Source organism: Tenebrio molitor, chromosome 6 (genome assembly GCF_963966145.1).
Source record: "Tenebrio molitor chromosome 6, icTenMoli1.1, whole genome shotgun sequence".
Classification (NCBI taxonomy): domain Eukaryota; kingdom Metazoa; phylum Arthropoda; class Insecta; order Coleoptera; family Tenebrionidae; genus Tenebrio; species Tenebrio molitor.
In genome coordinates, this window is record NC_091051.1 from 3859593 (window position 1) to 4087331 (window position 227739).

Sequence of the window (227739 nt, forward strand, 5' to 3'; positions counted from 1 at the left end):
GATTTATATCAAAAAATTAATCGTCAATAAAATATGCTGAAAGGAGAAACTCGTCCTTGAAAGACACCTGGTTTGCAAAAACGTATAGTTGATTTCATATAAATGTTACTCATCAAGTGAACTGTGCATGTGTAAAAGCACCTTTAATTTAGTTACATTACAAAAGTCACATTTATGACAGATCCATTATAGGTTATCTCCAATAAATCTTTACTTGGTGAAAATACAAAGACAAAAGCAAATAAGAATTAGTGAATTACTTTAATTTAATCAGTAAAAAAACGTAACAGTGCTTTTGAAATCAACAATGCCGAAATGGACAACAAAACTAAAAAATTATAATCAAGGTTCTCGCAGGGCAAGCAACTTTGAATGTCAAAGTAACTTTCATACCAATAGAAATGAGATTTTCATGGCTTGCTTAGATGCACATTTACGTATGAAACAAACGCGCACTATCGCCGAATTTTGGTCATCCCTCTTCCACAAACGCAAGTGAAATATTTGACGTTTATCTTTCTAACCTTACAAACACTTACAAAAATGTTTATGTTCTTACAAAGTTAAAGACAACATTTGGACGTAATTTAAGATAGTGGATGCTTTAATTCTTCCATAAGGAACTAAAACACGATTGGGATATTTTAGCAGGGTAATTTAGTCCACGGACCCTTCCTGTGCCTTCAAAAAATTGACGACTCTCTGAACCTTAAATTTTGTAAAGTCTACATTAGGACAGTGTTCCAAAGTCATTGAAGTTCTTACGACATTCTCCATAGGCAAAAATTGTTTCCTTTTTCAACAATATTGCAATTTCTGCCATTATAGAGTATTTTTAGAGTATTTTCAATAAATTTACACAATTTGACTTTTCTAATAAAGCACGCCCACTTTTGACAGATTTTAAGGTGTGTACAAAATGTTGCTTGGCAACTTTTCATCAATTGTTTTAAAAGGTAACTGCTCAAACACCTTCAAAATTTAGATTACACTTTTAATAACAAAATCTAATCTTTTCATTGAATCAGACGAGTGGTTTAGTTAATTGTTTGTGTAGACCCCTATTTTTTAATATTTAACAATCTAATAATAATCGCGCATAATTTTCGATAAAGGAAACATTTGTAAAATTACATTTTTTAACTTGAAGTAATTCTATCATTACTAATTGAACCTTCACCGCCTAAAATATCTGTATTTTAAATTTCACAAAAATCCGTTGGCAAATAACCGAGATACTGAGACACCCTGTGTAACATTTTTACGAAAAAGCATTACAAATTGATTTTAAACTGTGCCTGTGGGTAAGGGTGAAAATTTTCTGTTGCGATAGAAATGGAGCCTTGTCAAAAAGTTAAATTGTTATAGAAAAAATTAAATACATACCTGATTAAAATTAAAGTTTTCATGGTTACAAAAAATTGAGCCCAGTTATTCACACAAAACAACTCGTTTGGTAAAAATTGGGGGGCAAAAAATCTTGGTATACTTTTGCGAATTTTACAAAATGTTATAGAGAAAAGTTTCATAAATTAGCGAGTTCTTTCACTGGTTGAAATTAACACACGTATTTCAGATACACCCTGTATATTGATAAAAACAAAACAAGATCAAACGAGAGAAGTTGAAAATAGTTATTTGTACAACTATTTTTAAATCTTGGACCAAATTTCAATAAACATCATTCAGCACCCCGTCCCGTTGCATAGCTACCCCCTATCGCGAGCACCTCATCTGCTTCACCTGCTCAAAACGCGTCCAAATTGCTTCCAATTGTTAAAATGTCCTGCCAAATTAGCTTACGCAATTCGAAACGAGCAAAACAACAAAACTTCGTTTAGTGCATTCCGTTCGAAAGATTTTTTTTTAATCGGAGCGTCAACCCGTGCATCGTGATTCCGCTCCGGGTTCCGGTCGGCCGCCCCCGCTATCGCCACCCCAACTAAACGGCGCTTAAGTCGAGGTGTAACGGTGTGGAAATTATCACCGGCGATAAGTCACCGAACGACTTCATCATCACCGGCTAATAAACATTACCCCGATGTTTGCAGCCCCCGCCGTCCAAGACAAAGGGTGCTCTTTTCCCGCTCGGGAGTTAATCCGGGCGCGACGGGGGTGTCAAGCGGACTCATCAGTTTCCAGTGATTTTCGAATAAATGAGCTTTTATAGTCGAGAGGGATCGGTAATTTTATGGTCTCGTTGGAAAGTTGTTCTGTTCGCGGGAGTCGTTCCGATACTCCCCAAATCGATGTCGACGACAGTGTTTTAGCGACTTCTCACGTGGTCCTCGCCCCCCAGAGCTCACCTTTCGTTGCCAGGACTCCAGATTTAATTCCGGCGGCCAAGTCGACCGGAAGCGACCTGTTTCGATTGACGTTAGTCCGGATTTAATAAATCGGAGGAACTGCGACGCTTAATCGCTTGTCGACGCAACTTTTTCCCTGTTTGCTACAATAAAATTTGTTGACCGTTGCTAAATAGGTCGAGGTTCACTCTAAAACGGTGGTATTGATCTATCCCTCGGGAGTTTGCCCAAGTCTCCCGTCTTCCTCTCTCTGTTTGTCCGTTGACTAAACATTTCCAAATAAACTGGATATGAAAAGTGCCCCGTTTCATATTCTTCTCTCCTCCAAAGGACGACTCCAATTTCATCAACTACAACTAGTGCGTGGGGTTATCATTTTCCTCCAACTATTTTCGGAGAGCCGACGTGCAAAAACCGAAGACGATGTGGAGGTGGCGTCGGAAAAAATTATGGAAAAACACGAGGGTTGCCAACTGAATTTAATCATCAAGGCAAAATAATTTTTTAGGCCTGATTTAATATCAAAGTCAGAAAAAATTGTTGTGCAGAAGTGAAGTGAAAAAGAAAAGGAAAAAGAAAGTCATACAAATATACCTCGTTAAAAACGAGAAGTAACAACAGCGCTAGTTGCGCTGCATGCTTGTTGCAAATATGTCGGGTACGCAACGGTTGAATTTACATATTTTACAACTGACATTTCAAGTCGCTGGAAGAGGGTTTACGATAGTTGGTTGAGAGATAGTGAGGCTGGACCTGTTGGTTGTGCAAAAGGGGTGAAAAATTAAGATTTGGTTTAATTATTTAAGGGAGGTCATGCGAAGCTCGCGACTAAAAGCGCAAAAATGTGCGCACTTGTGATGGCGTGGTAATGCCCATAAATCATTTTTATTATAATTTACTGGTGAGCCGTCGGTGGAAAGAGAAATTCCATTTCACGCATTTGCGTTTTGGAATGAATATTCCCGGATCAGTTCACAAAATCAATATTTACTAATTTATACAAATATTCATTGTTACGTTTCGATTTTGTCATTATCGTCTAAAAATAGGCCGTTTGGTTTCTATGTGTATGGATTATTTCAAGTTTATTGCACGTTCCAGTTTGCTAAATTAACAGCTAATGGAACAGAAATAGCTCTACTGTCTGTATTGTTCCATTGTTGGCAACAATGGCAATTTTCGAGAAACTTATTCGATAATTACACAAACAAAGGACCTAATTTTAGCCTAGAAAATGTATTGTTGTTAATTACAGTGTTTTTCTTTTAGTTTTCCTCTTTTGTCAATTGTATTTCGCTATTGTAAGTGAAACCCAAAAGAAATAATATTTTGAAAAAATACATACAGCACGTCAATTTTAAAATATTTTGAGTTCTATTTTTGCAGTGATTAGTCATATAAAAGACTGTTCAATTCATAAATAGTTGGTACTCTTGTGAGATTGTACTAGCTGTTTTATAACGGGTGTTCAAAAACTGGTAGGTTTGCGATTTGCACCATGCTCGTCGTTACTTAACAGTTTAACACACATGACCCAAAAATTATACTTAGGAATAGGAAGAACAGTTAACTGCTTGTTAAATCTTCAAAAATGCACAGGCTACTCCTCAAAACAGATTAGTTTCTGAACATCCGTTACTCTCAATAAACAAAAACTTGAAGTTAATTGGTGCAAAGTGGAATAAGTTAAATACGCAAAATTTGTATCTTTTTGAAAAGCTTGAAAGAAACCGTGTATGTAAATTTTTGAGCGGAAGAACGCGTTAATTTTGCTGGAATTTACTGAATTAAACTACTCTATGGAGATAAATGTTTCAGACAAAGAAAAAAATATATGAATAGCTAGAAGTTTTAGAAATAGGTTAATTAGGTATTGTTTAGTAAAGCATCTCTGTATATAATAGTTAATCTAGTACCTTTCACTATTGTAAAAGAGAAATTGAAACCAGGTACACTAAGAGATGAGGAATATTGCTAAACACGTTGCTTGTTGACACAATTTGAACTAATCTCTGATCCACCTCGATCTGTTGCTTTAATCTTAAGAGACCATCGAGCTTTGAGCGAATGTAAATTTAGTTATGAGGACTAAAATAAACGATTCAATCTATCACTAGTAGATTATATTATTAAGAGTAGAAGTGAGTGTTTTTGTGTGAGAGATTGAAGACCGAGACGAAGTCGAGGTTGGCAACTGGGCGAAGCACAAAAAAACCTTCTACTCTGAATGATATATACTATTTTATCTTCAAGCAGATCACAAAAAAAATCATGAACTCATTTATAATCTTGTGCTGCAGTTATAGTAAAATGACAATTTTCAAACCTACAATTTTCAAGTTTTAAGGCACCAGTAATTCCTATTTTTTTTACTTGCAGGGTCAATAATATTAGTAAAGTCTACTAAAATGTAAAGTTTACTTTTCAACGTTGAACGGCCATCTTGCTATTTTTGATTTTGACATCTTGCACTTGGGCCACTCGTGTTATACCACAGTGGCACCGGTTAAATATTGGGTAATAATTTCGTTATTTAGTTTCTTTTAGAGGCTTTTTTAAATACGGATAATTTAATTATTAAATATTTCCTGCAATAATTATTATTATTGATAAATAAACCGTGAGAAATGCTTCAAATGACTTTGCATTTGACTCGGTCGAGCCGCCTGTGGACATTTCAACTCCTAGGCTTTGAAAAAGTCCGGTTACAAAAAAAAAGCGACCTACCTACTTCTTTCTATCGCGCGTTCAAATAAAATCCTGGGCTGGGATGGCCTTGGAAACCGTCAACTCTTGTGCTTTTTTAAAGCGTAGATTAATTGGAGCATGTTGTCAGCTAACCTAAAATTTAGAGCCAACTTTTTTTTCTTTGCAATGTTTTACATTAAAAATAGAATAACTTAACGATTCTTATTATCGAAACAAATATCTAAGCGCACCCTTTGCTGAAAATAAACATGTTCAATTATGTCCCGATTAAACAAAAACAAATGTCATTCGTGTCAAACGGCGGGAAATTCAAACTTTACACTGCTCTAAACGGTATAATTCCAACGCCTACTCAGCCCAGGATTTGATTTGAACGCGCGATATAGATACACAAAGGCACGATTTTAGTTCTCTTGAAGATAAAAAAAAAAATTTATCGAGAGGCTGGTGGTACATTTTTCCAATAAAAAGATGGTAACTAAATACAGAGTATGTATTATTTTTGGAAAATATTTCTCTTGGTTTCTAGAGTAAGACAAGACCTTTTATTGAATATGCTTTGTTATATATTTCGCCTGAAAAAATTGTGAAAATTGAAACTAGAAACACACTTGTAATGAACATTATTGTTTTTAGTTTATTATTTCATCCATATTCTAAAAAAAATTTTTTTTTCAAGAAATTTTAAACTCAGTCTTGTTTGGATTTAACTTATGATGAGAGTGTTTTTCTTTGAAGTATAACAACGTGCAGATACAGTGTTGCTGCTTTAAAAATCTTTTTCCAAAATACAAAGTGTCTATAAAAGAACGTAGGTATATCAAGAGTCCTGTGGAATTCGAATTGCCGCTCTGTAGCATATTGTGGTACCAAATAGAAAAAAAGAGGTTATGTAAGGCCATTACTGACAAGTTTTTAATAGACTGTTGTAAGATGAAAACTAATTAGAACATAGAAAAACTGAAGAAAATCACAAGCAAAACAACTAAGACATCAAATTCACAACTGACGCTAAGATTTCATAATTTGACATTTGGCTGTTGACATCTGATTTGACGGCTTCAACGGCTCAACGTAGTTCGTCACAATAAAGTTATAGAGCCGCACAATTCCGCAGGACGTTATATTTTTTTTTACTTAAGAGCAATGACAAACAGAAAATTTTGCTAAATAGCTTAGGATTTGCCCAAGAAATGTTTTGTTCTCAAATAAACTGCTCTAACACATTCTAATAAAAATGTACAAATTTGACTTTATTTGGTATTTTTCTTTTGTTGTCACGTTCAATTTTCACTTCTGCTCCAGAAGACAAAGATTTATCATTTAACACAGATTACAAGAACACACATAAATTTCTTACTCCAGTTCAAAAATTTATTACCTGTATTGCTGGAAGCGACCCAAAAGTCGTAATTTGTATTCTTCCCGAACAAAATAATTGCTTCTGCCTTTCTAATACTGAAATATGAACTAGTTTCAAGCACTTTGTTACTGAAAAGGGACATCTCTTACAGATTTTAAGGTCATTACAGAAGAGTCATTGGCAAAAACATCGATACTGTTTTTAGAAATGATCAATAGAAAAAAAGTTTCATAAACTTGTTACTTTCCAGAGGAGTGAATCTTCATGAAGAAAATAATGTCTCTTCACGCCGTAAAATCTCTTGTGAAGCATTTTAAGCACTCTCTTACAGTGAGGGGACCTGAGGGTTTTAAAACGGGAAACTGCGTCGATTGCACTTTTTCTGTTCAATTAAAAAATGCCTAGAATCGAAGCAGATGCAAAACAAAAATCTCGCAGATTATATTTTATTGTTGTTTGTTCGCTAACAAACCCCCCCTCAATAAAATAATAATTTTTGTAGGAATATTTCTGGTGTTGCCCCCGCATTTTCGCCCCCCTAACAGGTACAGGCAGTCAGCAGAATCAGTTAATAAGATCTTGAAAACAATCGTTTATGATTTCCAAAATGGCCGACAATATACCGAAACTGCAATTTTTTTTCCACGGTCGCGATTGAAACAATGTGTAATCTGGCGGCAAGTCCCGCCCCCGAGCGTTGGTTGGCGGCTGGATTTCGGGGCATACAGTAACGGATACACGTCAGAGCTGATACTGTGGCAGGGCTCCAATGGCGAGGGTGGCGCGGAGACGGCGCCAAAACGTCTTCCCGGAACACTCCGGGGACCAAACGTACCCCGGACCTGACGTCGTTTGCCTGATCCTGCTACATTCCGTGGTAAGTACGATTCTTTTTCTATTTTACAAAATACGAAATGTTAAAATGGCGTTTTGTACAGATGATGGCCACACACGATGGACGCGTCGTACTGAGTGTTTAGTGAGCGGACTGTGCTTCTATGCCCTATTTTGGAGCTGCAAAGGGCCACGACATGGGCGGCGGGTGGTAAGTGCCCCAAAAAAAATTATTTTCAAATTTTTCGCGCCCCAATAATTTGTAAAAACTCCGCGGAACACAACCCCAAAATTGCATTTTGCACGAAAACGTTTTCTTCTCGGGTCTGGAAGATCGGTGAAAAAGCGCCAAAAGCCACTAGTTGAATTTTTAAAGGGGTTAATGGGGAGGTTCGCGCCCCGCAATCAAATAAAATCAAGAAAAAGCTCGAAACGGTGATGAATTTTAAGCAGGGCAGGGTATATAGCAGGAGGAACGATCGCCGGGAATTGTAGCGTTTATGTTGAAAGCTCATCCTCTTTACTGTTCACTGGCTTCGCCTGATAGGAGCTTTAATCCGGGATTTATGTTATTTCCAGATTTCTTCACCCTATTCGACGATTTGATTGCCAACAAAGAGATTTCACTTTGTCTCTCGTCCCGATTGATTATTTTCGGGGATGATTACGAAACGTCGTCGCTCTATTTCAATTTGGGTCCGCCGATAAAAACGTAACTCCGGAAGAATATAGAAAACATAAATCAATGGCTTCATAAAAATAAGAGAGAGCTGGTTGCGGGGAATATAAACCGAGATTGGGGGGAAGTGAGACTGTTAGGGACTAAACGAGGACATATAAGGAAGATAAAGTACTGGAAAATAAAATATGAGAATGACAAAATGCTTTTTTGATATATCGCGGTTTCATGTATTAGATGTTTTTATCCGGGAGTGCCGTAATTGTTGTTGAGGGTTTTCCGGAGCCTATCTGGACGTCACATTTATTGAACTGTTTTGATTGAAAAGAAGTCGAGGAGAAAAGAACGACTGATCCAAGGGAAAACACACCAAGTTCGCCAGATTTGTGGCCAACAGAATTCTAAAAGTAGAAATATTTAAATTGTGTTCTGGTGTTCTGGTGAGGTCCAAAAGTCCCTCAAAGACCCAAATTGATCAGAAAACGTCGAAATTTGCTCTGGATGTCCGATTTGATCCAAAACCCGCAAGTTCCGGAGACAAGAACAGACAGCGCGTCTGCATTGTTTGCGAAAATGATTATTCATTTGAATCAGTTATGAAATTGGAATCGGTATCGAATTTGAATATCGATCAGGGAGTAAAGTTGAAACTGCAATAGGGTAGGAGATAACGCGTCCAGATCTCTCCAAAGGGGAGAAATGAATACATTATCATCTGTTAACACTCAGCGTAATTGTTCCACTGTTCAGTTGGGCCCCCAGACGTTTCAATTAACTAAATGTTCCGCGATTTACCTCCAATGTATGCGACCATTTGTCTCAGCTATCACGATTTTAAAGTGGACTTAATCTAAATGCTAATTCGCTTCCGGAAAATTTATTTACGCCGACTCGAATTTTTCCCGATCGAGCGTTGACAATTACAAAAACTTCTTTGGAAACTTGACGCCTTGAATATTAAGTAATGACCCCAAAAAAACTCGCTGCTTGTGATTGGTTGCCAGGCCCTTCTCAAAAACTTCACAGTTTCAGTTCTTTTGTTGTCGAAGTAATCAACAATCCTCGCTGTTTTGCCCAAAATCCAACTTAGTTATGCAACTTTGCCTCTCTTTCATTTTCATTACTTCCGTTTTTTCTTTCCACTTTGATCGCTTTTTTGGTACTGGTTCAAAACAAATTTCAGAGCCAAGTGTCATTTTTATTGGTCATAATTTAAGTGGACGCTTTTATGACATTCTTTTGCCAAACTGGATCATCATGCCAATAGATTTTGTACCGAGCCAAGAGCACAGTCGTGAACTTTGGCACCAAGTCGACGTCCATCGTTATTTGGATGGCCAAAAGTGGTCATAAAACTAGTTATAAACATCAATCGTGTTCTTCAGACGAGTTTAATGACGTTCCTGTCAAATAAGACTCAAGTTTAATTTACAGTCGCAGTGCCACAAGATTCCACTGTAGCTCCACTACTGTTCCTCACTGCTGTAAATAATTTTGTTAGTATTTTTCTTCGTATGGTCATCCATATCTAAACTAGATCTAAGCGGTTAGAAATGTTTCTTACATCGTAGTTGGCTGTGAAATTTGCATCTACAGAGCTTGGCGTAACTGTACCGTACTGTATACGTAAAAGTAAATTGACGTGATTATTTGGTTGCCTAAAAACAAGGGGCTCTTATATAATGTATTGCTTGTAACTGTTGATAATCCTGTATTTTTGCTCAGATAACAACAAACTTACCGCAGGATTTATCCTTTTTACAAATACGTATATCATTTCTTCTCTTGGTTGTATTAAAAATATATTAATGTTGTTATTCCTAGCGCAGGAGGCAATTTTTATGTGGCAGCGTTCAACAGTTTTTGCATTTGTGCCATCAGCACGTCGTCCTTTTTTGAGCCCTTGTCGCGGCGTAATTCGCATGCGACAACGAAGGGGAACGTCCATTAGTTTGTCTCACAATCTCTTAATCAGACCATTAGCGTGGATCTGCCTCGGTAAGCAGTCCTGCGAAAGCCTATTATGATATTATACAGCCCTTTCTTGTCGTCGTCGACCGACCACATCAAACAACCCTGCAGACATGCGAATCAATTTTAGAAAAATTCCAAAACCAGCGAGAACATTTTTTTCGGTGCGACGTATGTCGTCCCGGACTGCGATTCCTGACACGTCCGCTCCGGGAGACGCTAATACGCGGTTCATTGAGTAATTTGGTCACGTGACGCATTCTTTCACCCTCTCCTCGACAACTCCACTTACAGCCCTACAATGTTATTATGTATTATACCTCGTAAGTGGGCATGAACGTGATGCTAAAAATGCCATCAGTCGCTCGTTCTCGATTCAGGACGTAAGACACGTTTTAAACGGATCGAGACTATTTCGACTAATGGAATCGGTCGGTTTTATTTATCGGAAGGGGTGCGTTCGCGTTTACTTCTGTTTTGTGGTAATAATGTTTTCACGGACGGTGAGAGGTGGGAATTGGTCCGGCGGGAGCGAAATTAAATCCGATGGAGGCTTTCGACAAGAGGGAGGACAAGCCGATATGGGCGATTGCTGATTTCTTGTCTTGTGTAAACACGACTCCTGCTTTTTCAGATATCGGGGAAAAAACTGAAATCAATAAATCTAAACCCACACTTTTTTTACTCCGACTTATTACAAAAAATTCAACTCGTCTCTTCCTCAAAATTTACATATTACTGACGATTATTCATTTTTAAGACACTTTATCAAAATTAATTTGTCAACCTGTTTGTCCTTGAAAAACAAAACTTGCGTCGTAGATTGATTCAGGTAGCTTTTTCGACTTTTGAGGTTATGTGGGGTGTTGTTGAACCTTACGATTCATTGTAAGCTCTTGCTATAACAGAAATTATTTATTTCAGAATATTTATTCACAGCTTCATATACATATTTTAATAAAAACATTAGATACAAAGACATATTTAACAAAAAGTGAGATACCTATCTGCTAAAATTAGTTTAAAGAGCATACAATTAATTAATATTCACGCGTCTAAAGCCGGAACGTTATAGATGTGAATTGGGGACTTGTCGTTATGTTGGCACCACCAGCAAAAGTAATTAGGCGCGCCAATAAGGTATTTGGAATTAATGACAGATCTCACTAACGTACTATTCCGGACACGGAATCTTGGCCAACATTTTTTTGACATTTCTAAAAAAAAATATGTAAACCAATCATTAGTGTCATTAATAAGTGACAATTATTAAACATCACTTTGAAGTTTTTATTGTGACATCAAAAAAGCAGGGAAATAGCATTATTGAGGCAAAAGTTGGGTTACATTCAATAAGGGCCAGTTCACACATATATATCAGTTAAATGTCAGTTGTGGCCAAGATTCCGTGTCCGGAATAGTACACTGACGAACAAAAAAATCGTCGCCAAAATGTCTTTCATTGCTTTTATTATGTAAAACATGCTTGCGAGCCTTCACAATAATATCTCATAAGTGACAAATATTTTAAATAATTTAAAAATCCCACGTCATTTGACAGACATTGGTTAACCTCAAAGTTAGAAGTATGATTTACATTAATAAAACATTAAATAAAATGACAATGAGTGACGACAATTTTTTTGTCCGTCAGTGTACAGTAATACAGTTCAATCATAAATTTTAAGCGACCTCGAGTTTGACAATTCACATCCAAAACGTTTTTGCTCGCTTGTTGCAAAGTTGGCGCTGAATAGTCGATTATGAACGCACCAGTCGTCGGTCTGCAGAGTAAAAACACAAACAACGCAAAAAGTGAGGTTAGATTTTAACAACTGATCCGTGATCCCCAGGTACTCCGTATAGTGTTTTCACAGACCACTCTTCAAGGCCAACTTTGAGGAGATTTAAATGAACACCCAATACTTTTAGTTAAATACCGTTCACGTTGTTTTGGCATAATAGGAGGCCATGATTTCTTTTTAATGTTGGACACACTGTTTGATTTCCGTCACGAAAGTGCCTGACATGCGGACCTCATGTTGCTGAATTTCTCGCGATGTCTGAGTATTCTTCTATTGCAAACTAGTAAAACTGACAACAATGCACTAGACGTTGACGCTATTTATAACCTCAAACTTAGAAGAACATAACTTAATTCAACAGAGAGATTTACTAACCAAATTCAATGCAAAATTTTCGTAGCCTCCCATTATAACAAAACAGCGTGAATGCATTACAGACACTCCATGAATTTATATTTATACATTTCAAAAATATTTTTTCAAGATAGATAGCCTGATTGTTTTATCCGGAAAAAAATATTTTCCCTTCAACGCCCACAGCAACACACCACTGTAATCCCCTAAATCACAATTACAGAAAATCGATAAGTTAAGGGCTGTTTCACACAGCTTTGGAACAGTAATCGCAACTCAAGTTGAAACGTATAAAAGTTAATGATTTCTGGGCTGAGTAGGCGTTGGAAAAATTAAACCGTTTAGAACAGTGTAAAGTTTGAATTTCCCGCCGTTTGACACGAGACATTTGTTTATGTTTAATCGGGACATAATTGAACATGTTTGTTTTGAGCAAAGCGTGCCCTTAGATACTTGTTTCAAGAATACGAATCGTTAAGTTATTTTATTTTTAATGTAAAACATTGCCGAGAAAGAAAAAAAGAAAGATGTTTTGGCTCTAAATTTTAGGTTAGCTGTCAACATGCTCGAATTAATCTACAATTAACGGTTTCCAACACAATTGTTCGATATTTGAAGATCAATATTCTGCATTGTGAGGGTGTTGTGTTATATTTTTTTGGGATTACTAGGACGTCACAATATTTTTGTTCGTTGCAGCCAATTTGTAAGCGTGAAAGGCGTCACATCGAGGGTATTAAATTTGACAAGATTCACTCTATGGTCAATAAAATATGCATCCCCTCGAAACCCGATCGCCTCCGTTTCCACCGCTCTCTCTAGAACAATAAACAATTTTCTCGTCTGTTACATTCGTTGTTTCCGTCGTATTAGCTCCCACGTCTGTGCTTCCCCTCCGTGGCTGTCAATGTACAACTCTTCACCGTCCGGATTACTGGCGTTGCGTTTTGAACGTCATTTAGCGTGAAGTTTTCCGTCTCCGCTAATGACGTGACGAGTGACGTTAACTCCGCGATCGAGTCCGATTTGGATTTTTCCCCGGCGAGGTGTGCATTACAGCCTTTCATCCGCTTAAAAGTGTAATAAAAGCCCGGTTTACTACATTGCATTCATCTCGAACCTCATCACTAAGCAACCGCATGTGTATCGCAGTCAGGCTTTGCGGATTTGCCGGGATCGGCAGCGCAATAAAGGAGATTTTCTTGTTGAGAGGAGTTTGAAGAGTCCTCGTGACTCATATACTCGTTGTTCCCGGATTTATAAACTGTCTCTGGCCGAAAATAAGCCCCACGATGAGGAAAACCATCGATCCACCGGAGACGTTTCGTAATTAGCGGCTTCGGGTTTCGATGCCATCCAGATCGGTGCTTGTTATTTTTTATTGCCGTCGAACAGGACAACGGTTGTGTTTATGTGGGGAAAATCGATGGCGCCCACCCCCCATGTTTTCTTCTTCCAGACGCCGCATCCACTTTTTCGGCAACTTTTCGGCGCCGACACAGATGGCCCACTTCGGGGGATGCCGGCGCCGCCTCCAGGCGCCCAACGTCTAGCGGGCCAGACGAGATTTTATGTTTTATGAGCCGCTTTATTGGGAACGGCTCGTAAAAGGGATTCGCGTTCGCGCCCTTATTACTAATTGCGCACCGAATCCCACAAACAATTAGGCAACCAACAATTACCCTCACTCAAATCTCACAAATAAAACTTACATTTTTTACATGGGATTATTCACGCAGACAACCCAGTTCACAAATATTTTTGTTATTCACATCCTCTCATAAGAAAACAAGCTAAGCAACACCGGGTGCGGTCGATATTTGGATGGGTGGCCGCCGCCAAAAAGGCGCTCAATTGTCACTTCACTGCTTCGTTACAAGTTATCGTTGAGTCCGTCATAATGGAGGAAATAAAGAGGAATAAGCGCCTTTATGAACTCTTTTCTTTGTCTTTGTTGTTTTTCTAATATGATAGTTAGTAATGAAGCAGGATCCTCTTGTGCCACCGCCGCCGTAGAGAATTCGTAATCGGGCTTCAGTTAACAGACCCTATCGATTCCGCTCCCGTATCAAATATTCCTTTGAGTCATTACTCTTAGTTATCCTTATTATTGGGGTATTTTTGTTATAATTACTCGACTTTAGAGACTTCATTACCCTCGTGAATGTCGGTAGTGAATGTGATATTCGGGCCGGTCTATTGATGCCTTCCTGCTGCGTAATTAATTCCTACAAAGCATTCCAGCCGCTATCGTGTTTCAAAGTCTGGAAAAGGACGCCGCCCCGAAGGATGCACCGTTCGAAATAATAAATTTTTGTGTTGGTCAGGTCGAGCGGGGAGATTTTTCGGAGATACCCTATTATGTTATTCATTTCGCAAATCCCCTTAACGAGTGGAGAAGTTCACAAAGTTTCTTGAAACATTATTAAAGCGAAATATAAAACGTGGCCTGGGAACAAATTCTTACATTGTGCCGGCTCCGCCGCCGCCATTCATCAAAATAACAATTTCGGCCCTCCACCTTTACGTAACTCATCCCGTCGGGAGGGAAATGAACGAATTTAATAAAGGGTCGAGGCGTATCGAAGGCACGTCGCAGCTTGTTTCGGCGATACAATAGCTAATTCGCAAGACGAGCGGTTTGCATCGACGGTCAAAAAATCAATCCCATTACTGCATTCTGCCCCCGAGCGGGGGCGGTGATTGCATTTGCGAAATGAAATCAGTCTCAGATGTTGTGAAATTTCGTTACGGTGTCCGTCAGGATATTGCACCACCCGGAAAAAATCTTTGCCCCCCTTTCCGGTGTGATTTACGTTTTGACAGAGCTGTACAAGTACAATTTGCATTGAATCGCTATAGAATTCGTAGTATTGTGTGCGAACAAGGAAAGAGCGTGGCTTTTAGGAGTGGAGGAATCGTTTTAAAGCACTCCGCTTTACCAAACGTTTCTTTTACTGCACCACCCTTTTCGACTATCAAATAAATGGATGATACAATTTCGATATTGTGGATTGGGGTTGCGCAAAAAAATCTCCGCTCTGATTACAAGTGTTTTAATAAAGCACTCGTGCCTGCCTCGTAATAACTGTAATAAAACATTTTGTAACAATCATCCGGGGGTGGAGACGCCGAGGCGCCTCCCCTCGCTAATATTAGATATCAAACATGATCCGTGGGGGATGTTCGGTTTTAAAACTGAATCGTTCCGGAAAATCAAAGCCGAATGAAACGAGTTTTCGCCGAAAGAGTCGTGTTTTTATTATAAATTGAATTAAAAAAATTGCGGGGGTGCACCCTTTGCGACGCAGTGTGGTGCGTGGGGCGTAATGCAGTGCGCGCCCTTTGTGTGTTGCTTTTATGATTTTTGTCGAGCAAATGACAAAAGTGACGCTTTCAGCGGGGGCGTCGCGACTCTTAAATTCGATCCTGTTTTGATCCTTCCCGTTGATTATTATTTATGGCGGATTTGGTCCCGAGATCGTCCTTTCATTTCGGCGATAGAGGGTCAGCTGATGCCTTATCTGGTCCTTCTTCTAATGCGCATTTTATACCGCCCGCCGTCTCCGTCAATCAACCCTCTTCGTCTTTTTATATTGTTCCGGTTGCAACAATGGAGCTTCCCTCGGCGCTGATGGGATTACGTCGAATTTACAAAATATTTCCCTCATAACACTGGCCGAATAACAATCCTTCGCGGATGTCTCGGCGGCGTCGCCGCCGCCGATCGATTCGGTCCTGTGGACGGCATAAAAATGAACAGACAGGAAGAGGATACGCGCTCGCCCCCGGAGGGTGTCATTAGCGCAAATATCCCGCGGCTGGAGCTTTGAATTCGATTTTGGCGGGAGCGAGGGTGAAGACGTCGCGCGTAAGTGCCCTGATTGATGGCGCCGCTGACCAACATTTGTTTTCTTTGGCGGCCCTTACGCGTCGGAATGCCGAAAAGCACTTTCCCGCATAGAGGAAATGTGGGAAACACAAAAAGTGCATTCGCCGGGACAAACCGGCATAATTTATTGGCGTGGCGAAAATCGCGAAAAAATTGGATGTTTTGCTTGCGAGGACGCCTCCATTAACGTGATTAAACTGGTACCAAGATACCCTTTGTGGTGTTTCTCGACAAGACGCCACAACAATGCGTGCGCTCCTATTGTTTGGATTTATTTCACAGAAACCATATCACTTACGTTAAATTAAAATTTACTACAACACCAATTCCGGGACGTCGTTGAGATTCCGGCCGCGCCAGCCGGACGAAAATGGTTTTTTAATCGACGCAGACAATCAAATGTTAATTGAAACGTAAAGTCAAAGGCGTTGAGAGGAAATGGATTTAGAATGGGGCAGGCTTATCTCAACGCTCAGACTTCGACGGACGCAATTGTAATCCTGAGATACTGTCTTATCTAATGAATTTACTTTCGAGGCCCTCTTTTCTTCGTGCCGGGGAGGTTTATTTATCAGAATCGTCGATTGTGACCTCGTCACGGTGGATTCGTAGAACTGTTGGGTTTCAAAGAACCCGAAGGGAGCTTTGCGTACAAAGTTAAATTTAAATTTTGTCCAGCTCGACTCATCACGGCGTGAATCCCCCAGCAACGAGGTTCTCAGCAGAGCTCGCCAAAAAATAAGCGAACTAGAATGATCGAATGAGCAAAAGAATCCTTTCAAAATAAAAGAAATTTTCGTGATTGCAGTTCTCGAGACAATTAAATAAATTCAAATGAAAAGTGGAAGGAAAGAGGGAGTCGAGGGAAGTCTAAAAGAGAAAAGTGTTATGAAAGGCGAAGAAGACAAAAGTATTAAAAGCATGAGACAGATTGGGGAAAAAAGAAGATGATTTTTAGTTACATTTTGTAATTGTTATCAGTTTATCGTGGAATTTCTACATCTATATTCCTGGTTTTTCGTTTTCAAAAATGTCTTCTTTTGGGTTTTCATGGATTCTAATGAATACAATTTTCATAATCACGAAAAAATCCCCACATTGTATTACAATTTTATAAGGAATTAAGTAAGGACGACAGTTTCAAGGAAAAATCAGCTAAAAGCAAAAAAAAAATGTATTTAGAGATCAAGTCAACAAATTAGGAAAAATATCTTGGAAAAAGAAGAAAGGGGAGATAATAAAATGGAGTACGCTGACTAGAAAGGATAAATAAAAAAGAAGAAATCATAAAAGAAGAAATAAATACAATCACATGTTGTGATGTTCAATTCAATTTTTATCTGAAGTTTTTCACGATAAAAATCACTAATGGAAAATATTTTTAAATCAGTTTTATAAGGTATAAGCCTAGAATAAGAATTCAAAGAAAATAAGACCAAAACCATAAAAGAAAATAAATATACAGGTGTTCCAGAACTGGCGAATCAGATTTAAAGAGCATATTCCTTAATCATAATGGAGATGAAAAACGTTCAGAAAAATATTCAGGGTGCAATAGCTTCTTAGTTATGAATTTTTAAAATTGACCAATAGTGTTCGAGCAGTTTTCACCTTTACAAAAAAACTGAGTAACGTGTAATTCGTATGAATCGTATGAACAATAAAAATTACTACTAGAATTATGTTGCTAAGCAATTTAAAGTGTTCGTTGAATTTACCTGAAATTCAAATTAACAGCGACCTTCTGATTGGTCAACTTTAATTGTTAATTACAAAAAATCTACCACACGCTGACCATTTTTTTAACGCTATTGCTTTCATTTATCAGTTATCACCAACGAAAGCGCACTCTGATTCGCAATTACTGGGACACCCTGTATAAGAAAATATATTTTCTTTATTTTGTACAAAATAAGAAAAACAAACAGTTGGGACGTTTCCAAAAACTTAAAACATATGGAACTATAATTTAAAAACTGAAAATGACTTACATGAGACATTTTGAGCGTGTAAAAAATGTTATTTTGCTTTCTAAGTTATTTAGATCAGGTGCTCATTTAAATTTCCCGTCAAAGTTGGCGTTGAAGAGTCGATTGTGAACGCACCACGGATTACCGATCACGGATCAGCTACTTTTTGCGTTGTTTGTTTTTTTTTACTCTGTAGGCTGGCGAGTGGTGCGCTGCGTTCACAATCGACTCTTCAAGGGCAACTTTGACGAGAAATTTAAATAAACACCCAATATACAGGATGTCTCAGCTAAGACTTTCTAAAGTAATATCTCAGTTATTTGCCAACGGATTTTTGTGAAATTTAAAATAGAGATATTTTAGATGGTGAATGTTCTATTAGTAATAATAAAATTACCTCAAGTTAAAAAATGTAATTTTAACACATGTTTTCTTTATTGAAAATTAAACGCAATTATTATTAGATTGTTAAACATTAAAAAATAAGTGTCTACACAAACAATTAACTAAATCACTCGTCTGATTTAACGAAAAGATTAGATTTTGTTGTTAAAAATGTAATCTAAATTTTGAAGGTGTTTGAGCAGTTACCTTTTGAAACAATTGATAAAAAGTTGTCAAGCAATATTTTGTACACCCCTTAAAATCTGTCAGAGGTGGGCGCTCTTTATTAGAAACGTCAAATTGTGTAAATTTTTTGAAAATACTCTAAAAATAGACTACAATGGCAGAAATTGCAATATTGTTGAAAAAGGAAACAATTTTTGTCTATGGAGAGTGTCCTAAAAATTTAAATGACACAGTTCGTTTTCTCGTGGAACACTATCCAAATGTAGGCTTTACAAAATTTAAGGATCAGAGAGTCGTCAATTTTTTGAAGGCACAGGAAGCGTCCGTGGACTAAATTACCTTGCTAAAATATCCCGATCGTGTTTTAGTCCTTTATGGAAGAATTAAACCATCCAGGATAATAAATTACGTCCAAATGTTGTCTTTAACTTTGTAAGTGTTTTTAAGGTTAGAAAGATAAATGTCAAATATGTCACCAGCGTTTGTGCGAACAGGAGTGAACAAAATTTGGCGATAGTGCGTTTGTTTCATACGCGTCTACGTTTTTTCATCTGCAGCCAGGTTTTTTCTTTTTTCTTGCAAACAAGAAGTCTTTCAAGGACGAGTTTCTTCTTACTGCATTTTTTATGGACGATGAATTTTTTGATATAAATCTTAAGTGATTCAACGTTTTATAAAGGCATGTAAAAATTACGTTTTTAAGACTTGGGTTATTGCATTAATGGAATTTTACTCTTCACCCTCTAAAATATCTGTATTTTAAATTTCACGATAATCCGTTGGAAAATAACCGAGATATTAGGCTCGAAAGTCTTAGATGAGACACCCTGTATAAATAGATAGAAAATCTCTACTAAAAATCTAGGAAAAGACCTTTAATTTTAAGAGAGACTAGTTACAAAAAAAGATCAAAAGAAAATTCAATATTTCAGTTGAACACCTCCGAAAATTGCTTTTCTCTTAAACATACAGAAAGCCGATTTTCACAAGAAGATGAAACGAAGTAGATATACCTAACAATGAGAATTGTTCAATCAAGGTAATTATAAAAAACAGAGGCACGGCATCGAGGCCGGACTGACACAAGATTGCATATTCCAGACAACACTGAAATCGAGTAAAGAAGCTGTGAGGTGTTGAAGCAACAACAAGAACGCGATATCTCCGGCGGTCACCCATCCAAACACTGACCGCATGCGACATTGCTTAACTTCACTTACCCAACAAGGCTGTTATCGAAAATTCGTCTGTTTTTATCGTTTGAAGCTCCGCAAAAGATTTGTAACCACCCCTTTGTAGTCGATGGCACTTTTTCGTGTATCTATCAGGCTCGGCTGTCAACTTTAAACGCGTCCTGTCAGCAATTCCTACTTTTTATCGAGCCCAAAAACATTTATCGGTCGCTTAAAGCAATTTTTGTTAATTCGCGGCTGTGGCAAAGCCCCTGTCAGGGCGCATTGGGTCGAAATCGGTCGGTGAATCTGTAGTAATCCATCAGGAAATGATGTGAACGGGTCTTTCCGTAGCCATTGAAGTGTGACCGCGATAGGCATTCAAGCCGATCTCCTGGGAAATCAGCTAAACCTCGGCAGTTGCGGGCGCCCATTCGCATTTTTCTCAGATTTAACTAATGGCTTTTGAAATTATTTACCTTTTCAACTGGCTCGTATCGATCACGGCGCTTAATAAGTCGCGCTGAAAATCCCGCCGAAAAATATCGAATTTAATTTACGACCGGCTGAAGCTCCTCTAATGGAAAGCGAAGCCCCCCAAAGATGCAAACTAATGTCGACAGTCGGCAGCAAATTGAGTTACACTCGTACAATGCACTGTTTACGTCGGGGGCTTTAGCCTCCCAACTAGTCGAGGGTAACCGCGTAATTGATTTCGGACGAAATTTTTAATCTAGATGGAGAAAAATCGCACAAGTAAACGTTTTGACCCTGGGGCTGCGATATTGCCGCTCTGCTCCAGGAGCAAGCAAATATTTGACTAGTCAACACGCATATAGACGAATCCATCTCCAAAGTCAACAGAGCTCTTCATATCGGTGTTTAATATCCCCAACGCTAAGACTCCGGCGGCGGCGGCTGCATCACCCATTATTCCTACTCCTGACCGGATTCAGACTGGATGATTCGCCTCCCACTTCTGATTTCGCGAGTGTTTTGGTAATTGACGTTAAGTTATGAAGACTAATGGGAAAACTTTCCACCCTCACCGCTCATCATCTTCATGTCGACCCATTCCTACTTTATTATGTGATTGATGATGGGACGACACCCAGAATAGGCGCCGCCAAGTCCGACCAGAAGACACCTGATGCACAGGCTTATCACAAATGTTTCGTGCACTAAAGATGAACTGATGTGATTATTTGGTTGCCTAAAAACAGGGGGTGTGAGAATTGTGACGCGTAATTAATAAGAAAAATTTGTGGGAGCCGGGAAACAGGCTTCCAATTAGAGCGCGCAATTATTTTTTGTTTTGTCTTGAGCACGGCGAATAATTGACCTGAAAATAGATCTGGTGGTGTGGAGTGCCACCGACACGTGACTCCCAGTCAGGAGCGAGAACTCCGGGAAACCGGACTAGCTCCATTGTCCCGGATCGTTCGTTGCAAAGCTCACGCTCTCGCGCCGCACAAACCTCCCGTGCTTAATTAGTGCGACCGTCTCCGATACATGACGTTTAGGTGAGTCACCCCCACGTGCCGCACCCTCCGAATAATAAAACGCTATCCCCGCAACCTGTTGAATTGTGCATCAGGTGCCTCGAGAGAAGCTGAAAAGGAGAAAAATCGCGTAATCGAGCCGCCCCTAATCCGCGGTGGACTCTTTAATTTGTGTTTATTTGTAATTTAATCTAAGTTTGAGCGCAAAGCCCGCGCGGAGCCGCACCGACACGTTCGAATAAAAGGAGGGTCGTCGTGGGGGCGGCGCGGTTTTCTTATATTTTTTTTTCTCTAATTTGCATCCGGTGTGAGACGAGCGGGGGCGGCGATCGATCAGTCACTTCGATTGTGATATGATTCCGCTGATTGCGTCGCACTTACCCCATGAATACCGAGCAGGAGCCGGCAAGTGACGTCGAGTGGCCTCAGATATTACCCCGTCTGCTTGTCTACTTCGCACAAGACGCCGACGAGCAGGGGCGTCGCGACGCTTTATTCTCCGCAAGATCACCCCAGCGAGCCCAGCGAGAGGGGCAAAGCGGAGCTGGAACAAACACAGAAAAATCACAATTCTACAAATCATCACGAAAATCACTCAGTCTAGCTGAAGCGAAGCTCAACAAGTCAATTCTTCTTGGTTTTTCCCTTTTTTGTTACAATTTAACTCAAACTGCACGACAGCAACCCCCTTCTTAATAAATAAAAACAAATTTCAACAGAAAAGTCTTCATTTGTGAACTTTACAAAGACTTTTTCACAAATCCACGAAGCGTTCTACAAATATTATCCAACAACTTTTTCAATCAGATTAAAACGGAGTAAACAAAAGTTTATATTATCTTTTCAAATCACTTTATATAAATAATCTTATTTTGCCATTTTCTCAACGAAGTGACCTAGATTTGAAAGCTCCCAGAAGAATGCTTTATAGGTTTGACAGTGAGAATATAGGGTACGTTCCGTACAAATATCGCTCGTCAAATGAAATCCTGTGCTAAGTATGCGTTGGAAAAATTAGACCGTTTAGAACAGTGTAAAGTTTGAATTTCCCGCCGTTTGACTCGAAAGACGTTTGTTTATATTTAATCGGGACATAATTGCACATGTTTGTTTTCAGCAAATGGTACCCTTAGATATTTGTTTCGAGAATAGGAATCGTTACGTTATTCTATTTTTAATGTAAAACATTGCAAAGAGAGAAAAAAAGAAAGATTTTTTTGGCTTTAAATTTTAGGTTAGCTCCAATTAATCTACGCTTTAAAAAAGGCCGGTTTCCAACGCCTTCGCAGTCCAGTATTGTTCATTAGCTGCAAATGTCATTCTTGTCATTGTTGTTGGCGCCGGTGGCGCCGCGCGCGGTTGTAATTTGCGACTGCAGGGTGTAATGGCAAACGAGTGAATATTTTCATTTTGTAGTTGTAATGTGAATAATTGTGACGTTTATTGTCGTGTTGGGGTGGAGTTTCTGGAATATAGCGGGAGCCTTTGTCGCGTACATATCAATTCAGCACACCGAGCCGTGGATTACAAATAAGAAGCTCTATTGGGGTTCGGTCACGTATTTCGCATCAGAAATGAAATATGCCACTTACAATTCTGTTTCTAGAATCCAACACTAGCCCCGAATCGATGGAATCATATCCGCTTTCATAGAAAATCCGGGTGGCGAGTAAAATAGAGCCTGTTTACGTTTTTCCGCAATTATAATCAGCGAGATTGAGAGAGCATCGCGTCCCCCGCCGGGGGTGTTCCGAGAGACATTCGTCAAATTGTCACGACACAGTTATTAATGGGTGGCCATTTCGATCGGGGTCTTCTATCGCCGTCTCTGTCCTCCCCTTTTTGCTGATGACTAAAATACATTAACATGCTTCCCTACACAATGCTGAGCTAGTCATTACATGTTATGAAAGCCAGCGTTAAAACGCATTATACAAGTCTTTTAGGGGACATTTATCATAAAACGCTTTAAAAGATACATCCAGCGTAATCGCCGGTTTGTCTAAATCGTGCATCAGAGCACGCGACGCCTAATAACTGCGTAAAATATGTTTTATCGACGCGCTAATTAGATTTTGGTGTCGTCACGCAGGAATGTCCAGCATGAACAGTTCGGCGCTCCGATCAAAAAAGGCGGCGAGGGGGCAGATGACGTCAGTTCACCGGAAAGCATGCCGGACTATGACCCACCTCCTTTGAGACACATCGACCAATACATCCGCCCGGAGTGCCCCTGTCTGTCCAAGAGGGCCACAGTGGCTCTCTTTAGTTGCATAGGTTTCATCATCATGTTCGGCATGAGGACCAGCATGGGGGTGGTCAAACTCCAATTCGAGGTAAGCCCCAACGAGCTAGGCTAGGCAACCAACATTACACGTCAAATCTAGGAACAATCTTGGGCTAGTGGGACGGCGGCCGCTGTCGACTCTGCCATCTTTTGGGGCTACTTCATCACCCAGATCCCGGGGGGGTTGATCGCCGCCGCCTACCCCGCCAACAAGCTCTTCGGTCTGGCGATCGGCGCCTCCTCTTTCCTCAACCTCTTCGTGGCCGCCAGCTACGAACACCCCCAAGTCTTGATCATCATCAAAGTGCTCCAAGGCCTCGTCGAGGTAGATTGCCGCCGCTCCGAGACTCCAATAATCTGTGCTTTGTAGGGAGTCACCTATCCGGCATGCCACGGCATCATGAGATACTGGGCCCCCCCTTTAGAACGTTCCCGTCTAGCAACTTTAGCGTTTAGCGGCTGTTACGCCGGAGTGATGTTCTCGATGCCTATCTCGAGCGAATTAGTGAAGCGTTTAGGTCCCTTGTCGCCTTTTTACTTCTACGGAGTCATGGGTCTCTTGTGGTACTTGGCGTGGTTGTGGTTGGTCTTCGAGAAACCAGCCTACCATCCCACGATCGATAGGAAGGAGCTGTTCTACATCGAAAACTCTCTGGGAAGCACCAACCAAAACTACGTCACGCCCACTGTGGCCAACACCCCTTGGAAGACCTTCTTTACGTCGATGCCTTGCTATGCCATCTTCGTGGCGAATTTTTGCAGGTCCTGGAACTTCTACCTCCTGGTCTTGTTCCAAGCTACCTACTTCAAAGACGCTTACGGCGTGGAGATCGAAGAGGTGAGTCTCTCTCTCACGCGTGCACCTCCTAAACACTATCGCTCCAGAACGGCTTCTTGGGCGCCCTTCCGCATCTGCTGATGACCGTCATAGTCCCCAGTGGGGGGATCTTGGCGGATCGCTTGCGCAAAAAAGGACTTCTCAACACCACCCAAGTCAGGAAGCTGTTCAACTGCGGGGGTTTCGGCATGGAAGCCACGTTCTTCATCATCATGGCCTACTCGGACACCACGGCACAGGGTATGACCGCGCTTACCATCGGAGTTGCCTTCAGCGGGTTCGCAATTTCTGGGTTCAACGTCAACCATCTGGACATCGCCCCGAGGTACGCCAGCATCCTCATGGGCATCTCCAACGGGATCGGTACCATCGCCGGCTGCATCTGTCCCTACGTGGTTCACTTGATCACAGCCAACAACACCGTAAGTTTGAAAGTTGCAATTTCCGCTCGGGGATAATGCAATTTGACGTCTTCGTGGATGAGTTGCCGTTTCGCACGAACGCCTTCGAATGCCCGCTGAACAATGGTATCATATCTAGAAATATGAAGGGCGAAATGACATGCATACAGAGAGTTCATTTTAGCGGCGGCGATCGAGGCACTCGTGTGTGAAAAGCGAGGGTGCCACGCTATGATATAGTGCAGTCGAGTGACGTATTCGTGGATTTTCTCTTTCCCTCTAAGTAGTCCGGAGAGCCAAGCTTCACTTTGTTTTGATAAATGCGCTCCGAGCTGCAACACGAAAATCGACGTTTGCTCCACAAATAAATTTCTCTTGCTTCTTGTAGTTTCTCTCTGGCGTTTTTCTTTTTGATCCACGGCGTGCCCGTTTGATTTTCGGTTTTAGCCAGACGGTATGACTTCTTTCCAGAGTCGGGAGCAGTGGCGCTACGTCTTCATTCTCTCCGCGATGATCCACTACGCCGGGATCATCTTCTACGCGGTGTTCGCTTCCGGGGAGCTGCAAGATTGGGCGGACCCGCGCGTCGAGGAGGAGAAGCAGTGGAACCCGATGAACGAGGCCGTGCCCGTCAAGGCTCCGGTGAGTCGCAGTCGGTGCAGGTTGGCGTCGCTAACTGCTTGCTCTTCCAGAATCAGAATAACGGTTTGTTGCAACGCCAACTCAGCGGCAAGATCAATTACGGATCGGTGGACAAACCGGCGCCGCCGCAAAAACCCCAGCCGCCTGCCGGTTGGACGGGACAGGAACCGCCGCAAGCTCCGCCGCCCTCGGTGCCCTACGTACCGAGTAGCAATCCGTTCCGCTCGGGGAATAATCCGTTCAGGCAGGAACAGGTACAACCAGAAGCTCAGGATACTTACATGCACGGTACTGTTTACGATCGCACTTATTAAAGGGTAGACTAGTTTAGAGAGAGTCTCCAGCGATATTTCGAGGGGTTGCAAAGCGCGAGAGGGTGCTAGTGAAAGAACTCAACACAAAACTAACAAATAATCACAGTTTTGAGTTGAAATAATAAATGTCTAAATGTTTGTCGCAGAAATATGAATCTTGGGAAATTCTTTTCACAGTTTTCAGTTGAAATAACAAATGTCGAAAAGTTTGGCGCAGAAATATGAATCTTGGGAAATTCTTTTTAACAATCGAATTTCAGTAACGTCGTAACACTTCCTGTCCAGCTAAAAATTACATAAAATCCTCATTTGAAATAAAGTTTTTTGAATTTTTTCTCATTTTTTAATTTTGGTCCCAATTTTGGAGTTCATTAAAGCGACAAAAAAAGCTACAACACGAAACGTTACTTTTTCGTTTCATTTCTGGTGTTTAGATTTAATTCTTTTTATTAGTTTCCGCCTGAAGTGTTAATTTCTGGAATTACTTTCTCAAAGTGAAAACGTGCCTCACTGAAAGAGTGAAGAACATAATTAATTGTAATTGTTCAGAAAATGAGGCATCATGGTTTTCGAAATTACACAAGTTTGTTATTCGGAAAAAAAATCTTGAAATTTTTTGAATTTGGCGCGGATTCTCAAGGTCGTGAAGATTATTTTAGCGCCCTTTTAGGACGATAAAAAAGCCATAACACCAAACTGCGTTATCTATCAGTTACTAGCTTTTATCTTCATTTTTTCTTTACTGTTTATACAAAATTCTTGTAAAAAATTTGGAATTACGTTTTGATTCATTTTTAGTTAAACCTAAAATGTTACTTTTTGAAATTACTTTCTCAATTGAAAAAATAAAGTATTGATAGGGCAAATAATAGTTATTTATGCAACGAGTGTAAATTGGGCTTTTCTAATTGCCCGAGGGACAAGATTAAAACACGAGCGTAGCGAGCGTTTTAAGGCCTCGAGGGCAATTAGAAAAGCCCAATTTACCCAGAAACGAGTTGCATACAAAATTTTATTGTTTGAAACGACGTCCCTGAAGCTTCCAAATCTTTTAAAAATGGTTTCGCATTTGCTTTTGACAGTTTTGACAAATTCTTAAGACCTGTCGGAAATGTAACGTTGAATGTGTTGTCTAGGCCAACGGTTCGTTATCTGCTCATTTTGCTTTAGGGCAGTTTACAAAGGAGAAAAGTGAGAATTTATGACAGTTGAAAACAATAAAACATTTAACAATTTTTAAAACGTAAGAAGTCATGATTTTGAAAATTATATTAACAGTGGCTGACTCTTTTGGCAATCAAACAATTGAAAACTATCATTGGTGTTTTGTGTTTTTTTTTGTCTCTTATTAGGCACAAAAATTAGGTTATGTTGGTTATGTTTATGCTGTTACAAACTGTCAAAGCCGACATCCGGAAATGTGTTTAGATTACAGTGTTACCAAAATCTTTCAAATTTTCATTCTTACCAACAGATTCAGTCATTCTTGATCACGCCATATTAATTCCTCATTTGATATAAAATTCCTTGAGGCTTTTCTCATTTTTGTAAATTTGCCCCAAATTCACAAGCTCGTAAAAATTACTTAGACAGCAAAATTTTTATTTGGCATTTCATTGTATGTATTGACTTCAAAATTTTTTAAAATAAATTTTGACCGAGTTCTAATTAAACTTGTCACTTTAAGTGTTATTTTATAAAAGAAAAAAGATAAATCACAGACAAGATCACGAAAATATTTGACAGTTTTAGAAATTACGCTAGATGATTCATAATTTGGAATAAAATTTCTTGAACATTCTCTCAATTTATAAATTTGGCGCGAATTTTGAAGTTCATTAAAACAAGGTTGGTTGAACTGACTAATTTGTATAGTAGATTGCCTCGTTGAAAATTGGGGGGCGAGGGAAAAGTAACTCGTGATGTAAAATCAACCCAGAAATTTTGAGTGTTCAAATAGAACCCAAGGTTTATAAGCTCCGTAGGGTTTATTGGGTGGTTTTTTGGGTTTTATTCTATTCAAACTATTATTTTAAATGGCGACGAGGCAACATACTATACAAATTAGTCAGTTCTACCAACCATGCATTAAAAAAAATTTGTCGCCATCTATGAACGGTCAAAAAGCTACAACAAAATGCTTCATTTCTCATAACAAATTTGATATTGAGTGATTCAAAATTATTGTGGGTAAGTGTCGCAACTATGTACGAAAATTTATGTGGCAACTGTGTGGATGGGGTGTAGTTGACATTTATATGACATTACATATTCGTGCATCTGATTTTTTTTATAACATTGCACATTAACTTGCAATTTTCAAAATTGCGCGACCATGAACTGTCAAATGTCAACTTTATCCTGCCCACACAGTTCTCACATAAATTTTCGTACATAGTTGCCATACTTTTCCACAATCATTTTGAATCACCCAATATGTATTTAGTATTGAAAAATAGTGAAAATAAATTTTGATTCATTTCTAATTAAACCTGAAATGTTGTTATTAATATTGGTTTCTAAAAAAAAGAAATAAAACAAAGTATTGACCAGATGAAGAAAATAAGGAATTAGAAATCGTTGCTACAGAAATGAAACAAATTCGTCATAAGATTTCTTGGACATTCTCTCATTTTTAAAATTTGGCGCTAATTCTCAAGCTCCTTTCAACAAGGTTGGTAGAACTGGAATGCGTACAGTTGAAAATTGGGAGGCGGGGGGAAAAGTAACATGTGACGTAAAATCAACCGAGAAATTTTGAGTGTTCGAATAGAACCCAAGGTTTATAAGCCCCGTGGGGTTAATTGGGTGTTTTTTTGGGTTTTATGCTAGTGACGGAACACCTAATGCGTGGTCGGTCGTAAAAGTTTAGTGCATTATGACGTCACGAGTAACTTTTGCGGGGGAAAAAATTCAAACTATTGTTTTAAATGGCAACCGAGAAACCTACTATACAAAACAGTCAGTTCTACCAATCTTGCCTTCCAATTATTTTGGCGCCATCTCTCAACAGCTCAAAATGCTTTATTTTTCATTTCAGCTTTATTATTCAGTGATTTTGATAGAATTCTAATTAAACTCGAAGTGTTACATTCTGCGAGAAACTAATTATAGGAAATATGCAAAAGTGCTTTGCAACTCTCGACAAGTTTGGGACCTCTGAAACCGAAGTATTGTTGGAGATAATTAGCAATATTAAGAACAATTAATACTGTACAGTAACTATCACATGATTATTGAAGAATGTACATTTTATTACAATCGATTGAAATTTTGAAAAGAATTTTTGGAAAAAATTTTGTAAAAATCTGCAATTGTTAGACGAGGCACTTTTTTTAAAAACTGACCTATACCTAGGTAGGTAGAAAGAAATTTGTCAATTTGTATAGAACTTTGTTACCACTGAAGATATAGCTTAAAATGCATTGATCATAGTTAAATTATTTGATTCGTTGATAGCCGTAGACGAGATTTATTTCTATAAGATACGTAAGAAGATAATATAATCAAAAAACCTTGGCACTGTATTAGGGATAAAAACTAAAGAACTAAGTGAAAATGTTATTCTGTATTATATTTTATTCTTCTATTAAGTAATATCTAACGTGTCATAATTTCGATGGTGAGGATGATTTTGGGTTTAGGGGAATTTTGAGAGAAAACTGCGTCTTCAGTCGCTGCTTAGGTGTGTCACTTATCCCAACCGCCATATCTCTAGGCACAACAGTAGTTCCGCCGGTCTATATTAGCAAACTATTTTACCAATCGAGCGCACTCTCCTCTGACGGTTCCCCCGTAACTAGGTCCTTCAGGATCGCGTTACGTTGTATATATCATGTTTTGTTCATTTCATCACACATTATATAGAGTGTTAAGTATTTGAGGTGATCTATCCTCAAGGCTGTGTTGACAATAATACCGGCGTGGTCCTGCACCCGCCGCAATCGTTGATAATAATGGAGATAATAACTAGTTATAACGTGTGGATGTGCGAGACGGTATAAAATGAACCAGAGAAGTCACGACAAAGTACAAAGAGCGAGGGCGCGTCTTAGACTAAAATGATTCGACAGGACTCGACAGTCGTAGCTATAGCTTCTTGTTGTAAATAGGGTAGGTTAAATTTGACCATAAATTTTATTTCGGCGTTGATCGATGCTATACTGGGTGTGTATGAAAAAATTTAAATGGGTGTTAGGTGTTTTCTGTGTTCCTTCCACTTACTTCTTCACTGTCTCTCTCTAACTTGTCAATAATTGCGTAAATGTATAAAATGTACTTCTCGTTTGCGTGGTTGGGATTTTTTAGCGGTATTGACGTCGACTGCTGAAGAAATGTCGCTGTTTTCGTTTCGAATGAGCAATACCCGCTTTTAGGCTACATTTATTATTGTTTCAACGGTTCTTATCATTCTTGGCCCGGACCAGATTCGTCGAAACGACACTTCGACGAATCTCCTCCCCGCGAAGAGCAGTAGTGTAGAGGCAATAAATGATGCAAATATTCATGTTAAATTTAGTGTTTTCTAAAACCTTGCATATCTATGTGTTTTAATAGGACCTAAGTGATATACGGCGTAAACTAATTAACAAACTGCATGCCACAAGACAACTGTAATGTTGAGCATCCTCGGATAGTTTCTTTTGTTGTTTCTGTTGAATTAGTGGATATCGATGTGTTGAATTTTGAAAATGTGATCGTTTACAAGTCTGTGTAAGAATCAGAACACGTGTATAATAAATAATTCTGTTACAAGGCAGTGTTGTCGTTTCAATCACCAAAACACAAATTTCCAATGTTTTATTTACAAAATAGTTAAAATATCTTAAATCTACAATAAATTATTAGTACTAGTACTACCTACTTTTCGGCAAACTGTCACTTAAAAATTAGACGAGATTTCCACTCTCAGCGCAGCCTGTTGAGGAGGAGCCCCCTCCGCGCCTTGGGGGGGCCTTGAGCATACGGCGGCTTCGGATTCGTCGTGACGTAATAGACCCCTCTCGCCCTGAAAACAACAAATCAGACCGAACCTCCACCAAGTCTTGACCGTACTTATGAGTCACGTGCTCCCCCATCAGGACGTACTCCTCGTCCTTGGGACTGCACCAGCCGACCATGAAACTGAAGAGCGTGGGACAAGGATACGCCCAGAATCCTTTTTTCGAGACGATCGACTCGATAAAATACGGAGTCACTTTGGTGTGGTCGCAGGCCAGAGTTTCTAAAATCTTTCTTTGTAAAATCGAGTCCTGAGAGTCAACTCGTCCTTACTGAAGATGGTGTCGCTGCTGCAGCCCGGCTGACTCGACCCCCCGTTTATGTAAAAGTCGGCGTGGCCGTTGGGACCCCACTGGCCCAGAATCCCCGCTCCTGTGTGCAGGACGTCCACGAAATGGGCGTCCGTGGGGTCCAAATCGCGCGAGCGGTTCTTGCCCATGTAGAAGACGATGGTGGGGTCCAGACCTGCAACAATAACCTGGATACAACGACTGTGAAAGCACCAGGGTAATTCGATCAGGGAAGTTAAGCACCATGGGTTGCGGTCAGGTTTTGGAAGGGTGACCGTTACCACGAGTTGGAAGTGTTTCCGTTCCATTGTGTGAAGGTGTGAATCTTCCCATTACCTGTGATGCGACCCAGTTTCCCGTGTTCGATGGGATCCAAGTAGTTGGCCACGAGTCCGGAAATGTGAGCGCCGACGCTGTAGCCGACCAGGTGGAGGTCGTCGGCGCGGACCCCTCGAGGATGGTGCACCAGGTAGTTGATGAGCTGGGCGATGCATCTGGCACAAAATCTCGGCGCCCATTCCATTTGCTGAAAACATATTTTGCCACAATCCAGTCGAGCGTCCGTAGAGGTACCCAGGACACCTCTACGGACCCTCTACTGTTCATACTTTGAGGCACGGCTCCCGCACCAGAGTCCCGTAATCCACAATGATGATGTTGTAATGGCCCTTGTGGAAATACGCCTCTCGCATGTCAGTGCTCGGGGACAGATTCCGCCCCCCGCCGAAGCCGTGGACCACGATCTTGGTCGGGTTGACTCTGTTGAACTGGCTGTTGTAAAGCGACTCCTCCTTGGTCGTGTCCAACAACTCCGGAGTTTGCTGGGTCCGCCTTGAAATAATGGTAATTTAGTAACGGATTTCACTCTCAATGCTGCCGTGTATTATTATAACGTAAGACACTTGCGCATCGATGTAGAATAGTAATAGGCGATTAAAAATAGTCATTTTCATTTAATGCAACGTTTGAATGCGGTGTTTTGCATCGATGTCGCCACACTTTCGCCTACAGTTTGCTAGAAAATCGGATTTGAGGCAAGCGAGGTTTACCTCGTGTACAAGAAGAACTGGATCTGTGGGTGCGGACATCTGTAAGGTCTTGGGATGCAAGACGAGGTGTTGAAGAGGTCCGCTACTGTTTCTGGTTTCTTCTTCTCTTTCACCTTCTGACCGCACACGTCTAGAAGAAGAAAGAAGAACAGGTCACAAAAGCAACGGACGGTTAATTTGGCAGTGTTGTCGATTTCTTACGAGAGGCAGATTGTCTTATCAGTCGCTATAATAAACAAAACCTATTTTTTTCACGATCGGGAGTAGAAATCAACTTTTCGGATGTCAACATCGTGACAGAAGTAGAGCATTTTCTCCCTAGGGAGCAAATATTTGCAAATATTTGCTCCCTAGGGAGTTTTCATTTTTTTGACAGTTGTGACAAAAATCTAATGGGAGTTTTCATTTTTTTTGACTGTTGTGACAAAAATCTAATTGTATTGTCAAGGCAACTACTAATTCCATTAAATTGATCGAAAGATGACAACTCATTTGTCATCATTTTTTTATTCTTAAAATTTGAGATTTTTGTGTTGTTTCTACTCCCTACCGTGAAAAAATAGTATATATACTTCTGGAGAGAATGCTCATTTTTCCCTCGGTGCTTTGTAGCCCTCGGGCTTCGCCCTCTGGCTACAAACTGCACCTTAGGAAAAATCATGCATTTCTCTCCCTCAATATATAATATACTATTAGTACCCAGAAAGGCAACATTATACTGATGTTGTGAATTACTACTTAATTTAATAAGAAGTAGAGTCTAAGTAGGTTTAACAACGACTGGACATCACTTTCTTCCTCTTCACTTAATTATTAATACCTATTTGTTTTCCTTCACTAATTTTTTTTTTTGCCATTTAATGGCGACTATTTTTCTTTAGTTCCAAGAATTTTTAACACAACGTGACAGTTTTAAGTTTATTGCAGAAACACCAGAACAACTTATCAAAGTGGAAAGTCGTGTACTGGATAATAAAATGTGTCTACTTGGTATAAATACAAGATTTAAGGAAAATTTTACTTAATTGCAAATTAATGCATCTATCGGGTGTTCATTTAAATTCCCGGTCAAAGTTGGCGTTGAAGAGTCGATTGTGAACGCACCACGGATTACGGTCACGGATCAGCTGTTTAAATCTTAGGTTTTTAGATGAGTGGTGCGTTCACAATCGACTCTTCAACGCCAACTTTGACCAGAAATTTAAGTGAACACCCGATACAATTTTCTAAACAAATCTACTAATTAGAAATTTTGTCCTCTTAATGAAATTAATAATTGTAAATTGAGGTTATAATTTGATTAATGTAAAATTTTATACTAATTTAAATTAAATCTAATCAACTGAAAATTAATGTCTTAATGGTAGTTTCTCGTCGGAGGTTCTTCAAAAAAAGATGTGTCCATTACCTCAAGAAAGTGAGTTACATAAGAGCGTGAGATATTTCGTTATTAGCAGTAAGATGTAATGTAACATGTTATTAATTTTCTAGTGTAAACAAACTGTCAATTTTTTAGGTTAAAAAAATATAATCTTGAAGAGGAACCAGAGAAGATCGACTGAAGAATTGTGAAAGAGTTCGAGTGGAAACCTGAAGATGAGAAAACACAAAGAGATAACATCGGTGTCAGTGTGTTCAGTGAAAGTGGCTAAAAAAATCGAAGATGTATCAATAAAAAGAAGCATTATCACTTTGGCACCAACGAGTACAACGACTCTATTGTTTGGTGTATTGGCAACACGCCTTGTTTGTAATGTCATTTCTGATATTGATTTTTCTATCGATTGGCAATAACGGTTGAATTGACCTAAAGTTTACACCTATATTGCATACGTAACTATCACATGACAAGTAAAAAAATCCAATGAATATTTATCGAATTGAGAGGTAACAGAGCAACTCCTACTACCTGGAATTAACTGTACCAGTGATAGTGACAGTGATGGTGTGACCTGTAAAAATTCCACCGGCTCCAATTACTCCTTGCAATGTTTTGGTTGTTGCAACCTTAATCCTTAACCTTCACCGGAACAATTCCCCAGTGACCGCTTGTACAACTTTCGACCCACCTTCCCTCGACTTCTTCCAAACCCACCCTGACTTACCGGTAAACGCGAAGAAAAGAAGATAATAGCAAAGAACAATAAACACGACACTTTCACGTTTCACTCTCACAAACACCGGCGGCTCCCGATGGCCAGTCATCTTAACATTGGCAGTGATTCGAAGGCGACACCACCGACCTGTGCTAGTGAAAGTCGATCAAGCGACTTGTGCGATGGCCGAACACCGTATGCATCGTCGTACGAAGAGCACCTTCACTTTTACGACCTCCTCCATATCGGCGGCACTCTCACCGGCTTATTACACATGGGAATTTTTGATAAGACGCGTTTCCGACTGTAATTTTTATTGTTGCGTAAGCCGGAGAAAATTGTGTCCAGAGGGGAGGTGTTGATGTTTGGGGAGTCACACACGCACGTCGATAATGCAACGAGCTTTCCACAGAGGGTTATTAGCCTCGAATTTTTGATGGCGATTTGTGGAAAAAATTTTGCAATGAGTAATGAGTTGGTCGGAAGTTGCGCAACGGTGCTATCAGGCGAAGTATTGACAGGCACGAAACGGGAAGGAGTTGGATGCGTGCTGAGCTGTCGCTACTGTATTGCTAAAACAAAGCCACACGGAGAAATTCCTTATCTAGACTTTCCGGTCTCTGTGGCTGCTGAAGAATTCCAGAATTGGGTCCGTTTGCTTTCTATACAATTCGAAATTGTTCGCCTCTCATGGTGGTGTGCGTCAAGGAGGTACACCTGGACCCCAACTATTCCCCAACAAAACCTAGGTTTTTTTTGTGTTACTCTCAAAATTATGCGTCGTTACGCATTTACCCATGCTACAGACTAGAGTTGAGTGTTTCATAACCCAAAACTAGACCTAATTATTCTAGATACACTATTATATAAGAAATAAAGAAGTTTCGCGAAACATTCTACTACATACTCTACTAGGCATTGGGTCACAAATGCGGTCAATAATCTGTCATTATGTGCGCTATACCTTGACGACAATAATCTAATACAATTTATGTCGTGCAGGTCTCGATTTTCTTCTCTAATTGGACATACATTTGGTTTCCTTGTTTCTGGTTAATGTCAAACGGACGTATTTTACAAAGCAATTGATAATCAATTTTTAGAAGGAAGCTTCCCAATCCAAATTGCTCTTGGAACAAATTTATTGTTATTATTACTTTAAGTAGGACACGTTTGAAGGAAGAACAAAAATGTTAATCGGAATTTCTGATTTATGCAAAATTTGGTAACATGACTTTTGGAATTTTCCAGTGCTAAATATAAAACATGATACAACACCCATTAGTAAAATTATACCAACATAAGAAGCCATCTTCCTAAATTAAAAAGCAAACAACTTTCTCCGATAGAAAACGAAAGAAAACTCTTACTCTCATTTTTTGTCACACCTATTCAAAAAGTTTTGACCCAGTTTTTTTAATTTTTTTGAAGTCTTTATAGAAGTTTCACTGACTACGTAAGATTGATTTTTTCAGAAAACTTTTAGTTTCATTGGAAACAACTTATCTCTATTTCGCTTTCGCTTGAAAAAAATCTCCAACAAATTTGACAGATTTACCAATTAATCTGTGTCTTTGGAAATCAATCTTACTGTCCTTAAATGGAATTCTAGGTTAGATTAAGTCAATACAGCAAACAGGTTCAGTATTAAAAAAAATCAATCCAATTTTTTTTATCGTGTTAAAGTCATTATAATGCAAATGCGATTACGAAAGAAGTTTCACCGATTTGCAGAAACAAAAATGAATTTTTTCTAAAACTTTTAGTTTCACTAGAAATAAATTATGTCGCTTTCGGTTGAAAAAAATTCTAGAATGTATCGACAAGTGTGCTCATTCTTTGGAATGTTAGGAATTTGATGTAGAGATCTTGATCTTGATCTTCTGCAACAAACGCAGAACTCTAGACTCCGCCTCTTTGTTCATGTCAATAATCTCCGCTAGATGTCGCTAGTCACTATTGAGTATCTTATCGTGTAAGGTCATTTGATTGTCTAGTGTTTACAGTGTCATGCTCCAATTCAGCACATTTCGAACATTAAACGCTCACTTTTGCAGCAAAAGAACAATGTCAGTGCAGGTGTTGAAAGAAATCTTCATGAAATCGGTGGAGGCCGTGCAACCTCGAAACCTGATAAGAAAACAGGTGAAAGTGCAGGGGGGCCATCTGTGGATACACGGCCGAAGCTACCCGTTGCACAAACTTTGCTACTTGGTAGGTTTCGGTAAAGCAGTGTTGGGTATGGCCCTGGAGCTGGAAGAGTTGTTGAAGGACAACTTGAAGATGGGGGTGGTGACTGTGCCGAAAGGTATTTTAGAAAAATTCGAACCCCGTTCGAGGATCAAGTTTGTGGAAGGGGCGGCGAATAATATTCCGGACGAGGATGCGTTGGCGGGGGCGGTGGAGATCAAGGGTCTGGTGGAGGGTTTGGGCAGGGATGATTTGGTCGTGGTGGTGATGTCTGGTGGCGGGTCGGCTTTGTTGCCTTTACCTGTGCCGCCGATCACCCTGAAGGAGAAGCAGGATCTGATTAGGGAGTTATCGAGAAAGGGTGCGGACATATTAGAGCTTAATTGTGTCCGCAAGCGAATATCTGTGGTGAAGGGGGGCGGCTTGGCCGAAGCGGCCTACCCCGCCAGAGTTATCTCTCTGGTCCTGTCGGACGTCGTCGGAGACCCTTTGGATTTTATCGCCAGCGGCCCGACCACCCCCGACTCGGATAATGGCGATGACGCCGTTGCAATCATCAACAAATATAAGTGTTACGACCGCCTCCCGGCCAACATAAAAACGGCACTCGGCCGCCACAAAAGCGAAAATTCTGGATGTCTTCCGGCCATTACGGATGGAAAATACGAGAACGTCGACAACTTCATAATAGGAAACAATCTGATGGCGGCGGAAGCGGCGCTCCAACACGCCGCTTCTTTCGGTTTTCAATCGGCAATAATATCAACTCGTGTAACGGGGAACGTGCGGGCGATAAGTCGAATTTATGCCGATTTGGCACGCAATATGGCTTCCGCCATTTGCAATTCATCGAGTAAACAAGCCGTGAAAGAGTCGGTGAGGGCCTCGACGGCCGACTTGCAGACGGCCCCCGACTTCGTCGACACCCTAATTGACTTCGATTTCGGCCAAGAGATCTGCCTAATAGCTGCCGGTGAGCCGACCGTTGTGGTCAACGGCTCCGGGAGAGGAGGACGCAACCAGCAATTAGCTTTAGAGCTTTCGGTTCGACTTAATAAGCTTAACATAAAATCGGCGGATATTTCATTTCTCAGCGCCGGAACAGATGGAATAGACGGCCCAACTGACGCAGCGGGAGCAATCGGGACTTCAGATTTAGTTAATAATAGTCTCGACGAGAATATTAAGGCGGAAGATTACTTGAACAACAACGACTCTTACGCGTTTTACTCGTCGTACAGGAACGGAGACTGTCTCATCAAAATCGGTCACACGGGCACCAACGTCATGGATATACACGTAATGCTCGTAAAACCCAAGCGGAATTGAATGCTAAAAGCCCGGCGAGACTGCAAAGCTCAAATCCAAAAAGTTATTTTTCATGTCCCTTTGAACTTGTATGTTTCAATAAAAATTGTTCCGACTGGATTATTGCTTTTCACTGACTATTCCAACGATTTTTAACTACGAGCTGCTAAGCCAAACAGAGCTGCACCAAAAATAACAACTGCTCTCTCAAAAATCCCGCAGTGTTTTCGTAGCTGCCAGTTCGTGATAGTTTTCCCTCTGGTCTAGCGGCACTGCATGTTGACTTTTCATTTACAATTTATTTTTGCAAAAATATATTGACATTTGACACATCTTAAAGCTTCTAAAAATTACCACCGGGCGGTGCATATGTAGACCTAACCTAACTTATCACATCCTAATTATTGCTCACGGAAGCAAAACATTGATAATCTCAGTTGCATCCAGGATTTGATGCGTCAAGCAATGCAACTAACTCATGGCGGGGCCAATTCCTCTTTTACAATTCAAAAATTTGAAATTTTAGATGTCTCATTAGCACCCACCCAACTGTATCACCTGAAACATACGTTCCTTCAACATCTAAATTGCATCAATCTTTTTAGCTTTCAATCATAAAAATATTCGTTAAAGTTTAATGTGACACAATTCATAACCTCACTTTTTGAATTATTTATTTTTTACCTCATCCGTGAATTGAACAAAGCTGCGTCCTTAAATTGTAATTATTTGAATTCGTTTCCCTCCTATTACTCCTTTCTGTTAAATAGAATTATTCAAGGGATTTTTTTTCAAAACTCACCACCTCAGTTCGTTCCATTTAGCGCGATTTTCATTTTTTTTTCGATAACTTGACAAAATGTAGAAGTTTCATTTGGTGGATAAGGTTACGTACTTATTTGTTTAAATTTAGCAACAATTTATTTAACAGCAGGGACAGAACTAATTACACAAATTGGTTTTTTTCTCGTTAGCAGATACCTATTTGTTTCTGTTTAATTTGAAATGTTCTGTGCAAGGGTTCGTGTTTGTGTACTTTGAGGTGTCACCAGTGTCGCAAATGTTTATTCATGATGTCAATAAGATGTTCCACAGTTTAATACTTTTAGGTTTGAAGTGTGAGCCCTTCTTGCGAAGAACTAACACATTGTGCGTTAAATAAAATATAATAAAACGTACGAGCTTACGACGGATACACCGCCACTCCATCTGAATTATTAACAACGAGTGAAGTGGAAAAAATGGAAGCTTAGTTCAAAAGGGATTTGTGTTTGCTGCTATTTATACCTCACACGTGCCTCAAATCCGGCAAAAACCTGACATTATGCACTCGGCAAAAAGCGGTAATGTGCACGACTCGAGAGTCGTTATACCATGTTTTGCTTAAAATTTGCCCATTTTAATTAAGTTTCTAATCTGAATCCAATTACAAGATTTTTTAATCTGTGCAGAAGAGCGTAATTGCTCGGCGGAGCGTGCAGTACAAAACATATAGCAACTGTGAATTTCGTTTTAATACGGTAATGTGGAGCAAATTTTAAATTAAGGTCTCGTTAATCCAACCCTTTGCCTTTGATTATGAAAATGTCTGTTATTTTTGCATTAATTACCAAACAAAAATCTGCAACCGACAGATGTAAATTGAATAAAACGCAAATTCGCCCCAAATAATCTTAAATTTAAAAACATCTGGATGTGGAAGTTTTCCAAAGAAAAACATCGAGCGACTTTCCGCGACAATTATTTTTGTTTAATAAATCCCCCTCGGTGAATTTTAAATCCGCAGACTCACTTAAAAAACCCCTGCGCCGTCCCGCGTCACAGCTCCTCGACGCGACCACGATTAATCACCACCTCCCCGACAACTGTCATTTTTTTGTCACCCGCCGAACAATCGATCCCATTCCGAGGATTTCCTCCATGATTACCAATTTGGCCGCGTCAACCTCCGCAACCCCGTTAAATGTTAAATAATGTTTGTTCTTCCCCCGAGCGCACTGCCCAAGTGAAGATCCGACCCGAGCCGGAACGACACGAATCGATATCCTCATGGTATGGATCGTGCGCACACCGACCCTTCGGTTAAATGAAACGCGTGTTGCCTAACAGCAGACCGCATTGCACGCTTGACAGTTGACGTGATGGTTGGTGTTGTTGTTGAACTGTCAAATTTGTGAAAAATACGTCTGCAAGATGACCAAGACGGAGCACCGCCGGTGCCCCCTCGTCCTTGCCGTACTCCTCTCTCTAGTTATCGATTTCAGTGATACTCAGCTGGTCATCAACGTCAGAAATCAGGTTAGTTTCGAGGGCATGTTTTAACCTTAATCGCCGTGTCAGCGCCGTGCTTATCTGCGCCGACCGCCACTCGGGCCCCCACGTGGGGCTCCTTTCACGACACCCAACTCGCACCGCCGGACCCCACAACTCAACAGATGTAACCAGATAACGCTCAACACGGCGCCGACTATTTTCGATACTCATAAATACATTTTTTTATCCAAATTCTCCAGTTCCTAACGCTAAGTACGCACAAAACACAATTGTGACTTTTTACGTTCACCCAAAAAACTTGACTTCACTCTTAGTTACATCACGTGACACAATGTTTTTGACAGTCAGGTAAAGATATCTAATGTGGAAATGTTAATTGCATTAACTCAAAGAAAATTTCAATCGATACGCTTTTAGACACGTCTGATAAGATAAATTACACCGGAGGGACATGTATTTACATGAAATTACCATAATTTGATTGATGTTTGTTTATAATTATGCAACCAGTAATACAGCAGGAACGGAATTCCGACCTGCCCCATCAATAACTATTACTTTCGATTGACTGGGGAGATTTCTGTTGTAATTTATGGGGGAATCGCGACAGCAAAGCAATTCGCGATGTGCTAATTGCCGTTTCCGGTTGTCGCTGTCCGTCGAGGCGAAAAACGGACATTTTCCCATCGGAAAGTCAATTAATATTTTTCCGGTCGAATAAATAATTAATTCGGCGTTGGAAAAAATGTAAATTCGGTGTTTGCGCGATCGTGCTCTTTGTTTCCGTTCGTTTGGAATATTTAGTTGAATTGATATTGTGGTGCCATCCATAACGAGATCAAGAGATCGGTTTCGAACGCACAAAGTCTTAAAGATGTCTTGGAAGAGTCTCGGATAGCGCCGGGGAGTTTGTTATGAGTCAATAAATACAATTCCTATCTGTTTTCATGAGGAAATAAAATTCTCTTAAAACAAGGCTCTTCTATTTTATTCATGTCGGTTGCGGAATACGAGGTAGCGCAACTTGTGAATGTATTATTTTTTCCTCTTTGGTATCGGAGAAATTAGGCGGACGGATTGCGGAAGAGCGACGGCGACGAAAGTAATCTCGCTTGTTCTCTATGATAATGCAAAGAGATGGGAAAGGAGAGCGTTATTTGTACGTTGCAGTGGAACCTTGCGATTTATGCGGGCGAGGGATGTCTCGTCATAAAACAGAATTCGCGGTATTATCGGGGTAAATGGAATTTTTAAGATGTGCCGAAGAATGTAATCGAGATAAGATAAATACGAGACGAGATTGAATTATATCGAGACTTTTCTAAAATTCCCGGAATGAAAGCGGTGACTTTTCCGAGTTTCCTGTAAAACAATTTGTTTGGTAAGGCCCAGATTTGTGCTCGATAAAGTTAGGTTAGAAAATATTCGGCCCAGTTCTGCGTGAGTTTAATTGCTGATAAGCATATCTTTTAAATTTAATCACGGTAAATAAAATGTCATGATTTAGGACGTGGCACAGTGAAATATTGTTCCACTGAGGGGTCATAACCTTAAACTTGCTACGCAGTCGTTTTCAATGATTAACTGCCGCACCAGAAGTGTCAAAGGTGCCGAAAAGAAAAAAGTCAAAGCTCGACGGCGTGAATTTACATATTGTGCAGTCGATGTGCGATTGATTGAATATTGGTTGGGGTAACGAGCTTCACGAAGGAAGTGCCTTTGTACGTACGAGAAATCTCGGACCGTTGCGATAAAGAACTTGTTACGTCGAAAATAAAACAACCGAAATAAGTTAGAGAGAAATACGCGCGTCTAGGTGGCAGAAAGTGTGAGCAAGATTCTGAAAACATGAACCAATAATATCGTCGAGTCCCGAGAGATGGAGCGTCGAAAGCTTACGAGACGCTGCAAGGATGACCAATGGGTCTCGATCTGTTTTCACATGTAAAGTAAGTAGGTCGGTGGGAATTTTTTATGAGTCACGGTGGCCAAGTGAAGTGAAGGATAAGGAACAGTTATTGTAGAAACCTAGAAAAAAGGATAGGAGCGCAGGAGACGGTTGTTATGTTAAAAGGAGGGACGGAGCACACGATCTCCCTTATTATTAGAGCTACGGGAATGATTTCGAGAGTAGTCCAAGTCAGTTTCGTTTTGCACAACGGCCGCGAAATTGGATTTCGCGGCTTGTCTTGGGTACGCGAAATGCTCGTTTCGCGTACGGTTGTACAAAACAAACTTTAAACGGCCATACTAAGCAACAAATCGCAATGAGTCTTATACTGTTCGATTAATCTCTTCGCGACGCTTCTTTTGACCCTAATAAAATCTACTTTCTTCTTCTGGTTTTCGAGAAAATCACAAAAAACTAAAAAAAATTTTTTTTCGCACATAACTTTCTTCAGAGTGGTCGTAGAGCGATGATTCTTGCTTCAATGGAATCCCTTCTTCGAATTCTATCACGTGGACCAATTTTTGTTTGGACTGGTTCAAAAATTGAGATGAGCGAAGAAATAGAAGTGAAGAAATAACTTTAAATGGCTTTAGCTCCCTTATTAAGCAACATGTATTAATTTTCTGATCGAATTAATCTCTTGGAGCCAAAATAACGTATCGCAATGTGCCAAAATTGTACTTTGTTCTTTTAATTTTCGAAAATATCTCAAGCGAATCAAAGGGAGAAGGAATAATTGGGAGGTGCAAGATCTAGGACCTAGGTGAAGGGATGCAAGTGAAGCAAATAAAAACAGGAGAGATTGAAAGAAATGAAGGTGTTTTTAAGGGGGAGATAGCCAAGGCGAGGGATCTAGTGCTTTCGATCGAGCCGGGAAGCGGTGCGACGCAGGGACGACTCTGTCCCTCGCTCTGTTTTCATATGTAAAATACGTCGTCGGGAATTTTTCACTGCGGGGCGGACGGGAGTCGTAATGGGTAAAATCCACAGCCGTGGCACTCGTGATGGAGGGTTTATTATTGACCTTCTGCCATGCGAGTGTGAAGCATTTGTTGTATTATTTCTAAAACGCTGTCACACTTGACGTGGGTTTGGATCCATTTTTATCACCCCAATTCTAATGGGGGAGTTTTTAGGCCCCCCCCCCTTGACGTCAAGCTAATCGATGAAAACAGGTGGGAACAGAATTTCCAAGTTTTCCCTTTTTGCGAGGCGCTGATTATGAAAAAACTTTGAACATTTCTTAGGAGCTCGACGGACGACACTAATTAAAAAAAATCTTTTCTCTGATACTTGGCCGGCGTTATATTACGCATCATTTTTATACCTGAAAACGTGGCCGTCTTTATTCCCACCCCGGTAAAAATTTTAATGAATCGTAAAAAATGAAAGGGGAGATATATATTTTTGCGAGGAAAAAATGTACACACGAAGTGGTTTCGTCTTGAATTTAATACGGGAGAAGAGAGCGGTTTTTATTGTCCGGCGTCTCGACTAGTGCCCCGCGCCACCATAAAACAACCCCTAAGACAATTGTGGCGAGGATCTCCATGCTCAAATAGGTATATCCTGAATGCCTAATGGCCACAACTCCTGTAAGGAGATGTTATATAGTCGGCACTAGCAGTTCGCCGTTATTACCCTCGCGAAGCGCTTTATTGGGGCAATTAGTATTTATAAACGGCATTAAACGAAAGGGGTTTTTCCGCCGGGCGCTGAATTATTGGCGATTTGTTCGGATATTTTTTTTTCAATTGACTTGAATTATTAACGGCATCTGTAAGCGGCACCTCCGCCAAATTGTTGAGGGGTGTGTTGTTACAGCGAGGAGATAAAATGAAACATTAAATCCTTTTTTTATGGGTCTCCATCGAGAGCTCGGGAATTTATCAAAACGTAAACGAAAACGGTAACAAATTGGAGTTGCAACCCCCCGAAAATCTGGCCTTTGTCTTTGCGCGATAAATCTCAGTTACCGTCGCACAAAGGCCAATTTTATTTTGATATTGTAAAATATCTCGATTAGAGTTGGTGAATTGTTGTTGCAGAATGATATTTCAGCCGTTGTCGGAGCTTTAATCATATTTGCCTCCGGAAACTCGAATTAAGCGTCCCGAGCATTTTAATTATTGCAGAGCGTACGGCGAAATATTAATGTGGGGCTCGTCGTTTATTTTTCTTGCAGTCGTCTTCCCTATTTTGACGGAACCGCGACGACCCGTTCTTTGTTGACTCCGTTCCCGTCGGATCGAATCATGGGAACGCACCCCAAAATTCTAAAACTTGGCGAAATTAATTTCAAAGGATGTGCACTGTTCTAGCTTAGTTTTGGCGCGCTGCAGGTGGTTAGATGAAATCTTAACGGGGTCCATTAATATTTATGGGAGCTTGATGGGAGAGCGCCGCCTCCGCTCTTTTTATCTAGTTGTAGAGCAGGATAATAATTGTTGATAAATATTTGACGATCAGAAACTGGAGCCGTTAATAACTTTATAGGAAAGTTTTAATTACGTCGTGAAATTTCGCCGGCTTTGTCTCCGGTCGTCGCCCGATAAGCTGCAGCAATCTTTTGTCCTTTTAATTGATATTTGAACCCTTGGTCCTGCGGCGCGCGCTAAAGATCCTCATCTGAATTCGGGCGTCGCGACGGCGGGGATTCAGACCACATTAGGAACAGTTCATTTGTATTGTTTTGTTCGGGGGTGGTTCGTCCCTTTAATTATCGGAATCGGGAAAAATCTGGCACACGAGCTCCGAAAGCTCCGCCGTAAAACGTTGTGTAAACAAGTTGTAAACCTTTGATGCCGTAACGGGATTACGAAATTATAAAACCATCTTACCAAAGCAAGAAAATCCAATAAAGTACGAAATTAAATTTCGACGGTGAAACACCGAAAACCGTACGTGTAAGAGCGGACGGATCTGGAAAAAGGGGCCGCCGAGGCGCCCCAATATCGGGCGTCGTCTAGACTCGAAGCCACAATTTATAAGACGACCGCTGTCGCTTCCAAACAGAACGGATTTATCCGAACGATTTCGTTCGAACGTCGACGGACCAGAGGAAAGGAAATTAACTGGCATTAATCTCGAACATGCGATATTATATACAGGACAGGGTCGTAAAAACAATGACGTCGGCGCAGGATTCCATAAATTTTGCCGAGTTACGACGGGGACGGGAGTTATTGGGTGAAACAAGCTTTCAGGTGCAGTCGAGGGATTTTTTTAAAAGCGGAATTGTGTAGGCCGAAAAGGACAAATCTGTAACCGGAAGGGTGTCCACCTCCTCGTCATCTTCATGTTTAAATTAGATCTTGGTGCGATAATGACGAGAGTAATAATTTATGCGTTACAAAAGCAATGCCAGAGAGAGCAAGAAATATGGAAGCTATTTTGCGAAACTGGTTAAGGGACCTGAATATTTTTTTCACTAAAAATTACCTTAAACGATAATTTTACGTTCTCAAAAGCGGACGAAAAGTAACTCTTTTTCGGACGCACGTTTTCGGAGGTTGAACCTTGGCGCTATCTGTTGGTCTGTTTAGTAAGTTAAAACGAAACCGACAAAACTGATAATTGCCCTGTCATCATAAATTATGTAAATAAAATACATAATGTATTAATGAATTTATTTATTTGAAAAAGGTAGTTACAAAATACATTTTTCCAATGAAATCTTTTGCCTAAAACATTTCATGTGCACCTCTGCAAAAAGTGCCTTTTGTCCTGGCTTGTTTTTAAGTCTCGGCTGCGCCTCGGCCAGAAAACTCAGACTCGGACGAAAAAGATGAACTTTTTGGCCTTGGTGCACAAATAACTATTTCTCAATTATCGTTCGAGCTTTTTCAAATCTAAAGACAGTTTTGTAGACTTGCTTTTGGCGAAACGCCTGGAAATTTTTTCAATGGAAAAAGTAGCATCTGTGTTGACATTCAGGCTAGATCAAATTTGAAAACTGTGTTGAATGGAATGGGAGCAATGTAGCAATATTTTCATATTATCAATGATCGAGAATATTTCGCGTCTGTGATGAGTAGAATGGCAAAGAAAATTTGGGAAAGAGAAAAGAAATTAGATACTTTCAAGGAAGATAACCATTTTTGATCATAAATTTAGCGGGGAATATTTGCATAGAGATGATCATGGATCAATTTTCGTTGCTATTTGAATAAAATTCTGGAATTTGCAAATAATTTTCTCTTCCTCGTAACGCAACCAAGAATTCAAACGCTGTTTCCTTTTATTGATCAAATCTTCTACAACGTGTAGGATGTTCTAAAATATTAATTGTTATCCCCGTGGAGCGCGAGTCTCGCACGTGATTAAGGAAGAGTGTGAGTGTCAGCCTCATTAGGCTTCAGGAAGAATTTGTCTTAAATAAGAGGCAAGCCTCACGGTGCGGTTTACACGAGGAGGGTGGATGTGGCAACGTCTGAACCGTCGAAAATCGAGACGGTTTTAATAAGAGCAAGGTTAATGTGGATAATTAGGACGGATGGGGAGATAAGTTGATCTCGAATTGGCGCTAAAGAGGATCGAATCGATTGAAAAATGTACCGGAGCGGACGGCGGGCCCCCAGTTGGGCGCCGACAAGGCTCGACCCTCCGTCCGTCTAACTAGGGAAAATAATTCGATTTCCTTTCGCCGCTAAAAACACGACCGGCGCGTTTGATCCCCTTTGAGACAAAGAACGTTTGCATGAAAATTAGAGGGGCGCTCTCTTAATTATATTTGTAGTAAAGTACCGGCGCGCACCACGCTATCGGCTAAAAAGGACAAGAAGAGCGAGCAAGATAAATTATTTAGCACCACCATATTTGTCTGGATATTTTAGGCAAGCCGCCGCATAAATCAGACGAATTTATGGAGTCGGTACCTACCAAGGCAACACTAATTTATTGGAAGGCGCGTGTGTTGATTTCATTCGGACGGCCCCACCGAAACGTCTCGAGGGACTAACAAGTTGATAATCGGGGTTATCGTTTTATTGGCCGATTCAAAGTTCCGTACTGGTTTGCGATGTTGAACAACAACGAAATTAGTTCGCCGACTGAGAGTCTGAGACTGGGAGACTTGCTCCGGAACCGGACCGGTTTACATTTTCGTTAATTTCGCCTAATTCAGACTCTGTCCATAAAACGCATTACCGAAACAAATGGGATCAAAGAAAGTAAATTTCAAGGATCAAAGTAAGTCGTCTGCAGACTAAATCTCTTACGTCTAAATCCGGGCGATGGCATCGGAGTACGGCATTGTGGAGGCGTCGGAGCGAGAGAGGCCTAAAAATAAAACTATTCGTCGGGAAAGTGGCGCGGATACAAAGGGAAAACGTATCAAACGAGTTTCATCAACTTTGCCTGTATTTCTGTCATTTGTCGTTATTGATGTTTCGTCACCGGAGCCCCGCTCCATCCGGATTTTTTCCCGGAGATCTGTATGCGACGGCGATTAGGGTGCAATTATCCGAGTGGCAAACGCATTAACTTCGACTCATGCAGCCTAATAAATATTCCGACTGTGTTCAAGTGGTCTAGAGCCGGCTATTTGCCATCCGGACGACCACCTAGGGATGTCGTTTTATGACCGGGAATCGTAAAAACACAAGATAAGATAGGGAGGGCTTTGGCAAGACATGTGTTACATTAAATCAGTGACCAGCTTATTATGACCAGCTCCGGGACCGGATCTCTTCGTGACGACGACCGTACATACCATAATGGAACCGGTTCCGGTTCGACAACGAGAAAAAATCAACACGCACTCGAAAAAAATTCGATCCTGCCAGGATTCGAACCTGGAATCTTCTGATCCGTAGTCAGACGCGTTATCCGTTGCGCCACAGGACCGGATGCTTGCTCTGAATACAGCCGGTTTGTCGAGGTTACCGTTTTGTGAAAAGTGGGTCAAGGGAAAAATACTTGAAATTTCTTAGACAGTTTTTAGTCAGATCTTGCGACAAAAATTTCCAAAAATTTATTCGCATTTTTTATTTGCATTTAATGCAAAGTGTGACGCAACGCGAAATAAAAGAACTGATTGCAATCGCGAATATATTGCTACGGTGCGAGTCAGTATTGATTTTAACGTAATAAGAAGGTTAGTTAATGAGTTGGCGGTGTAATACTCGTAAAATGCAACTTTATGCAAATTAGTTTTTTTATAAGTAGAAAAAATGTGCTGCGTAAAGTACTTATCAGAAAGACTTGAAAGCCGCATTAAGATATTATTTTTTTGCGGCCAAATCAATAGCTGGAATTGAATGTGAACATTTTTTTATTGTGGAACTACTCGCTTGATGTCATCACGTATCGACTTTTCTCGTAGTTAATGTGTTTTTTTTACGTAAAATATCCTCTTTCTGAAATTATAAACATATTTGCCGCGAGCACTGAAAAAAATTTTAAACAAAATAAAATTGAAATGGAAATTATAGTGTTTTTTTAATATTTAGTCGAGGCAAACTCATCAATAATTTTGTCGAATGATTCCATGACATTTGTCAGAGCTAATGTTGTGTGCTAAGACTCAAAGAATGTAATTTCCTTTGTACAAATATTTTTTAAAAAGTAGTTCCCATGTTCATGTTTACAACTACTATATTTAACTGAAGAGTGTTGTTGTGCATGTTTTATTTAAAGAAAAATATAGTAATGTTTTGCTTCTAAGTACCTAATAAAATTTTATTAGATGTGGTGTGCTAGTTTTAACGTAGGAAATAACTCGCGGATATTTATGGATATTTTAGTTACTGCTCTTCATGTTTATTTGAGATACAGTAGACTCCGGATATAATGAACCCGCTTTTAGTGAATTTCCGGCTATAGTGGTCGAAAGCTTTTTTGACAAGCTTGTCTTTAGCGGAAAAGCTGCTCCCAATTTAGTGATTTTAGGATAGCACGCTAGATTTTCACATTCGACTATACAAACCCTATACCATTGGAAAGCTTGGACCCAGAGTTCACCCGGAGCCGACCCGAGCCCACCCGGAACCCACCGGGAGCTCACACCTGGAGACGACCCAGAGTTTACCCGGAGCCGACCCTCGCCCACCCGAATCCACCCGGAGTCGTTCTGAGCCCACCCGGAGCCGACCCGAGCCCACTCGGAATTCATCCGGAACCGCCCCGCTCGGAGCCCACCCGGAGTCAACCCGGTGTCCACCTGCAACCCGGAGCCGACCCGAGCCCACCCGGAGCCGATCCGGAATCCACCCGGAGCCCAATATGTTTTTTCTGCTTTCTGGTGCTCAAAACCGACTATGGAAATTACTTATCAAGCATTTCCGACTCGTATTTGATTTATAATAACAAATTATTATGGAATAATAGCTGTGGTGACCTTGTTTTGGTAGTGTTAGTTGTGGGGTATTATAGGGTAAAATTAAACAAATAATTATTTTACGTTTTGTTTTATTTGATCACTTTCTTTGATCTCAATTTTCCCTCAGTCCAATGAAATTAAATCTGGTTCTTCAGTCTGATAATTACGTTAAGATCTGAGCTTCACACAATGCGGATCTGAAACAATCACTTTATTTGTGTATCGCCCTGATCCCACCGGAAAATTCGTTTTTGAGGGGTCTCGATTACATCTCAAGCCGTTGTAAACCGCCGAAAATTCAGTTGTTCCTCAAGTCGACGGACCGGAGAAACCGCAAATATGTTTAAATTAAAATCGAATCGAGTCGTTCGGTTCGTTTTTTACGACCCCAAACCGTAGGAATTTGAGAGAAAATAAAATCCTCGTCGGGAGTACCGCTTTATTCGAACCAACTTTAACGATTCATTTTAATAATTAATTTTTTTCGTGCCGAAGCTCATCACGTTTACGTTGTTTGCCCTCGACTCGGAAAACACCTCGACCGAACAAAACCAGACCTTATTTTTCTGTCGGGCGTATTGCTTTCGAATTAACCTGAATAGGTAATCAGGGAAGGGATTCGAAGTGTTTATTTTAATTTCCCCAAGTCGGAAAGTTCGCTCCGAAATCCAAGGGGTATTTGCGATTATTATAAGTTACAACAAAGGATGTTAAAACTCTCCGACTCAAGTTTCCAACAAGTAAAAGTACTCTCATATCTTCTGCTCGGGCAAGTTCAAGACGATAAGAAGTGTCTCTGGAATATGGTCGAAGAATTCGGGACCGGATCGGCCCCCGGTGTTTTTAATTATTGCGAATCCGGCCTCCCGGATTTATTTCGTCGCTAAAAGGTCCGTGACAGGATGAAAAGCGCCCCACGAAATGGCGGTGCAGGATCTTGACTGTCCCAGGGCCTCTAGGTGATATATGGGTTCCGTCGGCGGCGGTTTGATCGAGATTGGTGGCCATTGTGTTAGATCAATGTGCCGCCATGAGCAACAAAGCGCTCACCGTGTGACTTATTGCCGTAACAAGCTCCCTTCTTCGGCTGTCATCCACCTTGTTAATGAGGAAATTAACTCGTGTCGGCGCCAGCTGGAAGAATCAGATCTCCCGATTGGATTCGCACAATTTTTCTTTGTAAAAATGATGAAGGCGAATAAAAGTGACATCTCAATATCGAATAAGCCTTTCACCTTGGAGCGTGTGACGTAACGCGTGACGCGTAACGAGGATAACCTAAAGAAGTTTTCACTTAAAAAATAATTTTGTGGGTGGAATCGTCGCCGTTGTAGCTTCCTCCCCCAGCGCCACATGATAACCATATCGAGTTTTGCTCAACCCTTATCGAATAATTTAATTAGAACGCAACATCGGTCCCATTATGCTTGGCTGTTGCGTAGTGTCAAGTTTGCGTCATTTAATCCACCGCAGCCCGGCTTATCCGTGAACCGACTGAAACATTTTCATCTCTGGGGAGGTTTTTTTCCCGTCACGGATAGTGGCAATTTTCCTTCGGTTATGCCGGTGAAACCTTAACCAAGTGTAAATTTCTGTTTGACGCGGCCGAATGGGAGAAACGAAAATCCGCGCGGCCATGTTCGAGGGTCCGGAGTCGATGTTCCGGGCCCGGAGTCTAAATTAGGGGCTGTTGAATCTCCGACAGCTTACGTACACATTTAGGCGTCCCTCGAGCTTCACACCTTCCGACTGTTTGCACGGGAACCGCCCGGGATCCTCCGGATTTTTTAATTTTTTTCTAATTACGCAAAGTGAGATGAAATCTTCGCCCCATCTGATTAGGGGATGGTTTCGCGTCTCGGGGCGCGCGGAAAATGAACCGGAGGGGTTGGCGGAATCGAATTTTGTGCGTGTTTTCACGAGGAAAATTTTATTTGATTAGTAAGGATTTTCCGGTGAGCATAACAAGACAAACAGAGGTTCGACGATAGGGCACGTTTAATAATGTCCACGTTAGCATTTCTTATTAATGTTGGTTTTTTTCCGGAACATGCTCCTTGATCTTGCAGATTGGTCGGGTTCGCCGTAAAACGGAACGTTATTGAACACATCCTTCGAGATGCCTCCGGTTTGTACAGCGTATTTATTTTTTAAATTTTCGGATATTACGTCCAAGTGCTCGGCTGAATCATTCATGAGGTAATGGTTTCGAGACGTTCGCACGTATTTATTATTGAAATGATGGTAAAATTTTTATGCGGCCGACGCATTCCGGACACTATCATTCAATAGGCAAAGTACGGCCCCGATAAATCATTTTTATGATATTAAAAAGGCCCAAACAATAACGGTTTCATGGCTTTTTTCATATAATGCCGCTGTAAATTTTAGATAACTATTGATTTCGGAGTTATGCAACTGAATTAATCTCTTACTAAAAATTATTAAATTACTGTGGCCCGGGGCTTGTATCGATTTTCATCGAACTAAAACGCTAAAGGTGTCGAGTTGTTTTGTTACGTTTGCGAAGTGTTTAGTTGAATGAAGTAAACAATTTTTGATGTATGTATAATGTTATAAGCAGAAAAAATATCATATTCCAAATAATAACATTTTACCAGAGTATTGCGATATTTTAAAAATATTACCTTTCAAAGATCTAGTATTTCTTTTAATTTAAAAATTCCATACACCACACGTATTTTTTCCAACTTTGCAGGTTCCTTTTTTTCTTTTTTCCCTAGTTTATTCATTCGCAGAGACGACGAATTCTCTTATTTCTGCTACCTTTACCGTTTGTAAATAATGAATTGACAATTTTCTCTCACGATAGTGGAGATTTACTGGTTTCTTTATTCGATTCCTCATGAGAGAGAATCGATTAAAACAGCCCGGAATCTTCCATACAGATAGTACATTTTAAGTCTCGAGAGCCTAGAAAGATAGAGATTTTTTTTAAAGATTTCTGGGGCCTCCACCATTTTTCAAAGCAAAACCTCTCTATTACGGACACTCATGGGACATTAACATTGTGTCCGCATTAGGGAGGTGAACGTTCTAAAAATGCGCAATAAAAGTTTAATTTATGTAGATCTTTATGAGCCAAATTAAGATAACTCTACCGATTTCCTTCTACACCAATAAAACTTAAGACCTATTGAGTAATTTTCAGAAGAGTGCGTATTAACATTGTTGAGTTTTATGGCTATATTGCCAAAGTTAAGTCAACTATTCACAGTATAAAATTAAAAACACAACAACAAATTTTGAATTTTATGCATGTATTCTCTGAAATTTCAATCATTACTGTCCGCAATAGAGAGGTTGAGGACAAGATTTCCAGGTAGAAGCGGTAAGAGGATTGAAAGAGATTGAATTTTATGCATGTATTCTCTGAAATTTCGATCATTACTGTCCGCAATAGAGAGGTTGAGGACAGGATTTGGACCGGAAAGTGCTGTCCACGCCCGCATTAGAGAGTGTCCTTATTAGAGAGGTTCTTTTATACTAAAAATGCAGTGTTGAGGCTCGGGACATTGTAAAACTGTCCGTAATAAGAGATGTCCGCATTAGGGAGGTGTCCGTGAACGGATGTTTTACTGTAGTACTAATTGTTAACTTTATCAAGTGAGAGTAGAGATAAAGATCTGTGGTTGTCTTTATTCGATTCCTCATGTTACAATTTATATAAAACAGTTTTTTTGAAGAGATTTCTGCCGCCTTTACCATTTTAAAAATAGTAACTGCTAGTTTTCTCAGCTGATGGTAGAGATAGAGATTTGCTGTTTTCTTTATTCGATTCCTCATGTCAAAATCTGTATAAGACAGCCGGTACATTTCATGACTCAAAAGCGTAAACAGATATAGATTTTTTTTTTAAGTTTTTTGCCATAGTAAATGTTAATTTTCTCAGCTGATAGTAGAGATCTCTATCTGTGGTTTTCTTTAAAGCATAGAAATATTTTGGCGCCTCCACCATTTTTAAAGTAGTAATTAAGTATTAATTTTCCCAGCTGATATACTTCCTGCACTGATAGAATGCAGGTTTTTTGACAAACACAAGTGTCTACGCGATAAAAAGTAGAATAGCGCGCAAAAATCTTGTTGTAGCATTCATACTCGAAGAATCAATAATTTCAACAACAGTTTATAACAATTGAAAACACTTGTATTGAAATTTCATTCTGATTGACAGCTGTAAGTCTGTAAACAACATCATAAATGTAGGATTACTACTGGCGGGAATTAATCTGCAAGACTACAACGGTTTCCTAAATAACGTAAAACAATTGAGATGGAGAGTTTAGTATTTTTCACTGCGTTATGTTTTGGAACTAGAATTTACAAACGTGTACGGAGTATAGTAGAGATAGAGATCTGCGGTTTTCCTTATTCGATTCCGCATGTCAAAATCTGTATAAGACAGTTGGTACATTTCATGTCTCGAAAGCGTAGAAAGATACAGTTTCTTTTCAAAAGATTTTTGGCGCCTCCACGATTTTAAAAATAGTAATTGCTAGTTTTCTCAGCTGATAGTAGAGATAGAGATCTGCGGTTTTCTTTATTCGATTCCTTATGTCAAAATCTATACAGGGTGTTATTGAAATGCGTGGACAAATTTTAACCACGAGCTACTGGCTTCATGTAGAACTCGGAAAACATATTTAAAAAATTGTTGTCACAAAATAAAATGACATTTATTTTTTGAGCTACATTTTTTTCTTCTACGTTGTCCCACAACCTTCTAGGTAAAGTTTGGGCACATTTTAAAAATACACCCTGTATATCATATTTTATAGAATGTTCGCCAATGCGAAGTAACCTCTAGGAAATATGCTTTAAAACAAGTAAAACCGCATTGGTGTACGTTTTATAAAATATGATAAACAGGGTGTATTTTTAAAATGTGCCGAAATTTTACCTACGAGGTTGTGGGACAACGCAATTAAAAAAATTGTAGCTCAAAAAATAAATGTCATTTTATTTTTTGACAGATTTTTTTAAATAATTTTTCCGAGTTCTACATAAAGCCAGTAGCTCGTGGTTAAAACTTCTCCACGCATTTCAGTAACACCCTGTATAAAGACAGTTGGTACATGTCATGCATTGAGAGTGAAGAATGATGAACTTTTTAGATTTTTGGCCCCTCCAACATTTTTAAATTACCAATTTTTGATTTTCTCAATTACTAGCACAGATCTGCGGTTTTCTTTATTTGATTCTTAATGTTAAGATTGAGACAAAAAAAAAATTCAAGACAGTCGGGATTTTTTCTGACTCAAGAAAGAGGGAGAAAGAAATGTATTTAAAAAAAATTCACGCCTCCACCGTGTTTAAATCATTGATTATTTTCTGATCCAAGAAGACATTTCCTATTTGACGTTTTTTTAAAACAAATATACAGGGTGTTTCTGAAATACGTGTGTTAATTTTAACCAGTGAAAGAACTCGCCAATTTATGAAACTTTTCTCTATAACATTTTGTAAAATTCGTAAGAGTATTCCAAAAATTTTTTGCCCCACAATTTTTACCAAACGAGTCGTTTTGTGTGATTAACTAGTTTATATTTTTTGTAACCATGAGGACGTAAATTTTGATTATTTATTTTTTTCTATAATAATGGAACTTTTTAACAAAGCTCTGTTTCTATCACAACAGAAAATGTTCGCCCTTACCCATAGCAGAGCCAATAGGCGGGTATACACTTTGATGGTTAATTTATTCCAAATTTTAAATCAATTTGTATTGCTTTTTCGTAAAAATGCTATAGAGAAAAGTTCCATGATTTGGCGCGTTCTTCCACTGGTTAAAATTAACACACGTATTTCAGACACACCCTGTATGTTTGGCACAATATTCTTTTTTTAAATATTTTCAAATTGTTCTATTCACTGATAAATTTTATTGGACATTTTTTTCAACTTTTCGGATATTTTTTTTTTATTTGAAGAATTCCTAACGACACAGTTTTGCTTTACGTCTCGTTATTTGTGCACTTTTTACCCTTCCAACGTTGCCCAAGCTTTTTCCGTAACTTATCCTTATTCGGACGATTTCCCATTACTTTGAAACCGACTTTTGACCAGAAAGTACCAGTCGAAAAAGTGTTAGCAAGCGGAAAAATATTTTCACGACCAGCAAAAGCACAATGGCGTGTGAATTGGTCGATTGAACGCACTCATCTAGCCCTAACGTCGGAGTGGTCGTTTTGTGATTCTCATTAACTAAACGTTGATGTGGTAGTTTTCGTAATCCGGTTACTGCTCGAATGTTCTAATTCCGGTATGGCTTTCGCAATCGGGGAAAAAAAAAGTCGATCCAATCGAATTATGTTTGTGCTTTTGTGTAGCATAAAATCGGGTTAGGTCCGATGTCACCGGTCAAGTTTTATGAAAGCTCGGCACGTCACATTGTGTTTTGCCTGGAACGAGACAGACGTGATGAACGCAGTTAATCTTTAATACATTAAGGTTTGGAGTTGATATCCAGGGCTCTGCTGTGCGTACGCCCCGTCAGAACTTTCCAACTGTAAAAGTTAATAATTTAGGAAAACGTGTTTGGGTGCACAATTATATCGTTTATTTTCGGCACTAAATTTTGAGGGGTTGTTGCAAGCCGTGCGCGAGCACGCAGAAGTAGTTGAAAGTGTACGGTGGAGCAGTAGCGAGTTTTATCGGAGAAAATAGAAAGGAAAATTAAAGGCGTCCGGAGCTTTTTGCCTTCCATATCGAATGCACAATGAAACTTTTGAAGTTCTCGCACGGAAAAATCCGGCAAACACTTGTCTTTGATAATAAATTCCTCAAAAACAAATGGAAATTGGAAAGGGCGCGGAACTTTCCTAATTTTAGTTTCGTTCGGAGTTCGACTCCCCCCGATGTAAGAACTGCGTGCTGAACGGCGGAGACAAATTCCGGGGAAAAATTTGCATAATATGACAAGAAGAGAGAGGATGTACAAGGGCTGATAACGTGTAAATGCGTTATTAAACCAAGGAAAAAGTTAATTACGACGCGAGACTGAAAAAAACCATATTTGCATAACAAATTAGAGCGAAAATCCGGCGATTCGAATAAACTTGGCCGCCTTTTTCCACCCCCGGAGCGCCATAGATTATCGGAAAATGCAAGCCGACAAAAAAACTAAAACTCGATACTGTAATTAATTTCAAAGTTTCTACACATGGCACCGGATAAAAGGGTTAAGCGCTTACCGCATGAAGAATTTTTAATGCCGATTTAACCTGAATTTATACCTTTGGGAGTCCGGAATCGTCGCGAAATAATTTCGAACGGCCCCATAAAGCGGCGACCCCGGAACGTATCGATTCCGGGTCCGGTGTCTTTTTTCCGTTTCTCGTGCGTAAACAGATTTTCGATGTTTAATTCGGGAGACGGGCGAAATATGTAAATCGGGGGTGACACCTGTGCCGGCTGAAAAACCAATTACCCCCGACACTGGTCGTTCGGATTCAATCCTAAGTCATCTCGTCGCCCTTTCGCTCCACTCGGCACAACAGACTAGAAAATTGCGGTGCAGATGGGTCAGATATCAGCGTAATGAAACGAAATTAATGCGAACCAACGAATTACGATAACGGTTCCGCATCCCCGAAACAAACTCGAACGCCATGAAATTATTAACATACATGCATAGCAAGAGACCGACCCGAATCTAATTGAGTTGTGGTGGACGGGCTGTCGACGTCTTCGAAAAGAGGAATTATTATGTTGATTGGATTTGCGTGGTGGACGGCAAGGATAGGGGGAAAATCGAGATAGCAATGCGCTGCGGTGGCGTAAGATCGTGTAGGATGTACGGAGTAAAAAATTCCGACAAGAATACGTTCATGAAACCGCGGGACAGGATTTTTTCGTGTGTTGTTGCGTGGGATGTGGCCACGACAAAAAAGCTCCATCGATTAGAAGGATTTTCAGGGATTTTACATCTTTTAAATGCAACGTTTCGGCGAAAAGTGCAAGCTCAAGGAGCAGGTGGAACAGAAAGGTAATTTTTTGAAAAGCGTCACTAGAATAAAATTACCAAAAATAATACATACGACAAGGAACAAGTGTAAGAGTGCGGCGAGGACAATAATTACGCGAGGGATGAACAGCATAACTGGGTCTAATGATGTAAAAATTGACAGGAAATCAATATAAGTCACGTTTTGTGTTTTTCAAACGTCAAACCTGCTATTTTTGCGTTCATGCATTATTTTGACACATTACGAATGTAATAATAATAATCAATCCAATCCCACTGTCAATAAATTAACTCAGTCGGATAAGCTTTCAGTCCCAAGGGACTAAACGTGCGATTTTACTCCTTCCCTTAATGGACTAAAGTAAAGCTTCATAAAAAGTCATGCAAAATGAATATTAAATCGTGTTTCAGAGATTAGAACAATTTTTGTCTCTTTTATGCAAAATACTATTCTGGTGCCTCCTCTAAAGCCTCCTTCAAAAGTTTTTCATCAATCTATTCTAATGGATTGAAAGCTCTGATTTGTGCTTTTCGTAATTTTCATTCTCAAGGACAATACATTTTCAAAATTAATTTGTTTTTTTTTTTAATCGTATATAAACTGACGCATCCAACAGAACAAGTTTGGAGATAATTCGATTGATCACAAATCCTGTGATTTGCAGTGTCGTAGAAGAGTTTATGGACATCGTAAAATTTTAATAAAAGCCCATATAAAAATGCCTCAAAGGTTTTTATATGTCCAAAAATTGTTTTCAGTACTAAGAAGGAAACACAACACAAATAAGAATTTTTTTTTGTTTAGTCTCCTATAATTTTGAGTATCTTGCTTATTCAGTTTTTTGGGGAAATTTGAAATTTTATTTCACATGGTTTATTTTCGTATTACCAAAATTTTTCAATAGGTGATAAATCCTGTGACCGTGGGGACCATTCTACCTATTTCACGATTTTTTTTTATCAACAGCAAATAATTGTCCCTTCGTATCCATCAGGACTTGTCGTATATCGGGTGTTCATTTAAATGTACCCTCAAAGTAGGCGTTGAAGAGTCGATTGTGAACGTACCACGGATTACAGATGACAACTGTTTAAATCTAACCTCACTTTTTGCATTGTTTGTGTTTTTACTCTGCAGACTGACGAGCGGTGCGTTCACAATCGACTCTTCAACGCCAACTTTGACGATAAATTTAAATGAACACCCTATACGCACCATCAGGTTATTTTTGTTTGTCAAATAATCCGCACCATCCGGTTCTGTTCATCAAAGCATTGGAACGAATTGATCCTGAAGCGAGGAATTCCATTTTTTTCTCAGTTATTTCAGGAACAATATTTTGAAAAGTTTCAGGTTTCGTGGATGTTATCCTTTAATCAAAAGAAATCACAAGATGCCTCGTCGAGACCAGATTCTACATAATTCTGTTCTGCACAATTATTATTTTATTTGCGAGACCCTTGAAAGCTCGTTGCATATTGTGAGATTAAAAGGAAAAATGAGTTTTTTTTTGTCGCAATCGATTTCGAAACAGTCTGCATCGAGACAAGAGTAAAAAACAGTTAATTGCAGCAAGCAAATCTATACCAGGAAGCTGACCACGTTGGGAATTAAATTGCTGGAGGATAGGTTTTTCGATTAATGGAGTCTCTAAACAGGATTTTAATGAAGGCCGACTGTCCAATTATTTTAAATTCTTGTTTGTACACAGAAACTGGGTGAAAAAAGCGCTCCACCCGTCTTTGTTTTCTTTTTTCCTCCGCTACATTACAGAAACGTATCGCAATTCATCGGGGAATGATTCCCTATCAATATTTATAATGCGTTTCGGTTATTGCTGCTTCTATTTGAAGTAGATAATGATGGTTTCACATTCTGACTCTCATAATCCATATTGTTGCGAGCGAGTTGCAATAAGAATTTTTCGACGAAACCTGGGCAAAATAATTCGAGTAAGAGAGCTCCAATCACGAATTGTTTGGAGACTTTTAATAATGAATGTCGGCGAAGCTGTCTGTTTTATCGATACATTTACCCCGTCGATGAATAATTCAGGGGTCGGGTTTTTTTTGTGGAGACGTGGGTTGTTTTTCAGCACCGACCCCAATTAATCGAATGAAATTAATTTAGTCGAGCCGATAGAATCACGACGCCAAGCTACTTATCACGAGACGAAACGTTTGGGGTTGGCACGACCCGTCTTTGAAGCGGTGCCATTGTAGGCAAACTATAGAGTCGTTATCAAGAAACAGGCAACGTGCGACAAGGAATAACAACCCCAATTCGAGATCGATTTGTGGTCGCGGGAAGAGACAAAGCCCGGTCGAGAGGGGGTTGGCGGCCGGGGGATTTTTACAATATCTCCTGTCAGAACGTGTTTAATTTCCGCATTCCGAGCGGTGATGGAAATAGAGCGTAAAGAGAAAAGATATCTGGAAAAATTACAATACGGCGGGGGCGGCGAAAAAACAGCCCGGCCGGTTGATGGAAGGGGAGTTAACGATAGTGCAAGCGTCTGTCATTTCCGCGCGTTTCTTCACCTTGGGCAAAAAGCTGCCGTCATCATCTCCGGGCGATATTCCGAACGCGAATGCAGATGATTCCGGTGGGGCTTTTGTTTTTTTGTGGAAAGCGAAAAGCTCGAATGTACGTCTGGCTTTTATTTTCGTCAGACAGTGAGTCGGTCCGGTGTGATTTTTTTCGGAGCCGGATGATTAATGCCCCGGAATTAACGCGCGGCGCTCTTCCGGGGCCCCAATCGGAAGGGGCGGATTTTCGAAGGTCGCACGGGAAGTCTGCGCGCAAATTTTTTCCTCCCGGTAATATTATGCAAATACGGAGCGCGATGCGGATAAGCAAATTTCGTTCGGTGTTTGCTCGACGACGGTGTCTCGAAATCTATGAAAATATAAGCTCCGGAGAAGCGCCAAGGTAAGCGACGGGGTCACGGTCGTGGAGGTGCCAACTTCGTCAGCGAAAAAGCATCCACTAAAATATTTAAATCCGATCTCTCAAAGCAAACACATCATTGCGTGAAATTATTCCCGGGAAGTTTTCACCTGTTTCCATAAAGAAATGAACCGAAATAATTAGATTGTTTCCCCTCTCGTTGATCCACCGACGAGTGGTCGGATCGATTTATCGTGACTGGAGGCCCCGGGGAGGACCCTGCGTGAAACAGATACCGAGGTGCTCCCGCCAAACGAGAGAAATTCGATTTTTGCTCAAAAGGCTCGCCATCAAAGTTAAAAAAAATTTTTGCGCGTTCACCGTTTTTCTACGTTACAAACATTTCTCGTTTAATACGTAAAACAGAAAATACGCTCTTTTGTGTCCGTGACAAAACAAAAAGAGCTTTGTCTCTGATTGAGCTTGTAACAAGAGGGACAGGAATATTTTATTGAATAATTAAAATTGGTGGATGCGCCAGGCGAGAAGATAAATGGGCTGCGAGAAATGAAGTTGTACCTTTGACTTTTATTATTTCTAGTGCGGTAATAATTCAGTGAAACGTTTTCACACGCGCACACGACAAAACAATGCTTCATCACGTACAAGAACTTTTTTAATATTGCAGACGAAGAACAATTTTTTGGAGTGTCTAATTAAAAAAAAAATGGTGATAATGCTGATCTATGTTTACTTTTCTCTACTTGATCATCGGGTTAGATATTCCAGTCTCAAAACAGAAGAAATTGCGAAGAAAAAAAAATAGCTTAAAATATCACAAGAAATTTTAATAACAGCAGATGTTAAAGTGTGCTTTTATCTATTCAAATCAAAAGGTCAAGTAGCATTTTAACCGCAAGATAGATAAAGTGCTACTTTAACGGCAAGGGTAGATAAAGTAATTCATTTGTTTTTATTACCCTATCAACGTTCATACTAACGAGATTTTAAAATCTGACACGATTAGTAATGGTCTCAAAAAAAATGTTTTAATAATAAAATACAAATGCTATAGAAAAGAATAAAATAATATTCTCGAAGATAAAATACAATTTTATCGTCTTGTATAATAAATAACTATCCTAACAACTAGATTTTTTAAATCTTCTTATTTTGTGCAATTTTTGGTTAGTTGTGTTACAACAAAATTTACTAAACAAGGATTTGACAGAAGAAATTTTGCATTCAGAAAAAAATCTGGCTCATCCACAATTTTTGTATTTTGTTTTTTAATGTGGATATTGCGATGATTATAAAGATGAAATATTTTTTGCTACTTTTATTCGTTCGCATTTAACAACAGAAATATGGAAATGTTTTCTTGCGCATCCATCATTTTGGCACATCACAATTTAAATTTTTTCTCATTCCTTCTGTAATGTTTTTACAATTAACATTTACAAAATGGGTGTATACGAGTATCTTTCGTGTAACTAAAATAATGCTTATACAATAGTTATTTACAGTTAGAGTGAGAAAGTCAAAGCTTTCGTTCACGCGAATTACATGCAATTCAAGTGAACGAAAGCGGCCTTACTTTCGAGTGCTGAGTTTGGTTTTGTTCGATACCTCCTTAGAAAGAGAGTCTGCAAGTTTTGGTATAAATAAAAATAAATCACACTTTTGGATGTAGTATCTATTGTTGTGGAAAAAAATAAAATACAAAATAAACAATACAGTAGTTGTGTGCACGTTGTGGAAATTGTGGAAATGGTTGAGGAATCAGGAATGTTCCTGATGATGTCCTGGAAGAGCCAAAAGTGCCGTGAGGTATCAAATGTTGCCTAAAAAATCCAAACTGCGTCCTCGGAAAGAATTGGATTTTTTTTTAAATTATGCGTGAATGAAAACCAGTGAGCGAAAGTTAAGTGAACGAAAGAAAACCTTCACCCACTGGTAACTATGGATACAGACTTACTTTCTAGGGAGGTATCGAGCAAAGGTTTTTTTGTTGCGCATCCACCACTTTCTCAAAAATAAATTTTGAACTGTGAAAGCTGAAGAAACGTTATATTTTGCTATTTTTGACACAGTAAGACACACAGAATGCAATTTTTGGGTTTGATCCGACTTGTGTACCAACAGACACAACGAATTATCTTGAATAAATATTTTCCGGCGCATCCACCAGTTTTGCGGATTTTGTGTCGAACTGCTTGGGACAATTTCAACGCGTTGGACGAGACAGTGATGGAATTTTTGACGTGCAGAGTAAACATCCCCCGTCGGTTCGATGCAATAATGAAGTCCTTTGTGGGCGTCGCAGTCGCAGTCAACAATCAAAAATTCCCATCTTGTTCGCGTCGCTTAAATAAATCCAATTGAATTACGGTTTAATCAAATTTAAAAGAGGAATTTATATCTCGTCGGCATCTTTGTTCAATTACGGCGTCAAATGACAGAAAGGGTTCGGGATTTTGGCGAGAGGCACCGTCGGGACCGAAATGAATTAATAAATTCCGGGACGCACAATTCCATCATCGAAACCTTGTTTGGCAATCGGCAACGTCGAAGCGCCGATGTTAATTGCTTTAAATTTCGGGCGCTATTGATTTCTTGTGGGCCGGTGGTGTCCCATGGAAATGACGCCCACCACTTTTGACGCAAACCACCCCGAATTGTTAGTTAGTGAAGTATTATTTTGCGGTCCGGCGTGTCGACCGGACCCGTAATTTAGGGCGGTTTGTTCTCGTTTGCCACCCCGTCGGTGCACACACAAATTATCCGGATTTTCTTTCGGCTCTCCTCGGTGGAGCGTCAGAAATTGATGAGGCGCACGCGAATTTGTCTATTAAAGTTGCGACGTACTGGCCCTAAGCTCTCACGAGCGATAATGTGCTAAAGCAATATAAAACTCTACTTAGGAAGTTGTTATTTGATAAAATGAAACACTATCAAACAAGTGTTAGGGGTAATTGGCGCCTCTAAAAAGTTTCAAAGTTTTTAACTCTCGCAAGGGGATTTTCCTCTCTTGCACATTGTTTAATCGATAGTGTCGGACATCGGCGTGATTATTTTGTTGGTTGGTTGCAGGGCGGGGACGTGGTCCAGGAGAACATCTTCGCCAACGTCACCCACGACACCGTCAGCTTGGAGTTCCAGAGGTCCGACGGGACTCTAATTACCCAAGTTATAGACTTCAGAAATGTAAGTACCACGACGACAGTTTGCGTTACCAGAACACTCTTTTATCTCCCTGATTATGATACATCGCCCCCACGGAGAAACCTTCACTGGGGATTATTGTTTTTGACGGCGGCGTCGGCTCGAATCGCCCTTTTCATTTATTCGACTCGCAAATTTGCGGCCATTTCCCGTATTAAAATCGTGTACGGCAAACGGAAGAGGTTTCTCTCTCTCTCTCGGGCGCACACTTTTTTTTCAATGGACCGACTTCTTAACTTCTCTATAGTCCTCCAGAGAGACCTTCCCGTCTTGGGGTTTGATTCGAGTTATTTCTTTTTACAAAGGGGATCGATTGGTGATTTTGCACTTTCCATTCCTAATACCCACCTACCTGTTTATTTCGAGACGAAGTTTGTATTTGATCAAGGAGCACTTGTAACTCGATAAAAGTTGCCGTTGTTTGCCGACAAGAAACGTGACGGAATATTTACGGCGGCGCAGTCGAGTGAGCCGCGCGGTCCGATTTTTGACCGCGGAGTCGCGCGTTAATTGTGACGCGAGCTCGTGATAATATGTAAATTCCCGTCCTTTCGAGCTCGTTAAACTCCGCCAAACTATCGCTCATTTGTGTTTTTGTCTGCGGGTCTGTCAAATTTAAGTGACGTGTGCCGGCTCCAAACTGTTATTTTATTCATCATCTCCGCACGACGTTATTACGGATCTTCACAATGGGACCGTGTCGAGTGAAATTACTTTATAAGGATTTTCAGAATCGATAACTCCGCCCCGAACAATGCGTTCCCTACGTACCGACACAGATTTTCAGCCTGCTACAAAGCCAGCAAAATTGAATTAAATTACTGGAGAACAGACTAATTACTGTTGCTTTTGTACGGTCGGGGCATTAATTTTGTTACGGTGTGTATTCTAAATCGTCCCACACAGACTTGGGGCGATAGTGTGGCGGCGGCGGCCGGACCGGGTCCGACTTCGACCCCCATCCCCCGCGATTAAGACGAACACTGTTTTCCACTTAGCGATTCCGCAATTCGCGTCTTGCAAACTTTACGGGACATTAGGCGCGGACATTTTTCAATCGTCGCCGCCTATTAACTTTTAGTTTGCATATTCGGACCGCCCCCGGGGACGCCAACCTGCCGTTAAGACGTTCACTTCCTTAGGAAAGAGCAAGCCACGAAAACACAATTCATTTGAAATACATTTCTCAGCGCATCCACCATTTTAAATTTTATCCACAATTGGCATTTTTTATTTTTGCGCTTAATTGTAAACATATTCACCAAACTGTTTAGACATGACAGAAGAAATTTCGAATTTAGAAGATTTTCTGGCGCATCCACCATTTTTGCATTTCGTTAATTTTTAATTTGAACAGTTGTAAGAGATGCGATTGTTTTCTTATTATTGTAATTAGAAAATCTCTCAAGTGAAGAACTTAAATGTCGACACATTTCCGGACGCATCCACCATTTTTTCATTTTAAAATTATTTTCACATGACGCTTTTATCACTATTTTAATTCGTTCGTTTGTTTGTGTAAGAAAGGAACTAACAACGAAGAGAAAGGAATATAGGAAACATTGTCCCAGCGCATCCACCATTTTTTTTACAAATCTGTTTTTTTCTTTTTCATCTGCCAAGCACAGAGTTTATATTTGACAAGAAATATCGAATCTGGAAAAAATTCTGGCGCATCCACCACTTGCGCATTTAACAATTTTGCGCAATTCGCTTTTTTTTCTTTTTTTTTCAAATCATCCACAACCTTTTAGTTTTCGTTTTGGGGTCGCCTCCCGACGGCGGCGCCGCGAACTTGTCGATGCCGTTTTTAATTCGCGTCGAGGAAGAGCAAACATGGAAGCCGTAGGTTCAACGGCGGAATCGAACACTGTTTGTTCGGTATTCGTTATGTTATGTGTTCAGGGGTTGGGGTAGGAAAAGAAATCAAGTCTGAGGCCTTGTTCTCGGCGGCGTTTGATCTCGGAGGATGATTGTGTAAATACTGGTGTACAGATTTAATGCGGGGTTCATTGATTATCTCGGCGAGCGCGGAAGGGTAGTTATTATTTGATGGGAATATCGTCGAAGCTAAACATCAAACAGACGAACGGGATTGTTTAGAAAGAGGAACAGTGTTTTCTGAAGGAGGGTCGACGAGAAGAAAAACACTCGGTGGCGGTTGTTTTATCAGACGGGCGAACGGAGGCGGGGACGACGATCGGAAATGATTGTTTTTTGTAAACGACGAGGATAAATTGATTTGAATGGGGGACGGACGAGCTCATCTCGACTGATGTCGCAACAAGATAGTACCCCAACGCACAATAAATTTTTTTGGAAAGTACTTTACATCTAAACTTTTCTGATGAATTTTAGATCTGGCGTAGGAAACAAAAATTAAATAATATTTGCGCATCCACCATTTCTATTAAATATTTGGATTATCTTCTAGCGCATCCACCATTTTTACTTTCCCAGTTTCAGCGACTGGACAGGAATGAGTTTTGTTTGCTAACATTTGGTAACCTAACAAATACAAAAAATATGTTTCTCGGCGCATCCACCATTTTTACATTCAAACATTTTCACGATGCAACGTTGTAGATGTTGATTTCGCTCCAGCAGAATCTTTGAAATGTCGAAATAAATTTAAAAATGAACCGTTTAACAGCGCATCCACCACTTGGGAAATGCGATTTTTTTCATTCGTCACCGAGCAAGCTTGTCGAAGAAGAGAGAAATTCAATCGTTTAAAATAAATATTTTGAGGAGAAGCTATTGCGACGATGTTTTCATTCGCCCGCGGAACCGAATTTAAATGGTTGCGCCGAACATGCCATTATCTTTTTTTATTATCTACATTTATGACGCATTACCATGATTTGTGCTGGATTCTATGAACACATTGAGGGATGGTTATCGATCGGCGTCGTAAATTTTTACGTTTGTTGTCGCACTAACGGCTTTATTGAAAACGCGATTTTCACCCCGGCGATCTTTTGCTCTTTCATTTTTAAATAAAGCGAACCTAATGCGGTGACCCACTTTCTCTTGTTTGGCCATTTCGGTACGTCCAGCGGCGCCGTTACTCCGGATACAAGACGGGGCGAAATCCCCCGATATGAGGCGAAATGGCGGTTTTTTCATCCCCTTGTCGTGCACCGAGGGGCCCGTATCTCGGTGTCCCCGTCGGTCAGGGGGATGATCCCACTCGGATGAATTATAGTTTTGGCTCCGTTAATTAATTAGATATAATAATTTCCCTGTTGTGTAAAGCATGTAAAATATGAATAGCTATAGCAGCTGGTGGCGGTAAGTCTAATTTATGAGCGACCAGTCTCACGGGGGAATACACACAGGGCAGCTCACTAAATAATGGGAAAATATATGCCCCCGGCGGTGACGGCGGCGAGGATAGGGCGGGAGGGAGACGGCCTGCGAATTAGGATGGTCGGCTAAAGTACAAATTAAATATTGACTATCCCGTTTAATGTAATCTCGTCGTCTAGCTGCCCCCGCCGCTACCTGCATCCCTTTAAAAAATATAGTATTCTCGGGGGCGGGGGCCAAGTCGGAGGTTAATCGGCGCCCCGCTATGTAAATAACGCGAAATTAACTTAGCCGAGTTTGGCTAATTCGGTGACATTTAATGAATATTTATCCGAAAACTGAAAAGTTCGCCGAAATAATTGCGAGTGTTTAAAATTAATTTGGGGAAAGTTTTCCCCTCAACAATATCACCTCGAGAACCTCACCGCGATCTGTCTGATCCCCCGGATTTTTCCTCCGCCCTCGTTCGATTCGTAACCGGATCCAAAATTAATTATCCTCTATTCAATTAACTATGTTTTGTTGTTATAACCGGCCGGAATTAATTCAGTTTAGCTGGATTGTTTTAAAACGAGATTGGTTTATTTTCTGGGATAAATTATTGCGGCTCGCTCATAATTTTATCAATCGGAACGGTCCCGACGCGCACAATAATTTCAACTAAACAAACATTTTGGTGCAGTTTGAATTGAAGCGATGACGGCTGTTCCGGTTTTATATAAAAAAAAGGAAGGAACACTTTTCGGTACATATTTTGTGTTTTCAAACCAACTAGCTGTTTGTTCGCACGAAAAATAATGTTGATTTTGAGCATCATAACGGACCGCGTTATTACGTAATTCGAGTTTTTGGTTCCAGTGTCGAATTGCCTTTTAATAAAACTGCATCGGGCATCAACGGAATCGGTTTTCAGTCGTAATGAAACGGCGAAGTCGGAACGAAAAATAACGCGATTTGCGAAATTAAATTTCTCTGTACGGTTTCTCGGTGGGAGAGACGCAGTTTATTTATTCGTTTCGTCACAAAAAAATCTGTGAAATTAATTTTTACATTTCGTTTAAATTCTGGCAAGAGTAGTCAACATAAAGATTTTCTGAATTTCTCGCAATTGCTTTTGCAGTCGGTACAAATAAATAAAATATTACGCATCCACCATTTTTATAAATTCGTATTTTGCAAGTTTTTATTTGCAAGAAGACAAAGACGGGTTCATTGTCGATTTAGTCACAATCACATTTCTAAAACTGTACTATAAACTATAAATTTAGAGCTGTAAAGAATAAGAATACTACTTCTAATATACGAGAATTTCCGGCGCATCCACCATTCGTGTTTCATGGTTTAAACAAAAATGACAGTTGTAATACAGTTCCTAAGTCTGATCATGCCTTGCCCAATATCAGAAGATATCGAACGCTTTCAAATATTTTCTCAGCGCATCCACCATTTTCAAAAAATAAAAAATTTTACATTTCAGTTTGTAATTTGTATAATTTCATTTAACAGAGACAGCGATCTTGCAATACAACTTGCGTACAAGGCGTCGAATTAGGGACTCGCCGCGATCGTGCATGTAAATTTCCCACTTGTAAAAAAATACATTGTGCTCTGTACACAACAATTTGTTCTGGTCGCACTCTTTTTCCCCCGTGCGTAAATCGTGGTTAAATTAGTGTCGGTGAGAAGTGGTCCTATGATGGAGGTAACCCCTCGCGTGCGTAAGAGTAAGCTGTTTTTTATGTTGGCCATTTTGGATCCTTGCAATCCCAAAAATGGCCAATAACTTTTTTTATTATGGACGTCGCCGTAATGAAAACCGACGTTATGACGTACACCGGCCAAGATTCAAATATGTTTTACGAGCGTTAAACCGGGGGCCGGTGCGAATAAAATTCCACCCTGCCAGAGACAGTAGTCGAGGGGCGATAATGAAACGTTACGTATTCAAAAGGGGCAATTTAGAAAGTGTGATGCGGTGCACGAGGGTGGGTAACGTTCGCGGAACCAATTACGAAATAGTGTTTCCTGCAACAGTGGACAATAACGCATACCGGTTTTCAATTATATCCCCTGCGAATGTTTGCACTGATAAATGGTTATGCGGATTTGAAGGGATTTCAATTCCGAATTACCAAATCGAGCAGCACGCTCGGTGATTATGGAGATCTAACAGCCCCATCAGGAATAAACAAGTGGCGGCGATTTGGAAGGGAGGGGGGGGGGTGAAAAATCGCACCGATGCGGGGCAAGTTCGATTAAAAAGAGGTGTGTCACACCTCTTCCACCGATAAAAAGTTTCGTTTCATATTTTAAGTGAATTCTGATGAGACGCCGTAAATCGATGAAGAGAACCACTCGCGTGCTCACTTCCACCATTGAAAGTTTACAAAATACGTTATTCAGATATTCGATAAGAAGTTGGAATTGATTTATGGAAGCTATGATTTATAATATTTGCAGGTACCTGTATGTTGAACTTTGGAAAACCTCCCCGCATAAATTTTAAGCGTGCATAATGGAATGTTTGGCTTTCTTGTCCCCCGCGACGACAAACTTTGCGACGCCCCAGATGGATGGGAAAAATCGCCGGACCACGCGAATTAATTCGTCCGGAATATCGACAGCAGGTCGACTCTCGTTTGTTGCCTCACGGACTCGTTTGTTTCACGCGACTGTCGTATTTTTATAATTTGTCTGCGACGAACGAAATTACGTTTTTTTTTTTTTTTGAAAAACAAACACCGACCGCGTCGTTAATCCTCCCCGTTTACATTTGTAAAATGCAAATCGAAGGAATCGCGGGAGAGATTCGATAATGGTTGGCGCAAGAGAAAAAGATGTTTATTCAGGAAAAATTACCCGACTGGAGATCCATTTATCATCGCTTGATGGATAGGCCTTCCGATTTCGTGCCCTTTTCATTAGTCTGATGTGTTCGGTTTTGATTTGGAGTGGTGGGATGTAAAATTTGATGACGACGATCGTTTTTGGACCGGTGAAGTCGAATGAGACGATTTAGTCTTTTCAGTGAAATTTTCGAGAGGCAAAAATTATTATCAACAACGAATTAATTAACTCGCTCGCTCTGGAAAACGATAACGTGGAAATGATCAACTAATTAACTTGCGACGATTATTGAAATGAGACAGAGCGGAATTTTGATTAAAAACATCATTGCCTGTGCGAGCCGTAATGCGGTAATGATGCAAATTAATGTATCGATCCGGGTGTGTGAAGGGTGAAGGGGTGGTGACGTGAGGAATGTGCTCTCGCTCTGTACAGAGGTGTTGCAACAAGATGGTGCGCGACTGCATACGGCACCGGTCGCAACCGTGAAAGATTCGGAAATAGGTCGATCCGAGGCGAGAAAAGAAAATGTTCCTTTTCTAAAATCATTTCCTTTTTTCTTTTGTGAAAGTGTACTTTTATACGAACAAGGGAAAAAAGAAAATTTTCGTCAAAGGAACGTCGTAAATTGCATCGAAAACACATCAGGTCGTTGGAATTGTTCTCTTTTTAGGCAACAAGAGAAATATGGAATCAGAATTGGCACTAAAGTCACACAAACAGGAAATCGGAATTGTCTATAAAGAGGAATGTGTTTTCTTCAAGGTGTCTTGATAGGGGAATTTTAAAATATACAATTTTGATATTACAAATGTTACACATCAGTCAATATAAGAATAAACTACATACTTCATTATCTACAAGAAATTACAAATACAGAAGATTACAAACTTACTTGATATTACAAATTACTTATAATTACACTGATTACAAGGAATCGCATAGTTTGATTTGATATTACAAAACTAATTTGATGAATTTCAAATTAATTTGTATGTATTTTGAGTAATTAAAGTACCAAAAAAATGGCACATGTCAAGTTAAGCATATTAGAAATTACTCAAAATTACATTAATTTATAATTAAAAATAAATAACTTTTGATATTACAAAAAGTACCACTACTTTGATAATCTACAAAACTTTCAATGGAGACTAATTACATTGGGGTATTTTAGTAAATAAAAAGCACGGATGTTACAAAATTAAGCTATGTTTTGATATTACATATCACATGACATCAAGATTACAATGATTTGTAATACACATTACAATTTTTGATATAACTAGGTATGGCATTACTCAAGATTGCAAATCAAAAACATAGATTACAAAATTTTAAGTAAAACGCCAAGAATGACTCCAAGATTAGGCCGGTTCAAAATGCCCAATTGAAATTACAAAGTGTGCGGTTTGAAAATGACTCTCTGATTACCATGATAAATTACAAAACGCCACATTTCGACTAATTACGTCGGTCGCACAGCGATCCGCTGTAATATTTAATGATGATCACAAGGTAAAAGCACATTTAGTTATGTTGTACACTCTGCGGGGCACTCAGTCCAATTCGATATGTCCAATTAATCAGAAAAACCAAATAAAAACAAATTGATCAAGTAAATTAGCACCGAAGTGATCATCCGCCAAACAGGTCCGCTCACATTGCGACAGTTCGGTTTAAAATATTACAGGGATCGAGGTTTCGGCTGTATTATTGACGAGATTAATGCAACATCAATCACTCCCATTATTTCGCAAAACCTGTAAAATGTTTGACATTGTCGCAGGCTCGTCCTCTCCCCCGAACAATATCCGGTGCTCGGCGTGAAACATTAAAGGCACCGACCGAATTTTCCTGCAGGTGTTGTTTGCTTTTAAAATGTCACTCCGCCAGCACTCCTGAATCATTAATGGCCGCTAACAAAGCCGCCAGTCTCGCGAAAAAAATCATAGGGCACGTTCGATTCTTTCGTGAACGACTCACCCCGTACATTGTCGTCCCCTGATTAACCGCAGCTTACCGCATTCTCGTGATAACTGCCATAAACGTGATTTAACAAAATCCCATCGTGGCACAAAATTTAAATCGATACGTTGAACATTTTTGAAATGCAAATCGAGGCCTCGTTGCACGCGAAAAACGTTTTTTTTTTTGGTGACGTATTTATTTTTGCGTTAAATTGGCGAGGCGCCACCTCGTTTTGGGAAAAAAGTCGCGTATTTTAGCATCATTAAAATGGGATCGCTCTGTTTGCAATTATTCGGGTTCTTTTTGTGTGAAGGATTCGTCCGGAGGATTCCCTTTGTGTCGGATTTTATAATTGGGAAACGTCATTACGTAGGTAAACAACAAAGCGAGTCCTCCGTGCGTGCGAAGAACACGTTTCGAATCGCGGAATGATTAGCATTTTTCCGGGGTCGCCCTGATCATGCGTTAATTGCGAGAAAGGGGCGGAAAATTCGATTCGCCCCATGCAGATCCGATCTTCGAATCCGACTGTCTTGCGGGGATTCGGAGTTCATCCACTTTTCTCGAGTTTTATCGGGCGAGTCGAGTGTGATGAAAACCCCTCCAGGAGGCCGGGTCGTGGTGTTGTGGAAATTGGGGAAAATTTAGTGACACTCGGGCCTTAATCCGCATGATAAATAGATGATCTTCGGCGGACGCATTAGAGGGAGCATCTCCACCGGGTTCGGTGTATTTTTCAGCTCGTTCCTCTATGCCTACAATTTTTAACCGTCCAATTTGCATAATACGCCTTCCGGGCTTCCTTATCTTGTTGCGAGCGCCGGCCGATCCTCTAATAACAGGTGGGGCCCGGCTCCGGCGTCGACGACAACGATTATTAATTCCGGAATTTTTCGCGGCCGGATCGCTCACCGGAGAAATAAATTATGCACGACTCCCGACTAGTTCTAATTCGTAAGTTGTGCTAGTCGCTTAATCTTAACGTGGAGGCACACGCGGAATACACTCCAAGTTTCCCAGAGCTGTTCATAACTAATCGTCCACGAGCTTTCTGCAGTCGCTCCAAGTCATTTGCCTCTGATCCTCCACTCGAGAGTTCGGCAAGCCACTTTAAAAACCGTTCACGATACGTGGAGTCCTCCGTAATTTATTCAAATAGAAGAATTTGCACCGGCCCCCCCGGAAAAAAGCCTCCAGAACTTTGTCTTTTCGAAGCAATTAAAAGCTGCATAATTAACGAGCGCAATTTAAAGTCCGTCCTAGTGTAGTGGATCCCGCAGGATGTGCTGTTCAATATTGCAGGGTGGTTATCTGGAAACGTGGCCGGAGTTCTTCAGGAGGCCGGAACGGTGCCGGCCCTAATTACTCCCCGTCAACTATTAAAAGCGGGTTATTCTGATTGCTGATGAAAAATTCACGAAAGGGGTGGCTCTCCTCCCCACCCGTCGACCATAAAACATTTCGGGACCGACCTGGAAAGCCATTCGCATCCATGTCAAGCCAAGCGAAAAGTCGCCGTCTTATAGTTCCAACTTATACAGGATCATTTATTTATTGCCCATATAAAGAAAAAGGATTTTCAAAGAACTAAGACGAATGGTTTGATCTACATACACTGACTTTTCCATTGTCTGGGAGTTTCTTTAAATTGTAATGCGACGCGCCGGTACCGGAAACTTTTGACTTGAGAAAATCCAACAGTGCAATCGCCCCAAAGAAAAAGACGGAAGTGTGAATAATTAAGTCGAAAGCTTGACGGCGAAAACAGTTTTTTAAGTGAACAACGAAAAAATTAAAACGTCGTTAAGTGCGTCAGGCCACGTTAATTGTATAGATTTGATTGTAAAAACAATAGAGTAACGGGTGGGGTGAAAGGGCAGCAGTAATCGACAATCGATGTGGCGTGAAATTTTAAACATAAGCTGAAACAACAAACTCCAGATAATAAATCTTCCAATTTTACGCTGCGGTGGATGGAGAAAATTAAAAGAAATGTTTCCAATATAAGTTTTGAAATTTTCTTTAGAACTCTAGCAAAAATGTAACGGCTCGCTGGGGAACTAGAAACTGAAAACATATTTCACTTCGTTCAAATTAAATCAATAGTGTCACATCTTAATTTCCCACCAAGACACACGGACCGAAAAGTGTCAAATTGGCAACAATACGCGTAACTTGATTTTTGATTGAAATTTAAATTTGGCGCCGGAACGTTAAAGGTGACAGCGCGCGAGCGGTTGATTAACGAACTAAAATCACGCGAGTTGACTTAACGCAGAATTGTTCTTCTTTTAAATGACTCTCTACTTAACGAGACTCGTGTCGGATTGTCTTAATTGTCCTGATTCAACCACGAGCAATAATTTAATGACAGTAAATCGTGTTACATTTGCATTATAAATGTTTCTTGCATCGTGGTCGGCTGTGACGCATAGAAAGAATGAAAATTTTCAGTGTTGCCAAAGTGTTTCGTGTTTTTAAGCGGAAATAAAATGTTTACTACTGTTCTTTGAAGTAACTAATTGATGTCTTGTACGAGGTAGTCTTGAAAGAACCTCTTTTGCTTCCATAACTAACTCTGAACGTCTTAATTCCGCTTTGAAAAATGTAACGAAAAGTGCAAAGTGACAAGTGTGAGCTGTCAAATGTCAAATTTACAAATCCAGAAGAAAAACATACAAGGAAAACTGCAAAGCGACGAGTGAGAGTTGTCAGATGTTAAATTTGCAAAGAGATGGTAAATCTCTAAGTGTACCGTACATCACAGGTGATAACGTTGCAAGAAATATTTGTGATAACCTGGTTTCAGCTGTGACGTGACAGAGCAGGCCGCTAATCACCGAGAGAACTTTCATCAGCACCACCAGAGAGCGTAAGAGTTCGGGAGCCCTTTCGGCAAAAACTGGTGTCCGTAATGAGTGAAATTAATCCGAGGTGAACGGCGTCGTTTTCCCTTTTATGGTCGTAAGCGCCTGGTGATTTTTTCGTGAAGCGCAACCCTTCCGGTCGGCGAAGGGCCATCAGCATCTTTCATCTGTAAATTTTCGTGTCGGTCGTGTTGTTTCGAGGACCTAATTTTACGAGAACGGCTTCCCGGGAGCATTATCACTCGATGCTGAATAAAGATAACCATCTAATTCGTCAATTATCCTTGCTCCCTTCGGAAACTTTTTACGATCCAATAAAGCGTCCTGCACGCATCGGAGTTTAATCATTTCATCCGGGGGGGGTGGGTGGTGAGGGCGCGTTAGCCTAATTCAGGTGCGCCCCCAGAAATTATATATCGGCGGGCGTACCACAAGAAAAAAGACAAAGGAAACCCGGGAGCCCGTTAAACCCGAACGGCTAAATCGTGCCGGCAATTGGCAAAACGTAATCCCCTAACACTGGTAAAATGTAGGAACCCGAACTTTTACAAACGCGTCCCGGATTAGAGTTATATGTTGACGAACGTTGCGGGAAGTTCTTCCCGTTTCCTCCGGGTAATTGCCACAAATCCAAAACGATCGGAAAAATCCCCGGAACGGACAGGCGTCGCCGGAATCGGTGTATCCCGATTAAAAACACGTCGACGGAGGACGGCGCTCCAGATGTTTATCTCAAAAAGGATCTCGGAGTGTGATTTTTGAGACCCGCTCTATTTTCCTTTGCTGCGACAAAGGACGAACGAAACTAAAGCCCGTCGAGGGTCCTTCGCGACTCTATCAAAGTGGAAATTGCACTCGAACCGCTTCCTGCACTCGACCGATAATTAGACTACCCCCGTTTTTGCACGCGTTTGTTTTTCCCCCCCAATTAAAAAATATCATTCGTTCGCCGCCGGAGAACCGGATCGTTCCGGCTTCACCGTTCGTTAACTCTGACATAACGATTACCTTCACAAGTTATTTCGTGTTTGAATAATAAATGGGGCTGTTTCATGGCCAATCTAATAAACAGCAATAAGGTCACGATTATTATAGGGGAAAAACCGAGTCGAGGCAATTCTCTGATGCCTAATTTGTTCCTTTCAATTAGGCCAACTCCGAGAAAAACCGCGCTCGATGCGATCGAAACGGGGGCGAGGGGTGGACGCGTCACTTTCGTCAAAACGGGGGTGCGTTAAAGGACCCGCGAGGTAAAAGGACCTACGGGAAAATACAAAACACTTTTCGAGTATAATTTATATTCTTCCACCTTAATCGAAATAAAATAGTGGCGTGCCAAACGGATTTATGTGTGGATTTGTGAATTATTTCTCCATCTCGGGAGCGGTTAAAATCCGGGATGTCTGTATTTTTGGTGTCGGCAAACAAAGTCCCATCAACTAGTGGCGAGGACGAACCGAAACTAGTCTCGACTGGCGTTTACGGCACAACCGGATATGGTGTTGGCCCATTACGGGACAGTTTTATGAAAAATGTCATTTCCGGCTGTCGGCTTTATCACGATTCATAAAATCCGTCGCCATTCGAAAACCTTTTAAACTAATACGATTCGGTGCTTAACCGTGCGACTTTGTCCGTATCCCCGGATCAGAGTCCGGGTGGCATTACGAGATGAAATGTGCAAATCTATAGATCGGGAGGGCGCATTCAAATTAAACGGTCCTCCCCAGTCGGCAAGTTTGTTTTGTGTTTTTCTTCGGCGACGTTAAAAGTGGCCGGAAGTGGATTCGGATTGTGCGATTATTTCGCAGGTTACAAATCCGCCCCCGGAATTTACGAACGCGGCAAACTCTCCGGTGCGATTCCGGATTGGGAAACGGTACGGCGGGGGCGACGTTTGTGCGGGACGGATGACGTCGCAGGACATAAGCTCACTTGTCGTCGGTTCCTGAGGGATCTGTCATCATCCTGGATGGGATCCGGGCCAACCGACCAGAATATTAAAGCAGTTTAAGCGCTTTATCACTCCGACGTCCCGCTCGAAGTTTACTTTATTGATTCACTCCTTTCGGTCTCGCTAACCACTCGGGATTATTTTTTCCTCTCTCCGATTTTCACTAATTGGGTATTAAATTTAAGTTTCGTCGGGTGAACATTTCGCAATTTCGTGTCTGGTCGGCGTGTTTTTATTTCCCTTCGGTAATTCCGTTGTTTCCTCTTTGTCATCGTCGGCATTGTCCGGGCGGAATGTTTTTAAAATCAAATCAACAAAACGAAATTGGTTTTTATTGTTTTCGCCTCAATTTCCCGCTGCTAATCTTCGCAAAATGGAGTTAATCTTTTATTCGGTCCGTGACAATTACAACGTCATTGATTCGATCAACCGGAGGGGGTTGGGAAAAAAAATCCCACGACGAGTTCATCGCTGCCGAGACGACAGCAATTCATAACTCCGGTCCGGCTGCGGATGCTTGATTAATTTATTATCTCCGTCTGTTTGTTCGGTTCGGACAATTTGAAACTTGTTTGTTGTACTTGTTCAAAGTAGAATTAAATCAGAACTGTTAACTAGACTAAGCTCTACATCCCTCTCGGTAATTGCACCGAGATTGAACTATTAATTGACTTGAAATAGTTTAAGCGTAGCGAACCAGTAATTGTGTTCCCCTAATCTCCCCCAATTATTGTTCTAATCAAATGCACTGCCGTCCGTAAGCCCTGCCCCTCGGACACTTTTCGACGCTTTTCCTAAACGGTCCTCGTTAGCGAAACGTCCCCACCCCAAATGCAATTCCACCGACGGCCATTTTTGGCGTTCGTTTTTTAACACCCACCGCGTTTATTAATAACAACGGACACTAACACGTTTTATTCGCTTCATCGGATCAGATTATTGCGTGGAAAATTGTTACCGAGAGTAGTTCATATTTGGCCGATAAACCGGTGCGTGAGCAATAAAATCACACGAGGTTTACATTTATGGACCTTTAGGTGTCGTCAATAAACACCGGAAGCGCGACGGACCGGATCCGCTCTTATTATCTCCTGCCCACAGGAACGCAGTTCTGTTGCTCGTCAAAAGTGTGCGTTCGAAAATGTTTGCGTTGCGGTGCGGCGTCGCGCTCGAGAGCCGAGTGTGCCGCTTCCGTCGCGACCGACCCCTATAGTACGACTGGTAGAGTTTTCAACATTTAAGATCCTCGAGCTGCTCCCGAATGTTTATTTTTGTTCTATTTGTCGGACAAATAACGAGGGAAAACTGAGGAGTTTATTATCTGCGTCTCGGCAAACTTACTCTATAAGATAGATTATTGGCGGTGGTATCATTTCTGCTCCTTTGGAATTCTCGACGTGTTTGTGTTTACTTCGGCGTCGAGGAGCTTTTCTTTTTTCGGGACAAAATCGGCGGAAGTTTACTCGAACATCTTGCATTTGGAGCTTTAAAGCTCTGGTCGGCTTTTTTCCTGGCCAACGGTCCGCTTTCCACTTTCAAATCTTGCCGCTAAACTGGATCGAAGTTAATAAAAGCTCCGCAGCTTAATGTGGGTTGAGCTTATAGTTTCAGTCGCAAACTGATGTCATACTTTAGCGGTTAGGGGGCAACAAGTGGTCGCCGCTGGTTCAACTTCCCCACTTTGTTCTAAATCTGATTCTTTTAAAATATCGCTCGGCTCGACGGCGCTTTTTTCGGTCGACAAACGAAAAAAAAAAGTCGGGGGGGGGTGGAGGTGGGGGGCGCGCGATTTCCTGCGGGACCACATAATTACCCGGACTCGCCGGATGGATGGATTTTTTCGCCACCCCCGACGACTCTCGATTGGAGCTTTGTCATGAATCAATACTTGCAAATTACAATCGCACGGCGCGATAAAGCACAAGCTCGGCGGTCGGGAAGCTTTTATATCCAATAAGAGACGTAATTTAATAAAGGCGAGGCCGCGTTCCCATCGATGCATGTCATACACAGACAACTACGTAGAAATATCAAGCAAGCAACCATTCCCGTCGCCGAACAAGCATAACCGTGGCAATATGGCCGACGACAGCTGGTCTCAACACTTGAACATTGCCATCGCGTAAGATTTCGCATGGGACGTGATCGGAAAGTAGAGGACCGAGCACAGTCGCCAAAGTAATACAATAACCCCGGTCCCATTCCGGATAACTTGTTTATGGGGTTGTTTGCGGTTTTTGCCGAGAAACTGGTTAAAAAGTCGCCGCGAACGCCGAAGGAGTGGCGAAATTTTTAGGCGGCGGACGAGCTTTCCACGCGGAAAAATCTCATCGAGCAGGCGGAAGAAGCAAAGATGCCTGCGTAATTGCGTGTTCTTCGTGTTTTCGGTAAACAAGTGGCGTACATGGAAGTTTCAAAATCGCAGAAGTGGCAGTTTAAATCTAATGATACAGGAACGCCCAAAGCCACAAACAAACAAATACGACCGCGATTTACGACCTCGAATGCTATCCAAGTTAGATAAGTTTTTAGAGATTCGTTCTGAGTTAGCACTGAGCTTGGCTGTCATAAAAAGTAAATTTTTCATCTTGCTGCTGCGACGGAAATTTACAACTTCGGGTAATAGACTTGGCGGGAAGTTATTAGAGTACACTTAAGGAGGCACCAACTTGTGAAAGTAGATTCGCTAATTTACCACCACGACTAGGTTTGAGAGCACCCGACTTCCACCCAAGTCCTGAATATTGTCGCAACAAAATATTCCATTTTCCGAAAATAAACCCACCGAATTACAATCACAAAAAACTTCAATTCACGACCAAAGTTTACCGTCCATGATTTGCTATCTTTTCTGACGGTTACCATGGTGCATTTGTGGATTCATCTGACCAAAAGGAAGATAATAAACAACGAAAATACATCTTTTATTCCTCCCGAAGGGGGGCGGGGCTTTCCAGAGCCTTTTCAGTCACACTGACGGGAAAATTCGGGATGGGTACGGTGAGGATGGGTGCGGAAGGAAGGTGGTAGGTAGTGAGAGGTTGATCCTGACCCAGCATTCGCCTTATCTGAAATATGAGACATACCACGATGTGATGGTGTGGGGAAACTTTTGAAAAAAACCCACACCTGGTCAGGCCACACCGGGGTTAGAACCCGGGACCTCTCGAATGCAAAGTGGCGCGCTAGGCGCTTGGCCACTGCTCGGTTAATAAACAACGACCTGTATGTACTTACATAATGCTAAGTTACCACAACAACAAGCATTAATCTACGACCAGGATTTAGAACTTTTGTGCCCAGTAACAACTACAAACGTTCTAAATTTATAATCGAATTGTTTCAATTTTTTCTAAAATATTATCCTAGACAACTTGGCGTGCATCTCCGACTTTATCGCTACGATTCAGTTTTTGGTGCCCTAATCGATAATTGGCACAGATAACTGTGCACTTTTCTGAATTGAGATCAAAGAGACGAGTTCGAAGTGACAAAAATTAAACAATTTTTCGCACCTCAAAACGACAATTAACGACCGAGCAGAAATTAAATTGCGACTTGGTCACTGCGCCCCAGCTTAACGATCAGTTCTGTCAGATATCCCTCTCTGTCCTGTACAGGAATTGGGGAAATAAGAGAGCAATATTTCTTGGTGTTCTTCGTGATTTCAGCAATCACCTCCACGACCAAGGTTTACGACTTCGATTGGCCACCCCTCCTGAGAGCCCGAGAGCTCGAGGAAGACATGACACATTTAAAAGACCAAATTACGTGATCCGCGACTGGGCCTCGTGACCTTAATTGGCATCCCTTCCCTTTTTCGAATCCAAATGAGAAAAGGGGTGGCAAGCGTAACGTTATTTCTTGGGATTCTTCGTGATTTTTTCACCGCGACTCGTCACCAGTCCTTGGGCGTCGTATCGCGTTGGTCCTGATTAATCCTTCCCGAGTCCTTGTCAAATGAAGCATCACGTCGCGAACGAACGGCCCTCCTCGTTCACTCGTTATTATGCATCCGGGGAAGAAGTGTAGAAGCGTCGTCCCTAGACGTCCATATTTCTTAGCTTAAAGTTGAATGTGTGGTGAATTTACTTTTGTGGGGAAGACATCCGTGCCCGTTTCATTTACGTCATATATTTCACTCATTACGGTCGGTTTTATTTTGACGGGCTCTTTTTTTCCGGTGCAACTTCAATATTCCGGAGAGCGTTGACAGGGGGGATCGTCGTCGAGGAAAAGGGTTTTAGCAAAGCCCCATCCAGATAACTGATTACACTCGGTTGCTTTTTATTTTAGCGGAAATTGTTCTCAATATTCCCTTTGATAAGAGTGTCTCCATCAGCCCGTTCGGATGTAACATCAAAGCGTCTCTTCTATGGGGTAGATCGATATCGGCCGGGGAGGACGTGTCGAAGCCGGTCGACGTTCGCATGACAATATGCAATAATTAAAAGCTCCTCGGCCGCCATTCCGTCCGCCGAAACGGCTCGGCCCGAGCCGCGACGCTCTCGTTTTATAATAGAATCTTTCGCCCCCGCACCGACAACACGGATTCATGATTAATGAGGGACGATCACGGAGCGGTTGCGGCCTTGTTTGAACTTGTCGTTTTTTCCAAACGAACTTTCTACCGGCCGGAAGGGTCCTCTACAAACCTGCCGCATCCTCCATAATACCCCCAATATGTTTAATATAAACACAGGGTGTGTCTACCCCGGCCGTTCATATCTCGGGGATCAACTCGGATCCGTATGAAACCTACTCCAGTTGAAATTCCCCAACGAAAACAACACACCCACGCTCCGATCGACGCAGATTTTGACTCTTTCTTTCCGGTGGTCTTTTGGACAAAACAGACGTCCCAATTTTCCAAAGGACCCCACGTTATTGACGCCCGTGCACAACACTTGTCGGGTTATGTTCGGTATTGATTTTTAAAGGGAAGTCCCAGATAATGTAGTCAAATGGCGAATGCGGATTCCTCGAACACGACTGACATGTGTTGCCATGTTTAATGTGTCGGTTTTATTGAAAATCTTTGCCGGTCGCGTCTTCACTGGAACAAGAACAACGGAAAACTTTCACTCTGATTCGTGATAAATGGACTTGTCGCCGCCGACATAATAAAAATAATCGATCGGTGTCGGGAAGCGATCCGATCGTTCCTCCCATAATGTATAATGCAAATAAACTTCTCAATCTCGGATTTTTCGTCTAGTTTCCGTCGCCTGAAACATAATAGTCGACGACTTCCGCACACAAAAAAATAACGGGAAAAAAAAGATATCGCTCTTTACCCACTCGACCGCCGACAAAAGAGCCCTTTGTAACGAGCGGCGTCATGTTTGCGTTGAACTTTTAAACTGAGCTGTTATCAGGATCGCCGTCCGAATGGAAAAATTCATTCGCGATTTATTGCGGGAATTAGGAGGTTTGAAAAGCGGAGAGAGGTTTCCTCGCAGATCTAGTACGTTGTTTTATTTTCGCTGGCACGAGATTTAATTAATCGAGTATTTCTCTGGCATCCTGAAAACATGTTTCGGCGCTTTGAGCTCGGGTGCAGTGACATTCAGAGTGGAGCCGAGTGTACACGGGAATCTGTCGAACCGCGCGGGTACCGCGACATATTCCTGCGCCCCCTCCGGACTAATGGATCGCCGCCGGAAACCGATCCGATCGGTTGTGAGCGTGGCCAGAAAAAAATCGAAAACAAGATCACAAAGCCCCGTCATGTTTGCGCGAAACTTTGAAACTAAACGTTATCGGGATCGCCGTCCGAATGGAAAAAAAAATAATTCGCGATTTATTGCAGGAATTAGGTTCGAAAAGCGGAGAGAGGTATCTGAAACGTTTCCTCGCAGATCTCTTACGTTGTTTTATTTTTGGCGAGTCTGCCGGGAGAAGATTTAATTTCGATTCTTAATAGAATATTTCTTGTATCATAAAAACGTTGCTTGAGGTCGTGGGCTGTTGAGCCGAGTGTACTGTACGCCGGAACGAATCGAGCCAATGGAATTAGGAATCGGACGCAACAACCGCCCGGGTACCATGACATGCTCCCGAGCCTGCTAATTTTCACCCGGAGATCTACAAATTGTCGTCGACGGGGACGGTTCCGAGCAGGATCGATCGGCGGGACTGCAAATAAATAAGACGTTGATAACGTAATAAAAAGGGTGCGCGCAAAGTTTTCTTTCGGTGTAATGCACTTAGGTAGTTCTGTAATGTATGGTAGACAAATAAAATGTAAACTTTTCCCCGAGTCTGGCGAGACGCCGCCGCCCGCCTCCCGCCATTACCGCGTGCAGCATCCACATTCAATATTTTATTTTTATGCAAGCCGAAGCGATAAAACAATGTTTGCGTTTCGGCGGGAAATTGGCGGAACTTTCGGTTTTATCGGCGTCCTTTTAAAATGTATCCTTCATCCGTCAGTCTCTTTGTCGTCGACGGCGTAAACGCGGTGGCGGCGCCGCCGCCGGATGATGTATGCTATAGGTTATTGCGATACTTCATAGTTTTGTCGGATTACGGTGATCCCCTTCTCGAATTCCCGTCTTGGCTCGTTCCCTCGTCGACGCCTCCACGTCTCCTTTGTAAACTCATCTCGTTGTCTGTTGTGCCGCGATTCATATCGGATTTCCACCGTCGATAGCTCCACCTCGGGGCCAGATAAGAATGATTAAACGTCGAGCGTCACTCGAGCTCCACAGGTACGCCGTGGAGGAGCTCCGACCCGCCGTCCTTAATTAAACGTTCCGGACGGGCCGCCCCCGACCGACACGCGTGACGGCTCTCCCCACGATTGTTTTTTTTTTTATGTGGTGCGTCGATCGCCGCCGCCACCGAGACCCGTCGAAATTATCTCTCCGCCGCACCGACCCGAATTGCGATGTTTATTGCGGCGGTGGGTTTTTGTGGGGTTCGCGTGATGCCATGCCCCGCGCGTTCTCGAATCGCAATTACCTTGAAAGGGCGGAAATGCTGGGCTCTAATGTGTGCATGGGAAATTGATTTAACCACACGTTCCACTCCGACTTCACCGTCGTGTTAATTTAACTGATGGGCTTTTGATATTTAACCAGATTAATTAATTTCGTTTGTTGTTCTGCCGTAAAGAACGGTAATTGCCTGCACTTTCGAACTCAAAGGCCCATTTGTTTGCGGCGAAATATGTTGCCGGATGAAAAATTAACGTGGGGAGGGACACGCAGGTCCGGTCCCGGCACGAAAATGAAAAAATTCGACCGCCCTAGCTGCACGTGCGGGTTTAACTAACATTCCGCTTGCTCGTTCTTTTAAATAACATTATCCATAAAAAATAAATGGCCCCGAGGGACTCGGCGTTATTCCATACCAACTATTTCCTGCTGGTCAAGGTAACAACCTCAATTATATACTCCAAATGTTCTAAAGTGGATTCAGATCGGGTGAATTGAAATAACCAAGATAATATTTTTTCGCTGTAGTGAATTATTATCTCTCATTTCCTAAAGTATACTACTCTCTCCTAGAAAAGATGACAAAATTGAAATAATCTGCCCTATCTATAGTGGCAATGGTAAATTAATGGATCTTCAGACAAGAGTAGGAGTATACACATCTTGTGGTGAAGATTTTTACCTAAAGTTGTAAATTTTAGTCACAGCAATAAAGTGAAAAAATTTACTTTACGGAACTGAAACATCGTAATTTTCTTCGGACATTTTTGCAATTTTTCTCAAAGTGAATTGTTTTATTTATGTCGTTTCCATAGCGACATGGCGACATGTAGGCCGACTTTATTTTTATTGACAATGAAGAAAATGTTGTGTACACCTTGGCTACGAAATCCTTTGACAATCTCGAGATTGTCTTGCCTCGGCCACAAAGCGGCCTTGTCGACAATTTTTCTCTCGGTTCGTCAAAGTACGATTTCGCATCCTTGATACACAAATAACTATTTCCTTTCCTGCAAAGTAAACTAATTCAAACTTTTCGTACGGACTCGGATTAAATTCTGAAAAACACGAAGATAATATTTTTCGATTTGGCATAATTCAGTAAACCAACCCGGTCACGATAAATTCGCTTTTCAGTGAAATTCCCAAATATATCCGCTTTGTTATAAATAATTTATTGGACTTTAGCTACAACAGCGCATTCATTATTTGTTAGGCAATTTTACCGATTTTAATTTTTACCGAGTCGAACAAACATCACGACAAAATTCAATTTCGCAATATTTCGTCGCTCCACCTTCAAACAACTTTTTTTATAAACTGTACGAACGAAAAGTCATCGGTCTTGTTCACAACAACGGGACGCTTCTGCATCAATCACTCCGTTTTAATTTTAAAATTAAACTAGAATCGAGAGAGAGAGAGTTTTCGGCCATTTAAAACATGGTTCGGTCCGCCGAAACGACGCTCGATGAAAATTTATGAACATTTCCGATTGTAAATATTTGTTTTATTGGAAAAAACTACTTAATATTCCCTCGAGCCTAGTTTGATATTTCACTGGCACGTAAAACGCCCACGTGAAGGGTTGACAGTCATCAACCGCAGAGCAGCGATTCCGTTTATTTACTCTCGTTAATGCACAGTTGTTGACGAGGAAAGGATGAAAATAACTCGACAGGGGGGAAATGCGAAAATGAAACGAGCGATCGTCCAAAAAAAAGACAAAAATTCAAAATATTAATTTCTCTGAAAAAAGTGTGAAATACATAGTTATTTTCAGGTATGAGACAGAAATTTGAAGCACGAGGCGTTAGCCAAGTGCTGCAAAACACGCCGAATACCTGAAAACTGACAGCGCACGAATATTGAATAACATTTTTCGTGTTCGTTTAGACAAAGTCTTAAAAAACAGTAATTTACTGTAAATTTTGAGGTTATCTTTGACAGATGTCAAGTTAGGTATATAACCGGGAAAGTTTATATATTTAGTTATATACCATTTTCCTGGTTATATATCCCAGGAAACGAACAGGAAAACTTTTTTTTTAGTCTATCTAATGATTTTACGGAATGCTAGTAGTTCACTCTAATTACTGCAGTTGTGCAGAAGTCAGGGATTTAGAAGAAAATTTACAAGTTTTTCATTCTCTCAGACCGCTAAGCTTTTAATGTTCTAAAAGCTTTGTATTAAAAATGGATAAGCTTCTGTCGGCTCTTTTTTGAAACTTAAAGCAATGCTGGCTCGTAAAAGCGTACCTAATCGTATTGTCCAGTTTTGACACCAAAAAGTAAAAGGTGAAGAAAACATCTGTTAATACGACCGCACAAGCGTTGACCTCGGTAGATTTAATCTTGTTCTGCATCTAGATCTTGAAAGGATCATTTCAGACCAATGTCTTCGTTTGAAACACCGTTATCAAAGCGTGTCAAATATCAAAACGTCGTTTCAAAACCAAAGAGTGAAAAGCCAACGCTCGAAAACATCTGCCAGTTACTCATAAATACTGCAAGTGCACCTACCTATTCACAACTTCCGAGCTGACTTTCAAATTTTTTTTTTTATGTTGAGTTCTGCTTCTTGCAATAAGATTCAGACGGCTCTTGACAAATGACGGCGTCGCATATTTCCGGCGTCGTAACGGGATAATTTGACACCGACGCCAATTCATCCCTTTTATTCGCGCTCTTATTGCGTTCGGTGCATCGAAACGTCGAAATTTTTATGCCGACATTCCCGACGAAGGAAAAAATGCCGACCGGGTATATTACATATTTTAGCTGCATAATACCGACCGGTATTGCAACAGAGTCGGTAGCGATGAAACTTCCGTTGGGGAGTAGCTTTCCGAACGGCAAATACCATTCCGTTGTAAATTCAGTTAGAGTTTCGGCTGATTTGATAAGCCGGGTACGCCGGAAGGGAACAACACGCGGAATTGACGGGACCCGTTGCTGTACACCAGCCAATGATTATGCGACAGATAGGTTTGCACCAGATAACACGATCGAGACCAGGATTCGAAACGGGATTAAGACCGGGACGCCGCCGCCGAGACGTCGTGTAAATTACTACGGGGCGGTGTGCGTTTTTTGGGCGACGGCCCCCGTGCGTGCGGGGCCGCCAGGACATTAGCATAATCGGCGGCGCGAGCTCGGCAATAATTTTTTTTTTGTTGTCGGTCGGAGAGCGCCGATTTTTGTTTAAACTCGTACCGATAACGGAACTAGTTTATGATAATGGCGTGTACATAAAATAAACCGAATTAGCCGATTGTAGTCGAAGTTTCAGGGACGTCGAGCGAATGGCACAACGGTAAAATAATATAAATTTCGGGGGGTGATAAATCGTCGCAACTGGATTGTTTCTTAACACGAACTAGTTCCAACGCGTCTCTCTTTGGTTAACGAACGGATTTCTCGACGGCGAAATATCGTAGGCGTTGGGGTGGCTAATTTTTGCGAGGGCCCCGGGGGCGCGCGACTCCGGGATTCTGTTTTCGCTCGGCAAATACATTTTCGAAAATCATCCAAACTACGACGAGTTACGATCGCGAAAGTTGACAGATGAAGCTGCTTGACGCACTATACCGGGTGATTTTTAAATACTAGTACAAAAAAAAACTGATAATAGGTGACGATGAGTAAAACTCACGCACAAAAAAATAATCTAATAAGTCTTTTCGTTCTCGAGTTAAAAATAAATTAAATTTTGGTTAAAATTGTCAATGAATTAAAGATACATAATTAAAAAACGAAATTGGGGTTGTCAAGCAACAATAATAATTTTGTTGTATTTTTGTTCATAGCATCGTCCGGTTGCTATGGTTTAAGTTATTGTTTACAATTGTTGCGTATGTGGCGTAGAATGTGCATGGAGAGGGTTAGTTTATCCGTCTTAGATTAAAAAAGTGGTTTTCTGGACTCTTTGAAATCTCCATATGACCCAGTTTTTTTTGTACTAGCATTTAACAAACACCCTGTATTTGTTCTACTAGTTAAATTGTCTTTTCGATTTTTTTTTCAAAGTTAAATTGAACAAAGAATTTATATTCTGATCCATTTATACGAACTTTGCATCGCAGAGCTTTCCCGCAAAAGCAAACACGTGTTCATTTTCAACGAAGAGCTTTTGTATCGATAACATCAAAACTCTTCAAAGAATAAAAAAAACTATCAAATCTTCTGGGAAAATTTGGTTGTCTTCGAAATCTTCTAGATTCACTGAATTTTTCGTAACAAAATAAAATAATTATCTAAACATCTTGTAAAAAGCAAATTTTGTATGTACTCGTATGTCTGTATCTCTTGTGCTCTTATAACTAATTAACTACTGAACAGATTTTGATGCGATCTTCACTAATAGTTAGAGTGTTTCTTTCGCTTTTACTTCCACCACATTAGGAGGGGGCTGAGTAACAACGAAAAAATCCATCGATTTAAATTTGAGTTAGTGTCAATGACAGGCAACCAATTTTTGGAAGTGTGAGAGTTACTGCAATTACTTTTCTGTCATTTTAACGTTATTATCCCATCTCAAAAAAGAGCCGAGAGGTGCTTATCCATTTTTAATACAAAGCTCTTACAACATTAAGAACTTAGCGGTCTGAGGGAACGAAAAACTTGCAAATTTCTCTCTAAATCCCCGAGTTCGGTGCAACTTCAGTAATTATGCAAAACTACTCTCATGTCGTAATCGTAAAATCTTCAGATAAGCTTAAAAGAAGCTTTCATAATTTTTTCCTGAGAAATTAGTATGTAATTTTTTTCAACGGTCGCTCATTTTATTTTCGCATTTTGCCCCTGTGGAGTTATTTTGATCCTTTCCCCGTCAACAACTGTGTACTAATGAGAGTAAATAAAGGCAATCGCTGCTCTGCTGTTGATGACTGTCAACCCTTCACACGTGCCAGTAAAATTTCAAACTACGCCCGGATGAATTTTAAGTAGTTTTTTCCTAACAAAACAAATATTTACGATCGGAAGTGTTCATAAATTTTCATCGAGTTGCGTTTCGACGGACCGAACAATTTTAAATGGCCGAACTCTCTCTTGATCTAGTTTAATTTTAAAATTAAAACCGGAGTGATTGATGCAGGAGCGTCCCGTTGTGATCAAGACCGATGACTTCTCAGTCGTACAGTTCGGAAAAAAGTTGTTTGAACAAAAGTGGGGGGCAACGAACATTTTGCGAAACTGAATTTTCCAGTGACTCGGCAAAAATTAAAATTAGCAAAATTGCGTAATAAATAATGAACATGTTTCATTTGGAATTGGAGGCAATGTCCAATAAATTATTTATAACAAAGCGGATGTATCTGGAAAATTAATTGAAAAGCGAATTTATTGTAACTGGGTGGGTTTACAAAATTATATTAAATGGAAAAACATTATCTTCTGGTTTTTCAGAAATTAATTCCAGTCTGAATGAAAAGCTCGAATAATTTTGCTTTTCAGTTGGATAATGTCTGCGGATGCCACCAGAAAACAAAAACCATTTAGAAAATATCTAAAAAAAAATAAATAAGTACGTATTAAAGCTTGTTGAGTTCACTGCACATGAAGCCCCACAAAAATTTGTTTTCTCGAAGGTTTAAGAAATTACCAGGACTTAGAAGGCAATTCGTGAATTTTTTTACGGTTTCATTGTTCCAGAAGTGATACTAAAGCGTCTCATGAGCGAGCTTTTGTCGATAGTTTTCTGATCTCTTCGGGTGCAAGCTTTACGATACAAAATTGAAATATTCTCAAGCTTGTTCGATCCAAAATCTCGGTGCAAATATTGAACGAAATCGGTAAATCTGCTTTTGTCGCCCTACCCCTCCGAGTTTTAATTTTTAATTTACCCTTTCAGCCGAGACTTGACAATATCGAGCAGGAAACAAGTTTGAAACAGGGCCGGTTAATTTATTCCGTAAACCTCGGCAACCGTTAATTTATCAACCTGAAATGAAAAAGTTTGTGTTTTGAAAGGGCGAAGCTCTACGGTAATTATCGCGTTTAATTCGTTCCGGTGGTCTTCCTCGGGACAAACAACCGAGCGAAAAAAGCTCCCATCAGTTTGCAATAAATACCCTGGAGAAAATTAAAAGCATATTCGAACCGGAGTTATTCTGACCGCGATGTCGTGATATCACTTAGGCGTCCCGACGCTAATCCCCTTAGTCGGGAATTTCATTAAACCGTAAATAATTAAAGAAAAAGTCGGCGTTCGGTCGTCCGATATCGCCGGCGAATTGATGAATAATTTATTTTTCTTAATAAAATTCGCCCGGAAAAAATTCGCCCGACCGTAATATAATCTCCTCCAAGGTTATGTAACGATTATTGCGAGCGGAACTGTAATATTTGCCTGCCACCTCCGAAGCCTGCAATAAAATTTTATGCCGTCATAGTTATGAAAAATTCCCGGATCAATAGACATCCACTCCGAAACCGTTTTGTCCACGGTTATTTCGTGCATTTTCCACGATTTCGAACGGGTCTTGGTTTTTCGCGCGCGCCGACTCCGGACACCCGGACCAACTCGCCCCAAAACACATAACGATAAATTTCCACCAGAATAATTGGGCTAAACTGCATTAAATACTGCACGGGGTCCCTCTTACAATATTACATACCGTTTCGGGTTTATTGCAAAAGTTTAATTACACCGGAATTGTTCGACCGCGCTCACGTCCCCCGTGTGGGACCCGCCACGTGGAATTCGACCCCGGCCCAGGGTGGCAATCATCTCTTCAAAATTCTTGCAACTTTTAATTCATCTCCGCCGGATGGCCCACTCATCTCGTCGCATTATTGCCGCTCCAGGTGGGAACGAGTGCAGCGTCGAACAACCGGAATCGTCATTTTTCCGGATCGCGGCCTCCGCGTTTTCACCAGGAGCTGGAAATTAAAAATGATGTTTCAATGGCGATATTTCAACGGGAGCAAAGAAAAATAAATTAAAGAGGCGCGTTTGTTATCGTTTTGCACCGTTGCAAGGATCAAGGAGCGCTCTTTCATTCTGACAAAGGGTTTTCAACGGGAACGAGCTGAATCCATTGAATTCCTGCTGCAGAAATAAATATCGTCCGGAATACATTTGCGTTTTTAATTTCACGCTGCGACAAGAGCTAATACTATTCTTTTTCGACATTAACAGCAGCAGGAGTGGCAGGAATTTTCGTTTTCGTTTTCTTCGAAGGAATTTGGGGTGGCGGGTGCAGGAATATATCCCACCGATTGCAGGAATATATTTCAATTTCTTGGTTCTCTAGAATATATTAATTTTGAAGTTCTCGTCATTGTTGAAACATAGATTTCAAGAGTAAATCATAATTTTCGGTTAAAAAATCTAGCACTATTGTGAAACATCGCTGAATTTACGAGTAAATGGCCAGAAGTGAATAAGAATCAGACAAGATAGAGGAATGTTGGGGAATTTTAGAGGAAAGCGTAGATCCAGATAGGTTGCCAAGGATTATTTGCACGTTCCAAAGATATATTTGTAGGAAGCTCCCCTATTATTAAATATTTCTGCTTCAAATTTTAACAGTACGCATCCAGATTAATGCTCTTTAAAACGATGCCCATATGTTTGTTGTAACTCACGAAACACTTAGTTCCAGACAGGTTACTGACATTTAGTTAAGTTTGCAAGATATAATTCTTCACAATTCTCTTGTTACTGAATACTTTTCCTCGAAATTTTCAGGGCATATAGGCAGGATAAATACTCTTCAAAATGGTGCCAAATTTCTTGGCACGAGTCACTAGAAACCTTCCAGTCGAGATCAATTACTAACAGCAATTTTTAATGTATTCACAGATAAATCCTTTCCCACGCAATATTTTTCTTGTTAAATCTTTACAGCACATGTACGAGTAAATGCTCTTTAAAGACCAAGGTCAGTATCGTTGCGCAACTTGCTGGTAGATGGGCTGCCAGCCATTTATGAGACATTTGGTTAAGTTTCTAAAATACAGGGTGTTTTTGAAAGTTGTGCCGAAATTTTACCTACGACGTACAACGTAGAGGACTAAAAGCAATTAAAAAAAATTGTAGCATAAAAAACAAATGTCATTTAATTTTTTGACAGAATTTTTTAAATATTTTTTCGGAGTTCTACATGAAGCCAGTAGCTCGTGGTTAAAATTTTTGCACAACCTTCAAAATCACCCTGTATATTTGCTGTATATTTTACAGTACAAATTTATCGGACAAATGTTCTTCAAAACTCGCTAGAGGAGCGTAGATCCAGATGGACTGTTGCCTCGTTATAGAATCTTTTTTAAGTGTACACAAGCTCATCATCTGTAGAGCTTTGACAGTATGAAAACGAATCGCAACAAAAGATTTTGTGAGCAAACAAGACAAAAAAGTGAAAGAGCCACCTTTATTACGATAGTTTGTCTCGTTTTTGATTTGTGCCGTTCTCGTTTTCTCCGAAGAAATCTGAAATGGCCCGCAGGAACACGTCCGTATCGGCAGGAATGTACTTAAAGTCGGTGCTTTTGTGCAAACTATCTAACAAATCTGGAAGTAACAATGCTCATTTCGTTATGTAAAATATGACGAGGTGGGCGGCAAGATCTCTTTCATCTGTAGCACTCGGGAGTGCTTCGAGGTATCGGTGTCGAAGCGGCGAAGTTTCTCCGCGTCGAGCCGTCCCCGAAACTGTAAAATACCAACTTTTTTCGTTCCATTTGTGCCGCAATCAGGTCCCGTAAAAGATGTATTTCTCGAGAAATTACCATTTTTGCGAGGGGCGACTTTTACAGCGGACCCCGACATAAACAAATTTCGCATCAAACACATCAAAAGAACACACTCTAACGGATTTACGGCGGGGGAGCGTTCGCCATGACTAAATCCCGAGAGCACGAATTTTTAAATAAATATAAAATGCGCTGCACTGTCGAGTTACTTTTGGTAAAATCAGAGATGGAGACGGTTTATTTTTACGTTTGTGTTTCGTTTGCCTTTCACCTTTTTGCTTTGTAAACGAGTTCGTACGCTTTATCCGAATCAAATCTGATGAACGCGTGCACACACGACGTACGGACAAGAAGGGGGAATGGCGGACGGTTTTTCAAAGCTCCGGCTGCCGTGTCCGTATGCAAATCCTCACTTTGTGCGAGGAACATCCGTCGGATGCGTGCGTGTACGTACGAGACATCGATTCGCGATAGACATGCTCGAGTGGAGTCGCAAAGTGACAGAGCACAGACACAACTAACGTAATCAGTTACTGGGGCCTGCTTCGGAAAAGTTCAAGAATTTACTTAAAGGAGTTACGTTTTATTCGCCGTCGAAGAGCGAAAAGGGAAGTGCGCCTTTCGCGACTTTGAAATATCTTCGGCTCGTAAATTATGGATGGGACGAGGTGGAGGAACTTGCACCGACGTCGAAATTCGACGCTTTAATTAACGAAGCAACGTAAAAAAAAACGGAAAATCTAATAATAACAGGTAGACGAGAACCGGAGCGAAATCGGACCGATGAACTGATATAAAATGGGACGTGATGAGAAAATGGATTTCCTGGAAGATGTCCCGCAGAAATGATTACCGATGGTTAAACGACATTTTGGCAGCGGCGATCGTCGCACAAATTACGTTAGTAATAATTTCGTTTTTTGTCAAAGGGATGTTTCCCCGGCGGGATGGCGAGAAATACCGGAATGTCATTTCGATGGCTCGGGGGCGGCTGATTTTTTTTTCCCTGATTAAAATCGAAACCCGCCATAAAGGACACGGCACAGAGTTGATTACTTCGTCAGGGAGGATCTCGCACGTTAATCTTATTTTTTACCGAAAGCTCATTCGTAGCAGGAATATTTCAAATTCGAAACCGGCGACCGGCAGGAATGTCCTTCCAATTTCTTGTAACTAAATTTATTCGAGATTAATGCACCAGAACCGGAACTGCACTTAACGTAGGGGACAACGAAAAAATGCAGTTTTTTGATGGATTCGTGTTGTAAAAAATTAAATCAAATGCATTGCGAAAAGTATTAAAATGAGTAAAATGACTATTCAACTCGCATCAAATTCTCCAATAAAAATGCACGATTTGTCATTTCTGAAGCAAACTTCCTGATTATTCGTCACATGTGAAAATTATCGGCTATTTTCACTAGTGATGATTATCAGGAAAATTTACTATACATTTTGTTCGTTGAATAGTCCCTCGAATACTACTCTGTCCCCCACGCCTGCGAATACCACTCGTGCTGCGCACTCGTCATATTCAAATTCAAGCGTGGGTGACATTCGTGACAGCACGACAAAAATCATCGACATAACTTTGCCTGTTCGTGGTATTATAAGTGAAAACAAAAACAGAACAGGAAATAACAACAAATGAGAAAAACGTCCAATCAAAATTGCAAAAAAAAATAAATTATAATATGTAATTTGTTCGGCAGCTCAGCAAATGTGGTTTTATACATTTTTTTTTAAATCATTGACAGAAAGACTCAATAGGGGTCGAGTGTGAGTTTTTTCGTAATCGAGGTTCCGTAAAGCCGTTGAAACAGCTGAATTGCAGATAACAACAAGAAACTGGGATGTGCGTTCGTAGATCCGGCAGGATTTCATAGTTTCAGTTGCATAAGTTTGCCACAGCACGCTGGAATATAAATTAGGAATTTCGGTTAAAAGTAAATCGAGATATTGACAAGAATTTTCCACTTTTCCTGTCACATTTAGGGATTATAAATATTTTAAAGCACCTACAACGACAGTTGGCAGAATATAGTTCTGGTCGCGGTAGCAGGAATGTGATATAAAATCTTGCTCCGCTTTTTCAATTTTGTTTCATTGGCGATAGAACCGGCAAGAATACAGAATATAGTCGCCGCGACGTTCATCATACTTGACGGTTCAAACAGCATCGGAAAATATAAATCATGAATCTAGTTCAAGAGTAGCAGCTTAGCAAATGTTGTTTATTTTGTGTTGTGGTAGAATTCGATACTTCTCAACAGAAGAATTTATAAAATACGATTTAAAGCATGAGAAAAAGCGACAGGAACATGGTCTCTTATATTTCATAATTTAATCAACATAAACTTGATGCAGCATCTAGGAGTAGAGTTCAGTTCTACGAGAAGGAAGATAATAGCTGACATTTGTTTGCAATTCCTCCTCCAGCGTCGAGAGAGAATCAGCAGAAACCCAGACGTTGTGAATTAAGTACGTTCGACATATTTCAGTCGTGCGACTCTCGGCGCACAGTTCAACACCATTAAAGCATTACGATTTGAAGCAGGAATATGAAAAATGTAGTATGTACCGCTGCCGGGAACGTAAACGATGAACTCTCACTTGTTTGCAATTTTTTCCTAACACAGATTCGACGTCGAGAGACTCGAGAGGAATATAGTCGCCGCGCTGGGAATATACTCGTGACCTCGGCGATGATCTTCTCAGTGCACTTTGTGCATTTGCCGCGCTTTGATCCGAGCAATTTCGACGAGATTGATTAGACAAATAAGCGGACTTTCATCGCAAATTTGATTGATCGAATCGAAAGCTACATTTTCGGATGGATGGATGTGACATTTCGTTATTAACGCCAATATGTAAAGCGATCGCGTCGTATTCTCTTTTACGCCGTACTCAATTAACTTAATGAGAATTGTACAGCGTATAATAACGACATTAAACGTGCAGGAATTATAACCCGCGATAACGGATGATTGTAATTATCGAGGATAAAGGACGAATACGGCGGATTCGATTATTAGTCGTCAAGGAAACAATCATCCGCGTGTGCGAAGCACCGAAGTCGACTCCGTATCCCCGGCACAACACACGACACTAAATCTTGAACCGTCTAGCTTACTAGCATATTATTAGGGATTTCACTCGAACACAATGGATACAATACGCCCCCTCTTGTAACGAGCACATTCTGGGTTAGCGAGAACCGTTCCTGGATCCACTTTCGATGACTTAACGACATAATAAACTTCCTTCGGCTTGTCTGGCGCAGCGACAGCAGCTCCTGCACCACCGCCGAAATCAGACGTCGCTCAATTATCGTCGATCGTTTTGTTTATCAAACATTCAGGACCTCTCCGGAGGTCCTCTATCGATTCCGGGGTGTGCACGGCCGTTGTGTGGATATTACAGTAATGGCCGTGGCGTGCTATTGTATCTGCGATTACACAGCACGAATATGACGTACACACCATCTTTCCACCCTAATTACCTCGTAAGCTCTCTCCTGTGCATACAAGTTTTTACCGGGGGGACCGGTACGATCGCCGCCCCCACCTGGACCCCCCCGAATCCTGGCATTTGCATTTGCGTCAGGTTCATTGTGGCCGTCCGACCGAACACTCCATAATTCTAGGGATTCGAAGTAACAGAAGTAGGATTAATAGGGAGAAACACTTCTGTCCGTTGAGCCCGAATTTACCCCCGCATGGTGGCTTAATCCCCCGCCCGGGATCGTTTCGAAAACACGTTCTTAATAGAGGCGGCATTGTGCGGTAGCACCAAGGTTAAATCCTTACCATGGTAATGAGTTTTATTGTTGGGACCCTTTGTACGAATGCGTGTTAATTTCGAGGTCCACGGGGAAAAACGCTTGCGGCGTCTTCAATTAACTAATAGGAAACATCAAACGGAATGCCGCCCCCCAAGTTTTGCCAACCCAATCAAGGAAATTGTAAAACAACCACCGTTACAGGCACGACAACTGATACGGTGTGCTGAAATTAAAACGGTGACGTCTTGAAACAATCGTTTTCAAAACCGTTTTAAAATGGTGATCGTTTCTAAAACCATTTTTAAATTGTGATCGGTTTTGAACCATATGTAATTTCTTCCAAAACCGTTTTCTTATGATTTGCGAAACCGTTTAAAAATTGTGATCGTTTCCAAAACCGTTTTAAAATCGTGATCGCGTCCAAAACCGTTTTAAAATTGTGATCCTTTTAAAAAACCATCTTAAACCGATTATGACCGTTTCCAAAACCGTTTTAAACCAGCGACGATTTCAAAACCATTTTAAAGTAGCAACGTTTTCAAAACCGTTTTAAAATTGTGGTCGATTCTAAAACCATTACAAAATTGCGGTCGTCTTTGAAACCCCAATTTGTTCCGAAACCGTGTTCAAGTGGTTATGATTTGCGAAACCGTTTCAAAACCGATTTAAGACAGCTTCGTTGGTTTTTTTCGTTGCAGGAGGTGCAGATCTTGAAGGCGCTGATCCTGGGCGAGGAGGAGCGCGGCCAGAGCCAGTACCAGGTGGTGTGCATGATATTCCACTTCGACAAGAACTCGTTCATCTCGTCGGACGCGATGTCGAAGCTGCGCCAGAAGAACCCCAGCACGATCCGCACCCCCGAGGAGGACCTCGGCAGGACGAACTACACGATGGACTACAGCGTAGTTCTGCCCCACTCGGGCCTGATCTCGCCGCACATCTCCGAATTGTGCGCGGAGGCGGGCGAGGCCACCTACACCAGACACGCGGACCTGGTATTGTGGGCGGCCTCTCAAGGTAATTCTTCCAAGTTGTCGGCGGCGCATAAATCACCGACGCATAAAATTATACTCGGAACTTGCCGAAACGTATAAATCAGTAAAAAATCCATCATTCCTCGGCTGCCAGAGTTACGGCTGTTTCGCGGAACTCGTCTTTCGTCCTTTACTCGCGCAACTGTCATCGTTCCATTCCAGTTTGACGTACGACGTCTGCATCGGGATCTCCCCCCCGCAAATATTAGCGTTTTATTTTCGCCGCGTCGATCACCCAACGAGCGTAAACAAAAAGTAAAACCTCTCGATTATGATCCGGGGGGAGTGTTGGAGCCGGTTCGGCGTCAGCGGATAGGCTGGAAAGTTTCCGCGATTGCCGAAATCGCTCAACTAAAATTTATAGGCGTGTTTTTTTCGTGTTGGCCGGCCCGTCGCCGCCACCGCCGCCGCTTTTTATTTTCGTTTTATTTCTTGTCGGCTTGTTTGCGCATACATTATTCCGGATTCGCACTCCGTATTTCAACGGACAAGCAGCTGCGGTCGCGACTAATTACGTTCTTATTGAAACTATCCAGCTGGACAATGATGTGGAAATGCAAACGGGGAACGGTGGCGGCGCGTTTTTCGCCCGTTTCACCGCTCCCGACCCCGGCTGGCTTTTGTCTCGCACGGAAGATATCCGGAGCTTTTGTGATCCGAGAAAATTTTACACCGTTTTGTTTATGGTCCGGAGAGTATCACAAGAAAACTGTAATTAATTTCCCCAAATTTTACCTTCACCTTTTCGGTCTAATTTTTTTCACGGTTACGTCAGTTGCGATTTTTTACCTTGACATTTTTGATTGCTTCAATCCACGCCGCCAGGAAAAAAAACGTAATTTTTCCCGTTTTTCACTCGAATAAATTTCCGAGAGCAAGACTTTCTTCGGCTCTCTCTGTGAACTATGAATATTTTATTGCCCTCCGCTCTGGCACGAGATTATCCTGAACAATTTCGAACACTTTAGTGCCATCGAAATTCTGGAGGCGGCGGGCTCGGGGCGAACTTGTACTTAAACCCCGACAAAGTGCATCAGAATAATATTGACGTAACACATTTAATCAAAGTTATCAAACTCAAATAACCTCGCTCAACTACCGCGCCGCCATCGAGAACTCTTCATTTAGCGGGGGGCGGCATTTTAAACGTAATTTTTTTCGGGTTCGCAAACACGGGCGCTGTTGATCTTTCGGCTTTCTTGTTTGGGCGGAAAAAGCGTTCTTGTTGGCCTAAACGAAACATTCATTTGAGGAATTTATTTGAATATGAACGGGATAAAAACCACTTTGTGCGAAATTTCCAAGACGCTCCACCGGAAAATAAATTATTAAAGGCAAAAAGAAAAACAAAATTCATTTAACGACTACCACTGAATATTTCATCGAATTTCCTCGGTGCGTCTGGGGGTGGAAAAAATTTTTGTTAATTCCCGTTCGCGAACCTTCGCCTCGCTAAAATGGATCCCGAGACTTCTCTAATGTCAAAATTAGCGACTTAATGAAGTGGGTTCCTAATTGCGTCGAGGCAGGATGTTCAATTTTCGGGCTGGAAAATGTCGCTTATCTGTTCTTTTTTAATATAAAATAATCCCTCCGTTGTTACGCTCGGGGGACTTTGTCCGTATCCGGCGAATTAATTTTGTTTCGTGTTAATTATGCCGAAAACATAATACCCCCTTCCTCAAAAATGGAATTCCGTAATTACGCACGTTTCGTTATGGAACTAATTAAAATTAATTGCACTTGGGGGAAAGTTTTAATATAATTTAATATAAATGTCGATGGCTAATCATCCGGCACATTAAATAATCCGGGCCCCGTCTAATTTTGAACTTGTCAACCGCCCGCGGATCCTCCGGGACACGATACTGCAGGTGGAGGGCCTCCCCACCTCCCTCCCTCCCTCGTTCTCGCCTCTCGTTGCATTAATCTTATCGCCGGGCCGGGGGAAAAATTTATTTTTTCAGTTAAACTTCGGCGAAGTTTAAAAGGATCTGCTAATGTCCGACGAGGATTCGACAGCGTTAACCCGGAGCATTCCGCTAAATTTTAAATGAAATTACCCGGAACTATGCAACAATTTGGGGCGCGTTTCCGCGCCGCCGGGCGGCGATCTCGGACGCGAACTGCATAGAGATACCGACGCATCATCAACGATAATTAGGCGAAGTGTGCCGTCCACCCCTCGACGGTGCAGAGGCGAGCACGTAAACATGCAGCCGCCCCCGGATTCAATTTGGGGCAGTGCGAGACGGAGCAGATGCAACCGGAATGATTAATCGCAAGTTAAAAACTCATTTAAGTATCATTACGGGCACATTGTTACCTCAATTTGACGTCTGCTGGTATTGAAAGCGGTATCTTATCGTGGTCGCAATAATTCTCGCCACCTGAAGCGCCACAGGTGAATTATGGATCGGCTCTTGTAAAATTGTACCGGCGGCGACGAGGCACACCGCAAAATAAAATAACTAGGTACATACGCGAAAATTTATATGCAAATACGGTGTTGTACTTTGCGGCATTATTTGTTTGCATTATTCATTGGAGCGGGAAGGCGAAGAATTATCGAACGTCGACCGGTAAATCCCCTCTTTAAAAATGCATTTTCCCGGGACCGCAGAACAACAGGCGTCGAAAGGCCGGCCCGAAAAAAGGGAGCCGAAGGATGTGTGGAGGTGCAGGCGTGAAGTGTTGCTTTATTTATGTAGTCGTTTACGTGAAATGTGGGTTACGAACAAACGGGAGAAACAATAGCTCGGTCTTTGATTAGATCAGACAGTGTTGGTGATTGCGATATGATTAAGCTGTCACTAGCTAGAAATATCTTCCGGTCGGGTTGTTGCGCTTTTTGATGCGTTCGGATCGGTGAAGGCGGAGAAAAAAGAAAAATCGCAGAACAATACAAAGCGAAATGTAATGTCCTTTTCGATGCACTCCGCAGACATGATTTCACGTGTCGGTGATTCGCATTACCTCTCGGTTTTAGTTTTTTCCTGGAATACCATCACGTTCGTGTCAGATTGAAGTTCGTTTGTGGTCGAGTACGTTTTCAAAATAGAGAAAATGATGAAAATAATAATTAAAGAATGTTTTCTAAACTCGTATACACAACGCTCGGAAAGTTGGCGTATACAGATTTCGCTAAAAAATTCTTTTCTCTGTATAAACAAACCTGAAACAAAACACAAATGAAAATTTCATAATTGTTTTGCAAATTCTGGCCGTTGTGTTTTCGGTGTTTGCAAAACATTACACAAACCGGTCGCGTTTGTCGCACTTATTGATCAAACTTTTCGACGGCTGACAAGTCGGGACATTCCGGTGGCAATTTATGATTTTGATCTTTTCTTTGTTGATCGAACGACTCGACGTCGGAAGTGAGTTTTCGTCGTTTCTTCCTCAAATAATAGCGGAATTAGGGCTTCATGTAGAACTCGGAAAAAATATTAAAAAAATTCTGTCAAAAAATAAATTGACATTTAATTTTTGAGGTAATTTTTTTTTTAACTGCTTTTAGTCTTCTACGTTGTCCCACAAGCTCGTAGGTAAAATTTCGGCATATTTTTAAAATACACCCTGTATATCATATTTTATAAAACGTACGCCAATGCGAAATAACCTCTAGGAAATATGTTTTAAAACAAGAAAACCGCATTGGTGTACGTTTTATAAAATATGATATACAAGGTGTATTTTAAAAATGTGCCGAAATGTTACCTACGAGGTTGTGGGACAACGTAGAAGAATAAAAGCAGTTAAGAAAAATTGTACCTCAAAAATTAAATGTCAATTAATTTTTTGATATTTTTTAAATATTTTTTCTACATGAAGCCAGTAGCTCGCGGTTAAAGTTTGGCAGGACATTTACCTAAACACTCTGTATACTCGCCGTTCAGATACATATTCAAGCTACACCAAGGAATATATGTATTTTAAAAGTGAAATTAACGTACTTTTATTTTGTGACACTAGTGCCAGAAGCAGGAATAAGATAAATAAAGTATCACTTAGTTTCAGTACTGGAAAAGGCGGCAAGAATATAGTCGCCATTGTGGAAATATTTCCACATATTCTGTGGTAGTTTTTCCGGGAATATTAATTTCATTCACATTCACAATTGAATGCGATCAAGCAATTACTGTGTAAACCAGGAATTTGTCTCCAAGATTTTTCAACGGGACTCAAATCCCGAGACTATGGTGTCGTTCCATCGATTTCACGACTTTTACTCGTATTCAAATAATTTCTTCATCGACTAGAATCGCACTGGAACCGCAATCTTCCTTCGTAGTGAGGAACGTTTCTCGGATCAAAATTTTTCTCGTTGTTCAGAGAATGGAAATTTCATGGACGTTCGGCAAATCAATTTTTCGAAAACGCCGCGCCCCACCCGCTTTTCGTGGTTCAGTCGCGGGGGCGGCAAACAACCATTCGAAATCGACGGCCGTAATTATGGTCATTATCGTAATGAGCCGGTGTCGCACCAACACGTGAAACGTATCGCGGAGCACGGTTTTTCACTTTGCCGGATCCATAACAAAAAAAAAAATAAAAGCCCCGAGGACTGTTCCATCAAATCCGATCGATTGCCGGACCTGATCTGGCACGTTTTGAAGGGGCGTTTCATTCCGTGAAGGTGCCCTCGGCGTGATGAAGTGCGTCAATTTCCCCCCGGCGTCCAAATTAAACATGTTCTTTGAAAGGAGGTGTTGGAAGGACTCGGCAGAGGGATGGCGGATATTTATTTTGCGGGATGCCGCGACGTTTCTGGTCGAAATTTGAGCCGTTTCTGAGGCACGTACGCGTCTAGATTTCCTACATAATTTCGCACTCAGCTTACAGATAGTCCGTAGGTATCTAAAACATTTAGCATTAGGTCGTAATGTGGCAATAACCGAGGGACGTAACGGTAATGCAACCGCAGGGATTAATAGGGCACACATGCGCAAATTGGTGCGCCAGCCGCAAAGTCCCCTCCGTAATGAGCTCTTCGTATGCGATGGAACGCATTAAATCGAATTCCGCTTCCGAATTTAAATAAACTTATTCGTTCCGACCGTCGCCGGCGACCTGGGGCGGCGCAGGCCATCCGAAAAATTCGTCTATTAGCGACGCCACCCTCTAAACTGGTGCTTATATTTTTTCACTTAACGTCACTTCCTCCCCATTAATCCGACCATTAATCGCACCGTTATTGCCTTTTCAATAAGCTAATGCCGACGCGACGGGAATTTTACGGTTCTGACCTTTTACACGTCAAATTTAACGCTGGAGGACGAGCTTTACGGTCGAACATTCGGTGAAACGCATCAAAACAACAATGACGCTTTATTCTCATTATTATTTCGGTTCCACGCCCAACGCGTTACGACCCACTTTCACGACAAATTAAAATTTCACGTTCACCGACAAAACAACCGATAAATATTTTTTTAACTCTGGATGCATACAAAATGTTGTGTACACCTTGGCTACGAAATCCTTTAACGATCTCGCGATTGTCGTGCCTCGGCCGCAAAGCGACCTTGGCGGCAATTTTTCTCTCGGTTTGTCAAAGTACGATTTCGCATCCTTGATATACAAATAACTATTTCCGGCACGACACTCCGGTTGCTTCTTTTTGCGTAGGTCGTCGTCGAATTATCTCTCAAAAGCTCACCACACCCACACCGACGTTGATTTCATAACTAAGCCCACGTGAAATTTTAAATTCGTCGTTTAATTGATGACATGATCGAACGTGAGAAGGTGTCAGGGCGATTTTTCCGAAGATCGCGGGGTCGTTCGTTAGCCGTGGACGGGTCCGGCGCCGGCTTATCTCGGGTCCCGGACGCGGCCCCGGATTCCAGATCCTTAACTCGGGTTCTTCTCCGTCGTTTATTTGTTCGTGCCATTCATTCGCGATTGCTTAACAGATAGCGACATGGATTAGCAGCAGTAATGAAGCTAGAGCAAACTCGAACGTACGAACGAAAGCGTCATAGCAAACATATTAAATTAGTCCTGCGAACGCGCCAGCAGGAGAGAGAGTTCCGTCGCTAATTAATTACAGACACATATCTCCGAGCGGAGCGGTATTAGTACCTGCAGATAAGGGAACGAGCGACGAAAACGTTTACGGCCGTCACAAAAGGACTAATCTGAATGAATTAAATCCGTCCAGTTCAGGAGTTAAACGGCGTCCCGTTTTTTTCCCGGGATCGAGGGCGGCGGGGACGCCGCCGTCCGGCCTAATTGAGTTTTATAAGTCTCCAAGATTGCCGGGGACGCATCCACACTGCGCCACCAAATGATATAATACAGTGTAAGGATTATTTAGTAAGCCTCTGTCTCGGAGGAATGCGCCTCCGAAGTGATTTATCGTCCGCTAGCCGAGGTTAAGCGTCGGCTCGTATTCATCATCTGTCTAATTTTCTAGACTATTGCGGCGGGTTCGCGGCCCAACCAGACGAAATATGAAGTGCGAACGCGACGAACAGACAAAAGAAACGGATATGCAAACGAGAGCGGCGGTTGCACTTTCGGCGCCGGACGAGACAAACAACTTCACCCGGAGCCGATTGTGCCCGGAGCGCTTCGCTCCCCACCACGAGCTTTTATCAAATTAAACGTGCGCTAAAACGGCGAGAAATTAAAACGAGAAGTCGCGGGGGGCGGGGACTGGGGGCTGTTTTGGTGGAGGCGCCGGGTGAAACCGTCATCATGTCAACTGCCTCGCTTCGCAAAGTACAATAAAACATCAGAAAAACAGACCGGCGCCGTTGACAATTTACTTAATTTCGGGGAAAGGTCTCAAAGAGAACATCGCCTAAGAATCTTATTTATTTATTTATTTATGTTGTCGCGCAGATGGAGACGGAACGGGAGGGGTGGAAAATTATTTTTCAAAGGAAGCGGAGGTTTAAAAGTATTAATCACGTATGCGAAGTGAGAGCGACGCCACCGGAATGTCTGAAGACCTCCGTTAACGGAATTAGAAAAATCTAGAAAAAATCACTCAACGGGAAGTTGTCGGTTGGAGTGAGAATTTCGCTGCACCGGTGAGCTCCGTTGCAGAAATAATTCTCCACCCCCATTTTAATTAATTTGGTCGCACCCGATACAAGGAGAGCGTCAGCAGCGGTACATGCACCGTTTGCGGCGAAGAAATAAGTATTTGCATTTTGGCGGATGCGCCGGGTGCTCCGGTCGCATCTCTTCGCCCCCCCGACTCTATTCGTTTTCGCTAAAACCGATTTGCGAACGTTTAATGCCGCGCCGTAACGGAATCATAAGCAAGACGTTCGCTCGTTAGTGGAGCACTTTCCGTTTATGTAGTCTCCGCGCTCGCAAATTTCCATAAGTGCATTATTAAAAACGATTATGAACAATGTGGCTCTCTCCGTCGCACAAAATAAACGCTAAAAAAATGAGAGACGCAACGGGACAGGTATTCCGGGTTGCGGCTTTGATTTACGACACCGTAAACGAGACGATTCTCCACGGAAAGATTTTTTTTAATATGGGAAAATTTATTTTTTTCACCGGCGAAGAGATCGTGCGTAAATGATGGGGTTCCGATGGGGGCAGATTGAAAAATTGTGGCCGGCATGTGTGTGGGTTTTTTTTTTTCGTAATTTTAAATGATTTGTAATCCCCCGAAGGCCGTCCATTGTGGGTCACGGGGATGGACAAAGCGGTGTCAATCGATTTCCGATGGAAATCGCCGGTTCGTGTAGTCAACGTGATTCTATTCTGAATGACCCTGACGTCTTGCAGGTCGCATTATCATAACGGGATGCATCGGATCTGCATAAATTTACCCAAAAATACAATTCGAGGGAGTCTGACGTTTGAATTATGTGTTCGGGTCGCAGCGAAATTTTCCTTTCAGTCCTAATCTCGACATTTTTTCATGTTATTATGTTATCATTAATGAATATTTTAACACAGACCACTTCTCTGAAGTTAAAAAAAAACAAATTGACTCTGGTGCATCCACCAAAAACACAAAAGACAATTTTCTTAGTCCTCTCCAATACTGATTTTTGCACACGGTTGCGATGTTGCAATTGCAAATTGTATTATCCCGGCGCATCCACCAGAATTGTCTTGGGGAATTAAAATTCATTTAAAGAAATACGTAAATAAATTTAAATATTGTTGACTGTTGTTACAATTAAACTGAAGACGACGTAGATTTGTCATCTCTTTTGAAAGTATTTTAAACTAATCTACTGTTTATTGTACAGCTCCGTGGAGGAAAACTTGGGAAAGTTTGTAATTTGATGTTTCCCAAACTGATTTTACGACAATTACATTTAAAATCAAGGTTTCCGTAAAGATGAAAAGATGAGCGAGCTAGATGGAAGAGTTTAACAATTAATAATTATAATAATCATTAAAATATGTTAAACTCGGTTGGTAACACGTGGTATTCAATATGCCTCACTATACAGTGAGCGGCAAAAGTATGGAATAAAGTCCTTAAAAATTAAACAAAATTTTTTTCAAAAAAATCTTTGCACAGGTCAATTTTAGTTTATAAAAATACATGTTTTAGTATAAAATAAAATTCCAAACAGTCATTTGTTTTCGAGTTATGACGTCGTCGATAGTTTTTTTAAATGGAAACCCCATATTTTTTTTTCTGGTTCTGATAGCCTTTTTAATTGTCTAAATGACAATATAAAAATTTTGTTATCTTACATAAGGAAATTTTGAGAAAAAAAAAAATAAAGTTGGAAAAAATAAATTTTATAACGAACAAAAAAATCAAGTAGGCCAATCAAACAGTCAAATGTTACTGTCAATTTCATTCGTATGTGTTATTTGTTTTACAAAACGTTTTCGAAAATGACTCATTTAACAGAAACACAACGTATAGAAATTTTAATTTTGATTGGGTGCTGGTATAAAACTAAAACAGGGGGAATTTCTTCATAAACTTGCTTATTGTCAACAAGCTGGGGGATGGCAATTCGAACATTTAATTCCATAATTTTAAATACTTACTAACACAGTTTTTGACTTGTTTTTGTTCGTTATAAAATTTATTTTTTCCAAATTTATTATTTTTTTTCTCAAAAATTTCCTTATGTGAGGTAACAAAATTTTTATACCGGCGTTTAGATAATTAAAATGGCTATCAAAATCAAGAAAAAAAATAGGGGGTTTCTATTTAAAAAAACTATCGATGACGTCATAAATCGAAAACAAATTACTGTTTGGAATTTTATTTTGCATTGGAATATGTATTTTTATAAACTAAAATTGACCTGTCCAAAGATTTTTTTGAAAAAAATTTTGTTTAATTTTTAATGAATTTATTCCATACTTTTGCCGCTCACTGTATACAGGGTGATTTATAATAAGTGTAAAAAACTTTGACATCGTGTTCGGGAAGTCGTTTTAAGAAAAAAATGTTATATCAATACAGGCCCTATTTTGTTCATTTACAGAACTACATCATATTTAAATTTTATTGAAATACATAATTATGAAAGTACAACTTTAAGATCTAGTAGCCATGGAAATAAACAACATGGAATGAGTTTAGTGTAGCTGAATATGTAGATATTGTTTATCTGTATGGGTATTGTGATGGTAACGGTCTTCAGGCGTCTAGAGAGTATCGCCGAAGTTTAACTGCATTTTGAACAGCTGTCATAGGCAATATTTATTTTTCATAGACTTTTATTTTCCAGAAGTTATCTATTTTTTAAAGCTGTTGTACTGTGAATAAGCAAAACACGAAATATACAGGGTGATTTTGAAAGTTGTGCAGAAATTTTAACCACGAGCTACTGGCTTTATGTAGAACTCGGAAAAAATATTTAAAAAATTCAATGTCAAAATATAAAATGACATTTATTTTTTGAGCTACAATTTTTTTAAATTGCTTTTAGTCTTCTACGTTGTTCCACAACTTCGTAGATACAATTTCGGCACGTTTTAAAAATACACCCTGTATATCATATTTTCCTTGTTTTAAAGCATATTTCCTATAGGTTACTTCGCATTGGCGTACATTTGAATTTTTTAAGTATTTTTTCCGAGTTCTACATGAAGCCAGTAGCTCGTGGTTAAAATTGCTGCACAACTTTCAAAAACACACTGTATTTATGTAACATTTTTTTCTTAAAATGACTCCTCGAACATGATGTCAAATTTTTTTACACCTACTATAAATCACCCTGTATATTAATTTTGTTAAGGGTGAAGTGTATAAACATTGAGAAATTAATCCGTCATCGACACTTGACCGTGCAGAAGTCAAACAATTTTATAGTAGAACCAAATATTTACTCAAGACTTTTCTAAATCGATAAAATCTAATAAAGATCTTACTGCGTACATTTATGCCGTTCCGTTATTAACTTGTTCAATTGGAATTATTAAATGAACCAAACTAGCTCTCCAGAATATGAACACAAAAATTTAATAAACATCGTCCTAAATCAGCTTTTTAAAAGAAAGAAAAATTAACGGAATCGCATCGGTAAATGAATCCGGCCTGAATGCCGTGTCACCTGGCGCGTCGCGAGCCTGAACGTAATAGTAATAAAGGAAAAATAACCGTGAAAGGTCAAATTTTTTGCAATTTCGTGAACGGTCCGGTGGGTATTTAATAAGCGCTATTGAATTTTAATATGTAGCGTGGCCCCTGCGGCGGTCGTGCTCGCCGCCGGAATTTAAAAACGTCCTTGTCCGAGGTTGCGACGCGAACATCCCGTCCGTCTGGGGAGCAGAAAAAAAAAGGTAAATCGAGGAAACATGACGCCGCCTATTTTACATAATAAATGCATTTCGCGTCGGGGTAATTTAGTGGGTTTTCGAGGCCGCGAATTCTCTTATTACGGTCCTAGGCCGCGGGGGTGCGATAGCACGTGACAAACACGGCATTAATATTAATACAGGTAATCAAACGGGGAGTGACGTCGCTATAAATCAGACCAGCCGAGATCCATATCGCATGTATGCAAAACAGGTCCTGGATGGACGATCCGGGCATTGAATAGCAAGTGGCCGAGCCATCCGTCAATTCCTCCCTGCTGCCTCCCGTCCTCTATTTGCGAAACGGATCAGCTGATCCTGATTTATTTACGGCGGGAAGGGGCACCTTCGCCGTCGGGCAAATGTCCCTCATTTACGGATTCGAGTGCGGCGTTTCCGTCATTTTTCTCCGGGGGGCGGCGGTGTGCGCCGTCTCCTGCCCCTCGCCCTCCTAACGATCGGTTTGTTAACTAGGAACAAAGACAAATCGAGAATTTCGTTATTTAGGGGGAGCGCTTTCGGTTCGGTGTATGCATTAGAGCGACGGTCCGGAAGACGCTCCGGTCGTCAACCGGAAGTATGGCCCGTATTTCCGGAGGGACTTTCCTTCTGTGGCTTTCCGTTTGTTTCGTTTGCAAAATAATCGTGCTTAATTCTCTGTGAATTAAAGCGATTTCGTTTCGGACAAACCTCACCCCTTCGAAATCGAATCACGAGTGCCCCCCGATTGTCCCCCGGACTTTTTCAAAATTGTCACCAGAAATCATCCAGTGTCCTAAATCCTGTGGTTAATTAGTGCCCTTTGTTAATTCCCTCTGGCGCAGACCGAAGAGCCGCCGCCGCCGCCGCGTCCGACGTTGTTTTATTTGGCGATATTTTGTAAATTCGACCATTTGTATTCACGGCCGCGTTTCTCGCGAAGAATAGGAAGGAGTATGTGAAATAAATGGACCCTTTCTGTGTTTATACATAAATGCTGTCTTGTTCACAACGTCTGGACATGAGAGCAACATTCGTTGGGAAGAAAAATATCTTATAAATGAGAGTTGTTGTTGAGAATTGCGGTAGCGCCGAACGAGAGAGACGTGGGGGCTTACGCCGAAAACGGACAGATTCCTATCCAGTCCTCCGTCACGTCCTTCTTCCCATTTACGGCGATTATCGCCCTTCCCGCACGTGTACGGCCACATACCGGTAATTATAACAAATTGGATACGTGACAAATAACAATAAATCGATTAGCGACGAGACGGCGTCCCGGGGGCCGCAGCGAAGAAACGAGTCGACGATTTGACTGCGCGACTCCGGAAGCGTCACCGATGATGCTCTCCGGATTACTCGGGATGAGTTCGTAATTTGTTAAGTGTCCTGTTCCCTTTTTCCCGTTAGGTGAAATTTCAGCTGGAGGGTCCCGGCGATACGCACTAAACCATCACTTTCAGATGGTGCAGGAATCCTTTTGAAACAGACCCTCCCTTTTGCTCGTGACGCTGGAAATTCTTTAACAAGTTTGACATTTTCAGAGGTGTGACAAAAAAGGGGAATATTTTGCGAGACACGTTACGCACGACGAAATAACGGACGGCTGCCGTTCAAACAACAACAGTATGCGCCGGCCGCCATGTTGGCGGTTCAGTCTGCGGTCCGTCCCGCCCGCAATGACGATATCGAATTGAAACGGTGTCAATTTTGACGTCGAAAACAGGTGTTGTTTGTTGTGAACCGCGTCCAACTGCATTTCGAAATTTTGTGTACGGTCGGAATTTAATTAGTTCTGTGGCGGTTTGTTACAACAGTTCGATCTAAAAATGTCGGCCTGCACTCCGCCGATAAAGCAGAATTAACCGACACCGACGACGACTCTATCTTTGGGAATTCTATATATTCTACTGTATCAATTTGTAACAGTCATATTTCCGGCGTTGTTATACGCTCATATCCGACACTGTTCGTACTTTTGTTATTTTCTTTCTAAACTGAACCCTGTTATGAAACGGGTGAAAAATCGTTACTAGACTGTCATAATTTCCGTAACAGACACACACACATGCACGCAAATAATACAGAAACGGTGTTGTTGTGTTCCCGCGGGATCGATTAGGTATCGTCTCATATCGGAAATGTGTACGATACCGCAAAAGTAAATTTTCTCTCGTCGACCCATTTTTAATTCCGTTCCGATGTATTAACGATAAAAACGTGCGTAGAAACGCAAGTACTCGCCAAATAGATGGCGTGCACGTTGCAACGACTAAACTAATCGGATAACACATGACGTGAGGGTGATGAAGGGTGTCAGACATATTTTTGATGGGTATAAGGTCATATCGAATGATGATATATTATTAGTACACGAGCAAATTTGTTCAGAGAAAAGTGGTGGAACGCGTCGAATTGTCAACGTATTTCAATTCCATTCTCTATATTACTGTTTCTGTTCCACATGTCGCAAAAATTCTTTCGGGGATCGCAATTTTATCTCGTGAATGTGCAATAGAAAAATGGTGGATGCGCCAGGTCCATTATGAGATTATTCCATTTTATGTTAAAATATGACGAAAATGTATCATCTTGATCTTATTATGAAGTGATAGATGCGCTGAATTCGTGGTCAAACTATTTCAATATGTGATATCTATTGTTTGTTAAAAATATCTCCGTCGTAATTTAACGTCACCTCCACTTCACACAAGCAAATTTCTTAAAAGATATTTTTTTTCGTTTAATGCGATTGTGATTGCTTCTATTTTACACAAATGGCATTTAAAAATGTAAATGAATTCTTTGGGCTTTTGTCAAGGCAACTAACGATTCATTCCATTCCATAAAATTACCATCTACTAATTAGCAAGAATTTCTCCAAATTCACCAACTCAAAATAGGGGATGCGCTAAGTAAAAGGTGATTCACGAGTAATAATGAGCCCGAAGGAATTGAAAATGCAACTCACAATACATTTGGAACGTAAAGCTGGATATGGACGCGGTAAATATCCAGCTTTACCTTCCCAGTGTATTATGGGTTGCATTTTCAATTCCGTCGGGCTCATTATTATTACTCGTGAATCATCTTGTATCGGGTGTTTTTTTTTTTATTTCATCTAGTAGGTTTTGAAGAGTCGATTGTGAACGGACCACTCATGTAAAACGTAAGATTTAAGCAGCTGATCCGTGATCCGTAGTGCGTTCACAATCGACTCTTTAACGCCTACTATGAGGCGAAATTTAAAAAAAAACACCCGATGTACAGGGTGTTTAAAAAATGCCTCTCTAAAACTATAGTACCGGGTGAGTGAAGTTTTACCGCCCGAGCGAAAACACCCACTTCTAATCAATTTAAAATTCTCAAAAAATTGAGGAATAATTGTGTAGAGATGTTTTCATATTTAGTGCCGGAAACAAAAGACTGAGAAATGTCACAAAATTGTATTGTCAGTGTCAAATTTCTCATAAACGCCGTAAAAAGGAATGTCCAGGTAAATTTAAATTTTCGCTAAATACGGGGTGATCAAATAGGACTGTTTAAGTTGGTAACACTGAATTGTATTTTAAATCGTATAACAGGAGTAACTTTCGGTTGTTGATGGCTTGTCGTTGTTAATGCTATACCTACATCAGATATTTGTCAAATAAACCAACAAAACATTGGAGTATTATAAATAACCGAATTAAAAAATTTTCTTAATTGTACTGCCAACTTAAACAGTCCTTCTTGATCACCCGGTAGATTGAAAAAATAAATTCTCAGAAAACCAATTTTTGTCAGTGGTTCAAAAGGAAAAGTTATTCTCTTATAATGAAACGTATTACAAATTATGTCTTTAGTTCGACGATTAATAACTTTCTTATTGCCAATTTGCTGCATTTCTGTCGAAATCACGAACGTCTTTGAGAAATTTGACACTGACAATATAAATTTGTGACATTTCTCAGTCTTTTGTTTCCGCCATCAAATATGAAAATATCTCTATCACTGTAGAACAGTCTGTAAAAATTTCAAAATTTTTAATGAAATAGGTAAAGATTTTGTTTTAATTCAATAACTGCTACATTAATTTACATAATTTTTCAATGAGAGTCTTTTCAAACATTTACGAAAAATTTGGTGTCATTGAAATCGTGAAAACATCACCGGTTTTTGAGATTAATGGGATTTGATATTAAAGTGCAAATTTTAGCTATGATTTATTATTAAATTGGGCGGTCAGTTGCACAAAAGAAGTTGACGTAGGTTGTTTATGGTACCCTTTAGGGACTTAAGAATTAGTAGAAAAGTGGTCAACAGATGTTTCCCAACAATGAGATATTTATTTATGACACTGCAGTTGTAAATCTTGGTAATTTTTCGCTCTTAATGTTAAAATTGGAATAATTCAAAAACGAATAATTATCTTTTGATGCGAATTTCATAAATGAATTGTGAATTATGAGCATGTCCGAAAAAAATTTTTTTTTTCAAAATCGATTTTTTTAATTTTATGACTGAATTAAGTGATAAGCGAAAATTGATTACACACATTTGCAGTCTTATATCAAGGGAATGTAACCCTAAAGTTTCGTAATTTTTACTAATTTTTTAATAGGGTTAATCGCGCGGACGGTAAAACTTCACTCACCGGGTATATTTGAAAGTTTTTTTTTTCTGTATTTTTTCTTGTTAATGCAATTTATTTCCTCTTTTTCATGAGTCGCAAGAAATTTTGACAAAGCACTTTTATCCCAAGATTCTTTAATTTTCAAACATCTACTGATGCTAAAGCCAATCTGATCAAGAGGATTTATTAACATTTCTACTGGAGCAATTTTTCTTCGTGGTTCAACTTCATCCAAAAATTTTAAATCGATGAGATATTTGTGATGAAAAATGGTGGAGGCGCCGGATTATGGTTCAAGACGACATTTTCTTCAATTGTCTCTCTCTCTCAGACGATTTATTGTTGTTTCTAAGTCGCATAAAAATGTTTCCCAAGTGGACAAATTCATCCCAAAACTTGCCTCAACAAACTCGTTCATGTTGTCAGGGTGAATTGCGCAACCCTCCTAGTTATAGTTCTAGTATCAGGAATGAAGATTAAAGCTGACCGGTTGGCAGTACGCAGGGCATTTCACCATTTCCCGCATGGGGGCGGTTTATAATTGAAATTCCGACCCCATTCCTGCGACCCGGATCGGTCAATTTTCGAAAATGCGTTCACCTTTAAACGAAACCGACTTCGAAAAATAATCGAGTGCGTAATTGTCGACATCGAAAAGAAAATCAAACACGACGTTACGAAAACGACCGTCGGTGGCGCGTTCTATTTTTGAAATATTATTTCGAACCTCGACGTACCTATTAATAGAGCGACGGTGTACTATATGCGGATACGCAAATGCGGGGGTGGGTTCGGTCGAAGTACAAGTTCGAGATGGTCGATTTGATAGTGAGGAGGAAAAAGGAGGTTGTTATTTTTTCGGCGCTTTCGATAAGGCTCAGTGTTGGCCGAGCAATTTCGGTGAATCTCTACATCAGAGAGGATTTATCCGAGATCCAAAGTTTGATGGATAGACGTTCGCAGAGCATGTCGTTCGCATAGGAATGAGAATCAGAGAGCAATGTTAACATGTTCCGAATGATTGATGTTTGCATTAGCGCTCGAGCGCCGTTGACCAGCACGTACGTTTTCCATGTCCCGGAAGGCATTAAAAAGACACGTGTTGATATAATAAATTATCCCGAAAGTATGGCCTGCCATGGTCTTGCGGATCATTTTAACGGTCCCGTCGTAAATTTTACAGCTTACGACGTCATCTCTGGGAACTCTTCAAATATTAAAAAGTTCGAAGGGGCCCTACCTACTCACCCCCCCGTTCCCCGTCCTCCTCCCCCCGTCTGGCGACTGCATTAAATGGAGCTTCAGACCCTCTGCTCGCGCCAATTTGACATGAGAACCGCAGCGATTAGAAAATGTAAAACGGCGAGCGAGGACAGAAAGTTGGATTATGTTTTTACGAGCGTCTCCCGAACTAGATTTTAATTAAAAATTAATGCCCGAGCTTAATCCCAACAAGTGGCGCTTTAAAAAAATTAATATTTACTATAAAACGGGTACAAATGCGAGCAAAGTTATTCTTCCGGTTGAGGAAACTTTAATTTCTTTCTGCCGGGCGGAGGAACGAAACGGGACCCTCTCCGTCGAGCCCGGATTCATATTCCGCTAAAAGCACGGTCCCGCCACGCCGTTATGACTCCGCGTTCAAAGCCACTTATATTTTATTCCGACAGTTTCGACACAATGTATTGAAAACGTCCATTACGGGGGTTTAGTGTTACCGGAAATGGAACTTCAGATTCCCATTCTGACGTTAATTTCCGCTCGGCGTGCGGTGCTACTACGCTCGGGGCTGGTTCTTTCGGTTTTATCGCCCCGCGGCTGCCGACGATGCGTTCCCCCGATGCACTTTTTCCAAAAATATCACGTCACATCCATTCTTCCAAACTGGTGCGCAAACACTCACGCTCAAATTTTTCAAATACTGCGGCCAAAATATCATTTATTCTGATCTTGAAAGACTCCTAAACTATGCAACAACGGCCGGTTTGCTTTTGACACTGAAACACCTCCTGAAACGACTGTTTACGACATGTACGAGCTCGTTATAAACGTTTCTTACATCATAGTTGGCTGTTAAATTTGCCACCTACACTATGTAATTACCTAGCCGTTAGCGTAACTATACTAAAAGTAAATTGATATGTGATTACTTGGCTGCCTAAAAATAAGGCGCTTGGATATAATATGTATAATTTAAAGTTAAATGAAAATGGAGCAAATCATTAAATCCATGGAAAAAAATACATATACCTACAGGGTGTCTCAGCTAAGACTTTCGAGCCTAATATCTCGGTTATTTGCCAACGGATTTTTATGAAATTTAAAATGCAGATATTTTAGACCGTGAAGGTTACATTAGTAATAATAAAATTACCTCAAGTTAAAAAATGTAATTTAGCACATGTTTCCTTTATCGAAAATTATGCGCGATTATTATTAGATTGTTAAACATTAAAAAATAGGGGTCTACGCAAACAATTAAGTAAATCACTTGTCTGATTCAACGAAAAGATTAGATTTTGTCGTTAAAAATTTAATGTAAAATTTGAAGGTATTTGAGCAATTACTTTTTGAAACAATTGATGATTAATTGCCAAGCAACATTTTGTACACCCTTTAAAGTCTGTCAAAATTGGGCGCGCTTTATTAGAAACGTCAAATTGTAAAAATTTATTGAAAATACTCTAAAAATAGACTACAGCGGCAGAAATTTCAATATTGTTGAAAAAGGAAAAAAATTTGCCTATGGAAGTGTCGTAAGAACTGCAATGTTTTTGTGGAACACTACCCAAATGTAGGCTTTACAAAATGTAAGGTTAAGAGAGTCGTCAATTAATTTGAAGACACAGGAAGCGTACGTGAACTAAATTACCTTGCTAAAATATCCAGATCGTGTTTTAGTCCTTTATAGAAGAATTAAAGCATCCAGTATAATAAATTACGTCCAAATGTTGTCTTTAAGTAAGTAAGTGTTTGTAAGGTTAGCAAGATAAACGTCAAATATGTCACCTGCGCTTCTGCGAAAAGGGATGACCAAAATTCTGCAAAATTGCGCGTTTGTTTCATACGCGTCTACGTTTTTGCATCTGCGCCACGTTCAACACAGTTTTTTGCTTTTTCTTGCAAACCAGACGTCTTTCTAGGACGAGTTTTTCCCTACAGCATTTTTTATTGACGATCAATTTTTTATGTAAATCTTATTGATTCAACATTTTAAAAAGGCATGTAAAAATTACGTTTTTAAGACATGGGTGATTGCATTAATGGGATTTTATTCTTCACCGTCTAAAATATGTGCATTTTAAATTTCACAAAAATCCGCTGAAAATTAACTGAGTTATTAGGCTCGAAAGTCTTAGCTGAGACACCCTGTATAAAAGAAAAAACAAATGTAGATATTGTTTAAAAAAAATCTCATCAATCAAAGCTTTAGGTTTTGTCATCTACAACTGCAAAAATTTCCAGCACTGCCGTACGTTTTTCCGCTGATATTTTTCATTTGTGAGGTCCAGATTGGAACATGCATCGTTTGGTTTCCAGGCTGTAACAGCCACTGCTTTCGAATTGAAAAATACAGTGTGGAAGTTACTTATGGAATAAATTCAGTAATTTCAAAACTAATGACATTTGTCGAAAACGCTGAAACAGGTCAATTTTTATTTCTCATAATGTTTATTTTAAGTTGCTTCACTTGGGACATTATGCATCCATTTTTGAGCTATGACGTCATCACCAATTTTTTTTAAATGACAACCCCCACTTTTTTATTCTCTTTCTGCTAGACCTTCCTACTATATAAACGATGAATTAAAAATTTGGTATCTTACATAAAAAAAAAATTGAGAAAATAACAAATTTTACTTCAAAAATGTAATTTAATTTTTGAAGTAAAAATTGTAATTGACCTCAAAAAAACAAACATACATCTAAGGTTAACAATAAAATGTAACGCAAATGTTGAATTTGTCTCCCGCCAACTATACTGTGTGCCCCAAAATTCGCGGAACAACGTAGTAGTACGTTGTTAAGTAATTATTAATATAGCAGGTAAAAATGTTTAAAAAAATCAATCTTCTTTTTTGTGGAAGATATAGACCTTTTCGTTACACTAAATGTGGCAACATTTAAAAACATTCTATGCATCCAATAATCTGCAAATATTTCATTTTTGTTGTATCCATGGAAATGAGAGGGAAAAATCAGAGCCATGTTGCCGTACGCTATTTTAGGTAAAACGAATACAAAATTACTACTTGAAAACGCTGGAAATAATGAAGAAAATAATTGCAAACCTCATCACAATCGTTCAGAATTATTAGGCCACTGGGTAGTAAAAGACAAATAGTCCAAATCTTTTTTAATATTTAAAATAAATGAGATCAAAGCTGCACATTTTGAGCCCCCATATCTTCAAATCTAAGAGGTATAGAATTGTTTTATTATTTTTCTCGTTATCTTCTAACATGAGTTGACATTGCCTCATTGAGTTGTTCCGCGAATTTTGGGGCACCCAGTATTTGGCACTAACATATGAGTGTAAACACTGTACACCGCGCTCAATAATGTCAGGGCTGATTTGTTCCATTTCAGCGCGAATTCTCTGTCCTGAATCTCCTAAATTGTTTGGTCTATTAAAGTAAATCCTCGATTTTAAATAACCACATAGAAAAAAACATTAAGTATGTACATTGGCTTTTGGTATTTGGTTTTTATCCTGAGAGAGGTTTTTCTCTTAGCGATCTTTTGTCAATTTTCTCCATTCAGAATTAAGTTTCGTTTAGATGACTCGTTCGATTTCTATTTAAACTTGTGAACGGTACAATCGACTGTAATCCTTTATTAGAAAAGCTGCTTTTTCTGGTGCTTCGACCCAGCGTAGGATATCCACAATGTTTCTAAGTGGAGTTGTCAAAAACAAAGGTACTCGTACATACGGTGTGACAAAAAAGTCTGGAAACACCCTAATAAAATAGAAATGAATGATTTTCGAGAAAAGCGCAAAAACAGGTGAACTAGCGTTTTCAAAAAGCTTTGTGTTGATGGTATCTGTTTGCTGTTTTTGATGACCTTGAAAGAGTTATGATGTCATCAGTGGTTTTTTAAACGGCAACGTCGCATTTTTACTACCGTTTTTAATACATCTTTTAATTGTCTACCCGACGGTCAAAAAAAATTTCAATTTACATAAGAAATTTCCTGAAAAAACCTATTTTTTTTTAATAACACAACTTTTTCAAGGTCATCGAAAAGACCAAAAAGAAAATATCAGTAGAAATCTTTTTTAAAACACAAATTGAACGGTCTTTGGATTTTTTTCAAAAATTATGCGTTACGCTTTTCACCTAACTTGTATTTTCTTGCTGCAGTTTTCAAACTGTCACTTAAACACTTGCTCTTTAAAGTATCCATATACAGGGTGCTTAAAAAATGACGGAACAGCGCCATTGCTCACTATTCAGAGACACCCTCTGAGCATGGGAAAAATGTTAAAAAAATTCTATCTCGTGATTCTTTGAAGATATGGAGGCTATAGAATCGGTATCTAAAATTGTTAATTCTTAATATTTCAACAACTTTTGAAGTAAAAGACATACATATTTAAAATGATGTTCAACAATAATTTTTATTTAAAATCAATAAATGGTACTTTTATACCTATCAAGTTTTACTTTTCATGTTTTGCACAAAAATCATGAAACTGCTCTAGTAACCAAGCTATTAATTAGGTAACTAATTGCGCATTGAGTTTCCTACCTATGAATTTACTTTTACGTATTGTTTATTTTAGTTGACAATTTTTCTAGCAGTTACTCTGGGAGTGTCCCTGAATCATGTGGTATAGCGTTGTTTCGTCATTTTTTAAACACCCTGTATTGCAAAATGTTTGGGGGTATGACAACCCACAATCCTTCAATCATCGGCCGCTTCCTCAGATTCTGGAAGCCTTCCAGTTGTTTTTCCTTTATCTACACTGAACGGTGAAGTGGTTTTTGAAAACAGAGATTTCTTCGGGTGAAGTCAACCCAGCTCCACCATTTTTGCTTTTGCACTTTCAAAAGGTAGCAATCAGCGTCAAGTGAAAGATTAGGAGCGACACGTCTGCAGATAAGCCGTGGCTTCGTCGTCTCTCCAAACACACAGAGGCTAATTTAGCGTCGCGACAATTTGCATATAAATATACGCCTTGGTGCATGAACACGTATACTCCGTACAATGTGCACCTAATTAACTAGCTCGTGGAGCTATAATGAACCGGAGATACGTCGCCTACAGGATTATGGCAATACATCACGTTGTTATCCTAACCTAGTCACATGTAATCGAGGTGGTGCGTGACTTGATCGCGGGGGTTGACGCGCGTGTGATAATCCCTAACGGCCGGCCATCTCCACACCTTCGCACCGGCAAAACTTGCATTTGCATATAAATTGGCCAAGAAGACACGGCCGACCCCAAGACGGACCGAAGAGAAATTATCTCCGTGACCTCCGAAAGGTCAACAGCATTAATAAAGGGAGGAGAACTTGAAGTTTGCGCGCTCTCGGAGATGTTTCCCTTTCGGCGGATCCGGATGAAAGGACAACCTCCGGCTGGCGTCGATCTCGCGAAAAGAAAGACACCACAATTGCGGTGTCGTCTTTCTTTCTGACCTCTGCGAACCGTTCCGGCTTTAATTTCGCTCGTTCGTTTTCACTTGCAACACTTGGATTTAACAATCGCTTATTTACATTTTCTGTATATGATATTCCCCGGCGTTCGCTGTTTGAACAGGACGCCGTGTAAACAACCCAACGTAAATAAAATAAATTAACATTTCAATTCAAATTAGACAATGCAGACCCAATAGTTTTTGATAAATATGTTAAATGGTGCAGCCGTCGTCGAGTGAAAGAGAAAAAGCGAAAATTCGATCGGGTTAATCGTAGCAACAAGTACGGAAAACTAGATGGGGTCGGCTAACACACAATGGTCGGTGCTAATGGACCCGGATTATCTGATTCGATGGCGTGACGCACACATTAATGTTACGTTACGAAATTTTCGATTTTTTTCGGTACGTTCTGTTATGATAATGTGAAATCCGGGCAAATGTTTCAAAGCGGTTCCGAGATTCAAATCGGCCGAACTAAAAGTTGCCAAACAAGTTTCGGGTAAAAGCTTTCGATTGCGGCGGCCACCGTCATCACCTAATTTGTCACCCATGGAAACATTTTAGGAGCGTGAACGACGCTTAAAAACTTAAAATTTTGTTGCTATAACCAAGACCAGAGAGAAAACGTAACCGGTGTAACAGTAGTAAATAGAATAAGGTTTAAGGACGAACATGAACGTATCCTTCTTCTTTGGGACAAAAAACGTAATCCGACGACATAAACTTTCAAAACTTACTTTGATGTATGCACATCATACATGCAAGCGGAGCAATATTCTAGAAACTAAACTAAAGTACAGCGCAGAGACTTTGTTGCAGATGTCTTGTTAAAAAGATTATGATTTTTTTGTTACGAAACGAAACACTTTTTAATACCAGGTTAATTTTGCTGATGTCGAAGCAAAAGAAAGTTGTTTTAACCTCAAACGCAAATATCGCGCGTTCAAATGAAATCCTGGGCTGGGAAGGCGTTGGAAACCGTCAATTGTTGTGCTTTTTTACAGCGTGGCGTGTGTTGACAGCTAACCTAAAATTTAGGGCCAAAAAAATCTTGTTTTTTTCTTTCTTTGCAATGTTTTAGATTAAAAATAGAATATCTTAACGATTCCTATTCTCGAAGCAAATATCTAAGGGCACTCTTTGCTGAAAACAAACTCGTTCAATTATGTCCTGATTAAATATAAACAAATGTCATTCGTGTCAAACGGCGGGAAATTCAAACTTTACACTGTTCTAAACCGTTTATTTTTTCCAACGCCTACTCAGCCCAGGATTTCATTTGAACGCGCGATATATTCAGTGATGTGGTGGGATCACCACGGTCAAGGTTGGTGGGCGTGGCAAAAATGTGGTGGGGTACCGGGTGGCCCCATCCTCTACCTTCTCTTCTTGTAACTAATTCAGTTTAACGTATGTTATCCGAAATAATGACTATTGGTGGGTATAAAAAAAAAGAAAAGAAAGAACAAAATAAAATGTAATTCTCACAACCAGAACTTTTCTATTTTAATGAAGTTTTTGCCATCTTTATTCGTAAAAGGAACTGCATCGACAGCTAAATAAAAAGTGTAACATTATGATATCATAAACCTCTGCAAATTCTATCGGGCCTTCAAATAAATATATATTTAGAGTAGGCGTAGGCGACATTCTAATTCTGTTAACAGTGTAAAGTAATTTTTGTAGGTAACCAATTATTCTCCGGAGTTACACAGGTTGCATAGTAAGCTTTTTCCCAATTTCAAATTGTCATATTCCGTGGAGGGGGAATACGGAGAATGCACTACAAAAATAAATAGTTGTCGGCGCCACTCGTGGGAAAGATTTATTTTGTTATTTTAATGTTTTGCCTGTACTCCTTATACCGAATAGAGTTATTTTTAGAAACATGTTATCACTGTTCTTGAGAACGCGTCAGGGGGGGCAACCCCTCTGACGAACGGAACGTTCGTGTGGGACGCAAGGGTAGTACCAGATTAACTGGAGAGTAGAGCGTTGGGTACACGCGCGCGGACCGTTAAGTTCTTTATTCCCTTTGTCTGATAACAACTAATAATGTCTTGGCGGCCGAGACCTCCCCGTGCTCTTCTGACATAGTTATTTATTTAACGAGTTCGTGTGTAATGCTTTTTTTGGCATGAGTGGACCAGTTTAAAACTCGAGTGAAACGAGAGTTTTAAAGGTCCACGAGTGCCAAAAAAGCCCAAATTACACAAGAACGAGTTGAATACAACGTTTTTTTGTTCGACGAGCCCCTTAAAGGCTCCAAATCGCTAAAAATCTTTAAAATTAGCTTGACGTTTCGTTTTGACAAGTTGTCAAATTTATCAAAATCCGTTCACACAGGCGAAAATTCTCAAATTTTGACAGTGTCGAACAAAAAAAATATTTTCTAACCTAATTTTATTTCGTTAAAATATCAGATCTTTCTTGTGTCATTTTCTACGCTGGAAAAATGTTGCAAACAATTGAATTTCCATAGATTGCTCTAAATATAAATTTATTTGAAGACCCGTTACAATTGAAGACTACTCGTAATTATTTTTGACCTTTCGCTGAGCATCTCCATTTGTTTTTAAAATTCTTTTAAAAAAATACCGCTGCCGCAACTTCATAAAAATCATAATATTAAGCCTCAACCCCTCGGGGAAAGTCACACATTTTTCATTAACAAAGAGCTGCCGACATTCACCTCATTATCCGATACTCCCCGTTAATTAGTTATTTTCGTTCTTACCCTAATTATAAAAAACAATTCATGAAAATTGTTTCATGTGATTAACAAGTCCCCTTCGTCGGCCCCAATAGGAGAATCCTGGACCTGGCCTCGCCCGCTAAGTCGCTCCCCTTTGAACGTATTTATTATGTAAAATAGACGCCGCCGCCATGTTTTCCTCGATTTGTATATTTTTGTTTTTCTGCGGGCCCCCTCGCCCGATCCGTTCGAACCATAAAGGGGCATGTTTACACGCAAAAAGGATTAAATTATGCACGGCCGACGCTAATCCGGCGCTTCGTTTATTACACTAGGAAACTTTAAGCGTGCATCAAACCGGCACAATAAACTGTTCGTTACGAAATGGAAATACTTCGGGGGGATAAAAATATGAATTTGACGGTCGGCTTCACGTGGAGTCGGAACTTCCCAGGGAGAATGTTCCTGTATAAATGCCGCCACGCCACTTGCATGTTTATTGAAGTTATCTTATTGGAATTTTTCCGGGGGAGTGCATAAACACGGCGAGGGTGTTTGCCGGCCGGATTGTTCGATTCGCAGGAATTAGGGGTGCTAATTGATGGACTCCGACCGATCGATCTCGTCAGGATTCTTCGCCTTTTAATAACCAAAGAGTGAACTTTGACTTGTCTCCGTCTAATTGTTCCTCGATCATCGACTCACTTTTAACGGAGAAGTGGAGAAAAAGTTACTTGTTTTTCCAAATATCTAGTGATTAAATTATTGCCGGAAGGCAACGACCTCCCCCCGTTACGACGAATATTATTAGCTTCCCTTAACGAGATCAATATTTAATTACAAGTTGAGTCTGCTCGATGCAGTGCGGCTTCTTATTTATTCCGGAGAAGACGAGACGCAGCTGCACCCCGTTCATCCACCTCGACAATTAATTCCCGCGCGTATTGTCCCCGTTGAGGGTCAAATTAGCGGCGAACTTGGTCATCGCTTGTGATGACCTCGCCGCAGACAAATAAGGACAAGAACTCTTGACTGTAACCCAGTTGAGAAAGCTCAACTGCAGGAGCTTTGTCTTCGACAGGATAATTAACGAAACGCAAAACCGGATCCGGAGACAATATTCCGGAGAGAACGCTCACCGCCGGTATCACGAGCGAAATTTAATTTTCTCGGATAAATTCGTGTTTTTTACGAAAAACTTGTGGGGTTGGTAATTGCTCGGCAACAAATTGCCACAGAAATAAGCCCCGAACCGAGCTGAAATTAGACTGACACGAGAGCGGCAATACGAGTTTGTGTGTCGATGCGAAGTCGTCGATAAAATGCAGTGGAAAGTCCGCTCGTTTCGTAGATCTGACGCTAAATGGCGCAGATAAGTCTGGTGGATGCGCTGGGCTAGCGCAAGACGCGAAAGAAACTGACGACAGACTTGTTCGGTGGTGTCGGCGAATCGGTACAATCGGCAATTGGGATTAAATTAGGATTTTTTCGGCGCGTCCACCGATTCTCAAAAAATGGTGGATGCGCTGGGTTAACTTGAAAATTAAACCAATGAAAGCTCTGTTCGATGGTGGTGTTGACGAATCGGTAGAATCGGCAATTGCGATTAAATTAGGAGTTTTTTCGGCGCGTCCACCGATTCTCAAAAAAACGGTGGATGCGCCGGATTAGCTTGAAAATTAAACAATTAACATCTATGGTTGCCACGGTGGAAACACGTCAAATCCGCTCATTTATCTGACGATAAATGGCGCAGATAAGTTTGGTGGATGCGCTGGGCTAGCGCAAGACGCGAAAGAAAATGACGGCGAATCGGTAGAATCGGCAATTGGGATTAAATTAGGATTTTTTCGGCGCGTCCACCGATTCTCATAAAATGGTGGATGCGCTGGGTTAATTTGAAAATTAAACCAATGAAAGCTCTGTTCGGTGGTGTTGACGAATCAGTAGAATCGGCAATTGCGATTAAATTAGGAATTTTTTCTGCGCGTTCACTGATTCTCAAAAAATGGTGGATGCGCCGGATTAACTTGAAAATTAAGCAATTAACATCTACGGTTGGCAAGTGCCACGGTGGAAATACGTCAAGTCCGCTCATTTATCTGACGATAAATGGCGCAGATAAGTTTGGTGGATGCGCTGGGCTAGCGCAAGACGCGAAAGAAAATGACGGCGAATCGGTAGAATCGGCAATTGGGATTAAATTAGGAATTTTTTCGGCGCGTCCACTGATTCTCAAAAAATGGTGGATGCGCCGGATTAACTTGAAAATTAAACCATTAACATCTATGGTTGGCAAGTGCCACGGTGGAAACACGTCAAGTCCGCTCATTTATCTGACGATAAATGGGCCAGATAAGTTTGGTGGATGCGCTGGGCTAGCGCAAGACGCGAAAGAAAATGGCGGCGAATCGGTAGAATCGGCAATTGGGATTAAATTAGGAGTTTTTTCGGCGCGTCCACCGATTCTCAAAAAATGGTGGATGCGCCGGATTAACTTGAAAATTAAACAATTAACATCTATGGTTGGGGAGTGCTGTGGGTGGCGGCGCACCTGAGACCCTCCCGTTCGGGAGACATCATCAAGTCGAAGAAGCTGCCGGGATCGGATCCCGTTGACAATCCCGGACCGGATGATTAATGAAAGGAAACCGCACCGCCGTCGTCTTTACCGTCATCCACGTCTCGCATAGACATTCGGAGATTATGGCGGCGGACCGTTCGCCTGATTTATTAACACATTCCTCGCTTTACCGTGGATCATTGAACATTCACATGGCGAACGATAATCAATATTTCAAACCAGATGCTAACGGGATAACTAGAGCCGAAACATTATCAAAGCTTATCTCTGTTCAATTACCGAAATGAAAATCGCCGCCGCCGCCGCGTCCCCTGTCAGCAAAAAAATTATACGCAACGACGCAGGTATACGCGTCCCGTTCCAGGCCAATTAAGCCCCGCGTACAAATTGTTTACGTAACGCCACCGTCGGATGAAAAACATCCCTGTTTAAAAATTTACGAGGTGCACTTGTGGCCTCGCCATTAAAATGAAATGTGCCCCTCGTTAATTTTCACGCTTGACCAGATTTCCGCGTTCCGATCAATATGCCAACAGTATTTAAAGCCAGTCGCCGGGACGGTTCTATTCTAGGAATGGGCAAAAATCTACCATGTCTAATGGACGAAACGATAAATTTCGTGATCGGTCCGCGGGGTCAGACTCGCCCCATCGATGGCGCTTTATTATTTATGGACGTCGTTTTCGCACTTTTGCATATTCCACGACCCTCTGGTGGGACTCGACCCGCCCGTAAATCAACTAATTACACCGATCGGAAAGTTTTAATTGATTAATCTGTTGACGATTGTGCGGGCTCCGGTTCGAACAGCGGAAGGGCAGATCTAATTTCGAAATTCGTGAAATTCATTTCGTTTGCAGGGATCCCCGAGACGACCTATCTGACCGCCCTGAAGAGCTTCCCCTCTTCGGTGAACCACTTCTTGAGCAACAGCGTCGAAGACGAGGTCCGTCCGGCCGTGCCCGTCTGCACCAACATGAAGAAGATGCGGTCGCCCTGTCGGTGCCACTTAGAACTGTGCATAGGTTGGTACCCTTGCGGCCTCAAGTATTGCAAGGGTAAAGGTCAATCGAAGAACTCGGTCATGACGTACCGTTGCGGCATCAAAACGTGCAGAAAGTGTCACCTGTTCGCGTACTACGTCGCGCAGAAACAGCAATGTCTGTGGGACGAATGACCAACGTGATGAACGACCGACCTCCCGCACGACGGTGTTGCCTTAATTGCTTTCATGACAAGGACCAACATGCCTTAGAATAATCTCTAGTTGTCGTAACTTGATCATCAACGTCTCTCGATCAAACTTCCGGACAAGACACGCGTGTTTATGATTTTTACGTGCCAAACTTGCTTTTCCGTTGTGTTTTGTCCGCGAGGCCGCGAACGGCACCGCATGGAGGCGGCCGCGACCGCGCCGCCTCCATGAAGCGCCCCAGCTCCATAAATGTAAGTATTTCATTTGCGACAGCCAATCATCAATGTACTTTACCTAATACGCTGCTTCTAGTGTACTGTTTGTTTAAATAAATGTATTTTTAATAGTTCGACTTTTGATGATGGCGGCGGACATTTTTCACCCAGCGTTACGGCGCATTTTTCAGACCCCAGGATAATATCGTCCCGGTCGCTTCAGGAATTGTTAAAAAGGTTTAAATGGCAGCTCATTTAACAGAAAAATCGACTTTCCACCGTAAAAACCGCACGAGAAAATGGCCTTCTATTTTTTACACCGTGTCCAAACACCCACCTACGCCCAGGAAAAAGCACTGGAAAGTGCTGATTTTTCACATTCCTCCCCCGGCCGGAATTCAGCTCAAATCTTGAGCAGAATTACAAAAATGCCTCGGAAATATCCCACCGTAATTACTTTCCCGGCTCGCGTCCAACTTTTCAAATTAAATAATTGATGAATGCTAAGATCGCCCCGCGCCCCCATAAAAATCGCCGATACTCGATTATTATTTTTTTTATGTAGGAACCGACGATTTGCCGCTTTAATCTTGGGTCGATGAAAACGTAGGCAGAATTGATGGTGACTGGAATTACTTCCAGGATATCAGTGTCCACTTCCTTATAAAAAATGAGCTCCAGTTTTTATACGGCACACGAACTCCGACGAAATTTTCCAGATAAAATGATATTAACAGCGTCGCTTTAAGTGGACCAAAAAGGAAAACTTTCAGACGTCCCCTATGATAAATACACCGGACGAATCCTCGAGGAACTTTCCAGGCGAAAAACACCTCGAGACAAAAAATTAATAAGCAAACGGGAAATTTTCTATTCTGCACCGAAACTTCCAGGGGAAGTCCTTGGTGACGACTCCCACAACGGTCAGATCCAACCTTGACCTTGACTCGGTGGTGGCGGTTTTGTTTTCAACTGTCTGTGACGTGCAGCGCCACCGTGCGACTGCCGTCTGCAAACGTTGTGCAAGTGGCGCCACCGTGCGGCCAACAACTGTCCAACTTTCGTGTGCACTTGGGGAAGCCTTCCATATCTGGGACCGCCGCCGCCGCCGCGGTTTCGATGCAATTAATCCCTCGACGGTGCAGCACAGTGAAAGGGGCCGACAGCGAGACGAGGATGCCCTGTTGATAAAAACCAACCCGCTTCTCGTCTCCGCATAAATCCACCTTAAGACTTCGCGCAAGTTGGAGTGCAGTTTTGCATCAGATCTCCCAAGTTGGACAAGTTAGATGTATGCACTTCAAGGAAAACATCCACAGCTGCATTAGCGTGAGATTAGTGCGGCTCAAGGTTAAAAACGAATATCTCCGAAAGTCGGGGAAACGTCAAAACGGACGCCGTAAGTGCACCTCATTCGACGCCGCTCCTCCGGGAAATGGCGCCAGCGTCTCCGAGAGACAGACAGGCGGACGTATGGATCCGCTGCCGCTTTATAGGACAAAAGATTATTCTCTTTGCGTTGGATTCCGACGGGGAATACGCCGGTTAGACCTTGACACGCGGACGGCAAATAAAACAAGACGTTTGACAGACGTCGGACGCGACATCTGTGAACGTCGAGACGAAGAACCGTTAATAAGCGGTGCTTTTTGCGGCACGAACGTGGAAGCAACCCCCGCGACCGAGAAAAAACCTAATACCGTTCAAATTTAATGGGAGAAGCGATGTGCGGTGGTGCGGAGATTATAAAATAAAACTCATTCCGTTTTAATTAATTTTCGTAATAATAACCGCACGGTTAGGCCGAGAAAAAAGGGTCCCCGCGGAGGGCAAAAACGGGACATGAAACATACAAAGATGATTAACAAGACTCGTCGACCGAGTCGGAAAAACCACAACACAAACAAAACAGGGTTGTGGAGGCGGGGGAGGAAAAAAAAGTCCGGTGCCGCAGGCATTAATTTTCTATTTGGACGAAAGCGTGATGAAAATGGAATAAAGAAATAAAACAAGGCGACCCTTGGTGAGTGGCTGGGGGTTAAGCCGGCCACAGTGCGTCGCCTGCGAGATTCCCACGTCCTCGATCCCGCTTAAAAGTTAACACCGACTGCGGAGTTCGCTTTGGATTCGAGATCGAACCCCCAAAAACCACACTTCGTCGTCGTCCGCGAGATTTTTCACCGTGGTCGTAACGGCCGTCGCGCTTTGCCACATCTTGTTTAATGTCCCGAAGAATGAAGCCGGTTGTAAATGGCCGGAGCGACCGAAAACGGAGAAATGAAACGTATAAACCGCAAGGTTATGGATTCCAGTCTGTGTTTTAGCTTCATAAAATACTCTTCTCGTTATTCCCCTAATGTGATGCTTCTCGAATAAAAAGACCCCAGAGGAAGGCGTCCCGTAATAATTTATTTATCGCCCGGACGGGATGGCACGGTCGCGGTTTGCGCAAACACGCGACTCCCGTCCAGGAGGAGATCTACGATTCATTCGTAAACAGAGAAAGCCACCGGAGCGACTCCCAAAGTGTGAGAGCGTCATTAATAAGGGAGGAAGAGCGTCGGGAGATCCGCCAGGGAGGCGAGAGCGAACAATCACCTGATCGGAGGCGGCTTTCGCCGATTCGGATCTGTTAAAACGAGAAAATTGGGTAGAGTCGGCCGATGTCTGCGGGGGCGGCTCGAGGGACACCTTTTGTTCTTGTTGATTTGGAAGAAATTTTATATTAAAAAAAAAGTGTGATAAATCGAGTTAAATCTGTCGATATCTTCGGTAAGGTAAGCTAATCAAATGAAAAAAACCTGTTATAACGCAACGAGTGTGTAATAAAGAAAACTGAAAAATATGTTTTGTACTGGAAATCGAATGTAATAATGTAATGGATATAATGATATCATTCGTTCAATAGGCTTTGTGGTGCTGAATAGACTGAATGCTTTTATGATCAATCAATTCAATCAAATATTTCCTACAAACATTTCGATTAGTTACCGTCTAGGAAAAAGTTAATGAATTAATTAATCCCGGCAGTCAGACAGGTGCTTTTTTTGTTAAAGTTATCACCAAGAAACAAATTAATGAATGGAGCGAATGAATTAATGCCGCTTTGATGAATAAATCTATTGAGTCTTTACTAAAACAAATATTTTTCAAAAAAAAGAGTGATAAGCGCACTCTTTTTTTTAGACCGCACGACAGAAGTGAAAACTTCTATGAAGCTCGTTACTGATTTTAAGTAATATGTATGTGGGATATAGTTTAAGCAAACAAGATTTGTAACAACTTTTAATGATAAATTGTAATGTCTCTCGAAAATACAACGTCAAACATAATAAACTTCTCCTCGCCCACTATCCATTTCCTACAACTCGGCCATCCTGAAATTCGTTCGCCTCGAACGAGTCAAGATCTTCTTGACACCAGGGCTTCATCATCTCAGCGCATGATTTGGTTGTTCTCGGACCGTCATGTGTGCCGATCTTCTTAACATCATAGCGGTCATTTCCAATTTTCTTGATTACTTCATACCGACCTAAATATTTGGGCAGTATTTTGGCATTAGTCTTAAATTGGGTTCTTTTTCTTTTGATGGCAACTTGGTCTCCAGGTTTATATTCTCTTGCCATTTTACGTTTCCTATTGTAATTCTTGATGTTTTCCTCGTGGATCTTCTTAATCTGTTGTTTCGCTTCTTTGCGCAGTTCATATCTTTCTTCAATTAGAGTAACAACTTCTCTTTCAGAATTTTCAATCTTATCTTCAGAAACATCAACAGAACAAACATCTTTTTCTTCATTTTTGCAATTCAACTCGTTTGGCATTTTGTCGACAGCTTCAACCAGTCTTCTTCCCAAGTTGTCAAAATCTTCTTCAACTTTTTCGGTGCTTCCTTCTTCGCAAGCCTCCACTTCCTTATCTTCAAGGTTGACCTGAGTAACATCATCTTCATTTTTAGGTATATTGGAGTTAATTTCTTTTGCTATTTTATCCACAGCTGCTTCTAGTTTTCTTCCTAAACTTTCTATATCTTCATTCGTGATTCTTTTTTCTTCACCGGACCCAAATGTTTCGCCCAAATTTTGATTTTCTTCGCTCTCCACACCAACGTCATCTTCAGAGCTTGTAATTTTCAGTGCATCATTTAGATTCTCTTCAGTATCTTCAATTTTGTCTTCATCTGAAATTTTCTTCGAAACTTCACCTTCTGGTAATGCATTATTTTCCTCTGTTGTATTCTCATCTTCTGCTGCGATTCTCTTTTGTACTTTCTTTTCATCATTCAGTAAGTTTGTTTCTTTCATTTCGGTTACATTTTCAGTTACCATCACTCCTTCGGAATTCATGATTAACGTTACTTGATTCAAGATTGGTCTTCCAATTATGAGATTTATGTCATTTATGGAGATTGCTTCATCTGATACAATGTGAATTTCGGTCACAAGTTCGCAATTATCAATGTTTATTTTTGTCGAAAACTTTCCAAGTGTCTTTACCTTTCCATTTCCTAAACCAGTGAGTGTAAGTGGAGTTTCTTCAAAGCGTGGTGCACCTATTTTCAAAAAAGCACTTGCCTTAATTAAATTAACGTCACTTCCAGTATCGATTAGAGCTTCAAAATCTGTACCACAAAGTTTTACATTTTTGAAATTTCTTGAATTTACTCGATCTGTTACTTCTCTGTTGCAGATTTCATGATTTTCAGGTGGTTCTTCGTCTTGCAATGAATTTGACAAATACACTGTTGGGGATAATTTCTTTTCAATTTCGCTTTGTTTCTTCTGGTTATTATCTTCGTTACATTCTTTTGCACGATGTCCATAATTATTACATTTAAAGCACTTTGTTCCCTTCTCTTTGAACTTGCAATCTGTTGATCTATGGCCTTTTAAACCACAATTGAAACAACGAATTTGCTTGCCTTCTTCTTTTTTATATTTCATATCTTGCTTCTTCATTACTTCTTCTTTAATCTCCGGTTCTTTCTTAGTTTTAAACATCTTCATTGAATTTTCTCTCAACGATTCGAAAATTTGAAGTTTTCTTTTAAACTCTTTTAAGTTATTAGCTCCGTAGAGAATAATTTTGTTACTCGTGTCGTCGGTGATGCCATCAATAGTATATTGGATAAGTGCATTATCTTCTACATTACCTCTTGAGGCCAGTTCTTTCATAATCAAAAAATATTCCTGAACAGTTTCTTTCTTCTGAATTTTTCTTGACGATAACATCTGATGTAAATGTGCGCTATTGAGTCGAGTTGAGAATTCAGACAACAAAGCTTCTCGCAGTTGACTCCAAGTAGAGATACCACATTCACTCTGTATATAAAGTTTAGCAAGACCTTTCAAAGATTTCTTGGCGAAAATGAATTTCTGTAATCGACCCCATCTTAACAAAACGGAAGTATCTTCAAAGTCTTGAATCCATTTTTCTACAGGATACTCGTCATTACCACTAAAAGGACGAATTGAATCTTCCACATCTCTAAAACTTAACGGAAAACATGAATTGCATTTTGCATAATCGTCATCTTCATCATCGTTGTGTCTGCTGCTTTCGAGGTTATTTACCCTTCTTAATCTTCTTTGATTTCTCTCTTCATCTTGGTCATCTTTGGTATTATTTTCTTTTTTCTTAGAGGTTGTGACTCTTCTTTCTTTGTTACTATTTTTCTTCTTTGAAGCTGTTACCACGTCATATTGCTCTGCATCGTCTTTATCGTCTTCATCATCGTCTTTATCATCTTCATCGTCTTTATCATCTTCGTCATCTTTATCATCTTCGTCGTCTTCATTTACTTCATTTTTCTCCAACATGCTAAGGTTCATTAAGTGGCAGCAAATTTTTCTTGATAGCTCGTCTTCGTCACCATCATTGTCGAGACAGAGAAGATTAGTAATAGAAATCAACTCTCTTACTTGCAAAGTCTCAACCACGTATTCTAGTTTGGTCTCAAATTCTTTAGAATTTTCGTCGAAATCGAATCCTTTGAATGTGCGCAGCCTTGATCTGTTTTTTCGATCACCTTCTGATTCGAAAATAAACATATGAAGGGCTTTAATCGACTTCACAGGAGCATTTTTAATATTGTCTCTGATAAAAGCAATTTCACCCAATGATGTCATTTTTTTTTTAATTTCCTCGTAACTGTCACTTGTTTTTCACTTTTCCGTAAAATAATTAGAATTCCTCTAATTTATCACCGTTCTTCTTTCTACAATTCTCTGTTTATCTTGTTTCTATCCCGGTTGAGCCCCCAAAATTTGTGGGATATAGTTTAAGCAAACAAGATTTGTAACAACTTTTAATGATAAATTGTAATGTCTCTCGAAAATACAACGTCAAACATAATAAACTTCTCCTCGCCCACTATCCATTTCCTACAACTATAGTCCAATTTTTACCCTTTTGCGATGACGTCATTATCTAGTAACTTTACGTATGTTTGAGCTAGGATCAGAAACAAATTTGAATTGATCATAAATAACTATAAATGTGTCAAATTTGTTGACAATTGCTTCGAAAGGTTATGTTTGTAATCAATGTAATAAGTGAAAGAAATTAAAAATTGTCAAATTGACAGGAGCATAAAATAACCTCAAAGTGATCATCAATAAATAAACGTGCCTTTTTTTTGTTTTTTTCTGTTTCTGTCGTTTCAATAAAGAGAAAGCGAGGAAGGACATCGTGACGTCACCTCAAAAGGGTAAAAATTGGACTATACCTACCTATTCTATAAAAAATATATCATTATGGATGATAGTACTTGGAGGAATAAGGAGCAAGGCATAAATAATTAATATTATTTAAATCCAATGCAGTTTTTAAATAAACATCAAAAAGCTGTATTTTTCAATAGAAACTGCAAATACGTCCGCTTTTAGACGTCAACACTGTGGCAAAATTTGTGAGGTTAGGTTTGGATGTTTAAGTTTTATTTTCTTGACGATGATATTGAACACAACACAAGTTTTCATAGCAATACCCTGTATGATGATAATTTGTCCATTTTCCTCTTCATATTTTGCTACACAAAATTTTTCCAATAGATGAATTGTTGAAGCCATATAATTGAGAATTACGTATGAAATCCTACATTCATCTGTAAACTTACAATATTTGTCCTGTCTTTATCGTTTATATTATATAAAACTATACAGGGTATTTCACGAGGGATAATGAGCCTGACGGAATAATAAATTCAACCCACAATACATTTTCAAAAAAAGCCGGACATTTTAATGACAGTAGCCAGCTTTTTTCGGAAATATAGTGTGGGTTACATTTTAAATTACGTCAGGCTCATTATCACTCGTGAAATATCCTGTATATCTATACAGTTACTCCTGCACCTCTGCACTGAGGTCAGTCAGGTCACAACACATCGTACAATGAAAATTTAAAATTTACAAGTGACGCACAGTTGATTGTTTTTCGCTCGCTCCGCTAAAAAACTCGACTCCCTTGATTTTAGCTTGCCGTGTCGTGCTGCGAACGATTTTCGCTGATCTGCGAACGATTTTCCGATTTTAGCTTGTGCTGCGAACGATTTTACCGTGTCGCATGAAAAAAAATAATTCACTGCTCGGGAATAAAATGTATGTGGCGCGCCTAACGAAGTTTTCACTTCAAAAATTTGCCTTTTTGCTGAAGCTATCATGAACAAAAAAAAATAATGAATGTGAATTCACAAATCTATCTCAACATTAAATCAGACAGTTGGAAAACAATATGAACTGTAAAAATGATGGTTGCGCCGGAAAACACACAATATTAATTTAATAGACTTTGTGATGGCGAATGGAACAAAGAATATAAAAAGTTGTAACATGCCACATTAAACCCAATATTATGTAAATTATAAATTGCAAAAATATTCGTTGCGCCGTTGGAAAACATTTTCATTCAATTTTTCTGTTATTGCTGGCATCTCGCAACGTTGATGAAGCTGTAGGTGCTCCCTCTACTATAATTTCTATCCGGAGCCATCCCAGGACATCCTAATTTTTCTGCACCCCATACCCGATTTCTCCCTCTGTATTATTTTTCCAAACGAAAATACACACAACGTCGACTCGCTCGTTCCGCTCCCTGGCTCGGATAACTGGATTCTTTAAAGCAAATTTTCACGATGCTCCTTGCCATTATCCTGTGGCGTATTATTCCGTATCACGATGTGCGTCCCCCGCCTAACCCGAAAAACAATCCTCGTCCCGAAACATCTTTCGGCTCTTTCAAATCGTCGACTCGTGCGAAGACGTCTGGGACATTTAACTCCCCCAATAAAAATTCAATAACGACCCTGTCGATTATTTGGAGGAGGTTATCTGAGCAAGACGTGACAAATTGAATGTAAATGCAAATAGTCGCTGCCGTATCAAAAATCGTTTTACGGCGCTAATGGCGCCACGACAAAACTCTTTGATTTACTCCGCTTTTTTTTTCTGCGGGAACTGAAAAAACGACCTTTCTGTTGTTGGGAAGTGGCACGGCGGCGTCTTTTACCCCGGGGCGACCTTTAACCCGACGCCAATAACTCTCCATATTGGCCTGTCAGAAATGGAATGCGACAAACGAATGAGCGATATTGCCTCCCACTTATTGATACTTTCCTTTTCTCTGTGCGGTTTCCGATTCTCTCCCTCCTGGTGGTTGCCCCGCTAAGGAGAGTTTCCAACGAGTGCACCCCGCTACAAGAATCGCGCAATCGGATTGCGTATTGTTGGTTGCATAACTGTCTACTTTACAAACTTCAATTTATTTGAAGTCTTCCGCGAACATTTTCTAAATACTCGTTCGTTAGCTGCGGAACGTTATACAGTCTCGGTCATAAATCGGCGTGCAACAGACGCTTTTGCCAGGAATTACATTCTGGATTGCACACAGAGGGCCCATAATGCGGTTAATTAGACAGGGGGCGCTTCGACTGTACAGCCTCCCTTTCAATATCAAAATGAACGAGACGCAAACAGAAACACATTTTTGCAGACGACGAAGAAGGCGGTGGACCGCATTAAACCGGTGTTTACCAGTGATTTATCGGCGAAGAAGTTTTCGCGAGGGGGGGACAAAATTCCGTCCAACTTCTCGCAACTTTAAAAGCTACACAATTGAATTAGGAATACTTTTTTTGCCGCAACAACGTCAACTTCGCCTCGTATTTGCTGTTGCGTTCAATTAGACTCGTCCGATGTTGGGGGCGAGTCGAAAATTTTCCACCGATATGTTTACCTTGTGTCTGAGCAAATTACAATGGCTTTCTACAACTTGGGAGAAACTTGCATCGGAGCAATCGATATTCCGATGTCGGGGCTGAGTTGATGTTTGCCCGAAGTTGTTTACTTGTGCTGTGCTATAGATCCAATCCTCGATGTGTAAGCCAATCTGCCAAAGCAATTAGTTATGCTGCGGCTCGGAGATAGGTACGGCGCAGCTCTCGATGGGGTTTGCTTCATTTCGTTTTTTGCACTTGCCAGTCGAAGCTTTAATCAAGCTCTCGGCGCGTTTACCCCCCTCGTCACCACAAAAAATTACTTCTTTAGGAGGACGAAACTACTATAGTAGATTCCTTAAAAAATGATGTGCTAAAGGGGCCTTACTAGTAGTGACGAATGCAACCCACAACACGCCGTCCACGTACGACTTTTCGATTTTCCCCACTTCATCTCTGCGGGTCTGGTGGAAAAAAGGGCGGTGGGCAGCAGCCCCGAAGCCGAAAATACGGCGATCTGGCGTAAATAAATAAGGGTGAAAGGTTATTACACAAAAACCTACCCAATTAACAAAGGGATGAGAGGCATTTATTAGCCAGTCCTTCAGCTCGACCGTTTTCCCACATCAAAAATTCAAATTTAAATTATTTTCAGTCACAATCCGGCCAGAAAGCAATTACCGAGGGGTTTTGTGTTCAACATCGACGTTCACATTTTGAATAAAACCCATTAAAATTTTATAGCTAATATTCTAAAAACATCTATTAATAGTGAAATTGTTTGGGTGAAAAATTACCCAACAAACGAATGATTATTATGATTAAACTACGATATTAAGTTGTGGAGAATAATAAATTTGTTAAATGACGACAAACCATCAATTATCCCCCGCCATGCCCTACACGTAAACCCCAAACGACCCTACCTCGACGCGAGATTTATTAAAAGGTCGGTGAAACAGTTAGTGTGAAATAAAGTTGCGGGAATTGCGTGCAGGCATTAGTATTACCATAATTTTTTGATATTTCTTCGGAGATGGTGATGGCGGCTCGAAAAAATCTGTCCAGCGCCACCTATCGGCGAGAACCCAAGAAAAGAAATGACGTGACAAATATGAAACAACCTGTAATACCGACATTGAAACGTCAATGTCAAATTCACCGGTACAGTGTTTACGTGTTGACGTTTCTCACGGCTAATTAAAAACTCGTTTTAAAACAATACCACACGATATTCGGCCCGATTCCAATGAAACGTTAACGAACAGAACCCCTATGAGTTAGGTAAGTCCCGATTCGAGACCACCGTGTCGAATTAAACTCATTCCACATTTGCAGTACTCGACGAACATTCACCGAAAAAATGGTCGTTATGCGCCTGTATTTGAGCAGAAAATCACGAACAATTAGGATAGCTTTCGGCGTACTACTCCTGCTGTTTATTCTGTACCTCCTGTCAACGTACAACCGGGAGAACAGTTACAATTTTGAGTCGCCGATCGCCGCGCGACTGTCGCACCGCGAACGCCCCAAATTGGTCACAGGTTTGGGTAATTTCGAACCGAAAGAAATAGAAGAACGGGAGGGTCCCGGCGAGGGTGGTAAACCTCACCACTTGCGTCAAGACCAGCAGAATGACGCCGACCAATCCGAGTCTGAGTATGGGATGAACGCCGCTTGTTCCGACGAAATCTCGCTGGATAGAACGATATTGGACACGCGCCTCGCCGAATGCAAACACTGGGACTACCCCGAGAAGCTCCCCACGACCAGCGTCATCATAGTGTTCCATAATGAGGGCTGGTCGGTGCTCTTGAGAACCGTCCACTCGGTTCTGAACCGGTCGCCGCCGTACGTCCTCGAAGAGGTCCTCCTCGTCGACGATTTCAGCGACAAAGAGAACCTCAAGAGTCGCCTGGATAACTACATCGAGCAGTTCAACGGAAAAGTGCGGCTGATCCGCAACACCCAACGCGAGGGCCTGATCAGGACGCGATCCCGCGGCGCGAAAGAAGCCAAAGGGGAAGTGATCGTCTTCTTGGACGCCCACTGCGAGGTCAACACCAACTGGTTGCCCCCGCTTCTCGCCCCCATCTACAGAGACCGCACCGTGATGACGGTTCCGGTGATCGACGGCATCGACCACAAAACCTTCGAGTACCGTCCGGTGTACGGCGAAGACCGCCACTTCCGCGGCATCTTCGAGTGGGGCATGTTGTACAAGGAGAACGAAGTGCCGCAGAAGGAGCTCAACACGCGGAAACACAACAGCGAGCCGTACAAGAGCCCCACTCACGCCGGCGGCCTCTTCGCCATCAACCGCGAGTACTTCCTCGAGCTGGGGGCGTACGACCCCGGCCTCCTGGTCTGGGGCGGGGAGAACTTCGAGCTGAGCTTCAAGATCTGGCAGTGCGGCGGCAGCATCGAGTGGGTGCCGTGCTCCCGCGTGGGACACGTCTACAGGAGCTTCATGCCGTACAACTTCGGCAAGCTGGCCCAGAAGAAGAAGGGACCTCTCATCACCATCAACTACAAGCGCGTCATAGAGACCTGGTTCGACGACAAGTACAAGGAGTACTTCTACACGCGCGAGCCCATGGCGCGCTTCCTCGACATGGGTGACATCACCGAACAGCTCGCCCTGAAGAAGCGACTCAACTGCAAGAGTTTCCAATGGTTCATGGAGAACGTGGCCTACGACGTCCTCGACAAGTACCCCGAGCTGCCGCCCAACATCCACTTCGGCGAGATGCGCTCGGTGGCGGTCAGCAAGTGTCTGGACACCCTGGGTCACGCTCCGCCGTCGCTGATGGCCATCCAGCACTGCCACGGTTTCGGCAACAACCAGCTGATCAGACTGAACGCGAAGGGGCAGCTGGGGGTGGGCGAGAGGTGCATCGAGGCCGACGCCCAAGGAATCAAGCTCGCTTTCTGCCGCATGGGGACGGTCGACGGGCCCTGGCTCTACGACGAAAACACCCACACCATACTCCACAGGGTGCACAAGAAGTGCATAGCGCTCCACCCCCAAACCTCGCACCTCTCCTTGATGCCGTGCGACGTCAACAACGCCTACCAGCAGTGGACGTTCAAGGAGATCAGGCCGAAATGGTGAAGACCGCACCCGACAAGCTTCCAACTCATCCGATTCTGTTGATTTTTCCGATTTTATTTTTTACATATCAGGATTATTTCCTCTCCAATGAATGAGTACTTACGTTTTTGATCAATCAGAATGTGCCTTATACGTGTAACGAAACGACTAGTTGTGTAAATACTTTTGTAACAACGTTTTTATATTTATGTAAATTGGGAAAACTGGTTGACTGGTTACTATAGGATAGGGAGTATTTACCCGCCTGAATATTATTTATTGAGGATCCGATCCTGCATTTTTTTTCATTTGGGAAAACCCCCAACATTTCGTATATCGAATAAGGTAGACGCTTCATCTTGTTTCTTTTGTACATAAGTCAATAAACGTATCAAATTCTTAAGAACCGTCTCTCGATCCCCCTTTCTCGTGATAAGGACTCGCGAAAAATCGTTTGTCAACTGAAAACAGAAACAGTTTTATCTCTGTTGTATCGATTCGAGGGCGGTATGTGCTCGGATAAGACTGAAAAATGCGCCATTGACGGTTTTGAAGGGGAAACAAGTGCCAGGAACGTCGCCAAAATTGATGGGAAGGAAAATGATAAACGAGAAGGGGACAAAAACTCAGGTAAAGAATTGGAATGTCGTGTACGAAAATAGTTGGTTTTGTTCGTCGAAAGGCCAATTTCAGGATGCGGCTAATTTATTGGTAAATACGGCGACGAAAAGGAAACCACAGAAAATTCACGATTGCTCGTGTGAATTGACGGGGAAATGACGATAAAAGTGTCGGGTAATAAATTTCAATTCGAAATGTAATCAGCAAGACAGGAGTGATAGTGTAGTTTAAGGATCATTGTCCTGTCGAGCGTGTCAAATGAGTTACGGCCGTGGAAAAAAATCAGTGATTTATTGGGTGCTTTCACACGAATTTTAACCTTCACTGGAAAGAATGGAATTGCGAAAAGCTTTTTTAATCGAATGTGCTATTGCGGGCAAAAAAAGTGGGACATCAAATTTCTGTCAGTTTTGAAAAATTCGATGTAGTTTAAGCTTTATTGTCATTTTTTTGACACTATTCCAGATGACAGTTTAAAAATTTATTTTATACTCCTATTTTCCTTTTCCAAATGCTTTCTCCTTTTGATAAAGATAGATTTTGATTGGGACTTTGCCTTAAATAAATCTTCACTACGTGCTTACTTACAATCATTCCCTACAACCTACAATACTTAATGACAACGTCAATCAATTCAAATAAGATAAGGGTTATTTCACATTAAAAGTCAAGACAATGACGTTGATGTCCCACTTTTTTTGCCCGCAATAGTGCATAAATGTGTTGAAAGTATTTTAATGCTAAATTTGTTTTGTCAAGGAAACGAAACAATTATGAAATGTTTAAGTAAATTCAAAAAACTCCTGGACTGTCAAAATTACATTTTAATAAAATGCTGGTTTTGACTGTACTTGGGTATAAAAAATTTTCGCTAGAGTGTACCACGTCAAAATCTAGTTACAACTTACAAAATATATTTAGGTTATGTTTTCATTTTTAATTTATTAATTATTTTGAACACTTGAAACGAAATGCAACAACTAAAAAAACTGGAGCAATTTAATCAAGTTTATAAAAAACACAAAGAAAAACAGAAGGTGACACGCACAAACTGAAAACTGGTAAAAACTAAACAATAACCAAAATTGAGTCAGATTCCGCTAAGGATATATTGGGTGGAACATCTCTAATACCCACATACCTAGTTAACCAATCGGCTTTAATTAGGTTTTCATTTTCAAAATGCAAGATGCTGTTTCTACACAGATGGGTTAAAATCAGAAACGTTTTTTGTTGAAGGTATGGCTTTATAATATAATAATTTAAATAAAGGAGAATTTTATAAATATTTAGGTATTAATCAATCAAATCATATTCAACATTCAATTATAAAAGAAAATTTAGAAAAACAATTTTATTTAAGAATTAAATCTATTTTAAAATCAAAATTAAACGGTAATAATTTAATTAAAGCAGTTAATACATATGCTGTTCCATTGTTGACCTATTCTTTTGGTAAAATGGTCCAAAACTAATTTACAGAATATAAATATTCAAACTAGAGTTCTTTTTACAAAATTTTGTAAAATCACCCCAAATCTGCTGTTGAAAGATTTAATTTACCACGCGAAAATGGTGGTAGGGGTTTTTCAAATCTAGAAATTCTACAACACAATCAAATTGCTTCACTAAAAAATTATTTTCTCAATAGAGCTCGTGATAACATTTTTTTTAATGCTTTGGTTTCAGCGGATAAAGGTTACACACCTTTAAATTTAAGTGATAATGTAATTTCAGATATTGTTGAGCCAAATATACCTGACACTATAGCAAATATAAAACAAAAGTCTTTACATGGGAGATATTTTAAAGAGCTAGAACAGCCAGAAATTAATATTCAAGCTTCTCATGCATGGCTTAAAAAATCAAATATTCATCCTGAGACTGAGGGTTTTATATTTGCAATACAAGATCGTGTTATAAATACAAGAAATTATAAAAAACACATATGCGGTTTACAATCGATCATCGATAAATGTAGGATTTGCGGAACTGAAGAGGAAACCATTGAACACATCATTTCTTCTTGCACCGTTTTGGCTCAAAGCGAATATAAAAAACGTCATGATATATTCGCAAAAATTATACACATGAATTTAGCAGTTAAATTCAGTTTATTAAAGGATACACAACCACATTACATTTATAAACCAGAAAGTTGTTTAGAAAATGACAATTACAAATTATATTTTAATCGCACAGTTTTAACTGACATTCACATTCAGCATAACAGACCAGACATTATTATTTTAAATAAACAACAAAAGCAAGCATATCTTTTAGATATAGCTGTTCCAAATTCACACAATATAACACAGACATATAATACAAAAATTAATAAATATTTAGAACTATCCGTTGCTATGAGAAATCTTTGGTGTTTAGAAAAAAATTCGATTTTACCATTTATAATTTCAGCAACAGGAATAGTACCACAATCTCTTTTTAAAAATTTAAAAATTTTGGACTTAGAGAACACATTGGTGGTTGAAATTCAAAAAGGTATATTATTATACTCATGTCACATTGTGAGGAAATTCCTTAACATTGACACAGAACATAAAACACAAAAAAGTCAAAATGTGGAGGCGAGACGCCGGTAATTATGTTGATAAGCACTGCACTATTACTTGATAGTATTATCCGTAATAGTGTATGTACTCCGGCAAAATTGCCGGGCCGCCGGGTGGAGGTGGGATACGAAAAAATTTGTTATGGCCCTCTTCTCTCGCGCCAATACAACCACGCTAGTTCGTTTTGAACTTTCCATTTTAACCTTTTTACAAAATACACTGAATCATTTTGCAATTTATTTGACAATGTCAATTTAAACAAATGAATAGTTTATGATTTATATCTATATGTACATTTAATTATTACTTGTTTATTAAATTTTACTACCCCATGTTTGAAAAATCAAAAAATCACAGGTACCGACCGGGGAATATGAAAATAACTAGTAATTTAACCAACCTACTCTCGTGTCAAAAATAAATTATTCCCTAAAATTCCAACTTTTAGGGAAATAACGTTTTTCATGTTGTGTGTAACTAGAATTTTCAAAAGTTATTTTGAATGCCTAAGGTTGGTTACCTTGAATTGAGAGATTAAATCCAAATAAATACGCCGCCAGTAACTAAAATTGATTGTGAAACGAAAAATCATATATCACTTAGCGAGAAATTAGTCATTTGCAACTGTTACAATTAATTTGCTGTCTTACATTTTTGGGACATCTTTTGTTTGTCACCAGAAACCACATAGCCTCCAACCTAACCAAATTTATGGCAACCTAGTAACGAATATCCCTAAATCCTAGGGAGTAATTTATTTTTGACACGAGAGTAACAACTGCAATTTTGATTTTGACAGTCCAGATGATTTTTGAATGGACTTTACAATTGTTTCTTTGCAAAAAAAAGTAAAGAGAGTTTTTAAGGGCCGGTTTCACCAACGTGATTAAAATATACGAAAACATTAGGTAACTAAAGTAACGAAACATTTTAACCTACAGTTAACTTTAACTGGTGTTGTTGAAACCGGCCCTAAGTAAATTAAATACATATTTTCATTTTTCTGAATGAGTAAAATACTACCACAACTACTACAAGAACTAAATTTTTGGATTTGGAAAGAAATCTGGTCTTCTTTTTAAGTTTTGAAACCAGGTAGGTGACAAATGCCTCTATTAACAACAAAACGTATTTCGAAGGTTCTTAACAAAATGTACCCATTATGGGTCAAATTGACCCCAATTTATAAAACGATATTTTGATTCTTTCAAATAAATCTGGTAGGTCGATATGCAATAAATGTAAAACTGTACAAATTATGTCAGAAAAAACTGTGGAATCTTATATTCAAAAATATTTATGAAACAAATTATTATAACCTTTTTCAGCCGACAACAAAAAAAAAACAGTTTTCTGTAGTATAAACTAAAGTGTGATTTAATTCTAAATATGAAAAACTGCAAGGGCAGGAGCAATTTTATCACAAGCTATCCACTTAGGGTCGATTCGTACCCCGGGATAGTATGAATTAAATTATTTCAAGAAACGTTCGCGATTTATGTCAAATGAAGGGTATACCAATGAAAATATCAGAATAAATTGTGTTTATCTGCGGCTCGGGTCGCCAGTGACCCCAGATGTGTGACGAGCATTAAATTACATATCTTCAAAATATGAAGCAACAATTTTCAAGACATTGCAAACAAAAATATTAAATACAACAGATAGATAAATCTCCACCGGTGAAGCATTCATCACGTCAACTGTTTTTTTCTAAACTGATAAATTTCTACAAACAAACAAAAAATCGTTGAAGTCACGATTATTTGTAGCGTGACGATCTAGCAAGTCTTGTCCTTTTCAACATCTAAATCAGCGAGTCTTTAACACCTTCGTTCTTCAAAATCTAACGCGCACACTAAATTTTCGGACATTCAGGCGTTCACGAGTCCGACCAACAAATTAAACACGAAAAGAAGTTCGTCGTCGGTGCACTCCACACGTGTCAGCCTCGTCAAGCCACCGGAGAAAATTCGATTCATCACCCGAGATGATGATTGTTTAACAGACGAGCCGGCGACAAACTGGACAAACAAACAAAAATCTCATCTACTCACGGTACGCCGTACCCAAACAAAAACACAATCAAACACGAAACGACACCTGTTTCACAACAACAACAAACATTACGACGACGGATCTTCACCGGTTTTTCGATCAAAAGTGCGAATAAAAATTGAATCGGTGTTTTACTGGTTGCCTACGCGTTGACAAACTGGGCGTTAGACTGTTGCTAACTAATATGGCCGCGGGAGGTTTTCCCCTATTTTTTGTCATCGAATAATTGATTTCTTGATTGACACTAATTAATATGATTAACGCGTTTAAATAATATATTTTTAAACGAATCGCCTGCAATCATTTCAACACTCCACAAATCGCAGGTGGAGCTCCACTCCCGACAGGCAGGTACGCTTTTCTGTAACTGCGCCACAATAAAAAATTTCCAGCCGAAGACGACATGATCACTTTACGACTTCCTGTCACCTTGTCCGAAGACGTCAATAAAACGATAAATCCGACGCGGTCGAGCGTCGTCACTTCGATTGACGGATTGGTGGTGAAGAAAGTCAGAAGAGAAGATCGGTTTACGACGTCCCATAGGACGACATCCGGCGGAAGAGGAGCGATGTGTACCTGGTCGGTGCAAAAGCCGCGCTAAAAATGGCGTGCGACTCCGCCATTCCGCGTAAAAGAGCGACCAATCAAGTCCTGGTGAGATAGCCGTACCAATGGGATCTGATTTATCTGAAGGCACCTCACGTATGCTAATGTCGATGTATGCTGGAGCGAAAAAAGTGGCTTAGACCGCTTATCGCCATATTAGTGCAATTAAGAGCAGTACGAAGGTAGGCGCCGTACGCGATCCGACGATGCCGGTCCAAAAATTGTGAAATCGTCTTCGAGCGTTGGGAGCGACCAAGCAAGTGGAAGTCGACAGCAAGTCTGGTTCCAGTCTGATCGAAAACATCGACACCAACACACACCGCGCGTAATTAACAGTGAAGAGTGCAAACTGTGACTTTACCAATAAAAACTGACGAACGCGTAGGTGCCGTTTCCTAATTTACTCAATCTACGCGGCCTGGGAATTCTTATAGTGCTGTACGTGCTATGACCGCAGTGTTCTGTGCCCGAGACTCGCCGTCCCCGGACCACGGATTTCGCCCCAAGGACCCCGCGGGCCATGTAGCTGCCGCCCACCCGGACCACCCGTCCCGGCCCTCCTGAAGCCCGATTTCAACCCCACGGACTGCTACTAGAGGTAACGCTCGATAAAATGCGACGCATTTACGAAATCGGCGGCCGCCAATTAGAACCGACCGACCGATGCATCCGTCCGTACGCTGTTCTAATTGGAAACCGTGATACGGCCATGATATAACACGCACACACGCTCAAAATCCTCTTCAGGAATCCCGTTTTCAAAGCAGAATCCGCTCCCGCAGGAACGAATCCAACGATACGCGATATTTGCCATTTCGACAAGTTTCTCTCGGACGTGATGATCCTTACGCTCGTTTCACAGTTACGGTTAGCGTGGCTGCTGGCAATTACAAACATTCCAAAAGGCCTCCGGATGGATCAGAAATCATTAACGCAAACCGCGGCGGATGTGTTGTTCGTCGCGCGGCTCTCACGATCTCTTCGAATTTTTCCAAAATTCTTGGCGCAGCTGGTCGATCGCGATTTTTGACTCGTTCCGAGAAGAATTCTTCGAATTTTTCAAAGGTTCGTGACGCGCTTCATTCTTCACAAATTTCACAACCAACACTCGTACCTCGACGATAGTGATTCCCCTATCGATGAAATCACTACAAAACTAGAATTTCTGCAATAACTGACCGATTAATTGTGACACAAGATTTTAACGGGTGGTTGGTTTTTACCCCACGTTTAATTAATCGATTGATAAGAATTGGAATTCCTGCAAACCTGCCTCGAGACAAGGAATAATTAAAAACAGCTTAGGACGAGGAATGTTTTTCCTGGGGGAAAGTCTTGTGATGCGTGACGGGACTCCCCGTTAAAAAACTAATGCTAAATTCGTGTTCCAAATTAAATTAAACTTCGATTAAGTTATGGATGATCGAATCGACATTAAAATGATGTCATATTATGTCGGACAAATATATAATTTCGTTGCTGACAAGTTAATCCCCAGTTTGTTGCGGAATTTAAATTAGAACATGGATACAGCATTAGAGTGCATTGTATCCGTTGGAAAATGTTAAAATGTACGCGAGAGTTTTTGTGACCCAGTTCGAAAATAAGAATCGCATCATCGGTTAAATATTCGAAAATGGTAAAAAGGCAAAACACGAATTTGCGTAAGTCTGTCGCAAAATACATTTTTATTTGTTCTTTGGAGACAAAAGGAACAACGATAACGAGAGAAAACAACTTGCACAGGTTTAATAGTGGTTTATTTAACGAGTTCGTGTGTAAATTGGGCTTTTTTTGGCACGAGTGCCTAAAAAGGCCCAATTTACACAAGAACGTTGAATACAACGCTTTTTTCGACGAGCCCCTAAAGGCTCCAAATCGCTTAAAATCTTTAAAATTAGCTTGACGGTTCATTTTGACAAGTTGTGACATTTATCAAAATCCGCTCACACAGGAGAAATTTCTCAAATTCTGACAGTGTCGAACAAAAAAATGTTTTAACCACACTGCTTTGGAATGAACGAGGAAAAGTCTGGAATCGTTACTAAAATTCTAAGATGCATGGTTTGTGAATTTTATATATTTTTCCAACAATGGGGACTATTCTGGAATTTACATGTTAATTTTAACAGCCTCTAAAAATTCGTAACCATGATAATGACCAATCAGAGAAACGTATTTAATATTTTAACAGGCTGTTAAAAAAATACATCAATCGATCCCAATGTTTAACAAAAACAAACAATAAATATATTGCAATTTACGTTGAACATTTTATAAAAAATAAGAAATAAATGCACCTAGGAAAAAAGCAACTGACGAAAGTATCTTTGAAAAAAAATTAATCAAGCAAACTCCAAAAGTAATTTTTAATTCAGTGCCGTCCGTTAGATGTTACAATAAATGTTATGCTTGACGGATGTGAATCGTAATAAATTTCTTCGAAAAATTTTTTTCTTTGTTTATGACCATGGAAGAAATAATAATACACCACTCACAATCAGTAGAATCATACTTCATGTTTTTTTACTCATCTAAAGTCGTCTTAATTGACTCGGCCAGCCGTTAGCCGTTACTTACATTTCAGTGGGGCGGCACATTCGTAACAAACAAGAAAAAATACAGAGCTTTTAGGAGACCACGTGACGCATTGTGAATTAAAGATAAATGTTGTTCAAAAATAAAAAACGAAATTACAGTTCTGCAAAAACAGAATTTTGAATTTCCAAATCACAAAAAAAAATAAGTTTTGAGGGACCACGTCACCTGTGTGAAAGTTATTCTAATATCGGGTGTTATTTTAAATTTCACCTCATAGTAGGCGTTGAAGAGTCGATTGTGAACGCACTATACAGGTTACGGATCAGGGATCAGCTGTTTAAATCTTATGTTTTACACGAATGGAGCGTTCACAATCGACTCTTCAACGCCTACTACGAGGTGAAATTTTAAAAAACACCCGATATAAATTTCGTTAGAAGTAAATTTTACTGGATTTTATTTTTTGTCACTCAACAGATGTTCGTAAAAAATATAAATACCTTTTGAAAGAAAATTTTAAAAATTCTCGAAAGGCATCATTTTGAATTTCACCAAAGAAAAAAGAAATCATTACACACAAATCAGTAAGAGTAATACGTTGATTTATCTAAAGTCACTTTATCTGACAGCTTGTCATCATCCATCGTAGTGGGACTTTTCAAAAAGCAAAGAAAAAACGAAACTTAAAAAAAATCTATGAACTGGTGAGCCATCACTGTCATTCAGAAATCGATTTCGAATTTTCGAAAAAATGATGTTCAAGGAAGTTGGTGGTGGCGATCCAGCAAGACTCGAACTGACTAAGTGACCGAAGAAAAGTAATCGGCCATTACCCGTCCGTCACCGCATCTCACCGGTGCGGAACATCACTTGCTCCAATCGACACATTTGACTCCGGCCGTTGCGAGAACACCTGACTCTCGTCGCCATAAATCTCGCAATTCATTTTACAACGGAGGTTGTCAGAGTCAAATCCGCCGACTATACAACGCAAAGCAAAACGTTTATGGCGGTGCGGCGAGTCTTAAGAGATCGCCGCTACCGTAAAATGGCAAATATTTTTCCCCTCGTATTGTTCGTCCACTTTGTCCACAAAACATTTACGGTCACCCTCTCGACGCGCTCCACCCTCGACAAACATTTCCAAAGCCTCGGACAACTCTTTGCCAGCGAATCTGTCAGATCGTAAAACGGTACCGCTCGGGGAGGTGTCGCGCATTTTGGCGGAGAGGCGATTTCTCCGGAAAATCGAGAAAAATCCCCGACCATCTGCGCTGCCCACTTGACCAGCCTCGGCAACTCCATAAAGACATTTTACGGCTGCAAATGTGAATATCTCGGTGCTGGAATTTTTCCGGCGCAACGAAAAACCGCAACGGTCCAAACCGGACTCTCCGGAAGCGGAGGCGGCGACGACGACTCCTTTCGGGACGCACCGCGAGGAAGAGAGGCGCGCAAAAAACACACACACACACACACACACCGTGCCTGATTAATTAATATGAAATGTGTTTGTTACTTAATTTGATGTCATGTTTTTGGAATGTGAAAAATTTGTTTACATAAATTCGAATTGTACGTTTCCATATGTTGTTACACGTAGTGACACAGTTCGAGATCGACACCGGCGTATGTAAATACATAGAGAAAATGCGATTGCGACAGGCAGGTCTTTGCGAAATGAGCCACCTGTTGCGAAGAGGAACGAGTGCGTCGGGGGAGTTTCGGCCGGCGGGAGAAGTTCCGTCCACCCAAGACACAGAAAAACACGCCGGCGTAACTTCCTCGTAGCAACCTGAAATACTCATGCATATGCAAGTTGATAAACACTTATTGGAAAAGTTTCCGCGCAGTGACATTAATACACAGAGGACAGATGTCCACAATCTAACCAAACTGGTTGGCAACAGCTCGCGGCGTTCAGATGCCATACTCCGCGCTGCCTCTCCTGGGATAAACCTGCTCCTTCCCGATCCCACGAGCGCGTTTTTCACATTCCACCGAGGAAAAATCCGAACGGGGGAAAACCACGACGATGAGAAGCGAGCGGTCGGATTGTCCATCAACATCGAAGGAGAGGGAGAGCTGGAGGAAAAGTTTGTGGGAATTTTTTACGGGAGAGGTCCAGGATGTCCGGTGGAAGCTTTCCGAATGTCGTCTCGGCTGGTTTTTTCGACAACGTGATCGACGATAATATTTGATTTGACGTGTTTGTGTTAAAAATTGTCACGGGACCGTGCGGTAATAGGTGTCAAATTTTTACAAATAACCTCCTGTTGACGCTTATCAAAGTCCAAATTGATTTTAACAAAAATTACTTCGTTCTTCCCTTCTTGAGACCTTTATGTTCCCACTAAAAGAAATAAGTTTAGATCTATTTTTTTATTATTTTTATTGTTAAATTATTTTTGTTTACAGTGTCTTTTTTAATTTTGTTCCTTTTATACATCTTTTCTATTATTCAATTTTTTTTCTGAATACCTAACGTGTTTCCCCTTCTTGAACGCAAAGCTTCTTTTTTAACTTATTAATTCATCTTTGGTTGTTACTTATTTCATTTTTATCACGATTATGGGTTTTTCTGGTTTTTATAATTTAAAAATTTGTAATATTTTTTCTATTCTGATCTTATATTGGATGTTCGTATTTTCTCACTTTTAACATATCTTTATGCTTTCATATTTACTTCATTATATCTAGTTTACTACATTTTTCTTTAAATATAAAAAGTACAAAAAAAAGTTTACACTGTTTTTCTGTTCACATTTGTTACATTCCAAAAGTTATGAAAAGCAACATTTTACTCGTGAATACAACAAATCTTCGTTTGTTGTTTTTTAAATATTTGATTTTAATTATAATTTATTTTCTATTATGAGAAATCTTCCATTTTTCGTTACTTCTGTTTATTTACCTGATTTTTCTGATTTACTTCGTTAGCACTTTTTTATCTTTGGCATTTTTTTACACTCTTGTACATAATTTAATTCTGCTTTAATTTTTTGTGCTTTTCTTATTCTACCTTCTTCCTTTCAGTTATTCAGAATTTAAAAATTTTATTCTCTCTCTTGATAACTTTCTTCCCGATTTTATCGGTTCATCTTGATTAAAACAATGCCCCATCAATTATTGATTTTGTCTGTTGCTATTCTAAAAATCAAAATAAAAATTTTTGAGCTATAGTCCATTTTTTTATTATAGTCCGATGAGCTTAGTCCGAATCAAGAAGTCGACATGACCTGCGTCTGCTTTCGACATTTGACAGCAGTTCTATCAATATTTGAAAATTTATTTAGGCAACATGAGACAAATATTATAACAAATTTCAATTTTTAAGATTTTGAGTTGTGTTCTTTCGTGCTTTGTTGGTTTTTCTGCAAATTCATTCCTCCGTTTTAATTTTGTCTTTCAAAAAACCGCTCCCTTCAGAACTCTTTTGATAACTATTTACATACTTATCAACTAATAGGTCAGATATATTAAAAATTGTTGAAAACAGCACTAAACAACCACGTTTAGACTGTCTTTCTTTCTTCCTAGATTTTGTTTCGGCAACGCCATGAATTAGTTTACCCCCTTACCTGTTAATTTCCAGTCTTGCAAGTTTCCGCGCAATTCCAATATTATTTTTGCAATTTACAAATTCTGTAAATGAATCTGTCCACATGCTTTTCGTTGGCATCATACGGGGGACATTTCAAGCAAAATTAAACAAAACTATCACAAATAATGTGGTTAAAACGTAACCTAAAAATTTGACGTCGCCAATCTAATAAACGTACAACTCGTGTCTTGCTCGAATCACACATGCTAAAGCGAGATGCATAGTGGGACACGCTTAATACAATACGTACAAGAATTCAATAGTTTGTTTACATTATATTGAAAAGAGATAGCAATATGACAGTTGTTCTGCTTTTTAATTGATACATCGGACCATAATTAAAAAATGGACTATAGTTTAAAATTTTTATATTTACCACCCAAAGCATTAATCTGTAGTATTTTTTATCACATCTTTGTTATTGTATTATTCTTTCTTAGTTACTTAATTACTTTTTTAGGCACCCTTAATGAAAAAGGTAATTTTACGTACTCCCAAGCCGACGAAAAGTAACTGTTTTTCGGACGCACAATTTAATGTTGCCCGAAAAAGTGTAGTATCGTTTATTTCTGGTGCTATTTGGTGCATAATAAGAAAATGAACATCGCAGATGATAATCGCAAAATTGTCCTGTCACAATAAATTATGTATTTAAATAAGTAATTGTATTGCAAATACATAGTAAATTTCTCGTTTTGTTGGCAAGCTGATAACAAATACTATTAAAAAATTGTTAATATGTATTAATAAATTTATCTATTTGAAAAAAGTAGATACAAAATAAATTTGTAATTTTTCCAATGATGTTTTTTTGCTCTATAGTTCGTGCGGATGACTAAAAAATTTAATGGACACCTCTGCCAAAAAGTGGCTTTTGGTTTGCCTCGGTTGCGCCTCGGCTAGAAAACCCAGACGCGGACGAAAAAGATGCACTTTTTGGCCTTGATACACAAATAACTATTCCAGAAAATCTCAGGATTCCAGATTTTTCCACTTTTCCTGCTCTTTACTATCACGCTTCCTCTATATTTTTCTGCTTTTCACAACTTTGAACTGTTTTTTCCGAGTAATATTGTTGTTTTTCAATTTTGTTCTGTGTCTTTGGTCTACTGCTCTTTTAATTAAGAGCAAAATTACGACTATTGTTGGATTCGTCAAAAGTAACACTTTAAATCAGGCAAATCCTCGTTCGGAATTAGTTGCTTAACACTTTGATAATAATTTAATTTCCTTTGTGGAAAATTTTCAAGTACTCGTATTGTTTTTTTTTGCTTTCATCCATCGAACACTCTTTTTGAAGGGCATCACTATAAATTTGAAAAATACGTTTTCCTATACCAAACAGGACGTTGCAATGTTTCCTCTTCACAGACCTACATGCAAGAAGAAAGTATGTTTTTGTCATCACCCAGGATGTGGACCCGGAGATTCTCTCTGGAGTTATTTTCCTTATTTCACCGTAAACAAAACAGCAGTTACGAAAATGTTTATTTTACCTTGTTCAAGGAGATAAACGGATGAATAATAAACAAACCTGAACAGCCTATCTATTGACCGCACTAATGAAGCTAACAATTCATTCATAAATATTATCACTAAATTGGATTAGTAGTTAGAGTCAAAAGTCGTTAGCTCATTATGAGACCTCTTGCTATTAGTGTAAATATAATCTCTAATGGACCTCGTTAGAATGGCGAAACGTGTTTAGAGACCACACGGTAGCATTTGTGAAAATAATTAAAATTAAAACGGAAGATGTTTCCAAAGTGAATCATCGAGACAGCCTTTCACTTCGGACAGTGAAAGTTTTTTGGAAATGTTTTTACAAAATGCGGTCCGAGTAAAAAAATAAACCTTCTCGCTTGTCGTCTTGTTTCTCGCCTTGTTGTAAATTTCTCAAAATGAATCGCTCAAAAGTTCTACCTACTTTTCTGCGAAAATCGAAACTGGAAAACCCCCGCTGGGTTCGGTTTAAAATTTTTGGCCCTCACTTCGTCGTATTTCGAAAACGAATCCTTAACACCTCTAAATATTTCACTCAGGATTACCGAGCTACCTCCAATTATTTTTACCTCTCAGATCGTCAAGAGCCCATGAAAAATAATTCGAGGGGCTGTGATTTACGGCCGATTAGCATAGTTTACGATGTCGGCTCTGTTGGATTTTCTTGCGATTCCGCGGTGTCTTTCTGGACCTTCCCCAATCGTTAACAGTCGAATGCCCTTACCGTTATCTCCCCCACCTTTGACAGTCACTTGCATGTACTTAATGGCGATGTTAATCCCCGTTTTCCGGTGAGCTGTAAAACGCTATTGTGTTATTAGCAGCGTCGTGCTGTCTAGCAAAGAGAAATTTGTAAATAGAGGTCGTCCACATTCAAGTTAATGACATAATTTGCCCACAATCCGTTGTCGTCGTCGATATTTAAACGTCGCAACGGTTTCGAGAGGCGAAAAAATCTTCCTTTGACGTTTTCCCGTCGGTAGGAAAGAGTGCGCCCGCCAATAATTAACTTGTTCGTGTGTCTTTAATGGGGAAGAGATTAATAAAGAAAACAAATTTAAAAAGCGATTTACATAAAACTAACATACGAATGATAAGTAGAACATATTTTAATCACTTAACTGCAGATAAATAGCCGGAGTTTTGGGTGTAAGTTCCAAGATTTTAAATATTTAAATACCAGTTTGGTATTTTAATGAAACCATTAAACAATGAGTTATGGTCCAGTTTAAGTTAAACGTGTCAAATGTTTTTACACAATTTTATATAATTTGGTACTAGAAAAACACTCGGCTCAATTTAAATACCTGTAAAATATTTTCCAATTATCTCTGGTATGCGGCGACGGCAGCAGGATTTTCGTCAAAAATCCAGGCCGGACAGTGAATCATTGCATAATTAATTAGGATAATTGTGAGTCATCGCTAAAAGCTCATTCGAACTGTTGGAATTCTTCGGATTTGGGGAACTGGACCCGACACAGGTTGCACTCAAGGAAAACCTTGACGATTTTTCACGTCGAGACGACCTCAATCGGACTTTTTTAAAGGTTGGAACGGAACGCGGATTTTCACGGTTCGCTCGGAAATAGATCACACGATATCGTGTGGCATTGGAATTTTTCATAATTAGACGGGGAACTGTTATTATCCTGGGCAAAAATTTTGCCTTCAAAGTTTTTTCCAAGAAATTCGGTAATCTTGAACGAGGAACCGTTTGTTCCTTGGAAACTGGTGACGAGTCCGAGTCTTCAATTGGGTCAAACGTTAATATTTCGTTTGTTTCAACGAAAAGGAATTACATAATGGAAGCGCGAATTAAATCAAGGACTGGTGCTAATGGACAAATCGGATGGCACCAGAGTCTGGAGTCGAAATAAAAAAAAAACCCTCCTTCATTTTTTACAACATTGTTGTAATGAAAAGTTGTTTTGATTAAATTTTTGCTGTTCAACGAAATGAAATCCTGGGCTGGGAAGGCGTTGGAAACCGTCAATTGTTGTCCTTTTTTAAAGCGTAGATTAATTCGAGCATGTTGACAGCTAACCTAAAATTTAGAGCCGGAAAAATCTTTCTTTTTTTCTTTCTTTGCAATGTTTTACATTAAAAATAGAATAACATAGCAATTCCTATTCTCGAAACAAATATCTAAGGACACCTTTTGCTGAAAACAAATATCTTCAATTATGTCCCGATTAAACATAAACAAATGTAATGGTGTCAAACGGCGGGAAATTCAAACTTTACACTGTTCTAAACGGTTTAATTTTTCCAACGCCCTACTCAGCCCAGGATTTCATTTGAATATAATATGTTGAAATAACTGACACTGTCAGAATTTGAGAATTTTCTCCTATGTGAACGGATTTCGATAAATATGACAACTTGTCAAAACGAAACGTCAAGTTAATTTTAAAGATTTTAGGCGATTTGGAGCCTTTAAGGGGCTCGTCGAACAAAAAAACCTATTCAAGTCGTTCGTGTGTAAATTGGACTTTTTTTGGCACTCGTGGGCCTTTAAAACACTCGTTTCACTCTGACCCACTCATACCAAAAAAAAGCCCAATTTACACACGAACTCGTTAAATAAATAACTATTATTTTACTTTCTATATAAAATAAGTGGCAAATTTTAAAAAATCGGTTTCAATTTTCCGTTATCTTCTTCAACAAATTTCGAAAAAAGAATCCTTGAGTTTTAACGTCTTTTAATTCACTGTTCGGGCTGAAAATTAGTAAAATACTTACTGAATTTTATATTAAGTTTGTGGTTCTTTAATAGTCAAATTTTATTTTCACATTTCTTATTTTATTCCACTTGAATCAATTTTAATTGTTTTGTCGTTTTATTATATTTCGATTATTCATTCTGTCTTCTTTAATTTTCAATGTATAATTTTTTCTTCCATTCTAGATTACGAATTTCTCCACAATTTTCCATTGCCATCTTTCACTTTTTTGTAATATCTTATACAGGGTGTCTCAAAATTCGCGAATTCCGAATTCAGAGCGTGAAGAGCGAATTTTTTTTTAAAGTATTTTTCGAGCTCCACTGGGTTCTTAGTGGAGCTCGAAAAATACTTCGAAAAAAAATTCGCTCTTCCTGAAGAAGATATAAGAACTTTAATTTTGTTCAATACATAGCTGCCTTCATATCCATTTTTTTTTAATTACAAAAATTCAATATTTTTTTAGTCCAAAGTAAAGCTATTTTTCAAAAAATTCCACAGTCATCTACACCATAAATAATAACAATAAACACTGAACTTTTCGGCCTGTATTTGAAGAAAACGCACTTCAAAGAGTGGACCTTCTTGTCTTTGTGGGAGTCCCGATTTTTTTTTATTTCCATATTTGGACTACTGAAGTGATCCCCTACAACGCTCTGAATTTGGTATTCGCCAATTTTGCGACACCCTGTAGATAGTTTTACCAATTTTGTTTTTCTTTCAATTCAGAAATTGTTTAAAACATTTTATATCAGTTATTGCTTTTTTAATTCTCTTTAATTATTAATTACATTAATTTGTGGGTTGGTTTTTATTTACGTTTTAAATTTTCTCAAAGATGTAAAATTAATTTTTTTTTAAATATGACCTTGAACAATTTTTAATGGTTTTTATTTTATTTTTGCCACAATAATTATTTTGTTTTTTGTAAATATTTTTAGTTTGTGATAAATTTGTTTTGCAACTTTTATTCATTAGATAATTTTTATTTCACTTTAATATTATGACACTTTCCTGGCCTCATTTTCTCTTATTATACAACATTACATTCTGTCCCTTTTAATTAGACATTATTTTTTATTTGTTTTATTTTTATCGTGTCATATCCATTAGACAATATTCTCTACAAACTTATTAACGTTAATCATTCAAGATATTAACAATTTTTGGACCTATGAATTGATTCTCCTTTCTGATTTTTAATTTGTTTTGATTTTTTTATTGTGTATTAATTTTCACACTTCTAAAATTATTAAATATTTCTTTTTTAAAATTTGCGTCTAAGAAAATGTTTATCAATATTTCAGTGTACCTATTATTGTTATTTATACCAAAAAACTTCCAATATTAATGTTCAAACTCTACTTTTTAACGTCTGTTGCAGATGTAGGTGCATCCGTTACCTTGAATTACCAATTAATACCAAATTCCCTAGAATTTGTAAGTTTAATTTTTTTATTTAAAAAATTCGAAAAAGTAACATAAAAAACTCGTTTTATAAGAGCATTGGCGCACTCGTCCCATAGAAAACTCCCCTACGGCTCATTTTCTACACTTGGGACTCGTGCGCCAAATCAACCCTTATAAAACTCGTTCTTTAATATACTATTATTTCATCCTGTGTCAAATTTCAATACTTTACGTCATCAGTTTGAATCCGGGAAAACGCAAAAAACGGCCGGACGCCGGTTAAGTGTTGCTACTGGAAACACAAAAGTAACAACCGCAATAACAATGATTCAGTTTTAAGAAATGTTTTATTCAAAACTACATCTAAATACAAATTAACAATTTTACTATTTCGGCCACAAAGAAGATGCACTTACTTTCTCAGACTAAAAACGGTAGTTCACAAATAAAATAATACAACCATTTAAACCAAATCTAAAAAATAGGCCAGTCAGCATAACCTCTTGCGTAATTTTCTTCACATTATTTTCTGATTTCCATTTACAAAAATGGCTGAATTGTTTTTGGTACCTTTCACCAGACTTGCTAGGTATTAATTCAGCACAGGCTTCTGCAGATTTTCTTACAATTTCTGGAGGATTTGCTTTAGAAGTCATTTTGACGCACAAAATTATTTCAACAAAATAAACAACTGCCAAACAGCCGTTGCTAATCATGTTCCTAAAATGTGACTAGATTTGAAGCTTTTGTTGAATATTTTGAAATTAATTTCAATGTTTCTTTCAAACGAAATTTGAGGCAGGATGAAATAAAATACATAACGACATTCGTCCGTGAACTCTTTTTACAGTACTCGTTTCGAGTTTCAAGACTCGGCTCCTTCGTCGCCTCGTCCTTAAACGTCTAACTCGTACTGTAAACTATGAGTTCCCGGACTTATAACGTTAATTACTATTTTTATATTTATTGCGAATTTCCTTTATTATTCTTAACATGCACCACCACAGTACAAATATCTACATTTCTTTAATCAATATTACGCGTCGTTGCGCTCTTGTGTGTTAACTTCCCACTTATTCGTTCCCAATAAGTACATATTATTAATTTATTACAAACAAGTTTTGTGTTGGTATTTTTTCCTCTCGATTATCATTGTTGATTTTTTCTTTTTCTATTTACAACCTAGTCCTTCCCCTTTTCACTCAAATTTCCCTCTCACTTTTCACTTTCCGTCACACACCCAAATCCCCCAATCCCCGTCTCCACGTCCGCCATCTTCCTATCCCGAACACCTCGGACCCGCCACCGCCTCCCTTCCGACAATCAATCTCGAAGACAAAGAGATTTAACCGTAAATCGGAGTCCGTGGATGACCTCTCGTTAATGTGTAGCGGAATGTCCTATTGGTGGCTGCGACGCCGTGTCTCCTCTTCTTGTGTGCTCTTATGGTTGAAACGCGGGCCACACGTGACTTAGACCCGACACACCTGTGCTTCCACTCACCTTTAATCAGGAGACCAGGATCAGACCAGTGGCGGAGGAGCATCATCCTCCCAGAGATACGATCTACACTACCGCTCGAGACTTTTTTTCTTTTCTTTCGATCGATCGCCTCGCGTTTCTTTTGCCCGGTCGAGACTCTCCGACGTCTCCGGCACCGGATTTCCAAAAATCTCGAGTACAACAAAATCTCGCAGGTGCAGAAGAGGACCCGGAGAAACAAGTTTGAGCGATTTTGACACCCCGCGAGTATCTCTTCGTGTCTCTTGAAAATTGAGCACACCGTTTTTCGTGGTGTGCGAAGGATAAAGGACCCATCTTGCGGTTTTTGCGTCCTCGACGACACACTTTTACGCCGTTGACAGGCGCGGGTCAACACGCGTTTGTTTATAACACTCTCGCATAATACCACCTGGAGGCAAATTCTAAATAATGCCACATTGCAACATAATACACACCTTGGAATTGGATCAAACAATGAAGTTGAAAAAAAATTGAGAAAAAATTCCGATTCGATTCTCGGTGAAGCCCGTAAGAGGATCTTTAGATATTATTATTATTATTGGTTTCAGATTGGCTGTGAGTAAAACAATAGAACAACCTCGATAAGCCAGGTAACCTGATATTTCAATTAATTTTATAATAACAGCGCTTGATTTATCGCCTTAACTCCGAGAACGTTGGAAGAAAATATTCTATCAGGTTGATAGTAGAGTGATCTCCACGGCTCCGCTCCCGTCTCGTTCCCACCAATGGGAGGGAGCGAGAGAGAGGCGAGAGCGTAGCACCGGTACCACTGGTTCCATTTAGAAAGCCATTGGTGCCCATACGTCTCTTAATGCAACAGGTGTGTTTTATTCGTGGTGGATGGATCCTCTTCGTCTTTTTATTCAGTTCTGGTAGTAAATATCGGTGCTTTTTAATAGCGAGGGGTTAATCTTTGTTTATTTTTTGATGCCGGATCATTATTCATTGGATTTTTTTTTTTCGGTTTTAACGTTCGTAATTAAAGCCATAAATTTTCAAAATTTCAACACACTCCGCGTAACTGTTCATTTTTTTTCCTCCTCCTCGTCCGCCGTCTCCACACACACACGCAAACAATAGACGCGTGAAAATCGTTCGGTCTCTTATGTCACACCTCTCACACGCCGCATTAACCGACGCAAAATGTGTTAAATGGCTTTTAAATAACGGATTTATTAATTAATTGGATGGTGTACGGTAATTAATGGCAATTTACACCTACACGAATTAAGGCGATCGGGGCCAACCTTAACGGATTCGACAGTCCAGGGGGGCCGCCACGTTTTCCGAAAAAAAAATGTCAAGTGCGACCGCAAGGTGGTGGTCGTGAAACGCGCTGCGAAAATAATTGGGAGTGTTATGTCACACACTCTCGGAGAAAGTGATAGAAAAAGTCACGGTAAAATTCCATCTGGACGTAACGAACCTTGAGGATGAAGTTTAGATAATCGAGATTTTTGCGCCTTTTCGTTATTGTGTGCCGAACAAACATCAAATTTCTGCACAGTGAATCATCCCCGGTTACTCATTATTGGAACATTTTGGGGTTGCGAGATAACATTCGTTCAGGAAATGTTGGCCACTTACCTGAAGAATGGAGAAAATGTCACCACAGCTGAAGCCGGACAATAGTCCTGAAACAGAAAAGAAACAGTGAAGTTGAGAGCAAACAAATAAAATAAAAATGGCAATAACGACACTAGTGAAGAAAAAAACAAAAAGGAAAGGACATATTTTTAAACACTAAGAAGATTTTAAATGATGTTTAATACATGTTTGTTTGTTGATTAGATTACCAGACACCAAAAATATAATAGTACATATATTATTTGACGAGCTAATAATGCCTGTCATAATCCACAAGGGTGAAAGTTATAAAACGAGCCGCAGGCGAGTTTTTTAGTCACCAGAGTGGATTATAGGCATTATTCGCGAGTTAAAATACGACGTTTTATCTACGACCTACGACTTTCTTTCGTAAAACACTTAGCTTACACAATTTTTAAGATCTGTGACTTATGATAAATCACAAGTAACTTATAATAAGTCACGGGTGTAATTTATGACTAGCATAATGTATCTATAGTTGCGTAAATAATAAACGTATTATTTAATGGTCGTAGATAAATAATATAAAAATGACGACGAACTCATCCTGAAGGATAAATATTGAATTAAAATGAGCAATTAAAAAAATATGTACCCACTGAATCATTCCTTGTTATTCATCACAAGAACATTTTGGAGTTTCAAGATAACATCTAACCAATAAATAATAAAAATGCATTTGTTTTCTAAATGATTCCTCTTACAGGGAGGACTGGAGAAACCCGGATTCCGGATTGCGTTACTGGAAAAACCAGGGAATAGTGTTGAAACAGAAAATAGAACAATAGTGCAATTATAGATGCACAACAAATACAACAATAAAAATACTTAATGATAATGGCAATAAAATGCAATTCTTTACTTACGAAGAATGGAGGTGAAGAATAAAATGAAACGCAGTGAGTGTACAAACTACGTTTATTAAAGAAGAAGAATAAAATATTTCATATTAACAAACTTAATTTTGACAATCCTAAAATAAAATAGAAGTAGGAAGTTTCCACGCACGAGGGCAGCAAATTTCTAATATAACGCCTAAAAAAAGTTGCATACATATTTTTTGCAGTACCTATCATTGTCCTCCCCTAAAATAAAATAATTATGAAAAAAGTAATTAATAAAACTTTAAAATTCGAATTAATTTTTACGGACATAACGTCTTAGGTAACTAACTAAAATTCAAAAGTTGTTGCCACGCTTAGGGGTGTTCAATAATTATTTCCATAAAATGAGAAAATACAGTAGTGAAAGTGCTACTGGAACCCTGCCAAGTAAATTTATTTTGTATTTGCTTAATTTCTGTAGTATGTTAAGCAAAATTTGATTAAGTACAAGTGTACTAAAGTGTGACATAAAATTCCCCAAACTATAAAATAATATGTAGTTATTTAAGATATAAGTGTAAAAAGTTATACTTTATTGCATGAACGGGTTTAAAATTGACCGATGTACGAGGGGGTATTTTAAAGGATGTGAGTGCAACAGAGGAACTTTTTGTACGTATGTCTTACAACATTTTATCTACGATCGTGAGATCATAAATTTGTATAAAATAATTATCATTGATTCAATATTTTATGAATAACGAAAGTCGTTTGAGAAGCACATCGTTTAGCAACCTACTTCTAAACAATGTTTCCAACAAATTGTATTGTTGTATTCTGACAGTTCTGTGCCATAAAAGCCTGCACTAAAAGTTTTATGGCACGATTCCGTCAGTTTCACTAAACGTCAACTTTGACAACGATTTTTAGTGCAAAAAGTGCCTACTTTTTACACGATCGTAGATAATAATAGTTTATGTAACGAGTTCATAAAGTGGTACATTTTTTAACGAGTGATTTTATGCACAATACACAAATTTAAAACAGAGTAAACTGATGACACATTTTTAACGCTAGGTATATACTTTTTTTCGCCACCACCATAAATCACAGTTTACAGAAATACTGTACAATTTTTTAACGGTCGTAGAATAGTAATTTATTTAACTCGTTCCTGTGTAAATTGGGCTTTTTGGGCACTCGCGTTTTAAACCCGCCCACTCATACCAAAAAAGCCCCACGGACGAGTTAAATACAACGTTTTTTTGTACGACGAGCCCAAATCGCTTAAAGTTTTTAAAATTAGCTTGACGTTTCGTTCTGACAAGTCAAAATCCGTTCACACAGGAGAAAATTCTCAAATTCGGACAGTGACAAAAAAAAAATTACACCTGTTTCTTGAGAATGTGAACGTCAAAGTCCAAAAAATCTTCCAGAGACACGTTTCAGTTGATTCCTCAACCAAATTTGTGGTACAAAGTGTGTAATAAAAACCAACAAATCTGTTGGTATTTCAGCGTAAGCGAGTGTAAAAAAGCGTTTAAACATTTTGATTTCCCTAATAAATCAACAAAAGAACGAAACCGTTCAGTCGTGTGGTTAACCACTGGGTAAAAAGTGTGGTGAGCTTTGTTTATTTATTTGCAGGTTGCATCACGTGCTCGACAATTGTCTTGTGGATTTAAAAAATTGTCGTCTCGCGTTCTAATTGCGTGTGTGTGTGTGTGTTTTTTTTTTCTGGGAGCACCACCCAAAACGCTCCCAATTCCACTCTCCCATGTATATTTAAATGAACCAATTAAGCGAGCAATTGGTGTAAACGAGCAGCCACGATCAGAAGTCAAGTGCATCAGCAATTTAGATTGAGTCTTTTCGAGCGCCATCAAGATCGGAGGCGATTCATCTCGAGGTCCTGTGAAAAGCGACTCCTTCCGAAGAGACACAATGGACCCAACAATGCACACTTAGTATTGTTTGATGGTCGCACGTGTCGTGTCCTGTTCTTTGCTCTGATTGGTCGTCGAAGACCCCACACCTTAACGCATGCACAGGTAGAGGGTGGCATCCTCCTTCATCAGTGTTGTCCTGGACGACTTGTTACCACAACGCAGTTTTCAATTCGAAACTAATACGGTCGCGTCGTGCGTCCGGGTGTTTCGTGAATGTTGTTGTTCTTCGCCTGGTGGATTATTATATAAGTGAGACAGCGTCGGCCGTCGGAATCGTAAGTTGATTAGTTTGGTGTTTGTTGCGGCATCGAAATCACCTTTCGGTCGGCGTGATTTATTTCGTTGTCTCGGGAAATCGACGGCAATAACTTCCATACTTGCGCTCACAGACTGCACGGCGCTATCATGCCATAATGGGAATTCAAGTTACCATAAAGAGACGGGCGATCCTCTCCGGCGAGGTCCAGCGCCCATCGCCGCTTGCTTCAAAAACAACCTTGTAATAGTTTAATTGACACAATAATAAATTCAAATACAATACGGCCAGCCAGCGCGTTCCACAGGCACCGACCAAATCCGTGGTTGTTATAACGGATCAACCTTGGCTCTCCTCGGGCGAAGATTGGTGCGTTCGCCAATGACATGTGGGATGTTGGTATTAACAATCTCAACGAATCGAACGGGGCTATAGTAAAGAGAGACTGCTTGGAGCTAGTCGAGTGAATAGTTTTGGAAGTTGCGACTCGAAGAGACCGCATGTCAGCTTTCTCCAGCCGTCGCTGAAAGGTGAACAAGTCCAACTTGCTTGACCTCTCCACTGCCATGTTGTGCTAGCGCATGCCATATTCATTATAAGTTAATTTACTTAATTTTCATCGTGACGTCTTCACGCTCTCTTGCTATAACATCCGAACGCCGGACTTTTTTGCGCGGGCACGTGGCCGCCCTACACCAAACTACCCCCGTCGCTCCGGCTCTCCAACTAATCCCGGATTTTCCGAACCATCACGCGTTGACGTTAATCCGCTAAAACCCCATTTACGAAAAACGACACCCTTCCTTGTAAACCACCCCATTATTTACAACCACCCGTGAACTGTGCATTATAATATTTTACTAACCCTTCTCCGGATTTCTTCCACGTTTTTCCCAGTACTCCCAGTAATTATTTCTTAATTAGTAGTCGCATATTTTGAACAGATTTTCGTTTTACTCAAAAAAATCAGACTCAGATTAAATCTAAGATAAACACACCCCCGGTCTGTACAATTGTATGTCACCCTTCAACTGTGAAAATAAAGGCGACAGAAAAAAAAATAAGGGTGGGTTTATCTGGCCAATCTAACATTTAGATCTTGAGATAAATTCTCAAAGACTGCCTAATTTCTAATAGCTAGCATTTTTTTCTACCTTTGCAACCCTAACAATTATCTGCTAAAGTAACTTGCTTACATCCCTAATTGTAAATACAGGGTGTTTCTGAAATACATGTGTTAATTTTAACTGGTAATAGAACTCGTCAAAAGGAACAACTTTTCTATCTACCATTTTGCCGAAAAACGATGTTTAATTCCAAAAAAAAATTGGAGAGATTTTTCACTAATATGAAAAAAACATCCATTTCCATCCAGAAAACGTGTTTTAACGCCGAAATCGAAATTCAAATAAATCTACCCGGATAGCAAAAAATCCACTTCGTAAGAATCTGGTTGTTTCACGTTTTCAGGTAGCTTAGTTTTGGAGATATGAACGGTTTTAGGAACATTTTTCCTAGTTTTTTAAGCCATTACGCAACGTTTTTCGCCAAAATGGCAGAGAGAAAAGTTGTTCCTTTTGATGAGTTCTATTACCAATTAAAATTAACGCACTTATTTTAGAAACACCCTGTATATTAAAAAATTTTAAACATGGAGTTTTCTGAAAATGAAAAAGGCATGGTAAGATTCTTCCGGAAACTCACCCTCAATAAACAGAATTGTACCTCAACTGTTTGTGCGAATTTTTTTCTGCCATTCATGAAAAAACAACCAGAGTGCCAATTACCAATTTAACAATTGAGACCAAATGTTTGTCTTTCGATCTTGATAATATCTAATTTCTTTCTATTTCTATTTTTTCCGTATTACACACCCCATTTCCACCCTGTGTCCTTCGCTGTTGGAAGAAAATCTAAATAAAATGTTTTACAATTTTTGGACGATTTCAAATTTTCTTCAACGTTCTTCAAAATTCTTCACCTCCAATTGGCATAATTGCACGTTCTGATCTAAACCGTCGCAAGACAAAAAAAGGAGGGTGAGTTTACAGCGACGCAGTTAAATTAAATTAGGACGCTTCGGGCGTGTTTGATTTATCTTTCGAAAAGAAAGAATTTGTGGAATGAAGAAATCCGGGAAAATTTGCTTTTTAAACGCGTATAAATTTCGACTATTCTTGGAGATTTTGCCTTGCAAATGATCATAAACAAATTAATAATTGCTAAAGATAAATGTGTTACTGATTAATATTTATGACACGTTGAAAAATTTGGAAATGAATAAAACATGAAAAATTACAAGACATAAAAATCGAATCGATTCGATTTCGGTGACATTCCTCGTGCGACATCATTTCTCTTGTAATTTCGCAAACACGTCACGCGGAAACCTGATTTTTCGAAAACGAAACTCGGCACGAGAATTTTTGACAGAACCAAGTCGGAACGTCATTAGCCAGGCAACGTGTCTTGTCGTCAAGATGCGGTGCTTAATATTTAAAAATCGTTAGTGATCCCTAAGAAGGATTTACGAGGTCGTTATTTTGTCATTTGGAATCATCCAAAATTCTCTCGGTTAAAATCTTACTGTCAAAAAAAAGGAAAGTCTTGCATTAATGCGGATTCAAGGTTGTATAAAATTCTGTGACTCAAGGAAAGCGATAATAACACTAACGAACGCTAAAATTCGAGGCAACACTTTAAAAGCCAAGATTAGCAGACTGGACGGCACCGGATGAGTTCGATTTGCGATCTATGGCCTCGTTCGAGGAACGTCGCCATCCTCGAGTGCGTCTTGGAAGTGATAAGGTGTCCAGCACGAGCTGATTACGAACAGGTGTCGCATATTTACCATCGGCAAATATCCCAGCGCCAAACTACGCAAATCGAGGGTATTTGCATGAACGTTCATTCCGACACCTGAAGGTGACATATTTAGCAAAAACACATTTGAGCAAAAACGACTTCCTTGATACGCGAGCCGCGGCTCGCGGAAAAAGCGAGTGTGGTGTTGCTCAAGACGCTGCAATCATTATTAATTATTCAGTATTTGTAAATGCGTCATCGGAGCATTTGAATAACACCCAGAAATTGCATCGGACTAAAGTTCAAGGAAGTATAAATCTTCGCTTCTCCGAACACGTCCATTAAATTTTCTAATTGTTGATTCTGTCGTCGGGAAAAAAATGTGCCGATCAAATATTTGCAAGAATGTAGCTACCTAACAATTAACACCGAAACGTGTCCACGTTTACGATCGACTACTGAAACCTGATTTGTTCGTTTTCCAGGTTCGCCATGCGTTTACGCACGTTACTTTTCGTCGTGGTGAGCGCGTCGTGTTGGGGGAAGTCCCTCTCGATACCCAAGGAAGTCATAGAGGAGGTCAAGACGACCCTGCTGCCCATGTTCGGCATCACGGAGACGCCGAAACTCGACGGCGTCCAAGTCCACGTCCCGGAGGTGCTCAAGAAGCTCTACGACATCCAGAACGACCTGGACTACGACACCGCCTCGTTGCCCATCACGGGAATCGACACCGGCAGCGCCAACACCGTTCGCAGCTTCATCCACATAGGTATGTGCCCGTCGGGCTCCAAAAATTTACCTGCATTCGATCAAGCATGAGTTATTGTATAATGATCGTCCCACTTTCGCTACTGTCAGTTCTTCGCGCGGATCGCACTGGAAGTAGGGCGAGTTTGCGTGAAGGACTGACCCGCCGACACCTCGTACACGGCGTTTCGACACCACAAATAAATTTATAAATGTGTAAAATCGAGTCGCCGAGAAAAGGATGTCACGTGGTAGAGAGCCCGCTTGTCTGGAAAGCGAAGCGCGGCTCCGCCCATCCCTATCTCGTCTGAAGCGCGAAATCGACGCTACCACCGAAACTGACTACTTTTCCAAAGGATTAAAGTGATGTTTTACGAGCCGTGTCGAATCTGGAGGCTCTGCATCCCTTTTAGATTATTTGAATAAGTCAAGACGCACCTGAAGCATAAATTTGCACCTGCACACCTCCCACCCCTCCCGACTCGATCATAATTGGAGAAGATCGATGGAATCAATTAAAATTTAAATCGGGAGAGAACACAGTGTTGCAGTGTGAATGTTAATGACCTAAGCAAATGAATAGTTTCACGGAGAGTGCCTCAGGTCACTTTGCTTGGTCCAATTCTGTTGTCCGGCACACGTGACTTACTTAAAAAACAAGCCGCGGTGCCGGGCGCCATTTAATTCCGCAACATAAACAATCTGCGATGGTATTTTTGGTAAATTGATTTTTTGCTTGCAGAGAGTCCCGTTGACCAAAAGTTCACCCGCTCCAACCGCTTTCGGTTGAAGTTCAACGTGTCGACGATACCACCGACGGAGATCTTGAAAGCTGCCGAGGTGAAACTGACCCGCGCGGTGGTCGAAGACCCCGTCGAGAACCACCCTTATCAGCGCATCCTGATGCACGACATCCTGCGCCCAGGGGTTAAGGGTGTGAGGGCGCCGATCACCCGCGTGATCGACTCCAAGATGATCGACACCCGGAAGAACTCCACCGTGAGTTTGGACGTGTACCCCGCCGTGAAACGGTGGATGGAAGTGCCCAAGCACAACCACGGGGTTTTGGTGACGGTGACGACGGCCGGCGACAAGAAAACGCCGGCGAAGCCCCACCTGCGGCTGCGCAGGGAGTCCGACCCGAGCAACTGGGCCAGGAGCCAACCCCTCCTGCTGACGTACACCGACGACGGCAAGAACAAGCAGCGGTCGGCGGAGGACATGAGCAAGATGCGGAGGAAACGCGGCACGAAGAGACAACAGAGGAAGAACGAGAGGGACCCGTGCAGGCGCCGCCAGATGTACGTCAACTTCCGGGACGTGGGCTGGAGCGACTGGATCGTGGCGCCGCTCGGGTACGACGCCTTCTACTGCGGGGGCGAGTGCGACTACCCCATGCCCGATCACATGAACACCACCAACCACGCAATCGTCCAGAGTCTGATCAACTCGGCGGACCCGTCCAAGGTGCCGAAACCGTGCTGCGTCCCGACGCAGCTCTCCTCCATGTCGATGCTGTACGTCGGCAGCGACAACAACGTCATCCTCAAGAACTACAAGGAGATGGTGGTGGTGGGGTGCGGTTGCCGATAATGGCGACGGGGACGCGGTCTCGCCACATCTGTGACCGGGAAGGCGGACGTGGGGGAGCTGTGTCGTTTAGTGTCTGTGATCTTGAAGACTCGCCGTCGCGAGCCTCTGCCCCAGTGAAAAATCACCGATTCTGTGACGTTCCGGACCGAGGACCGGGTGGTAGGAGTACTCCCGTGGTGGTGCCGTTGCGTCGAGTGGGATTCTTTCCTCGAAGTTCATCTGTGATTGTAATTTTAATTCAATGCAAAACGACTGTCCCGTTTGTGTTGTTGTATAATCTGCACCCTTTCATCCATGAAACTCTGGTTTTGTTGTTGAATTGTTAACCAGTTGTCTTTCACGTGACCGAAGCGTGTTTTTATTATGTCTCAACTGCAGTCGATGTGAAAGTTATAAGACGGATATTTACTTGTATTAGAATATCGAGTCCATGCAACTGAGTCAAGTGTAATATATTAGTACCTGGATAAGGAGTATTTATTGATTATTTTATAGGTATGTGCATATTGTACAGAGTAATTTGTAACATAACTTGACTTTAATTGTTTCTTAACGTTATGTAAGCTTTTGTACAGACTGTATATATTAAAATATTTTATTCTTTACCAACTTTATTTACACCTCTCTAACTTTAACCAACAATTAAAACAATCGCCAATTTTCACATTTAAAAAAAAAACTAGACTAGTTAATCAAATGATCGATTTATGCTACTCGAAGGTACACGTTTCAATTTAATCTAACCACTCTGAAACTGAAAGTTCTGAAAAAAAATCTGTTCCATATTTTTTTACTGAAAAAGTGCCTTGCAGGGACAAGTAAATCACGAAGAAAAAATTAGAAATAAAAAATTATATGACTTCAATTGCTCCACATTAAAAAGTTTCTCTCGTGTCAGTCAAAAAAGAAAAAGAGTGTGTGCTTAAGACCGCACGACAGAACTGAAAACTTCTATGCTGCTCGTTACTGATTTTAAGCAATATGGACCTATTCTATAAAAAATATATCATTATGGCATATGGCAAGGCATAAATAATTAATGTTATTTAAATCCAATGCAAATAAACATCAAAAATCTGTATTTTTCGATAGAAATTGCAAATAAACCGCTTTTAGAGGTAGGTACACTCTGGCAAAATTTGTGAGGTTAGGTTTGGATGTTTCAGTTTTATTTTCTTGACGATGATATTGAACACAACACAAGTTTTCATAGCAATACCCTGTATTATGATAATTTGTCCATTTCCCTCTTCACATTTTGCTACACAAATTTTTCCAATAGATGAATTGTTGAAGACATATAATTGAGAATTACGCATTAAATCCTACATTCATCTGGAAACTTACAATATTTATCGGGTCTTTATCGTTTATATTATATAAAACTATGCAGGGTATTTCACGAGTGATAATGCACCTGACGGAATAATAAATTCAACCCACAATACATTTTCAAAAAAAGCCGGACATTTTGATGACAGTAGCCAGCTTTTTTCGGAAATAAAATGTGGGTTACATTTTAAATTACGTCAGGCTCATTATCACTCGTGAAATATCCTGTAAATATATACAGTTACTCCTGCAGCTCTGCACTGAGGTCAGTCAGGTCACAACACAACGTACAATGAAAATTTAAAATTGACAAGTGACGCACAATTGACTGTTTTTCGCTCGCCCCGCTAAAAAACTCGACTCCCTTGATTTTAGCTTGTCGTGTCGTGCTGCGAACGATTTTCCGATTTTAGCTTGTGCTGCGAACGATTTTACTTCAAAAATTATATGACTTCAATTGCTCCACATTAAAAAAGTCTCTCTCGTGTCAGTCAAAAAAAAAATATTCGACGAAAGCAACAATGTCACAAAGATTCTAAAAAAGATCAGGCTGCAGTCTATGACATTCAACAACTGTTAAGACCTCTAATCTGATATTGCTTTTTTGACAATGTTAAAAATAGAAATTGAATTTTTGATTATTCTTTTCGAAATTTCGTTGTCCTCAAAAGTGCTCAACACCATTGAAAAAACAAATAGAATTTAAATTTCATCTTTTCCCAAGACAGAGGAGATCTTTCAAAATTAGGGCGATAAATGAGCATCGAAATGTGATAAAAAAAAGAGTGTACACGACAGAAGTGAAAACTTCTATGATGCTCGTTACTGATTTTAACCTAATATGTACCTATTCTATAAAAAAAATATGTCATTATGGATAATAGTACTTGGAGGAATAAGGAGCAAAGCATAAATAATTAATATTATTTAAATCCAATGCTGTTTTTAAATAAACTTCAAAAATCTGTATTTTTCAATAAACACTGCAAATACATCCACTTTTAGAGGTACGCTTTGGCAAAATTTGTGAGGTTAGGTTTGGATGTTTCAGTTTTATTTTCTTGACGATGATATTGAACACAACACAAGTTTGCATAGCAATTTGTCCATTTTCTTCTTCACATTTTGCTACACAAAATTTTCCAACAGATGAATTGTTGAAGCCATATAATTGAGAATTACGTATTAAATCCTACATTCATCTGTAAACTTACAATATTAGTCGTGTCTTTATCGTTTATATTATATAAAACTATACAGGGTATTTCACGAGTAATAATGAGCCTAGCGAAATAATAAATTCAACCCACAATACATTTTCAAAAAAAAGCCGGACATTTTAATGACAGTAGCCAGCTTTTTTCGGAAATATAGTGTGGGTTACATTTTAAATTACGTCAGGCTCATTATCACTCGTGAAATATCCTGTAAATATATACAGTTACTCCTGCAGCTCTGCACTGAGGTCAGTCAGGTCACAACACAACGTACAATGAAAATTTAAAATTGACAAGGGACGCACAGTTGATTGTTTTTCGCTCGCTCCGCTAAAAAACTCGACTCCCTTGATTTTAGCTTGCCGTGTCGAGCTGCGAACGATTTTCGCTGAGCTGCGAAGGATTTTTCGATTAGAGCTTGTCCTGCGAACGATTTTACCGTGTCGCATGAAACTAATTCACTGCCCGGGAATAAAATGTGTGTATGTGAAGCGCATAAAGAAGTTTTCACTTCAAAAATTATATGACTTCAATTGCTCCACATTAAAAAAGTCTCTCTCGTGTCAGTCAAAAAAAAAGATTCGACGAAAGCAGCAACATGTCACAAAGATTCTAAAAAAGATCAGGCTGCAGTCTATGAAATTGAACAACTGTTAAGACCTCCAATCTAATATTGCTTTTGTGACAATGTTAAAAGTAGAAATTGATTTTTTTATTATTCTTCTCGAAATTTCGTTGTCCTCAAAAGTGCTCAACACCGTTGAAAAAACAAATAGAATTTAAGTGTCATCTTTCCCAAGACAGGGAAGATCTTTCAAAATTAGGGCGATAAATGAGCATCGAAATGTGATAAAAAAAAGAGTGTACACGACAGAAGTGAAAACTTCTATGATGCTCGTTACTGATTTTAACCTAATATGTACCTATTCTATAAAAAAATATGTCATTATGGATAATAGTACTTGGAGGAATAAGGAGCAAAGCATAAATAATTAATATTATTTAAATCCAATGCTGTTTTTAAATAAACTTCAAAAATCTGTATTTTTCAATAAACACTACAAATACGTCCACTTTTAGAGGTACGCTTTGGAAAATTTGTGAGGTTAGGTTTGGATGTTTCAGTTTTATTTTCTTGACGATGATATTGAACACAACACAAGTTTTCATAGCAATACTTTGTATTATGATAATTTGTCCATTTTCTTCTTCACATTTTGCTACACAAATTTTTCCAACAGATGAATTGTTGAAGCCATATAATTGAGAATTACGTATTAAATCCTACATTCATCTGTAAACTTACAATATTAGTCGTGTCTTTATCGTTTATATTATATAAAACTATACAGGGTATTTCACGAGTAATAATGAGCCTGGCGAAATAATAAATTCAACCCACAATACATTTTCAAAAAAAAAGCCGGACATTTTAATGACAGTAGCCAGCTTTTTTCAAAAATAATGTGTGGGTTACATTTTAAATTACGTCAGGCTCATTATCACTCGTGAAATATCCTGTAAATATATACAGTTACTCCTGCAGCTCTGCACTGAGGTCAATCAGGTCACAACACAATGTACAATGAAAATTTAAAATTGACAAGTGACGCACAGTTGATTGTTTTTCGCTCGCTCCGCTAAAAAACTCGACTCCCTTGATTTTAGCTTGCCGTGTCGTGCTGCGAACGATTTTCGCTGAGCTGCGAACGATTTTCCAATTTTAGCTTGTCCTGCGAACGATTTTACCGTGTCGCATGAAACTAATTCACTGCCCGGGAATAAAATGTATGTGGCGCGTTCACTTCAAAAAGATTTATTAGTGCAGAGCGAAAGAACGCAATTACAACAATTTGAAATGAAGAAGTGATGAGTTTCTGGTAGAGGTGGACAGTGCGGCCATAAATAATTGGTCGGAATGAAAACCGTAAATTCGAAGAATTTAAATGAAGAAATATTTATTTGCATTCATGGATGGTTCAAGATGGCAGACGAGCTAATCTCGGTACGAGTGTGTCATAATTAAAAATGAAAAAAATGCCACTGGTGACCATTTGGTATTTATGACGAGTCGCGAAATTACATTATCCTTGCCGGGTCGGTACAAATCGCTCTTTTAATTGGCCATTTATGAATTTTAAATGAATTTTTTGATTAAAAATCCCATCGTGCAAATGAGATCGTCGATAAAATACCGAAAGTCGGAAAAAAGATCACATATTTGCCGAGATTAAATCTGAACCATTCGAGCGTCCGCCTTGCAATTACCTCCCGTGTATTTTATCCGGTTAACCCCATCTGAAGAATGCCAAAAAAATCCGACAGTGCCATAAAGGATCATTAATTCCAAAGTTATCATTACGGCCAGGACTTTTAATATCATTCGAGCGATTGCACAAAAAATGGTCTATGAAATTACACATCTGAAGCACAGGTGCACCTTTTTACGGCCATAAAAAATGCCAAATTATAATTTATACGGCCGAGAAATGTCTTTTAACCATCCTCATCCATCATCATTATGGTAAAGGAGTAAGATGTCACGAATTACGCCCGAGTTAATCCCTTGAGCGCGGTATCGTCCGTGATGGCTCTTTCACCGCGCGGCGTCCTCCTCCTTCACGTTTTCGGCGCCACCGACCCAGGGGATGAATGACGGCCAGATCGAACAGGATATTAGGTGTGAAATCGCGATTGCCTTGGCTGTCGTCGCGGATAAATTTATATCACCAGGTCCGTAATGAAATCGTCCGTTTTCACATTCGTGTCGGGTTAACAAGGCGAGACCTCGCCGGATCGGCTCACCACTTATCCACGAAATCCGCCGGTCGGAGAGCGACCGGTGCGGTGGTGAGTTGTTATTAGAGATGTGAAATGGCACAACTTGGTCGTAATCTGCGGGTGGCAAATAACCGTGACAGCGGTGATTTCGTCCTGGGAGGCGCAGCATCCGGAGCGGCTCGGGCCGTGTTATTACTCGAACTCGTTAAAGAGCACACTCAACTCCCTAATTGGTCTAGTAGACCTTGTCAGACAGTTCCAATAACGTTTGTTTTTCACCGCTAACGTGATGCAGCCAAAAATCCCGAACCGCTCCTCGCCTCATCCGACGTTGGAATCTCCACCTCCGGACCCGAAAGCCGACCGACGCGGCCCGGAAATCGCACCGCAGCCGCTTGACTGTTTTTGATTTTTTTTTGTCGGGCGGTTTGGGAAAATTTTCGACGCACCGACCGCTCGTGCGTCAATTGGCTACGGTTTTCAAAAATCACAAATCACAATTACGAGAAAAACTTTCTCGTTGACGAAAATCGATTCAGTTCTTGTGAATTCCTCGGTATCCTTTCTTAAATCCGGCCAGAAAAATCCTCAAATTTTTTGAGATCTTGTTCGATAGGAAGCATCTTTCTACAAAGTTTCCTTTTTTTTTCATTCTACTCCGAATCAATAATAATCGCTCATTATCTTTTTTTTATTTACTGAAACATCTACTTATTCACCATAGCTTTCTCATCTTTTTCTTCACTTTTTTAATAAGTAGGTAGGTACAAAAAAAAATAGTTTATTTCTTCTTTCAAATCTTATTGAATGAATCAGTCAACAGATATTTTTCATTTTCGAAGAAACAAGTTTACTACCCAGATCTTCTTCATTAAACGATACGATCTCCATTTAACTATCGCGAGATGCGAAAATGTTGATAACTTATGTTTCTTTCATTCTCCCACGGAATCTGGTCAGATCTATCAGCAAATATATCTTTTCATTTTTTAAAGAATCTATTTATTTACTTTACTTTCTCTTCGTTAGCTCATGTTCACTTGGTTAACACGACAAAAAGATAAAATATAAACACAAACAGTTTACGTTATTTTATTAGATACTTCTTTGAAAACTTGTTATACCTAGACTAACCATTCGGTATCTTTTTTCATTTTCTGTAAGATCTTTTTACTCCCTACATATTTGTTCGTGATAGTAAATTCCACTATACAGAGTGATTCTGAAATAAGTTTGGAAAAAAACGGTAATTGGTGGTGATGAGAAGTCATAGACAAAAAAATTTTCTTATAAAAGTTTTTTCATTTTCGAGATACAAATGATTGAAAATTAGGTTAAAATTGCTAGTACGCTGCTGAATTAAAGGTGATTACCTGAACAAATTCGAACAAATTTTCCCTATTCATAGGGGTTGAAAATACAAGGATATAGGGTAATTTCCTTCCTTTTGATTTCACTTCCAAAAGTCATTTACGCAGAATTATTTTGGGTCAATGATACTCCACATTTTCTTTCCAAACTTATTTCAGAATCACCCTGCATTGTATTCATTCTTCTTCTGACGCTTTTTAGATAAATCAGTATACAGGGTGTCTCAAAATTCGTGAATCCCGAATTCAAAACGTGGTAGGGAAGAACCCAGTGGAGCTCGAAAAATACTTATCTAGAAAAAAAAAATCGCTCTTCCTGAAGAAGATATAAGCACTTTTATTTCGTTCAATACAAAGCAGCCTTCATATCCACAGTGACAAAATACTATTCTAGCTACGATGCCGTTCCATTTTTAAGAAAAATTACAAAAAAGAGTGCACCTTCAGACCAATATATCTTTGTGGGGGGAGTCCCGATTTTTTTTTTATTTCCATATTTGGACTACTGAAGTGATTCCCTACAACGTTCTGAATTCGGAATTCGCGAATTTTGAGACACCCTGTATAAACAACTGTGCACATGAACTGATATGTGGAATCTTCTTTATTTTTCATAAACATGTTTTCTACATTATTTTCCCTTTCGTTGTGTTCAGTTTAAATTCTTTAAGAGGATAAATAGAAATAATAATTTTGATACTCTTCATTCATTTTATTCTTCTTTGATATTTTTTTATAAATAATTTGGTTATAAGCAAACAGTATCTTTACATCTTCTTTACATTTTATTGCTATTATCAGAAAATGTTAAAAATTCGATCACTTTATTTGCACTCTTCATTCTTCTTTTATAAACTACCATCAGCTAAGCGATTATTGATTGATCATAGATTCAATGCCAATAATCAATCAATATCTTATATATATTATGCAGAACCTATTTGTTTATCACATTTTCCTTTCGGTTACGCTCATTTTCCCTTTTTACTACGACTTATCAAAATCTCGATGGTTTCAGTTTTTTCATTCAATCTGAAAAATCACCTTTTCAAAATAAATTTAAACCATTTGTCAGCTTGAAAATAATTTCCCTAGCGCAAAAATTCCGTCGACTTTTCGCTCGTGATCTCTCATCGAAATCTCCACCTTCGGGGGTGCTGCTGCCGACGCCGAAGCACGAAAGTCGGAATTTGCGCCACTTTGGGAATAAACGGTGGTAATTGTTCTCGAAATGGCCTTTCAACTAGTCGCTCGAAGACGTTTATGGCATTTTAAACAGTTGGCCAATTAGTAGGTAATGGCGATTTGATTTCGACGTAAGGCAACGGACGAGAAGAATTTCTTTTACGATTCCGGATGAGGATCGATTGTTGTCGACGATCGGTTCGTTTGTAATGTGTAATTTCCATGTCAATCGAGCCACGCCACATCTTACATATCAAATGAGATTTATGTGGCAGGCAAGGAAACTTACGTACGCCGTGAAACAAAAATAATGAAAAGGAACTATAAATTACCGAAGATGATGTATATAACGTGTTCCTCTATCTCAATTAATGACTTCTTATGGCCTCTACGATATCAAATTATTTATTTTTTGTTTGGAAGCTTACTGTACACATCATAACTCAGAAGAGTGGACCTCACGCATTAATACAATTTATACGGCGGAGAAGAAATGCGGGAAATACGTTCCGTTAGGCGTTTTCTGGTAGGAAAATGACCTCGAGGGGCCGGCGTGGTCAAATCGTCAAAACAAAACTGGCCGAGACCTGGGGGACCTCTTCCTCATCTTTGGCCACCGGAATAAGTGGAGATTACGTCGATAAGGATCTACCAGTCGACATTACTTACACTTGGTCGGTCGTATTTTTTTAAAGCGAGGCCGCCAAAGCCGACACTCCGGAATTCGAAGCATTCGCTCTTCTGGGGGTCCCCCTCTGGCCTCATTCATCATTTTCGCTTTGGCGACAATTCCGAAAAATCGGTGGGCGTTTTCACACTTGATTAAATGAAGGAATGTCCGAGCCGTTGGCGGAATGCAAAACGATGATGGTCGGACTTTTATTATCTACGGCATCTCCACTTGACAGTGCTGGTGAATTAAGAGACCGGAAGCCGGCCCCGTAAAGTCATTCCTGGTGAGGACCGAGCATGATTTTGCACTTAACTTTATTGCAGGTAATACAATGGCCAGGGCCGTCGCGAGCGGGGCGCCTCACGGCGTGGGCCCCTTGACTCACCAAGCTTCTCCCGGCGCTCGGAGGGCGAAGGATCCTCCGCAGACGCCGGGTCTGAGGCCCCGCATTCCGTCCGAATCGTGCGCGATTTGTTTTATTTTGGTCCAGCCGGGGGGGTGAGCGGGGTCGATCCCCGTCGGAATGAACCACCCAGGTGTGCCATGACTCGAGTTTGTTTTTCCTGTGTTTGTTAATGACGCCGTGATGAGTGTGTGTTGGTCGGTTCTTTGTTCTGAGATGATAAGTGAAGGGAGCGCGCATTCCTAGCTGGTTATCGGACTTCGGGGTGGCCGCGGTCGGCTTTGCCACTCCGCCGTGGGCGGCCACTCGCCCGCTCTAATGGGACCTCTACAAATCAATCAGCCTCAACATCTCTTAGACAATGCTAGTTTCACATTCCCGAATTCGTACTCGCCTCGACTCGCTCTTTCCAACCGAAACGCGACGCCGCCCCCCGAGGCCTCCCCGCCGTTTTGCATACTTTCCGACCTAATTAGACCCGGCAAAAAATCGACAACGCGCCGACACATCAGACGGAATCCTGCGATTCCTGGAACGGCCGTCACGATAAAGACGAGGTCGATGAGGACCATCAACACGAAACTTTGTTTGCCATCGCGGGCCCATTAGAAATGGAGAGCTTGTCAGGTAGCGAAGATGATAACCTGACAATGGAAATCGACAACTCCTTATCTTACGACCGAGAGTGGCGTGTCATTAAAGTTGTCGGGAGGTGCGCCTCCAAGCCGTCCTTCTACTGCCCCAACATTTATTTCCTACCACTATTAGGACTCTTCACAGATATTACACACCCTAGCCCTTCACACGACAATCAACAACTTCCACAACTTTATTCTACAAGTGGGAAGTTTACACACACGAGCGCGGCAGCAAGTGTTGGAACCCCACGCACGAAACTGCTTTATGCACAAGTTGCATCCATAAATTTTTGAGACATCGTTGTCTGTAAAATAAAATTATTACCAAGAAATTGTTGCAGTTTAGTAAACAATGACCAGATTTGGGTTTTATGACTTCACAAATGTCAAATAAATCTAAAGTTAAATATAAAATGCAATATTTACAAATAAAAATCACCGGGAGATTTAGATCTTTAGATTTATAGCTTAGCGCTTAGGTATTATCCTTGCTAGGACTTTTTTAGATTTGTTGCGATCAAATTGGAATACCTTACGCTTTCGCTGCGTTGCGAAATCGCGTAAACGGCCCCTCACGGGTCGGCCCCAAGTTCACGCAAACGCAACAGGTGTGTTAAAAAAAGCAACCGCAACGTTGTAAATAACATTTGCCCGTGATGAACATCTGGACAATAAACGTCCGAAAATAAAAATAAGCATCTCTCACGACAATCTTAAAAGATCACATTAATTTGCATTTTTCGTGAGTCCGAAAGTCTTCAGGTGCACTCCGAGAGAGGAAAAAAAACCATCGAAACAACCAATTATAACAAACTTCTTTATTATAATTAAGCTTAGTCGAAGATAGCGTCGTTATATCCTTTTAAAACATCGTATATTATCAATGAATAGTAAATGATGTTATAGCTACTAAAACAATTGTAATAAAACGACAAATTTTATTATGGAATAAAATTTTATCAAGCGCATTTAAGGCAACGTAATAAACAATGTCACGGGTGGTAAAAGAGCTTGGTCCAGGTTGAAAATACTGCATACTGGGTGTTAATAGGCTGGTCCAACAGCCCCAACCGTCTCCGAGTACGAGGCGCTCTCGCGAAATCCTCAACAACAAGCCGACGCTGCACCCCACACGACTCCCAACTGTCGATCCTGCGTCCGAAAATCGCAGTTTTCGAGGCGGGGGTGTGGCTCTAATCGCCACGCAAACCTCCGACGAGCCAGCCAGACTCTTGTGACAAACTTTTCGACCGCACCTGGTACAGTTCTAGTTGAGATGTTCCTCGAACCCGTACACTTTAACACGATTCTCGTATTATTGGAGAGGAAAAAATGGCATTCCTCGGGTTCCTATCGGCTGTCCCATCTCGAATATTCCGACCTTTCCAGGACCACTAATACCTCCCTGATAAACACATCGATACAATTGAGTGCGCCACCGGTATAAAGACAAGCGAGACAAATTAGTAATGACAAGGAATCTTCGGTGATAATTCACGCAGCGCGGCCATAAAATGGTGATGGCCGGTCCTGGACCTCTCGTTTGGTGGCTCATCGGTGCAGATTAGTAAACATTTTAGTGGAATTCAGTGTACATAGAGAGGTTGTTAGTTTGTTTGTTCAGTAGTAACTGTGGTTAATAGGGTAAACCGCTACAGTGACTACACCTGTGTGCTCAGCTAAAAGGTGCTTTTGAGAGACCGCCGGAATCCGTGCGCTCTTCTCACACTTCTTATACGAAAATATCACACGCACGCACGCATAAACAACTTACGAGTGTTTACAAATACTAAACGGACTCCACACACCACCTAGAATGCGTCCACCGAACGTCGAAAAGCCACCTCTTTCGTGACGCTTATTTGTAATGGGATACGCACGGATGGTGGTAGCGCAGCTTTATCGAAGCAGGAATCTCAATAAAAGAAGACACGGGAAGGACTCATCCTCGTCCTCCCCGTGGCCGCCACCGATTCCTTCGCCGGTGTGGCAAGTCGAATCGCCCTATTAAAAACAATTTGCAACACTTTTACCGGTGGTGGAAGCAACAGGTGAGCCGCGGACCCATCCCTTGTTGTTCTATAGGACACGGGGACGGTCGATTGGCTCACTTTATACCCCATCAAATTATAATTTATCGCTCGTTGGTCCGATTTGGCACAGGCTTTGGTGATTTCCACGTTCGAAAAACGCAACGTAGATCGTCGACGGAGATACGGTGGTGGGTTTCGGAGGTGGTTGCGTCCAGGTGTTCGGCGGAGGAGCGAGCCGGTCGTCAGATTACGTGATCGATAAAAATACTGACCAGAAACGGTACGGATCGAACAGGTGTTAAAGGGTTGCCAGAAAAGGAAACGACCATCACTCGGTCGCACCCAATATAGAATCGGCGGTCAGACGCTCTGCAGACAAGATCATTAGTTCATTTCAAGACGATGATTTACCTTTATAGGTTTTATATTTAAATCGGTTGATGAAATAAGACGACAGCTATTTGGCCTGCGAAATTCCACCGACTTTACTATGATGTATTGCGGATATTACGATGTCTAGAACCAGCCCATATTCGTTCTTGGTTATTTATTGGTGCATTAATGAGCCTGCTGCTCGAAGGGACGTCCATTGAACATTCGTTGTCGCTACTGAATAATTGCGGTAAACATGCAAATCGTATTTACTAGGAATCGTTACGGCGACGCGCGCCTATTTACCACTGTTTTTGCTCCTTTTCACCCAACAAAAAAAATTATTCACCCATCGAGTTCCGGTTTTGGCCAACGGTAAACGGGACGACCGAAATTTCAAATTTCCAATCCACCACGTGCAGAATTAATGACCAACCAAATCAGTTTTGCAAAAAATTTCAATAAAAAGTACCAACTACGAAGACAAAGTAAAATATACAGGGTGTTTCTGAAATAGGTGCATTAATTTTAACTGGTAATAGAACTCATCAAAAGGAACAACTTTTCTATCTACCATTTTGCCGAAAAACGATGTTTAATTCCAAAAAAAAAATTGGAGAGATTTTTCACTAAAATACTCCACGCTACTAAATACTGCAATGGCTAATTGAGATCAGCGCTAATATGAAAAAAACATCCATTTTCATCCAGAAAACGTGTTTTAATGCCGAAATCGAAATTCAAATAAATCTACCCGTATAGCAAAAAATCCACTTCGTAAGAATCTGGTTGTTTCACGTTTTTAGGTAGCTTAGTTTTGGAGATATGAACGGTTTTAGGAAAATCTTTCCTAGTTTTTTAAGCCATTACGCAACGTTTTTCGCCAAAATGGCAGAGAGAAAAGTTGTTCCTTTTGATGAGTTCTATTACCAGTTAAAATTAATGCACCTATTTCAGAAACACCCTGTATAATAAAAATAATTTAAATTACCTTGATATGTTAAATCTATTGGATAGTAGTATGTAAATAGTAAAAAAATCATCGCATACACTTTCTCAAGAGAAATATCTTGTTGTCCGTTTATTACAGAAACACTATTTGTACAAGGTGATCAAAAAGAAAACAAATCAACAGTGCTACCTTATGTTTTGTTTTATCGACACGTTCGTCTTAGCTTGATTGTACTTACCTGATTTGCTGTGCACAGTTGTTTTCTAGGTTAACCACAACACATCGTTAACATTTCTTTGACATTTCAGCGAAAAATCTGCTTACCAGTAAAATGTTACTCTTGTTTGTTTTATAAAATGTTCTCCATTATCAGATAATAATACATAATAAATATTATAATTCCATCTAAAAATTCATGAGATATGATTTATTATAAAGTAGTGTTTGAGACCACAAATTGTCTACGCCCATGCATTGAACGCCTATTTGCATAGAATTCCGACCGATAATTTGCAACGCCTGCTCTGATTTGTTTTCTTTTTGATCACTTTGTATACTGACAAAATAAATGACATTATTTCTAGCACCATTTGATAAAGTTTCACAAAAGGGCCAAAATTAATAGTCATTTACAGCCGCTGAAAGCCTTATGGTCACAACATTCGTTCATCCTATTTTTCAACAAAAGAACGAAATCCCCTACACAATAGACGCAGCACGTGTTAGTTCTAAAAGAGAAACGTATAAACAGCTTCCCCTTAAAAATTAGTAGATCTGGAAATCAAACCATCCTCTGGCAGCTAATGAGCCGGTGTCGAGAGTCGTTTAAAAACGTTATTTCTTTCTCGGATCAAGTCGAATTAATAAAAAACTTAACGAACAAAATGAACTCGCTTTTCGAGTTTGATTTGGAAATGCGCAGCTTGCATTCTCCAATTTTGGGGACGCTCGTGATTTGATCCGAGACGATTTTCCAGTTTCGAAGGCAACGGCACAGTCGCGTGGGTGATGTATAAGAAAAAACAAATCCAAGTAAGTAAAACGGGTGAGCATCGATGCGGGCACGATTAAATCCGGCGAGATTTGAGATGCCGCTCGTTGAAATTTATTAATAAGGAGTCCGTCATAAACTAGGCGAGGAACACCTGGCACGGACCGCAACGGGCCCCCATATTGAAACGAGTGTTTACACAGAACTCGTATTGTGATGGACACAGTATAAATTGTGTAATTTATGTGAATGAGAATACAAATAATTCAAATGAAGAATATAATTGATCGGAGTGCAAGGAGGGACGGGGAGGTGGCGGCGTGGATCGCGAAGATGAGCAAACAGCGCGTGTTTGGTTCGGAATGCGAGCCCTCGGGCTGTGCACCTGGCTATCGAGGCCCCCCTCCCGTTCGGTGGTACACACCGTCGTCGTTTTGATCTCCTGCAATCATCTTACCCACATAACGCGCACTCCACTGCAACCAACCCCGAGACCGTCACCGGCCGGCGGCGGGACAGTCCGCGTTTTTATTACCACTTCCATGGGCGTTTCGACGGGAGAGATGAATGCCACAATATCCACGGATATCTTTGTTCTAAGACATCATCGCTGATGGCAAGTCTTCAGGAATGTTAATTGCAGCCCGGCCGGTCTGGTAGAGCAGTGACTGCAGTGTCCCACTGCAGCAACCGTTCCCACAATATACGAGGAGAACGCATGCCAACCTCCGTCCGACGTATGTGTCGGCTCGCCATTCACAAGAGCCACACATACAAAGAACAGAGGGGCTTCAACCGTTTCATCCTTTGTCCTCCTGTCAATTGCATCAAGACAAACAATGCTCCCACGATCGTTCCCAAATGATTTATTTACTTATCTACTCATAATATTATGTAGATGACCACTCGCCATCCGGACCACAAACCATCCAAAAGAAAAAAAAAACAACAACACCGACACGACTGATATTATCAACGTGAAAATCGCCCCGAGACACTCGACAGCTCTGACTTCTTATTTATCGGCCCCCGACAGATGACGAAATGAAGAGAAGAGAAACCGAACGGCCTCCACGCTTGACAATTTCCAAAACCAAACTCGCAGTTTTTCTCGATCGAAATAAATACATTTCACGCAGGAAATTAAAACGAGTCGTACTTACCTGGTGGCAGCGAAGAATCTTCCACGTAGAGGTAGATCTGGAAAAAACCAAACGTATTAGACATCATAAGAAAAAAAAAGTTGTCACCCTGTACAGTCGATGAAATATGTAGATATTTGTATGTGGGTGCGGAGTGGTATGCGGTAGTGAATGAAAAAATAATTTGTAATATAAATGAGGGAGATGAGTTTAATTTGCATCCGAACGTGCAACGTTGCACAGTGGACGGAGTGCATCGGAGACTTCTGGTTGGCTTTGTGGATTGTATGTTTTGATTCGGTGTGAATTGTTTGATTTTGTCGATGAGGGTGGGAAAATCGGTGTTGTGCGAAGGTTGGTTGGGCGTACGTGCTCGTGAAGTAGAAAATGAAATAAGTACAGAGAGCGGTGAAAAAGAATGCAGTTACCTGCATAGTAATCGATTTGTTTTGTTTTCAATGAGGCTCGATAAAACACAAACAAATAAAATGGAATAAATTGAAATTTATTAAATAAATAATGTTCAAGTATTTCCACCTGGCCACCTGACAAGTTATGGGAGTTAAGGCTTCAATAGTTTTATAATTGTTAGCCAATAAATAAATCAGAAATGAAATATCCATGTAATTAAATCCATAATTGACGTCAAGTTATTTATTTTAATTATTTGTTAAAAGATTACATTAATATCCCCCGTGTATAACGAACCGGTCCAATGGTCATCGCAGCTCTCGATAAAAATAACTCCACTTCGTTCGAAAAAATCTACATTGTATTTTTACATTATGATAATAGACTTAATTTCCTGGAATCTAGATATCATTTTTTTGCGATCGCTGTTTTTTTTTTCATTGCCAACTAGAGAAGGCCAAACCTCTTGTTTATATTATATTTTACGTCGATAAATAATGCGCATTTCTGTACGCCTCCAACTCAACCTGCAATAAACATTTTCAGACAATTTCGAGCAGACACACACGATCACGCACCGACTTCGTTCCACGGCCGGACTGCAACGGACGTTGCGCAAAATTTTTTGGAAAATATTCGCATTTTTTTGCATATTTTATCGGCTATATTTAACAACCTGTCGTGACTCAGCAGAAAAGAATTTTTTATTTCTTTATTTATAGCCTGCACGCCTTGATTTAAGCAATCACACCTCGGATATTTCTAATTTCAATCAGTCGCAAAACCACAACGCCGCACGAACCTAGCTAAGACCTACCCCTCGCACTTCACCGCCTATACCCAAAATTTCCGCAAATGAAACATTCTCAGTCACGTTAAGTGGGCACAAATCCCGCTCCCAAAAATCACGAACTTGGCCGCAATCGATTGAATAATTGCCAAAAACCACCCCTTAAGATCTCTACACCAAACACATAACCCTCACCCGCAAAGTTTACAGAATTACAGAAATTTTGAAAAATCAACAATACTAGCAATTAATTAATCAGAAATCAAGCCAACAATAAAATTACTTCCGTAGTTGCCCCGTAAACCACTTTTTTCGGAAAATTATCGAATTTTCTTTTACACAACTCGAATGACAGACGATGTTCATTTATTATTTCCACAAGTGACTACGCTAGAAAATTTCAACAGCTAAATATCGGAGCCATACTTTCGTTTGCCATCGTATTATTTCCTACCTCTGGTTCCACGATTAGGCCTCTTAAGTACATAAATTGGACCATACAGTCGTTTTTGATTTGAAATAATCTGGCAAAATTCACGATTTTATGTAACAAGCGCCCCCTGACGGCAAGTAGCTCAACTGGTAATCTGTCAAATTGTGAAATTGTTTTTGACATTTGACGTCGTCAAAGAAGCAATAATGAGAAATATTTAAAATTCGTTCGGCAATCGGCAAGAAGTTTGTAATAAAATTTTCGTGTGTTGAGCCACGAACAAACTATGAGTAGGAAAAAACAAACAAGCCGTGTTTACTACTGGAATTATTTAAAATCATGAAGATATCCAAGGGCACAATAGTGATTTTAGTCTTGATGCTGCTGATATCAATATTCATCGCAAACGTTGTGAACTTGCTGAGCACTAACGGAACGAAGACCAAAGCACCGAACAAAGATAATTACATAAGAATCACCGACTCAAGTGCCCATTTATTGTGGTTTTTGCAAGTAGGTGTGATGTAACCATCAACCCTCGCTCACGTCGCTTTTTCCAGATATCCGACATACACATTAGCATATTTTAAGACCCGTTTCGCCATAACAGACCTGAAATATTTTTGTTTTCGTACTCTCGAAGTCTCGACGTGATCAGACCACCTGTAGTGCTGGCTTCTGGTCATCTGAGTATCTGACTGGTGCCAAAACGGCAGACAGTATCGGGTCGCAACAGCTGGAAAAAGAATGACAATACTACAGAAACGTACTCAACTCAACGAGTGCCGCGTCCGCGAAAAAACCGTCTGGCTTGATAGGGGAAATCACGGTAGCTAATGCGGCACCGTCAAACATAACCTCAAATTTGCATTTCAGACAATTTCAACGTGGCAGGGGCGGATTTCAAGCAAAATTTTTTCGTTAATTACTCGATGCAGGGGCGGCACCACCCCCGCTCCTACATGCACCAGATTTCACAGGCTTCCAAATTGTATTCATTCATAGGTGTGGACGCGTGTCTTGAACCGGGACCGCGTTGACCTTTCAATTTTATAGGGAAACTTGACTCGAAATTGACGAAATTAATAAGTTAATCGAAAGAAGTAAGTAGTATGTAAAATGTTACTTCTGGACCAGGGTATTTGGCGTCTTAAAAAGTCACGTTAGAATCCTACAAATTTAGCTGTTTTTCCAAAAGTAAACAACCGAGAAAGGCCTAAAACCCTTCAAAAAGCATTAATTTTTATACACCCCAAAAGTACCCAAATATCTGTAGACCACCAAAAATTGGGCAGACGAAAAAACGGTAGAATCCTACAAATTTAGTTGTTTTCCCAAAAGTGAACAACTGAAAAAGATCTGAAAAACTTACAAAATGCCTTGTTTTTAAACACTCTAAAATGGCTTTTTATTTCTGGACCAGGATATTTGGCGTCTTAAAAAACAAGGCAGAATCCTAAAAAATTTAGCTGTTTTATCAAAAGTAAACATCCGAAAAAGGTCTAAAATCCTTAAAAAGACTAATTTTTATGCACCCAAAAATAGCCCAAATATCTGTAGACCACCAAAAATTGGGCACATGAAAAAACCGTTAAAAATCACCCAAAACCATGAAAGATTATCTCAAGAGCACGCTAAAAAACTTAAAAAAGATCCGTTGTTTTTAGACATACCAAATGGCTTTTTATTTCTGGACCAAGCCAATTGGCGCATTCAAAATCATTGAAAAACGACCGAAAAAGAACCAAAAAATCTTATTCAAATCTCTCAGGTTTTCGACACCCCAAAGTGGATTTATATTTCTGGACCAGGATGTTTGGGCACTTTAAGAAATCTAATAAAAATCATGGAAATTAGTCCTAAAAGTTATTAAAATGATTGAAAAAGAGGTCAAATGGCTTTTCATTGGTAGACCAGGATAATAATTAAAATGAAAAAAAATGTATCAACAGTCTTGTTTGAATATTTCACCGGTTCCACATGGAACCACTGCAAAATCAGAAGATCCCAATATCTACTATTGCTTTTCAAGGCAAAATATTAGTTCTAGACCGTACAATTAGGCACTTTAAAAACCTAGTAAAACGACACAAAAACGCAATGAATGAAACGACGGAAAAAAAAAGCCAAAATTCTTATTCAAATCCCTCGGTTTTCAACACTCCAATATTTACAGAGTTATTAAAAAAAGTGCAAAACATTCCCCGTTTTCGTTCCGACTACAATCCGATCTATTCTTACAGCATCTCCTGTTTCACGACAGCTTATACCGTTTATAGGTATGTGTACGTCTATCGAGGAGAATCATCAGCACGACCATCACTCCTGAATTCGTCTTGGACTGATGAGCCTTTGGCGAATTAACAGGACAGGTCATTATTGTTCGATATTACTGTAAGTCCTGAATAGATGGAAGAGTCCCAAAATCGAGAAATGTTTTGAGAATATTTGGCAGCACTCAGTTGCCCGTCAATCTTCGTGGGTCATCAATCTATATGGCCACTCGAGATCTCATAACACTAAAGAAATATTTAATTATAAAGATATGGACACAAAACAGCAGTATTCAGCAAACAATTTTTTATTAATATAAAATATTTACAGCTTTTGTAAAATATAATACATACAATATTGTCAGTCGAACCAGAGGTCGAACATAAAACGCTCACTAAAATAAAAGTTAACGCTTTTTGCTCTTCGTTTGTTAAAAACATTATATAATTTTCAATCTCGTTGAACTTTGTTTCTAGGGGTAGGTACTGCTATTTTTGGATGGGCGATTTTATTGCGCCGCTGTTTAAAGCATTTCAGGCTGCGATTTAATTCTGTCAGTGTAGTGCCAGCCTTGCACAGTTCCTTTTCGAATATTGACGGTATATTTTCACGTTTCAGATCTTTTGGATTTTGATTAATAATCTATCTAGAAAATGAATTTCGTAATTAGTGGTAACCTAGGCTTAATTCAAAAAAACGTCACAGCTAACTAGAGGTTACTCCAGTTAGGCCCGGTGTTTCAGTCGTGGGTTAAACCAAATAAAAATGGTTAACTATTAAATTCCCTGGTTAGGGGTATTTTGGTGTCAGGTTGGTTCCAATCAAGGTTAAATTTAACTGGAAAGTTAACCCAGGGGATAAAGGTGGGTTAACCTGCTTTTTTTCGGTTAGACATGCGCATTACTCGTTCTGGTATTAATGGGGTGCCAAAAGTGCGGTGCAGAATTATTTATTTTTCTATTTTTGCAAAGTTTAATATTAAATGAAAGTTTTAAAATGAACATTCGTCGAAGATCCAAAAATTAGAGTTTGATAGGTATTACATATTTATTTTTACTTGAATATATATTTTTATTATACCGTGTGAGCAACAAGTACTGATTGAGTTGGCAATAAATTCTGGTGATTTTTGGTGACTTTTATGTCATGTTCCAACGAGAAAACCATTTTATTAATAAACGATCACAAAAACCAAGAGTTTTAAATTTGAAATGTATACCAGCTGTCAATAAAACAAACCGAAATAGGTACAATTCAGTCTTCAAAATTTTATGTAAATTTTTTTTTGCCAACTGAATCAGTTATTGTTGCTCACCTGTAGTTTACAGTATTGAAAAGAATTATTTTTTGTTAGTAAAAGATTATTTTATTTAATAGTATGTGTGTATGTAGTACCTTGTGTTTCAGGGTTTATTAATTTTTATATAAATTCTGATTTTTCTCTTATTAAAAAGAGCTAGAAGATTAATTATTTTTATTGTTACATTAATGAAACATTAAGTATTCGTTTTTTAATATACATATCTGATCCAAAAGTCGGTATCTGTTGTAAAATTCCATTATAAAAAAATAAATATTTTTGAATAAAAACACCTCTCTTTAACCAAAACAACTCTACACGATGTTCATTTATTATTTCCACAAGTGACTACACTAGAAAATTTCAACAGCTAAATATCGGAACCACACTTTTGTTTGCCATCGTATTATTTCCTACTTCTGGCTCCACGATTAGGCCTCTTAAGTACATAAATTTGACAATACAGTCGTTTTTGATTTGAAATAATCTGGCAAAATTCACGATTTTCTGTAACAAGCGCCCCCTGACGGCAAGTAGCTCAACTGGTAATCTGTCAAATTGTTTTTGACATTTGACGTCGTCGAATTGTCAAAGAAGCAATAATGAGAAATATTTAAAATTCGTTCGGCAATCGGCAAGAAATTTGTAATAAAATTTTCGTGTGTTGAACCACGAACAAACTATGAGCAGTAAAGAACAAACAAGCCGGGTTTACTACTGGAATTATTTAAAATCATGAGGATATCCAAGGGCACAATAGTGATTTTAGTCTCGATGCTGCTGATATCAATATTCCTCGCAAACGTTGTGAACTTGCTGAGCACTGACGGAACCAAGACCAAAGCACCGAACAAAGATAATTACATAAGAATCACCGACTCAAGTGACCATTTATTGTGGTTTTTACAAGTAGGTGTGATGTAACCATCGACCCTCGTTCACGTCGCTTTTTCCAGATATCCGACATACACATTAGCATATTTCAAGACCCGTTTCGCATAACAGACCTGAAAGATTTTTGTTTTCGTACTCTCGACGTGATCAGACCACCTGTAGTGCTGGCTTCTGGTGATCTGACTGATGCCAAAACAGCAGACAGTATCGGGTCGCAACAGCTGGAAAAAGAATGGCAATACTACAGAAACGTACTCAACGAGTGTCGCGTCCGCGAAAAAACCGTCTGGCTTGATATTAGGGGAAATCACGGTAGCTAATGTGGCACCGTCAAACATAACCTCAAATTTGCATTTCAGACAATTTCAACGTGGCAGGGGCGGATTCCAAGCAAAATTTTTTCGTTAATTACTCGATGCAGGGGCGGCACCACCCCCGTTCCTATATGCACCAGATTTCACAGGGTTCCGAATTGTATTCATTCATAGGTGTGGACGCGTGTCTTGAACCGGGACCGCGTCGCCCCTTCAATTTTATAGGAAAACTTGACTCGGCGGAAATTGACGAAATCAATAAGTTAATCGAAAGAAGTATAGAGAGGGGGAGCAATTACACAGTTTGGTTTGGCCATTTTCCCACTTCTTGTATTTTAAGTACTGGAAGTGAAGGAGTCAGAAGCCTGATCAATAAAGATCCCAAGGGACTGGTCTACCTCTGTGGACATCTGCACAGACTTGGCGGCCTTGTCCCGAAAATGTACACTCTACAGAAGTTTGGATTCCTGGAGCTGGAACTTGGGGACTGGAAGGATAACAGAGTGTACCCCCTTTAGTACCGAGTCGCTTGTTTGTTTTTATTTACAACTCGTAGGTACCGACTGCTCGCGATCGATCACGGAATGTTGTCTTTCGTCGATGTGCCCCACGGGGATTGGCCAGTGGGGCTCATCACCAACCCCAAAGACGCTCTGTTTGTCAATACGGCAAAAGAGAATATAGAAAGCATCAGAACTTCCACCCATATAAGGTGATTGAGCGCCAAAGAAAATTTTTCTATTGAATGCACTTAGCGTGCATTCTGAATTACTTGCGACCCGGCAGATGGCGCTCGATATGTCAACAAGCGCCATCTCGTGGGAAAAACACTTAATTGAATTTACCAGATTATTTTTCAATTTGATTCTAGAGCTTTAGCCTTCTCGTTGGGTGAGATCGTGTCCGTGAAGGTGCGAATCGACGGCGGCAAGTGGATGGACTTGTACAACGTCGAGGGGCCCCTGTACGTGCTGAAGTGGAACCCCAAAAAGTACTTTTCAGGTCTGCACACCATCGAATTGCAGGTGAAGGACGCCCACGGTAGAGAAAACTCCTACTCGCAACCCTTCGTCCTGGACGACACTCGTTTGTCATTCAGTCTGTTGTCTCGAATAGCTTTAATGACCGACGCTAGCACTATCGTACGTACTTTTCGCCAAACTGGACAAAACAATTGATTCGACAGTTTCCAGTTCCGCGTCATGTTCGTGTCGACGTTGATCATGTGCATATTGCCCTTGATAGTCTTGAGAATCCTCCACAAGCTGGTGGAAGGTAAACAATCCCCTCGTATCGTCACTCTAACTGTTTTGCCTACTTTAAGAAAAAAAGTTGCATCTCCCTCGACTGCGAGGCAACTGTTGCAAACTGTGGCTGCGCAAGTTCTGGGTGATGTCCACAGTTGATCGACTCTTCTGGCCTGTAATCTTGTACCCCTTGTACTTATCATTCGGGCCTTGGTCGATCGGCTACCTGGTGGAGGACCATCTAGGCGTGATTTTCGCTTGGGGGATTTTCGTGAACGGGTCTTACTTGCCGGGTTCTTTCACTTACGCTTACGGTTTCATCCAGGTAATTAACATCGGCGCCTCCGCTCCCCTCTAACCGGTTGGTTACAGTTGGTAACATTCCAAGTACCCCTAACATTCATCCTGGCCCACGGAGTCGACCACAGCTTCCACTACAAAGTGTTGAACGCGCACAAGAAAAAGTCCATCTGCGGACACATCGGCCTCCACTTGCCGTTCCTCTTGGTCTTCGGTATACAAGTAGAGATGGCGTATTTGTTTTGGTTGGCTTATGGGACTCTGGCTTTCATCTTGGGACCTTTGAGGACGTGGTCTTTGGTTCTAGCAGGGATCTTGTGGTACAACGCCATTTACCTTCCAGAGAGATGCACAAGGTTGTAAATGAAGCGATCGGGAAATTGTTTAACTCACTTTTTTTTGCAGGAAAGCTGCAGAGTTGTTGCAAATCGTGCCCACAAACGAGCACTACGACACAGGTGTCGATGTCGTGAAACAGTAATACTGTCTCTGTTTCTCTTCTAAATGTACTGATTGTTATACGTCAATGTAGTAACTGTAAACAGAACATCCAGACTGTTTTTATTTTGTTTGTTGGTTTTTTAGGTAGCCATACACACCGTGATAACAAAAAATACGTGCAGGTTGTCTCTTCGTCGCTTTAAAAAAATTATCGTGAGACTTGTGCAATATATTCGTAATTTATTCTTAGACAAATTCTGTGTTTGGCTCTTGTGATAGTTTCGTTAGTATTATTCTTCTTTACCACTTTACTTTCTTCCATTCCCACCATTTTAAATTTTAGTAGACTAGCAAGTGAAGAATATTTTTATATATCTATACTCTACTCAACCTACTAGTGTTGTGTATTTATTTTTCAAGCAATACTTCTACTTAAACGTCAACTTATTAAATAAATACTGCAGCAGTTCTTTGTCTCTTAATCCACCCAAAAACAACAAATTTTGACCAAATTATTTTGTTTCTAGTTCTCTGTCGCAATTATGTGTCATTAAATTAATCATTTGAGAGTACCCATTTGATAATTGAGGAAACAAAAACTGTTATTTGCACGGTTTCGTAACCAAATTATTAAATAAAACTTGTATTTTGGCCTTGCATCCGACCAACTATAAAAGAAATTTGGTAAAAAATTAACAACAGTAACAGTGTAATTGCAAGAGTTTAGTTGCTTGACAAAAATGAAATTTGCGCTGATTTTATTTTTTGGGGTGGTAGTTTGCGGGGCTGAAGTGAGTGTAGAAAAATAAATATTGACAGACTCCTTGTTGTTTATTTTTTAGTTTGATAAGGATTTGGTGATGAAGTTTATTCAAAAAATTAAAAAAGTCAGTGACGAATGTACGGCCGAAACTCACGCGAGTCCAGGTATTTGTATTTCGTTTTGAAACGCGACTCTAAATGTGCCTTTCAGAGGACATCAAGGCTCTCTTGGAGCATAAAATTCCCGAGTCGCACGAGGGTAAATGTATGGTCTTCTGTTTCCACAAACACTTCCACATCGTGAGTGCCAATCTGTAAAATGATAATTATACTTTTGTGGTGCGATCGTAGCAAAACGAAGACGGTTCGTTGAACAAAGCCGAAACTATAGCGTCTCTGGACCCCATCAAGGAGCACAACCGCGAAGTTTACGACAAAGTAGTAAAAGTGTTGGAAACTTGCGCCGATACAGGTTTGTCGTGTTCTTCTTTTTGACACTTTGCGTTTATCTGTGGTGGATTTCAGCCGCGACCGACAGCGACCATTGCATCTACGCGACAAATCTAGCTGACTGCGCAATTCGTGAGGGGAAGTCTGTAAGTCTTCGCTCCGGAAAGATACCTAATTGTGGGGTTAACGAATTTGTTGCAGATGGGACTGGATGAACTCTTGGTTGTCGAATAACAAGGTGATTTAGTTTGACGTTTTGCAGTATTGTATATTGTCTGAATAAAAATATACTTAACGTTTTTTTTTAAATTTCATACTGTATCATATTAGCCGTGTTTACGTTAATAATTAGAGTCCGGTAAATGAGACTTTACGGTACTGAGTCCGGTAAAAATTTTACCGGATTTAAATGAAATAATCAACAAAACAAACAGTTGCCATAGATACTCAATTCATAGATGCTCATATTCTGAATTCGGAACTTTGTTTTATAATTTTTTAAATTGAAACAATGATTTAGTGCCTACAGTATGAAATAAAACGCATTATGTTATACGTCCGGTAAACTTTTACAGTAACTCGTCTCAAAATTCCAGACTCGGCTCCTTCGTCGCCTCGTTCGGAAACATTTCGACTCGTTTCTGTAAACATTGGTTTACCGAACTTATAACGTAATTTACTATTTTTTAATTTAACATGTCACACCGAATCTGTCAAAGCTGCAGTGGTAAAGGAGAAATTTACTTGTCTTACAAAATGTTGGTTGTCTTTGTTTTCAAACCTCCACTGTGAGTGCCGGTTCATTACTAAAAAATGTTGCCAATTGTTGCCTTAGTGTAAGGCCGCCTTTACGATTTAAAATACACTCAAAACATTAAAAAAGGCAAGCAACCAGTAATACATGTGCAAAATCATTGCATTGGCTTCTGGGAACCTTTTATTTGAACGCAATTTAATATTGCACATTTATTTAATGCACAAACCTGTAAGTACATGTTTGTCTGAGTTAGGATGAACGTATTTTGTGGTTCTAGTTATTCTTACTCATTGTTAGTAGGTGATTGAGAAAAAAACAAATGGTAAGTAACATATTGTTTACAATCAATTTGAATAACTAATCGCTGTTTACATAACTTATATGTAGATTCTCATATTTTGTTTATTATTTTTGTAATTGAGTCATCACATATAAAAATATCAACAACTATATACCTAGCAGTGTCACACTTGATGATCCTTGTTATCTTATTGAAATTATTTTGAATCGAGAAACAATTTTCTCTTCTTCGACGTGATGAACAATCCCTCACTCTACTCAAAAAGTAACACTTTGCAAAGAATCGACGCAGACTGGGTTCTTGCTAACTACTTCCACTTGATAAACTGGGAATACTAGCGACGCCATCCTTGGACGTGGGTGTGGGAGACGACGGCATCTTATCCGACATTTTGATTCCCAAGTTGCCCCCAAATTTTAAAAGACTGACTTGTGTAGACGTCTGCCAAGATATGCTTCTCTACGCTAGAGACAGGTGCAACAACTCAAAATTGGAGTTTGTGCTTTTGGACATTGGGTCCACACTCCCTGAGTCATTCCACCAGCAGTTCGACCACATTTTCTCGTTTTACTGTCTGCATTGGGTGCCTGATCAAAAGTAAAAGTTGTCCCTTAGCTCTCGAGAAATTACAAATGGATGGATTTTAGGCAAGCGATGGGGAATTTGTTTGACATGCTGAGACCTGGAGGCGCCATGTTGTTGAGTTTAGCGCCCAATCATTGGATTTTCGATATTCACGAGAAGATGGCGGAATCGACAAAATGGCGACGTTATATGGACGACATTCAGACATACAGTTTGCCGTACCGGCATTGCGCCAATCCTGCCAAGAAGATGGAAAGACATTTAAAGGAGTCAGGATTCACGGAGTATGTTTGCGAGCTGGTGGACCGGTCGTACACACATCCGAATTTTTTTGATTTTTGGAGTAGGTCGAGGATTAGGAGTCCTTGGTGTCAGGATTATTTTGGTATTTTTTAGAGTGGACCTCCATTGTTAACACGGATAAAATTTGTTTCTGATAACAAGAAAGTCAAGAAAATCCATGTAAAGTATCAGATAAATATGTTAGCATCATCCCTTAGTTCATCCCTACTCTTCCGATGCATCATCCTCATCAGGCGACTATGACTCAGTACAACCCGTACGAGGCGGAAGTATCCGATGCTGGCTCGGAGTCCCCGAATCGCCTTTTCGAAGAGGATAACTTCAGTCCTCGTCGGATCATAAGACCAAAGACTGACTACTACAATCATTGGTGAATCATTGTTTGCATGACATGTAATAGAGAGCTCGGTGTGGTGTTTGGGCGGTTCGAACTCTTAATAAACGTTTTATTAAAGCCTAGTGCTAACAAATATTTCTTCTTTTTTTAATAAACGATAATTTTATTTCTAACAGTTCTTTTATTAACAAATATTTTTGGAAACGTCTGCACAACGCAACACTGGATTTAGAGGAAATTTTCCACTTTTGAGCACGAACAGATTTGTTGCTTTTGAAAAGCAAGACAAAACAATCAAGTAAATACTTAAATAAAAACCTTGAAATCTTCATTTTTATTATTTAACGATATTTAGTGCGCAGTCGTATTCTGGGTATGTATGTCATACTGATATTGACCAACAGTATTTAGATCTTATTTCCAAATATTTATGATGAGGTTCAGTTTATCGCGAAGTGCTTTTCTATCTTTGCAAAATGAACGACACCGTTCTCTACTCGAGTAACAAACTAACAACGCTTCGCAAAGAACCGATACTGTTTATGCCCTCACCGTTTGCGCAAATCTGCTGAAATGGAAGAACAATGAAGATGTGTTGGATGTCGGTACAGGTGATGGCGGTGTTACTTCAGATATTTTGTTACCGCGGCTCCCGGAAGATTTAAAAAAACTCGTGTGTCTTGACGTGTCCGAGAAAATGGTGGAGTTCACGAGAGACAGACTGAAGCACAATTCAAAAGCTGAGTTTGTTCAGATGGATATTGCTACCAAAGAGATTCCCTCAGAATTGTTCGAACGTTTTGATCACATCTTCTCATTCAACTGTCTTCACTGGGTGCCAGGAGACAAGTTCGTAGACAGTCTTGCAAAGACTTAAAGTTAGTGTGGCGTGATTTTAGACACCTCCAAGCTCTAAAAAATTTACACAAGATGTTAAAACCAGGTGGTCAACTCTTGGTGACGATTATTTCCACCGCAGCAATGTTCGATATTTACGAGAACATGGCACGCGACAAGAAAAGGTCACCGTTTCTCAAAAATGTCCAAGATTACCTACATTTCTGTGTTATCACGAGTCAGAAGATCCGCCAGAAAAATTGGAAAGCTATTTGACACAAGTAGGATTTCTTACGTATCTGTGCCAACAAGAAAATCGCGTACACACTTACTCGGGTCTTTCGAGTTTTTGGAGTAGGTGAACATTTATGATTTGTCTTGGGTGATGGTTTATTTTTGGCAGGTTGGGCCAAAGCTATAAATCCGTTCGTTCGGAATTTACAAAACAATCTACAGGAGAGCTACTTTCAAGATTACTTTAAGGAATTGAGAAAACACGATAAGGTCATGTTTGAAGTAGAGAACGATAAAGAAAAGGTCCATTTATTTTACAGCTTTCTGGTGGCTTGCGCTTCAAAGTCTTCAGTAGAAGATTCCAAAAGTGGTCTGTTCTCAGGTGTTGGGCGTGATGCTCTTCTTGTAGATTCTAGTGATTAATAAATTTTAAAACGCTTAAAATTAGTGCTCTGTGATGCTGGAAGTTGCACAACAGAAAACCTTTTCTGATTGGAAATAAATATAATAATATCAACGAGTGGTCTAGAATTACTACCAAAAATGTCTAGAACCAATTCTTTTTATTCTAGCTGAATCTATTTTTCATTGATTGTTTATTAAGAAGAATGGTTTCAAATTTTCAAGGCCACACCATATGAGTAAGAGTGACTGCTCTATAATTTTGTTAATTTTTTATTCATGCAAATTAACGTAGTGAAATTGTTCAAATTGAAGCCATTCGAGATAACAAGTAATCTACATATAATAAATAAACAACAATTTCTTTGCAATAAATTGGGTTAGTTAAAATTTAAATGGTGAAAATTGCATACGAATTTTTGAAAATAATTAGGATAAAAGAAGAATTTGCCAACAGAGCTTAATTTTTTAAGTGAGTAAAAATGGTGTTTTTTTTCCTTTTTTGCTTAAAGTGTTCTTTCAAATAAATAAAAATAAAACTGTTTTTCAATTGACTAAATTAATTTCGATTTTGTAGATTTCTACTGAAGCTGACACACTTACAAAGCTTCATGTTCGATTCTGCATCTGAGTCATGTCTGAATAGTATCATTGTCTAAGTAGTCTACTTAGACAATGATAGTATATTTACAGAGTTTCTATGAGTGATTGACTGATCCAGCTTGCTATGAAAATTTGTCAAATTTTGAATGTGCCGCTTTAATAATAAATAAATTCGGTAAATTCTAAATGTTACATTTTCAGATTAGGTTGTTGGCTAAATCCTACCCTCACAAATTTTGTTTAGCTCTAAAAGCTGACCTATTTACAATTTGTATTGAAAAATACGACTGTCGGTGTTTATTATCTGTAATAAAACGAATATAAGGAACGAAAACTGAATTAAAAAGCACCATTAATGCCAAAAGTAAATAAAAATTGGGCATCTGTTTCAAAAAGGTGCCTTGACATTTATACTGGATCATTATAAATTATTGTCCCATCACAGTTGGCGTTGAAAACGCATACAAATTTTGGATGTGCCGCAGCCTCGCAACGTAGACAGATTTCCACTACCGCCGGTAGCGTCACCAACGCCTACTGCGATGGGACAATCATTTATAATGACCCTGTAGATACCCTGTAGAAGAATTGAAATCGCTGTATGTCAAAGGGTACACTTATAAAAATGCCAATTAAATAAACATTTTAGTATTGATACTTTGTTATAGGTACGTAGTGCTTTGTATGTAGTACGTAGTGAAGGTGAAGGTAAAAAAGTTGCTTCCATTTTTGTTAAGTGTTGAATCCTTTTGAGGTGTTTTTGATTAGATTCAGCGTCTATCAGAAACTATCCTAAATATCAATAGACACATTTTGACAACGATCAAATTGCAAAACATAACAGCCTGAACATGAACCAGATAATTATTATTTTAGTTTGATAAAAATGACTTTCAGTGTAGCATTGGTAGGAAATTTTTATATAAAATAGAGTAAATATATTGGAATACAAAATGGTTGTCGACGCAGTTGGCCATGAGTATGCACACCGGTCTTTATTCGATTTACCTAGTTACAAAAAAATAACTAAATATCAATTTTGACAGTTTGAGGTTATGATCTACAAGAAATGACAAGCAAAGTATAAAAGTGAATAAATTTTAGTTTGGTTGATGGAAAATTATTATCAATTCATTCATAGACAACTACTTGAACATACAGTGCGCCCAGAAATGTGGTAGCAACTTTTACACAAAGTGTCACAAGATGGCACTTCCGAAAAGTCAAATTTGTTCAATCTTGCAACATTCAATTTTTGAATTTTTTCAAAAGAATATGTAAAGGAGGTTTTCCGAACAATTTTTACCCCCGTTTTGTGCACTAAAATTTGTCGAGATGTTGCTCGAAGGGTTCAGTTATTCATTGAGCATAATGGTGGTCAATTTGAATATTTTCAATAAAATTTAAATTTGAATGTTTTATGTTTGACAATTCTTGGCATTTATTTATCTCAATTTAGATAGCGGCGTTGCACTGACCTCTATAACATGGACTGCGTGTGCAGTGGTCCCTGCCACAGTAAAAGTGAAGCTACAAAGTCGGCCATCTTTGTAGTCTCACATTGGAAACTTTTAGTTTTACACCAAAATACTGTTGGCAGCAGATTTAGTGACATCATTCTGTCACTCGTTCTGTTGAGTTCCCTGATTTCTTATTTGTGATTTTATTCGTGATTTCTGTAAATTTGGTCACAACAACAGTTGAGTTATATTTAAATCGTCTCCATCAACGAGCACGATCACATCTGTCAACGTCAAATGTCAGTGAAAAGCAGGACAGGATTCAGTTAACTAGGGACAAAAAGAAAGTTACTAAAAATTGAGACTAGCAATATGGCCGACTTTCTGCTTCAGTTTTGAAACATAGCATCTTCGGTCCATGTTATAGAGGTCAGTGCGGCGTTGCCATGCATAAAAAAGGTCTCTGTAAAAAAGTGTCATCTTGCGGGACCAATCGAAAAACTTGCTACCATATTTCTGGGCGCTCTGTATTAATAATAATCTAAATGACATGGGGAGAAATAACAATTGTTTATAATAATCATCAAATTCTCTGATGTTGGTTTTTTTTTTTGGTCAGAAGCGTTATTTATTAAGTCAACGAATATCTAAAAAAAAGGAAATCACAAGGCATTCGTTAAAATGTTCTTGATCTTGAGGTTTTTTTGACAATTGAAATGTAAACCAAAGAACTCCAAATTTACCATAAATGGCCGTACTGCCAACTTAAATTTGAATTTTCAAGGCCAACTGCATCGACAACTATTTTGAAATCTAATACTCTCACCAAAATAAAATCTTTATTAAATTTATTTTAAGATAGGCAACCAACAGTGACCCTCCAGATGACACCAAAATTATTAGCCTTCCTATGATTGTAGAAAAAATTTAAACATTTTATACGTTTGGTACACTTGTTTTCAAAAAAATCGCGTACACCATTTAAATCAAGTAAGCAATTTTTATAGGTTTTTGTATCGTTTAAAAACAGACTTTTTCTGACATTTTGACAAAAGTTATAACACAGGTTGTCTTCATTTTTAAATAATTTTATTCGAATATTGCATTAATATTTGGTCGTGGCGCCGTTTGCATTTCCTTTTCCTGTTCAGAAACTTTTGTTATTGGTATAAGTGTCATAGTATGACGTTCATAAAAGCAAAATCACACATGTAAATAATAGGTGTACGCGATTTTTTTGAATACAACAGTACAATAGAAATGCAACATAATTATGGTAATATGCGGTCAATATCAAATACTGCAATGAGCATCTGACAGATCTCAAATTTATCAATTTTGACAGTTCATAGTTTTTTTTCAATATTACGACTGGTTGTAGAAAAAATAGTGTATACAACTCACATTTAATGGCTATTAAGACACTCGTATTCGTTACGACACTCGCTTACGGCTCGTGTCTTAATTTTCATACTCATGTTTTAATATATTTATTTTATTTTTTAGTAACACGATATTGTTTCTTTTCGTCATAGATACAGATTGTGAAAAACAACTCATATCTCCCTTGGGATTTGTAAAATTTTTTTGCCCTCCACATTGTTGACAACAAACTCATGAGAACGAAACTATAGCAACCACATATTCACGCAAATATTTTTAATAAAATTTTAACTTTTAAGTACAGAGACTAAAAAATAAAATATTGTATGCACCACGGGAGATATTCATGTTTTTCCCCTCGGTTGACTTATAATTCCTCGGGCCAAAGGCCCTGGGATTATAACCACGTCAACCTCAGGGAAAAATCATGTTCATATCTCCCTTAATGCATAAATATCTATTTCACTTTAGTATAATTGCATGATAACTCCTAGGATACGAAATACGTAAACATGTCCATAACAACCGGGGAATAAAACAGGGCGTAATAAAAATAAGCGGGCGTAATGAATTCATAACGCCATCATCAATTCAAAATTGCCATTTTTTTTTTAAGAACACGTATAGTGAAAAATAAAATCTTGTATGCACCACGGCGTCACCGAATGATTACGCCCATCGAACGATATCCATCATCTCTCGGGCTTTAGCCCTCGAGCTGGATTCATCGTTCTCCGGGCGTAATCATCGTTGTAACGCCCTTGGTGCATAAATAGCTATTTCATATGTATATCAAAGTTGAGGGCATCAACAATTATAACAGTTTTGATTATTAATTTTTCAACAAAACATGACCCACGATTAAAAAATACTTACCACTAAAAATAATAAATAACAAATATTGCAAAATTCTTGAGATAATGCTGTCGGCGTAGTAAACATTTTTCACACCATTTAACATTTACTTCAGAATGAACGACCCTTCGCTCTACTCAAAAAGCAACTCTTTGCAAAGAACGGACGTAATCTGGATCCTCGATAATTACCTCAACTTGATGAAATGGGTCACCGGGGACAAAATCTTAGACGTGGGTTCGGGCGATGGCGGCATTCTCTTCGACATCTTGATACCAAGACTACCACTAGAATTCAAAAAAATCACCGGCACAGACAACAACAAAAACATGTTGCAATACGCCAAAAATAAATATCGCAACAATCCCAAAGTCGACTTTGTCTTCTTCGATGTGGGGTTAAAAACAATTCCCCAACAACTCCAACAACAATTCGATCACATCTTTTCGTTTTTTTGCTTGAACTGGGTGAACGACCAAAAGTAGATTTCGTATCTGCATCACCACAAAATAATAACGCGCTGGATTTCAGACAAGCGATGCAGAATTTATTCGACATGTTGAAACCTGGTGGCGACATGTTGTTCATCCTCGTTGCTAACCATTTGGTCTTTGACATTTACGAGAGCATGGCGGAATCGAAGAAGTGGGCACCTTATTCAGGCGATCTTTATAGACACATGACACCTTACCAATACTCTCTGGATGCTGCAAAGATCATGTCAGAGTATTTGAAAAAAGTGGGATTTGCAGATTACAAGTGCCAGGTTGTGGATCGATCATTTACTTATCAAAATCTTTCGGTTTTTTGGAGTAGGTGCAAGATCAGATTTGATTGTTTTGAATTTATTTTCGACTGCTTTAGAGTTTGCCTCGGCTGTCAATCCATTTCTTAAAAGAATTCCCCACCGGGAACTCGACGACTACAAAAGTGACTACATTGAAGAAGTGAAGAAACACAAAAAGGCGAAAATGTTTTATGACAACAAACAAGAGGAGAATATTTGTGTGTCGTATAAAATACTTGTTGTTTTCGCTAAAAAATAAACAAGAAGTTCACTGATTCTTTAAGATATCAGCTTCAGTTTATTTTTACAAATAAACAATTCCAAATAATTTGTCTGGTCTTTTATTTTGTCTCCAGTTTATCAAATATACAAGTTAAATGACTCGATTTTCCGATTAGCATATCCTTTCCTGTCTGGTGCTATTATTAAAAAAAAAAAATAGACAAGTAGAATAGACAAACAAAAACTTGTTAATTTTTCAATTATCATTGTTAATCTAACGCCGCCGAAATCGTTGCATGTCAGAGGCCACACTGATTAAAATGCTAACAAAAAACGTCATCTGCATGCCTAATAAATGAGGTCCTCGGAAAATGCCCTTCGGTTCCTTGATGAGGGAAGCAGACAGTTATAATTTTTACGTAAATAGACAACACTGTCCTCTACTCGAGTTACAACAACTTGCAAAGAGTCGATGCCAGTGAGGCTCTTGTCGTTTGCAAAAATCTTCTGAGATGGAAAGTGAAGGTGGTGGTGATGCCGTTTCAGACCTTTTGACATCAAGGCTGTTGCAGAAGTTCTAGAAATTCGTGCGTCTCGACTTGTCAGAGAAAATGGTAGAGTTTGCCAAAAAGGAAAAGTCCAAAGGCTGAGTTTGTTCTCTCCACTAAGTGACAGGAGAAAGATGTGAAGACAACTTTCTGTACTAAGAGGATCGCGTCTTTGAAGTAAGTAAAGATTTTACATTTTATCTTAATGTGTTTTTTTAGAAAAGCTATAAATCGTTTGGTATCTGGAGAACAACCAACAAGAAATCTACTTTTAAGTCTGTTTTAAAGAGTGGAGCAAGCGCAAGAAAATTACGTTTGAAGTAGAGGACAATCTAGAAAATAATAAAGTGTACAAACTTCTTAAGGCTTGTCCCTCAAAGTCTCTGCAAAAAAAATCCGAAAGTAGTAGCAGTTCTGGATGATATAATATTTTGAGGTGTTGATGTCACTTTTTTATTCTTTATTTTTATTTTTAAAGGTCGGACGTGAAGAATTATGTAACTTTATTATACCATGTGAACTAAAAAATTAAAAATTCAAGTGTACCATTATTTCTGTAGATCATTTGACAAGTTCTCCAGTAGAAATAATTAAATTGGATTAATTTGGAACAACGTAAAATACTGAGACTTAAACACCGTTCACGTTGTTTTGGCATAATGGGAGGCCATGATTTATTTATTTAACGTTGGACACACTGTTTGATTGTCTGAGTATTCTTCTTTTGCAAACTACAACGTGATCAAGAATGACTGAATCTGTTGGTAACAATGAAAATTTGAATGATTTTGGTACCACTGTAATTTAAACGCATTTCCGGTTGTCAGCTTTGACAGAGTTGACAGGCGAATTTGACGTTTACCATCAAAGGGATATTTTTGTAATAGCATAAACATACCCGACATAACCTAATTTTTTTTTAATGTCGTGTCAAGTTAAAACATCCGGTCAGTGCCAATTATGAAACAGAAAAACACCAATATTTTTCAATTGTTTCATTGCCAACAGACTCAGTCATTGTTGATCACGCTGTAGTAAAACTGATAACAATGCTATAGTCTGTCTCAATTCTAAATTTCCACCAACACTGCATTCTACGTTGGAAATACAACTGGCAACACAGTTTGGTGAAAAATGCGTCAGATTGTATTTGTTAGGTTATCTGTCTTCGTTTTTACAACTCAAAATTTTAGAATAAAGAAAAAAGATGAAAACCCTTTTTAAGATGCAGCGAGTAGGTAGAAAATCAAATTTTAAAAGCAAAATAAACTTATGAACTGATTTTAATGTTTTCGAATCATGTTTACAAAATAATTATATTGCCAACTTTGTTTATAAGAATCCCCAATTTAGAAATATTTTAATTATTAACAACGACAAGCCACCAACAACCGGAAGTTACTCCTGTTATACGATTTAAAATACGATCCAGTGTTACCAACTTAAACAGTCCTTCTTGATCACCCCGTATATTATATTTATAACCTCAAACTTAGAAAAACATGACCTAATTCAACAGACTACCAAATTAAATGTAAAATTTCCATGGCCTCCCATTATGCCAAAACAATGTGAATACACTTTACTTAGGATATTACAAATTTAAATTTTTGTCCGAATATCTGAAAAGATCTAGTCACGCATTTTGTAACGCAATTGTGTTAACTTGTTGTTAACATTCAAACATTTTAATTGTCATTGCTAATACAATACTGTCGAAATTAGTGAATGTCAAAGGTACGCTAATAAAAATGCCAACACAAGCACAGATACTACCTAAGTGAAGGTTTGGAAAAATTTTGCTCGACTATTTGGTGAAGAGCTGCAAAGACAGTTCTTTAATGATTGCGAATGGACAACTCTAGCCTTTACGTCATTTTAAACATTTTAAAATTATTTTTTCTACTTCCAGAAGTGCCGAAAAAACTGGAAATACGTCATCCTCATTGGCATCTTTCAAGAAATTTTGTTGGATTTATCGATTTGTTTTAAAATTTCATGTCATTATATCGGGTGTTCATTTAAATTTATTTTCAAAGTAGACGTTGAAGAGTCGATTGTGAACGGACCACGGATTACAGATCACGAATCAGCTGTTTAAATCTAACCTCACTTTGTTGTGTTTTACTCTACAGGCGGAGGAGTGGTGCGTTCACAATCGACTCTTCAACGCCAACTTTGAAGATAAATTTAAATGAACACCCGATATGTAATAAGAAAACATTGTAAAGTCGAACGCAATCAAACAAATTATTATGTTTGGCATCATATAATCAGCAAATTTAAATTTTGAGTGCTAAGGCAGAACTTAAGTATTAAATTCTATTATTTAGTACATCTAGTTTTGAAAAATGGAGATATTTCAAAAACCAACAGACAGATTTTTGGTAGTATCTTTCTATAAAAATTAAAATTCTAAAGATAAGGTCACCAGACAAATTCAATTGTTTTCAACGCACTAATACGATTCGACTACGTATTTCGGAGTATACAGGGTGTGTCAGAATTTCACCGACAAACTTTCAGGGATAATTCTATGATCAAAAATAAGCATAAAACTCTTAATACATATGGGGCCAAAAACGCTTAGTTTGCGAGATAATCACAAAAAACGTAAAAACAATTACCATCTGAATCCCTTGGATTTTATGGGGTCGTCAATTTTTGTAAATTGTACATAGCTCCTTTTTATGTCTCTACGTTTCATCAATAAATTCCATCCGATTGCTTTTGTTGCTGGCAAAACTTTTTAGTAGATTATCTCGCAAACTAAGCATTTTTGACCCCATATGCATTAAAAGTTTTACGCTTATTTTCGATCATATAATCAGCCCTGAAAGTTTGTTGGTGTAATTATGACACACCCTGTATATTTGTATAACCCCGGAGTGCAATTATGATCCTCTACTTTACATTTTTAACACATTTTATTTCTTTTTCAGTGTTATATAAATAGGTGTTTTACGCACTGAAAATGGTGAACATGGAAAAAAATACACTTGTTTCAAGTTATTACCATTGTAATGAAACAAATTCACACACCCTTGGACAAATTAATTATTCAAACATACAAGAAGGATGTTTCAACACGAAAATAATTTTTACAACGCAAATTTTCTGGCAGTCTTTATAATATTTCCAGGAAGGCTTACTACGCTTTTCCTTGTGATAGGAATGAAAATATGAATTATAAAATATGTTTGACGTAGGTGCAAATAGGTAGGACCCATTGAAACAATATCTAATGAATGGATATTTTATTTTAAGAATATATTTTCATTTATGAAGAGTTGTCGAAAGTGGTTCAAGGCAAAGCAAATTTTTTCGGGTCCCTCTCTTATAAATTCTAGCACTGAACAAGAGCTTCCTGTATTACCAAAATGAACGACAACGCTGCTCTTTACGCCACCCACAACCACTTGCAACGAACCGACGCCAATTACGCTCTTGGTACTTACTCAAATTTGATAAAATTTCAAAATGATGAAACCGTCTTGGACGTCGGCTCAGCCGGAGGTGACCTCACTTCAGACATCTTGACCCCAAGACTACCCCCAAATTTCGAAAAAGTCATTGGTCTCGACATTTCCGACAACATGGTGAATTTTGCAAACAACCGGTACGGAAGCAACCCAAGAGTTTCCTTCAGCCAGATGGACATCTCTTCCAAATCCCTCCCGTCAGAATTCCGCGAAAATTTCGATCACATTTTCTCGTTCTATTGTCTCAACTGGGTGCCAGAACGAAGGTAGGTGCACAGTTACAATAAAAAAAAATACACAAGACTTTCTAGGCATCATCAAGCGATGAAGAACATGTACGACATGCTGAAACCTGGGGGACAAATCTTTGTAACAATCATCGCAAACACTCCGATTTTTGATGTTCACGAAAACATGGCCAAAATGAACAAATGGAAACCGTTTTTGACAAACGTTGAGGATTATATTTCGGTGTATTATCATACGGAGGAGCCGCGCAGGAAGTTGGAGGGTTATTTGGAAAGAGTGGGATTTTTGACTGATCTGTGCCAGGTTGAGGAGCGTTCGTACACCTATCCAAGTCTTCAGTACTTCTGGAGTGAGTAAATTGTTCAAATTTATTCGTCGTGACAGACAATTCAATTTATTTTAGAATGGGCCGAAGCTATAAATCCTTTCGTTAATGATTTACCTAAGAGTAAGCTCGACAGTTACATCCATGATTATATCAACGAGTTAAGAAAACATAACTTGGTCACTTTTGAAACTGATGGCGCTGGAGAGAAAATTCATTTGTTATATAATTTCCTGGTGGCTTGTGCCTCGAAACCCTTGTAAACTTTTTGTTCCAACTCTTGTAGAAGCTTAATAATAATAATAATAAATATATATTTGTCAATAACAATTCCTCTGCAGATAAATGATTATCATCGAATTACATGAATATCTACGCACTTTGTTGCGTGACTTTTATTAACACGCTTAATCATTATTTGTTGTCCAAGAGAGCATCCAGATAAAAATTATTGTTATATTAATATACACATCTTCAGAGATTTTTCTCTTAGTAATTTCAGAATTTTAAAATGAACAACGACGCCGAACTTTACTCTAGTTACGACCACGGGCAAAAAGTTGACGTCAATTATTTCCTTTCCACTTACTGGAATTTGTTAAAATTGAAGGACAACGAAAACGTGTTGGACGTTGGTGCAGCTACTGGTGATGTCACAACAGAAATTCTACTACCGAGACTGCCAACAAATCTCAAGAAAATCGTAGGTGTCGACATAGCTGAAAATCTGGTGTATTTTGCGAACCACAAGTTCAAACACGTTTCCAAAGCAGATTTCGTAGTTTTGGACATTGGATGTAGAACAGTTCCGGAAGAATTCTACGAACATTTCGACCACATTTTCTCGTTTAACTGTCTCAACTGGGTACCGAAAGAAAGGTAAAAAAGATGGACGCATAACTTGTTTGGACAAGCTTATAGAGTACAATTTCAGACACGAACAAGCACTGAGCAACATGTACGACATGTTGCAACCTGGCGGACAGTTGTTCCTAACAATTGTTTCAGACAACGCGATTTACGACATCTACGAGAACATGGCGCGAGAGAAAAAATGGAAACGTTTTTTCACAACGGTGGAAGATTATGTTTCGATTTATCATCATTCGGTCGATCCTGCAAGGAAGTTGGTAGATTTTTTAAAAAAAGTTGGATTTGTGATCGACGCGTGCAAGCTCGAGGACCGGACGTGGACTTATCCGACTCTCCCCTACTACAAGAGTGAGACAAAATTTTGGTTGTTAATCTTTGTAACTTGCGACTTTCAGATTGGGTAAAATCCATAAGTCCGTTCGTTAAATATTTACCTGAAGATCAAGTCTGCGATTATATTGAAGAGTATTGCAAGGAAACAAGGAAGCACAAGAACTTCACAGTTGAGAATGATGGTGAGGAAAGCGTTCGGCTGAACTACCAGATTTTATTTGCTTGCGTTTCGAAACCCTTGAAAATTTCACAATTCCGCACAAATGGTTTCAGAGAACACCGAATTTAATTTTTTATGGACGCTAATTTTGTATTGTTTTTGTTATAATTATACCTAGTACAGGATTATTAATTATTATAAATGATTGTCACATCGCCGTTGGCGTTGAAAATCCACACAAATTTTAGATGTGCCACTAGCGTCGCAACGTTAGACAAACTAGTAGACAGATTTCCACTACCGCCACCTATCCGCCAATTTACACACGAACTCGTTAAATAAACTACTATTTATGGAGATTAATAAAGTGTGTTACAAACGAAATTTGTTGTTATATTTGCCATACTATCAAATAATATGTATGTATTATTTTGGAGTTTTTCTTCCGTGGGTAAATTCCCGGTGGTGTTGCGAGTCTAGAAAAATAAAACATTTTCTTGACAAGAAACTGCGATAAAATCTTCTCATATCCTGAAAATTGTATATGAACTTTATACAGGTGATTCGAAACTAACGTACCAACTTCTAGCAGTTGTACAGAATACAGTGAGAATAAGAACGTAAAAAAAAAGAAAAAAAATTCTTAGCTTCAATTAAAAGTTAGAGCCTGTTAAATTTAGAAAATTTTAACCAAAAATGTTCTTGAAAAAAAATGGTATTTTGTTCAAGTTATACCAGACAGAGTATTCATTCAATTGCAATAACATTCACTAATTAAATTATTTTTCCTTTGGTCCATTTGCTTTTTTAAAAACCGAAATTTAAAATTTTTGAATTAATCATGTGCTTGTATATGTCAACAAAAAAAATAAAAATTTGGAAAAATAAAAAAAAAAAAACAAAAAAGCATCAGGAGAACATTTTTATATTTTTTTTTACGTTCCTCTCACTCTACCTTACACGATTATAAGGAGTTGGTGGGGTCGTTTTGATACACCCTATATACGAGTACAATATATATACATATAAGACATATACACATATATTGTTTGTATTCTTTGAAAACTAACTACGATTAAATCTGTCATCACCCTTAATTTTCGAAAATTAATTTTTACTGAATTTACTGATATCGATTACAACATTTCATGAATCAGGTTAACTCTAAAAAATACGTAATTGTTGTTATACAGGGTCATTATAAATGATTGTGCCATCTCAGTTGGCGTTGAAAACCCACACAAATTTGGGATCTGCCGCTAGCTTCGCAACCTTAGACAAACTAGTAGACAAATTTACACTACCGCCAGCAGCGCTACCTATCCGCAATGCTAGTCTCACTCATGATATAAAGCTTGCGGCACATTCAGCTAGGTCACCAACGCCTACTGCGATGAGACAATCATTTATAATGACCCCGTATATTGTGTAATCACAAAAGTTGTCCTTTCTTTCTAATTAATTTGTTAGAAAGAAAGGAAGATATCTGACAAGTGGCAGAGGGCATCAGTCAGATAAAGATTATATATACAAATATTTTAAATTTTATCAAAATAAATTCGCCAGTTAAGAACGTAACTATCGTCTTCTGAAAATGAACAACGACGCTTTTCTCTACTCCAACCATGACGAGCTACAAAGAATCGACGCTGATCACATTTTCACCACATTTTCAAATCTGCTAAAGTGGAAAAATAACGAAAATGTGTTGGATGTTGGTTCGGCCGATGGTGGCATCACAACAAAGATTTTGATGCCGAATTTACCGAAAGATTTCAAGAAGCTGCTGGGTGTCGACATAGCAGAGAAAATGGTGGCTTTCGCGAACAACAACTCCAAGAATAATCCAAAAGTTGAGTTCCACGTTTTGGATATCACCAGCCCTAAACTTCCGACGGAATTTCGTCACCACTTCGATCACGTCTTCTCATTTTATTGCCTCAACTGGATACCTGAAGAAACGTATTATACCGACAAATATTCTTACAATTCCTATTTATATTGAATTATAATGAGTTGTTATTTGACTCAATTTTAGACACGCTCAAGCAATCGAAAACATGTACGACATGTTGAATCCAGGTGGACAATTGTTTTTAACAATTATTGCAAACACTGCAGTTTATGACGTTTACGAGAACATGGCGCGGATGGGAAAATGGTCACGCATTTCGGCAAACGTCAAAGACTATGTTTCCATATATCACCATTTGAACAATCCGCAAAAGAAGTTGGAAAACTTCTTGGAGAAAGCTGGTTTCGTCATCGAGTTGTGCAAAACTGAAGATCGATATTATACTTATCCGAGTGTGTCGTACTATTGGAGTAAGTAAAGATTGTGAACGGTTTTGTTATTACGTGATCATTTTTAGATTGGGTAAAATCTGTGAATCCATACATTCAGGATTTACCACCGAATGACATCGACAGTTACACCGAAGACTTTTTGAACGAATTACGACAACACAAAAAAGTTGATATGGAAAATAACGGAAAAGGAAGAGTCCATGTATCATATAAGATTCTCGTAGCTTGCGTTTGGAAGCCATTACCGTCAAAGAACTCGAAAAAGAATGATTTGCGCTAGAAATAAATTGAAGTTTTTCATTACAAGTTGTTTTTATATTGAATTAATAAAATTCTTTATATGTAGGTATAATACATATGAGACGTTTTTCCTTAATATGTACATATATATTTTTTTTTTCACACTTCCAACCGTTCAAGAAAGAGATTTCGTTATTGTTTGTTTTTACTGAAGAGAGAACAAGACGACAAAAAACAATAAAGAACGTAACCCATTTATGTGTTGGTGTTACTTTAAGTAACGCCTCCAAAACATGCGACAGAGAGAAAAAAATCTCATAACGTAGTAGTGTTGAATTTTCTCATGGGCGGTGGCCTTGAAAATATTTGCGCGAAGGCGGAACGATAAACCAGTGAAAAATCTCTAATGAAAACTGAAAACGTCGATTACTTTCAAATTCATACTGATACGAATGACTAGTGATAAGAATAGTGATACGAATGACTCATCATACGTTCGATTCTGTTAGGAATTAGATTATAGTTAGAAAGTGGGGAAGTGAAAATGTTCCAACGAGAAAACCATTTTGTTAATAAAAAAAATGACAAAACCCAAGACGTTTAAATTAGAAATGTATGCTGACTGTCAATAATGTCAATAAAACAAACCGAAATAGGTACAATTCACAGTCTTGAAAATTTCATGTATCACTTTTTATTGCCAACTGAAACAGTTGCTCACCCGGTATTAAATAGAATATCGTTTTTTGGTCGATTTGGTTGAGACAGATATTTGTCATTTGCGGAGATATAGCCCATGAGAAAATCCAACACCTGATTTATTAGTTGTATTTGTCGTAACGAGATATTTTGCAGGTACCTAGTCTAATCTAACCAAAAGATCTTAAAGAAATATTAAGAAACGAAAACAAGAGGGCTGATATTAAATTTGATATTTATAAAGTGTTCACGACTCCACGTACTTAACAATTTTTCTGTCTTGCACCACCGACTTAAATTATCTTGTTATTTTAAGGAATTTTTTGGGTATAAAGATCGACAAGTACACATGATTTTACGAAACTGCATTTTTGTTGAATTGTTTTAAAATTTCATGCTTTACGTCAAACGCAATGTTTCAAAGAGATAAAGTACCTACCCAAGTTCACTGTAGTGGAAAACTAGTGAGAATCAGTTAGATCAAATAATTTTAAGAATTTATATAAAAAAATATGTAAAATTGAGACAAGAACTTTTGTCTTAACCAAAGTCATTTATGAAAAAAAAATACTTTATTTAGAGATGAATTCTTACAATGCATATCTTTGACCATCTCATAGTTTAAAATCAATTAGTTCTCAAAATAGCGATAACAAAAAAAATATTTAATCCCCTGTTTAACAAACAAATAAGGAATAAGGAAACCTTTGAACTTTGTGTCCATATTTTTAGAATGATAACACTGGTTTACACAGTTTATATACCTTAGCTGAAAATTGTAATTTCTTGTAGATTTTGGGGCACTGAGTTCAGAAAAAATATTCAAAAAATTCTATCACGTCAGGTTAAAAAACTATTTAATCTTTAACAATAATAATACAAGAGTAATTCCTAAATCAACAAAATCAAAAATGACCTATTTTATTTTGTTTCTTATAATTTTCTGCATCAGTTTCCCTTATAACAGACCAACAGTAATCCCCTAACATACTTTCATCCCAAAAGCCTTTGTGCTGATCTCCAAAAAATTTCAGATCGTGATGAAACCGCTCGCCCTGCTCGTCACTCGTGCTACCTAAGTTTTCACGAAAAAAGTCCAAATGCGAGTGAAGGAAATGTATTTTAAGAGACATATTTACACCCATCTGGTGATGGGTGCAATAATTGCGGGACAATTTCCCCATATTAGTAATCTTTTTTATTTCTTAAAAATCCTTTGGCAAAATTTTTAAAAGATATCCTTTCAAAGACAAACAGGATGGGGTAGAATTTCTGAATGTAGAATCGACTTTGTGACAGACGAAACATCAGGACAAAGAATTTTATGTTTGTTTTTGAAATTTATACCTAATGTCCGTGTCATGCATAAATAACAGTCGTTTTCGTGATTCACGGGCTCTCGCCAAAATACTGGAACTCCAAATCGAAGCATTTTTTTTCCAGATACCGATCGTATTAGAGTTATCCTGCAGCTTTCACAAAAAACGTGTGAAACCCATTTCTTCCCTTGATTTGTTATTGCAAAACCAAATTAATGCAGATATCCTGATTTCAGTGCTTCTGATATAGGTCTTCCTTTTTTTGCAAATATAAATTGTCCACAAACGCAACAAAAACGATCAGAAGGTAATTTACACAATGTACTATTATACATTTTGTACAATTTAGGGCACTTTCTGATATCAGATGTCTTAAAACAATGAACTTAAAATCGCAGGCATTCATGCAGAGAAGCAGAAATATTATATTTTTAGCTAAAAACTGTGGTGATAAAAAGATTTTGACTATCATTTGTGTTTTATAGAAGGCAACTAAACATAAAAACAAGGTTTTGATAAAAGGTATATAAAAAAAATAATTATTTGTAAACTAGTGTAATTTGTCTGTTTTTGCTATTTTAGAAAATAAACACAGTGCCGATAACTAAAGTTGTGATTAAAATAAACATAAAACGATAGAGATTTATGCAATTATAACGTGCCAGAAAGAGATAAATGCGTCACCATCCTAATTAGTAATTAGTCATGATTAAATTTAATAAGGGTGTCGTGTTACGGCCCATCATCTTCCACATTTTGGATGTCACCTCCAGCACACTTCCGTCAGAATTTCTTCACTCTTTCGATCACATTTTGCCACTGCACGCCAGAAGAAAGGTATCTAGGGGAAAACTTGTACGATATGTTGAATCCAGGCGGACAAATGTCTTTAATAGTTATGTTATACCATGGTCTCCTAGATCAAAAGAGATTTAGGAGGCTATATGTTAAACAATGTAGTTTAGGATGTATACGACAAGATGGCGCGTACGGAGAAATGGGGACGTAGACAAAATAAGAACATACAGGGTGTTTTCGAAGTTGAGGTGTTCCTTTTAACCTGTGATAGTATGCGTTGTTCTAAAGAGTTTTAGCCAAAGTCACCTTAGTAAAATGTGTACGGCAATGAAGATACAATAAGTTAATTTTTTTGAAATTTTTGAAATCGGTCCTGCTCAAATTTGCGCTGATTTGTTAGAAATTAGAATTGACAAAAAAAATCAAATGAGCAAGGACGTTAATCAAAAATACTGTCAGAGTTGTCATCTAATTAGTCGGAATGGCTTTATCATTACGAAAATAATGAGCTCACAGATATGTCGCTAATGCATGGGCAATGTTATCACGTTATCAGAATGCAGCTGCGGCGTCCACAGAGTACGCAGAGCGATTTTCAGAAAGACACCATCCTGGACCACGTCAGTTATTAATCTAGGACAGCGGAGAAATAGACAGGACCGGACTCAAAATTTTAGAAAACAATAAAAATATACAATCAATTATCTCCCTTAATACAAACATTTTACTAAGAAGATTTAGGCTAAAATTCTTAAGAATAATGTATAGTATCTCGTGTTACAAGGAACCCCTCAACTTCGAAAACACCCTGTATAGAACGCAAACTCCCTATACATTTTTTGGGCACAAAGCGTTTACCGCCATCTCTTATCCTGGTGAGGGTGCAAAATCACAGCCTACTGGATGAGTTTACCTTTCCTTTGATTTTTTTTTATCATCGCAAATTTTCACAACAAATTAAAACGCCAGCAATACTTTCGATATTTTATTTTCAACCGTTTTTGATACAGTTCTGCTTCATTTTTATAAATATTATTCCTAAATGTTACCGTTCTCGTATCCTACCACTTAAAATTAAATTTTACCCCTTAATGTAAATGTGGTTAAATGAATTATTTTACCAATAATTTCATCTCCAACTTTATTTTTAAGTGAACGAAAAATTAACATTAGGTACTTATGTTTGAACTACCGTTAAAATTTTGCTTTTAATATTATCGGCCGAAATTATGTTCCTGAATATAATTTTGAAAATATTATGAATCTTATTAACAATTTTTACAAACTCTAAAAAACTCACACTTGCCACTTTCTGCTAAATTTTAGTATACATCCAGAAATCCTTCCAATGTTTTCATTCAATTTTTTTATGGAAGTGCTGTTTTTTTAATCCAAAAATTTTTCCAAAGTAGGTACAGTCGTTGATCAAAATAAAATTGGACAAAGTAAATTTCGATTGTGTGATTCGATATTTTTGCGAAATCCATCTCTTAGGAAACAAAAGTGTCAAAAATAAAAAAACAATTTTGATAAGTGTCATCATTCGACAATATTTCAAAAACTCATAATCATTCAATTGAACATAGTGACAGTGACGAGATGACAAGTAAAAAAACACAACTTAACTTTTTTGTAAATCAATTGTCAAGTCAAATCAAGTTATAATCTGAGACACATACGTCTCAGTTACACTACACAAATCTTTGAATTGTGAAACTGTCTAAGGTAACACTTTGTCGTATTTTATTTTGGTCAACGACTGTACATCTTGCGTAAGTGTAGTACTGCTTCCTGCCAAAATTTTGTGTGCCCCGGATTTTTGTAAACTCCACAAGCAAGAGGTTTCTCGCAACGTGGGCGAAATGTCCCTCCCTCCAGATTATTATCAAAGAGTTTGTCAAAAAAGTTATTGTTTTTGCAGTTCCCAAGTCTTCATCATTTAGGTTTGTTCTACCTGTTAGTTAAAATATATATTAGATTATTAACAACAATTGTTATTAGAAATTACCGCAGTTAACTAATAGCGTGATAGTTGAATTAATCATGATTATGACGACTGAAAACTTGAGTTGAATAGGACATCTTTTGGATCTTATCTGCTTGTCCGTAATTTTGTTGAGGGCTTTTAATTCGTCCCACGCTGAATCATAAAGATAAACCTTTACTATAGGGTCCAATTTCACACTTAAAATTTCTTCGTTTACTTCCCAAACCAAATCTTTTGTTATCCTATAATTTCTAATTCCTTTAATAAGATATGGTGTAGAAGAACTGATTATGCCTGAGATATTTATCAATGAAAAATTCCTCTGCAGAAAAATCTTTATCATCGACTTGAATGAATATGCGCAATATTGCGCTGTCTGTTGCATGACTGTTATTAACATAATCAATATTATTTTATTAATAAGGTCTCAGAGAGCGTCCAGATAAAATTTATTATTGTATTAATATATCCATCTCCAGAGACTATTCTGTTAGTTATTTCGATTTTGAAAATGAACAACGATGGCGAACTTTACTCTAGTCACGACCACGAACAAAAAGTCGACGTGAATTATTTCCTTTCCACTTACTGGAATTTGTTAAAATGGAAGAACAACGAAAACGTGTTGGACGTTGGTGCAGCTACTGGTGATGTTACAACAGAAATTCTACTACCGAGACTACCGACAGATCTCAAGAAAATCGTAGGTGTCGACATTGAAGAAGATCTGGTGTCTTTCGCGAAACGCAAGTTCAAACACGTTTCCAAAGCAGATTTCGTAGTTTTGGACATTGCATCCAGAACAGTTCCGGAAGAATTCTACGAACATTTCGGCCACATTTTTTCGTTTAATTGTCTCAACTGGGTACCGAACGAAAGGTAAGAAAGGTGGATGCGTAACTTGTTTGGACACGCTTATAGAGTACAATTTCAGACACGAACAAGCAATGAGAAACATATACGACATGTTGCAACCTGGCGGACAGTTGTTCGCAGCAATTGTTTCAAACATCGCAATTTACGACATCTACGAAAATATGGCACAAGAGAACAAATGGCAACGTTTTTTCACAACGGTGGAAGATTATGTTTCGATATATCATCATTCGGCCGATCCTGCAAGAAAGTTGGTAGATTTTTTAAAAAAAGTTGGATTTGTAATCGACGCGTGCAAGATCGAAGACCGAACGCGGACTTTTCCGACTCTCCTCTACTACAAGAGTGAGAAAAAAAAATCTTTGTTAATCTAATTGACACAACGACTTTCAGATTGGGCAAAATCCGTAAATCCGTTCGTTAAATATTTACCTGAAGATCAAGTCTACGACTATATTGAAGATTTTTGTAAGGAATCAAGGAAACACGAGATTTACACAATTGAGGATGATGGTAAGGAAAGTATTCGTCTGAACTACCAGATTCTAGTGGCTTGCGCTTCAAAACCTGAGAACATTTCATAATTCCGAAGAATTGGTTTCAGAGAAGACAGAATTGAATTTGTTAATGTACGCTAATCTTGTATAGTTTTCGTTATAATAAAATTCTTAAAATATACTTCCGTATCCCACCTCCACCCGGCGGCACTGCAATTTTGTCGGAGTACATACACTATTACAAATAATACTATCAAGTAATAGTGCAGTGCTTATCAACATAATTACCGGCGTCTTGCCTCCACATTTTGACTTTTTTGTGTTTTATGTTCTGTGTCAATGTTAATGAATTTCCTCACGATATGACATGAGTATAATAATATACCTTTTTATTTATTAATTCTTTCTTGTGTGGGTAAGTTCTCGATAGTGTTTGTAGATAAACAGCCAATAGTTCGCTACTAAACACCATCTTACGAAATTCATTTTTATTGAACTTACTGATATCAAAATGCACTCATTGCGTAATGCGTTTGCCCAGAGGGCAAACTGATAAAACAGCACATATACCTAAAGGTTACAAAAATTGCCTCGTGCGAGTGTGACATAATTGCTAAAACAATTTTAGTATTTTGAAAATACGCAATTACGTTTTAACCCGTGAAAATGTTGCAATCGAGTGAAAATCTTTTAAACAGACCCAAGAAGTCAAGCGAAAAAAAGTACAAAAGCTTTTTACAAATGTGAGATTTGTGACATATTGTTGCAAAGTTGAGGCAACAACTTACGCCAATCTATTAATTAATAACAAAACAGAGATGCAATTAATACTTATGATGGCTGACAAAAACAAAATATAGCTACGACAGCAGTTCTTTATAAGAAGCATCAGTCTTCTCTTATACAATTTGCAACGCTAAACTCGCGTAAAATTTTTGCGATCTATTAAATTATTTGATTGGGGGCAGCCGTGTTATTACGTAACACTTTTAAAATATTTGTGCAGCCCAGAAATATCGTTTCTCAATTGTCCGGGTTTAACATTTTCAAGAAAAGCTCGTTTTCATAACCAAATACATATTTACAATAAAATAAACTGTCTGACCTTTGTGGCTTCTACTTCTGTCGCAATTTGCGACGAGTCCCCTCTTCTTCAAAGTATCGGACTTACTGAAATTAAAGAGAACATATTGTAGCTTACATTCTTTCTGCCCATTTGATACTTTCAAGAATTACGAAATTAATATAAAATAAAATCAATCCTTCGGATATAAATTATATTGAAAGAAATTGAAGAAAAAAAACAAAAAATAAATTACCCTTTAAATTCAGTCCACAAGCAGTCCGCGCCGTCCACGATGGAGATCAGTGTCGCACCCACTTCATTGACAATGGACGAAATCTAGTCAAGATGAGAAAAAAAAAAAACTTTCTATCGCCAACTTGATGCAATTAATTTTTATGACTGAAGAAAAATAAATTTAGCTACAACAGCAGTTCTTTATTAGTAGCATCAGTCTTCTCTTATACAATTTGCAACGCTAAACTCGCGTAAAATTTTTGCGATCTATTAAATTATTTGATTGGGGGCAGCCGTGTTATTACGTAACACTTTTAAAATATTTGTGCAGCCCAGAAATATCGTTTCTCAATTGTCCGGGTTTAACATTTTCCAGAAAAGCTCGTTTTCATAACCAAATACATATTTACAATAAAATAAACTGTCTGACCTTTGTGGCTTCTACTTCTGTCGCAATTTGCGACGAGTTCCCTCTTCTTCAAAGTATCGGACTTACTGAAATTAAAGAGAACATATTGTAGCTTACATTCTTTCTGCCCATTTGATACTTTCAAGAATTACGAAATTAATATAAAATAAAATCAATCCTTCGGATATAAATTATATTGAAAGAAATTGAAAAATAAACAAAAAATAAATTACCCTTTAAATCCAGTCCACAAGCAGTCCGCGCCGTCCTCGATGGAGATCAGTGTCGCACCCACTTCATTGTCAATGGACGAAATCTAGTCAAGATGAGGAAAAAAAAACTTTCTATCGCCAACTTGATTAAATTAATTTTTTAGACCGAACAAAAATAAATTTAGCTACAACAGCAGTTCTTTATTAGTAGCATCAGTCTTCTCTTATACAATTTGCAACGCTAAACTCGCGTAAAATTTTTGCAAACAATCCAGGATGAATTATTGGCTCGTATCCGATACATGATACGAGAAATGAAATCTGCCGAAAATCTATTAAATTATTTGATTAGGGGCAGTCGTGTTATTACGTAACACTTTTAAAATATTTGCGCAGCCCAGAAATATCGTTTCTCAATTGTCCGGGTTTAACATTTTCAAGAAAAGCTCGTTTTCATGACCAAATACATATTTACAATAAAATAAACTGTCTGACCTTTGTGGCTTCTACTTCTGTCGCAATTTGCGACGAGTCCCCTCTTCTTCAAAGTATCGGACTTACTGAAATTAAAGAGAACATATTGTAGCTTACATTCTTTCTGCCCATTTGATACTTTCAAGAATTACGAAGTTAATATAAAATAAAATCAATCCTTCGGATATAAATTATATTGAAAGAAATTGAAGAAAAAAAAACAAAAATAAAATTACCCTTTAAATCCAGTCCACAAGCAGTCCGCGCCGTCCACGATGGAGATCAGTGTCGCACCCACTTCATTGTCAATGGACGAAATCTAGTCAAGATGAGGAAAAAAAAAACATTCTATCGCCAACTTGATGCAATTAATTTTTATGACTGAACAAAAATAAATTTAGCTACAACAGCAGTTCTTTATTAGTAGCATCAGTCTTCTCTTATACAATTTGCAACGCTAAACTCGCGTAAAATTTTTGCAAACAATCCAGGATGAATTATTGGCTCGTATCCGATACATGATACGAGAAATGAAATCTGCCGAAAATCTATTAAATTATTTGATTGGGGGCAGCCGTGTTATTTCGTAACACTTTTAAAATATTTGCGCAGCCCAGAAATATCGTTTCTCAATTGTCCGGGTTTAACATTTTCAAGAAAAGCTCGTTTTCATAACCAAATACATATTTACAATAAAATAAACTGTCTGACTTTTGTGGCTTCTACTTCTGTCGCAATTTGCGACGAGTCCCCTCTTCTTCAAAGTATCGGACTTACTGAAATTAAAGAGAACATATTGTAGCTTAGATTCTTTCTGCCCATTTGATACTTTCAAGAATTACGAAATTAATATAAAATAAAATCAATCCTTCGGATATAAATTATATTGAAAGAAATTGAAGAAAAAAAAACAAAAATAAAATTACCCTTTAAATCCAGTCCACAAGCAGTCCGCGCCGTCCACGATGGAGATCAGTGTCGCACCCACTTCATTGCCAATGGACGAAATCTAGTCAAGATGAGGAAAAAAAAAACATTCTATCGCCAACTTGATGCAATTAATTTTTATGACTGAACAAAAATAAATTTAGCTACAACAGCAGTTCTTTATTAGTAGCATCAGTCTTCTCTTTTATAATTTGCAACGCTAAACTCGCGTAAAATTTTTGCAAACAATCCAGGATGAATTATTGGCTCGTATCCGAAACATGATACGAGAAATGAAATCTGCTTAAAATCTATTAAATTATTTGATTGGGGGCAGCCGTGTTATTACGTAACACTTTTAAAATATTTGCGCAGCCCAGAAATATCGTTTCTCAATTGTCCGGGTTTAACATTTTCAAGAAAAGCTCGTTTTCATGACCAAATACATATTTACAATAAAATAAACTGTCTGACCTTTGTGGCTTCTACTTCTGTCGCAATTTGCGACGAGTCCCCTCTTCTTCAAAGTATCGGACTTACTGAAATTAAAGAGAACATATTGTAGCTTACATTCTTTCTGCCCATTTGATACTTTCAAGAATTACGAAATTAATATAAAATAAAATCAATCCTTCGGATATAAATTATATTGAAAGAAATTGAAGAAAAAAAAAACAAAAATAAAATTACCCTTTAAATCCAGTCCACAAGCAGTCCGCGCCGTCCACGATGGAGATCAGTGTCGCACCCACTTCATTGCCAATGGACGAAATCTAGTCAAGATGAGGAAAAAAAAAACTTTCTCTCGCCAACTTGATGCAATTAATTTTTATGACTGAACAAAAATAAATTTAGCTACAACAGCAGTTCTTTATTAGTAGCATCAGTCTTCTCTTTTATAATTTGCAACGCTAAACTCGCGTAAAATTTTTGCAAACAATCCAGGATGAAATTGGCTCGTATCCGAAACATGATACGAGAAATGAAATCTGCCGAAAATCTATTAAATTATTTGATTGGGGGCAGCCGTGTTATTACGTAACACTTTTAAAATATTTGCGCAGCCCAGAAATATCGTTTCTCAATTGTCCGGGTTTAACATTTTCAAGAAAAGCTCGTTTTCATGACCAAATACATATTTACAATAAAATAAACTGTCTGACCTTTGTGGCTTCTACTTCTGTCGCAATTTGCGACGAGTCCCCTCTTCTTCAAAGTATCGGACTTACTGAAATTAAAGAGAACATATTGTAGCTTAGATTCTTTCTGCCCATTTGATACTTTCAAGAATTACGAAATTAATATAAAATAAAATCAATCCTTCGGATATAAATTATATTGAAAGAAATTGAAGAAAAAAAAACAAAAATAAAATTACCCTTTAAATCCAGTCCACAAGCAGTCCGCGCCGTCCACGATGGAGATCAGTGTCGCACCCACTTCATTGTCAATGGACGAAATATAGTCAAGATGAGGAAAAAAAAAAACATTCTATCGCCAACTTGATGCAATTAATTTTTATGACTGAACAAAAATAAATTTAGCTACAACAGCAGTTCTTTATTAGTAGCATCATTCTTCTCTTATACAATTTGCAACGCTAAACTCGCGTAAAATTTTTGCAAACAATCCAGGATGAATTATTGGCTCGTATCCGAAACATGATACGAGAAATGAAATCTGCCGAAAATCTATTAAATTATTTGATTGGGGGCAGCCGTGTTATTTCGTAACACTTTTAAAATATTTGCGCAGCCCAGAAATATCGTTTCTCAATTGTCCGGGTTTAACATTTTCAAGAAAAGCTCGTTTTCATGACCAAATACATATTTACAATAAAATAAACTGTCTGACCTTTGTGGCTTCTACTTCTGTCGCAATTTGCGACGAGTCCCCTCTTCTTCAAAGTATCGGACTTACTGAAATTAAAGAGAACATATTGTAGCTTACATTCTTTCTGCCCATTTGATACTTTCAAGAATTACGAAATTAATATAAAATAAAATCAATCCTTCGGATATAAATTATATTGAAAGAAATTGAAGAAAAAAAAACAAAAATAAAATTACCCTTTAAATCCAGTCCACAAGCAGTCCGCGCCGTCCACGATGGAGATCAGTGTCGCACCCACTTCATTGCCAATGGACGAAATCTAGTCAAGATGAGGAAAAAAAAAACTTTCTCTCGCCAACTTGATGCAATTAATTTTTATGACTGAACAAAAATAAATTTAGCTACAACAGCAGTTCTTTATTAGTAGCATCAGTCTTCTCTTTTATAATTTGCAACGCTAAACTCGCGTAAAATTTTTGCAAACAATCCAGGATGAATTATTGGCTCGTATCCGAAACATGATACGAGAAATGAAATCTGCTTAAAATCTATTAAATTATTTGATTGGGGGCAGCCGTGTTATTACGTAACACTTTTAAAATATTTGCGCAGCCCAGAAATATCGTTTCTCAATTGTCCGGGTTTAACATTTTCAAGAAAAGCTCGTTTTCATGACCAAATACATATTTACAATAAAATAAACTGTCTGACCTTTGTGGCTTCTACTTCTGTCGCAATTTGCGACGAGTCCCCTCTTCTTCAAAGTATCGGACTTACTGAAATTAAAGAGAACATATTGTAGCTTACATTCTTTCTGCCCATTTGATACTTTCAAGAATTACGAAATTAATATAAAATAAAATCAATCCTTCGGATATAAATTATATTGAAAGAAATTGAAGAAAAAAAAAACAAAAATAAAATTACCCTTTAAATCCAGTCCACAAGCAGTCCGCGCCGTCCACGATGGAGATCAGTGTCGCACCCACTTCATTGCCAATGGACGAAATCTAGTCAAGATGAGGAAAAAAAAAACTTTCTCTCGCCAACTTGATGCAATTAATTTTTATGACTGAACAAAAATAAATTTAGCTACAACAGCAGTTCTTTATTAGTAGCATCAGTCTTCTCTTTTATAATTTGCAACGCTAAACTCGCGTAAAATTTTTGCAAACAATCCAGGATGAAATTGGCTCGTATCCGAAACATGATACGAGAAATGAAATCTGCCGAAAATCTATTAAATTATTTGATTGGGGGCAGCCGTGTTATTACGTAACACTTTTAAAATATTTGCGCAGCCCAGAAATATCGTTTCTCAATTGTCCGGGTTTAACATTTTCAAGAAAAGCTCGTTTTCATGACCAAATACATATTTACAATAAAATAAACTGTCTGACCTTTGTGGCTTCTACTTCTGTCGCAATTTGCGACGAGTCCCCTCTTCTTCAAAGTATCGGACTTACTGAAATTAAAGAGAACATATTGTAGCTTACATTCTTTCTGCCCATTTGATACTTTCAAGAATTACGAAATTAATATAAAATAAAATCAATCCTTCGGATATAAATTATATTGAAAGAAATTGAAGAAAAAAAAACAAAAATAAAATTACCCTTTAAATCCAGTCCACAAGCAGTCCGCGCCGTCCACGATGGAGATCAGTGTCGCACCCACTTCATTGCCAATGGACGAAATCTAGTCAAGATGAGGAAAAAAAAAACTTTCTCTCGCCAACTTGATGCAATTAATTTTTATGACTGACCCAAAATAAATTTAGCTACAACAGCAGTTCTTTATTAGTAGCATCAGTCTTCTCTTTTATAATTTGCAACGCTAAACTAGCGTAAAATTTTTGCAAACAATCCAGGATGAATTATTGGCTCGTATCCGAAACATGATACGAGAAATGAAATCTGCCGAAAATCTATTAAATTATTTGATTGGGGGCAGCCGTGTTATTTCGTAACACTTTTAAAATATTTGCGCAGCCCAGAAATATCGTTTCTCAATTGTCCGGGTTTAACATTTTCAAGAAAAGCTCGTTTTCATGACCAAATACATATTTACAATAAAATAAACTGTCTGACTTTTGTGGCTTCTACTTCTGTCGCAATTTGCGACGAGTCCCCTCTTCTTCAAAGTATCGGACTTACTGAAATTAAAGAGAACATATTGTAGCTTAGATTCTTTCTGCCCATTTGATACTTTCAAGAATTACGAAATTAATATAAAATAAAATCAATCCTTCGGATATAAATTATATTGAAAGAAATTGAAGAAAAAAAAACAAAAATAAAATTACCCTTTAAATCCAGTCCACAAGCAGTCCGCGCCGTCCACGATGGAGATCAGTGTCGCACCCACTTCATTGTCAATGGACGAAATATAGTCAAGATGAGGAAAAAAAAAAACATTCTATCGCCAACTTGATGCAATTAATTTTTATGACTGAACAAAAATAAATTTAGCTACAACAGCAGTTCTTTATTAGTAGCATCATTCTTCTCTTATACAATTTGCAACGCTAAACTCGCGTAAAAATTTTGCAAACAATCCAGGATGAATTATTGGCTCGTATCCGAAACATGATACGAGAAATGAAATCTGCCGAAAATCTATTAAATTATTTGATTGGGGGCAGCCGTGTTATTTCGTAACACTTTTAAAATATTTGCGCAGCCCAGAAATATCGTTTCTCAATTGTCCGGGTTTAACATTTTCAAGAAAAGCTCGTTTTCATGACCAAATACATATTTACAATAAAATAAACTGTCTGACCTTTGTGGCTTCTACTTCTGTCGCAATTTGCGACGAGTCCCCTCTTCTTCAAAGTATCGGACTTACTGAAATTAAAGAGAACATATTGTAGCTTACATTCTTTCTGCCCATTTGATACTTTCAAGAATTACGAAATTAATATAAAATAAAATCAATCCTTCGGATATAAATTATATTGAAAGAAATTGAAGAAAAAAAAACAAAAATAAAATTACCCTTTAAATCCAGTCCACAAGCAGTCCGCGCCGTCCACGATGGAGATCAGTGTCGCACCCACTTCATTGCCAATGGACGAAATCTAGTCAAGATGAGGAAAAAAAAAACTTTCTCTCGCCAACTTGATGCAATTAATTTTTATGACTGAACAAAAATAAATTTAGCTACAACAGCAGTTCTTTATTAGTAGCATCAGTCTTCTCTTTTATAATTTGCAACGCTAAACTCGCGTAAAATTTTTGCAAACAATCCAGGATGAATTATTGGCTCGTATCCGAAACATGATACGAGAAATGAAATCTGCTTAAAATCTATTAAATTATTTGATTGGGGGCAGCCGTGTTATTACGTAACACTTTTAAAATATTTGCGCAGCCCAGAAATATCGTTTCTCAATTGTCCGGGTTTAACATTTTCAAGAAAAGCTCGTTTTCATGACCAAATACATATTTACAATAAAATAAACTGTCTGACCTTTGTGGCTTCTACTTCTGTCGCAATTTGCGACGAGTCCCCTCTTCTTCAAAGTATCGGACTTACTGAAATTAAAGAGAACATATTGTAGCTTACATTCTTTCTGCCCATTTGATACTTTCAAGAATTACGAAATTAATATAAAATAAAATCAATCCTTCGGATATAAATTATATTGAAAGAAATTGAAGAAAAAAAAACAAAAATAAAATTACCCTTTAAATCCAGTCCACAAGCAGTCCGCGCCGTCCACGATGGAGATCAGTGTCGCACCCACTTCATTGCCAATGGACGAAATCTAGTCAAGATGAGGAAAAAAAAAACTTTCTCTCGCCAACTTGATGCAATTAATTTTTATGACTGAACAAAAATAAATTTAGCTACAACAGCAGTTCTTTATTAGTAGCATCAGTCTTCTCTTTTATAATTTGCAACGCTAAACTCGCGTAAAATTTTTGCAAACAATCCAGGATGAATTATTGGCTCGTATCCGAAACATGATACGAGAAATGAAATCTGCTTAAAATCTATTAAATTATTTGATTGGGGGCAGCCGTGTTATTACGTAACACTTTTAAAATATTTGCGCAGCCCAGAAATATCGTTTCTCAATTGTCCGGGTTTAACATTTTCAAGAAAAGCTCGTTTTCATGACCAAATACATATTTACAATAAAATAAACTGTCTGACCTTTGTGGCTTCTACTTCTGTCGCAATTTGCGACGAGTCCCCTCTTCTTCAAAGTATCGGACTTACTGAAATTAAAGAGAACATATTGTAGCTTACATTCTTTCTGCCCATTTGATACTTTCAAGAATTACGAAATTAATATAAAATAAAATCAATCCTTCGGATATAAATTATATTGAAAGAAATTGAAGAAAAAAAAACAAAAATAAAATTACCCTTTAAATCCAGTCCACAAGCAGTCCGCGCCGTCCACGATGGAGATCAGTGTCGCACCCACTTCATTGCCAATGGACGAAATCTAGTCAAGATGAGGAAAAAAAAAACTTTCTCTCGCCAACTTGATGCAATTAATTTTTATGACTGAACAAAAATAAATTTAGCTACAACAGCAGTTCTTTATTAGTAGCATCAGTCTTCTCTTTTATAATTTGCAACGCTAAACTCGCGTAAAATTTTTGCAAACAATCCAGGATGAATTATTGGCTCGTATCCGAAACATGATACGAGAAATGAAATCTGCCGAAAATCTATTAAATTATTTGATTGGGGGCAGCCGTGTTATTACGTAACACTTTTAAAATATTTGCGCAGCCCAGAAATATCGTTTCTCAATTGTCCGGGTTTAACATTTTCAAGAAAAGCTCGTTTTCATGACCAAATACATATTTACAATAAAATAAACTGTCTGACCTTTGTGGCTTCTACTTCTGTCGCAATTTGCGACGAGTCCCCTCTTCTTCAAAGTATCGGACTTACTGAAATTAAAGAGAACATATTGTAGCTTACATTCTTTCTGCCCATTTGATACTTTCAAGAATTACGAAATTAATATAAAATAAAATCAATCCTTCGGATATAAATTATATTGAAAGAAATTGAAGAAAAAAAAACAAAAATAAAATTACCCTTTAAATCCAGTCCACAAGCAGTCCGCGCCGTCCACGATGGAGATCAGTGTCGCACCCACTTCATTGCCAATGGACGAAATCTAGTCAAGATGAGGAAAAAAAAAACTTTCTCTCGCCAACTTGATGCAATTAATTTTTATGACTGAACAAAAATAAATTTAGCTACAACAGCAGTTCTTTATTAGTAGCATCAGTCTTCTCTTTTATAATTTGCAACGCTAAACTCGCGTAAAATTTTTGCAAACAATCCAGGATGAATTATTGGCTCGCATCCGAAACATGATACGAGAAATGAAATCTGCCGAAAATCTATTAAATTATTTGATTGGGGGCAGCCGTGTTATTTCGTAACACTTTTAAAATATTTGCGCAGCCCAGAAATATCGTTTCTCAATTGTCCGGGTTTAACATTTTCAAGAAAAGCTCGTTTTCATGACCAAATACATATTTACAATAAAATAAACTGTCTGACTTTTGTGGCTTCTACTTCTGTCGCAATTTGCGACGAGTCCCCTCTTCTTCAAAGTATCGGACTTACTGAAATTAAAGAGAACATATTGTAGCTTAGATTCTTTCTGCCCATTTGATACTTTCAAGAATTACGAAATTAATATAAAATAAAATCAATCCTTCGGATATAAATTATATTGAAAGAAATTGAAGAAAAAAAAACAAAAATAAAATTACCCTTTAAATCCAGTCCACAAGCAGTCCGCGCCGTCCACGATGGAGATCAGTGTCGCACCCACTTCATTGCCAATGGACGAAATCTAGTCAAGATGAGGAAAAAAAAAACTTTCTCTCGCCAACTTGATGCAATTAATTTTTATGACTGAACAAAAATAAATTTAGCTACAACAGCAGTTCTTTATTAGTAGCATCAGTCTTCTCTTTTATAATTTGCAACGCTAAACTCGCGTAAAATTTTTGCAAACAATCCAGGATGAATTATTGGCTCGTATCCGAAACATGATACGAGAAATGAAATCTGCTTAAAATCTATTAAATTATTTGATTGGGGGCAGCCGTGTTATTACGTAACACTTTTAAAATATTTGCGCAGCCCAGAAATATCGTTTCTCAATTGTCCGGGTTTAACATTTTCAAGAAAAGCTCGTTTTCATGACCAAATACATATTTACAATAAAATAAACTGTCTGACCTTTGTGGCTTCTACTTCTGTCGCAATTTGCGACGAGTCCCCTCTTCTTCAAAGTATCGGACTTACTGAAATTAAAGAGAACATATTGTAGCTTACATTCTTTCTGCCCATTTGATACTTTCAAGAATTACGAAATTAATATAAAATAAAATCAATCCTTCGGATATAAATTATATTGAAAGAAATTGAAGAAAAAAAAAACAAAAATAAAATTACCCTTTAAATCCAGTCCACAAGCAGTCCGCGCCGTCCACGATGGAGATCAGTGTCGCACCCACTTCATTGCCAATGGACGAAATCTAGTCAAGATGAGGAAAAAAAAAAACTTTCTCTCGCCAACTTGATGCAATTAATTTTTATGACTGAACAAAAATAAATTTAGCTACAACAGCAGTTCTTTATTAGTAGCATCAGTCTTCTCTTATACAATTTGCAACGCTAAACTCGCGTAAAATTTTTGCAAACAATCCAGGATGAATTATTGGCTCGTATCCGAAACATGATACGAGAAATGAAATCTGCCGAAAATCTATTAAATTATTTGATTGGGGGCAGCCGTGTTATTTCGTAACACTTTTAAAATATTTGCGCAGCCCAGAAATATCGTTTCTCAATTGTCCGGGTTTAACATTTTCAAGAAAAGCTCGTTTTCATGACCAAATACATATTTACAATAAAATAAACTGTCTGACCTTTGTGGCTTCTACTTCTGTCGCAATTTGCGACGAGTCCCCTCTTCTTCAAAGTATCGGACTTACTGAAATTAAAGAGAACATATTGTAGCTTACATTCTTTCTGCCCATTTGATACTTTCAAGAATTACGAAATTAATATAAAATAAAATCAATCCTTCGGATATAAATTATATTGAAAGAAATTGAAGAAAAAAAAACAAAAATAAAATTACCCTTTAAATCCAGTCCACAAGCAGTCCGCGCCGTCCACGATGGAGATCAGTGTCGCACCCACTTCATTGCCAATGGACGAAATCTAGTCAAGATGAGGAAAAAAAAAACTTTCTCTCGCCAACTTGATGCAATTAATTTTTATGACTGAACAAAAATAAATTTAGCTACAACAGCAGTTCTTTATTAGTAGCATCAGTCTTCTCTTATACAATTTGCAACGCTAAACTCGCGTAAAATTTTTGCAAACAATCCAGGATGAATTATTGGCTCGTATCCGAAACATGATACGAGAAATGAAATCTGGCGAAAATCTATTAAATTATTTGATTGGGGGCAGCCGTGTTATTTCGTAACACTTTTAAAATATTTGCGCAGCCCAGAAATATCGTTTCTCAATTGTCCGGGTTTAACATTTTCAAGAAA

The 227739-nt window shown here is 39.2% G+C and overlaps 13 protein-coding genes, 1 long non-coding RNA gene, 1 other non-coding gene and 1 pseudogene across 19 annotated transcripts; 13 read left to right on the top strand and 3 right to left on the bottom strand.

Moving 5' to 3' along the window:
* The first annotated feature begins 6934 nt into the window (after positions 1-6934).
* VGlut (Vesicular glutamate transporter) lies at positions 6935-30369 on the top strand. Of its 2 annotated transcripts, none has more exons than XM_069050143.1 (8): positions 6935-7255; positions 7317-7423; positions 23220-23463; positions 23515-23739; positions 23785-24252; positions 24300-24674; positions 25101-25295; positions 25346-30369. In XM_069050143.1, exons 2-8 carry the CDS (start codon positions 7377-7379, stop codon positions 25607-25609), a joined length of 1818 nt encoding a protein of 605 aa, XP_068906244.1. In that variant the 5' UTR covers positions 6935-7255; positions 7317-7376; the 3' UTR covers positions 25610-30369. The 2 variants fall into 2 exon arrangements, with proteins under 2 accessions (XP_068906244.1, XP_068906245.1); XM_069050144.1 differs by having other exon boundaries at positions 25125-25295.
* Positions 30370-30394: 25 nt separating this feature from the next.
* Positions 30395-34285, bottom strand: LOC138132586 (lipase member H). Its single transcript, XM_069050146.1, has 7 exons — positions 34055-34285; positions 31950-32079; positions 31509-31731; positions 31237-31426; positions 30884-31075; positions 30665-30833; positions 30395-30617 (listed from the first exon to the last, which is right to left on the bottom strand). Exons 1-7 carry the CDS (start codon positions 34152-34154, stop codon positions 30518-30520), a joined length of 1104 nt encoding a protein of 367 aa, XP_068906247.1. The 5' UTR covers positions 34155-34285; the 3' UTR covers positions 30395-30517.
* A 1705-nt stretch (positions 34286-35990) lies between these two features.
* On the top strand, positions 35991-37663 carry LOC138133427 (glycerate kinase). Its single transcript, XM_069051336.1, has one exon. It carries the CDS (start codon positions 36056-36058, stop codon positions 37562-37564), a length of 1509 nt encoding a protein of 502 aa, XP_068907437.1. The 5' UTR covers positions 35991-36055; the 3' UTR covers positions 37565-37663.
* Positions 37664-37822: 159 nt separating this feature from the next.
* Positions 37823-38394, bottom strand: LOC138133428 (uncharacterized). The gene is made up of 2 exons (XR_011160361.1): positions 38228-38394; positions 37823-38101 (listed from the first exon to the last, which is right to left on the bottom strand). It is a non-coding gene; the product is annotated as an uncharacterized lncRNA (long non-coding RNA).
* A 1249-nt stretch (positions 38395-39643) lies between these two features.
* Positions 39644-125425, top strand: oaf (out at first). The gene is made up of 4 exons (XM_069050147.1): positions 39644-39841; positions 63060-63173; positions 96266-96584; positions 124745-125425. Exons 1-4 carry the CDS (start codon positions 39737-39739, stop codon positions 125059-125061), a joined length of 855 nt encoding a protein of 284 aa, XP_068906248.1. The 5' UTR covers positions 39644-39736; the 3' UTR covers positions 125062-125425.
* Positions 47543-47615, bottom strand: TRNAR-ACG (transfer RNA arginine (anticodon ACG)). The gene has a single exon. It is a non-coding gene; the product is annotated as a tRNA-Arg (tRNA).
* A 10203-nt stretch (positions 125426-135628) lies between the features above and the next one.
* On the top strand, positions 135629-138005 carry Pgant7 (N-acetylgalactosaminyltransferase 7). Its single transcript, XM_069050827.1, has 2 exons — positions 135629-135789; positions 135844-138005. Exon 2 carries the CDS (start codon positions 135869-135871, stop codon positions 137618-137620), a length of 1752 nt encoding a protein of 583 aa, XP_068906928.1. The 5' UTR covers positions 135629-135789; positions 135844-135868; the 3' UTR covers positions 137621-138005.
* Positions 138006-143364: 5359 nt separating this feature from the next.
* Positions 143365-167161, top strand: dpp (decapentaplegic). 3 transcript variants are annotated; one of them, XM_069050783.1, is made up of 3 exons: positions 143365-144058; positions 164701-164987; positions 165708-167161. In XM_069050783.1, exons 2-3 carry the CDS (start codon positions 164708-164710, stop codon positions 166556-166558), a joined length of 1131 nt encoding a protein of 376 aa, XP_068906884.1. In that variant the 5' UTR covers positions 143365-144058; positions 164701-164707; the 3' UTR covers positions 166559-167161. The 3 variants fall into 3 exon arrangements, with proteins under 3 accessions (XP_068906884.1, XP_068906885.1, XP_068906886.1); XM_069050784.1 differs by lacking the exon at positions 143365-144058 and adding an exon at positions 161080-161429; XM_069050785.1 differs by lacking the exon at positions 143365-144058 and adding an exon at positions 161479-161940.
* Positions 167162-187408: 20247 nt separating this feature from the next.
* LOC138132654 (transmembrane protein 62-like) lies at positions 187409-190520 on the top strand. Of its 2 annotated transcripts, XM_069050246.1 has the most exons (10): positions 187409-187764; positions 187812-188061; positions 188109-188568; positions 188620-188775; positions 188935-189205; positions 189257-189338; positions 189388-189635; positions 189683-189966; positions 190016-190138; positions 190196-190520. In XM_069050246.1, the coding sequence occupies exons 1-9, from the start codon at positions 187591-187593 to the stop codon at positions 190089-190091; spliced, it is 2001 nt and encodes a 666-aa protein (XP_068906347.1). In that variant the 5' UTR covers positions 187409-187590; the 3' UTR covers positions 190092-190138; positions 190196-190520. The 2 variants fall into 2 exon arrangements, with proteins under 2 accessions (XP_068906347.1, XP_068906345.1); XM_069050244.1 differs by having other exon boundaries at positions 190016-190520.
* Positions 190521-190671: 151 nt separating this feature from the next.
* LOC138132655 (general odorant-binding protein 19d-like) lies at positions 190672-191562 on the top strand. Its single transcript, XM_069050247.1, has 6 exons — positions 190672-190842; positions 190894-190978; positions 191025-191113; positions 191165-191285; positions 191339-191409; positions 191465-191562. Exons 1-6 carry the CDS (start codon positions 190792-190794, stop codon positions 191495-191497), a joined length of 450 nt encoding a protein of 149 aa, XP_068906348.1. The 5' UTR covers positions 190672-190791; the 3' UTR covers positions 191498-191562.
* A 651-nt stretch (positions 191563-192213) lies between these two features.
* On the top strand, positions 192214-193719 carry LOC138133054 (juvenile hormone acid O-methyltransferase-like; annotated as a pseudogene).
* LOC138133102 (juvenile hormone acid O-methyltransferase-like) lies at positions 193449-195569 on the top strand. The gene is made up of 5 exons (XM_069050907.1): positions 193449-193579; positions 194057-194395; positions 194446-194650; positions 194696-194741; positions 194787-195569. Exons 1-5 carry the CDS (start codon positions 193449-193451, stop codon positions 195038-195040), a joined length of 975 nt encoding a protein of 324 aa, XP_068907008.1. The 3' UTR covers positions 195041-195569.
* Positions 195570-195938: 369 nt separating this feature from the next.
* LOC138133103 (juvenile hormone acid O-methyltransferase-like) lies at positions 195939-205249 on the top strand. The gene is made up of 8 exons (XM_069050908.1): positions 195939-196330; positions 199436-199801; positions 199852-200132; positions 200185-200354; positions 204178-204191; positions 204239-204625; positions 204671-204957; positions 205012-205249. Exons 2-8 carry the CDS (start codon positions 199437-199439, stop codon positions 205194-205196), a joined length of 1689 nt encoding a protein of 562 aa, XP_068907009.1. The 5' UTR covers positions 195939-196330; position 199436; the 3' UTR covers positions 205197-205249.
* Positions 205250-205361: 112 nt separating this feature from the next.
* Positions 205362-206490, top strand: LOC138133051 (juvenile hormone acid O-methyltransferase-like). Its single transcript, XM_069050845.1, has 3 exons — positions 205362-205812; positions 205868-206154; positions 206202-206490. The coding sequence occupies exons 1-3, from the start codon at positions 205445-205447 to the stop codon at positions 206426-206428; spliced, it is 882 nt and encodes a 293-aa protein (XP_068906946.1). The 5' UTR covers positions 205362-205444; the 3' UTR covers positions 206429-206490.
* A 1235-nt stretch (positions 206491-207725) lies between these two features.
* Positions 207726-208982, top strand: LOC138133052 (juvenile hormone acid O-methyltransferase-like). Its single transcript, XM_069050846.1, has 3 exons — positions 207726-208261; positions 208338-208624; positions 208672-208982. Exons 1-3 carry the CDS (start codon positions 207894-207896, stop codon positions 208884-208886), a joined length of 870 nt encoding a protein of 289 aa, XP_068906947.1. The 5' UTR covers positions 207726-207893; the 3' UTR covers positions 208887-208982.
* Positions 208983-213956: 4974 nt separating this feature from the next.
* Positions 213957-215204, top strand: LOC138133053 (juvenile hormone acid O-methyltransferase-like). Its single transcript, XM_069050847.1, has 3 exons — positions 213957-214528; positions 214584-214870; positions 214919-215204. Exons 1-3 carry the CDS (start codon positions 214161-214163, stop codon positions 215107-215109), a joined length of 846 nt encoding a protein of 281 aa, XP_068906948.1. The 5' UTR covers positions 213957-214160; the 3' UTR covers positions 215110-215204.
* Positions 215205-227739: the final 12535 nt, after the last annotated feature.

Coding starts and splice junctions, on each gene's coding strand:
- LOC138132654 (XM_069050244.1), top strand. CDS start 187,591: ATGAGGATATCCAAGGGCACAATAGTGATTTTAGTCTCGATGCTGCTG. Junction 189,206..189,256: donor TGACCGACGCTAGCACTATC/GTACGTACTTTT, acceptor GACAGTTTCCAG/TTCCGCGTCATGTTCGTGTC. Junction 189,339..189,387: donor CCTCCACAAGCTGGTGGAAG/GTAAACAATCCC, acceptor GCCTACTTTAAG/AAAAAAAGTTGCATCTCCCT.
- LOC138133051 (XM_069050845.1), top strand. CDS start 205,445: ATGAACAACGACGCCGAACTTTACTCTAGTTACGACCACGGGCAAAAA. Junction 205,813..205,867: donor AACTGGGTACCGAAAGAAAG/GTAAAAAAGATG, acceptor GTACAATTTCAG/ACACGAACAAGCACTGAGCA. Junction 206,155..206,201: donor GACTCTCCCCTACTACAAGA/GTGAGACAAAAT, acceptor TGCGACTTTCAG/ATTGGGTAAAATCCATAAGT.
- LOC138133427 (XM_069051336.1), top strand. CDS start 36,056: ATGCTCCAATTCAGCACATTTCGAACATTAAACGCTCACTTTTGCAGC.
- LOC138133053 (XM_069050847.1), top strand. CDS start 214,161: ATGAACAACGATGGCGAACTTTACTCTAGTCACGACCACGAACAAAAA. Junction 214,529..214,583: donor AACTGGGTACCGAACGAAAG/GTAAGAAAGGTG, acceptor GTACAATTTCAG/ACACGAACAAGCAATGAGAA. Junction 214,871..214,918: donor GACTCTCCTCTACTACAAGA/GTGAGAAAAAAA, acceptor AACGACTTTCAG/ATTGGGCAAAATCCGTAAAT.
- LOC138132586 (XM_069050146.1), bottom strand. CDS start 34,154: ATGACTGGCCATCGGGAGCCGCCGGTGTTTGTGAGAGTGAAACGTGAA. Junction 32,080..34,054: donor TCTTTTCTTCGCGTTTACCG/GTAAGTCAGGGT, acceptor TTCTTCTTCTAG/ACGTGTGCGGTCAGAAGGTG. Junction 31,732..31,949: donor CAGTTCTTCTTGTACACGAG/GTAAACCTCGCT, acceptor CATTATTTCAAG/GCGGACCCAGCAAACTCCGG.
- LOC138133052 (XM_069050846.1), top strand. CDS start 207,894: ATGAACAACGACGCTTTTCTCTACTCCAACCATGACGAGCTACAAAGA. Junction 208,262..208,337: donor AACTGGATACCTGAAGAAAC/GTATTATACCGA, acceptor ACTCAATTTTAG/ACACGCTCAAGCAATCGAAA. Junction 208,625..208,671: donor GAGTGTGTCGTACTATTGGA/GTAAGTAAAGAT, acceptor GATCATTTTTAG/ATTGGGTAAAATCTGTGAAT.
- VGlut (XM_069050143.1), top strand. CDS start 7,377: ATGCCCTATTTTGGAGCTGCAAAGGGCCACGACATGGGCGGCGGGTG. Junction 23,464..23,514: donor TGGTCAAACTCCAATTCGAG/GTAAGCCCCAAC, acceptor CGTCAAATCTAG/GAACAATCTTGGGCTAGTGG. Junction 24,253..24,299: donor ACGGCGTGGAGATCGAAGAG/GTGAGTCTCTCT, acceptor CTATCGCTCCAG/AACGGCTTCTTGGGCGCCCT.
- LOC138132655 (XM_069050247.1), top strand. CDS start 190,792: ATGAAATTTGCGCTGATTTTATTTTTTGGGGTGGTAGTTTGCGGGGCT. Junction 191,114..191,164: donor TCCACAAACACTTCCACATC/GTGAGTGCCAAT, acceptor GTGCGATCGTAG/CAAAACGAAGACGGTTCGTT. Junction 191,410..191,464: donor CAATTCGTGAGGGGAAGTCT/GTAAGTCTTCGC, acceptor AATTTGTTGCAG/ATGGGACTGGATGAACTCTT.
- oaf (XM_069050147.1), top strand. CDS start 39,737: ATGACCAAGACGGAGCACCGCCGGTGCCCCCTCGTCCTTGCCGTACTC. Junction 39,842..63,059: donor TCATCAACGTCAGAAATCAG/GTTAGTTTCGAG, acceptor GGTTGGTTGCAG/GGCGGGGACGTGGTCCAGGA. Junction 63,174..96,265: donor AAGTTATAGACTTCAGAAAT/GTAAGTACCACG, acceptor TTTTCGTTGCAG/GAGGTGCAGATCTTGAAGGC.
- LOC138133102 (XM_069050907.1), top strand. CDS start 193,449: ATGACTCAGTACAACCCGTACGAGGCGGAAGTATCCGATGCTGGCTCG. Junction 194,396..194,445: donor CACTGGGTGCCAGGAGACAA/GTTCGTAGACAG, acceptor GCGTGATTTTAG/ACACCTCCAAGCTCTAAAAA. Junction 194,742..194,786: donor CTTTCGAGTTTTTGGAGTAG/GTGAACATTTAT, acceptor TATTTTTGGCAG/GTTGGGCCAAAGCTATAAAT.
- LOC138133103 (XM_069050908.1), top strand. CDS start 199,437: ATGAACGACCCTTCGCTCTACTCAAAAAGCAACTCTTTGCAAAGAACG. Junction 200,133..200,184: donor AAATCTTTCGGTTTTTTGGA/GTAGGTGCAAGA, acceptor CGACTGCTTTAG/AGTTTGCCTCGGCTGTCAAT. Junction 204,958..205,011: donor AAGTCTTCAGTACTTCTGGA/GTGAGTAAATTG, acceptor AATTTATTTTAG/AATGGGCCGAAGCTATAAAT.
- dpp (XM_069050783.1), top strand. CDS start 164,708: ATGCGTTTACGCACGTTACTTTTCGTCGTGGTGAGCGCGTCGTGTTGG. Junction 164,988..165,707: donor TCGCAGCTTCATCCACATAG/GTATGTGCCCGT, acceptor TTTTGCTTGCAG/AGAGTCCCGTTGACCAAAAG.
- Pgant7 (XM_069050827.1), top strand. CDS start 135,869: ATGGTCGTTATGCGCCTGTATTTGAGCAGAAAATCACGAACAATTAGG.